This window comes from Sinohyriopsis cumingii, chromosome 10, assembly GCF_028554795.1.
Source record: "Sinohyriopsis cumingii isolate HCF-2022 chromosome 10, ASM2855479v2, whole genome shotgun sequence".
NCBI classification, from domain to species: Eukaryota; Metazoa; Mollusca; class Bivalvia; order Unionida; family Unionidae; genus Sinohyriopsis; species Sinohyriopsis cumingii.
The window spans coordinates 27,104,803-27,393,160 of NC_142970.1; the positions used below are offsets into that span (position 1 = coordinate 27,104,803).

Below are 288,358 nucleotides of genomic sequence, written 5' to 3' on the forward strand. Positions count from 1 at the left end.
AATGTTTCCTTGAAAAATAGTGGATCCATATTAAAGCTGTAAACATAGAGAGAGCATGCTTTATTGTACACTATCAGTTTTTGAGCTGGTAAAAAATTACACAAATATACTATTTTTGAAAGATGGCTTAGAAAATGATAATTGCTAATTAGTATAAAATATACGCATTTTCTGTTTCACCGCTTAGAGATGAATGGTAGAATAAGAGTCTAAATATTATAAGGTGTGCAAATGATTCATATTTTACATGAACAATGCTGGTAATTCTGTCTGAATTCTGGAAAGGGTGGTTTCATCTTCAAAGATTTAAACTATTTTTTCCATAGAACAACTCAAAAACTTCATTTGGGTGGCTAGATTTGTATATTAGGTTGTCGTCAGTGTGCATAAAGTGCGACACCGGATGATGATCTATGACACGTGAGAGCAAATGAGTGTATATAATGAAGAGAAGAGGTCCAATAACAGACCCGTGTGGAACACCACATCAAAGATTCACTGGGCTGGAATGTATTCCATTTGCGGACAAAATTTGCGTCCTGGTGACCAAATTGGACCTGAACCACAGTAAGGCCGTATTGTGAATGCCAAATAAATGCTGGAGATGGTGAAGTACTATAGCTTGGTCTATTGTGTCACATGCTGCAGACAAATCACAGAGGGTGAGGACTGTAGTCTTTCCGTTTTTGAAAAAGCAAAGAGAATGTCAGTAACTACTTTTAGAAGAGTAGTTTCAGTACTGTGGCAAGGGCAATATGCAGACTGTACATTGCTAGAAAGACCGTTTGAATTCCGATGAGATACAAGTTGGGATAGAACAATGTTTTCTAAGATTCCTTTTATATAATTGGAGATTAGAAACTGGGTGATAGGTCTGTAAATCGTTATGGCCGAGTTTTGGTTTCTTCAGCAGAGGCTTTGCAATGGCAATTTTAAAAAATGATTGGAATTCCCAGGATAAGAGTTAATGAAAACAGGATATTTCAAAAATATTTTTTGTGAATCATCTGCTTATAGAAATTTACATGGTATGAAAATGATCTGAGCACAAAGTGTTAGCGATATGCATAATTCTATGGATTTTCTAATAATTAAAGATTAAATTAAACACGACTCAGAACAGAAGATTTTAATATCAATGGTAATACCTTAAGATTACCTAAGCAGTTTACTAAAACAAATGATGACTTCATTAACAGAGATGTCGTTGCCGGAAACGAAATAAATATTAACAGCGGACAAAGCAACCTGTAAAGCGAATCTTTTAAATTATGACTCAGACGATACAATGAGCTTACTTTCCAGTTAAGAAATAGTAATGAAGTTTCCTAGGACTTCATAACACATAATGTATCTTTCCATATTTAGCACACACTGATCCAGGCCATCCTAATTAAACATTTTCTTACATTCCATGCATGTTTTGGAGAAGACTGAAAATTAAATAACAAAATTCTATGTTACATTTCAATAAATACAAGAGTCCGATGTCATTAAAGACACGTCAAAATTTTCATGTATTATATACGACGGTATTATAAATATAACAGGCTTAAAGAATTTATCAGCACTAATGATAATAAAATGAAAATGTTTACTCTTAATGATTTGAACCTATTTGTTTCCTTACGCCTGTATTCAACACATTTAATACTATATTCCAAACATGCTCTGAAAATTTGAACTGTTGTACATGACACAACTTTCGTTTTCTTGCTAAGAGTCATAAGACTTTAAGTTCTGTTCGAGCAGTTCTGAGAAACAGACTAATGACTTGGTTATATTTATTTGAAATAGGATTACGCTATCCTGAAAGCAGCTGGCTCAAGGATCAGAATTGCATATAGAATTGTGTTAATTTAAGCACTGTCAAAGCTGGAAAAAAAATATGGCTAATCAGGAGGATGAGGCAAAGCAAAGGGTGGGGGACAAATCAAAAAATGAAACAGAATAAAGGTAACTGCCTCTGTTTATTTTAATGATGTAGAAAAGGAAAATAATTTTTTTTCTCTCTAGGTCGTGTTTTAAAGTATTAGGGACCTTCTTCACACTAACCGTTAAAATAGCATAAGTAGTCTGATTTTGCTCACTTGCTACTCATATGTCCAGACCTAACTTTCGAAATAGCACTAAATGCTTGAGCTTAACAGTCACATGAAATTATTATTACTTTTCAATTTAGTATTTCCAGTGTGCTTACTTTCGGTACTTAATATCTGCTGGACACCAAATATGCTGGCCTCTATGTAGCTGCAGGTATCCTTCAGCCTTGCAGAGCAAACATCTCACAGCTTGTTTTAAGAAACAAAGATGACAAATTCACCATCATATGCGAATCTCTTTGGGAATGGTTTCTTATACTCAGCTTACATTAGAATAGAGGAATGGAAAGTCATTTTTTCTTTGATAAATATTTGGATTGATATGACAATGGATGTGTGCTCCCACTTGTCTAACACATTTCTTCTTGCAGGGCAGAACATTTTTGTGGGTGAATGCACTTGACGTTCAAGGTGGTTCCACATGCCAAGCACATAGTTGCTTTACACCATGTTCAATATAACTTAGAACAACCCATCATTCCTTCAATTTTTTCTAAAACAAATAAAATATACATATATATTTAATCGGTATGGTCATGAATGAAACTGGTGTTATGTCTCCCCCCCCCCCCCCGACACATTGCAGGAGATTTGAATCTTCACATGAATATGTTTTATATTATTGTATTGAAGTTGTGCCGGTAGAAAGAAATCATAATTGGTTAGAAGTACGTGATGACAAAGCTGACACATTATTAATAGCAGAACTATGACATTCCATCAAAATTATCAAAGTGAAAGAAGAATGGAAGCAGCACGAAAACTGTAAAATGAGATGACCTAGATCATTATGTTTATCGTAAAATGCGTGTGTGGCCATAGTTGCCATTTGTAGGCTTTCTGTGGCAACAACTGTAGTTCCTTATATGGCCGAAATTACGGTACCGACAACCATCATCGGTGCACCGATCGGAATTATTGCTGGTTGTATGTCGATAATAACGAGTATCTCTGTGCGTACAATTTATCTCAATAGGTTTATATTCACAAACATATTTTTATTTAGAACTAGTTGCAGCAGTACAAAATAGTTTCAATACGATTTATAAATTGTTATTGGTAACGGTTGAGGGTGAAACAATTATCATTGCTCAGTGTCATAATAGTGTCATCATGGCTGTTTTGTTGGCTGCTGATCTAGATTGTTCCCTTCCTTTCTCGTAACTTCATTACGATTAAATTGTTACACTAAACGTTTTCAGTCAATAAATGTGGGTGTCGAATAAGAAAGTGCCGGTACGGAAAAGGCCCGGGATAAATAGGCTCGGTCCATAAAGGCCGTCAACGTGTCAGAAAGAACCAGCATGGAAAAGTCCCGGGTTCAAAAAGGACCGTTTCAACGGTTTTTTCATTAATAATAAGAAGAAGAAGCAGACAAAGAAAAAGAATCACACACATTTGTCCTTTTGTGACAGCTTTTCTACAATACCCATAATCTATTCACTTCTTATTCAATAACATTTTGTATTATTTACAGAACATCAAGCCGAAAAAATAGAAACACTGGTAAATGAGGATTAACAACAGGACTTAAGTAAACCACTGATAGCATAGTATACAGATTGCAGTTCTGGTATAAAGACAATCGGTGAACGCATTGTAGCTTCTACACTTACTTTACCTATTTACGGCCTCAGAATTATTTTATAGGCTAGTAAGCTTTGATAATCACAAAAGAGACGCGAATACAGTTGCCTCTGTTGATAAATAAAGGGAAGATTTCCATTGGTCAGAACATAATCATGTGATCAGACCCAATTGGGATTATTTCTTCACAAATTATACGAAGAGCTACTTTATTCTGGCTTCTATAAATAAAGTCACTTGTAAAGTAACTAACGTAAACACTGACCTGGAAGGCGTACAGTCTGCACGCGTTTAGAACTGAATTCAGTAAACTGAATAAATTGATTTGAAAGAATCAAATGACACATCTTTGATGTCTTTCTGAATATAAAGAATTCTAATTTGACTAGATTTGAAAAAGAAAAGCTGGAAAACTCAGAATCTGCTAAGAACATTGAACTTACACCATTTTCAATGCAACTCAGTACAAATGAATTTAAAACTAAAAGCAAATGGATATACGGGATGGAATGAGGCGGGCTCGACGATTAACATTATAACAATTGGATTCACAGTCTACAATGTAAGACGCACACCTTGATAGTTACGATGTGGGGTGGGCAGGAGATCAGTTACACCCCCCAACAATCGTAACTGTTAGTGTCAATGTCTTGCACTGTTTGACTATTGGACTCTCGTCACTACAACAATTAACCGATAGTCTTAATTTCATCTGTAAATAGTTCCTGCAGGAAACCTCAACTGTTAATCAACACGAAAATAGATTCACAAGTCAAAATGAACTCATGATAGCGTCAAATACAAGAGTCATTCATATGTCAAACAAAATCACACACTCTTTGCTCATAAGACATATGTCGCTGTAGATAAAATATAAAACCATACTGTGGAATGTTCAAAACCTTCCACCGCCTACCATTGGTAAAATTGTTTGTTTGAAACTGACGTAGCTATTGCGTTGCAGATGGAAAATTCCCTGTTCTATAAATAGCTACGTAGCGGACGGCTCACAAATAATTCATACGCTTAAAAAGGAACTGAAACCGATAGAAAATATCTTTTAAGAAAAACTTATAAAGAAATTAATAACTACTCACATCTTATATATCTCTGTTAGGGCAGTATTTGTTGTGTGATTTGGCAACTAACAGTTTATACTACGATCAACTCAGAAAAAATTGTATTAAACTCTTCAGTAAGGTTTCTTATAACTATATATAAGTATCGACAATGAACTCTTCCAGAACTCAGGACGAACATTGCAGATTGCAGTTACAAAGACCAGGCATTTGAATAGCATTAAAAGTCGAATGAACTAAAAGAGTATGTACTAGTGACTAATGTGTTTGATCGACGTGGAAGGCTATAGACACACATACTACTAGATACTGGAGAAACTCCCTCGGGCGTAAAGTATGTTATGAAATGTTTAATGAGACTGAAGGCTTGGAAGAGCATAGCAAGATTCATAGTACATGTAATATAAGGTATTAACATTCTATTGCTACAAAAGACCTAATAGTTACAGATCACCTGAGGTAAGGTTAAATTTCTCACTCAGTTGTAACCCTATATGCCTTATAGCATTAGCGTGAAAAACTAGTGTGCCTGTGTTTTCTGTTTTAGTCAGTTTTAATCTAGACGTTAGTGTAGTTAGACCACACCACTTGTTTGTGTTATTCAGCTAATCATAGCATGATGTCAGATGTGGAATAACTTTGATTTATGCCACTAAGAAGTATATCCCCATAACAATACTGAAAAATTGATGCACAGGTTTATGTGCAAATTGTGGCATCATGGAAAAGCTAAATCAGCCATCTGAAATGGGCTTTAATTCCCAACATCTAGCAGAAACTTGGAGGATGTGGAAGCAAGCTATGCAGTTTTACTACGATGTTACTCTTGCAGATAATGAAGACAAAGAATAATTCAGTGTTTGTCTATATGTAATTGGTCGGGATGGTAGAGACATTTACAACATATCTACTTTGAAGACCAATAAAGCTGAAAAAAATAATCCGCTTATCAAGAAGTTAGATGATTATTGCAATCCAAAGCAAAACATTACAGATTCAAAACAATGATCCAACAAATGAATGAATCCATTGACCAATAAGTAACTGAGCTTAAATTGATTGCAAAGAACTGCAAATTTAAAAATCTACAGGATGAAATGATTGGAGATAGAATCGACTGTGTGACTAATTCTGAAAAACTAAAATAAATAATTTTACATGGAGATCAAAAGAAAGTGCAAAAAGTACTGTATATCTACAGAGCAGACGAAGAATCTAAAAAGCAGATTCAAAGTATGCAAAATATAGCAGCTTAATTAGATGTTCATGATGTGAAATTGAAGAGAAATGAAAAGAAAATGGCACAACCAAAGAAGGCGGAAAGGATATATATGAAGCCAGACTCAAGTTTATTCAACTGTGGTAAACGTGGCAAATTATTTGCAAAAGGTAGGCGTCCAGCCTATGGAAAATCTTGCTACAGTTGTCGAAAAAAGCATCATTTTCTGAAATATTGCAAGACGAAAAGGGTGCATAATATGCATAAATATTCAAGTGATGAGGAAGACTCATCAATTGTAGGACCAAAGGCAAACACTGACATCATGACACAAAATGCTACGTCACTTTCACCCTTCATGGTGCTTAAATTAAAAATAGAAACTGGCTCGCAAGCAAAGATAATTCCAAATAATATTTTTGGGACAATGGGCATTGACAACGTTGAAGTAAAACCAACCAAGAACTGTCTCACAAGCTACTCTGGTGACAAACAAAGTTTCCTCGGCAAGTGCAAATTAAACTGCTTGCTTCTTGAACTTGATTTTTATATCACATAAACAAACCAACCTCCTATTCTTGGGTTCAAAATGTCTCAAGAGTTATACTTACTACAAGTAAGGAATAAGGAGAATCATATCGTGAAAGAATTATCGAGTGTGTTCAAAGGTCTAGGTTGACTGAAAAAAATATTGCAAATGACAAAAATGTGAAACCTTTCATTAATCCACCAAGAACGGTTCCTGCAACTTTACAAGGACCACTGGAATCGACTTTGGAAGAGATTTAATGGAAAAATTATTACGGAAGGTAAATGAACAAACATAATCCGTCAGTTCATTAATAATCTTTTAAAAATCCAAATCAGGAAAACTACAAATTTGTCTAGATCCAAGAACTTTGAATCAAAATATCAAACGAGAGCATTATCAACGTACTACAGTCGAGGATATGACCACGAGGATGACTGAAACTAAGGTTTTCTCCAGACTAGATGCCAATCATGGTTAATGGCAAATACCACTGGATGACGAAAACAGTTACTGACAACATTTATCACCCCGTTTGGTAGATATTGCTACCTGAGAATGCATTTTGGTATTATCTGTTCAGTAAGTGTTCCAGAAACGCCTGACACAGTGTTTTGAGAAACTGCCTGGGGTGGAGACTGATATATGTGACATAACTCTTTGGGAAACTTCAAACGAAAATCATGACGGAAAACTGAAAAATGTTTAAAGAGATGACAGGAAATAAATTTGACACTAAATTTGGACCAATGCCAGTTTGGACTAATATAAATTGGCTACGTAGAACACATATTGACATCATCAGGTATCAAGCTTGCCCCAGAAAAAAGTAACAGCAATCACAAAAATGCCCTCTCCATCGGACAGGAAAGGAACGGAAAGATTACTGGGTACAGACAGCTACCTAGCGATGTTTGTTCCAATTATGTCTACAGTGACAGAGCCAATCAGAACACTTTTAAAATGTGACCCTGAAGTTGTTTGGGAAACCTCACAGAAACATGTATTTGAAGAGAGCAAACTGGTCTAAGCACAAAAAACTGTGTTGAAATAATTCGGTGTTAAGACGCATGTCATTCTGAGTTGTGATGCATCAAACATCAGGACTTGGAAAAATGTTAATGCATTTTGGCGAGCCCATAGCATTTGCATCAAGGTCTTTGACAGATGCAAAACAAGGTATCGAAATACACTAACTGATGATACAGAATCTCCGGCACAAACACTGATGAATCGAAGACTTCGATCGACTTTATCTACTACCAACATACATCTACATAAGCAAGTTATAAAAGAAAGAAACTTAAAGGTGAAACTGGGTGAAAAGAAAATTCAGCAAGAGAAACAGTATGACAGAACTGCTAAAGAACTTCCAAATCTGACTTCTGGAGACAAAATAAGATTCAGAAGTCAAGATCTTTGGAAACCAGCTATAGTCGTCAGAACAAGCATCACTCCAAGGGTCGTATGATGTGAAAATCAAGGATTATACTATAGACAGCAAAAAATAAATACATTTGTTACAAACAAAAGAGACGTTTCCCGGAGATATATGATACATACGAAGATATTATCAAAGAGGTCAGTGAACTGAATGGCAAGATGTCATTAGACATCGATGAGCCAAACCAGATTAGAGAGATTCAAACAAGGAGTGGACGTTTAATAAATAAACTCGCAAGATGCAAAATTTTTATGTGAACTAGATAATTGGTGTGAATTATATTGTGTCTTATGAACATTAGAAACTTGAAGTCGTCAAGGGCATAATAATACATCTGTTATATCACATCAGTTTATATGCAGTGATAACAACTGGACTGAAAACCAAAATATTAGGATTATAGATTTTAGTGGATATGCCAATATATCACATTGTACTTGTTTTCACGAGTATAAGAATGATTGTGGATTTCATAGTGCTAGAACGTAATTTTAACTACAATTAGTAGAACATTTCCAACTCACCAGAAACTATATATATATATATATATATATATATATATATATATATATATATATATATATATATATATATATATATATTCATGTGCACAATAGAACTTTGTCAACTTTGAATATATTTGCAAATTTATTAAAACGAAAAGGGGAAATGAATATTTGAATTAAAGAGAGAAGCACACAATTCAATTTAGGTGGAGCTGTGGTAATATACGGTATTAATACTATATTGCTACAAAAGTTTTGACAGCTACAGGTCACCTGAGGTCAGCTCTAGGCTCTCACTCAGTTGTAATCCTATATGACTTATGATAACATTAGTGTGAGAAACTAGTATGTGTCTGCTTCCCCTGCTTTAGTCAATTGTAATCTAGCCATTAAAGTAGTTAGACCAATCCATTGTTTTGTCATTTAGCAAAACATAAAACTATGGTAAAGCCTTATAAGTGTGAGATCTGTGATACAATGTTGAATGAGAGTGGAGATTTAAAATTGCACATGACAAGTAGTACCATATTATTTGATAAAATGGTCAATCGGATCGCAGATTTAAAAGTGCACATGAGGATTCATACTGAAGAGAAATCATTCAAATGTGGGATGTGTCATAAAATGTTTAATTAGAACGGAAATTTTTAACTTCACAGGAGTATGTATAATGGAGAAAAACCATATGTGTTGGAATGTGTCATAAAATATTTAGACAGAGTGGACATTTAAAACTTCACATAATGATGCATACTGGAGGGGAAAAAAACATTTAAATGTGAAGTGTGTCAAAGAAATTTACTGATAGGATAATTGAGTCTTACTCCAACCACAGGGATAATTCCGTCCACTTTCATGGTCATAAGATCAAATGCACGTGCACAGGAAGTAATTATCCTATGCATATTAACAAATACCCCCCCCCCCCAAAAAAAAAAGCATCTATGTAACCTGGAGTGATTACTCTAATGGCACCAAATCTCGCCATATCGTGCTTATCTAAAGTTGTGTCACGTGCTATTCCTGTAAAGTATTGCTAGCGGGAAAATTTAAGTTTCATCAAGGAAGATTTGAGTCTGCACGAATCGCATGCCAGGTTTTTAATATCATATTATAAATATATATATCAGTGATTTTTCTTCACACAGAGAGTTTTATATTTGCAATCAAAACTTAACTATATATCCAATTGATTAATTTTTTCCAATATTTCCAAAAAAGTGAGGTAGGAATTATCATTGATATTTTCCTGTGCCAGAGGTAATTCCGACCAGTCTGGTCTGTGATAAAACCGTTTAGGTTCTTGATTCGGTGTTATCTAGTTTTATGCATATGTCAATAAACTGACACTCAGAGCAGTGAATAAACTTTGATCAATGAATTGACAGCTTGATATTTAGATATGTAATATATTTATTGATACACACACGTATTAAGATGTGGCTGCTGTTTTTATCGAACTGTTCATATTTTTTAAACTTTCTCCCAAATAAGTAAAATCAGTCAAGTTTTTGTTCCAATGGTTATAATTCAATCCATCCATTTACCATTCAAACAGCTATCCTTCTAATTGTTATATATGCATGTGTGTGTGTATGTATGTATGTATGTATGTGTCTGTTTTGGGTGAATTGTTTGAAGAATTGTGGCCCGAAGCAACCGCAGATTTTGATCCTCGATTATTATAAGTCGCATGAAGTCATTAGATTACTAGAAGAAGAAGAAGAAAAAATATCCATATTGTAGCATTACCGCTACACCCCACCTACTACTTGCAGCCTTTAGATAAATACGTCTTCTGGCCTTTCAGTAAAGCCTACAACAGGGTATGAAAGATTATTCCGCCTGGCATGGCAAGACGCATTCACTTACAGCAACATAATAAGTGGCTTCAAAAGAACTGGTCACTTCTCAATCAATAGAACAGCTATAATATTTCTTGCCATCAGTACCATATGGTAGGCCTCAGTCTGCCATTTCAACAGCATCATCAGTCAGTAGTATCGGCCACATACCACCTAATTCAACAACATCAGGTCCTATAGCTTCTCCGTTTGATGCATGTAACATAATCTCTGTTTCAAAAGTCCCGTCAGCGTCAATGACATTTCAGGACTCCAATGATATCGGAACAAAACCTCTCGAAGGACATATTTTAGTAAAGGTATCCAGCCAGGCAGTTGTACACCTTTAACATTCTCCATACATTAATGGCTCAGACGTACTTTTCGACTAATACAACTTATGACGAGCTTGATGTCAGCACACTTCTCGTCGATTTTGCAAATGTAACGTCACTGCTTAAAGACGGAAATGAGAAAAAGATAGAAATGCCACATTCCTCATTGTCATCAATGAGTAATGACGACAAGAGTGCAAAGTTCGATGTCAGGGTTTCATGGAATCCGAATCAGATAATATGTTTGGTACTGCAATTGTAGACGGAACACGAAAGCCAAAGTCGAAACAAACCACCAAATCGCATTGACCTTTGACGAGAGATGACATAATTTATGAGAAGCAAGTGTCTCACAGTCTCAAGGGAAAAAGAAGCAGCGGAGAAAGAAGAAAAAGAAAAGCAAGCTAAAAATACTTTAAACTCAAACTAAGATTCTAAAGGAGTAGTGGAATGAAAAATATGTTCAGAATTAGCTTAATTGCGATGAAATGTATAGCTTGTTTTAATAAATTTTCTTTTGACATGTTCTTTTGTGCTGTCTATTAAACTGAATTACTACCAGTAGGTGTGTTGCATTTTCTTTCCCAAATGTAGGTGCTTAGAAATATCCTAAATAATACCTCATCAGAGCCATAAATAGCTAAACAGTATATGGATCATTGAAACAACTGTATCCTGCACGCAGCAATTATTCATTATACATTTTGGCTATATACTGACGGAGAAGGAAAACTTGGAAGGGGCAGGGTAGAAGCGAAATGAATGTATTTAAATGATTACTGTAATACTCCCATTAAGAAGATGTCCGTCTTTGCAAAGAAAACGCTGATTTTTGTTATCTTTTTAATTTTGGCCAGTTTGCTAACATTTCATACCGGAACAAATATTAACCAAAATGTAATGAAATTAAGATCTGTTTCGAAAGTTATAACAATAACAATAATATTTTGTATATTGCCTTTAAAACCATACAGGAAATATAGCAATAAAACATAAATACGCACAAAATGAAAAAGAAGTAGAGTTCAAACATAGGTTTGACAAATCGAAACCATAAGACAGGCATAAATACATATACATTTTATACTAAATCAACAAAAGCTGCCAGCGATGATGGGCGCCTATTTTTCTGTTGAAAATGCGATATTTTATTCTTTTTACTGGTTATTTCTTTAATTTAGAAAGAAACTGTTAACTTATATAATCTATTGAATATGCACAATTCTAGCATGGCTGTGGGGTAGCTGATATGCATTCTTTGCTACAATGGAGTGTGTATAAGCATAGAAACTGTATATTTGTAAACTATCTTGCATAATTGCAGAGTTTATTGTGATAATAATACATTACTCGGAATCAAATTAAATAATGAAATTAAAGGTATGTGGATTATGTTTTACATGGATGCTCGTGATTACCCACGTTTGTAACTGCCCGTATGCCGGTCGGAATTATCCTTCTGTGGTTAGAATTGGCCAGGTTTTGAGGACGGATTTATCTCCGACGTGGTCGGAATTACCCCCATTTCTCAGACTGAATAAAATCTTATTTTATGTGGCTGTTTCTTATCCGCGACTGATTTTGTGGCCCAGTCTCAATGCTTGTGTTATACAAAGTTGACCTTCGACCTATTGACGTTTCCTTAAATTCGGATATGTTTATACGACAGGGTTGGTTCTAAAGCGGTCAAAATAAGACCCATTGACCTAGTGGAAATTTAAAACTTCACATGGAGAATCATACAGGAGAAAAGTCATATAAGTGTGAAGTATGTGATAAAAGGTTAACTCAGTATGGAACTTTAAAAAATCACATGAGGATGCATACAAGAGAAAAACCATATAAGTGTGAAGTATGCGATAAAATGTTTGCTCAGAATGGAAGTTTAAAACTTCACATGAGGATGCATACTGGAGAAAAACCATACAAGTGTGAAGTATGCGAAAGAATGTTTACTCAAAATGGAAGTTTAAAACTTCACATGAGGAGGCATACTGGAGAAAAACCATATAAGTGTGAGGTATGTGATAAAATGTTTAATCGGCGTGAAAATTTTAAACGTCACACTAGGATGCATACTGGAGAAAAACCGTTTAAGTGTAAGGTTTGTGATAAAATGTTCAGTGGGTGTGAACATTTAAATTTGCATATGAGGATTCATACTGGAGATAAACCATTCAAGTGTGATGTGTGCGGTAAAATGTTTAATCAGACAGGAAGTTTAACACGGCACATGACTATTCATACTGGAGAAAAACCATTCAAGTGTGAAGTGTGTCTTAAAATGTTTAGTATGAGTGGATCTTTAAAAGTGCACATGAGAATACATACTGGAGAACAACCATATGAGTGTAAACTTTGTTTTAAAATGTTTAATAAGAGTGGAGATTTGAAACTTCACATGAGAATTCATACTGGAGAGAAACCATTCAAGTGTGAAGTTTGTAAAAAAATGTTTAACCAGAGAGGACATTTAAAACTGCACATGCGGGTACATACAGGAGAAAAACCTTATCAGTGTGAATTGTGTGATAAAATGTGTACTACGAGTGGAAATTTAAAAACGCACATGAGAATACATACTGGAGAAAAACCATTTAAGTGTTAAGCATGTGATGTAAGGTTAAGTGGAAATTTAAAACTGCACATGAGAGTACATGCTGCAGGAAAACCATCTGGATGTGAAGTGCATGATAACATGTTTAATCATAATGGAAATTTAAGTTTATGAAGATAAATACTGGAAGAAAAAAGAAAGCTGTGTAGTGTGTGATAAAATGTTCAGTCAGAGTGGACATTAAAAACTGCACATTGGGATTTATAATAGACAAAAACCATTGAAGTAAAATGGTTGTCAATGTGTTTGAGAAATACAAAGAGCTATATTATTTTCCTTCCATGTTTTATCAAATTAAAACATTCTACAATAATTATGAATATTTCAAATATGATTTTGTCTGCTTTTTATTATTCATCAATATCATTCTGCAATATAAATACTTTTTTAAAATATATATTTAATTAAACAGTATATTAGACTAAAAGTAAAAATTATGTATTAGACTAAAACTTTAAAAAAATTTATAAATAAACTAACATTATAATTTTTGTGTTAGACTAATTAAAAACTCCATATTAAAATCAATTACACAATCTATATTAGAATAAATTCTAAATATTTTTGTAGAATAATATTAAAATTCTGTATTAGACTAAAAGTAATCATTCTCTTTTAGACTAAATTATAAATTCTATATTAGACTAATATTAAAAATCCATATTAAACTAATATTAAAATTTCTCTTAGAATAAATTAAAAATAATATCTTAAACAACAATTATAAATTTATATTAGACTAAATTAATAATTCCATAGTAGAATAAATTAAAAATTATCTATTACACTAAAGCCGAAATTTAATTTTAGGCTAATGTAAAAAAAAAATTAGATTAAAATAAAAAAATTAGACTAATTTAAAAAAATTGTATTAGACTAAATGTTAAGGGTTATTTTAGTAGAGTAAAATTTAAAAATATGAACTGTATTGAACAACAAAGATATAAGATTGCAATAAAATTCATGTATAAGGTTGAAATTATGAATTCTGTATTAGTCTAGATTATAAATTCTATATCAGATATAATCAAAAACTATGTATAATAAAGAAAAACACAAAAATATATTGAACTAAAATTCAAAAATATATATTAGAATAATTTTGAAAAATTATGCATTAGACAAAATTAAAAATGATATATTTAATAGACTAAAATTAAAAATTGTATGCGACTAAAAAAAATCTCTATTAGCTAAAATTAAAAAGTATGTATTAGACTAAATTGTAACTTTTATATAGGACTAAAATTTTAAATACTATATTAGACTAAGATATTACTTTTACAAATTAAAATCTTATTTCAGAAAATACATCACTAATAACTGAAAGAAGGTAGACAATCTTATTTCATAATTAAACATATTGCTAAAAAGCAATTAAAACTAATTACATTAATGACATAATTGGATATTTACTGAGTATATTAATGACATAGTGGGATGTTTCCTGAATATATTAATGACATAGTGGGATCCAGTGTATCCCCCAGGGGTGTAAAATTGAGGGTACAAAAAACCCTTTGGTGTCAAAACAGGGGGTCAGATAAAAAATGTGGGGGTCAAAAATGTACTGACACATTTTCATACGGCTCATACTTTTTCAGCTTGAAATAGGATATTGCAACTTGCACTACTCTCTCTCTCTCTCTCTCTCTCAACATACAAATACACCAACATGCACAATTAACAAACAAATGCATTGTCCATTCCAAGAATAATTTTATTAGTTCGTTTTTCTTTTAAAGTCGTACTTTTAACAGTCTCCTCAACAATATTATAGCCCAACACATTACATATAAGCCAATACAAAAAGCCAAATAAATCTTTTTAACCAAATGGGAGTTAATTTACTGCCTTTAATCAAATGTGTACTATCATAGGTTTCATCATATTTCATCCTAGAACACATTTTTCCAAATATAAAGGAGGATACTGATTCATCTTCTTTCTAATAAGTTACACTTGAACTTTAAGATCTTTCTTTTATTGCAGTAAAAGTTAACCAACAAAATCTGCAATGACCCGCTGACTTTGTAATCCAAATAACACATTTGTCTCTGCAAGTTTACTGATTTCTATGTTGTGAAATAATGTCTTAGGTTATAATGTGTTCTCCACATATCCTATGGCGAACGAGGGCCTATTTTTAAAAATTCTAAAATCCTGTAATGAAAGGATTATTCACTTTTGCAGTCTTTGCAATCACGCGATCAGAAGTCACACTGGTAATCATAATGAATATTCCAGTCAAGGGAATAATTTTCTCCATTTTTCATTAAAGTTAGATCCACGGTTACTCATTTGTGTTCTGCTTCTTTCACTTTCTTCGCTAATGCTTTTTAGTGCATGATGTTTTAATCTTGTGATCACTTTCTAGTGCAACAAGCCTTGATGTTAAATATCTAGAACACCTTGCTGAGCTCGATGAAAATCGCGAGAAGCTCGCGAGATTAGGGGAAGCTACTCGGTCATAACATTGCCTATGCTAGTCTGGTTCATTGTTTTTTATATTCCCTGCGTTGCACTTTGCTATACAAATAGAGGAGAGCAAGGCAGGGAGCAAACAAAGCGGGGAACCAGTCATTGCCTATATGCGAAGTATATACGTTGCCATCCATCGTCCAATGCATTGGGTATTAAATAAATCATGATCATATTATGAAAATCCTTTGCGTCAAAAAATGCATGGTAACAAAATGTGTGCGTCAATTTTCTTCAGCGTGCATCCCTGACCACAAATGTGCATAAAGGGAAACACTGGTGGGATCTTTCCTGAGCATATTAATGATATAGTGGGATGTTTCTGAATATATTAATGACATAGTGGAATGTTTCCTGAGTATATTAGTAACATAGTGGGATGTTTCCTGAATATATTAATGACATAGTGGGATGTATATAATTGACATAGTGGGATCTTTACGAAGTATATTAATGACATAGTGGGATCTTTCCTGAGTATATTAATGACATAGTGGAATCTTTACGGAATATATTAATGACATATTGGGATCTTTACTGAGTATATCAGTGTCATAGTGGGATGTTTACTGAGTATATTAATGACATATAGAGATATTTACTCACAGATCATGGAAGCGTTTAATTACGCATATTTGGATGCCATTTTTTATCAGAGATGCAGAAAATCATTGAAGCGGGAGTCCTCCGTACACATGTAATATGTGTGTGGCAAAATTCAAAGGCTTGCCAGTCCAGTTTTGTGAGAAAATGTGTTAATCAATTAGCTGTGCTGATATTTACAATGACAGAATTCAGTGACTGGAAGACCCCTTGATGTACATACTTGTTGCCATTTTATAACAATACATAGAAAGGAACACGTTGCAATAGCTGGTCGGCAAGTCAAAGCCTTTGACTGGCGGCTGGGTGTGAAAATGTACTGATATTTACAGTGATTGAATTCAGAGGCAGAATGACTCAGAGATGTACATGTGGTCATTTATAAAAGTACATCAAATAAACAACTTTAGCTTTCGTTAATGTGTTCATTTGCAAATGTAGTGGAATAAGCAGTGCACATGACCTCAGAATCAAAACATGTTAAGACTTAGACAAAATGCCATTAAGTTGGTGACAAGTCGCCTAAAAATGTAAACTTTGCCTTCTTCTGTGATTATTTAAGATGTACATTGACTGACCATATCATACTTTTTTTAAATGCCCCTCGCCTTAGCCTGGTTAATTCTAGTGTTGTAGTGAAATGTATTCATCAAAGCATCAGTAGCTAGGCCTAGCTTTTATATAAATTAGGTTGACAAACTCCTGCCCATTCACAAGCATTATGTTTTGATAGCTGATTGACCATTAACCCTTTTCTGAGTAAGGTAGGCTAGCAACTATCATTTTCCTGCATGATATCCTTCAATGATAAAACACACAAACTTGTGTTTTAAGATCAGAATCAGTGATTTCGATATATATTAACTGCCTTTTATACACTATTTCATCGTAAAATTAGTTTGAAACTGTAAGTGAACCAATAAGCCTAATGGGAAATAATGGCGGACTTCACTTAGTCTGGATGTACCAGTTTAGTAGATTGTCTGTTTTCTTAAATCATCAGGCAAATATATTCAGAAAAAAATATACAGATCATTGAAACCAAAGCCTAGGTATTATTTTATTAAAGATTTAACTTTAAAATGCAAATTATATAGGTTAGAAACGTATGGGACAATGCTATGTTGTGGAATTCGCGAGATGCTCTTTAAGGTCCAAGATATTTTCTGACTTGGCATTTATTTGCAAAAATACGGGAAAAAACAGCAAATCAGGTACTATTTATTTGTCTAAGATTACTACAAGTACGTACGCAAATAAATAAACCATAAATTTGTGATCCTGTCAATGGACTGTTGTAATGAAGCTATATTATAATGATTGATTTCATTACGAAAACATCTCCATCTGAAAATAGATGCACTCACGTTTGAGTTGATTCTGTAGGAAGGAAGGGACTGCAGCTTTTGATGGTGGGACACCTATTTTTACCAAAATGGGAGTCCTGGACTCCTAGTTTTAAAATCCTAGTGAGACCTCTGTTTCCTGAGTATATTAATGACGTAGTAGGATCTGTCCCGAGTATATTAGTGACATAGTGGGATGTTTACTGAGTATATTAAGGACATAGCAGGATCTGTCCCAAGTATATTAGTGATATAGTGGGATGTTTACTGAGTATATTAAGGACATAGTAGGATCTGTCCCGAGTATATTAGTGACATAGTGGGATGTTTACTGAGTATATTAAGGACATAGTAGGATCTGTCCCGAGTATATTAGTGGGATGTTTACTGAGTATATTAAGGACATAGTAGGATCTGTCCCGAGTATATTAGTGACATAGTGGGATGTTTCCTTAGTATATTAAGGACATAGTGGGATGTTTACTGAGTATATTAAGGACATAGTGGGATGTTTACTGAGTATATTAAGGACATAGTAGGATCTGTCCCGAGTATATTAGTGGGATGTTTACTGAGTATATTAAGGACATAGTAGGATCTGTCCCGAGTATATTAGTGACATAGTGGGATGTTTCCTTAGTATATTAAGGACATAGTGGGATGTTTACTGAGTATATTAAGGACATAGTGGGATGTTTACTGAGTATATTAAGGACATAGTAGGATCTGTCCCTAGTATATTAGTGACATAGTGAGATGTTTACTGAGTATATTAAGGACATAGTAGGATCTGTCCCGAGTATATTAGTGGGATGTTTACTGAGTATATTAAGGACATAGTAGGATCTGTCCCGAGTATATTAGTGACATAGTGGGATGTTTCCTTAGTATATTAAGGACATAGTGGGATGTTTACTGAGTATATTAAGGACATAGTGGGATGTTTACTGAGTATATTAAGGACATAATATAAGGTGCAAATGGCAGATTTAACATTGAAGATTTTACAATAATTTCTGGGACTATTTACTGTCATTACCAATGGATAAAACATTTTTATTCATTGTTATGTGTTAACATAGAAAAGAGCAAACAGCAGTTTCTATATGTAGTTCTAGAGTAGTAGATAATGGTGAGCCACAGGGTCAATGTGGGTGGGGGGGAGAGGTGTAATAGATGTTACAGATTCTGGCTCCATAGTAATCTATCCATTGACTTAGAATCCAGATGGCATTAACATTGAGCCACTTTTGCTGCAAGCCAGTTGTTTAGTGACGGGATCATCATGGTCATCTCAAAATATTGCTGAATAATTGTTCATGTATTAGCCCTTCCCCCTGTTCTCTCTCCTGTAAAATAATAATAATAATAATAATAACAATAATAAAATCACTAGCTGGTAAAGATTTATACAGATGGAAGTGAAGTGTCAGTTATCGGTAACGGTGAGCAATTTAGACAACTGGAACACCTAGGGCTCTATAGCTGATTCAGTTTTGGACTTAATGCCACTTGTTTCAGTACATGATAGCTAATACATGCTGGCCTGTATAAGTAATATGATAGGCTATACATGCTGACCTGTATAAGTGTACAAGATAGGCTATACATGCTGGCCATTGTAAGTGTACATGATAGGCTATACATGCTGACCTTTATAAGTGTACATGAGAGGCTATACATGCTGGCCTATATAAATGTACATGATAGGCTATACATTCTGGCCAGTATAAGTGTACATGATAGGGGCTATACATGCTGGTCAGTATAAGTGTACATGACAGGGTATACGTGCTGGCCTGTATAAGTGTATATGATAGGCTATACATTCTGGCCTGTATACGAGTACATGATAGGCTATACATGCTGGCCAGTATAAGTGTACATGATAGGCTATACATGCTGGCCAGTATAAGTGTACATGATAGGCTATACATGCTGACCTGTATAAGTGTACATGATAGGCTATACATGCTGGCCAGTATAAGTGTACATGATAGGCCTTACATGATGGCCAGTATAAGTGTATGTGATAGACTATACATTCTGGCCAGTGTAAGAGTACATGATAGGGGCTATACATGCTGACCAGTATAAGTGTATATGATAGGGTATACATGCTGGCCTGTATAAGTGTACATGAGAGGATACACATGCTGGACAGTATAAGTGTACATGATAGGCTATACATGCTGGCCTGTATAAGTGTACATGATTGGCTATAGATTCTGGCCAGTATAAGTGTACATGATAGGGGCTATACATGCTGGCCAGTATAAGTGTACATGATTGGCTATACATGCTGGCCAGTATATAGGCTATACATGCTGGCCAGTATATGGGCTATACATGCTGGCCTCTATAAGTGTACAAGATAGGCTATACATGCTGGCCTGTATAAGTGTACATGATAGGCTATATATGCTGGCCAGTATATAGGCTATACATGCTGGCCTGTATAAGTGTACATCATAGGCTATACATTCATGCCACTATTCGTGGTGTAAGAAGAATCTGGGAAAATCCTGAGAAAAACCACTGACTCACTTGGAGCTACTGGCACTCTTTCTATATGTCGCTGCTATGGGGGTTATTCCAAGTTCTTGCACGATGCTAGCATGCTATTTTGGGGAATTTAGTCTTTGAAAGACATATTAACTGTAGTAAATGTCTTGGAGGGAGTCTTGCATGAGCACAAAGTATGCATAAAAGCATAAAAAGAGATTGAAAAAGATTTTTAAAAATTATATCTCCCTTACATGATTTTACAACAAGGCATGGAATTTTTGTTACAGGTGGTTACAGCCGAGAAATGTTTAAAAGAAATGCTGGATTAAATGTATTGTTATTTTTTATGTTGTACTAATTGTGTGATGATTTTATGAATGCTATTTGCATTCATATTTACAGTTTTATTAATATCAAACAGAACAAATACTCATATTAAGAACTAATTATGTGTTGACAATTGTCCTGGATGAAGACCTCAACCTCAAGATGGGAGATGCCTTCAACAACTGCTATCATGGGTATCAGTACTTTTAAGTTGCTGAAGAAAAACAAAAGCTGCTTTAAAATATTTTATCAAACTTGAGAAGGTGATCTAGGTGTCCAAGTACTGTATTCAATATATATCTATATTCATGCCAAGGTATACTGTTGGGACTCTTTGGCCTGAAGATCAGTAACAGAAAAGAATGAAACCAATGGTTTTATAAAATAAATTAAGCAAATTATTTCCCTAGAATACAATGTGAACATTTTGTGTGTGTATGTTATTTGGATTTTTAACATCGCTTTAACAATTAATTTTTCAGTCATATCACTACAATGTTTGCAGTGTGGCAGTTTATAGTGATGTCTAGTACTGAGGCATCATGCTGTAGACATTTAGCATATGTCCCACCCAGTCATATTATCCTGACACCAGTCCTACTAGTCCTAGCAGTAACCATAATGCTGAGCTCCAAGCAAGGTAGCCACTAGTACCAATCTTATAAGTCTATAGTATGACTCAGCTGGGGTTTGAACCTGTGAACTAACACATAACCTGTTAGGCCACCGGAGTGGTCAAAGCGAAAATTTAAAAAAAGATTTACAGTATTGTGAATTAATGGTCCAAACAGTTATATCAGAAAGTCCAAAAGTATTCCAAATGAATCAGTGGTGTTCTGAATGAATTCCAATCTTGGAAGTGCTGATATACCAACAACCTGGAATAGCCTTGAACAGTGTTGATGTGCTAACATCTTGATGAATCATGATGATGTAATCTAAAATGTCTGTTTTAGATTCATTTGTGTAGTTAAATTAATAAAGATTGTATGCATTTCTCGATGATTTTTAGTTTAATATTTCCCTCCTTGTTTCAGAATTATGATACAATTATTTATACATCTTCTGTCTTGTGGCTCTTTCTACTGCATTTGATTATGAATTTTTATAATTTAAATCGGGTTTCAGTTTTAGAGATAAGCCAGACTGAATGTCTAGTTATTGAATACATAAATGGATGTTTTCATTTATTTATTGTTATATTATTATAAGTTTTGTGTCTCATCATACACTTTGAATTTATTATTGGTTTCCTGTACATTGTATATACTACATCTGGTAAAAATAAAAAGAGCATAATGATTTACTTGCAATTAACACCGATTAAGGTGCTATATCATATTATGGCACCTCTAGTCTAGCTAACAAGGAATATTCGGCATTGTTATAATAACTCTTCAATCCAAGATGTGAAATACACGGGTAAGAATGTCAAACTAAGGACCAAAATGAGTCTCCATATACAAATATCTTCTTGGTTTGTTTAACATAGTTTGTAAACATGTTAGTCTATAAAATGCTGAAAGAGCTGATATGAGTTGCAGGATGGATATTTCTCATAACATGTTTTATGAGTGTTATTTAGTAGTAACTGTTGTTCACTATCTTCATTAACAGGTTGAAGCTGTCATCTGTTATATTGAATATTTCTTACACTAAAATTCATTATAATGGCTCAGTCTGTTGTAAATGAGCTATAAGTTTGTTATAATTTCTCTAAGAGAGCAGATGAACTATTAATAAAGGTATTAAAATGATTTGCAACAATATCGGGACAATCCAGTTGCTACAGATACTGTCAGAAGTCAATACTGTACAATATTAAAATTCAACTATTTACATAAATTTTCTTTCAGTCATTTTTTTTTCTATTCAACTGTGTTACGAACATAGGTCTTGCCAAACATTCCTGTGAATTTGATTTCTAATTTTGCTTTAAACAGCAGAGTAATTTATTCAGTATGTTCATATATCAAATAAAGTATTAGATAAATTCCTGAGTGGTATGTAAACAAGTTTATTATTTATCTGTGTAAATCAGAATAAATTTATTTTAAAAAATTGTTTCCAACATTTAACCAATGTAAAAGTTCCAGAACTTTGTAATCGTTGTAATAATTAGGAAATATAGGAAACTCATACTAACAGTTATTAATACAATTTATACAACATACTACATGTAACTAGAAAATATTTTATAATATTTAGCCACCTATATTAAAGTTAACTTGAAATTTACTGAAAATGATAAAATAAATAATTATCTTGTTCTTTAATTTTGTCGATAAATAGTTTCAGAAACAAATCTTCATATATCCCATCTAATATATAAACTTTTATTGTCAAAAACCTGCGTCACAAATTTATTTGATGTCTTATTATTCACATAACGTTCACCGCAAATGGAATTTAACAAATGTGTCTGTTAACATCTTTCACTATACAAAGGCACACATGGAACTGATACAAAATCATTTATCTTTAATTTCTGACATATTCAACAATTCGACGATGTATTCGAATAATTAAAACCAGATACTCATACTGTGTATATCGCTTGACACGGTCACGCAGTTTCTTGAGAAAGAGCGCAACAACTCGGGATTGACAGTCCAGCATCTCAAAAAAGAGCCGGTCAACCTTTGAAGAGAACTTCACCTTGAAGTCGTCTTTGAAGGTATTTTAGATTAATACATGATTTTTATTGATTGTCACACAGTGGAAAGGTCAGTACTGAGAAACAAATGTAGAGAACATACAGTAAAATTAATTGTGTTCTATGTCCTGTCTGGGCAGCATTGATTCAACTTTAAATAGCTATATAAAAAATTTATTATTAATGATAGACACATAAGATTTTCACACCATGTGTATTTTAATTGCATCAATTAGAAAATATAATTAAAATGTAAACTTTTTAATTGTTTTTAAATTATTTTAAAAATTTAAAAATAAATTCCCCCCCCCCCCATAAATTCACAGAAATGGTATCTTTGGAGACGACACTCATTATTATTAGCAGCAATGTATTCCTACACCATATAGAAGTTGCAATGGAGGATTTTTTTGAAAGCCTGTCAGCAAAATTCTCATTAAATTCTGTAATAGTACATAATAGTGTTTGTAAAATATGGACAGGAAATGTAACAGCCAATGGATTATATGGCCTATTGTCATATAAGGATCCTGTGACAAACACATGGAAGAAAAAGCATGTTCACAGACTGGCACTGATGGTGAAGTTGAGAAATCTGACTATAGCAAAGGAGCTAGATGCATCCCATTTATGCCATAATTGTGTGTGAATGTGGATCATCTGATTCTAGAGTGTCATTCCGTTAACAATAATAGGCAGTATTGCAAAGGTTATGGTCATTGCATTGGCCATGGTGACTATCCAGACTGCATGATAAAGTTGTAATTGCAATATGGAATAAATTCAGGTATCATGATATATCCTTTACACCCACCCACATCCGTATCAATTTATGTCTGGCATGGAAGAAGGATGGATGGATGTATGTGTTGAGTAACAAATAGAAAGGAAAGAGTGTGGTCTTGATTTTAGTAGACCATGCTGGTATGACAGTGCTTTCTTAAATACATTCCTCCCTCCCTTCCATCCATCCTTCTTTCCTTTCATTCATTCATTTATTTATTCGTTCATTCATTCATTCATTCATTCATTCATTCATTCATTCAGCTAGTCTAGTAAGTCAAGTCTTGTCATGTCATGTTATTTTAATTTTGAATTTTTTAATCTTTATTTATTTTGCTTTTTAATTTCTTTATTTGTGCCTTCATATTCAGAGAAAACTGTTTTGACCTCTCCATAGGTCTCATCAGGTGGTAGTAAGTAATACAACCGCACATAACATTGAGTTGTGTTACCTACGGATTTCCCCACTACAGTTTTCCCTTCTGTACAATGTGTTCTTCATGGTGTCTTTGAGCACTTTCATTTTGCACATGGAATTAAGATAACTTTCTGTCTACAGTGTCCATTGGCGCCTGCTAAACCTTTGCATAGGAGTGATCGCCCTTGGTGTCTAGCAGTCAGTATGCCATCGAAGAGGGTGATGACCACTTTGTTTCAACACCAGCTGCAGGGCACACACTAAGTGCTCGATTTGGAAGTCAATGACACGACCTAGGCAAATTTGGAAAAGACTTCGATATTTGCAGACACGATTGTATATAGCCAAATAAGAGACATCGGCAAAATTCGCTTGTCATTGATGATTGATGCCCTCCACTCAGCTGTGACTTCTGGAAACTTTTCGTCGGATGGGTTTGTGTAAATTGTACATGGCACGCTCTTGTAGCCATCGTTAAACTAAAAGCAAACCGACATTTTTCAGTCCCTTTTTGGCACTACGATACAATTTCTGAGTGCCTCTGTAACCTGCGGAATGAGACGGAACGTAGTAAATGCTGGCTAAAATATTTTCTATCAAAACTGTTTTAAAATAAGTCACCCAGTCTTCACGGATGCTACTCTTTTCTTCGTGTTGTATTATGTTGGATTGTAACGCTTTTGCGTGCCTGACGAGCAATAGGTGTTGACAAAGATGTCTGAACAAGGTTAAACGGTTCTTGTTTTACTTTGTATTCTGCTTCCTTTTCTATTCTGAGGAACAAGGGGTTGACATAATATTTTTAATTCAATTAATTATGATACGGTAAAGTGAAGTGGTTCGGAAGCCACACTCGCTTCTTGTACACGATTTGATACACCTTTTCAAAGGCAGACTAACGATTTGGTGTGTGGCTAAACGTACGATCTTGTGAGGTTGGTAGGTGGTCGCTTTAAAATGTCGATCCTCTCCAGACTGCAAGGCTTACTTCAATACCACAAAGTTCACCACTTGACTGGTGCGGTAATTGAGAGTCAATCGTTTCACTTTACGTACGGTGTCCGGTATTCGTAGCCGTAATTATTGTGACCGCCTCTAATAAAACGTATGATCATCTTTGTCGGGGTGCTCGTCCCTCCAAGCTCCTAAACGGTCTACTTAGATGTCAGGTTGCCGGTGACCCAGCCGACCGATGTTGATGTAACTGACTGTGTCAAAATACAACACATGAAGCAGCAGAGAGGGTGAACAGACCACTTAAGGGAGTGGTCACCCTTGTGTTTGACCCAAAAAAATAGTGACCCTTCATAGAGGTCAATACAACGTCTACGATTATTGTTTGTCCCAAACAGAATTGTAGACGCCCCCTCTCTGCTGCTATCCATGTTGTAAAAGAAATTTTAAGTTTGATGAATATTTTTCTTTTCATCTGAATTATGGGAATCTTCATCTGAATCATGGGAATCTTCATCTGTTTCATCTTTATTTGTTTCATCTTTATTTGTTCTATGTTTCAAGTAATATTCAAGTTCTGATGGTGGTTTTTCTATTTTGGGATTTATGTTCTTTCTGTGTTTATAATATATCATCAAACTTCTGTATCGATCTCCACCGCAATTTTTGCAAATCTGATATAATCCTCTAACACCGTTGTTACAACCAACACAACTTCGTGGACCAGCATGAAGGTTTTTCTTTATAAGATAATTATGTTTCTTGCAATATTCTCCACGGCATTTTTTATTACATTTGTTAGTGGTTCCTTGACGCAGCCACGCACAGTTGTTCATTATATTAATGATATCTGTTTAATTTAATTTAATTTTATCATCACCCCTGTTACCCAAATATTCTATCAAGACCCACACGATATCTTGTTCTTGGATCATGTAAATTTATTGTTATAAATCCATGTGGAGTAGCTTGCGCTCGTGAGAAGAAATTTTTTAATTTAATTATATCCATATCACCACCACACCAAGTTTGATGAATATTTCTAAGTGTGTGTGTGTCTACGCCATTAAACACAACTAAAATGTTGCAGTTGTCTCTGATCACCTTCGGAATTTGTGTATATCGTTGAGTAACATAGATCACGTCTGTATTTTTATGTCTACCTCGGGAAAATATTCTGGCTGGATTTGATTGTTTATCTAGCATCACATCGTCGTATACAACTAAATTATTAATAAATCCGTCTATGGGATCTACGGATGGTGCTTCATCAATATCGGTTATAAACTCTATAACATCATTATCTTCATCCAGTAATCTTGCGTTTTCATTGAAATCTTTAAGTACATCATAACATCGTTGATCATCAGCGGATGGTGCTACTAAATACAATTTATCCCATTTCAACCATCTCATTATCAGATTAAGTAATAATTGCGTCTTACCCGATCCAGATGGTCCTATGATAATCATTCTGATGGAATTCGGTAGCGCAGGATGGTGTTTAACTGGCTCTCGTTTTCTTGTCGCTGAGAAATCAATTATATCCATATATATATTATGTCATGAATTTATATTGTTTATGTTGTAGAGTTAAAACTCCAACTACTGATTTAGCCACGGTTACAACAAAGATAAAAAAATAGCGTATGGTGGAAAATGTTCTATATGCGGTAGAAAGAAATTTTCGTTTTTACCTAATAAGCGCGGTGGTGATATAGCTCATTTGATGTCAAAGTTTCCAGGTGCTCCATGGGCTAAATACAGTGGAGAAAAACATCTACCGGGATATAATTATTGCGGTCCTGGTACCAGACTTGATATCAGGCTCGATAATCAAGATCAACCAAAACCAGGCGAGGAACAAATAAATGCTATTGATCGAGCTTGTCATGCTCATGATGTAGCTTATAAAAGTCAAAATCTACAGGATAGACATATTGCAGATGTGAAATTAATTCATGCATTAAATTCTATAAAAAATAAAAATATTAGAGAATCATTAGCTAATTGGTTAGTAAGATCCTCGATGAAAGGTAAATTAGCGCTTGGGGCTGGTAATTAATAATGGAATCGATTTATTATTCACCAAGAGGATACTGGAGAGGCAAAGAAGCAATTGGCAAACTTGCTGATGCAGCAGCGGTTAAACATTCTACTGCTAAAACGTGGTTATCCAAACAAGCAATATGGCAAATTTATCTACCACGTCCTAAATGAATTCAGTACGCGTATTTCGATGTCAGTGTTCCTAATGAAGTTCATCAAGCTGATATTCTGTTTTTACCGCATGATACTGTGCGTAGAAAAACATACAAATACGCGTTAACCGTAGTTGATGTTGCAAGTAGATATAAGGAAGCAGAGCCGCTATCAGCGAAAACATCATCTGAAGTAGCCGATGCGTTTGAACGAATTTATCAACGAGGACTCGGACCACAAGGTGGTCTGCGATGGCCACAGCTACTACAGGTTGATCCTGGTAAGGAATTTCTTGGTCCAGTATCATCGCTGATGAAACGACATAATACCAAAATACGACGAGGTCATACTGCAATTCATCGTGATCAGGCAATTGTTGAGCGATTTAATCGAACACTTGCTGAGCGGTTATTTGGATATCAATACGCGAAGGAATTTATTCAAGATAAAAGATCTCGCGAATGGGTTGCAAGATTACCAAGCGTGATAGCTGCATTAAATAATGAGATCACACGAACAACCAACATGAAACCCATTAATGCAATTACAAAAAAAGATATACCAACACAACGAAAAGATGTTGAAAAACAAAAAATATTGGGTGATGTTACAGTTAGATATTTATTTGAGCCTGGTGAACTTGAAGGTGGTAAAGCGAGAGCGACTGATCCTATTTGGAGTGTTACCACACACAAAATATCTACCGTGACAAGATCCTCAGGTAGACCTGCAATCTACAGATTAGATTTGGCCGCTCCTCAACGTGGATTTACACGTGAACAACTACAAATAATTCCCGAGGATACACAACTACCGCCAAAATCACTTCAGTGATTTCGATCACTTAACTAGAACCCAAGGCGCTGGCGCCTCTACGTCGATTACACTCAAGACAGGTCAACATGGTATTTTCTCGTGTATGACCGCGACTATTATCTTTTCTATCTACGGTAAATTGTCTTGAATCATTACTCGAATACCGCCATAACATTATACAATTACAACTTGCGCAATGATTATTCTGCTGCTGTTTTAACTCAGTAATAAATTCAACATCAAGATCAAAGTCACGTTTATTTTTTTTATCAGATTGTTTGTATCCGATTAATTTTTTTCTTATTATATCATCATCGATGATGTTAAATTTATCAACGATTTCAGGAATTATAATTCTACGTAATTGAGATATTTTTCTGACCCTCGATACCGCTAAATAGACTAAATTTGACCACTCGATACGATCGTCTACAATCCAGACTCGTGTGTCAGAAATAGTTAATCCCTGAGACGAGTGGATCGTCATAGCGTATCCCAACACCCATGGAAATTTGTCAGCGTGTATTGCATCTTCGACCACACTGATATCAACAGCGACAATATCATTTAATACGAGATTCTGTTTCTCAGTCTGTCCTGGAATATCAACATTAATATTCTGTTTTAGTGTATCTGATGGTCTATAACACAACGGTACGGGTAATTCTGAGTATTTTTCTTTATGTAGTTGAAATAACTGTTGTTGTAAAGCGTCTCTGATTATTTTTCTACTTGCTACGATCAAATCGGTGGGTCTCCATAATTTAAAAAATCACTCATTGAGGTCTCTGAGATCACTCCACGTATTATTTCACACTGAATTTTGTTTGATTGTAATCTGATTAATTTTTTAAATTCCTTTAAAATTTCATCGAGAGCTCTATGATCATCATCTATTTCTTCGTAATAATCAACGAAATTTTTTAACCAATCATGTGGAGATGGTCCAACAAAAGGCGGCGGTTGACCATGATCGCCACACATTATTATAGCGGTATTTTTCGTCAACAACCAATCAAGAAACATTTTTAATGTATCCACTGACACCGTGCATATCTCGTCCCAAATAATTATTTTAGGTATATATTTTTCTCCCATCCGTTCAGGAGTCCATGTATCTCCGCGCCACCGAAAGAAACTATGATACGTACACGATTGTACTTGCCGCTGTTTCATCTCACGTGCAAGTCTATGTGTGGGTGTCAGCACGATTATATCTGAATTTCTAAAAACATTAATCGCTCGAGTCGTTTTGCCGCATCCACCAGGTCCATTGAGATATACTGTCTTATATCTAGTTATTGGATCACTCAACGATGGTGCTTTCGACATTTCTCATATTTTATTACCCTTACGATAAAAATCTCTCATTGGAACATCTGCTGATTCGGCATAATTGTGTAATAGTTCCTTTTTTATTCTCCACGAACCCCATCGTTCATCATTACTTGTAAATTTCATAACAGGTTCTAAATATTTACTTGAAATATAAAATGAGTCTGTTGCGACTCTGACTGCGGTCTCAGGAAATCTATTAATCATCGATAATAAATTTATAGAAACATAAGCCAACATGGAAGATCTTAGATGAGTATATTGTGGGGAGACGTCATCTATGTAACTAACGATCGTACCCAATTTTGTTCCGTCGGATAAATAAACACTTTCTCGATTTACAAATATATTTTTCGCTGTAGTATCAGCAATTATAAAATCGTACTCGGCATCATCTAAAATTAATCGTGCGTGATGTCTTTTATAATCATATGCACCACCTTGAGTAAATTTACCTATAATTTTTCTACCGAGATCTTTTGCGGTTTTGAGTTTATTAGAAATATCATCTTCGGAAACATCAGGATATTTTTCCTTAAACTCGCTAATAACTTCAGAATCTGACATGGGCAACCAAACTTTGGTCTGTGCATGATATAATATAATTGCCTCACTGACCACCAACGATGTCAGTATCATACAATCTAGCATATATCGTAATAAAACTATAGGTGCCCAAAGTTTTTCACAAAAATGTCTACCAAACCAAACATAACAAATCTTGTGAAGATTTTTCGTTAAACTCGAATGATTCAATACAGGCGAATCCGGTCAGATCAAAATCAGGTAATGGTCCATTAATTGCCACTCGCGTCATCTCGTTTGTTGGGTGACCAAATCTTTCAAAGTACACAGAACAATCTCCGTATCCCAGAAAACTTCCTGGATAACATGCAACCATATCAACCGAAATAACATCATTGTAATTGTATTTGGTATTCCATAATCCGCCATGTCCGTATTCGACGCAACTTGCGCGTACGTCCTCTAGTAAATCAAATCGTGTTGGTTTCCATGAATTTTTTTCTCTAGCGAAATGAGCCGCAACAGATGGAACGGTTAAACAATTAGTTAGTAATTTTTCAGTATTTTCCGCGTGTTTGCACTCTAAAAACATCTCCGCGAGATTTTTCATCTCGTCATGGAGGGATTCTGTTCGATATATTTCACCATTTGGTCTGACAAACTGATCAAATTCACCTTCCTCATTACTTTTAAATAACCATACCGATACAGGATCGGTTTTACTTATTTCTTTAATAAAATCGAACATGCTCATACCTCCGGGGTAAAATCTAACAGTTCGATCACGTGGAAATATTGTTACTGCGTTAGTCCATGCGTGTGCGTTATGATCGATAATATTTATTGGAGCTCCTTTCGATTTATATTTAGATTCGTACAGAATTTCTCCCGTTATTGTCGCTACGGTTATTGGAAATTTTAATAGTTTTCCTAGTTCAGCAACATCTTTTATTGTAGCACCGGTATCCTTAACTGAATCAGCCCACGAATTTATTTTTTCACGCCTTAAATCAGTTAATCCATTTCCACGCATCGCGCTTGTAAAGTGTTCTATTACTCGCTCGGCTACACAATTTAACCTTGAAAATTTCATCGGCGCTAGTTTATCAACATTGGGTTTTTTATTTATCTCATACATTCCATAAATAACCGCTGTTACAGGATACGCTCGCTCATAATACGGTTTGTCAATACCCGTCAGTAGACCCGGTCTGGAATTTTTACTTAATATGACAGTTTTATTATTACCAAGGACAGGATCATATTTGTCACGGATAATCCAACTACTTGTTTCTGTTAATACAATAAATTTTACTCTGAAGAAATATTTTTGATTGCCCTCGTATTCAGCCATGTAGTTAATGATAGTTGCCGCTCGCTTGTCGTTCATTGTGGCGTCCGTGACTTTGTCAGCTTCCTTGACTCCGTCAAGGCGTATAATCTTGAACGTTGACCATGTATGAGATGCACCATCCGTGTAAAATTCCTTCTTGGCGTCGTGAATTTTCGAGATCAAACTTTTATTTTTCGGATCAACCAAATCTCGCACTGGCAAGTCTGGAGATAATCTGTCGAGGTTGAATTTATATTTAACAGGCCTAGTTTGGGATAATCTCTCAAATTCGTTCATATAATTAAAAGAAATATTTAAAATAAAAAATATTATATATACAATGTCTCAATGCAGATGGTTGATGATCGGTTCGGTAAATCGATACAACAAATCCTGCAGAAAGCAATTTTGCTGGATGCACTCACAAAACATACGACGAGGAAGTCTAGGACCAATACCATGTCTGCGGTGTGGTATTGGAGTGCGAGGAAAAACAGAATTATGTGGAAAGTGCGGCGGAAAACGGTTCAGAGAACTTAAAAGATATTATGACAAAAAAATAATAGCGGTGAAAACGCTATAAAATCCGTGGAGGATTATATATCAAGATTTCAGACAAACAATGATTTAAACAAATAATATTATTATAATGGAGCAAAATAAATTTGTCCCACATCCAGTCATAACAAACTATGAATCAAATATTAATGGTATCATCAGAAATTGTAGGTTGAAGAGACCAGTTGGTAATGTTACTAATGCTGGTTATCTAATGTTTACTGTTAGGAAGAAACATTATTGTTGTCATCGTTTCATCTGCGAATGTTTCTTTGGAGTGATCAAAGATGGTTTTGTTATTGATAATATTGACGGGAATCCTCAAAATAACTCCCTATCCAATTTACAAGATATCACGCAAAGCGAGAACTCTGCACGTGGTAATACAGGAAGATGTAAGACAGTTTCTAGAAGGGCGGTAAATTCTACAAACACAGAAACTGGTGAAGAAATAATATTTCGTTCGATGCATTCAGCTGCTAAATATTTTGATATTGACTCGCGTGTGGTAAAATACGTCGCAGAAAATATAACCAGATCTACTTTCTCGAAAAATATAAACAGAAAATTGCCTTTCAGTATTGTTAACGAGATAAACTATCAAAACCATTTATTATTTGAGGGGACCCAGTACTGTCTGGTCGTATACTACTGAATTTTTGATTATATAAAAGGGAGATTACTTTGTAATATATAGCTTTCTTCGTAGATTTTTGATTTTTTATGATCGTAATTAGTCAGTTTAACTAATTACATCGTAATTAATTACTCGTAGAAGTATTATTTATGTTTTTTAAATATTTCCCATCATACAACATTACGAGAAATCATGATAATGTTATTGATCCGCAAGGAAGCTGTAATATAGGTACAGAACAGAAACCGTTGTTATGGTATAAATTGATTTGCAGGTGTGTTCGACCGCTGTCATTATTGATTCACAGTCTGCTTAGGAAAAACGCTGTTTTATATTCAGAAACTGTTGTTATATATTCAGAAACTGTTGTTATAAATACAGAGAAACGACATTTATATGCCAGCTTACTGAATGCAGAATCCAGCGTCTAGTATGTATCGATCGTGGCGGGTTAACAGTACAGGGATCCTGCATGTATTTACTCGATTACAGAAATACATGTATATAGTGTTTGGAATTAAAAATCAATTGCATTTTCCTTGTTCAAAGCAAAATATATGTGTGGTTACTTTTTTATCGGGTAATATTAACAACTAAATACTCCCTTGACCACGATACAGATTTCCCACTCGTAATATATATTTCTCCATAGAACAGACATAGAGAGGACTGAAAATCTCGTATAGTCATAGGAAGAATAAAAACATCTAACAGTTATATTATAGGAAGGATGAAAACATCTAACAGTTAGATGGCGTGGTATAGTAAATAATCCAGCTTTTATAAATCTAACTTGTTTGGTGAAAACGTATTTCTTGAATTCAGAATTGTATTGGTTCCTTAGCTATATATTAACTTCCGAAACATATGTTCGTAACAAGGTTCGATAGCTCAATCAGTATGGTATTGGACTGTGACGCTCGCGGTCCAGGATCGAATCCCCATGGCTGACAATTTGTCGGTGGTGCGCATAATTGCGATTTTTATAATAATGGGGGAACCGCAAAACCCCCCGCTCAGCAAAATTCAACCACAATATTGACTGGCGGTTGATACATTTTCGTATCACCCACTGGATTAATTATTGTGGGTGGGATTTTTGCTGAGCGTATATGTTTGTACTGTCCTTAGTTAAGTTATATGTTTGTGCCGTCCAATGCATAATCTGAGCTCGCTAATACACTCGATAGGGGCTCTTCATTCATTGTATATGTTGTGCTGTCCTTGAAACATCCCGACGAACTCGCTAAAGACTCGATAGGGGTTCTAGGGATATTTTTTTTTATTTTAAAGATTTATATATTATATAATGAACCATGAAAATATCAATGATGCAATTGTTGCTATTAAAAAATTGAAAAAAGATGGAATTAATATATCTGATGAACTAAATCCTGAAAAAATAATTTCTGATTTTGAGATTTTACAAGAACGTAAAAACCAGGGAACACACACACTATCATCTGAATACAAGCTCATGAAACGGATTCAGGCGGCAATGTTTCAGTCGCTAGCTACCGTAGAAGATGATCATGTGAAGGAGTTCGTTCCTCTCTCTGCCGCCGTAGAAAGAATTAAATCGCTATTATCCCACGAGTACGAGGCAAAGAAAACGATTAGTACTCGTATAAGACAATTAAGAAAAATTATGTCAGAGAGTAACTTCGTTACTGGTGAAACGATCCAAAGTATCCCCGTTACTGATGAAACGATCCAAAGTAACCCCGTTACTGGTGATAATGAAAATGAAAGTTTTGGTAACTGGGGTCCCTGTCAACGCTGACCACGTGTGGGCTAGAATTAAATTTTCAGAAAAAAAAAAATATTTTTTTTGCAAGGTTGATTAATTTGTACCAAACACACAATCTGATTAATTTGTACTAGTAATAAAAAAAATTTTTTCTGAAAATTTGAGTCTGAAATCCTCGTGTATAAAAACCCTCACGTGCTGGTATTAAGATTTCACATACAGATTTATCACAAGTTCTTCTCCACGTATGTCAATTAAGCGATTAAGGTGGTCTGTGAGCTTAAAATTTATTCGTGTTAACATATTATTGTGACACCGCAGATACACAGGATTAGTTGGTTCTTGCACGATTAAACTTCCGGGGTGAACTTGTGGTGTAAATGTGTATAGGATGTATCCTTGTTGAGCCTGATTTGATCTTCCGAGATCTATTTGATAGCTGCCATCGATTACGTCACAAACTAGATTAACCGCGACCGTCGGCGTTATATTAACGATTCCCGGAGATACGTGTCTCCCGCCGCCATGTGGATCATTATCATATCTGAGAACAAACTCCGGTGGAGTTATTTTTTTCCATGCATCGGTTACTTTAGGAAAGTTTTCATTGATAAGATCCTTGAGTGATTTTGTCAAGTCGTCGGTGGCAAATCCTGGTAGTATAAAATATAATAAATCCGCTTCAGTTATTTTATAATGATCAAGATAGGTTTGTCTGGTACTTTTACCCGTCTTAAGCGGAAGAACACTTTCATTTATGACATCAGTAAAATATCGATTAACGTATTTAAGATCTAATATAATTTGATTCAGATGTTGTATTGTTTCAATAATTTTTTCTTTCAGATTGTTATTAGGATACTCCAGGATATAATTTTTAAACAACTGTGTTAATGTCGTTAATGTATTTGTAAACTCGGCCTTAATTTCGTCGAATATAATCCTGACATATTCCTCACCAACAGTTGTGGTTGAAGCTGTCACATCAACAACAACAAAATGAGGAAATACTGGTGTGATAAGTTTTCCACCAGCAGCAGTAACAGAATCTCTCCATGCTGGATACTGGCGAGAAAATAGATATCCTGGAACTGTTATAAGTTTTGCTTCATCCGTGAGAAATTCACCTAACTTCGGTTCTGATGGTCCATGATATTCTGGCATGATATCAGGCCAACCTAGTACGGATCTTATCGTGGATTGATAAATATCAACGACGTAATCGGGAGAATGTATTTCAACCGTCGAGGACAGGGTCGGTTCATGAACATTAATTGATATCTTTGCTTCTTTTCCCGTTATTGATTTTATTCTACGTTGAAATTCCTCATTGATCTCTTCAATCTCGTAACTGCCAGTTGGTATTCCAACAACAACCCAGTCAGGTGTTCCATTGGGTTTATTTTTACTAGCAAATACAAGCGAATTATTTGCTGGTGTACCATTAAATGATTTTGATCTGATATTTGGCCAGCTGTAATATACTCGTAATTGCGCTAGTGCTATTTCTTTTACTGGAATTGCAGTAGGAAAATTAACACTAAATTCAGGATTAGACGAACTTACCGAGATCATCGTTATCTTTGGTGGAGTTGTGTTGGTCACGATCTGCTGGAGTAATTCTGTCATTATTAATACTTGTATCTTTAATACCGATACTTTCGTCGTATATTTTGGTCATCATTGAAAATTCGAAATCAGATATAATTCCATCACTGAGACTCGCTGATAACAACGAGGATAATTTCGAGTATGCTACCGTCGCTGTGTGTAATTTTATTTTGTAATCGGATAATTTTTCGTTCGTGCAGGTACATATTTTTTTTGTGATGATATTAAGCACACCTGCAATAGTTGTTGCTGCTGAAATACAAATAGTTACAGCTACTGGTGCCATCATTGTCATCGCTGATAATATAACACCGGTTCCAGCAACAACAGCGGATACTGAATAAACAATCACATCAACGATAACCAATCGTCGTCGATATTTTTTTACTTTTACTGTATATTGATCGACTTGATCTTTTAGCGCCGCCTGCCATTCACGTGCTTGATTGTACCTGTATTGTGCACCGTCCATATATTTTTATGCAGTAACCAATTGAGGTGTTTCAGCTACAAATTCCAAACACAACCAGTAAGATGTTGTGATTAATTTCTCATCAGCTGCTTCCAGAATAAATATTTCCTCGTTTCCGCTATTTAATATAACAGATACAACCCCGGAAAACCTGTCTGTGGAATGACGCCATGGAAACGTTGTAAATATTTCAAATTTTGCAACAATAAAAACAGACAGCCTGTACACGCCAGTGACTGTTGCGGTATATTTGATAGTATTATTTTGTTTGGACCATGTTGCAAATCCCGATGATACCGTGCATACGATGTTTGTGATATGCCCGGGAGTTATTCCAGCTGGAATTTTAATCAAATTGGTTTTATTGATAATCTCAGGAATTCCCGCTATGATGTCTAGCTGTGTTTTTGTTTGTTTTTTTTGATCGTGTCTAGGTTACTTTTTATATCAACGAGTTTTATATCAATGGCGTGTGGAGTGCCCAAGAATTTATCAACGGATTCGTCGTTTTCTTGAAAATTTCTTCGAAATCTTGCAAAAGAGCCCACGTGAACACCATACTCAGCCCGCAACGTGGATAATTTACCATCTACGGTGTCGACGTATTTTTTTGTTGCTGCGTCTTCGTCGGATGTTGGATCTCTTAAAACTACTATTTTATTTCCGTTCATGCTGAGTTCACCCGTCATTGTGTCACCGGTATTTCTCACACGATTAGCAACGCTTCTTGCAATTTCATTTCTAATTGTTGTTAATGATATACTTGAATCTCTGATTTTGCCGCTATCAGTAAACACGGGAATATTATCTGTAACTGCACCGAGTACTCGTCGAACTATATCATTCCATTTGATATTGCTGGTTTTTAGTTTGCCATATCGATCTTGAAAAATAACAACCTCATCTGGGTCAACTCTAGCCAGGTTCATAATATCAGCAAGGTCATCTTTAGTCGCATACTTCGACAGATCAACGTCGGATTTTATTTTCTTGCTAGTAGAAGATCTTCCGTAAATATCAACCATTATAATAAGACCTGTTGTTTAAAACGCTTTACGCGCAACGAATTGGTTACTTGTATAATCATGCACAACTTTATGTGGTGGTTTGGATGATTTTGATATAGCGTCGAGTACATTAATTACTTCACGGCCACATATTGGCGGATCTGTCATTGTTTGTGTGGGTAGCGTTGAATACCAAACTTTGGAACCAGAGGTTCCTGCGTGAAGTGGTGCAACATACTTAACAAATTCAACAGTTGGGGCTAACCCGTACGAATCAAAATAAACAATTCCACGTGGATCAACCGCGTATGATACCCAATGAGTACCGGGTCCGGAACGTTCGTCAAGATTAATAATACCTGTTTCGAGTTTGTTTGGTTGTTTCGGTAATTGATCTCGCATAAAAACACCTCTAAAGGCTTTTATTTTTAATTTTTTAGCAGCATCACGTAAATCAAAATTTGATGCTGGAACGTCTAACGAAGTGATCCTGGAAGCATTAGACCTCTCCCCCAACGAGATCCTGGCAATCTTAGACCGCGTCCCTTTTTTTTGCTATATCGTCCACCAGTAATTTTATCAAAAATTTTTTTACTCGCCGCTCCAGCAGCACCTAACGCGACTGCTTTTGCTACGGCTGGAGCAGCAGACGCGGCTATCGCAGGTAACGCAGCTGCTTTTGCTGCAAGTAGTGCTGGTATTGCAGCAGCTAATAGTGGGAAAAATCCACCTATTTTAATCATGTCTTTGATGGCGCTCGGAGAAAGATGAAATTGAACTCCAGTTTTTAATTCCAGAGCTTTATTGAAATGTTTAATCTGATTATTTGTCAACGATAATTTGTTTGGACCACCACTAATCTGATCTCGTTTTAGTGATATTTTAGTTCCGCATTTGCTGGCGGTTCTTGATTGAAGCTTTTTGATCTGACCGGGAGTCAAAGTAACATTAACATGACTATACGACATTTTTATATAAATAATATTTTTCTGAATAATTAAAGATTTTCCACTGGTGCATCAACGACTCTCATTCGACCACTACCACCTTCAAGTAACATGGCTTTATCGCTGAGTATGACCGCGATTGCTCTGTAGGTGCCTCGAATAAGAGGTGGACCAGCTATATCAGGAGGAGGGTTAGTAACACGAGCTCGAAAGTGTATATCAACGACAGATTGCTTGGATAAATCAAGATGCTCCAGCGAAAAATAATAAATCGGATATAGACCTGTAAAATCTAGTTGTGATATTTGCAAACCAGTATCCACATTTTGATCACGTCCCATAACATCAAACGATGATATGCACGCGCTACATGCTTTTGATTAAAATTTAACAATATATCCTCAGTCGGTTCTTGATGTCCATTTATCCTCAAGGAAACTTCATTAACTCCAAGGTTATCAAATATCATATGTGAACGTTGTTGATTATTTATCCGGTCATTATTTTGCAGCGCAATAAAAATATGTCGTGGTGCAGAAACACCCTGTTGTGATGCTATATGCCATGTAAATAAACCATTAACATTGCTTTGAATAGCATCTGTGGTTACTGTTAACCATGATAGCAATGATTTACCGCCTTGATCCATAAAAGAGAGTAATTTTTGTTCCTCAGTAATTGATGGTGTCATTACTGGCATCCACAATGAAAGTTTTGTTATATTTACTTTATCAGCATCAGCAACACCAGCACCTCGCCAGATTGCATCATTATCATCACCTTTTCTTACGAGCACAATTGTGTGTTTAGCTCCAAAGATTACCTTTCTAACAGTTCTGCAAAATCCAAAGATGTGAGATAATGGAATTGCACATGAAAAATTTCTATTATCTCCCGACAACGCTGCTCGGCGTGTTGCAAATCCTAAGTTGTAAGTTGCATTAACACTTTTTATGATTTCAAATTCAGCTGCTGGTCTACCTTCACGGTCTGGGTTGGCAGCTTCTAACTGATTAGCAACAGAAGTATCCCGTGGTGTGAGTAACTTGGTATATTGATAATGGTTGGCGTTGTCGGTGATATCTTTAGCGAACATCATTGTTGGACCAGCTGATCTTGTAAAGTCGTCAGAATATCTCGCCAGACCAATTATTGTTGTAGCAACATCAACATCCTTCTGAATTGATTCAATATTTTTTCCATCAATCATGTATGTGGCGCTATCAAACAACGCCATAATCCCGTTATTGACAAAACCAACACGAAGATTGTCACCATATGCCGTATCATCCTCCTTTACAAGTCTACCTTCTATTTCAATAAACGCCTCAGCGGGCAAGAAATATCTACTTGTATCCTGAACCTGTAATTCGATTCTCCCCCGCTGATCTGGTTGTCTTGCGTCATAGGAATAAAATTGATAATCACGTATGGATTCATACTTAAGGACAGGTGCCTCCATATCAAATACTGGGTCGGATATGCGTCTAAACATTTTATTATAATTATCATTTTTCCAAATGGTGATCATCGTCGACGAAGACCACTTCCTGCTATTAAATTTGCTGTTATATTTTTTTCCGTTTCTTCAGATAATTCCGCTAGTTTTTGATTTCCAGCTTGATTTATTATTTTACTGACATCTGCAGGCATCACCTCAGTACTTGGTAATTTTACTGGTGGTTGTTGTTTTCGTCGCAATAATCGTGCTAGTCTTTCTTTGATCGCCGAGAACGCCTTACCAGCAACATTGACAATTGCACCAGGAGCTTTATCACGAACAATATCAATAGCCTTCATCGATAATTGTTTTGCAACGGGTGCTACTTTTGGAGCTATCCTTGTAAATAATCCCTGAATAACATCACCAAGTCCATCTCCGTAAGTAGCTCTATAGATTGGTAATCGTGAGTTTACCGCTCTGACCTGTACAGGTTTGCGATGATTATTATGTATTATCTTATTTTTATTTACCATTTATCTAACAACTAGTCATCAACAAGTTCATCGATAAGTTCTCGGTAAACGCCAATATCCATGATGCCGCCACGAAATAATCGCTGGCAAATATCAGCTGCTTCATTAATTATTTCTGGTGAATTATTTCCGGCACGTTTTCCTCCTATGAGAACTTCTAACCGTGACACGTCATTGATGATATTATCAGGACATAAACCAGATCCTGTTTTAGGTTCATCTTGAGGTGTTTTAAATACTGGTGGTTGCATTACCGGAGTAAGTACTTCAGTGGTGACCGGGGGTGAGCCAGGTGAGTCACTTCCTCGAAATCCAGGTGGTGTATCTATCGGTGTAAATGTTATTTCCGGTGCAGAAATTTTACGTAAAGGTGAAGGAATTTTCTTCCAGGAGGGTGATTTTTTAAATAACTCTTTAGCCCTTTTAATTTCCGACTTCAACCTTTGCTGCGGCGAAGAAGATTGCTGTTGTTCTATTTGTTTCAGAGGTGGAGGAAGCTGATACTGGGAGAATTCTCCTTGTTCTGGTTGTTCCAGTCTCTCTCTGTAAAGTCTTTTTACTTCTTCATTAAGTCTTTTGAATTCTGAACCTCTAGCTTGTTTTTTGTTGTAATATACGCGATATATCCATTTAATGAAATTATCATCACTTGTTTTTTCATGAAGGGGTTTTAAAATATCAGATTTATCAGATATATTATTTAATATCATCATTTCTCTCTTTCAGTATTTCTAATAATATCAACAAATCCTTCGTTAAATCTTGCAATTAATTTTAAGTTTTCTCCTGCTGATTTGGATTTAGATGCAAGTTTTTCTCTCACATCGGCGACTTCAGTACGAAGTTCTCCAATTTCTTTCAAGTATTTCCTCACCAACAGGTGGAGGTTGAGCTGCAGCTATGTCAGTTGGAAGGTCTCGTAAAATCTTCCTTGCCTGTTTAGTTCTTCTTGCTATTTTTTTAGTCTGTGCTGCAGTTTGTTTTGATACCGGAAGAAGATCTTCTTTGATGACAGTTGTAACTTTCTCAGTAGCTGCAGTGACGGGCTTAAATAGTTTTTTAGTTTCTTCTTCATACTCAACTTGTGCTTCTTGCTGCGCTTGTAGATTTTTTCTGAATGAGTCTCTGACAGGAAGAAATTTTTTAATTGCTTCTAATCGTTCTCGAGCTGTTCTTGCAGTATGAGATTCCGAATGTACCATTATTTTTTTAATATAATATATCAATCTTTTAATTAATATCAGCAGAAGAGGTATAAATTTAATTAAAAAGATAGTGAACAACTGTGCGTGGCTGCGTCAAGGAACCACTAACAAATGTAATAAAAAATGCCGTGGAGAATATTGCAAGAAACATAATTATGTTATAAAGAAAAACCTTCATGCTGGTCCACGAAGTTGTGTTGGTTGTAACAACGGTGTTAGAGGATTATATCAGATTTGCAAAAATTGCGGTGGAGATCGATACAGAAGTTTGATGATATATTATAAACACAGAAAGAACATAAATCCAAAAATAGAAAAACCACCATCAGAACTTGAATATTACTTGAAACATAGAACAAATAAAGATGAAACAAATAAAGATGAAACAGATGAAGATTCCCATGATTCAGACGAAGATTCCCATGATTCAGATGAAAAGAAAAATATTCATCAAACTTAAAATTTCTTTTACAACATGGATAGCAGCAGAGAGGGGGCGTCTACAATTCTGTTTGGGACAAACAATAATCGTAGACGTTGTATTGACCTCTATGAAGGGTCACTATTTTTTTTGGTCAAACACAAGGGTGACCACTCCCTTAAGTGGTCTGTTCACCCTCTCTGCTGCTCATGATCTCCTAACAGTTCTAAATATTCGCACAATTTTAAGCTAGCATGGGCCGTCACGTAGGCAGCAATGATGGCATTTCTAAATTCGTCGGCTTCTACAAAGTCCAGTTCTTCTTCGTAACTGACCAGGATCAAGTCTTCATGAAGGACGTTCACGTGTTTCGTGTATTTGGTTTTGTCGTGAATCATCTGGAAGTACCAGGAAGGATATGACAAATATTCAATCTTGGGTAAACACAGTTGTTGTGCAATTTTGCCCCACAATCAATTTAACATCACTTTATCAAACGATCGTTGTCCTTTATTTTTCTCCACGTGGTCCAAAGTGATGCCTTCCTGCTCCAAGTATTTCTCTTTAAATTTACTTTGGTCTTCAGGTTGCTTCTCATTCAGTTTCAAAAAGGCATCAATGTAGTCAGCAAAAATGCCTTACTGAGTCTCTTCACCCTGTGGTACTGTTCTGTTTTTGGAAAGTGGTAAATTTCCTACCTTTATAACAGTTGGTATCCCAGGTAAAGAGGTTTAAACAATTCCACGCTGACCCACCTTCCTATCAATGTACGTTCTTCCTGGAAGACCGCTCCGGTGGCCTAGTGGTTAGAGCGTCCGGCTCGGATGCGGGAAGTCGTGGGTTTGATCCCCGGCCGAGTCATACCAAAGACTTACAAAAACGGTACTAACAGCTGCCTCGCTTGGCGCTCACCATTAAGAGGTTAATTTTAGGACTGGTCGGCCCGGTGTCAGGATAATGTGACTGGGTGGGACATCATGCTACATGTCTGTGGCATGATGCCCCGGTGCTGGACATCACTATAGACTGCCACATTGCAGACATCGTAGCGATATGACTGAAAAATTGTTAAAAGCTACGTTAAAAGTCTAAATCACAAATCACATCTTCCTGGAATTGCTGACAAGGTTGGTTTTGGTTGCATGTTCCGCAAATGTATGGCACAAGGAAACTTGTCGTTGGACTTCTGTACGTGTTGAATCTTGTTGATGAATTTGGAATGTGTCAATTCTGATGGTCTGCTAAACTCGATTCACTCAAGCACTCACACACGTCCATCAGAAGGAAAAAAGGGATTTTGAGTTTTAATTGATTTGGCAAATGAATGCTATCTGTTTTTGAGAGAGTTGTGTGCCCCCTGAAAAGGACAATTGGGTGTATGATTTTTTTTAGTTAATAAAAAAAAAACGCAGGAAGGGGAAGTAATGAGCTATAACTGCCTTATCCCTTTTCCACGGCCAAGGCCTACTTCTGTATCTGCTACTGACAATGATTTGGTAGAGATCACTAGGATTTGTATCGCAGGCGTAGTAGGTGTGTTGACTGGTTGGCTTGGGAAAGTCGTTTTCTCTTGGGTCGAATTAAAGACGTCTGATACGTTTGTTTCAGACTCCTTAACTCTGCCAAAATTTACTAGAGTATCGTCACCATTTGACTTGCACCATCCTCCTCTCCAAGATTTTTTCTTCTCTGTTTCTTCTTCTTCCTGTCGTTTTATTCTTACCTCTTCCGCTCGCTGTTGCTTTTGAATGACAAAAGCTTGTTGTGCTTCTTTCTGCTGTTGCAAAAAGTCCTCCTATGTTTCTTTCTCTTTTTAAACTCCTCGACGTGTGGCAAGGAAAGAGAAGGTGAAAAAGAGAGAAAATCCAATAAATCCCAATTAAAATCGTTCTCTTCTGGAAGTAGGACTATGTTTGCTTTGGTAGCCGCTGAAATGCCAATACTTCTCGTCTCCACGGCCGATGCACCGTAATCGATCTTCTTCTTAGTTTCCGTTATGTTCTCTGTAATAATGATTCACAGCGCACAAACGCGACTCCGCAATGTGACTGAATTTGTAACGCGTGTTAGTATTTGTGAAATAGTTCAATACACTCTTCCACAATAAATAATCGCGGTTCACATCATTCCGTTCACCCGTTATCGTCACAAGATGTGGGCTAACGTAAAATCGTCTACCCTCCTGTCATTGATGTTGTTCAGCCCGGACTATCCCATGCATGCTAAAACGTCATGTGCAATCATCCAGATGACTGATACAGCCCTATGGAAACGAAGGATCTATATGGAGAGGCAAGACTGTCTGAAGAGTCTTAATCTGTGGCCCAGAGGTCAGAAAAAGTTTGAGGGAGAGAAGATCTGTGCGACACCCTCTGTGTTAACTGAATGGTGTGAAGAAAAACAAAGGACCTTTTCAGAGCCACTCCATTAACTCAAAAAGATAAATTCACGCTTGGCATATTGATGTAATTGTTTGTCTATATCGATCTGTTGTATTTGTCCTTACCTAGAGTAGCGCGCATTTAGGTCAGCCCATTACCACATTGTTAACAGTGTTCTTCCCGATTGAGGTCAGCCACTTGAAACATTTTGCTAGTGTCCAGTGCTGTGACGTCAATTCCATTGACCCTATACATTCCCTATGGTAAATTCCCCGTGTTAAAGTCTCATTTGACCTAACAGAGCGAACGATCAAATTCAACACAGAAGTCTACGTGACCCTATAAATTTTGACCCTATGGTGCAAACGACAAAAATTAACATTAGACCCATGTGACACCATGAAGTCCCCTATCACCACTTCCCAATGCCCGGCGAGGGGTGGGCGTTACCAGGACATAAATGAAAGAACTGAAGAAAAAAAAAAAAGAACTCGATGAAATCCATCATCATCTGCATGGCTTGGAGCTTCATAGCAGTCTGAGGACAACTGCACTGCAGCACGATGTTTGTTACAGAGGTCATCCAGACGAACAAGTCATGCTGACGGATTAAGTGAGTTTCAGCCAAAAACATTCAGACAGCGAATGAACAGAGCTCAGGTACTTGGAATCATATGAACTAAACATAACCTCATTGTTGGTTTGACTCAAGAACCTAGGATGCTAAGTATTGGTGTAACTGTTGTTTCAAAGTTGTTAGCGGAATGACTTCACAAACCTGCTGGCACGCATTTTTCACGTCTCAGAGTCATTGCTGTTACAGTACACAATATATGCTCTGCTGATATCGCCGACATGAATGATTACAGTGCGTACTACACTCGTTTTAAATACATGTTGATGGTCACCATGTTCAGGAAATACGCCTGAGTTGTTTTTCTGAAAAACTAAAATGAAAAGTATATCGTTGAGTAGTTGAATAAAGTGGTGGGTGCATTGAAACCAAACATATTATGGGTAGATTATGGTAGTGAATATTATAACAAAAATGTTTTGGATTAGCTTCAAAACAATAATATTGCCAGTGTAGGGTGCAGAATTAGGTTAAGGCTGCCGTCGTGGATGAGTTCAAGAAAACTCTAAAAAGTGGCCTGAATAATAGAAATTCGTCAGCGATAGTACCATCCGATACATACAATTTTTATCAGCAATCTTGGACTAGTATAATTATGCATGGCATCACATCATTAAAATTACTCCATCAGAAACATCTGCAAATGACCGCAAACAGTAGGTGATATATGCCTTACGTTTAAGATTTAAATTTAACGGTAGAGACCAAGAGCAGCAGAGAGGGTGAACAGACCATAAAATTCCGACAAAACAAATAAAACAAACAAATAAAATCATCTCGTAGAAAGGTCAAGATTTTACAAATGAACTTTTCCTTGAGATGTTTTATTTCTGTAATGACCGATTGTACTAATAAAACCTCAGTTCGAAATAGTAGCTGAAAAAATAAAGTACTCTACGTGTTTATTTATTTCTTGTTTATTTTTTTGACGACCAACGTTGGTAGGTACCCTCTCTGCTGCTCCTTCTGCTGATATTAATTAAGTCATTATGTTATAATAAAATGATACATCCAGAATCTCATACTGCAAGAACAGCACGAGAACGATTAGAAGCAATTAAAAAATTTCTTCCTGTCAGAGACTCATTCAGAAAAAATCTCCAAGCGCAGCAAGAAGCACAAGTTGAGTATGAAGAAGAAACTAAAAAACTATTTAAACCCGTCACTGCAGCTACTGAGAAAGTTACAACTGTCATCAAAGAAGATCTTCTTCCGGTATCAGAAAAAATAGCAAGAAGAACTAAACAGGCAAAGAAGATTTTACGAGACCTTCCAACTGACATAGCTGCAGCTCAACCTCCACCTGTTGGTGAGGAAATACTTGAAGGTATTGGAGAACTTCGTACTGAAGTCGCCGATGTGAGAAAAAAACTTGCATCTAAATCCAAATCAGCAGGAGAAAGCTTAAAATTAATTGCAAGATTTAACGAAGGAGTTGTTGATATTATTAGAAATACTGAAAGAGAGGAATTACCTGAGATGATATTAGATAATATATCTGATAAATCTAATTTTTTAAAACCCTTTTATGGAAAAACAAGTGATGATAATTTCATTAAATGGATATATCGCGTATATTACAACAAAAAACAAGCTAGAGGTTCAGAGTTCAACAGACTTAATGAAGAAGTAAAAAGACTTTACAGAGGGGAACGGGAACAACCAGAACAGGGAGAGTTACCCCAGTATCAGCTTCCTCCACCTCTGCAACAAATAGAACAACAACAATCTTCTTCACCGCAGGAAGAGATGATGTTGAGATCACCTTTTGGTAAAATAAAACAGGTAACAAGAGAGGTAAAGCAAATGATGAAAAAAAAAATGAAGAAAAAAACTAAACAGGAAGAAAAATTACGTTCACTGGGTGAAGAAAGAGATCCTGACGATGATCCTCCTGGCGCTGTAGGAAGTGGTTTTCTGACTGCAGTGCCAGGAGAAAATAATTTTGTTTGTCCTGATAATATCATCAATGACGTGTCACGGTTAGAAGTTCTCATAGGAGGAAAACGTGCCGGAAATAATTCACCAGAAATAATTAATGAAGCAGCTGATATTTGTCGGCGACTATTTCAAGGTGGTATTATGGATATCGGCGTTTACCGAGAACTTATCGATGAACTTGTTGATGACTAGTTGTTAGATAAATGGTAAATAAAATAAGATGATTGTGCATGATAATCATCGTAAACCCGCACAGGTTAGAGCGGTAAACTCACGATTACCAATCTATAGTGTTATTTACGGAAATGGACTTGGTGATGTCATTCGGGGATTATTTACAAGGATAGCTCCAAAAGTAGCACCTGTAGCAAAACAATTATCGATGAAGGCTATTGATATTGTTCGTGATAAAGCTCCTGTGCAATTGTCAATGTTGCTGGTAAGGCGTTCTCGGCGATCAAAGAAAGACTAGCACGATTATTGCGACGAAAACAACAACCACCGGTGAAACTGGCAAGTACTGAGGTGATGCCTGCAGATGTTAGTAAAATAATAAATCAAGCTGCAAATCAAAAACTAGCGGCGATATCTGAAGAAGCAGAAAAAAATATAACAGCAAATTTAATAGCAGGAAGCGGTCTTCGTCGACGATGATCATCATTTGAAAAATGGTAACTATAATAAAAATGTTCAGGCGCGAATCAGACCCAGCATTTGATATGGAGGCACCTGTCCTTAATTATGAATCAGTGCGTGATTATCAATTTTATTCTTATGACGCAAGACTACCAAATCAGCGGGGGAGAATCGAATTACAGGTTCATGATACAAGTAGATATTTCTTGCCCGCTGAGGCGTTTATTGAAGTAGAAGGTAGACTTGTAACGAATGTTGTAGCTAATACGCCATATGCTGCTAATTTACGTGTTGGTTTTGTCAACAACGGGATCATGGCATTATTTAGTGGCGCCACATACATGATTGATGGAAAAAATATTGAATCAATTCAGAATGATGTCGATGTTGCTACAACAATAATTGGTCTAGCCAGATATTCTGACGACTTTACAAGATCAGCCGGTCCAACGATGATGTTTGCCAAGGATATTACTGACAGCGCTGATCATATCAGGTATGCTAAAATACGAACACCAGTAGGTACTGCAGTTGATCCACAGCCAGTTGCTGATGGTCCTGAATACGCAGCCAGACCAGCTGCTGCTTTTGATATTGTACGAGGCGATAGCGCGACTTTCAACCTAGGATTTGCAACACGCCGAGCAGCGCTGTCGGGAGATAATAGAAATTTTTCGTGTGCAATTCCATTATCTCACATCTTTGGATTTTGCAGAAATGTTAGAAAGGTCATCTTTGGAGCTAAACACACAGTTGTGCTCGTAAGAAAAGGAGATGATGATGCAATCTGGCGAGGTGCTGGTGTTGCTGATGGTAAAGTAAATATATCAAAACTTTCATTGTGGATGCCAGTAATAACTCCATCTATTACTGAGGAACAAAAATTACTATCTTTTATGGATCAAGGCGGTAAATCATTGCTATCATGGTTAACAGTAACCACAGATGCTGCTCAAAGCAATATTAATGGTTTATTTACATGGCATATAGCATCACAACAGGATGTTTCTGCACCACGACATATTTTTATTGCACTGCAAGATATTGACCGGATAAATGATCAAGAACGTTCACATATGATATTTGATAACCTTGGAGTTAATGAAGTTTCCTTACGGATAAATGGACATCAAGAACCAACAGAAAATATACAACTAAATTATGCACAAAATCATGTAGCGCGCATATCATCGTTTAATGTCATTCATGGGACGTGATCAAAATATAGATACCGGTTTGCAAATATCACAATTAGATTTTACAGGTCTATATCCGATTTATTATTTTTCACTAGAACATCTTGATTTATCCAAACAATTTGTTGTTGATATACACTTTCGAGCTCATGTTACTAACCCACCACCTGGTGGTACCTTCTACAGAGCAATTGCGGTCGTACTTAGCGATAAAGCCATGTTACTTGAAGGTGGTAGTGGTGGAATGAGGGTCGTTGATACACCGGTGGAAAATATTTAATCGTGTTATTTAGAAAAATATATTTTATATAAAAATGTCGTATAGTCATGTTAATGTTACTCTGACTCCCGGTCAGGTAAAAAAGCTTCAATCAAAAACCGAAAACAAATGCGGAACTAAAATATCACTAAAGCGAGATCATATTAGTGGTGGTCCAAACAAATTATCGCTGACAAATAATCAGATTAAACATTTCAATAAAGCCCTAGAATCAAAAACTGGAGTTCAATTCCATCTCTCCCCGAGCGCCATCAAAGACATGGTTAAAACGGATGGTATATTTCCACTTATCGCGGCCATTCCGGCATTAATAGCTGCAGCTGCTCCAGCCGTAGCAAAAGCAGCCGCGTTAGGTGCTGTTGGAACAGCTGCTGGAATGGCTCTAAAGAAAGCATCAGGGCAAGGATACAAAAAAAAGGGACGCGGCTTAAGATTGCCAGGATCTCGTTGGGGGAGAGGCCTAAGGCTTCCAGGATCACTTCGTTAGACGTTCCAGCATCAAATTTTGATTTACTTAATGCTGCTAAAAAATTAAAAATATCTGCCTTTAGAGGTGTTTTTATGCGAGATCAATTACCGAAACAACCAAACAAACTCGAAACAGGTATTATTAATCTCGATGAACGTTCCGGACCCGGTACTCATTGGGTATCATACGCGGTTGATCCACGTGGAATCATTTATTTTGATTCGTACGGGTTTGCTCCACCTGTTGAATTTATCAAGTATGTCGCACCACTTCACGCAACAACCTCTGGTTGTAAAGTTTGGTATTCAACGCTACCCACACAAACAATGACAGATCCGCCAATATGCGGCCGTGAAGTAATTAATGTACTCGACGCTATATCAAAATCATCCAGGCCGCCACATAAAGTCCTGCACGATTATACAAGCAACCGATTTGTTGCGCGTAAAGCGTTTTAAACAACGGGTCTTATTATAATGGTTGACAACTACGGAAGATCTTCTGCTAGTAAGAAAATAAAATCCGACGTTGATCTGTCGAAGTATGCGACCAAGGATGACCTTGCTGATATTATGAACCTGGCTGGAGTTGACCCAGATGAAGTTGTTATTTTTCAAGATCGATATGGTAAACTAAAAACCAGCAATATCAAATGGAATGATATAGTCCGGCGAGTACTTGGTGCAGTTACGGATAATATTCCTGTGTTTACTGACGGTGGTAGAATCAGAGATTCAAGTATGTCACTTAAAACCATCAGAGATGAAATTGCAAAAAGTGTTGCTAATCGCGTGAGAAACACCGGTGACACAATGACAGGTGAACTTAGCATGAACGGGAACAAAATAGTAGCTATAACAGCTCCAAAATCTGACAACGACGTCGCAAACAAACTATACGTCGACGACGTGGATGGAAAACTATCCACGCTGCGGGCCGAATATGATGTTCACGTAACCGGTTTTACAAGACTTCGAAGAAATTTTCAAAAAACCGATGATGCCATAAATAAGTTCTTTGGAACTCCTCCCGTCATCGATATAAAACTTTCTGATATCAAAAGTAACCTAGACACGATCAAACGAACACAGCTAGACATCGTAGCGGGAATTCCTGAGATTATCAATAAAACCAATTTGATTAAAATTCCAGCTGGAATAACTCCCGGGCATATCACAAACATCGTATGCACGGTATCATCGGGATTTGCAACATGGTCGCAGCAAAATAATACTATCAAATATACCGCAACAGTCACTGGCGTGTACAGGCTGTCTGTGTTTAGTGCTGCAAAATTTGAAATATTTACAACGTTTCCATGGCGTCATTCCACCGACAGGTTTTCCGGGGTTGTATCTGTTGTATTAAATAGGGAACCGAAGAAATATTTATTCTGGAAGCAGCTGATAAGAAATTAACCGCAACATCCTTCTGGTGGTGTTTGGAATTTGTAGCTGAAACACCTCAATTGGTTACTGCATAAAAATATATATGGACGGTGCACAATACAGATACAATCAAGCGCGTGAATGGCAGGCGGCGCTAAAAGATCAAGTCGATCAATATACAGTAAAAGTAAAAAAATATCGACGACGATTGGTTATCGTTGATGTGATTGTTTATTCAGTATCCGCTGTTGTTGCTGGAACCGGTGTCATATTATCAGCGTTGACAACGATGGCACCAGTAGCTGTAACTATTTGTATTTCAGCAGCAACAACTATTGCAGGTGTGCTTAATATCATCACAAAAAAAATATGTACCTGCACGAACGAAAAATTATCCGATTACAAAATAAAATTACACACAGCGACGGTAGCATACTCGAAATTATCCTCGTTGTTATCAGCGAGTCTCAGTGATGGAATTATATCTGATTTCGAATTTTCAATGATGACCAAAATATACGACGAAAGTATCGGTATTAAAGATACAAGTATCAATAATGACAGAATTACTCCAGCAGATCGTGACCAACACAACTCCGCCAAAGATAACGATGATCTCTGTAAGTTCAATTAATCCTGAATTTAGTGTTAATTTTCCTACTGCAATTCCAGTAAAAGAAATAGCACTAGCGCAATTACGAGTATATTACAGCTGGCCAAATATCAGATCAAAATCATTTAATGGTACACCAGCAAATAATTCGCTTGTATTTGCTAGTAAAAATAAACCCAATGGAACACCTGACTGGGTTGTTGTTGGAATACCAACTGGCAGTTACGAGATTGAAGAGATCAGTGAGGAATTTCAACGTAGAATAAAATCAATAACGGGAAAAGAAGCAAAAATATCAATTAATGTTCATGAACCCACCCTGTCCTCGACGATTGAAATAAACTTGCCTGATTATGCCGTTGATATTTATCAATCTTCAATCAGATCCGTACTAGGATAGCCTGAAATTCCCCCGGTGTATGAAGGACTACCAGAACCAACTCGGGATGATTTTACATCATCAAAAAGTTTTCATCATGATATTAAAATAAATTCAGAATGGTTAGATTACATAGAAGTAAAACCAGAATGGAGGGGGAGGGCACCTGTATATGATCCTAGAGCTCTTTTGTATAATCTTAATGAACGTGTTATTGCTTTGAATATTGATTCTATATTTGCTTCAATAACCTTAGACCATGAAATACAGGTAAATAATTTACGTGATAGTTTTCAAGAGTATTTATTTGATTCAACATCTGCGCGCGATAATATTATTAGGTACATAGAAGTTTTAAATTATATAGTTAATTCTTCTGAAGTTATCTATAATAGAATTAGAGATATGGTTCTTAAGTCATCAAGCGATTATAAAAAATCCTTCGCAGCCAAGTACAAAATACCCGAAGCTGATATTGTAACGTTTAAGTTTCCTGATTATAATCCGGATAAATTAAGAAAATCTGTCAATGATGTCATTGATGAGTTTTTTCCTAAAATACATGATGCATGGAGAAAACTAGCACCGTATCCAACTGTTCTTAGATATGATAATGATCCACATGGCGGCGGAAGACACGTATCTCCGGGAATCGTTAATATAACACCGACGGTCGCGGTCAATCTGGTTTGTGACGTAATCGATGGCAGCTATCAAATAGATCTCGGAAGATCAAATCAAGCTCAACAAGGATACATCCTGTACACGTTCACACCACAAGTTCCCCCTGGAAGTTTAATCGTGCAAGAACCAACTAATCCTGTGTATTTGCGGTGTCACAATAATATGTTAACACGAATCAATTTTAAGCTCACAGACCACCTTAATCGCTTAATTGACATACGTGAAGAAGAACTTGTAATAAATCTGTATGTAAAGTCGTAAGACTTTTATCGTAGATCTTTATGTAATGGAGGGTTTTTACACACGAGGATTTCTTAACAGTTAGAAGAACATTTGTAACAGAGATCAGACTCAAATTCGATCAACTTAAAAAGAATAAATAAAAAAATATTTTATTATTACTGGCACAAATTTGTGTTTGGTACAAATTAATCGGCCTAGGCAGCTAAAAAAGCTGGTCGATCAAAGTAAAAATTAAAATTTCTATCACAAAAAAGATAAGATTTATTAATTTTCCTGGTTTTTATTATTTTTTTTACTGAAATTGTACGAATTACTTGATTTTGACTACCAACTACCCCGTCAGAAACATAAAAATGTACGAATTACTTGATTTTGACTACCAACTACCCCGTCAGAAACATAAAAATGTACGAATTACTTGATTTTGACTACCAACTACCCCGTCAGAAATAAGAAATTCTAACTTTGTCAAAATGTTCCTAATAAATTTTATTTATTAATAATATTATTTTTACTGAGATTTTTATTTTCTTTTACTAAAATAAAACGAAATTGCACAATTTTCCTGATTTTGACTACCAACTACCCCGTCAGAAATCAAGTAATTCGTACATTTTTCTTTGATTTTGACTACCAACTACCCCGTCAGAATCAAGTAATTCGTGCATTTTTCTTGATTCTTCAGTAAAAATAATATTATTAATAAATAAAATTAATTTATAATAAATAAAATTTATTAGAAACAATTTTGACAAAGTTAGAATTTTCTTGATTTTGACTACCAACTACCCCGTCAGGATCAAGTAATTCGTGTATTTTTCTTGTACTTTGTAAAATAAATATCAATTTTTTCTTATTTCTGACGGGGTAGTTGGTAGTTAAAATCGCGTATTTGTGAAAAAATATTATTTTTCCCTGATTTTTTATTCATTTTTTTGCCGCACAAATTTGTGTTTGGTACAAATTAATCGGCCTTGCAAAAAAAAATATTTTTTTTTCTGAAAATTTGATCATTTTACACTACAAGTGGTCAGCGTTGACAGGGACCCCAGTTACCAAAACTTTCATTTTCATTATCACCAGTAACGAAGTTACTTTGGATCGTTTCACCAGTAACGAAGTTACTCTGGATCGTTTCACCAGTAACGAAGTTACTTTCTGACATAATTTTTCTTAATTGTCTTATACGAGTACTAATCGTTTTCTTTGCCTCATACTCGTGGGATAATAACGATTTAATTCTTTCTACGGCGGCAGAGAGAGGAACGAACTCCTTCACATGATCATCTTCTGCGGTAGCTAGCGACTGAAACATTGCCGCCTGAATCCGCTTCATGAGCTTGTATTCAGATGATAGTGTGTGTGTCCCCTGGGTTTTACGTTCTTGTAAAATCTCAAAGTCAGAAACTATTTTTTCAGGATTTAGTTCATCAGATATATTAATTCCATCTTTTTTCAATTTTTTAATAGCAACAATTACATCATTGATATTTTCATGGTTCATTATATAATATATAAATCTTTAAAATAAAAAAAAAATATCCCTAGAACCCCTATCGAGTGTTTAGCGAGTTCGTCGGGATGTTTCAAGGACAGCACAATCCTCATTAAACTCGTAGCTTGCCACCGCAATCTACCAAGTTTAGAGGATATGCACATAACATATAACTAAGGACAGCACAATCCTCATTAAACTCGTAGCTTGCCACCGCAATCTACCAAGTTTAGAGGATATACACATAACATATAACTAAGGACGGCACAATCCTCATTAAACTCGTAGCTTGCCACCGCAATCTACCAAGTTTAGAGGATATACACATAACATATAACTAACTAAGGACGGCACAATCCTCATTAAACTCGTAGCTTGCCACCGCAATCTACCAAGTTTAGAGGATATACACATAACATATAACTAAGGAAATGGATATATACAATGAAATGGTTATATACAATGAATGAAGAGCCCCTATCGAGTGTATTAGCGAGCTCAGATTATGAATGAAGAGCCCCTATCGAGTGTATTAGCGAGCTCAGATTATGCATGGACGGCACAAACATATAACTTAACTAAGGACAGTACAAACATATACGCTCAGCAAAAATCCCACCCACAATAATTAATCCAGTGGGTGATACGAAAATATGTATCAACCACAAGTCAATATTGTGGTTGAATTTTGCTGAGCGGGGGGTTTTGCGGTTTCCCCATTATTATAAAAATCGCAATTATGCGCACACCACCGACAAATTGTCAGCCATCCTGGACCGCGAGCGTCACAGTCCAATACCATACTGATTGAGCTATCAAACCTTGTTACGAACATATGTTTTGGAAGTTAATATATAGCTAAGGAACCAATATTTACACTAAAACAGCGGTTTCTGAATAATAACAGTTTCTGTATTTAACAACAGTTTCTGAATATTAAACAGCGGTTTCTGAATAACAACAGTTTCTGAATATAAAACAGCGTTTTTCCTAAGCAGACTGCGAATCAATAATAACAGTGGCATGAACACACCTGCAGATCGATTACCATGACAACGGTTTCTGTTCTGTACCTGTATTACAGCTTCCTTGCGGATCAATAACATTATCATGATTTCTCGTAATGTTGTATGATGGGAAATATTTAAAAACCATAAATAATACTTCTACGAGTAATTAATTACGATGTAATTAGTTAAACTGACTAATTACGATCATAAAAAATCAAAAATCTACGAAGAAAACTATATATTACAAAGTAATCTCCCTTTTATATAATCAAAAATTCAGTAGTGTATGGAGGACATACTGTGACATAAATTAAAAAAAATTAATTCAATGTGGTGATGATAATTATTGATACTGAAAGGTAATTTTCTGTTTATATTTTTCGAGAAAGCGGTTTTATATATATTTTCTGCCACTCTTTGTACTGTGAATATCAAAATATTTCGCAGCAGAAGATATTGAACGAAATATAACTTTTTCGCCAGTTTCTGTGTTTGTGGAAATTACCGCCCTCTTTCCGATTGTCTTACATCTTCCTGTATTACCACATGCAGAGTTCACGCTTTGTGTGACAACACGAAGGTTGGATAAATTATTGTTTTGAGGATTTCCATCAATATGATCAATAACAAGACCGTCATTGATCATCCCATTATGACATTCATACGTAAATCTATGACACAGATAATGTTTCTTCCCAACAGTAAATATGAGATAACCAAAATTATTAATATAACCAACTTGTCTCTTCAACTTGCAGTGTCTGATGATACCATTAATATTTGATTCATAGTTTGTTATGACAGGATGTGGGATAAATATATTTTGCTCCATATATGCAATAATATTATTTGTTTAAATCATTGTTTGTCTGAAATCTTGATATATAATCCTCCACGGATTTTATAGCGTTTTCACCGCTATTATTTTTTTTTGTCATAATATCTTTCAAGTTCTCTGAACCGTTTTCCGCCGCACTTTCCACATAATTCTGTTTTTCCTCGCACTCCAATACCACACCGCAGACATGGTATTGGTCCTAGACTTCCTCGTCGTATGTTTTGTGAGTGCATCCAACAAAATTCCTTTCTGCAGGATTTGTTGCATCGATTTACTGAGCCGATCATCAACCATCTGCATTGAGACATTGTATATATAATATTTTTTATTTTAAATATTTGTTTTAATTATATGAACGAGTTTGAGAGATTATCCCAAACTAGGCCTGTTAAATATAAATTCAACCTCGACAGATTATCTTCTGACTTGCCAGTGCGAGATTTGGTTGATCCGAAAAATAAAAGTTTGATCTCGAAAATTCACGACGCCAAGAAAGAATTTTACACGGATGGTGCATCTCATACATGGTCAACGTTCAAGATTATACGCCATGACGGAGTCAAGAAAGCTGACAAAGTCAGTGTCGACAAAGTCACGGACGCCACAATGAACAACAAGCGAGCGGCAACTATCATTAACTACATCGCTGAATACGACTGCGATCAAAAATATTTCTTCAGAGTAAAATTTATTGTGTTAACAGAAACAGATAGTTGGATTATCCGTGACAAATATGATCCTGTCCTTGGCAATAATAAAACTGTCATATTAAGTAAAAATTCCAGACCGGGTCTACTGACGGGTATTGACAAACAGTATTATGAGCGAGCATATCCTGTAACAGCGGTTATTTATGGAATGTATGAGATAAATAAAAAACCCAACGTTGATAAACTAGCGCCGATGAAATTTTCAAGGTTAAATTGTGTAGCCGAACGAGTAATAGAACACTTTACAAACGCGATGCGTGGAAATGGATTAACTGATTTAAGGCGTGAAAAAATAAACTCGTGGGCTGATTCAGTTAAGGATACCGGTGCTACAATAAAAGATGTTGCTGAGTTAGGAAAAATATTAAAATTTCCAATAACCGTAGCGACAATAACGGGAGAAGTACTGTACCAATCGAAATATAAATCGAAAGGAGCTCCAATAAATATTATTGATCATAACGCGCACGCATGGACTAACGCAGTAACAATATTTCCACGTGATCGAACTGTTAGATTTTACCCCACAGATAATTCTGATGGAGGCATGTTTGATTTCATCAACGAAATAAGTAAAACCGATCCTGTATCGGTATGGTTATTTAAAAGTAATGAAGAAGGTGAATTTGATTAGTTTGTCAAACCAAACGGTGAAATATATCGCACAGAATCCCTCCATGACGAGATGAAAAATCTCGCGGAAAAGTTTTTACAGTGCAAGCACGCGGAAAATACTGACAAATTACTAACTAATTGTTTTACCGTTCCATCTGTTGCGGCTCATTTCGCCAGAGAAAGAAATTCATGGAAACCAACACGATTTGATTTACTCGAGGACGTACGCGCAAGTTGCGTCGAATACGGACATGGCGGATTATGGAATACCAAATACAATTACAATGATGTTATTTCGGTTGATATGGTTGCATGTTATCCAGGAAGTTTTCTGGGATACGGAGATTGTTCTGTGTACTTTGAAAGATTTGGTCACCCAACAAACGAGATGACGCGAGTGGCAATTAATGGACCATTACCTGATTTTGATCTGACTGGATTCGCCTGTATTGAATCATTCGAGTTTAACGAAAATCTTCACAAGATTTGCTATGTTTGGTTTGGTAGACATTTTTGTGAAAAACGTTGGGCACCTATAGTTTTGTTGCGATATATGCTAGATTGTATGATACTGACATCGTTGGTGGTCAGTGAGGCAATTATATTATATCATGCACAGACCAAAGTTTGGTTGCCCATGTCAGATTCTGAAGTTATTAGCGAGTTTAAGGAAAAATATCCTGATATTTCCGAAGATGATATTCCTAATAAACTCAAAACCGCAAAAGATCTCGGTAGAAAAATTATAGGTAAATTTACTCAAGGTGGTGCATATGATTATAAAAGACATCACGCACGATTAATTCTAGATGATGCCGAGTACGATTTTATAATCGCTGATACAACAGCGAGAAATATATTTGTAAATCGAGAAAGTGTTTATTTATCCGACGGAACAAAATTGGGTACGATCGTTAGTTACATAGATGATGTCTCCCCACAATATACTCATCTAAGATCTTCCATGTTGGCTTATGTTTCTATAAATTTATTATCGATGATTAATAGATTTCCTGAGACCGCAGTCAGAGTCGCAACAGATTCGTTTTATATTTCAAGTAAATATTTAGAACCTGTTATGAAATTTACAAGTAATGATGAACGATGGGGTTCGTGGAGAATAAAAAAGGAACTATTACACAATTATGCCGAATCAGCAGATGTTCCAATGAGAGATTTTTATCGTAAGGGTAATACAATATCAGAAATGTCGAAAGCACCATCGTTGAGTGATCCAATAACTAGATATAAGACAGTATATCTCAATGGACCTGGTGGATGCGGCAAAGCAACTCGAACGATTAATGTTTTTAGAAATTCAGATATAATCGTGCTGACACCCACACATAGACTTGCACGTGAGATGAAACAGCGGCAAGTACAATCGTGTACGTATCATAGTTTCTTTCGGTGGCGCGGAGATACATGGACTCCTGAACGGATGGGAGAAAAATATATACCTAAAATAATTATTTGGGATGAGATATGCACGGTCTCATTGGATACATTAAAAAAGTTTCTTGATTGGTTGTTGACGAAAAATACCGCTATAATAATGTGTGGCGATCATGGTCAACCGCCGCCTTTTGTTGGACCATCTCCACATGATTGGTTAAAAAATTTCGTTGATTATTACGAAGAAATAGATGATGATCATAGAGCTCTCGATGAAATTTTAAAGGAATTTAAAAAATTAATCAGATTACAATCAAACAAAATTCAGTGTGAAATAATACGTGGAGTGATCTCAGAGACCTCAATGAGTGATTTTTTGAAATTATGGAGACCCACCGATTTGATCGTAGCAAGTAGAAAAATAATCAGAGACGCTTTACAACAGCAGTTATTTCAACTACATAAAGAAAAACACTCAGAATTACCCGTACCGTTGTGTTATAGACCATCAGATACACGAAAACAGAATATTAATGTTGATATTCCAGGACCCTTGACAGAGTCAAGGAAACAGAATCTCGTATTAAATGATATTGTCGCCGTTGATATCGGTGTGGTCGAAGATGCAATACACGCTGACAAATCTCCATGGGTGTTGGGATACGCTATGACAATCCACTCGTCTCAGGGATTAACTATTTCTGATACACGAGTCTGGATTGTAGACGATCGCATCGAGTGGTCAAATTTAGTTTATTTAGCGGTATCGAGGGTCAGAAATATATCTCAATTACGTAGAATTATAATTCCTGAAATCGTTGATAAATTTAACATCATCGATGATGATATAATAAGAAAAAAATTAATCGGATACAAACAATCTGATAAAAAAAATAAACGTGACTTTGATCTTGATGTTGAATTTATTATTGAGTTAAAACAGCAGCAGAATAATCATTGCGCCAGTTGTAATTGTATAATGTTATGGCGATATTCGAGTAATGATTCAAGACAATTTACCGTAGATAGAAAAGATAATAGTCGCGGTCATACACGAGAAAATACCATGTTGACCTGTCTTGAGTGTAATCGACGTAGAGGCGCCAGCGCCTTGGGTGCTAGTTAAGTGATCGAAATCACTGAAGTGATTTTGGTGGTAGTTGTGTATCCGCGGGAATTATTTGTAGTTGTTCACGTGTAAATCCACGTTGAGGAGCGGCCGAATCTAATCTGTAGATTGCAGGTCTACCTGAGGATCTTGTCACGGTAGATATTTTGTGTGTGGTAACACTCCAAATAGGATCAGTCGCTCTTCGTTTACCACCTTCAAGTTCACCAGGCTCATATAAATATCTAACTGTAACATCACCTAATATTTTTTGTTTTTCAACATCTTTTCGTTGTGTTGGTATATTTTGTTTTTGTAATTGCATTAATGGGTTTCATGTTGGTTGTTCGTGTGATCTCATTATTTAATGCAGCTATCACGCTTGGTAATCTTGCAACCCATTCGCGAGATCTTTTATCCTGAATAAATTCCCTCGCGTATTGATATCCAAATAACCGCTCAGCAGGTGTTCGATTAAATCGCTCAACAATTGCTTGAGCACGATGAATTGCAGTATGACCTCGTCGTATTTTGGTATTATGTCGTTTCATCAGCGATGATACTAGACCAAGAAATTCCTTACCAGGATCAACCTGTAGTAGCTGTGGCCATCGCAGACCACCTCGTGGTCCGAGTCCTCGTTGATAAATTCGTTCAAACGCATCGGCTACTTCAGATGATGTTTTCGCTGATAGCGGCTCTGCTTCTTTATATCTACTTGCAACATCAACTACGGTTAACGCGTACTTGTACGTTTTTCCACGCACAGTATCATGCGGTAAAAACAGAATATCAGCTTGATGAACTTCATTAGGAACACTGACATCGAAATACGCGTACTGAATTTGTTTAGGACGTGGTAGATAAATTTGCCATATTGCTTGTTTGGATAACCACGCTTTAGCAGTAGAATGTTTAACCGCTGCTGCATCAGCGAGTTTACCAATTGCTGCTTTGCCTCTCCAGTATCCAACTGGTGAATAATAAATCGATTCCATTATTAATTACCAGCCCCAAGCGCTAATTTACCTTTCATCGAGGATCTTACTAACCAATTAGCTAATGATTCTCTAATATTTTTATTTTTTACAGAATTTAATGCATGAATTAATTTCACATCTGCAATATGCCTATCTTGTAGATTTTTACTCTTGTAAGCTACATCATGAGTATGACAAGCTCGATCAATAGCATTTATTGGTTCCTCGCCTGGTTTTGGTTGATCCTGATTATCGAGCCTGATATCGAGTCGAGTACCAGGACCGCAATAATTATATCCCGGTAGATGTTTTTCTCCACTGTATTTAGCCCATGGAGCACCTGGAAACTTTGACATCAAATTAGCAATATCACCACCGCGCTTATTAGGTAAAAACGAAAATTTCCTTCTACCGCATATAGAACATTTTCCACCGTACGCTATTTTTTTATTTTTTGTTATAACCGTAGCTAAATCAGTGGTTGGAGTTTTAACTTTACAGCGTAAACAATATAAATTCATGTTATAATATATATGGATATAATTGATTTCTCAGCAACTCGGCAGCGAGAGCCAGTTAAACACCATCCTGCGCTACCGAACTCCATCAGAATGATCATCATAGGACCATCTGGATCGGGTAAGACGCAATTATTACTTAATCTGATAATGAGATGGTTGAAATGGGATAAATTATATTTAGTAGCACCATCCGTTGATGATCAACGATGTTATGATGTGCTTAAAGATTTCAATGAAAACGCACGATTACTGGTTGAAGATAATGATGTTATAGAGTTTATAACCGATATTAATGAAGCGCCATCCGTAGATTCCATAGACGGATTTATTAATAATTTAGTTGTATACGACGATGTGATGCTAGATAAACAATCAAATCCAGCCAGAATATTTTCCCGAGGGAGACATAAAAATACAGACGTGATCTATGTTACTCAACGATATACACAAATTCCGAAGGTGATCAGAGACAACTGCAACATTTTAGTTGTGTTTAATGGCGCAGACACACACACACTTAGAAATATTCATCAAACTTGGTGTAGCGGTGACATGGATATAATTAAATTCAAAACTTTCTTCTCACGAGCGCAAGCTACTCCACATGGATTTATAACAATAAATCTACATGATCCAAGAACAAGATATCGTGTGGGTCTTGATAAAATATTTGGGTAACAGGGCAGCAGCAGAGAGGGTACCTACCAACGTTGGTCGTCAAAAAAATAAACAAGAAATAAATAAACACGTAGAGTACTTTATTTTTTCAGCTACTATTTCGAACTGAGGTTTTATTAGTACAATCGGTCATTACAGAAATAAAACATCTCAAGGAAAAGTTCATTTGTAAAATCTTGACCTTTCTACGAGATGATTTTATTTGTTTGTTTTATTTGTTTTGTCGGAATTTTATGGTCTGTTCACCCTCTCTGCTGCTCCAAGTGAGAATAATAAGGAAAAAGTGCAATTCTGATAAGATATATACACCTAATTGGAAAGAGGTAACGTTTGTAGTGGATAAGAAAACTAAAACAATGTCACCTACACACTTAAGCATGCAACAGAAGGGCAGATTGAACGTTCTTACTACGAGTAGAGGTTACAATATAACTAGCCGGGATATGTTCATAATTAAAACAGCCAACTCGATTAATGGTAAAAAAAACAAAACATTATATCGTAAAATGGTTTGCTTATTCTGATAAACGTAACTCGTGTATCCTTACGGCAGTGCGGACATAGTTGCATGACTTAACCCTTCCTAGATAAATCAATCATACACCTATGATACGTTTTCGCCGGTGACTGGTGTACTCTTAGCTGCATGCTCTGGAATCCCATGACTTAACAAATACGCTTATTCACGTAATCAAACTGACAAAATTATGCTTCTATCTGGGCCTGAGTCTTAAAAAAAAATTCTTTAAGCAAAATTGTTGTGTGTTTGACTTAATTTATATTTGATTTTATTTAATTGTTTGCTGTTTGTTTTAATATTTTTTGTTGCTTTTTTATTCCATTACATGCAATTGTAATGTAATTTTATTTACCAGACATTTTCCAGAAATTCAGTTCAGTGTTTCAAACCTTATATCTAAAGCTTACCTAGTTCCTAACCTTAATTCATGATTTAAAGTAAACAACCTTTTCTATTTTTGTGTTGATTCAAGTAATGCTGGGATTGGAGCAGTATTGATTCAAGAAGACAAAAATAGTGCTGATCATTTAGTGTGCTATTTTTCAAAGAAATTAAATAAGCACATAACAAATTATTCAACAGCTGAAAAGGAATATCTGGCTTTGATATTGGCATTAAAAAATGTTGAAGTTCACATTCGTTCAACACATTCTTTTTTTATTGTGTTTAGTGATCACAACCCCCTTACTTTCATTGGTACAATGAAAAATAAAAATCAGAGACTATTAAAATAGAGTTTGTTGTTACAGGATTATAATATTGACATCAGGCACAGAAGGGAAAATATAATTTAATAGCAGATGCACTTTTCCATGTATGTGTGAGTGTGTGTGATTTGGATTTTTAACGTAGCTTTAACAATTGTTCAGTCGTATCACTACGATATCTGCAGTGTGGCAGTTTATAGTGATGTTAGCACTGGGGCATCATGACGCAGATATGTAACATGATGTCCTACAGAGTTACATTATCCTGACACCAGGCCAACCAGTTCTAATACTAACATCTTAATGTTGAGTGCCAAGTGAGGCAGCTGTTAGAACCATTTTTGTAAGTCTTTGGTATGACTCGGCCGGGGATCAAACCCACGACCTCCAGCATCCGAGGCAGATGCTCCTACCACTAGGCCACCTTTCCTGTGTATAGAAATGTATTATTTTATGCACACTGTGTATAATTCATAAAAAGTTCTTATGTTTTTTTTGGACCTCATGTATAATTAATCTATGGTAATGCTTTTCTTTATGATACAAATTATTATTTTCCTTTATGGGGGAAGTGTTATGTATATTTGATTTTATCTATACTTCATTTGATTTGTTTGTTTGTTTATTTTTTTTTAAATTCTATTCCATTATATACTAGAAATTCAGTTCAGTTTTTCGAAAACCTAATATTAGAATTTGCATCTATAGCTGACCTAGTTCCTAACCTTAATTCATGATCTTTTTTTTTTGTTAAATACTTTCCAACATGTAATTGTTTGAGCGAAATTGAGGCCATACTTAGAGAACATGACATTAGAACTGTAAATAGCTTCTATGTTGTTCTAGAAACATGTAGCAATTATTTTGAGACTGGATTTACGAGAGAGTTGACCCTTATCAAGGCATCTGTTTTGTGCAGCAGCTAGATTTAATAGTGATGTATCAAGAAATGGTTTTAGTCTTACATTCAATTTCAACCCTGGAGACGTTCAGGTGTTTTATGTTTTGACCAGATTTAGTTTAATTTTTAATTTTTCTTCACCTTATTTGAATTCTAAGAGATTATTTTTACCTGGAAATACTTGTGCTCAAAATTAATTCTTGGACAAGGACAATTATCAAAATTTATAGAATTCAAACACTGGAATATTATTTTCTGAAATTTAACTAAGAACTGTAGACACAATAGTACTACAGTGAGTACACGTAACAGCATATGTCACCACCTTCCATTTTGGATTTAATTGGGACTCGAACTCAGATTCATTAGAACATTTTATTACTAAGACTTCTATTTTTTAGTCACTCTTAAATGACTTTTCTCCGGTATTTATCCTATGTATGCCATCAGTTTTCCACTACATCACAACACTGCTAATGCTGACTAAGCCACAAAAAGCCAAATAAAGTCACACAAAGCCTTGTTGAATCATGTGAAGACAACATAGAAAGGCTCATTTGTATTGTACAAGATATTAATGAATAAAACTCAGACAAAATCATCTTTGAAATGTTTATTATTATATGAAAATGAGTTATTGTTTTTAAATATGGAACAAAATTAATATATCACTAAGTATTTCATAATTGGTTACTTAACGTATGTCGACAACATTAGACTTAAATGTTTTTCATCAAGTATGAATGCTCATGTACAGTTGAAAATATCCATTGTGATCAAACATTTTATCATACTTTTCACCTAAATGTTTTTTCTCCATCATGAATGCCCATTTGCCATTTTAAATTTCTACACCGACTCCAGTATGAATCCTTGTGTGCTGCAACTGAACATTTTGTCACACATTTCATTTTTATGGTTTCTCTCCATTATGTTTCCGCTGTTGCAGTTTTAATTGTCGATTGTGCTGAAACATTTTATGACACAGTTCAAATTTATATCGCTTTTCTCCAATATGTATTCTCATGTGCAGTTTTAAATATGTAAAGTGATTAAATCTTTCATCACATACTTGACAGCTGAATCGTTTCTCTTCAGTGTGAATCATCATGTGCAGTTTTAAATATCCATTCCGAGCAAACATTTCATCACACACTTCACATTTGTATGGTTTTTCTCCAGTATGAATTCTCACGTGCTCTTTTAGAGTTCCATTTCAGGTAAAACTATGTATCATCATGCAGTCTTAAAGCTCCACACTGATTAAACATTTTATCACATACCTCTCTCTTAAATGATTTCTCCACAGTATTTATCCTCATGTGCATCATGTATTTATGCTCATGTGCAGTTTTAAATGTTAACTGCAATTAAACATTGTGTCACACACTTTTCACCCATATGATTTTTCTCCATCATGAATGACCAAGTGCCATTTTAAATTTCCACCCTGAATAAACCTTTGATCACAAACTTTGCACTTAAATGGTTTTGTCCAGTATGTATCCTTGTGTGTTGCTTGAAACATCTACTGCAACTGAATATTTTATCACAAATTTAACTTGTATGGTTTTTCTCCATTATGTTTCCATAGGTGCAGTTTTAACTAGACTGTACTAAAACATTTTATGACAATGCTCACACTTATGTGGCTTTTTCTCTTTTCTCCAATATGTATTCTCATATTCATTTTTAATTTTTAAATATGTAAACTGATTAAACCCCTCATCACAAACTTTAGATCAATGGTTTCTCTCCAGTATGAAAGTTCTTGTGAAATTTTAACTGTTCATGGCGACTGAACAGTTTATCTCACACTTCACATGTATGGTTTCTCTCCAGTATGAATCCTCATGTGCAGTTTTAAATTTCCATTGCGAGTAAACAGTTTATCACACACTTCACACTCGTATGGTTTTTCTCCAGTATGAATCCTCATGTGCAGTTTTAAAGTTCTATTCTGAGAAAAGCTTTCGTTACATACTTCACACTTAAATGGTTTTTCTCCAGTATGAATCATCATGTGCTGTTTTAAATATCCATTCCTAGTAAAGCTTTCATCACATACCTCACACTTAAATGGTTTTTCTCCAGTATGAATCCTCAAGTGCTGTTTTAAACTCACATTCTGCGTAAAGCTTTCTTCACATACTTCACACTTAAATGGTTTTTCTCTAGTATGAATCCTCAAGTGCTGTTTTAAATTTCCGTTCTGAGTAAAACTTTCATTACATACTTCACATTTAAATGGTTTTTCTCTAGTATGAATGCGCATGTGCTCTTTTAGATTTTCATTACGAGTAAACATTTTATCACATACTTCACACTTAAATGGCTTTTCTCCTGTATGAATCCTCATGTGCCGTTTTAAAATTCCATTCTGAGTAAAGCTTTCATCACATACTTCACACTTAAATGGTTTTTCTCCAGCATGAATCCTCAAGTGCTGCTTTAAATTTGAATTCTGAGTAAAACTTTTATCACATACTTCACATTTAAAAGGTTTTTCTCCAGCATGAATCCTAGTGTGCTGTTTTAAACTTCCATTCTGAGTAAAACTTTCGTCACATACTTGACACTTAAATGGTTTTTCTCCAGTATGAATCCTCAAGTGCTGTTTTAAATTTCCATTCTGAGTAAAGCTTTCATCACATACTTCACACTGAAATGGCTTTTCTCCAGTATGAATACTCAAATGCTGTTTTAAAGTTCCATTCCGAGCGAAGCTTTCATCACATACTTCACATTTAAATGGTTTTTCTCCAGTATGAATCCTCATGTGATCTTTTATACTTCTACCACGAGTAAACTTTCTATCACAAACTTCACACTTAAATGGTTTTACTCCAGCATGAATACTCATGTGCTGTTTAAAAATTCGATCATGAGGAAACATTTTATCACACACTTCACACTCTAAGTTTTTTCTCCTGTATCTTGCTTCTTCCCACGTACAATAGAGTCCTACTAAATACTGCTAAACCTTACAAAACCCGACGTAGCCACACAAAGCCCAACAAAGCCTGACAAAGCCATACAAAGCCATGCAAAGTCAAATTTAAAAAGTGTATTTATATCGTTTATTATCTTTCCTACTAAACACCGCAGTCAATGTCAGAGAAAGGCAGGCAAAGTCTTTTTAATTTTTGTTTTATTTGTAAATAATTGTATACATTATACTATATTAACTTTGCTTTGATATATATATATATATATATATATATATATATATATATATATATATATATATATATATATATATAAACGTGATTTTATGTTATTTGAAAGAAAATTGGTACATACGTACATTTAATACATGTGATTTGGATTTTTAACGTAGCTTTAACAATTCTTCAGTCATATCGCTACGATGTCTGCAATGTGGCAGTTTATAGTGATGTCTAGCACTGGGGCATCATGCCGCAGACATGTAGCATGATGTCCCACCCAGTCACATTATCCTGACACCGGGCCGACCAGTCCTAACACTAACCTCTTAATGCTGAGCGCCAAGCGAGGCAGCTGTTCATTTAATGAAACAAAGGCAGATAGAGTATGACGAAGTCATATCACACAGATAGCGTATGACAAAGGCAATTTCAATGTGACAAAACCAGATTTAATAATTGTACACAATAATTATCTTATTGAGAGATCCGTAATAATAGTATGAAAGTGATGTTAAATATTATATTAACATTCATAATAATAAATTCATGATGCACTTTCATCGAAAAAGATCGATCATGACAAGATTGATAGTACAAATACATTACATCATTTAACATGTTAATATCATAATTTGTTTCAGCATAAACATTACAGCGTCTTAAGCGGTAGTACAAATCTTTTATGTTGCTATTAATGTTGGTGGTATACGATGAGAAGAAGTGATTATTCTACAAACAGTAACAAATTACTCTGCCGCTGTCGGCAAAATCAAACGCGGTTCCTGGCTATTTTACTATACAAATCTGTTCATACAGTATTGTTCAAACAGTAATTATTTAATCAATCTTTAATTATATACCGACGTCGGCAATCTCAATCGTAGATACTGTTACTGAAATGTCGCGCCTTCCGAGGATTTTGGCTATATCAAAGGTATGTATTGTTTGCATCAACTAGCAGGCTGATTAAACATCTGATATTTTAAGTTTGTGGATTGTTATAAAATGGCAAAAAATAAAAATCTTTTCAAAAGCATTTTGTCATGATTCAGTTATGGTATTAAGCTTCAGTTGATTAATGCTTAGTGAAGGATATAAAATACTGTTTAGAGGTATATTTAAAATATTGTGCTGTACTGTTTAAACATATGTGTTGCAGTGTAATAGTGTTTCAACTGTGTTAAAGTGTTAAACATTCTCTACATATATTATTTTTTATTGGATAATGTAGTGTATATTTGTCAGAATGCCTTCTGCCCATGCTCGTAAGCGTGTTAAACTCCATCAGTGCCCGTGCGCTGTTTGCAAACAGAATTGTGCCAATGATTCGGTCCATTGTGTTTATTGCAAAGGTTGGGTACATGCATTGTAGGAAGGCATGACAGTTAGTGAATTAAATGTTCTTTCCGGGAATTATACATTTATGTGCCGAGTTTGCATTAGGAAGAATATAGCTACATGAATGCTCTCTTCCGGCTGAACGAGCTAATTGATACTTGTATAGTTTGTAGTATATCTGCTTTACGTACATGTATATGAAGAAAAAGCATGTTTTCCAGATGAGATGAAATGAACAACTTTAGGTTGTAGAGTTGTACGTAACGTTGTTAGAGCATTTATTTCTCCGTATGGCAATACAAGTACTTTGTGAACCCAATAACAATTGTCATTATTCATATACAATAATATCTTGTTCATTGTAATGCTGTTCATCCAACGACTGCTTCATCTGAGCCAAATCATTTCCCGATAGTTTTTCTGTCTTAATTTTGTATGCTAAATGTCAAACAAACGTTCAATGTCATTTGAAAAAAATGACCATAGCTAAAACTTATAACTGATTTATTATTTCCGTATTTCCGTAAAATGTGTGTCCCTTTATAGTAATTCTGAAAAGCAAAAACAGATTTTCGCTCCAAAAATCGCAATAAAAATAAACAAGAATGACAATTACACAATAATATAGCAACCACGTTATTTTTTATTTTATATTTAAGTCTATACACTACCGCTTGTATAACGAATTTTTTTTCTTCTTCATAACAGTTATATATATTTATATATTTATTTATGTATGATTGTAGGCTGCTTCATTGAGTGTCGATCATCTCCGTTGTTACACGGGGGGAGTGAATGTCCCTCCGTATATGGTTTTCGTTATCTAGGGGTTGACCGCCCTCGATGTTATTGCCCGGTTCGAGTAAATAGAAACATAAGTGGTGAAACTTATAGGTGGAATAGATAAAAATCTGAGCAGGTATATTGAACAAACCAACACGAGCCCCCGTACATGTAAACAAACAATTTAATCAATTACATACAAACACTGTGAAAATTCATTACATCAGGAATGTACTCTGCTTTTAGAAATTTAACTTTCACCGAAATACAAAGAAAAATGCAAATAGATTTAAATAAAATAGCCGATCTGTTTACTGATAGATTTAGTTCATCATAGGATCGAGAGAACAATCGAAGTCAACGTCTTGTACGATTTCATAACCTGCTCGTCCTCAGTCTGTTTGCTTCCTCTGTCGCTGTTCAGACCCTTGGATCTCAGGATGAAACTTTCTACCATCCGTCTCAGGACACTCTCAGAATAAGTCTTCAGAAATTAATACGTCGCAGGATTGCGTCACAGGATTATACGTCTCACTGCACTTTTCTCTATGCTTCTCCGTATAGGTCTCAGAATAACACCATCTCATCCGTTCCATACGTCTCTGGAGCTGTTTTCTCCCTTTTAAATAAATATAAATAGAGACAACCTAAATTTCCCGTTATTTATGAAACGGTTAATTCTTCATTATTCTCTCTCGTTATCAGATTTCGCTGTCAGTGCTAAACAGACGCTAAGGCTATCAATCGACTCCACATGTCCTATAATGACCCTAGTTAGTCAAATGGCTAATTCGTTACACCTTGACCTTACACATTAACCCATACGCGAGGCCTGGGGGTTCTGAGCCAACCTCAATTTACACAGTGAATAAATAGAATACATCACATCAATCAATTACTAGATCATTTCCGTCAATACACACTTATTCTTAATCATACGTGAAATCTTCTAAATTCGGCGAATTCACACGGATTCTGGTAATCAAATTAACTAATGTAATGTATTAAATTCTTAGAACATAATTCTTATGCAAACAAGACGACAAATTCTACCAATTCGTCAAACTTATCTAAAGAAGATTTATGTACAACTTCCTATGCATAAACTCAACACAATTATACTTCATAAAGCAAATTATTACACGAATGTAGAAAAAAGATTCATGCAGATACAATTAAATAACTTCAGCAAAGCATTATATATGGCATCAACAAATTACATGGAATTGTCACACTACCTTTGCTTTCAACGTTCCTCCCTCTAATCGGTAAATTAGTTCGTCGGTTCCTTTCGACAATCGTCCCCTTTTGGACAACAGTTTTACAGAAATTTCTTGCAAATTCCCGGAGTCGTAACCTTTGGGTCCCCTCTTGTAGGGAAAGCTTAGACTGATTAAAATTCGATGCGGGCGATATTAAAACCTATGAAATTTTGTGTTGGAACACGCCCTCTCATTTAACGTACCAATCAGAATCAAATATCACTGCCGCCTTTTTCCAGAGGCGCCAAAGTCAGGGTCAACTTGACCTGGTAGTTTGAGTAATAGAGTTTCTGCGTTCTCTCAATTGTGACAACTTTACCATGAAAATGAAATTTTCCTTGTCCTAAATTGTCCGCCTGGCTGCTGTATAAACAAATGTTTAATTAGGAACAGAATTCTCCCTCTAAAGGACATTACCGTACACGGTAGTATGGCGATATGATACGCTCTGTCTTCATAAATCTAATTAATGGTTGTCTGGTCTCAGCTAATGTATTCTTGTTAGATCGACATAAAATTTGCCACTTCACATCCGTGTTATTGCCCGTCGAGAAAAAATGTCTTTTACCGCCTCTGAAAAGTAGCTTTGTTAAGGACACTTCATGTCTTCGTATATATTTCACTGCTGTAGGATTCTTGGAATGTAATTCACGCAAAGAAATCGATACTTTGCAACCGTTTATGACCACAGGTGATGGGAACTATTTGTTGAATGCATTATCTATTGGAATATGTGATAATGAAACGTTAAGTACGGAAATTAGAGCACGCACGTGCATTGAAATGTCCGTGAATTTTGATTATTATACCACGCAACCTTACGCCAAGGACGTTTCATTATGCTCGGCATTGTTTGCCGAAGCAACTGCGAACTGTGCAAAACTTGATGGGTACTCTAGTGCATGGAATATTCAATCCGCATCCGATGCGTGTAGCCGTTTGTGAATGGTGAAGCGGACTTCCAACCTAAATTGCTGACAAGCACACACGAGCCACGGCATAATGAACAATCGTCTGAAGCGCTTTGTGTAATGTGACCTAGACTAGGTTGCAGTGGCAGGATATGGCTTCCAAATCAATTTGTACCATTATCACGCAAACCAGAGAAGTCAGTACGCCAGCCAAATCGATAAATGACGCAAGCATGACGTGCAATGAATCTCGCATATATAATCATTCAATATTTCACGATGAAGAAAATGTTGTCTATGTTTCTACCACCACGGCCAGAAGCAACATCGGTGATTTAAATGATGATACTTACGCTGATTGTGACGACACATCATCTTCTAGAGACAAATATATCTCAGGAACATATTCGTTACCAGGCGGTCGACCGCTGAGTTCAGAGCAATTAATGGACATTATTGTAAGTGAAATTCGGGAACGATTTCGGTGCATGGGATTATAGAAAAGGCCGTTGTGTAAAAAACAAAATTTATGACGAAAGGCGACGGACCGAGAAAAAAAATCGTGCAGGTTACAGTAAAGGACGATGTAGTATACATTGAGACTCAAGAAAAAGGCTCAAAAGCTTTGAAACAGGTCGTTCCACAACAGAGAAGACCGATACAGTTATTTTTAGCAGGTACTACACAGCATTAAAACGCCAAACGTCTAATAGAAAGCAGGTTACACACGTTGACGGTTCATTCAACAGAGATGTTGCCATAGTCGAGTATCCTGGACAGTATGCTAGATCGGAATTGCCACATGGAAATGCAAACATCTGCACGAAAACATACGAACGAACCAATCCACAAACTCTTCAAAGGATTCAGAAAGAGGTTCAGCATCAAAACCCCAGTGAGGTGTATGGAAAACTGACGGACCCCGCAAAGAATGAATCATTAAATAATCCACGCGAGATCCGACGGAGTCAGAATGCTAAGGCTCACGTGAAGGCTGAAAAAAGAGGTGGAGTAGGTTCGAAGAACGTTGCTGACGAACGTTTGAATGTTATACGTGTGTTAAGCGATAAGCATCCGTATGTGGCTGAGATTATTCATTCTAGAGACAATCCCTTACCCTCAGTAATATGCTACACTAATGAACAAATACTGGACTTGAAGTCGTTTTTATCATCGAAAGAAGGTGTTGTGGGCATCAATAGAACATTGTCACTGGGAAAGTGTTTTGTCACAACCACGGCATACAAATCGAACAAGGTACTGCGCAAGGGAACTGGAGACGCGCCAATACCTCTGGGGCCACTCATGCTTCATTGGGATGGCAGCCAACATAATTACTTCAGGTTGTTTTCGCATTTGAGAGGGGTACTTGGCATGGAAATTAAAAACATTGAAATGATCCTGGGTACTGACGACGAACGGGCAATGATCATTGCCATAGACATGGCATTTCCGGGCTGCTCAAGAAAACTGTGTTCAAAACACCTAAAAGACACTATACTTCAACAAATGACTGACAAGATCCCAAAGAGTACCATTGATAGAAAGGAAATCGTTGACAGGATTTTCGGAGCAAACGGCGTTGCAACGGCAAACGACTATGCGACCTTTGAGGAGCGAAAGATCAAACTTAGAAACAATCTTGAAGAACAACGTCATAGTGACTTTTCCTGCAGTAGTACGTTCGGCATGTTGATGACAAATTGGCGAACTACGTTATTTCCAGTGACGAAGATGCAACTTTGGACAAACAACAACACACAACGCATGAACCACAGATTAAAAGCGAAACTTAACTGGGAGCCCAGAAGAACTGATGAACTGGTTGAAGAGATATTCAAATTAGTTAAAGTGAAGATGGTGGACCTAAGAAGGGCATTATACGAGACGGGTAACTTTTGTCTGAACAGGCGAATTTCGAAATTTAAGTTACCAAACTTTCATGGGCATCGAAGACAGAAGAAGACAAACAGCAACTCTTCAGCAAATTCCTAAGTATAAGTACTACAAGTGTTTCAGGACTGACATCTTCGGATGGGAAATATACTGTCCATAAGGACCCAAAGATAGCCAAGAAGCCAAATCAAAGGACACGATGCAGGTCTATAAAGACAAGAAGCAAGTGAACAGTGATACAATGTGAGGTGTGGTAATCGTAAATTTCGAAAATCGCGTGTTCAGACAAAAGTTACATCAATAATATATGATTATTAATGTTAATAAAATATTTAATTGTTACATAATATGAAAGAATACATATGCAAAAGTAAAAGAAATACCTATGTTTGAGATTGCCGACTTCGGTATATAGTTAAAGGTTGATTAAATGATTACTGTTTTCACAATACTGCATGAACAGATTTTTGTAACTGCTCGAGACAATGCAAAATAGCCACGAACTGCTACAGGTGCGGAATATCGCTAATTACCATCGTTTGATTTTGCCGAAAGCGGCAGAGTAATTTGTTACTGTTTGTAGCATAATCGATTCTTAATAAAAGTATTAGTACATCTTACTCTGTCACAACGAATCTGTCTTTGTCATACAATATCTTAAGTCTACTACATCACGTTGGCATACTATGTTCGATTAAATACTTATATTAAACTGATGTATTTTATATTACTTTCATAATATTATTACGTGTGTCTCAATAAGATAATTATTATATAAAATTATTAAATCTGGCTTTGTCACATTGAGATTGGTTTTGTGATACGCTGTGTCATATGACTTTGTCATACTCTCTACACAAATAAGGGTACGTATGTACCACTTTTTTATATAAATTTAAATATCAAAAGAAAGTTAATATAGTATAATGAATACGAATATTTGCAAATAAAACAAAAATAAACAGACTTTGCCTGCCTTTGTCTGACTTTGCGGTGTATAGCAGGACCCAAAAATATTGCCAATGCAATGACAGCACATCATGTTTGTAATTTTAAAAAAAACTACCGCAAATGATTAAAATATTTTCTTACAAAAGTTGCATCCTTCTTTTAGTTATTGGTTTTTAACAATAAAAATGAAAAAAAAACTATGAAACTATGATTGTTCCCCCTGATAATGTAAAGTTTACCACTACAACGTTGTAGAAAGTTATATATTATCATTGTAAAAACTATATTATTTCTTGTCCATACTATTATAATCAATGCGTCACATGCCGTTTATAATATACTATACATTTTAGATCATAGGACTATTTAAGAACATGTTCATGTGTAACGTTTAAGCAGCGTTAGCCGTTACCAAAACGTTATTTTCCCATCTAACCAAAATATCGGTCTCTATAAACACCACAAGACACCCCAGGACATCCAAAGACACCCCAAGATTTTCCAAGAACACCCCAACATTACATATATTCACACCAAAGCTCTCAAAAACGTACTAAGAAGCGGGAAAAAAAGCAAACACACAAACGGACATTGTTACTATCAATGATTAATAGGACGTCCCAAATTTCCAATAACCTATGGAAACTAACTCTTATTCATCAAATCTCTTTAATTTTATGATATGTTTTAACAATTACCTCATTAAATGGCAATGCATCATACTTCCCTCATTTATTTTGTAATATATTGTTTATATACAAATTTTAATTGTAAAACGTGCATCAACATTTTTGACAGAGACGTTTAGAATACATAACCATGACCAAAGTGTTACAAGCTCCACGCGAGTGATTTCCCTTGATCTTAAGTAGCCGTGAATGAAATTCGCTCTATAATTCCTTTGATTTTACATCAATGTCTTGCTTGATATATCGGATGTAATTTATCTAAACGGTCTGATTATATAGGTCATTTAATGGTTGGTAGAGTCACATAGGCAATTAATTATCAACAATAACTCACAAACCACTAAGTCGTTTAATTCAAATACACTTAAATCATCCCATATGTTCCGTTGAAAGTTTATCTAATGATGTCACATCAGTTAAAGACACTAATATATAATAAGTACATAATACGTAATCTTTTCATTAATCAAGCACTAATAATGGATAAATATTCATTTGTGTAATCTAATATTAACGTATTAAAGACACACAAAAATAAAAATGACCGTTTTGGTTACACTTTAATTTGTATTATAATTTTATAACAGATTTTATCTTGATGAGAACCCAGACTGTTCTAGAATGGAAAATTTCATGAGTCGTATTCTTTCCAGAGAATGCTAATTGTGTCCTAGGTGAAGTGGAGGTCTTTATAATCTTGTTTACATGAGAACTTAGTCGTTCGTGCTTTATTACTTTAGTTGGGTGGATGGGGTGATATGTAACCAGATTACGGATTACCTAATATATATATATATATAGAGAGAGAGAGAGAGAGAGAGAGAGAGAGAGAGAGACTCCACCAAGTTGTTGCTCGTCTTATCTTGCATATTGAAGAATAAAATGTATTCCTTATCCCAAACCGTATTTACTTAAATAAATACAATCAGCGGTGTTCTACATGTTACATTCTTTCTGTCAATGATAAATTACTCTGTCTCAATAGTGAATCGAGAGGACATGCCAGAAAGATGACCCAAATTACACACTGATTAAAAGAAGAAATGCAAACAATGAAACACACATAACTGGTTTATTATACAAGTAATTAATGTTTTCGCAAGCATAGTAATAATAGAACATTAAAGATAAATTTTCATCGTTTTAAATTTACGTAATATAGTAAGTTTCTAGCTGAAATGAGAAAGAAAGAAAAAGATATGAGCTATTGCATTTATGTTTTTTTCCCTAAAATAACTTTCCTATGTTTGCACACAAAAAATTAATAAAGTTAACTTTTCCTAAATCAGGCCATTATCAACACTATCAAACAGTAATTCATATTTATTGATTATTGAGTTCTCTAGCAAATCGTGTTTTCTTCGCGTTATATTTATAAAACAAAGTGCATAAAGAGTTATTGATGAGTAAAACGATAGGATAACGTATCAAAGAGTTGTCGGAAACAGTACAAACGAACATCCGATATGTACTGATCCTGTCCTTCAGTACACAGTCGTTTCCTACAGAACTCAAAAGAGCTTTCTGGAACATATTGCTACAGAGCTAGATAGAGATGTTGAGTCCGTGGAAGTAAGAGTGCCTGAACTGATGGAATTTGTAAGTGATGACGAGAAGAGTATAACCAAGCTAATAGAGCCTGCAACATTCTATAACTTTCTGATGACTGGAAACCCCAACACTCGCAAGACAGAATACATACACTTTTCAGCGTGGCACAGCTCCATTTCATGGATGATAGAAGCACTCTTCACGACAGTGGGAATTATCAGCTAACGAAAAAAGAACACATTTTCCGTGAAAGCGTCTGGATGAGCGAATCCGAAAAGCAAAAGATAAAGATTTTCGCAAACTTCCTCATGACATTAAACGAATATAAATATCAAAGTACATGAAATCACAAAATGGAAAATACACCGTAATTAATAAAGCTATTATTATTGTATACTACTAATTATAAAATATATATTGTGTTTTGGAAAGTTAAATGATATTAAGAATTGATATGTATCTGTAATCGTAGTATTGATTTATTGTATGGAAGATTTCGCTACCAACTTCATGCTCAGTAATAATTAATTTAGAAATAAAATAAATTTGAAACTGCAGAACATGATATATTGGTATTTAAAGTCAAACATTTAATACCCCGCAATTACTGCAAACAATGTTGGAGTCAGTCTGAAATATTGAAATGAGTAAGATTTTTTTGTTAATTAATTGATTCAATATTTAATTATTTACATTATGTTCTAAAAATAAAGAAATTCTTGAACTGGTAAGCTTGAAGGAATAAAATCATTATATATATATATATATATATATATATATATATATATATATATATATATATATATATATATATATATATATATATATATTGTACGAATATACAAGCAACATTTATGCTACTTTGTATGTTCAACTCAGAAATAAATAAATAAATAAATAGATAAATATATATTTAAGATGACTAATAGAATTTAAAAAGAGATAATGAATCATTACACTAACCTGTGTCGCAAATGCGATGCTGCCATTTCCGTCAGCTATTACAAGACAAAGCAAGCTGGCGAGGCCTGACATGCCTATGGCATTTTACACGAGGATAAAACACCATTGTCACTATTAACACAGTTCAATTCATATTATACCAAAATATATCCGATCGTCACGATATAAACAATATTTACTATAAATTAATCTAAAATTTACACACTAGTATGCAAAACACCTTTATTACACCTTATGATAAAAACTAACATGCAACGAAAATGTTCGGCCCTTTTGTACAAATTTAAGTTTCAAACCTTTTTCTTTTCATTCAATTTAGTGTGCATTGATTAACTTAATAAAAGTGACTTTAATTATAATTAACTGTTTATCTTTTTTTCTTCAAATTGCAGACATCAATGATATAACCGTGTGATTAGTGGAAATGACCATTAACAGCGTGCTAATTATTGTTTCTAAAAAAAATCGGATTTTTTTATGCAAATTTACAGTGTGCAGTAAATGTAATTTCTTTTCATTCAGATTAGCGTGCATTCGTTAACTTAATAAATGTGACTTTAATTTTAATTAACTGTTGACATTTCTTTAGGCGACTTAGAGATGTGTTGGTATCTTTTATTGCAGACGTCAATGAATGATGGCGTGATTAGTGTGAATTAATATTAGTGCTAAGTATTGTTTTAAATATGCATGAATTGGAGGTGAATTGTCACTTGACTGGAGTTGAAGTGTCTTGGGTTCAAAATGTCTTGCTCCCATGTGGTATTGCTACTTACGTATAAATGTTGATAAATATTCACGTTACTGCACCAGAACAGTCTTCGTCTTAATGAAATTATTTCCCTTGGCAACTCTTTGACCCTGCTACTTTTCCCGTTAGAGAAAACAATCGCTAAATATTCACACTTTTTGTTTCTTTATTTGTTTGTATTGTTGTTGAAATTTAAAGTAGGTTTTTTTTTTTATTATAAAGTATTGATGTGTTCTTGGAGAGTCTTGGGGTGTTTAGTAAGACCCTCCCCCAATGCAACCACATAGCAAAGTCGTGAAAACGTTGTGTTGGTTGGTGGTAATTTGTTTCCTTTTTTTCCCCCGTGAATGTCATTTTTGTATAGGTCGGATTACAAGAATGGTTCTTTGTGATGGAGGTCCACCGCAAGGTCGACGACATACATTTTTTGTGCGAGTCTGCGTCCCTCTCTTGCTGCTGTACTAGTAGCTACGATGTCGTAGCCTCAACTTGATTTGTTGTGGTTGAGGCTACGAACTGATCCCATATCATGTAATGGAGCAAAAAAAATCATCACTAAAGTCAGAAAAACAAACAGTGTAGAAATTAACTACATAAGTATAATCATGTTGTGAAAGAAGTTTGGCTTATTTTGAATTTATTAAGCCCTTACACGATAAAATAAATTGGCATGGTTACTCTAACCGTATCCTGTCCGCCATGACAGATAACGCGAGACTCTCGCCGTGACCCCTTTTCTACGTAAGGCTTGCTAGACCATATTTTGGATATTCTACGCTATATTATTATCAATTAAGTGCGAATAATCGCTTCTTGGTGGAATTTCAAAGTTGCCGATAAACCGTATTTACTTTTAATGCGCAGAATTTCTGACCCAAACGGCGCCAAATTTTTACTACGATTTGTTTACATTTCCAAATATGGCGTCAATGTCCTTATATGGCACACAAACAAGCGAGGCTGAGAACGGAAGTAATCATTATTTGAAATAATATGGCGGACGATCTAAACGAAAATATCGGCTAAAAAAGATAAACGAGATTTTACAACTATTTCTACAATGATTTTCGATACTTCCGGTATTAAATAAGAGGACTACTCAATTTATTGGATTATATGCAAGGACTATGTTTAAAATGTTATTATTAGGCTAAAAGAATGCCGGGTGTGAATCACATCCGGCTTGCTCCATTAACACGTATATGCTCATGTTAGTACCCTGTCCGCGAGGTACGAGTAAGGGTACTAATATTAGTACTACTGTACTAGATACTGGATAAACACCATTTAAGCGTGAACTGTGCGATAAAATATTAAGTCGGAGTGGACATTTAAAACTTTACATGATGCATACAGGGGAAAGATCATTTAAGTGCGAGGTGTGTGATAAAATGTTTATTAAGCAGTGGCATTTAAAACTGCACATGCGGATTCATACTGGAGAAAAACCATTTAAGTGTGAAGTGTGTGATACTATGTTTGCTGATAATGGAACTTTAAAACGTCACTCGAGGATGCATACTGGAGAAAAACCATACAAGTGTGAAGTGTGTGATAAAACGTTTAGTCAGAGTGGAAATTTAAAACTGCACATGAAGATTCATACTGGAGAAAAACCATTTAAGTGTGACAAGTGTGATAAAATGTTTGCTGATAATGGAACTTTAAAACGTCACATGAGGATGCATACTGGAGAAAAAATATTTAAATGCAAAGTGTGTAATAAATTATTTAGACAGAGTGGAAATTTAAAACTGCACATAATGAGGCATACTGGAGAAAAACCATTTAAGTGTGAAATGTGTTATAAAATGTTTAGTCAGAGTGGAAATTTAAAACGGCACATGAGGATGCACACTAGAGAAAAACCATTTAAGTGTGTTGTGTGTGGTAAAATCTTTATTGATAGTGGAACTTTAAAACGTCACACGAGGATTCATACTGGAGAAAAGCCATACAAGTGTGAAGTGTGTGATAAAATGTTTACTGTTAGTGGACATTTAAAACGTCACATGAGAATACATACTGGAGAAAAACCATTTAAGTGTGAGGTATGTGATAAAATGTTTAGTCGCAGTGGAACTCTGAAGGTGCATATGAGGATTCATACTGGAGAAAAACCATTTAAGTGTGAGGTATGTGATAAAATGTTTAGTCACATTGGAAATCTGAAGGTGCACAGGAGTATTCATGCTGGAGAAAAAACATAAGTGTGAGGTATGTGATAAAATGTTAAGTCTCAGTGGAAATCTGAAGGTGGACATGATTTTTCGACTCTTCCTAGTTTCCTCCCAGCACATATGGCTGGTTAGAACTTAGAAGTGACATCCTGTTTTTCAAAAAGAGTGTATTGGTGTGGGTTTCCCCTGTCCTCCCATGTATCTAAGTTTTTATGTGATAAAAACAATAATGTAGAATAATAATTTTTTTTAGGTTTGCTTTGTTTTTTTTTTCTGTCTAATCTTTGAGTTTTTTTAATCCCTTGGAGCTTGTTGATGTACTTGTTTCCCTTTGCCCGGGCTGACAGTGGGCACGATTTCCATCAGCATTGCTTAGGATTTAGAGTTGTACTATTATCCCATAGGCTAGTTATGGCCATGGAATAAATTCCTTTCCTTTCCACTATCAGATTTTATTTTAATACTCTGTGACTCTGCCAGAGTCAAATGGCCATGTGTGTGGTTAGTATGTTGCATTGTTGCTGACTATGTTTTTGTGTTAGGACAGCTTAACTAGTTCAGATTCTATGAGTTGTCATTCCTTATTTATTCCTATTGTTACATGTTAATGTTCCTCTTAATATATAAATCAAATAATGTCTGCATTCGTGTTCTGTATATGCATGTATGTTGTGCATTGATTCTATGAATATGCCATGGCATATTAGTGTAATTTTGTTGGATACTCATTATCATTCTGATAGGATTGAAATCTTTCATGATGCAGACATGATGGAAAACATTATTTGCTTTTAGTTTTAGTTGAATGTGCCTTAGCACATGGTATTTCCAATTAGTTTCATTTATAGGGTGTTTAGTTTCATTGATGGTGATGTGGCACCAATTTATTTTAATTCTGGAGTAGCCTGGATTATAATTGTTTGGGACGAGGGGTGTATATTTATGTAAAAATAGTGGTTGCAGCTCATTCTCAGTTTCGCTTTGGACAAGTCAAGATGCATTTGCTTTGTTGTGCGTCTTATTAGGCTTGCTTGGCTACCTTGGGTATGTCAGCAACCAAGTAATTTAATTGTGATGATAGAGAGGTGCTTGTGAGTGTTGGTTTTGAGTTTTATTTTACAACCCGTTCATATGGATCCAGTACCAGATATGGTTGTTTTAAAAGTTGGCAAGAATGACATTGGAATTTTGGAGCCTAATGTGATTGTGGGACAAATGTTACAGTTGTGTTGTCAGTATTTGGACCAGGGGGTGCACCTGATCTTCATTGGGTCTACGATGCCTCGTTATTTACTACGAGGAATGTTATGATCACAATATAGCCCACGAGCACATCAGGTGAATTTGGAACTGTTGATGGTTCTAGCAAGGAGTTCTCGGATTGTGTTTTGTTCATTAGAGGGCTGTATATGGATACATCAATGGGCATGGTTGATCGGTGGATGTACACCAAAATATTGTTATTCCTGCAGAGGCAAGATCTTTACCTGCGGTGAACTTCTGTATCTTTGGTGCTGAAAACTGTTTCTTTTGGTTTCGATATTTTAAAATAATTTTGAATTTAGATTTTGTAGATTTATAATGAAGAGTTATAAATACTTTATACATTTTCCTTTTATTAACTTCCAAATGATGTGTGAGATTACCAGATTTTTGTTGTAGCACTTTTTGAATTTTAAAAAAACATGTATTTTATAAAATTTTGATACTTTTTTAACCTAAATAATTTAAATTATATAATGGAGAGTCCTTAAATAGTGACCTTTTAAGGTGTCAGTGTTTGACATTTCTATGCGGGGTTCGCCATTATTTATATAATTATAAAATATTTCTGTTTAAGATAGTTGAATTTTGTGTTAGAGAGATTTAAATATATATACCATTCAAGTAAACACACTTATATGTATTTTCTATTTGATATTTGTACTGTGTGAGATTACTGCAATTTTTTAAATAAATGTTTTGAAGTTAAAAACCAGATTATTTGTTTTGTTTTCACCTAGTCGTAAATAATGGAGAGGTTCGTAGTGGAGTCCCTTTTGGGTGTCAGTGTGTGACATCTCCGCCATTGTACCCTGCCACTATGAGGTACTTATTGGCAGATCAAGTTATTTTGGCTATCTACACAGCTCTGGTGTTTTTAAACTAGCCATTTGGCTATCCAGACAGCTCTGGTCTATTTGAACTAGCCTTTTAAAGGCTTTCCAGAGATTAGAGTATGGTTATTATGGGGTATAGTTAATTATATAATTCCAAATTCCATCTTTTTATTCTTCTTTCTTCCATGGCTGTATAGGCAAGTTAATTGTGTCAGTGTATATTTGTGTGTCATTAATTTCATCTGTGTAAAGCAGATTATTTGGGTTAAAATTTCCATATTTCCTGATTATTTTATTTATTAGTATTTGTCTTTTGGGTAGTGAAAAAATTGCATTCTAATATTATATAGGATTTACTGTCAATTCCGGATTGACAAGACAGACATTTTGGTAGGTGTGGTATAATATTCAAAATGATAAACTACTTCTCCCGTCCCGTTTGGGTACAAAACAACTTGGATACAAAACAACTTGGGTACAGAATGACCAGATACAGAGAAAAGCATGCAAGTGTGAAGTATGTGATCAAATATTTAGCCACAGTGGAAATGTGAAGGTGCACATGTAGGTTCATAGTAGAGAGCACCTGTTTAAGTTTGATGTATGTGGTCAAATGTTGAGAGTTTAAGTCTAAACTGTGCACATGAGGATGGATACTGTAGAGAAACCATTCAAGTGTGAGATATGTAATGAAATGTTTAGTTACAGCGGAAATGTGAAGGTGCACATGAGGATGCATACTGGAGATAACCCATTTAATTGTGAGCTATATGAAATGTTGAGATGGAGTTTAGGTCTAAAACTGCACATCAGGATATATACTGGAGAGAAACCATTCAAGTGTGATGTTTGTAATGAAATGTTTGGTTACGGTGGAAATTTAAAACAGTACACGAGGATGAATGCTGGAGAAAAGCCTTTTAAGTGTGCATTATGTGATAAAATGTTTAGAGTGGAGTTTAAACTGCAGATGAATATTCCTACTGTTGAATGCAGGCTTGCGAGAAACCATTCAAGTGTGAAGTATGTGATGACATGTTTACTTGGTGGAAATCTGAAGGGGCACATAAAAACTCATACTGTTAAAAACTTGTACAAGTGTGATTGATCTGATAAAAGTTTGTGTGTAACAAAAATAGTATGTGATAAAAGTAGCAGCAGAGAGGGCGAACAGACCATAGAATTCCGACAAACAAATAAAACAAACAAAATAAAATCATCTCGTAGAAAGGTCCAGATTTTCACAAATAAACGTTTCCTTGAGATGTTTTTATTTCTGTTGAAACCAACCCCATCAATAAAACCTTAGTTCGAAAAGGCAGCTGAAAAATAAAGTACTCTACGTGTTTATTTATTTTTTGTTTATTTACTGGACAACCAACGTTGGTAGGCGCCCTCTCTGCTGCTCATCAAAAACGTTAAAAGATTTTATCAAGACCCACATGATATCTTGTTCTTGGATCATGTAAATTTAATGTTATAAATCCATGCGGAGTAGCTTGCGCTTGTGAGAAGAAATTTCTGAATTTAATTATATCCATATCACCACCACATCAAGTTTGATGAATATTTCTAAGTGTGTGTGTGTCTACGCCATTAAACACAACTAAAATATTGCAGTTGTCTCTAATCACCTTCGGAATTTGTGTATATCGTTGAGTAACATAGATCACATCTGTATTTTTATGTCTACCGCAAGAAAATATTCTAGCTTTGATTTGTTTGTTTATGTAGCATCACATCATCGTATACAACTAAATTATTAATAAATCCGTCTAAAACATCTACGGATGGTGCTTCATCAATATCGGTTATAAACTCTATAACATCATTACCTTCGTCCAGTAATCTTGCGTTTTCATTGAAATCTTTAAGTACATCATAACATCGTTGATCATCAGCGGATGGTGCTACTAAATATAATTTATCCCATTTTAACCATCTCATTATCAGATTAAGTAATAATTGCGTCTTACCTGATCCAGATGGTCCTATGATAATCATTCTGATGGAATTCGGTAGCGCAGGATGATGCCTAACAGGTTCTTGTTTTCTTGTTGCTGAGAAATCAATTATATCCATATATATTATAACATGAGTTTATATTGCTTACGCTGTAGATCTAAAACTCCAACTACTGATTTAGCTACGGTTACAACAAAATATAAAAAAATAGTGTATGGTGGAAAATGTTCTGTGTGCAGTAGGAAGAAATTTTCGTTTTTACCTAATAAGCGCGGTGGTGATATTGCTAATTTAATGTCAAAGTTTCCAGGTACTCCATGGGCTAAATACAGCGGAGAAAAACATTTACCAGGATATAATTATTGCGGTCCTGGTACCAGACTTGATATCAGGCTCAATAATCAAGATCAACCAAAACCAGGCGAGGAGCCAATAAATGCTATTGATCGAGCTTGTCACGCTCATGATGTAGCTTATAAAAGTAAAAATCTACAAGATAGACATATTGCGGATGTGAAATTAATTCACGCGCTAGATTCTATAAAAAATAAAAATATCAAAGAAAAATTAGCTAATTGGTTAGTAAGATCTGCGATGAAAAGTAAACTCGTATTAGGGTCTGGTAATATATAATGGAATTAATTTATTATTCACCAAGAGGATACTGGAGAGGCAAAGCAGCAATTGGCAAACTTGCTGATGCAGCAGCGGTTAAACATTCTACTGCTAAAACGTGGTTATCTAAGCAAGCAATATGGCAAATTTACCTACCACCACCGAAACGAATTCAGTACGCGTATTTCGATGTCAGTGTTCCTAATGAAGTTCATCAAGCTGATATTCTGTTTTTACCACATGATACTGTACGTAGATAAACGTACAAGTACGCGTTAACCGTAGTTGATGTTGCAAGTAGGTATAAAGAAGCAGAACCTAAATCAACGAAACCATCATCTGAAGTAGCTGATGCGTTTGAACGAATTTATCAACGAGGTGGTCTGCGATGGCCACAATTATTACAGGTTGATCCTGGTAAGGAATTTCTTGGTCCAATATCATCGCTGATGAAACGACATAATACCAAAATGCGACGAGGACATACTGCAATTCATCATGATCAGGCAATTGTTGAGCGATTTAATCGAACACTCGCTGAGCGGTTATTTGGATATCAATACGCGAGGGAATTTATTCAAGATAAAAGATCTCGCGAATGGGTTGCAAGATTATCAAGCGTGATAGCTGCATTAAATAATGAGATTACACGAACAACCAACATGAAACCCATTAATGCAATTACAAAAAAAATATACCAACACAACGAAAAGATGTTGAAAAACAAAAATATTGGGTGATGTTACAGTCAGATATTTATATGAACCGGGTGAACTTGAAGGTGGTAAAGCGAGAGCGACTGATCCTATTTGGAGTGTTACCACACACAAAATATCCACCGTGACAAGATCCTCAGGTAGACCTGCAATCTACAGATTAGATTCGGCTGCTCCTCAACGTGGATTTACACGTGAACAACTACAAATAATTCCCGAGGATACACAACTACCACCGCGATCACTTAACCAGCGCCAAGGGTGCCAGCACCCCGACGTCGATTACACTCAAGACAGGTCAACATCACATTTTCTCGTATATGACCGCGACTATTATCTTTTCTATCTACGGTAAATTGTCTTGAATCATTACTCGAATACCGCCATAACATTATACAATTACAACTTGCACAATGATTATTCTGCTGCTGTTTTAACTCAATAATAAATTCAACATCAAGATCGAAGTCGCGTTTAATTTTTTTATCAGATTGTTTGTATCCGATTAATTTGTTTCTTATTATATCATCATCGATGATGTTAAATTATCAACGATTTCAGGAATTATAATTCTACGTAATTGAGATATTTTTCTGACCCTCGATATCGCTAAATAGACTAAATTTGACCACTCGATACGATCGTCTACAATCCAGACTCGTGTATAAGAAATAGTTAATCCCTGAGACGAGTGGATCGCCATAGCGTATCCCAATACCCATGAAGATTTGTCAGCGCGTAATGCATCTTCGACCACACTGATATCAACGGCGACAATATCATTTAATACGAGATTTTTTTTCAGTCTGTCCTGGAATATCAACATTAGTATTCTGTTTTCGTGTATCTGATGGTCTATAACACAACGGTACAAGCAATTCTGAGTATTTTTCTTTATGTAGTTGAAATAACTGCTGTTGTAAAGCGTCTCTGATTATTTTTCTGCTTGCTACTATCAAATCGTTGGGTCTCCATAAATTTAAAAAATCACTCATTGAGGTCTCTGAGATCACTCCACGTATTATTTCACACTGAATTTTGTTTGATTGTAATGTGATTAATTTTTTAAATTCCTTTAAATTTGCATCGAGAGCTCTATGATCATCATCTATTTCTTCGTAATAATCGACGACATTTTTTAACCAATCATGTGGAGATGGTCCAACAAAAGGCGGCGGTTGACCATGATCGCCACACATTATTATAGCGGTATTTTTCGTCAGCAACCAATCAAGAAACGTTTTTAATGTATCCAATGACACCGTACATATCTCGTCCCAAATAATTATTTTAGGTATATATTTTTCTCCCATTCGTTCAGGAGTCCATGTATCCCCGCGCCACCGAAAGAAACTATGATACGTGCACGATTGTACTTGCCGTTGTTTCATCTCTCGTGCAAGTCTATGTGTGGGTGTCAGCACGATCATATTTGAATTTCTAAAAACATTAATTGCTCGAGTCGTTTTGCCGCATCCACCAGGTCCATTGAGATATACTGTCTTATATCTAGTTATTGGATCACTCAACGATGGTGCTTTCGACATTTCTGATATTTTATTACACCTGCAATAAAAATCTCTCATTGGAACATCTGCTGATTCTGTGTAATTGTGTAATAATTCTTTTTTTATTCTCCACGAACTCCATCGTTCATCATTACTTATAAATTTCATAACAGATTCTAAATATTTACTCGAAATATAAAACGAATCTGTTGCGACTCTGACTGCGGTCTCAGGAAATCTATTAATCATCGATAATAAATTTATAGAAACATAAGCCAACATGGAAGATCTTAGATGAGTATACTGTGGGGAGATATCATTTATGTAACTAACGATCGTGCCCAATTTTGTTCCGTCGGATAAATAAACACTTTCTCGATTTACAAATATATTTCTCGCTGTTGTATCAGCGATTATAAAATCGTACTCGGCATCATCTAGAATTAATCGTGCGTGATGTCTTTTATGATCATATGCACCACCTTGAGTAAATTTACCTATAATTTTTCTACCGAGATCTTTTGCGGTTTTGAGTTTAATCTCGAGAATTTTAGGAGCTTCTTTGATAATATCATCTTCGGAAACATCAGGACATTTTTCCTTAAACTCGCTAATAACTTCATCAATACTGATAGAATCTGGCATGGGCAACCAAACTTCGGTCTGCGTATGATATGATATAATCGCCTCACTGACAACCAACGATGTCAGTATCGCACAATCTAGCATATATCGTAATAAAACTATAGGCGCCCAACGTTTTTCACAAAAATGTCTGCCAAACCAAACATAACAAATCTTGTGAAGATTTTCATTAAACTCGAATGATTCAACACAAGCAAATCTAGTCAGATCAAAATCAGGTAATGGTCCATTAATTACCACTCGCGTCATCTCGTTTGTAGGGTGACCAAATCTTTTAAAGTACACAGAACAATCTCCGTATCCTAGAAAACATCCTGGATAACATGCAACCATATCAACCGAAATAACATCATTGTAATTATATTTGGTATTCCACAATCCGCCATGTCCGTATTCGACGCAACTTGCGCGTACGTCCTCGAGTAAATCAAATCGTGTTGGTTTCCATGAATTTTTTCCTCTGGCAAAATGAGCCGCAACAGATGGAACGGTAAAACAGTTAGTAATTTGTCAGTATTTTCCGCGTGTTTGCACTTTAAAAACTTTTCCGCGAGATTTTTCATCTCGTCATGGAGAGATTCTGTTCGATATATTTCACCATTTGGTCTGACAAACTGATTAATTCACCTTCCTCATCACTTTTGAATAACCATACCGATACAGGATCATTTTTACTTATTTCGTTAATAAAATCAAACATGTGTGCCCCAGAATTATCGGGGGGGGGGGGGTAAAATCTAACAGTTCGATCACGTGGAAATATTGTTACTGCGCTAGTCCATGCATGCGCGTTATGATCAATAATATTTATTGAAGCTCCTTTCGATTTATATTTCGATTCGTACAGTATTTCTCCCGTTATTGTTGATACTGCTATTGGAAATTTTAATATTTTTCCTAACTCAGCAACATCTTTTATTGTAGCACCGGTATCCTTAACTGAATCAGCCCATGAATTTATTTTTTCACGCCTTAAATCAGTTAATCCATTTCCACGCATCGCGTTCGTAAAGTGTTCTATTACTCGTTCGGCTACACAATTTAACCTTGAAAATTTCATGGGTGCCAGTTTATCAACGTTGGGTTTTTTTATTTATCTCATAGATTCCATAAATAACTGCTGTTACAGGACACGCTCGCTCATAATACGGTTTATCAATACCCGTCAATAGACCCGGTCTGGAATTTTTACTTAATATGGCAATTTTATTATTACCAAGGACAGGATCATATTTGTCACGGATAATCCAACTACCCGTTTCTGTTAATACAATAAATTTTACTCTGAAGAAATATTTTTGATTGCCCTCGTATTCAGTGATGTAGTTAATGATAGTTGCCGCTCGCTTGTCATTCATTGTGGCGTCCTTGACAGTATTGCGTATAATCTTGAACGTTGACCATGTATGAGATGCACCATCCGTGTAAAATTCTTTCTTGGCGTCGTGAATTTTCGAGATCAAACTTTTATTTTTCGGATCAACCAGATCTCGTACTGGTAAGTTAGTAGATAATCTATCGAGGTTGAATTTATATTTAACAGGCCTAGTTTGGGATAATTTCTCAAACTCGTTCATATAAATAAAACAAATATTTAAATAAAAAATAGTATATATACAATGTCTCAATGCAGATGGTTGAAGATCGGTTCAGTAAATCGATGCAATAAATCCTGTAGAGGTGAATTTTGATGGATGCACTTACAGGGCATACGGCGGGGGAGTCTAAGACCAATACCATGTCTGAGATGTGGTGTTGGGGTGCGAGGCAAAACAGAATTATGTGGAAAGTGCGGTGGAAAACGGTTCAGAGAACTTAAAAGATATTATGACAAAAAAAAAAATAATAATGGTGAAAACGCTATAAAATCCGTGCAGGATTATATATCAAGATTTCAGACAAACAATGATTTAAACAAATAATATTATTGTATAAATGGAGCAAAATATATTTGTCCCACATCCTGTCATTAAGAATTACGAATCAGATATTAATGGTGTCATCAGACACTGCAGGTTGAAGAGACCAGTTGGTAATGTTAGTAATGTTGGTTATCTAATGTTCACATGCGAGGGAGGAAAGAAACATCATCTGTGTCATCGTTTCATTTACGAGTGTCATAATGGGATGATCAAAGACGGTCTTGTGATCGATCACATTGACGAGAACACTCAAAATAATAATTTATCCAATTTACAAGCTATCTCACAGAGCGAGAATAATACACGTGGTAATACTGGAAGATGTAAAACAATCGGAAAGAGGGTGATCAAGGCTACAAACACAGAAACTGGCGAAGTAATTATAATTCGTTCGATGTGTGCTGCTGCGAAATATTTTGATATTCACTCACATTCAGTACAAAAAGTAGCAGAAAATATATATAAAACCGCTTTCTCAAAAAATATAAACAGAGAATCACCTTTCAGTATCAATAATTATCATCACCACATTGAACAATTTTTTTTTGGTCAGAAATTACTACTTACCTGAAGGGGGATAACTCCGTTGAGCATATTCATGTGACTGAGTTACTTCCCCTTGACCGTGTTCATTGTGTAATAGTAGATCTGCTGCAGGGGAAAACCCAAGAAAAATCCCCCAATCATGGGTTTTTCCAGGTTTCTCCACTAGATATACTGGCCTCATACGCTGTGTTTTGCCTCTAAACTTGCTAGTGTGTGGTGGCAGACTAGGAGTTATGGGGCCGCCTCTAAACTTGCTAGGCTGCGGTGGCAGACTAGGAGTTATGAGGTTTAATGTTGTGTTTTGCCTCTAAACTTGCTAGTGTGCGGTGGCAGACTAGGAGTTATGGGGTTGTATTGTCTTTATATGTATCCTTGAACTTGCTAGGCTGCGGTGGCAGGCTAGGAGTTATGGGATTTCTTGTGCCCATTGAACTTGGTAGAATGCTGTGGCAAGCTACGTGTTCTGGGTTGTAAATATATGTTCTGTGTGTCCTCTAAATTTAGTAGAATGCGGTGGCAATCTACGAGTTTAATGAGGATTATCTTTACCCTCTTGGGCCTCTAGACCATTGTTTGACGGGTTAGGGGCTCTCATAGCGGGTAGTGTTTCGTATGCCCGTTGAACTTGGTAGAATGCGGTGGCAAGCTACGAGTTCTGGGTTGTAAATATATGTTGTGTTCTGTATATCCTCTAAACTTAGTAGAATGCGATGGCAATCTGCGAGTTTAATGAGGTTGTAAATACGTGTTGTGCCGTCCCGACGAACTCGATAGGGGTTCTATTTTTTATTTTAAAGATTTATATATTAGATAATGAACCATGAAAATATCAAAGACATTATTTCTGCTATCAAAAAACTAGAAGAAAACAAAATTAATATATCTGATGAACTAAATCCTGAAAAAATAATATCTGATTTTGAAACGTTAGAAGAGCTTAAGATACTCAGATTTATGTAAAATGATCAAGTTTATAACTCTGATGGGTTAGTTGGTACTCATATTTATTATTTATTTTATTTTCTGAGTTGTCCATTAGATCTATGTGAAATGATCAATTTCGTAATTCTGATGGGGTAGTTCATACTCAGAATTATGTGAAATGATCAATTTTGTAATTTTGATGGGTTAGTTGATGCTCAGAATTATTATTTATTTTATTTTTTCTGAATTATTATATTTATTCTGAATTATTATTTATTTATTTTGAGATTGATGGGTTAGTTGGTACTCAGATTTATGTAAATGATCAAATTTATAACTCTGATGGGTTAGTTGGTACCCAGATTTGTTCTAAATTATTATATTTTTTCTGAATTATTATATTTTTTCTGAATTATTATTATTTATTCTGAATTATTTTATTTTTTCTGAATTATTATTTATTTATTCTGAATTATTTTATTTATTCTGAATTATTATTATTTTTTCTGAATTATTATTTATTTATTCTGAAATTGATGGGTTAGAATCATACAAACCGATCAAATTTATAACTCTGATGGGATAGTTGGTACTCAGATTTATGTAAAATGATCAAATTTATAACTCTGATGGGTTAGTTGGTACTCAGATTTATTATTTATTTTATTTTCTGAGTTGTCCATTAGATCGTCGGGTAAACTTGCCTGATTCTCTAATTGATTTTAATTGAATAAAATATCAAAACCAGTAAAAATTACAAAAAATCAGTAAAATTAGCTAAAATATCAGTAAAATTAGCTCAAATATCAGTAAAATTAGCTCAAATATCAGTAAAATTAGCTCAAAAATATGTAAAATTAGCTCAAAAAATATGTAATTTTTTACTGATTTACTGGTTTTTACTGGTTTTGATATTCTATTCAATTAAAATCAATTAGAGAATCAGGCAACTTTACCCGACGATCTAATAGACAAAATCACCCAAAATGGGTAAAATACCCCTCATAAACACGAAATTTGTTGATTTTTCACTGAAATTCAGAAAAAAATAAAATATTTCTGATAAAATAAAATAAAATAAAATAAAATATTTCTGATAAAATAAAATAAATTAAAATAAAATAAAATAATATTTCTGTTCCACTCCTTATTTTATTCATTCTGGAATATTATTTTTTTAAGTTGATCGACTTTAATACAGGAATGTGCATAATTTAGAATCTGATCTCTGCTACAAATGATCTCGATAATACGTTTTTGACGGAGCTCATCTAACTGTTCTTGTGTTAATAAGAAATCCTCACTTCCATGTTCATCAATAACTAAATTAACGTTAAATTGCTCCATGTTTTGTGAAAACGCTGTTCTGATGACATTTTCAAGTACTTCTTTGTCATGTATAAAAACCCTCACATGCTGGTACATTATATAATATTTACTTGATTAATTAAGATTTCACATATAGATTTATCACAAGCTTTTCTCCACGGATGTCAATTAAGCGATTAAGGTGATCTGTGAACTTAAAATTAATTCGTGTTAACATATTATTGTGACACCGCAGATACACAGGATTAGTTGGTTCTTGCACGATTAAACTTCCAGGGGAAACTTGTGGTGTAAATGTACATAAAATATATCCTTGTTGAGCCTGATTTGATCTTCCGAGATCTATTTGATAACTACCATCGACTACGTCACAAACCAGATTGACCACGATCGTGCTGGTTTATATTAACGATTCCCGGAGATACGTGTCTGCCGCCGCCATGTGGATCATTATTATATCTTAAAACAGTTGGAGGTGGTATTAGTTTTTTCCACGCATCGAGTATTTTAGGAAAATATTAATCAATGACATCATTGAGTGATTTTACTAGTTCTCCAGCATTAATCCCTGGTATTGCAAATGTTGGTAATTGTTCTTCAGTTATTTTGTAATGATTGAGAAACCATTCTCTAGCGTTATAATTATTAATAATTATATTACCGTATTTAACCATATTCACAATGATGGTTTTATTAACGTATACAAGATCTGATATGACCTGATTTAGATGTTTTATCGTCTCAATGATTTGCTGTTTCACATCATCGCTGTAGCTCTCAGAAAATAAATTTCGTAGTTTGTTGATTGACTGTTTAAATTCAAAATTAACAGGATCAGAATATGACTGAATAAATTCCTCATTGACGAGTGGAAGTGTTACAATTTTTCCACCAACAGTAAGTTGACCTTTATCTATTAATTTAGGAAGATTTTCACCATCATCTGCTGTCATAAAAAGGGAAAGAACGGTCTGTTTCCACGGATATTTACCTCGATATTCAGGAACTGTCATAAATTTCCTTTCATGTGTAATAAAATCAGCCCGAGTTGGTTCAGGTGGTATCAGTGTTATCTGTGGTGGTGATATATCAGACCAACCTAGTACGGATCTTATCGATGATTGATAAATATCAACGGCATAATCGGGAGAATGTATCTCAACCGTCGAAGATAGCGTCGGTTCATGAACGTTAATTGATATTTTTGCTTCTTTTCCGGTTATTGATTTTATTCTACGTTGAAATTCCTCATTGATATCTTCAATCTCATAACTACCAGTTGGTATTCCAACATCTATCCAGTCAGGAGTACCATCTGGTTTGTTCTTGTTAGCAAATACAAGCGAATTATTTGCTGGTGTACCATTAAATGATTTTGATCTGATATTTGGCCAGCTGTAATATACCCGTAATTGAGCTAATGCTATTTCTTTTACTGGAATTGCAGTAGGAAAGTTGATACTAAATTCAGGATTAGTTGAACTTACCGAGATCATCGTTATCTTTGGCAGAATTGTGTTAGTCACGATCTGCTGGAGTAATTCTGTCATTATTAATACTTGTATCTTTAATACCGATACCTTCATGATATATTTTAGTCATCATTGAAAACTCGAAATCAGATATAATTCCATCACTGAGACTCGCTGATAACAACGAGGATAATTTTGAGTATGCTACCGTCGCTGTGTGTAATTTTATTATGTAATCGGATAATTTTTCGTTCGTGCAAGTACATATTTTTTTTTTGCGATGATATTAAGCACACCTGCAATAGTTGTTGCTGCTGAATACAAATAGTTACGGCTACTGGTGCCATCATTGTCACTGCTGATAATATAACACCCGTTCCAGCAACAACAGCGGATACTGAATAAACAATCACATCAACGATAACTAATCGTCGTCGATATTTTTTTACTTTTACTGTATATTGTTCGACCTGATCTTTTAGCGCCGCCTGCCATTCACCCGCTTGATAGTATCTGTATTGTGCACCGTCGATATATATTTTTATGCAGTAACTAATTGAGGTGTTTCAGCTACAAATTCCAAACACCACCAGTAAGATGTTGCGGTTAATTTCTTATCAGCTGCTTCCAAAATAAATATTTCTTCTGTTCCGCTATTTAATATAACAGATACAACCCCGGAAAACCTATCGGTTGAATGACGCCATGGATACGTTGTAAATATTTCAAATTTTGCAGCACTGAACACAGATAGCCTGTACACGCCAGTGACTGTTGCGGTATATTTAATAGTTTTATTTTGCTGCGACCACGTTGCAAATCCAGATGATACAGTATATACGATGTTTGTGATATGTCCGGGAGTTATTCCGGCTGGAATTTTAATCAAATTGGTTTTATTGACGATATCAGGAATCCCCGCTACGATGTTTTGTTGTGTTTGTTCGATCGTGTCTAGGTTACTTTTGATATCAGAAAGTTTCATGCCGATGACGGGGGGAGTTCCAAAGAACTTATCCGTGGCATCATCGGTTTTTTGAAAGTTTCTTCGAAGTCTTGTAAAAGCGTTTACGTGAACATCATACTCAGCCCGCAGCGTGGATAGTTTACCATCTACGATGTCGACGTATTTTTTTGTTGCTGCGTCTTCGTCGGATGTTGGATCTCTTAAAACTATTATTTTATTTCCATTCATGCTGAGTTCACCCGTCATTGTGTCGCCGGTGTTTTTCACGCGATTAGCAACGCTTCTTGCAGTTTCATCTCTGATAGTTTTAAACGATATACTTGAATCCATGATTCTGCCGCCGTCAGTAAACACGGGAATATTATCCGTAACTGCACCAAGTACTCGTCGAACTATATCATTCCATCTGATATTGCTCGTTTTTAGTTTACCATATCGATCTTGGAAAATAACAACCTCATCTGGGTCAACTCCAGCCAGGCTCATGATATCAGCGAGTTCTTCTTTAGTTGCGTACTTTGACAGATCAACGTCGGATTTTATTTTCTTACTGGTAGAAGATCTTCCGTAAATATCAACCATTATATTTTAAGATCCAAGATCTGTTTAAAACGCTTTACGCGCAACGAATCGGTTACTTGTATAATCATGCACAACTTTATGTGGCGGTTTGGATGATTTTGATATAGCGTTAAGTACATTTATTACTTCACGGTCACATCTTGGCGGATCTGTCATTGTTTGTGTGGGTAGCGTTGAATACCAAACTTGCGCGTGAAGTGGTGCGACATACTTGATAAATTCAACGGGTGCAGCTAACCCGTACGAATCAAAATAAACGATTCCACGTGGATCAACCGCGTATGATACCCAATGAGTACCGGGTCCTGAATTCGAGTGGAGATTAATAATACCTGTTTCAAGTTTATTCGGTTGTTTTGGTAATTGATCTCGCATAAAAACACCTCTAAAGGCTTTTATTTTAAATCGTTTAGAAGCATCAAGTAAATCAAAATTTGATGCTGGAACGTCTAACGTGGAAGCCTCAGACCTCTTCCCCAGCGAGATCCCGGCAATCTTAGGCCACGTCCCTTTTTTGTATCCATTTCCAGTTGCTTTCTTTAGAGCCATTCCAGCAGCTGTTCCAACAGCACCTAACGCGGCTGCTTTTGCTACGGCTGGAGCATCAGCAGCTATTAACGCTGGAATAGTCGCAAGAAGTGGAAATATACCACCCGTTTTAATCATGTCTTTGATGGCGCTCGGAGAAAGATGAAATTGAACTCCAGCTTTTGATTCTAGGGCTTTATTGAAATGTTTAATCTGATTATTTGTCAACGATAATTTGTTTGGACCACCACTAATCTGATCTCGTTTTAGTGATATTGTAGTTCCGCATTTGTTGACGGTTTTTGATTGAAGCTTTTTTACCTGACCAGGAGTCAGAGTAACATTAACATGACCATACGACATTTTTATATAAATAATATTTTTCTAAATAACATGATTAAATATTTTCCACTGGTGCATCAACGACTCTCATTCGACCACTACCGCCTTCAAGTAACATGGCTTTATCGCTAAGTATGGCCGCGATTGCTCTGTAGGTGCCGCGAATAAGAGGTGGACCAACTATATCAGGAGGAGGGTTAGTAACACGAGCTCGAAAGTGTATATCAACGACAGATTGTTTGGATAAATCAAGATGTTCCAGCGAAAAATAATAAATAGGATATAGATTTGCAAAATCTAGTTGTGATATTTGCAAACCAGTATCTATATTTTGATCACGTCCCATGAATGACATTAAACGATGATATGCACGCGCTACGTGATTTTGATCAAAATTTAACAAGATATGTTCAGCTGGTTCTTGATGTCCATTTATCCGTAAGGAAACTTCATTAACTCCAAGGTTGTCAAATATCATATGTGAACGTTCTTGATCATTCGTCCGAGCATTATCTTGCAGCGCAATAAAAATATGTCGTGGTGCAGAAACACCTTGTTGTGATGCTATATGTCATGTAAATAAACCATTAACAGAACTTTGAATAGCATCTGTGGTTACTGTTAACCATGATAGCAATGATTTACCGCCTTGATCCATAAAAGAAATTAATTTTTGTTCTTCAGTAACAGATGGAGTCATTACTGGCATTCACAATGAAAGTTTTGATATATTTACTTTACCATCAGCAACACCAGCACCTCGCCAGATTGCATCATTATCATCACCTTTTCTTACGAGCACAATTGTGTGTTTAGCTCCAAAGATTACCTTTCTAACATTTCTGCAAAATCCAAAGATGTGAGATGATGGAATTGCACACGAAACATTTCTATTATCTCCCGACAACGCTGCTCGGCGTGTTGCAAACCCTAAGTGTAAGTCGCATTAACACTTTTTATAATATCAAAATCAGCACCTGGTCTGTCTGCGTGTTCAAAATCAACTGGTTGTGGATCAACTGCAGTATTTCGTGGTGCCAGTAACTTAGTATACTGAACATGATCAGCGTTGTTGGTAATATCCTTGGCAAACATCATTGTTGGACCAGCCGATCTTGTAAAATCGTCAGAATATCTCGCTAGACCAATTATTGTTGTAGCAACATCAACATCCTTCTGAACTGATTCAATATTTTTTCCATCGATCATGTGTGTGGCGCTATCAAACAACGCCATAATCCCGTTGTTGACAAAACCAACACGCAAATTAGCAGCATATGGCGTATTAGCTACAACATTCGTTACAAGTCTACCTTCTACTTCAATAAACGCCTCAGCGGGCAAGAAATATCTACTTGTATCATGAACCTGTAATTCGATTCTCCCCCGCTGATCTGGTTGTCTTGCGTCATAAGAATAAAACTGATAATCACGTACAGATTCATACTTAAGGACAGGTGCCTCCATATCAAATGCTGGGTCTGATTCGCGCTTGAACATTTTTATTATAATTACCATTTTTCCAAATGATGATTTAAATCATCGTCGACGAAGACCGCTTCCTGCTATTAAATTTGCTGTTATATTTTTTCTGCTTCTTCAGATATCGCCGCTAGTTTTTGATTTGCAGCCTGATTTATTATTTTACTTACGTCTGCGGGCATCACCTCAGTACTTGGTAATTTTACCGGTTGTTGTTTTCGTCGCAATAATCGTGCAAGTCTTTCTTTAATCGCCGAGATCGCCTTACCAACAACATTGACAATTGCACTAGGAGCTTTATCACGAACAATATCGATAGCTTTCATCGATAATTGTTTTGCAACAAGTACTGCTTTTGGAGCTATCCTTGTAAATAATCCCTGAATAACATCACCAAGTCCATCTCCGTAAGTAGCTCTATAGATTGGTAATCGTGAGTTTACCGCTCTGACCTGCACGGGTTTACGATGATTATCATGTATGATCATCTTATTTAATTTGCTATTTATCTAACAACTAGTCATCAACAAGTTCATCGATAAGTTCTCGGTAAACGCCGATATCCATGATACCACCTTGAAATAATCGCCGACAAATATCAGATGCTTCATTAATTATTTCTGGTGAATTATTTCCGTCACGTTTTCCTCCTATGAGAACTTTTAACCGTGACACATCATTAATAATATTATCAGGACAAATAAAATTATATCCCAGACCACTGCCAGTAGCTCCTTCGTCTGTTGTTTCTGTGTCTTTCTTAGATAAGGATCTTCTTGTTTTTTTAATATACTTTTTAATTTTCGACAAAGAAGACTGTTGTTGTCGCGAAGGTGGAGAATATTGTTGTTGTTCTATTTGTCGCAGAAGTGGAGAAGACTGTTGTTGTTCTATTTGCCGCAGAGGTGGAGGAAGTTGATACTGGGAAAGTTGTTCTTGTTCTAGTTGTTTCAGTCTCTCTTTATAAAGTCTTTTTACTTCTTCTTCAATAATTTTATATTCTCGACCTTTAGCCTGTTTTTCGTTGTGATATACGCGATATATATATCTAATAGTATTATCATCACTTACTTTTTCATGACGGGGTTTAAAAATATCAGATTTATTAAATATACTATTTAATATTTTTTCGGGTAAATGTTCTTTTTTAGTATTTCTAATTTCTTCAACAACCCCTTTCCAAAATTTTGCAATCAATTCTACGTTTTTTTCTACTAGTTCGGGTTCAGGTGCATGTTCTTTTTGCACGTCGGCGACTTCAGCACATAGTTTTCCAATTTCTTCAAGTGTTTCCTCACCAACAGGTGGAGGTTTAGCCGCAGCTATTTCCCTGGCTATGCCAGGTGGAAGATCTCGTAAAATCTTCTTTGTCTGTTTAGTTCTTCTTGCTATTTTTTCGGTTTGTTCTGCTGTTTGTTTTGATACCGGAAGAAGATCCTCTTTGATGACTGTTGTAACTTTCTCAGTAGCTGCAGTGACGGGCTTAAACAGTTTTTTAGTGTCATCTTCGTATTCAACTCGTGCTTCTTGCTGCGCTTGTAGATTTTTTCTAAATGAATCTCGCACGGGAAGAAATTTTTTAATTGCTTCTTGTCTCTCTCGTGCTATTCTTGCAGTATGAGATTCTGGATGTACCATTATTTTTAATAAAACAATTTTTTAATTAATAGCAGCAGAGAGGGCGCCTACCAACGTTGGTCGTCCAGTAAATAAACAAAAAATAAATAAACACGTAGAGTACTTTATTTTTCAGCTGCCTTTTCGAACTAAGGTTTTATTGATGGGGTTGGTTTCAACAGAAATAAAAACATCTCAAGGAAACGTTTATTTGTGAAAATCTGGACCTTTCTACGAGATGATTTTATTTTGTTTGTTTTATTTGTTTGTCGGAATTCTATGGTCTGTTCGCCCTCTCTGCTGCTAAAGTAGTATGTGATAAAATGTTGTTGTTGTGGGGTTTAACGCCATTTTTCAGCACACAATAGACTATACATGGCGGCCAGTATTAATGGTGGAGGAAGAGCCCAGGAAAGAACCACCCACCCACGACAAGCTACTGGCACCCACGAGAAGCTATGAGACTCGAACCCACGCAGACAGAGGTGAGATGGCAGTGAACCATAACGGAGAGCGCTTGAGACCACTTGGCCACTCAGGGCCCCTTGCGATAAAATGTTTTGTCTAAAGAAGCATATGAGGATGCATACTGGAGAACATCCATTTAAGTATGACAGTAAAGTGTAGTCAGAATGACTCTCAGAGGTTGGGTTCAAAACTATTTTAGTATGAAGTATATGATTAAGTGTTTACTCAGAGTGGACATCAAAATTTGCAGAAGAGGAAACATAATCTACACAAACAATTTAAATATGTAATCTGATCTTTAGGCTGTGGAATCTGAAGATACATACTGCATTGCCTGAAGAATACTGCATGAAGATACATACTGCATGAAGAATACTGCATTGCATGAAGAATACTGCATGAAGATACATACTGCATGAAGATACATACTGCATTGCCTGAAGAATACTGCATGAAGATACATACTGCATTGCCTGAAGAATACTGCATGAAGATACATACTGCATGAAGAATACAGCATTGCATGAAGAATACTGCATTGCATGAAGAATACTGCATGAAGATACATACTGCATTGCATGAAGAATACTGCATGAAGATACATACTGCATGAAGAATGCTGCATGAAGATACATACTGCATGAAGAATGCTGCATGAAGATACATACTGCATGAAGATACATACTGCATGAAGAATACTGCATGAAGATACATACTGCATGAAGAATACTGCATTGCATGAAGAATACTGCATGAAGATACATACTGCATTGCATGAAGAATACTGTATGAAGATCCATACTGCATGAAGAATACTGCATGAAGATACATACAGCATTGCATGAAGAATATTGCATGAAGATACATACTGCATGAAGATACATACTGCATGAAGATTACTGCATGAAGATAAATACTGCATTGCATGAAGAATACTGCATGAAGATACATACTGCATTGCCTGAAGAATACAGCATGAAGATACATACTGCATTGCATGAAGAATACTGCATGAAGATACATACTGCATTGCATGAAGAATACTGCATGAAGATACATACTGCATTGCATGAAGAATACTGCAGGAAGATACATACTGCATTGCCTGAAGAATACTGCATGAAGATACATACTGCATTGCCTGAAGAATATTGCATGAAGATACATACTGCATTGCATGAAGAATACTGCATGAAGATACATGCTGCATGAAGATACATACTGCATGAAGAATACTGCATTGCATGAAGAATACTGCATTGCATGAAGAATACTGCATGAAAATACATACTGCATTGCATGAAGAATACTGCATGAAGATACATACTGCATGAAGAATACTGCATGAAGATACATACTGCATGAAGAATACTGCATGAAGATACATTCTGCATGAAGAATACAGCATTGCATGAAGAATACTGCATGAAGATACATACTGCATTGCATGAAGAATACTGCATGAAGATACATACTGCATTGCCTGAAGAATACTGCATGAAGATACATACTTCATTGCCTGAAGAATATTGCATGAAGATACATACTGCATTGCATGAAGAAAACTGCATGAAGATACATACTGCATTGCATGAAGAATACTGCATTGCATGAAGAATACTGCATGAAGATACATACTGCATTGCATGAAGAATACTGCATGAAGATACATACTGCATGAAGAATACTGCATTGCATGAAGAATACTGCATTGCATGAAGAATACTGCATGAAGATACATACTGCATTGCATGAAGAATACTGCATGAAGATACATACCGCATGAAGAATACTGCATGAAGATACATACTCCATGAAGAATACTGCATGAAGATACACACTGCATGAAGAATACTGCATGAAGATACATACTGCATGAAGAATACTGCATTGCATGAAGAATACTGCATTGCATGAAGAATCCTGCATGAAGATACATACTTCATTGCATGAAGAATACTGCATGAAGATCCATACTGCATGAAGAATACTGCATGAAGATACAAAGAGCATTGCATAAAGAATACTGCATGAAGATGCATACTGCATGAAGATACATACTGCATGAAGAATACTGCATGAAGATACATACTGCATTGCATGAAGAATACTGAATGAAGATACATACTGCATTGCCTGAAGAATACTGCATGCAGATACATACTGCATTGCATGAAGAATACTACATGAAGATACATACTGCATTGCATGAAGAATACTGCATGAAGATACACACCGCATTGCATGAAGAATACTGCATGAAGATACATACTGCATTGCCTGAAGAATACTGGATTAAGATACATACTGCATTACCTGATGAAAACTGCATGTAGATACATACTGCTTTGCATGAAGAATACTGCATGAAGATACATACTGCATTGCATGAAGAATACTGCATTGCATGAAGAGTACTGCATGAAGATACATACTGCATGAAGATACATACTGCATTGCATGGAGAATACTGCATGAAGATACATACTGCATTGCCTGAAGAATACTGCATGAAGATACATACTGCATTGCCTGAAGAGTACTGCATGAAGATACATACTGCATGAAGAATACTGCATGAAGATACATACTGCATTGCATGAAGAATACTGCATGAAGATACATACTGCATGAAGATACATACTGCATGAAGCATACTGCATTGCATGAAGAATACTGCATTGCATGAAGAATACTGCATGAAAATACATACTGCATTGCATGAAGAATACTGCATGAAGATACATACTGCATGAAGTATACTGCATGAAGATACATACTGCATGAAGAATACTACATGAAGATACATACTGCATGAAGAATACTGCATGAAGATACATACTGCATGAAGAATACTGCATTGCATGAAGAATACTGCATGAAGATACATACTGCATTGCATGAAGAATACTGCATGAAGATACATACTGCATTGCCTGAAGAATACTGCATGAAGATACATACTGCATTGCCTGAAGAATACTGCATGAAGATACATACTGCATTGCATGAAGAATACTGCATGAAGATACATACTGCATTGCATGAAGAATTCTACATTGCTTGAAGAATACTGCATGAAGATACATACTGCATGAAGATACATACTGCATTGCATGAAGAATACTGCATGAAGATACATACTGCATTGCATGAAGAATGCTGCATGAAGATACATACTGCATGAAGAATACTGCATGAAGATACATACTGCATGAAGAATACTGCATGAAGATACATACCGCATGAAGAATACTGCATGAAGATACATACTGCATGAAGAATACTGCATTGCATGAAGAATACTGCATGAAGATACATACTGCATTGCATGAAGAATACTGCATGAAGATCCATACTGGATGAAGAATACTGCATGAAGATACATACAGCATTGCATGAAGAATACTGCATGAAGATACATACTGCATGAAGATGCATACTTCATGAAGAATACTGCATGAAGATACATGCTGCATTGGATGAAGAATACTGCATGAAGATACATGCTGCATTGCATGAAGAATACTGCATGAAGATACATACTGCATGAAGATGCATACTGCATGAAGATACATACTGCATTTCATGAAGAATACTGCATGAAGATCCATATTGCATTGCATGACGAATACTGAATGAATATACATACTGCATGAAAATACATACTACATGAAGAATACTGCATGGAGATACCTACTGCAGCAAGGAATTGCAGCATAAAGTTTATGATATAATGTCTGGTGAAGGTAAAAGTGTGCCAGATGTTTCATGCAATTGATCAGTTGTGAAGTTTTATGAGGAATGTCTGATCAGAGTGTACATGTTTAGTGATTTAAAATTGACTTGCCCAAATCATGGGACAAACTTAAATTTGTCTTAGGTAAACCCAAGTTACTTGCCCATGGGCAAGTGCAAAAAACAGAGTGAGATCCAATATATTTTATTTAACGCCAGCTGTCTGGGTAAAATATATAAAAATCTAATGTAGCTCTGTAAAAGTTCTTTTGTCAACATGGGTCATGTTTATTTTGTATTGCTTTATAGTTTGCAATTTTTTGCCCTGGAGCCTGTCGTTGTTGTTGTAGAGTTTAATGACATTTTTCAGCACACGATAGGCTATTTATGGCAGCCAGTATTTATGGTGGAGGATGAACCCAGGAAAACCCAGGAAAGATCCATGACCCACGAGAAGCTACTGGCAAGCTTTCTCACATACCCCCATTGGCTGAATCCGAGACTTGAACCCACACAGACAGAGGTGAGATGGCAGTGATCCGTAATGGAGAGTACGTTAGACCACTCAGACACCCTGAAACCTGACCAGAGTACGTAATCAGCTTTATTTACTATGTATTGTATGTAATTTCGATTTTGTAGTCAAGGTCATCACAGTTTCCCTTGCAGACATGATAATGCAAATATTTACTATTTAAAGCAAATGTTGACAAAGGAAGAAATATTTTTATTTTAACTTCTCAGTTACATTTTAATGTTAATGTCTGGAACTTGAGGACCTAGTGCCGTTAGATGTTAAAGTTAGTGTTGAGTAGTTTATCAGCTTACTGGTTTGAACCAGTCGGCTTTCTGAAGATTGTTTTCATGCATGTCACCAATGTTAATATGTTGTGGTACCAATTACTGATTATAGAAATCTTGAGATTTATTTCACTGTGTTGTGATACCAATTACTGATTATAGAAATCTTGAGATTTAGTTCACTGTGTTGTGGTACCAATTACTGATTATAGAAATCTTGAGATTTATTTCACTGTGTATTATGAAGTAAAAGGGACTGGTCAGTTGATAAATTCATTGAAAGTCTGATTGAGATTTCAAAGCTTTAGCATCCACAAGCAGTGTTTATTTTGTGTTGTTTGCATAAACTTTGCAGGAAACCACTGCATGCATACATACTACTTGCCAAACAATTAAATGGATAAAAGTAAGTTTTGTTAAATCTTTCTAAAAAATCTCCTTGTCTAATAGTTTGATGCATATCTCTAAGTTGACTATGACTAATTATTAATGTGGAAGTGGAAAAAGACAACACCCCCCCCCCAGAGAAATAGCAGAATAAATTTTTGATATTTATGAAATAAATAAATAATATGGCCCTTTTATAGAGCACTCTGTTATAACACAAATTTAGATATAACATGATTGCTGCATGGCTCACAAAATTTAATATAATGATTTTTTTCAACATGATAAATGTATTTTTCTTTTTTGTAAAATTGCTAATAATAATTTGTAAAAAGTTTACTATCATTTTAGGGAAGAGATTGCATATGAACGCAACAGAAAGAAGTTAAGTGGGGCGGGGCTCCCAAAGTTCTGTATACATGTAAAATTCTCGTAGAAGAAAAATGTTTTATTTTAATTTTTTCTTCTTACAAATAGTGTGAAAGGTTTATTTAGGTATCACATGTGACATTGCCGTGTTGCAACTTGTGAATTTTTATCCTTATTGGCAACAAAATATACCATCTAGCAATTGTTTTGAAACATCATTGTTGGCTGTTTAGGCTTGTATATACACTGGAATCTATTTACTGTTACGTAAATAAATCCTTTGTTCATATTGACAAGCTATAATAACAGTTATATCATAGTCTGCTTATGCTGAAGTCTAGCCTGGGTACTGTATGCCATGATACTGGCTGGGGTACTCCATGCGATGATACTGGCCTGGGTACTGTATGCCATCATACTGGCCTGGGTACTGTATGCCATGATACTGGCTTGGGTATTGTATGCCATGATACTGGCCTGGGTACTGTATGCCATGATACTGGCCTGGGTACTTTATGCTGTAATACTGCCCTGGGTACTGTATACCATAATACTGTGTTACTGGACTGCATACTGAATGCCATGATACTAACCTGGGTACTGTATGCCGTGATACTGCCCTTTGTACTGTATGCTATGGTACTAACCTGGGTACTGTATGCCATGATACTTGCCTGGGTACTGTATGTTATCATACTGGCCTGGGTACTGTATGGTCCAATTGACCAAACAAACAGTAATTCTTTTTGTTAAAAATGTATCCAGAACAAATTGTTTTGATGAAACATAAAAGAAAACAGATTAAAAGGTATAATGGCATAAGGTACCCATTCTAGTATCATGGCATAAAGTACCCAAGCCAGTATCATGGCATACAGTACCCAGGCCAGTACCATGGCATAAATTATCCAGGGAAGTATCACGGCATAAAGTACCCAGGCCAGTATCATGGCATAAAGTACACTGGCTAGTATCATGACATACAGTACCCAGGCCAGTATCATGTTATTTAGTCACCAGGCCAGTATGATTGCATACAGTACCCAGGCCAGTATCATGACATACAGTACCCAGGCCAGTATGATGGCATACAGTACCCAGGTTAGTATCATGGCATACAGTACTCAGGCCAGTATCATGGCATACAGTACCCAGGCCAGTATCATGGCATACAGTACCCAGGTTAGTATCATGGCATTCAATATGCAGACCAGTATCATGACATACAGTACCCAGGCCAGTATCATGGCATACAGTACCCAGGTTAGTATCATGGCATACAGTATGCAGACCAGTATCTTGACATACAGTACCCAGGCAAGTATCGTGGCATAAAGTACCCAGGCTAGTATCGTGGCATACAGTACCCAGGCCAGTATCATGGCATACAGTACCCAGGCCAGTATCATGTTATATAGTCACCAGGCCAGTATCATGGCATACAGTATGCAGACCAGTATCATGGCATACAGTACCCAGGCAAGTATCGTGGCATAAAGTACCCAGGCTAGTATCGTGGCATACAGTACCCAGGCCAGTATCATGGCATACAGTACCCAGGCCAGTATCATGTTATATAGTCACCAGGCCAGTATCATGGCATACAGTACCCATGCCAGTATGATAACATACAGTACCCAGGCAAATATCACGGCATACAGTACCCAGGTCAGTACCATGGCATACAGTACCCAGGACAGTATCACGGCATACAGAAGCATCGACTGTTCTCTATAAAATCCTAAGCAACTAAAAAAAAAAACTGTCAGTCTCAATGTTCTAAAATTGTTCGATTTTGCTGCCACAATAACAAATGATTACTTGTTTGATCCTCATACATTGTACTTTAACGTTGACTTCAATAACACATCCACCCATCCTCAAAGCAAGCAGACTAAAATCTTCAATTAAGACAAAAGCACCTTTCATCAAAGGAAGTGAGCACCCAACTTAAAGCACTGGAATGATGGAGTCTTGCAGTTTCCATAGTGACTGAAAGATGTTTATTATGCTGTGAAAGTTTCATCTTTACATGAGTAATGTGTATGCTTGTGATAGATACCGCTAGCTGCATAAGATGCAAATTAAATTATAATCTTTTGAAACTATATATATCTGGCCATCAGGTGAATCGAAGCTATTACACTTTTTAATTTACTCACATGTTTTGATATATGCATGTTGCATGTAAATAACTATAGTCACGTGCTTCTGGTGACAGTGTCATAGTGAATTGGCATGTGACACGTGATTGTTCGCCATGGGATATGGATCAAACGAGGACTACCCTTTTTAATATACATAGTATCTTTTATTTCTATTTGGATCTGATGGCTATGTGAAACTCGAATTATGATTTTTTCCGATACATGTGCTGTACTTAGTTCATTGAGGATTGTACTTAACAAATATAAGTTGTCAATTTGTCAATATGCAAGTCTGTTTCAAACTAGTTTTGTCTTCATTTGATTAAGAGCACATTATTGCATCTGCTTTTATAACCACACCCTCGGCCATTGTTTTGATACATACAGCAGGGTCACACTGTATATCTGGTTTCTAAATCTCCACGCTGCATTTTTATGTACATGTATTGACTTGTATAAACATAATTATCAGCATATCATATTAAGGTGAAAACACAGATTAAAGAAAACGAAGGTTATATAACATTATTCCTTCAAATATCACACATTTTATTTTATTTTTAATACATATATTGGTATAATATCTTGCCCAGTAGACTTGTATAAAATTTGTAAATCCCAATGTGTTAACTATGATTTATACATGACACTACACACTATATTAAATCCAATTAAGTGTGTACATTGTAGACTAATAAAGCATATGAGGACACATACTTGAAGCCTGAAGATTGTAAACTAATAAAGCATATGAGGACACATACTTGAAGCCTGAAGATTGTAAACTAATAAAACATATGAGGACACATACTTGAAGCCTGAAGATTGTAAACTAATCAAACATATGAGGACACATGCTTGAAGTTTGAAGATCGTAGACTAATAAAGCATTTGGGGACATATACTTGAAGCTTGAAGATTGTAAACTAATAAAGCATATGAGGACACATACTTGAATTATATATGTATGATTTGGATTTTTAACGTAGCTTTAACAATTTTTCAGTCATATCGCTACGATGTCTGCAATGTGGCAGTTTATAGTGATGTCTAGCACTGGGGCATCATGCCGCAGACATGTAGCATGATGTCCCACTCAGTCACATTATCCTGACACCGGGCCAACCAGTCCTAACACTAACCTCTTAATGCTGAGCGCCAAGCGAGGCAGCTGTTAGTACCATTTTTGTAAGTCTTTGGTATGACTCGGCCGGGGATCGAATCCACGACCTCCCGCATCCGAGGCGGACGCTCTAACCACTAGGCCACCGGAGCGGTGGACACATACTTGAAGCTTGAAGATTGTAAACTAATAAAGCATATGAGGACACATACTTGAAGCCTGAAGATTGTAAACTAATAAAGCATATGAGGACACATACTTGAAGCCTGAAGATTATAAACTAATAAAGCATATGAGGACATATACTTGAAGCCTGAAGATTGTAAACTAATAAAAACATATGAGGACACATACTTGAAGCCTGAAGATTGTAAACTAGTAAAGCATATGAGGACACATACTTGAAGCTTGAAGATTGTAAACTAATAACGCATTTGGGGACAAATCGTTTAAGCGTGAAGCATGTGATGAAATGTTTTGTCTGAAGAAATCGACAAGCATGCAATTGTTTTTGTAAGTCTCGACATTCATGCAGAGAAAGAACAAAACTTTTCATTGTTTGATTCTTATGTCACTAGGTAGATCGACCCATTGAGAGATTTTGCCGCCACAGTAACAAATGACCACTTGTACTTTAACGTTGACTTCAATAACACATCCACCCATCCTCAAAGCAAGCAGACTAAAATGTTCAATTAAGACATATTGTAAATAAATAAGATTCAGGAATGTTAGTCATTACCAAACATAGCGGGTCTGAAAATTTAACAACCAAAAATGCAAATAGGAACATGATAATATATTCAGCTTGTGACACATAAGAGAAATATCACTTCACATGTTATAAATATCACTTCACATTTCATGGCTCAATTTGCAGAACGTATATTATGAATATCACTTAACATATAAATATCACTTCACACTTCATGCCTCAATTTGCAGAATGTATATTTCCAGACAACCAATATTTTTTCATTTTATGGTGTACTATAATCTCAAAAGCCATTTAAAATCAGTCATTATCCCCACTTTTTGCAGGGGACTGAAGAATTGTTCGAAAGATATGAAAACATCGTTCATATGGCTGTGTGAACCAGATTTACACAGCATCATCTAATTCTGTATCATTTTTATAGTCAGTGCCAGTTTTCATTTGAACCCATCTTTGGGATCAATATCGTGCACGTAATCATAAAATTAAATCTCATCCATGAGCTATCCTCTGATTGTTGATTAATTTTTAATTCACTGCAAACTTTCTCTCATCATAAACCCTATCTATGATACAAAGATATTCATTCACCAAGTATGTTTGGTAAACAAAAATATCAGTCTGACACGCAACTTCAAATCTCAATCTTAAGTATAAAAAGTCTGAAAAGATTGATCAGAAATCCTTATCTCTTTCTGCATGTACCTCTTGCAAGAAGAAAGGGCAGGTCATTTATGATTGCTGCTTTTTGAACAAACAAGCAACGAATAAGGAGATGTCTTCTAAATGCACCTATTTCTTAGGGGTCACCATCATATATTAAAATCAAAACATTTGTTGAGTCAAAGTTCATTCTGATTTTATTATGGAGAATTATGAACATTTACAAGGAAAGGTTCCGTATCACTTGTTGATCATTTTGTCAGGAATGTTAAGGGACAAAGGAGGTTTTTAGTCTTTTTTTGTTATCAGGTACATAGGATTTTTCTGAGATGGCTTCTTTTAATGAAAGTGTTTTTAATCAGGAAGTAGAGTGCAACTTTGTTAATGTTTCTCTGCATTGCATACACCTGTCTTTAGACGTAGCCTCAGGACCTGTGACAACCAGAATAGTGTTGTCTTTACCCATCGAGGGTATTAATTTATAACTTGGCATTGACCTAACTGGAGATAAGATTGTGGTTAATCTACCTGTAACTAAGAAGCCTCTTTGGATCAGAAAATCGATCCTATTAAGACTCAACTCTCAGATATATATCCCACTTGTGCTAAAGCCAAAAGAGATCTAAAAATTTTGATCATATAATTATTCCCTTGGATAATGTATTGATTGATCAGTCTTTTGATTAGGTCACTTCTGATTTGGGTATTGATCAATGAAGATGAATTGACAACAGTTATGCTATCTCTACGCATTCTCATCATTTTAATCAGGGTACTTAATGTTTACTTTTATTCAGAATGGAGCTAACATAATACATCAATAAAATGGTTCTACTAAATGTATTTAATTATTTGTCGGTGTAATATGACCATTAAATATAGTTGTTTGTTTTAGACCGATCTGCCTTAGGAAATAGCACTAGATCAATTATTTTTGTTGGAATGAATTTGAATCAATTCTTTTGTAAAACTTATTTTGCTTTAGCAGTGTATACTAAATATACAATAAATATATGGGGGAAATGCAGCCTACGCTAAACATACAGGAGTGTATATGGGGAAATTCTGAGTATGCTAAACAACATACAATAATGTATAACCTCTTAATGTTGAGCACCAAGCGCGGCGACTGATAGTACCACTTTTTCAGTCTTTGGTATAACTCGGCCAGAGTTCGAACCCTCAACCTCCAACTTCCTAGGAGGACGCTCTAACCACGGATCGGTCGGAAATTCACTGTACTAAACAACATACAATACTTTATATGGATAAATCAGTGTATACTAAACAACATGCAGTAATGTAAATGCGAACATGTAGTGTCTAATAAACAACATGCAGTATTGCATATGGGGGAATTTAGTGTCTACCTATCAGAGCGTATTACTATATACTGTAAAAGCATGCAATAATTTATATGGAGAACTTCATTGTCTTCTGTGTACTGTAACAAAATGCAATACTTTATATTGGAACATTTAGTGTCTGTTGGAATTACATCCTTAATGGCGATGACAAAAGCGGTTGGTAGACGTATAGCGTCTCAAGAACGCACACGAAATAGGAAAATGTCTTCTATTATCCAGGTGTTGAAACCAAATGATCTCAAGTGAAACTGCTTGATTTATCAGCAATGATAATGTTAGCCAAATAATGCTGATGCTCATTATGCGGGATGTACTTGCATCGATGATTCCACTCATCTTGGAAAAGTGGCATCATTAACCTGGATTCATCAACAAGACCTGGAATACACTGGTTCACATACACGGTGAAACCTGATCATTTATTGTAATTTGACTCGTATGGAATTTTCACCAACAAATTTACTTTTTGATGATTTAACCATAGGCGCTAGAACCTATGGTGAAAAAGTTCGCCGCCGCTCTTTGATTCACTTGTACCTAAACAAACAGAGTTAGATGGACCAATATGTGTCCATCTTATTATTAAAGTGGTACGTGCGCCTCAGGGTTCACCAATACCTCTAACAATTATTGGCTTTACATCGAATGTCATTTAATAGTACACAAAATGCCAATTGACATCTACTGTGCGCATCTAATGTTGACATTCAATATGTTTTGAAGTTGTGATTCGCTATTCAACAGAACCAGGCTGAAATAACTGAGGACAGAGGAATCGGAGACTGGTATGTCGATTGAGTTTATACAAAAATACATTCATGTCGTCAAGGCTTGCTGTAAAACTATACATGGATATAAACTTTGTAGAGTTGCCCCAAGCACACGCTAGTAACTATATCTACCTTAGGACGTTTCTCCAATGTAGGAAAGGAGACAACTGACGTTTTAACAAGTTATTAGCTTATTTTCTTAAACATAGATGGTTTCTATAAACTTAAATTTCACATCTTAAAGTTGCGTGGATAGGATATTTTTACATTTCATTTATTTCTGGTGGACGTGGTTCAATTGCAACATTGAAACACGATGTCAAGTCTGGGGAATTACCCATACGTAACCTATCCGGACTATAAAATTTTACATTTATGGTGTAGGTATCATCGGCCATCGGAGATGGAATTCAATTAGAAGGAACCAACATTTTCCAGCTTGGCACTTAAACATTATTGGTGGTTGTATTTAATATCAGATTATATATAAGTGGAGGATTCTGATCGGGGCCATGAAGTAGGGGAATTTGCCGTCTGAGTGTTGCATCAGCTGATCACTCATGCCAACATTGATAAAGATTTTGTTCCACTTGTCAGGATCTACATAGCCATGGTGTTAACAAACCTTCATATACACTGATGTATAATTTTCTTAAGGGTCAAATAGAAATTAATCATTGGAATTACCCCATTGGGTCAATACTAACTCTAGGTCATTTCGAAGCAATCGCATTAGCATGTGAAAATGACAGACAAAAGACGAGCCACCATGCGTGTTAATGCTCAGTGACTCTTTCTACAACGCTTTAGTGGAATTCACTGCTGATCCATCATGGTTACGTTTCCCAATGAATATCTGCACTTACATTAATTCAACTAAGACTAAATAAGATCTCGACTTGTATTCAGCAAGGACGCACTTGACTGATAAACAATTCTGGGCAAGGACAAGACCCCTAGTTTCAAACATTATTCAGGGGTGTAATCAGTATAGTGTTACGAGTATATCCTCTTAAAATAAGTAAAAGAAAAGAGTGAAAAGCAAAAAGCTTGTAAACTTCAACAACTAATTTATTTCTCTAAAACACAAAGCGAAAATAAAAATGAACTTATGTTTTTGTGAATTAAATACGAAAAAATCAAATATTTATAGAAACTCGTATCAATTTAAAGTCATGAACACTACTTAGTACAAGTCCAACCTAAATCCAAATTGAAAGGTGTTGTGTCTGTTGTAACCTGTGTAATGCTGATGCGACAACAATATTTTGTTGAATCACAGTAATATAATTCCAGGTTTGATATAAATTCCAGTGAATGCCTCTGTCCAATCATGTTATCAGGGCACTTATGCATCTTCAGAGAAATTAATCACTTGAATTATATAATTTAAAGAAATAAATTCCAGCCCAAAACGAATTACTATCGCAAATATAAAACAAATCGATTGTGCTATATCTTAAAACAGGGATGAATTTTCCTTTCTATGACAAGATTATATAGCTTTCTAATTGACCTAATGTCACAATTAGCATTTTCTAAACAAACAAACCTATTACCTAACGAAAGATAACCTTCTAGAATGACTATGATGTTTACAGAATACAAATGTTAGTTATTATTAGAAGCCTGTTACTAAAATTAAAATACAGATCATAGACTATGTCGGGTACACCGGGTGAATTCCAATAACTTAGACATAGACCCAAACAAACATATTTACATCTATTAATATTGATCCTGATATTAAACCCATACACACAGAGAAATATTTAGCTATGGATTATTTGTTTACAAAATATAATAAAAGAAATCAATTCAGAAAATCAAGCCGAAAATAAATTTGACTTTGACAGGGTTAAGTCCAACATAAAAGGATACATCACAATAGCATATAATGCAATACAAAACGAAACTAACTTATTGTATGGTCACCTACTGGTCACTTTAACTGATTAAAAGCTGTAGGTTCGCATTGATACAAGTGTGATTAATTCTGATACAAGGACAAAGTCATGGGGATAGAGCATATGATCTAGATCAGTAAGAGCGCTCCAAAGTCACAATTAACGCACTACTATATCCATTATCTAACACAACAAAAAAGGTAAACACTATAGAAACAAGAGCTCTCAAAAGTCACAATTAACGCACTACTATATCAATTAACTAACACAACAAAAAAAAAAGGTAAACACTATAGAAACAAGAGCTATTAGTAATAGGTACAGCACAAAGGCTTCCACTAACTATACAGCAAGGCCTCAAACAGAAGAATTTGTTCTGGAAACCTAAAAGGAGCCAAAAGAGGCATTCTAGGCCTTAACACCTTTAAATGATCCCGTGAGAGTATGAAAAACCAATCTTAGGATGAATCTGGTAGAAATCCACCATTTCTTAGAAAACAATTGTGGCTTCGAAACCATAGTTAGTAGAATGGGCAATCAGAGGCAACAAATCTTATAAATAATAACGTGAAAATGAAATCAATTCATGTTCTCGCCAATATAAAGTTGTCGCTTACAGCTTATTGAAATCCTGCAAAGCTTAGCAACGTTGCCGTGAACACAAAAATCAGAATAACGAATAATCTTGTAAATGATGTCATGTAAAGCTGGAAGTAAATCGAATAAAGCACAATATAGTTATGCTGCGGAAACCAAGTCAGGAGACCTAACAACCATTGGCCATATCTCCTGTAAATTATATCATATAGCGCTGTATATTCAAACTCATTCAATGTCATAGAAAGGAAAAAGTGAAATACAAATTTAATTAAACACGAACAATGTTTATAAAGTTATGTTGTGGAATCAGTAAAGCTGATGAACAACAAGTGGTCATATCTCCTACTGCTCATGTAATAGAACAATGGAAAGCAAAGAGATTCAACACTCATCAATCTAGTGCTGCATGCCTTAGTTGTAATGTAAATATGTTTAGTCAAGTTGCAGACACGAAAGTCAGTTGAATGGAAAATCTGGGACATTAACTCGTTTAAAGAACCTGATCTGGGTATTTGCATGAAACTGTGCTGCATAGGAGAATGACATAGCATCCAATGACCCAATATTCTGAGTGTGATCCTCTAAGTATAAAAAAGACGTGGTACGAGCACCCAGATAAAGTTACTGTACTGATGATGGGCCTATTATATGCCATAAACAAATTATTTCATAACATAATATTGCATCGCATTGAGATAGTGTACAACTGATATCCAAACATTGTTAAAGTGACTTCATTCTTCACAGTGTGGAACCCAAGTCCACTGAAGGGCCACTCTGATTGAAGGTTTCATATCAGCTATGTATGGAAAATGTATATGTTTTTATATATTTGCATCTTGCTGACTGTTTTGCTCTGACGCACGGGGGTGGGGGTGAGGGTGATGATGAGTAGCCAAACTGGTACATTTTCCACATAGAATTATAAGTATTAACATTCTATAATTTTAAGTGAAAAACGGGATCATCCATCTAGATTTGCCATTGCAATACGATTTTCAAGTAGAACATCAGAACGGTGCTATTTTCATCAAGGTATATCTTGCCCATAAGATGGTTTAAAAGGCAAGTTTCATAACAATCCAATCAGGATTTCTGATGGAATAGTGGCAAAAGGGTGCATACTTGAAAACTGACTTACAGGCATACTTATCAGCATAATGACTTACACCAAAATGTAGATTTTTCATAACACCTATACTTACTAACACAGAATAAAGCACATATCTGACTGAAATTGAGCAGAATAAATGTAACTCATACTGATGTAATTCTCTCTATGTTTTATAGTCAAATCTAAAAAGGAGTCTGAGTCCTCTAATAGTTATTATGCTTGGATACAACGGGAAAAAGGCAGCGGCAAAAGCTTCCACAGGTCACTAGCAAACTTATTGGCCCACCAGTATATATATAAAATAAATAAGCTGTAGATTACAGATTTGTTGAAAGGTTAAATAGCACAAAATACTGGAAAGATGAGCTAAATGACACTTAAAATAGTATTTAATGAGTCTGCATACACGTCCTACTTTTTCCAATCAGTGCTGGACAGTTTTCATAGAGAAACAATATCTTTTCTGTTGGACATCTGGATGCCCGACTGTAGGTTTAGTTTTACTCAATACCCAGTCTATTTAGGTATTCACGCCACATTGACCAGTTGGATTCAATTACCATAGCACACAAATCACGTGGTTTCTGACAAAGCACACGTTCTACTGTCTTTTGTGCTTCGTCTTCTGTATCGATCGTATTGGTTATTTGGAGACCAACCCTTGCATCACGTAGTGCTCGTATGTAGTCGTCTTCGACAGAAGAACTGAATACATTATAAATGGGAGTTAGAAATGGTGAGAAAATTAGCAAAATGTAGCTGCATAACAATCGAGCAAGCCTACCGTTACCATCACCAAATGGATGCAATGTCAGGAACGCAAACAAAAACAGCGTAGCACACTTGAATAATAATATTAACCGTCTCTCTTCATTTTCTTCATTGTCTTTAATTTGACATATTTCTTCCCTCATACCGTTGTATTTGTCGACTAGCTTTAAGACAGCTGCAAACGCTATTTCTTCTGTGGCAAACTGTGGGTATTCATGTTTTTCTTTATCGAATGTGGTCTCTCTTGGCTTGGTGCTAAATTTTCCTGGCGGGGTTCGGTTAGCGGACATTACCCCACCCATAAGAATTTTGTGTGTTTGCACAACATAAGTTTCAACATCGATGAGTCCTACATATTTTCCTGCTTTGCCTTTCATTTTCTTTTCATGTAATTCTTGTGCTACATGTTTGTATCCTCTGTACAGACATTTTATCTCTTGCACATTCTTAGCTGGTACAATGGCCTTATTTAATGAATCATATGTAGAGGCGATTTCATCTTCAGTGCCTCCCTGACTAGGGAAAGCTGGTAGTTCAACACGCTGATTTTCTTTAGACTGGTCATCGCTGGATGATTTGCATCTTTTAGCAACATCATCATCCTCTGCGGAATCAACCAAAGCAGTTCTCTTAACCCCTCTCCCGTTTCCTACTCCATCTGATCCATCTATAAAGCTGTTTATTTCTTCCACTACCCCTGCAACTTCCACTCCAATTTGACCCTCCATTTTATCATTAAACAGATACTTTAGTAAAAAGTCTCTATCTGCTCTTGTCTTTTTTTCGCTGTTAATTTGGGCTCTAAGATACTTCTTTCTATATGTTAAAATCATTGATATCATTTTTGAAACGGTTGGCTTTGCTTGCTGATCTCTTGTTGATAGACTTGATTGCCATTTTGGAGTCTCTGTCGGCTCAAAATCTAAATACTTTTTGCATACACGTGTAGCCATATTTGCGTCTGAAAAAGAGTAAGAAATATCATTTAAAAAATTTATAATACAATCACCTTTTTCATTAGTGTCATAAAGTCATGAAATAGCTGAACATTTTTTTCCAATGACCATATAAGACAAAATGGTACAATGCTTTGCTATGGTTTATCAAAACAAAATAATGAATATATTGACCAAAGTATGAGGCGTGTAAGGGTTGGAAGCATAATTGTGATAGCTCCCTAAACTTTCACGAGCATTCTGAAACGAAAAGAAAGCCACCATTGTAAATCTCAGTCTTGTAGCTAATACAATTTGATATTTAGAGATACATCGTGCAATGTTACGATGTATGTTCCCTCACCAAATAGCTAACGGTAGATGGCCATAATATTTTCATGGAGAAGTTATCTTAAAGTCTAAGTTTAACATCTTTAAAGTAGTTCAATTATCAAGTGTACTCGAAAATAGCTGGATTGTGGAAGTTATATCCCAGCACTAGTTTTAGTAATTATACATTATTACATTGTATTGTTGTCATAATTACCTTTTACCTTATAACTAATAGCAGTTTGTTGTCTTTCATAAAGTTTGCATTTATTTTAAGGTAAATTTGTCCCTGACATCTTTACATCCTTGACAATAACTTACGGTGGCACATGTCTGTCACATCAAAATATGCAAATAACTGCACAAGCCACTAAATTTTCAATTATAATATATGCTGGTTATATGTGTATATAAAAACAATGTCATCGGAAATTTTTCATCACATTTGCTGAATTCATGATACCTGAACTAACATAATAAGCTAATAAGAAGACATAATTATCTGTCCCAACCATGTGAAAATCTGTCCGGAGACAAATATTTTTCAAAGATTTAATACACAGAAAGTTCATTTATCAGACTTATAGTTACCAGGTATATAGGGAAGTGGTGTGCATCCCTATGTACATGTCTTTATGTTGAGTTAAATTCATTTTTTGTAATGTAGCTTTTTAACATGTGGATGTGTAACAACAGAGTCATCCATTTTCCTGTGCATCATTTTCGTTCCAAGAGGATAAGGCAACTTGAATGTGGGCCACAAGTTCACTTCCAGAACTTTATAAGGTCAAAAGGCCGTGTCAACATGCTAACAAATATTATCTAAACGTACAACCTACAACCATGGACAAACCTTATATATCTAAACATTTGTTTACAAATAACCATTAGCTTAAATAACAACCTGTAATCGTGGATGAAGGTTAGCACACAATATAGATATGTTAGGGTCAAAAGGCCCACTAAGAGTCAAAGTATGATATACTAGGTTAAACATTGGTCAAATGAACATGACAAACAAAAATAAGCAACTTATGATTATAAAAAATAACTTACCCAAATATTTTAACCGAAGTTAGATGCAAATGCAAACGGAAATTCCTGGATGATAAGCTCCCTTTACTCCTCAGATATTCACACTATACAGAGAGAAAGAAAATAAAACTGAGATGATGTAAAACAAGCTAATATTCTGAATAAAAGTCAAAGATAGTGTATATTTGCATCGTCGCTGTGTACCAACATTGTGCAAAATCTATTATTCCGACGAGCAGTGAATACATTATGGATAAATCCCAAATTAGTCAAAATGATGTAAACTAAGCTAAACATAACATATAGATCGTTACCCATCAATAACATCAAAGAAATGGGCAGATTTATCCGTCTACATAAATGGAAGTTAATCAACCTTTTCTAAATATATTTTGCATATACAAGACTATTTAATGAACAAGACGATTAATTATTCCTCTTGCTTTTTCTAATGAATGTTTCTTCTGGAGGTGAAGAGTTGAAGAGAAACCAATATTCGCCTTCACCGTTTATTATTAGTTCCATCATCATCTCCAGTCCTTTTATTCATTTGGTTTTGGATTTTGTAACGTTATGTCTTTAAATGGACAGCATAAAAAACACAAAGTAGTTATCAGGTCAAATGGAATAAAATCATACATTCTAAAATGCTGAACATTCTCTCGAAACCTTCAAGTGATAAATCTTCCTGGTTGTTAATATTTCCAAACAACACCCCACATCCCCCTTCCCCGCCTCTCTCTAATGATTACTTCTCAGGGACATGTTTAGCAACTTAGGCCCTCGTTGAAATAAATGGTTGAAATATCAATAATGCTGATCAAAAGCATTGTGATGACCTTTCAAAACACTACTTTAAATGCATGTGCCCGTTTAAGTTTCTAATTATCCATTTCAAACCAAACAATCTGTTGGTTTCCTTTAACTTCGCGACAACAAGCGTCATATAACCGATTTGGAAAATAAATAAAACTGAGACATTTATGTGCCCTTATTCCTATATGAGTTGAGAATGTATTAATATTCACCGAGTTTTCATCGAGTTCCACTTGATGAACTTAGATCACGCTCGGAGAAAACGGTTGCATCAGTGAGGCTTACTATTAGATTGTCAATCTTTGGTGTGATGTGGCGCATAGTACAGCTTCATTAGCTTGCCATGGATCTTGTGATGTTGTGCTACCCCGATTGGAGATAACACATGTAGTCGGTCCACTTAACATCTCAGTAAGGTCTAATGTTTCACGTATTTCCAGCTCTATTTCAACTTTCTTTTAAAGTGACAATTGGAATATACATATAACACCCTATACGATTCAAAGTACTAATTATAATACACAATTAATAATCGCACATGTTGCCAATGCACTCACTTTTTCAAAGCCAAAATACAAATTTTCATACTTATCACCATTATTCGAATCAATGTGTGGAAAGGGAATGGTTTAGTTTTTCTTAAAAAAATAACTATTTGACATTAACCGTTCCTGGAAATAACCAAGATGTTAGGTTTTAACAACGCTCAAATATTCAGTTCAAAATTCAGATTTAGTGCACGTGATAGTTCATAAATCGCCCATGTTTCAAATCTCTTTACTAAAGTTATTACGTTACATTTCAGATATTGCTTAATAATTAAAGATAAAGATACCCGGTATATTTGTGAATTAAGTTGTTTCGGGCTTGTTTTGTTCTTGAAATTGACGTGAGACATATACAACTTCCATAGGTACTTCGCAACATGTAGACAGCGAAAAATAAATAGTATGCTAGGAAGATGAACTAGCCACCCAAAGCAGTAGACCAGTCAAGTACAATAACTTATCTTGATGCTCTGCGGAGCACTAAGGAAGGTCAGGGTACCAGGCTAAACAGGAGACAAGTGGTTTCAAGGGAAGCAGGTAAAAATGTACCGAAACCGTGCACAGACAGGCAAGCCTATGGTAATGGTCAATACACAGGCAATGAATGTATGTACTGTCTGTACTATATTAACAAAACGTTCTGCATTGATTTTTCCAACAGTAATACTACACAGTGTGATAGAGCATGTTATATCTTGTAACTCAAAGAAAATAAGAGGAAAATATTGTATTGAAAATTGCTTATGGCCGTTTATAATAAATAAATGTTGAATTATAAGCAAGACAAAACTCGAAAAGCTCATCGCGTACCCAGCCTTTGAATCCAGAAAAAAACATTTTGATGATGAATTTATTACTGTTCACAGTATTAAAAAAACAATAACGCAAAACTCAAACTGACAAAACCAACGTGTGGGATCGTCCGTGATGATTTTGTGAAGCTACTTATGTACGTGTTCTACTATAATAAGATCAAAACGTTTTATCAGGATCGGGTAAATATGCTGTACACCGATGCTGACTCGTGACTGATGCATATCAACATCGATGATGTTTACGCATACATGGCACAACCATGTTTGCCGACGAATCTGATACCAGCGGGTATCCAAAAGAACATCAGTTGTTTAGTAACGCCAATAAAAAGGTAGTTGGTATGTTCAAAACGAATGCTTGAGTAATCTAATCGAGGAGACTGTGGTAGGACACAAGAACAATACAAATGCCGGTGATTGTGCAAAAAGATCTCACACGCCAACTGTACCTGGAATGTCTTTGAGAATTTTGTTGAATAGCATTGACTTGGTGTAATCCAGTCGTTCATTGTTTCATGGCTGTTATGTTGAACAAAAGTTGGGTTACCCATTCCTGAGACCGCTCTGACGTACATCATCAACAATTCTTGTGCGTTCTGAAGACCGACTAACCGTTCTGTAAGAGTACTGTAACGGCCGAGCCAGGTCCTGATAATACTACATTAGAGTACGGCACAAGGGATGAGTATGCTTCTTATCAGCTGACTAAGGAGGGGAAAATGAAGTAAACTCGAACTATTGATTTCTTTTCAACCATGACACAAGATGGTTCATTAAGAAATATTGAATAAAGTCAGTTTATAACCATGACAGTCTTGTTATTTTTGTACTAAGTCAAGATACTATCATCGTTCTGGGGTACAGTATGGTATATTTGATAATTTTACACAAGGTTGGGGTACAAATTAGCACTATGCTATTAGTTCATTCTATTATTACTTCTTTTGATGATTGAAAATTAATATGATTTACCATATTTTGCTTTAATTGCAAGAAAGTTTACTACAGAAGAGAAAATACGGCTTGATTGTAATTCTCAATATAAAATTCTGCAAGGAAAACACTTGCTTGACTTTACACTTCAAATATAGCATAATACTTATTTGAAGTAAATTGACATAGATGGAAGTAAATTGGCTGTCAACTCGGTGAGGAAAACACTCACAATGACTTAGACAACTTGTAAATGATAAAATAGAAACATAAATAAATTTTGTTTAGATAGGTAGCTATATTAATCAAGTATTGTTGAACTGAATTTAGAATGTCAAGTTGGTGAGGAAAGCGCACACAGTGAGTTAGACATTCTATTTCCCTAAGAATTTTGTTGGACCTATAATTTAAGAAAAGGAATTTTATATTTGTAGTGTAGCGAAACTTCTCTGTATGTCTTTAGCTTCATAAAACTAATTTGAAGAAAAAAAAAATATAAAAAAATAATGAAAGTATTGGCCTGTGAGGACAGCACTCGCTTGACCATAAAACTGAGTTTCAGATAACAAACGATATAAACCATATCTTGTTTGCTTGTAAAAATAAATTAGAAATGACTAGAATGCATATAATTTAGAAGAGAAAAAGGAATTAAAAACATTCCTTAAATAAATATTTATTTGTACTTAAATAAACTTTAAACAAACATCTGCTGTCCAAAGTATTACCTAAAGTTATATGGCTCTATAATAAACTGAACAAATCTAAATAATACAAAAAATGAAACTCACTGTGATGTACCTGGTTTGATTGCTGCTAGCTGACTGAACCCCCACAAGCAGACCAGAAAAGCTTTATATACTCCTGACAATACCCAGCACCAACAGAGCCCACAAAACCCACAAATCCAATAAAATCCACAACGCCCACAGCTCTAACAAAACCCCACAAAACTCACAACCAAAAGAGACAATAAACCCAAATATCCAATAAAACCCACAAAACCCACAAAATCCACAGTTCTAAAAAAAACCCCATAAAACCCACAACCAGCATTGCCAACAAAACTAACAACGCTCACAAAACCCACAGTTCTAACAAAACCCACAACCAACAGAGCCCACAAACCCAACACTTCTAACAAAACCCACAATTTTGTTGGAATATTAAAAAAAAAACAAAACTGAGCTAGTATTGCATGTGGACATTTAGTTAATTTTTTCAATGATTACTTACAAAAATTGTCAGCTTGATATTTTACACATTACTACATTGCGATTGTATCGCCCAAAGAAAAGAAGAAAAAGAAAACAGTTGTGTATTTCGCGGCGAATACCGTGTTATGCTGTCATTCATAGCAATGGTTCTGAAACTGTTATGCACTCCTACAATATTACCGAGGTAGACCGCATGACAGGGCAGTCAACATGTGTATGCACCAAAGAAATAAAAAAGAGAAAGACAAAACGTAAATGCAGTGATATATATAAATGAAACATCAGGGGCTATAAACACACCGAGTATGTATCGTAGTCTTAAATTGTCAAATATATTAGTCATTATTCAATTTATCAAGGATGCCAGCCGCTGACATGATACTCTCTATTTTCGCTCACTCAAAACATGTGGACTACACCAACTAACTATTAATCGACGAAGTAAACAAAACAGAGGATCATAGAAAAAATATTATTGTCAGCTCGTTTAAGCAATCCACTGGTAATGCACTGATTTAAAGAAATTGAGACCGAAATAGGCGGCTTGTATGAATGTTAAGAGCAAAGATTTAAAATGCTCCGCGTGCAACGTCATCGATTTCTCTGCACATGCAAGATCTAAACCAGCCAACCAGGGCGATGAAACTCTCTGTTTCCAAACTCAGTTTGTGCGCTAATCACTGGCCTTGATGGACCAGGACAAACACAGCTGTTGCATAACTTGATCAAGCGTACGTCATTGGACCGCCGGCAAATGATCAACTTTGTTAGAATGTTTTCCGAGATGTTCAAAAATCGTTGAGGAGTGGTAGCAGCACCAAAACGACTTTTTCGTCCACAGGAAGCAGAGGTTCCAACAATTTCTTTCCCGCCCTTGAGGAAGCAAGACTATTGAGGATTTGGATGCAAATAAAACAATATTTTTGCGTACGATGGTGTGATGTTTGTAAATCAAGTCAATTTCTCACAAATATTTTCATGAGGCCAACATAAAAACACGGATACGATATGCCCATATACCAAAAGTGATTTATGACAACTGTAACATGGTTATATTTCATGCGATTGACGAGGATGGTCTTGGAAATATTTATTGAACTTGGTGTGGTGCCGACCACACGTGGGATTAATTTCGCGCCATGTTTGCGGCGACTACTTTGGACCCGTATATTTTTCTCACCATTGATTTAATCAGACTTGGATAGACAAATAGAGAAAAAAAGGAAAAAGAGAAGATGGTCTAGGCGGACTGTGTGACCCTAACGACCTTGCTGGTTGACTGGAAATACTCGTGGGATTAGTTCGTGTTGGCAACAATGCACCCGAAGTTATTAAGGAAACCTGTCGATTTATCATCGGTTTCTCACTAATGATCTTATGGACAGAGACACCTATCCTGCACTGATGCAAGAATTGTTGAAGATACTCACGAGGTACACAACACCGATGATGAGTTCTGACACAATTTAGACAGCGTGTGTGCTGCCATAACTATATGCTTCAGTGCAGCAGTTTGAAGTAAATACAAGCCAGAACGTGGCCTCGATGACCACGAGTTTAGACAAAATCAGAATTCAGTGGTATTTTCAGCATCTGTGACCGCTGGTGAATCAGTCACACTTGACATATTGCACTAGCATCGTTGCGAGTATATTATGGTTGTCCTAATGTCCAATCCCAGCCAATTTGGTGGTCTGCCTGCAAACAAGTTTTTTTGGTGTTTTCTGAACACAATGGTGCGAACTGGAATGCTATCAAACTTCCCTCTGGGACGTATGGCATGGAATCGACAATGAAGACATTCGACATAGAATTTCGGTATAGACTGGCAAAGAGTATAAAAATTTATATACGTGCCCATAGGCCCACACAGTTCTTTCATTACCATATCATCTGTACGTATGCGGATGATACTGCACGGTCATCAATAAGATCAATTAAAGGCTGACCTGGCCACATTCCAGACGATAAACGATTTTTGGTGCGGGATATCCTATCTATCCTGATATTGTGAGAATTACCTCAACAACGCAAGTCATATTTAATACTACTACCAACAATAACAGTCGCGCGTGGACGTGTGCAGCCCCTTCGCGTAGTTCACGCGAGAAAAACTGTCTACATGACATATTACGAAACTGGGCTATGTGCTGTTTTTAGTGGATTATTTGCGAGTACACCTAAAGCACTCACAGCCTTATCATCACACTTCAATCGGTTAACTAGTAGAAACGTGAATTGTGGATAGTGTTAAAAGTGCCCCTGTGGATCGATTAAAGCAACTGGGCTTGCATACCGCTCAGATGCTTCGAGATCAAATTCGACGATTAATAACACGAGCATAAAATTTGGTTACAGTTACATTACTTTTCACCAAATCACTGTCGTCTGCATTTAGTAAAGTCATTGATGAGTCCGGTCAGCAGCAATTGACATATTCAGCAATTGCAAATTTGACAATGTGGAGTGGATTTGTACGTGAATGTTAAAGCCAACAAAGCTGTGATGCAGTCGGACTAAAACAAATTGATAATAAATAAGCGGAAGCTAGAAGTTTATAAGAGGCTCAGTTCAAAGAGGCATTGGATCCAGCATTTGACATTCGAGCATATGTTCTGGTGGATCAATGCAAGACAGACTTTCAGTATTACTCATATCCAGCCAAGGGACCAAATCAGTTAAAAATAGAATTGCAAGTTCAAAACAACTCTAGTGTTTTATTCCATATGAGGCATTCTTAAAAATTTGAGGGACAACTGGTACAGAATGGTGGTACAGATTATCCCGCCATAACAGCAGTGGGATTTGTTAACAATTGCATCATTGCATTGTCTAACAGTGCATGTTACTCCAACGATAGAAAGAAAATCGAATCCATATCGGACGACAATGATGTGGTTACAACATTTATTGGACATGCCAGATATTGCGATGATTAAACGAGAACAACAGGTCAAACAATTATTTTTATCAATGATACGTCTGATAATACGGATTTATCATAATACTATGTTAGGAGGTCTAAAACACACACCAACCCTGCTAATGATGCAGATTTACAAGCTGTTGTTGTGGGCCTTAACGGCACTTTCAATTGTATTTTCGCTAAGCGCCAAAGGCAACTTTCTTTATCCTCATTACGATTTTCGAGTGCAATTCCTTCCAGTCCTGTCTTTGGGTTTTGCAGAGATGTTCGCAAATTTATTTTTGGAGCCAAACACACATTTACAGTAACCCGCAAAAATAATTCCAACGATGCAATTTGCCGTGGTACAGCGGTTGCTGATGGTAGATTTTTTTAAAAACATTATCATTGTGGATGCTTGTGTTATCCCATTCACGTTCTACAGAATCGAGTTTGTTGCCATTTATGCAGGCGGGAACCACTTCATTGTTGTCATTTCTCTCGCATACTACAGATTTCACCCACCAGCTGCTTTTGTGGGGCAATTTACTTGGCAAATAAGTACCCAGCATTGTCTTATTGCACCAAACACGTGCTTTTGGCGTTTCTACTTACAAATCGAGACAATGCCTAAACTCAGAGCAAAGTGATATTTGACGACTTAGTAACTGAGTAACTGAGGTTTCTTTACGGTTAAATTGTCATTAGGAACCTTCCGAAGAAATTCGCCTTAGTTTTACAACCGATCAAACTACAGGAGCATATCACAATATGTGGTCATATATAGATCAGCATCAAAACGTGGACACTTGTTCGCAGATTTCCCAACATGACTTCATGACACTTTACACAATTTAATACTTTTCACTAGAACATCTAGAGTTGGTCAGACAATCTGTTGTCGACATATATATTAATGCACGTGTAGCTGACGCTGGTGGTAGCTATCGATGCTGTGCTGTGATACTTTCTGACAAGACCGTTGTCGGAAGATGCTGGTGGCCAAATGAGTGACATTGATGCACCTGTGGAAAATTCATAACTGAACGTGCTACATATTTTACTAGCAATGACCTATCATGAAGTGAGGGTCAGTCTTACTAAAAATCAACGTCCGAACACAAAACAAGCAATCAAAACAATTGTGGGGTCACATTGAAACTTTCTCCGGAAAAAAATGACTGAAAATGTCTCATTGTGGTTGACCCAAACAAGGTCGCTCAGTTTACTGCAGCCAAACACAACAACACCTCAGTGATATTAAAATTATCCAAGTGAAAGGTGAGACAACTTCAAAGGACCAGCGAAATATTTAAATTCCTTACAGCCATTTTAGCATTATTGTCAGCAACGGCCTTAGCGGTCCAAAGCAACGGATGAATGGCCTTATAAACAAAGGAAGAGGCTTTCGATTACCACTCACGAGTCGTCGAATGCCCTTCCAATGACCTGTCCATTGACAAATCCTGATTGACTCACGAGGGCAAAATCGAACAAACATTTTCCTGGTGTTTGTATGCGATATAAACTTGCAGCGATGGTGCTACGCAAACGCGAAACTGGCATCGTCAATCTGGATTCATCAACAGGCCCTGACACTTAATGGGTTGCATAGATGGTAAAACCTCAACATAGTTTGTATTTTGACTCAGATGGACTTTCACCGCCAGTTGAACTTGCTAATTAAACAGCCGTTCTTTCATTTTGATTATATCAGTACTAGCACAGCTGGGTGGTTCCGTATGCGGTCGTCTTGTTATTGGAGCATTGTGTGCACTGAAGCGCTCACCAATAACGCAAAAATGTATTGATTTCACATTAAAGTATGTATAATATCAGACATTAATGTATTTTAACATTTATGGTCGCTATTCATCTCGACTATGCGGTGCTGATGTGGATCTGTGCCGATATGCCACCAATGCGGATTTGTCTGAGTTTACCAGTCGTGATGTTTTAGGTGTGGATCCAGGAGAGCTTGTGATGATTGAAAATCAAACTGGCAAATTAGAAATGTCAAACGTCGACATTCAAGATATTATTGCCAAATTGAAAGGCGACTTTGTAGTAACAAAATCTGTTTGAGCTCACTGACAACGGCGGAATTAGAAACAGTAGCATGTCGTTTGTATTTGTAAAAAATACAGGCAATATAGCAACAAAACATTATGTGCAAAAAGAAATTCCTCACGTGCCCGAAACACCACATGTAGTAACTTCATGGTACCATAGTATAGGAAAATTAGCCAAAGAAGGTGCAAAAGCAGTCCAAGATGCATCCCTGCTAATAAATGGTCGACTTGTTTTCCTTTCTGATGTAAATAATTTTGATACACCTAAGCCTCACATTTTATAGTTGCTAGAGTCCGGGTCATACTTGTTTATCATAACTATACGTAAAGGTATGTGGGGCACATGGGGATATGGATAAAGAATAAGCGGTATCTTGATCGTAATTATTTTCCAATGATATCACAAATTCATTTCAATTATAAATTCTTACATAGAAGATCATAAGTTTCCGGAGATGCAATTTAGTTCCAAGGCGCCAGCAGTTTTCCGGACGGGTGGTTAACCGTCTTTGGTATTTATGTTTAAGATTAGATTTTAACCTTATTAATAAGTAATGGATTCAGAACGTGGTGATGAAGTTGCGAAATGTACCGACGGAGTGCCGGACCAGCAAGTTGCGGATACTAACACCTACAACAATTTTGCTCCACTTCTCGAGAAATATCATTAAGAAACATTCGTACGAATTGCCATACAGTTTTATTAAGGGCCAAATAGAAATTGCCACTTGGAATCACCTTGATGTACTACAACAAACTCGAGGCCAGCTTGGAGTCATTGCCAAGGCAAACGCCGAAAATTTTACTACAGCAGCATATAAGAAACCTCTCTGGGATTGTTTCTTCAATGGGGAAGTGGGACTCACCGATGTATCCACCCCGGTTTTATTTACCAAAGAATAGTTTAAACCAACAATGACTTAACTGAGAAAGAAAGGTCTCGATTGTTATTTAACAAGGACACAGATGTTCGGGTAACAGTTATTGGCTACAAACGATCGTTAGGTGTAAAATGTGCTAGCTTATTCGGTGTGCTTTTGTATGAGATGTGTGCCAAACAACCAGAGCGCATACACGTAAAAGATTTAAGAATTCCCAAGGCAGCAAATTTTTCAAAACTGCACCACAATTATGCCAGTAGAAAAGAATGAATGGTTAGAAGTGCATAGGTGAACCAAAATCGGTATTATTGTCGTAGCTATATCCATAGTAACCAGTGTCTAAGGTTGTGCTAACAAATTAATTTCGATTCAACTACAATTTCGAGTACGCGCATATTCTGCAATACTTGCCTCTGAACAGAGCAGCTCCAAACGATCAGTAAATTGTACTCAGTATCAATCGAGGATAAAATAACTAGTGCGGCTTAGTTTGAGACTATATTGGCAGAAATTATATCATGTGGGTAGAGTCACGACAGGTGACATCAACACAAAGGGAAGGCAAAACCGTTCATTTTTATACTACTACCGTTTTAGTTTTATATGTTGGGTTATTTATAAGCGATTCATTTATTGTGATCAAAACATGCCGTAATGACAAAGAACAAAAAGCGATAAAAATTAATCTGACTTTAAGTGGCATTTTGCAGGTTGTATCAACATATATTTCCAGCTCACTTGTCTATTAGCAATACATGTATATATTGAAAAGCTGTATTTTAAAGGACTTCCGTGCAAACAGATGCATGAGCAAGACAATTGTCTGCCAGTGAGATCGTTTGATTTGTACCACAAAAATGACAGCAGTGAACATTGTACAGGTGTGTGTGTGTGTGTGTGTGTGTGTTGGATTTTAACGCAGCTTTAACAATTTTAGTTCGGGGCCCCGAGTGGCCGCGTGGTCTAAAGCGCTCTCCGTTACGGATCACTGCCATCTCACCTCTGTCTGAGTGGGGTTCGAGTCAAGGATTCGGCCAATGTGGCTACGTGAGAAAGCTTGCCAATAGCTTCTCGTTGGTCGGTGGTTCTTCCCGGAGTTTTCCCGGGTTCTTTCTCCACCAATAATACTGGCCGCCATGCTTAGCCTATCGTGTGCTAAAAAATGCCGTTAAACCCCATAACAACAACAACTTAAAATCACAAGTATTTAACAAAAAGAGACGCAGAAGAAAATTATCACTGATGATTTCAGAATTTGTTCCGGAACCTTCGTCTCCTTCTTCATTATCGCACGTGGAGAATTTTAGAGAGAGAAAGAAGAATTGGAGAAATTTATACAACAGCAAAAGGAAGCGGAACAAACTTTTCTCCTACAGCAACAACAGCAAGAAGAAGAGGTAAGAAAAAAAACAAGAAGAAGAAGAAGTAGCAGCAAAGAAACAAGGGTGTGAAAATCAAACGGTCACGGTACTGTTAGACATTTTAGCGGAGTTAAGAAGTCTGAAACAAATGTATCAGACTTCTTTATTACGACCGAAGAGAATACGACCTTCCCGAGCTAAACACGCCAACCCTGTGACTAAGCCTACCGTACCACCCTTAGTGATTTCAAACCAAATCATCATCATCATCATCATCAACAGTACGCAGTCCAGAAGTAGGCCTCGGCCGTGGCAAAGGCTTAAGGCAGTCAAAGTTGATTGCTTAAACTCACCCCTACACCAATAACCAAAGGCCCTTTTCAGGGCCACCCACATTCCTCGAAAAGAGATAAACTTTCAATTGCCAATAACTAAAAAAAGAAATAAATAACCATTTTACCCTATAGTACGTGTCTGTGTATGAGTGCGTGAGTGTACGTTCTTATTTTAAAATCAAAACCCAAAGACACTTAACTTTTTATACCTAATTTATTCTTTTATCAATAGTTACAATCCAATTCACAATTCACAACAGAGCACTTTAAAAAGTTCATTCACTTCTTCTGTCTCATTGTTTACTCTCTCTGTTTTTTAAATTTCTTCACTGTCACAGTCTTTTCCTCCCCCTCTTCCTCCTCGCTTTCTTCCATTCTTCTTTTCTTCTCCTGTTTCTTTTTCTTCACCTGTCTGCTATCTTCCTCCTCTTCTTCCTCTGAAGAATCCCTCTCTTCTGACTCCTCTTGTTTCTTTTTTGGGCAATCTGGAGACCAATGTCCTTTTTCTTGACAATAATAACAGGTATCTTGACTTTTGTCTTTTCTAGCCCCTGTTTTTCTTTTTTGACGGTCTGGACACCCTGAAGACCAATGCCCTTTCTTCTGACAGATATAGCAAGTATCTTCACTTTTTTCTCGAAAGGAAGGAGAGTAGTCTGTCGGTTGGTCTGAAGAGAATTTTCTAATGACCCCTCGCAAAGCTTTGATGAAACGTTCGATTTGGCTAGTCTCTTCCGTCGTTGTGCTCGGTTTGAGAGTGAAATGAATAGTGAAAGGACAAGACACACACCCTTTTATATACGCTGATCTGCCATACTATAAATTAGTCTATGGTGTTTAAACTTGAGTCATTTGACGTTTTTCACTCAAGATGAAACGATCCAATTTATTTGAGAAGAAAGAAGAAGAAAGTAAGAGGCAGAAACGTGATCTATCGCCTCGTACCAGAGCTGAAGTCTTGGCACAAATTCATGCCAGTGATTTTGAAGAGGACATGAGTGAACCAGAATCCAAACCCTCTAAACAAAGTTCACCACCCTTAGTCAACCCTGAAAAATACTATTCCATTCGAGAGACCGAAAAGCGCACCTCTAGAAAATTTAGAACCACGGCTTACAAATACACGGTGAAGTTTAAAGATTTTAAGTCCGACGTACCGTTGGAGAAAGCAGAAGGGTTCATCACCGGGGTGTGGGATTCTTTACTCACCACACTCAAGCGACAATGTCAACCCAAAGAAGACGATCGCTTGAGACTTTCCATACAACACGACGGCTTGAAATCCCCTGTTTGGATCGAGTTTAGCAGTCCTGCAGAATTGACCGCTTCCAAAGTCATGGACAAAATTCAACACGTACAACAATCCAATGACCAGTTTGACATCACCGATGGAAAGCCACACTGGACATGACCCACGTCTCTCCTCCTCAAGGGACTGGACGCAGAAAGATGTTATTGGTGGACGAGCTTCGCAGCACCAAAACAAGTCTCGTCCGAATTCACAACCCTCAAGACCAGATGTGTTTAGCCAGGGCTATCGTGGTTGGAGGAATCTATGCCAACAAAAACGACACGGTAGAATGGAAAAGAGCCTGGGAGAATATTCGAAAATCGGACCGAGCCAAACAACGAAGTGAAGCAGAACTCCTGTTGCAACAAGCTGACTTGCCCAAAGACACACCCTGCGGCATTCCTGAAATGCAAAAATTGCAAGATGTCCTAGCTCCACGCTACACCTTGAAAGTGCACCCTCAAGAAATGCGCGGGCCTCTGTTGTTTCGAGGGAAAGACTTTAAGGATGGAAAATATATTCACGTCTATCATCACGATGACCATTTTGATACCATTACCAGTATCACCGGATTCCTGGGATACGGTTATTATTGTGAGAAATGTGACTATGGCTATAAAAATCGAGAGCAACACAAATATTGCGGATCGAAATGCTCAGGATGTTTGGCCTCTTCACCCTGTCTGAGCGCAGGACAAAAACCAGTGCATTGTCCAGCTTGTCTGCGCACGTTTGTCAGCCCTGCCTGTTACCAATAACATCTGAAGACGCAAGGTTCACAGAAGAAATGTGCTTGTCAACTCCTGAGATTGTGCCCTACCTGTGGACAAGGCCTATGTACCAATACTGTCAAGGCACACGTGTGTTCAGGAAAGAAAAAATGTCACATTTGTCACCACATCGTGGACTTGGAACACCAATGCTACGTGCAAAAATACCAACCCCAACCAGAGAAAGAGGATGGACACAAGAAGAAAGGCAATTTCATCTTTTTCGATTTCGAATGCATGCAAGAGACCGGCATTCACATTCCTAATTTCTGCGTGGCTCATCAAGCGTGCGAAAAGTGCATTCAAGAACCTATCTTCAGTCATTGCCCTCACTGCAGCAAGATTCCTGGAGGGCGTGAAAAAATCTTTCGGGGGCCGAACACGCTAGCCGAATTCGCCCGATGGGTCTTAGACCCCATCGACAAGACGTGGAACCAAGAGGACATCGAACGTTACGGAGATTGTCATCGTCATGCCACAGTGATGGCTCACAATTTCTCCGGATACGATGGACAGTTTCTTTTGAGATACTATACGGAACAAGGCACCGAACGTCCTAAAGTCACTTTGAACGGAGCCAAAATCATTTTCATGCAAGTGGGACAAGTGCAGTTTAAAGATTCTATGAGTTACTTAGCCATGCCTTTGAGTCGAATGCCTAAAACGTTTGGAATGACAGAAATGGCTAAAGGGTACTTTCCTCACTTTTTCAATACGGAAGCCAATCAACACGCCGTTCTACCCCATTTACCTGAGGCTCACTATTACGACCCCGACAACATGCGTACCGAACAACGAGAAGCTTTCTACGCTTGGTACCAGGCTCACGCCTCCGACCCTTTCGACTTTCAGGAAGAAATGTTAAAGTATTGTCGTTCCGACGTGGACATTTTACGACGTTGCTGTGGAAAATTTCGAGAACTGTTCATGGAACACGGAGGGGTCGATCCTTTGAAAGAAGCTTGCACCATTGCCAAAGCGTGTTCCTTAGTGTACCGACAACGATTCATGCCTGAAAACATCGTGGCTGTCATCAGTCCTCAAACGACCAATTATGTCAAACGTCAATACTCGGTCAAAGCCCTACGCTGGTTACATTACTTGTGCGACAAGGAAGACAAATGGATTCAGCATGCCCGCAACGGAGGAGGCGAAAAGACCATCGGAACGCATTCGGTCGATGGCTGGGACTTAGAAAACCCCAAGATCGTGTACGAGTTTAACGGTTGCTTATTTCACGGATGTCCCGTCTGTTACCCTGACCGTGGCACTAAAAATCAGTTTTCACAACGAACCATGGAAGACTTGTACCAGGCCACTTGTCAGCGACGCCTAAAGTTAGAACAGGAAGGATAACAAGTGGTGGAAATGTGGGAACACGAGTACGATCACCGTTTGAAAACCGATCCCGAGTTTAAACACCTCGTGGAAAGTTACCAGTTCATGGACCCCTTGAACCCGAGGGATAGTTTGTACGGAGGAAGGACCAATGCCACCTGTTTGCTGTACCAAGCCGACGAAGAGAAAGGAGAAGAAATCAAATACTTGGATGTGTGTTCGCTGTATCCCTACGTGTGCAAATATTGTCGCTTTCCTGCAGGACACCCACAATTGCTAACGGAACACATCGACCTGAAAAACATTCGACAATACGAATACTTGATCAAGTGCAAAGTTATGCCTCCCACGGACTTGTACCATCCCGTCTTACCTCACCATTGCCAACGCAAACTGATGTTTCCTTTGTGCCGTACTTGTGCCGAAACGTGCAACCAAGACCAACCTTGTCAGCACAACCAGGAAGAACGGGCCTTGACGGGAACCTGGGTCAGCGTAGAATTGTTCAAAGCTCTGGACATGGGATATCAACTGTTAGAAGTGTACGAAATTTACCACTTTCCCAAGACACAACAATATCACAAGGGTGACCCCACTCAGAAAGGCATTTTCGCAGACTACGTGGATGCCTTTTTGAAACTGAAGCAAGAAGCCAGCGGCTATCCTTCCTGGTGTCACACTCCCGAAGACCAAATAAAATTCAAAGAGAAATACTGGGAACAAGAAGGCATTACTTTAGACCACATAGAGAAAAACGAAGGCAGGCGATCGTTTACCAAAGTGATGTTAAATTGCTTGTGGGGTAAAATGGCACAACGACCGTGTTTACCCAAGACGGAATATTTGACAGAACCTTCCCGCTACTTCCAGATGATTCACGACAAAACCAAATTCATGAAATACGTGGACGTCGTTCGCGAGAATTTGATCTTGGTCAATTACGAAGAAGATCTGGACTTTGTACAAGACGACCCTTTTGGAAATGTCATCATTGCGGCTTACGTGACAGCCCATGCTAGCTTAAAATTGTACGTAGCTTTAGAACTGTTAGGGGAACGCGTCCTGTACTTTGACACGGACAGTTGCATTTACATCGATCACCCGAGTCAACAGCACCCTGACATCGAAGGAGACCGTTTAGGAGCCTGGACAGACGAGCACCCCGACGACAAGATTCTAAGTTTCGTCAGTGGCGGTCCAAAAACGTACGGCTACGAATACCGGGACTCACAAGGAGAAGTGCATACGAAGTGTAAAGTGAAAGGATTGACTCTGAATTATCGTACCAGTCGTATGGTCAACTTTGGGGTATTGAAAGAAGCCTTGCAAAGTGACCACCTATCAACCCAACAAGATTGTACGTTTACCCACTCACCACATCGTCAGTCGACCGTTGGAAAAAGTCTACAAATCGTGTACCAGAAGCGAGTGCGACTTCCCAATTATTTCACCTTACCGTATGGACACGTCGGTATTAGTCTGTATATAAAAAGGAACCCTAGGCAAGATCGATAGTTCATTGTGACTATCAAGACCAAGCGAACAAGATGAATACTTTCAGAGAAACACAAAACAAGTTTAGAAAAGCACAATTCAAGTTTGGGGCTTCTGAAGTGGAATGCGATTGTGAGCCTTGCGATGGGAACGATGCTGTACGCTGTAACCTTAGCGGTGCCGTAAAGCATCATGGGAACTTTGTTCTCACTACCCCTATCATGGAAAGTGATGCTGTGCGTGTCAAACCTGAGGTATGCGAAAGCGATGCCGCTCGTCCTCTTGGACATTTTACTGGGTTTCGTTTTAAAGGTGGATGTTCACCTTCACGTCTACCTCCCTACGGATGTCATCCAGCCCTGAGCAAACTCCTGTCCAAGTCACCCAACCCTTATCGAAACGAACCTGCGAAAGACGAATATTCGTTTCTTGTGCGTTTGTCGGAATACTGCGACTTTGAAAATCGTCTTCAATCGTTCAAAGGAAAATGGCCTAAGTATCTGGGAGGACCGACCCCCGAAGAATTAGCCAGAGCCGGATTGTTCTACTTGGGCGAAGGAGATAAAGTCAAGTGCTTCAGTTGCGGTGTGTCACTTCACCACTGGGAACCGCAAGATTAGAACATGCTCGATGGTCACCGAATTGTCATTACTTACCTTTAGTGGGACCGAGACATTGAAGTAACTTACCGTAATCTGTTTATGGATACTTTACAAGAGAACATTCGCGCTTAGCCTGTGGAGTTGAGAGAACGCATTTACCGAGAGCTGGTCAAAATACAAGTGAAACGTAAAGAACAATTGCATCCGTTACGTCACCGGTGTTTGAACCACTGGTACCTGAATGCTATACAAGGACTGATTGAGTTGAAAGTGTTCCATTGGACAGACATTGATCAACGATCTCCTGGTTATAAAAAGAATTGGTTTGGTATGGATGATTCTATCTACTACATTGTAAACGTACTGGATCAATTCCAGAGCAAGAGTTAACGAATTACCAACGTCTTTTACGCAATGACAACTTAGTGAAAGAGGAAACTTCTGAACGAATTTTAATGTGTAGATTAGTGATGAAACGATTTAGATTCGACAATGAATTAAAACCATGTCTGTGAAAACGGTACATTTCTTGTGTCAGACAAAAGAGGATTTAGTATGACCTATTCATGGATACTTTACAAGAGAACATTCGTGCTTTGCCTGTGGAGTTGAGAGAACGCATTTACCGAGAGCTGGTCAAAATACAAGTCAAACGTAAAGAACAAGTGCATCCGTTACGTCACCAGATCTTTAACCACTGGTACCTGAATGGTATAAAAGAACTGATTCGTCAGAAATTGTTTCAGTGGTCAGACATTGTTCAAAATTTTGAGGTCGCCAATGATCGACATGTTCATAATTTTGGTTACTTCGAGATTCACCTAGTGCAACGCATTGAGGAAGACAAGTTAAAGGATTACCAGCATATTTTACGTGGAATCTACTTAGCGGAAGAGGAAACTTCTAAACAAACTCTGACGTTTCGGTTACAGTATGCAAGATTTAGCCTTTGGCTTTTATGTATTTTTGTCTTTCGAATTCATGTTTAAAACATTCAATAAACGTGTCCTGAAAAAAGCATATAAACTCTCTTCTTGCTTGTTTTCGTGTCACAAGTGACATTCCTAACACTATGGCTACCTCTGCTCCCTCTTCCTCCACTGTCAAAGTCATCGACGAACACTTAGATCGTGCCAGTTGGGAGGCTTTGTATCTTCGCCATCCCTTTAACATGCTCATTGCTGGACCTAGCGGTTCAGGCAAAACCGAATTCGTCAAACGTTTGATCGAACATAAACATCATTTGATCGATCGGCCACCTCAACGCATCGTGTGGTGTTACAAAGAGTGGCAATCGGCGTACAGCCTCTTGCGAGAAAGTCAAGGCGATTCCATCGTGTATGTGGAAGGCATTCCTAAAGAAGACGATGGCATCGTCTCTGACTCCCGTCAAACCCATTTGGTCATTTTCGACGACATGTTAGGAGAAGACGAAGAAGAAATTAAACTGTGGTTCACGCGCAGAGGGCATCATCGTAATGCCAGTGTCGTTTACATCACCCAAAATTTGTTTCAACAAAGTAAAGCCCATCGCATCATCAGTCTCAATGCACATTACGTGGTCTTGTTTAAAAGCCCTCGAGATAAATCGCAAGTGCAAGTCTTAGCCAAACAGTTAGGAACGCCTTGGCTGACTCAGGCGTACGACGATGCCACTCAAACTCCACACGCCTATTTACTCGTCGATTTGAAACCTACGACCCCCGATGATTTGCGATTTCGTACCCACTTGTTTCACCACTGGTGCCAGGACGGAGGGCCTGTCCTATACACGTCTCGGTCCTCGACTTAATTTCATTCCACAAAAAATCTATAAAAACCTCAGACCCTTTTCGTCTGTCTCACACAGTTTGAACATGACGTCCCTTCAGTCGCATCTTCTCGTCAAATTGATTCGTGCCTTGTATGGCATCATTCGAGAAAAAAATCCACAAATACGGGCTCGTGTCTTAGAAGCTAGTCTCAAAGAAGTCTTACGATGGTTCACGGTGACGGCACGTCAATTACTCCAAGGGATCATTCAGATTCCTCATCAAACTAAACGCTTTTTTGATCGAAACAAAGTCGCTTTGACTCAACTGGCCGATTCCCACATCGACACTCAAACCAAAAAACAAATCATTTTGAAACCTGGAGGGAGCGGTACTCTAGGAGGGGTCATCATTCGCTCTCTCTTAAGATGGGATCCTAAAGCCCCCAAAGTTCTCCCCAAGAAAAAAGTCAAACGAAGCTCCAAGAAGAAGAAAAAGACCAGGTCCCCAAGGAGAACTTCTCCAGTGGCGGGACCCTCCTCTTACCAGACACCACCCCGGAAAAAGAAAAGAAGCCCCCAGAAAAAGAAACAGAGGAAAAGTCCCCAGAAAACGAAAAGTCCACAGAAGAAAACTAGTAGCAAGAGAGGCACTTCGGTCAGGACGCAACCTTACACTCGCAAACCACGACCTGCCACGGCGGTGACCGCGTCTCCGTCAGCCTCACGTTCATCCACTTCCCCGTTGATGACACCAATAACTGACGAGTACTTGGAGACGTTGATCACACCAAGAACTTCTCCGTTGATGACCCCAAGAACTTCCCCAGTGGCTGGACCCTCCAATTTAGTAACAGTGGCCGCTGCTCACAAAGTACCTGCTCCCAAAATCAAAGTTCAAGAAAGATCGGGCATGTTACAAAGTTTACTGGATTTGGCCAAGCAAGAACTGGCTCGATTTAGTCCATTGCGTACCCCTGCACGACGTGTCATGCCTGTCCTCAAGTTGATACGCCGTAAAGACAATTAGTGGCGACGCGTTCCAGTATAAAAACGGCCTGTGACAAAGTAGGGGTATCAGTGTTTTTGGTGCTCCTGAAGACTCAAAGATGTCACCCTTCAGAAAACATCCCTCTTCTAAACAACCCCAAGGAAAGAAAAGGAAAGGACTGCCACCACGTTTAGTCAAACATGGGGACATGTTATCTGTCCTGTCCAAAGCTTCTCCACCCCTACGAAAAAAACTCATTCAATCAGCCTCCAAAGATGTCATCGATACCTTGTGCGAATGTTGTTTGAACGTCTTGAAAGATACGATCCCTTTGTCCAAACACCAGAAACAATGCTTAGGCAAACATCGTCACGTTCTTCGCCAAATGGTTCAAAAGAAAATTCCCATTCGTCAAAAGAAGAAGATGTTGGTCCAACGTGGAGGCATTTTACCCCTCTTGTTAGGCCCCTTACTGCAAGGAGTCTTGGGAACCATGTTGGGAGGACTGGTGGGAGCAAGATAAAAAGGCCCTCTGAAGTCCAAAGATCTCAGAATCGACCAATGACAACCCCATGGAAGGACGAAAACTAGCTTTAGTACCTTACAAACGATGGATGGAATACCATCGTTGGCAAGAACAACACACCCCACATTTACCTCCCAATCCCAATTTGAGCGAGATGTCCCATTTACAACACGAATTGCAGTCCTTGATGGATCGCCAAGATTTGTCCGAAACAGAAAAATCGCAAAAGTACGGTCAACTCTTGCAACGACTGCAACTCCTTCACGAGAAAGCTTTAGACGAAACAGCTGTACCCACTCTGAAAGATTGTAAGACCTTGATGAAACGTTCAGCACCATCATCACTACCACCACCGCTACTACCATCCCCAGGGGTCACCAGAGATGCTACCCCACGAAAACCTGAGGACGAAGAAATGCGAGAAGTGTTTCAAACACCGTCAGCAGCTCCCATTTCAAGTAAGACTGCAGCATCCTTGTTGACCCCGTCCCCCACACCCGAACGAGAAGAAATGAAAGCTTGGGTTAAAAAGATGACGTCCATTCCTCCTTCGACAGAAGTGAAAAAGAAAGAAGGGAAACATGAAGTGAAAAATGAAAATAAGACCAGAGCCATTCCATTGCCACCTCCACCACCACTACCTTCGACTTCTACTCCGGTAGCCCATCGGACACGTAAATCCGTTTCTAAACCACCCTTTCGTCCCACCCAAAGTAGCATCACCGAAGAGTGGGTGACTTATTAACACACAAACAAACAAAAATGGAAAAAGTCTTAGCCAGCATTTACTACGATCCCTCCCATCCTGCAGGTTACGCAGGAGTTCAAAAATTGTATCGTGCTGCCAAAACTCAACTGAAAAGTCTCCGTTTACCTCAAGTGCAACGATGGTTACAAGAACAAGCTACCTACACTTTACACAAACCCATTCGACGCAAGTTTTCCAGAAGTCGCACCCGAGTGGAAGGCATCGATCATCAATGTCAAGCCGATTTAGCCGATGTCTCTCATTTGGCCAGCTACAATCGTGGCTACAAATATTTGTTTTGTGTCATCGACGTCTTTTCCAAATTTGCCTGGGTCGTGCCCTTGACTTCCAAATCGAGCAGCGAGTTAGTGCGAGCCCTGCAAAGAGTGTCGAAACAAAGCGGTCGTCACCCTCTTCGATGGCAAACGGACAAAGGTACCGAATTTCTGAACCAAGCTTTCCAAAAAGAATTGTGACATTCACTTTTTACCACCGAGAATCCTGAAACCAAAGCTAGCATCGTGGAACGTTTTCAACGCACTTTGAAAGAACGCATGTGGAAATATTTTACGCATCACCACACTCTGAAGTACATCGACATCTTACCGCACCTGGTGCAAGCGTATAACCAATCTTACCATCGAAGCATTGGACGTGCCCCGCAAGAAGTGACTCCCGACAACGAAGTGCTGGTGTTTGAGCGCCTGTTTGGTACGTCCCCGACGAGGGCTGTCCCCAAGAAAAGTGGAGAGTTGACCGTAGGAGATTGGGTGCGCATTGGCAAAACCAAACGCACTTTCGACAAAGGTTACTTACCTAACTGGACGACCGAATTGTTTCGTGTCACTGGACGAGTGCATGGCCGTCATCCTGCCGTCTATAAATTGGAAGACATGAACGAAGAAGTGCTCAAAGGAACGTTTTATTTGCCCGAGTTACAACGTGTCACCAAAAAAGAAGACGACGTGTACGACATCGAAAGAATTCTCGAATGCAGAACCGGTAAAGTGGGCAAACGACGTATCAAAGAAGTCAAAGTACGTTGGAAAGGATATCCACCCAGTTTTGATTCTTGGATCGACGCTTCGCAAGTCATCGACTATAAAAAGAAGTGACCATCATGCCCTTTCACACAGATGCAGCTACGTCGACCACTCCTTCACCCAGTTCTTCCCTGCAAGATTTACAAAAACAACCCTTGTGGGTGTGGTGTGGAGAACGTGTGCCTAAAACGCAAATCGTCTTTTTCTGCCAAATCTTCGTGGTGTATTGTGTCATCGGGGCAGCCGTTGCCAATTTGAGTGTGCAACAAGGAGACAAACAATTGTGGACCATTTTATTGAGCAGTAGCATCGGTTACCTGCTTCCCAATCCCTCCCTGAAATTCTCCTCGAACGGGAACCACGGGAACCTTGTGTCCAGTGCCAGTCTCAGTCACCACTCCAATAACAACAACCCCTTTTTGGGCGGAGACACGCCTCTGACGTCCAGTAACCCCTCGGACAGCAACAGAACTCTGGAATTATGAGTCACCAAAACCAATTTTACTTTACCTTATCCAGTGACAGTTCCATGGAGGTGTTTCCCCACAACACGTTGTGCTGTTACACGGCCAAATTACCTCAGACCATCCCATTAGATCACGAAGCCCATTGGGAAGTGGCTTTGGTAGAAATGATTTACCCAACACAAATCAAAAACATCACTGAAACTCAAAACAATTTTGAGGTCGAAATTCTGGACCCAACAGTGCAGCAAACCATGATGACCACTCCTCAACATAAATCATTTCTTGCGAGGACCCCAATACCCCGTAGCAGCAGTGACACTTCTCCTCCTTTTTACGCTTATCACTTTAAAATTAACCCAGGCCATTATTTTAGTGATCAACATCTGGTAGAGGCCATCGCTGACAAATTCTATGCAACATTTGACAAAGTTCTGACCAAACTAAATAAACGTGTCACCACTGAGTACCACAAACTGTCTCATCGTCTACTCATCAAATTTGAAAGTGAGGAAGAAAGTATACGTATTAAATTTTGCCCTGAATTGTATGACATTTTGGGTGGAGACCTCAATATGGTCACGGATAAAAAGACCAAAAAGATTGAGAAAGCAGAGATTGACAACAACGGGCATGTTGCGAGGTATTTTCGTTTCCCGGTAGAACTGAACCAGGGACTGAATTTGATGTTTGTGTACTCCGATGTGGTGGAGTACAACGTGGTGGGACACACCTCCGTGCCGTTACTGCGTGTCATTCCTTTCAAAGTAAATTCTGCCACGAACACTGACGAGGAAGGTGGAAATACTTTTCACGTCCACCGCGAATTTGTACATCCTCATTATTTGCCTGTCAGCAAGTCGTATTTGGACACGGTCAACATTGCTATAAAAGGAGATCTGGGACAAAATATTCCATTCACCAAAGGAAAAGTCACGGTGAAACTCCATTTTCGAAAACGGTTCTCTAGCGACTCGTAAGTCATGTATCCAGTGTACCGAGGAGTTGCTCGACAGCGAGGACACGGTTTAGGAGATATGTTGAAATCGGCCTTTCGTTCAGTGGCTCCGGTGTTGAAACCGATGGTGACACGCGGATTGCACGCCTTGAAAGATGCGGCACTGACGCAAGGCAAAGAATTTCTCCAAAATGTCATCATCGACAAACAAAACCCTAAATAAGCCTTTATGAGGGCAGGCAAAAATGTCTTGCTGCAAACGGGTAAAGACCTTTTGGGCCGACCAGAAAGACCTATAAATGCCCCGCACGCTACCGAGTCAGGCATTCAGCAAGGTCAAGGCAGAAAGAGACGACGAAGAAAACACCCTTTCACCAGACTTCACACGTCTAAAGCTAGAAAGGCAAAGAAAAGAAGAACCGTTCGAGACTTAGACGTTTTTGATTATTGAGAAACAGCAACAAAAAAAATGATGCACCGAGAGTCTTGCGCCTGTTCCAAGTCGGAACTGGATCTGTTTGCCATGCCCCCCACCACGATGACCATGCAAGAATCCCAATGGGTGGAATTTCACCCCCTCTCCTCACTGAAAGATTCCGCTCCCATCGAGTTTGAAATCAAGGGACAGCCCGAAGATTACATCGATCTGAATAGCAGTTACTTGTACTTGAAAGTCAAAGTTCTAGATAAGGATGATGGTAGAGTAGAAGACACTGAGAATATAGCTCCCGTCAACAATTTCATGCATTCCTTGTTCAGTGGAGTGGACCTGTACTTGAATAACAAACTGGTCAGCAGCAGGATGGATACTTACCTTTACCGTGCCTACCTGGAAAATCTCTTGACGTACGGAATAGATGCCAAGAATACTCATCTCAATGCATGTGTGCTATGGGAACCTGACGAAGCGAAGGAGTTTGACACATTAAATAAAAGCAATGACGGCTTTGTGGAAAGACGAAGCAAAATCAAAGATGGACACAGTTTATAACTGATGGATCGTTTGCATTTGGACATGTGGTTGTAAGAGAAATATTTGCTGAACGGGGTAAATGTTCGCTTGAGACTGAATCGTAGCAGTGCCACTTTTCATTTGTTGGCTGATAGTACTGCCAAAAGCAAAATCGAGGAGGCCAAACTCTACGTACGACGCGTGGAAGTGTTACCTAAAGTGGGAAACGACATCAGTCAGACGTTGAGCAGAACGACCGCCAAGTATCCCATACGACGCGTGGAAGTGAAAACGTTCACCATTCCCGCTAGCCATCATTCCATGATTGAAGATCATCTGTTCCAAGGACAGTTACCCAAGCGTTTAATCCTTGGTATGGTCTTGAATTCAGCCTTCAACGGAAACTTCGCTAAAAATCCTTTCAACTTTCATCACTTCGACGTGAAGAAAATCGAAGTCAGTCGCGATGGCAAGACCTTGTGTACCCGACCTTTCGAACCGGACTTTGATCCCACAAAGATGAATTACTTGAGATCGTACTTGTCCCTATACGAAGCCACTGGACAGTTAGGGGACCAACACCAGTCTCGGCATTACGTACGAAGATTACGCAGGAGGCTATGCTTTGTGGGCATTTGATTTCACTCCAGACCAAGGCAGCGACGAGGGACATTTCCACCCTATAAAATCTGGCCAGGTTCGTGTGGAACTTCAGTTTGCAAAAGGGCTGCCAGAGACAGTGAACGTCATCTTGTATGCAGAATTCGATAATACCATAGAAATCAACAGTTTGAGAGAAGTCATTCTAGACTATTAGAAGCTATGGAAGACTGTTATCCCTCTTTACCTAGTGGAGAAACTTTGGACATGGAATTTGAGAATACCGTGGAAGGAGAATCCCAATACAAAGACGAAGAAGTTGTCATGATGAAGTCGAGATGGCCAGAACAAGAAGCGCATTTAGTCTCCTGTTTTGCCAAACATTTGGTCGAAAAAATGACGGAATTGATCAAAAAAGAGTGCTATGGATATCAAAACGATCATCCCAGTCAAATTCAACACGATAAATGCCTGATGCTAAGTCAAAAAGAAAAATTGGACGAGTATCTGGACGAAGCTTGGAGTCTCATCTCGGACGAAGTCGTGTTGCATCAGTGGTATAAAGACTTGCGTGAACATTCTTGTCCACTATTAACCACTCAAGAGATCCATCGTATCGAAGCTCTCCTGAATCAGAGTGAGGAGACGAAACGAAGAAACGGTTATTTGTCAGACATTTTCAAGCAAAAAGTCAGGATCGAATTGATCACTTATTATTACCTGTGAAGAAGAAAAAAACAAAACATGGATACCTGGGAACTTTATTACCTTTTGAACCACAGTTCGTATACGGCTTCTTGGAATCCTGTCGTCTGTGCTAAAGATGAACTCCCTCATCGCAAACCTCAAGACCATCTAGCTTATGTGATCAACACGGACGACAGTCATCTCACAGGAACCCACTGGGTAGCCGTTTACTTTCCTCAAGAAGGATGTGTGGAATATTTCGATTCGTACGGATTGCCCCTTTTGGAAGACGATATCATTGACTTTATGAGAAGAAATGCTCAGACCACCCGATTCAATAATGTGAAATTACAAGGCACAGATTCCTTGGTGTGTGGACAATATTGTGTGTATTTTCTGCATCATCGCAGCCTGGGCTATTCCTTAGAACATTTAGTGACTCATTTTGATCCTCGTTCTTCTAGAAACGATGTGAAAGTAGATCGATGGTTTTGTGACCATTATGCTTATCTTTTGTCTCAAGCTAGGAAACGTAGTGTCCATCAATGGCCTAATGATTTCCAACAGTGGAAATCACAATTTCATTCACAACGTTGTCAACCCTGTTTAAAGATGAGTGTTAATTGAAAAAAAATGTTTGATGTTATATTGTTGGATTATTGTTAAAAATGTTAGAGTTGTTTGTTAGTTTTAAGTGATTTTGAATAAAAAATGTTGTGTTTTGAAAAATAATGCCTTTGTCTTTTGTTTTTCAATAAGAATGTTGATTCATGCTCTTTGACTTCTTACTATCCCTCTCATGACACTCATTGAACGTTGCGGCTCGAAAACCGTAGAGGGATGTTTTCCTTCACGTCCGCGCTTTGACTTTAAGAACCGGGGCAGTTTCCAGTCTAACCATCCATTGTCGACTCATCCTCCTACGAAGATGTGCTCCAAACTAGCTAAGCTAAACGAAGCCTACGTGAATTTGCATAGGGTCAGATACAGTCTGATACCGAAGCCTGAAGAGATAGAGAATGTGAGAATGCTAAAAGTCACTGAAGACCTGATAGAAGAGCTCTTCAGAGAAGAAGTGAACAGGAAGAAAGAAGAATGGACAGAGAAGTACAGACTTCAGAGACAGCAGCAACAGCAACAACAACAGCAGCAGCAGCAACCTGAACCTGACAGAGGCTTTGTCGATGGTCGTATCAACATCAAAGAATTCTTCTTCTCTTTCCGAAGAAGTAGACCTACCGCCAGAAAGTCTATCCTCAGAGGACATCGCATTCTTAGAAACTAAATGATTGTCATAGCAAACAAATAAAAAACAGCCCTTTTCAGGGCTACCCAATACTCTAGAAAAGAAATAACAATCGATTTGCCAATGTGTGTAGGTAGAGTAGTGTGAATATAAACACTGAGTCTTTTGTGGTGTGAGTGTATGTGTTTGTGTGGATAGTAGATCATGATCATGTTTTTTTGCTGTTTGACGTGTGGGAAGAGTAGATTTGGGGTTTGTTTATTGCTGCTCAGCGCATGTGGATAGTATATTATTTTTAATGAAAATTTTTAAAATAGTAATGGGTAGTAAAAAAGTGAGTGTTTCTTTTAGGTCCGCGCGTTTGTTTGGTCATGATCTAGGTAAGATCAATTTTGTTTTAGGGGATGTTTTCCATCACGTCCGCGCTTTTAGTATAAATTGAAACTCGCTCGGCAGTCTAGCTACCCTTGTTGATTGATCAAGAGAATGAACACCAGACAAGCAAAACAGCTTGAACTTCATGTACACCTGGAATATGCCAGGCGTATAGTGAATGAGCTGGCTGCAGAGGCCCTAGTAGAAGAGGGAAGAATGAAAGAGGAGGAGAGAAGAAACAAAGAAGAGGAGGAGAGAAGAAACAAAGAAGAGGAAGAAAAGGAGAGAGGAAATTTCAGAATCCCAGAGACAGAAGATTGGGATTCTGAAGCCACTTATCCCACCTCTGCTCTCCCCCCAAAAAGAGTGAAAGGAGACTGGGGAAGAAGATGTGTGTGTGGTGCCAGGCCTGGAAGGTGCCATCATTAACCAGGTGTCATGGAGTTCAAAAACCAAACAGCCCTTTTCAGGGCTACCCAAACCTTTAGAAAAGAAATAACAATCGATTTGCCAATGTGTGTAGGTAGCCTAGTGTGAATATAAACACTGACTCTTTTGTGGTGTGAGTGTATGAGTTTATGTATATAATTGTGTGTTAATAAGCGCTGGCATAGGTTAGTTTGGATATTAGATTATTGGGATTTGATTTTAATGATTTGGGTGTGTGGATGGTAGATTTTGGGTTAGTTTATTGTTGGTTAGCGTATGTGAATAGTAGGTCATATGAAATGAGAAAGGTAGGGGATGTTTTCCTTCACGTCCGAGCGTTTTAAGTAGTGATCTAGGTAATATAAATTTTGTGTCTTAGGGGGATGTTTTCCTTCACGTCCGCACTTTAACTATAAGAACCCACAACGTTCGTCATTCACACCGTTCTGCAAAGAATAAAAAAGAAGATGACTTCGAACCAGCTTGATAAAATGAAAACATTGCAAGACGTCCTGGACAATTTGGGTATGATGGAGCAAATGTTAGTGAGTTTAAACGAGGATTACTATTCTTATAGTCCCAATCGAGTGAAGATGGAGATCAACAATTTAAGAAAAGTAAAGGAAATGATCAGTGCTCTGATGAAAGAAATAAAGGAGGAGAAGGAGGATGAAGAGGAAAGGATAAGGATGAGAGTATGGAACGAAAAAATTGAAAAGGAAGAAGAAAATGAGAAGAGGAAGAAAGAAGAGGAGGAGAAGAAGAAAGAAGAGAAAAAGAAGGAAGAAAAGAAAGAAAAGAAGAGAAAGAGTGTAGGACAGAAAATAAGAATCTGGTGGAGAAATAGAAGAAATTAAAAGAAGAAGAAACCCAAAGGCCCTTTTCAGGGCCACTCATAGGTCTCGAAAAGAGATTGACTTTCAATTGCCTACCCCATTTTTTCCCTTGTTCAATTCCCCTTGTCCCTAGAATTGCTTTTTTTCTTCCATGTTAAATTTCCCTTGTCCCTAGACTGACCCACACTCTATTCCCCATGTTAATTCCCCTTGTCCCTAGAATTGCTTTTTTTCTTCCATGTTAAATTTCCCTTGTCCCTAGACTGACCCACACTCTATTTCCCATGTTAATTCCCCTTGAGTGTCCCAGCAATTTTCCCCATGTTAAATTTACATAGTCCCCAGAGTGTCCCAAGGTGGTTTTTAATGGTAAGTCCCATTGTCCCTAGGGTGTCCCTATTTACTACTTCTCCAGTTGTCAGGTGATGATAACAAGGGTTGATAAGGACATATGGAATTTCACCTGCCATAAGTGACCAAGATTAGTTCGTATTACCACACTTATATATATTACCTCAAAGGTCTTCATGAAAGACATTAGCACCATTGCTCAGAAAGTAAAAGCCTTCCTGGAACTATATTTTCCTTTTACATTGTTCCCTTTTGTGGTTGAGAAATGGAATTCATTTTCACTAAAAAAACATGGTACTGATCCCATCAATTTTTTTAATTTAAGTGCGCTATTATTTATACTTCGTGGGTTCGATCCCCTGCCAAGTCATGCCAAAGACTTACAAAAATGGTATTAACAGCTGCCTCGCATGGCGCTCAGCATTAAGAGGTTAGTGTTAGGACTGGTCGGCCTGGTGTCAGGATAATGTGACTAGGTGGGACATCGTGCCACATGTCTGCGGCATGATGCCCCTGTGCTAGACGTCACTATAAACTACCACACTGCAGGCATCGTAGCGATATGAATGAAAAATTGTTAAAGCTACGTTTAAAGAACCCAAATGCAAATTCAATTATTTATCCTAACAACTGCCTTAATGTCTAACACAATAAATGTGGAACATAGCACCTGTCTTGGTTCCTTTAGTGCGTACACCCATGTGCATTTGAACAGATATATTGCGATTTGCTGCTAAATTCACGGTGAGCTATCAGACCCAACCAATCATTTGTTTTAAATAGTCCATCTTACTGTCGAAAATTTAATTTTCATAATTTAAATGTTTATTTAAATTTGCATTAAAATATACTATATCAATGTTTTTAAATTGTAAACATATTTTCAGATAGGCCTTCTCTTTTCTTATAATTAAGCTTTTACTGCATTGTAAAATTCCTGTAATGACGGAAGATATTGCAAATTTAGTTTTGGTTTCTAAAGAGCACACTGTGTAACACCAGCTCTACACACTTTCTGACAGTTGTCATGCGTCTTGTTTGCAAGACAATTCAAAAAGACTACATGAATATAGCTGCCATATGTGTGGCATGCAACTATAAAAGTTCTAGTAGAATTGGCCATAAATAATCTGGCTTGTTAGGAATGAGATCACAAGTATTAGTTCCTGTTCAGTACCCACGAATGTAGTCCCATTTAAAAAAAATAAAAAATTCCTGTCTCCTTTTGGTGGTGATTCAGCAGTTGGATTTGGGCATTCTTAGTATGGATTTAATGGTATATGCTTATTCTTTAGAATATGAGCTTATGGTGTGGTTGTCTATATGTGTTTCGGCGACAGTGTACAATGAGTAACAAGGTATTGATGATGATCCAGAAGTGAAATATGTTTCATTGCACGTTGTTTTGCTTACAGTACAGCCTCTCAAAGAAATGCCGGTGAACCTATAACAAAAACCTCACTGTGAAGTCATCTTTGAAGGCATTCTATATTAACATATGACTGTATTGTTTATCGCACAGTGGAGAATTCAGTACTGATAAACAAATGTAGAGAATATATAGTATCATTAAAAGTGTTTTGAGTCTATGGCATTTTTACTCTAATCCGAGTTTCCTCTAACCATTGCTACCAAATTTTTATATTTGGACATTTATGTTTTTGTGTACCCTCTTTGTGCAGATATAGAAGATGAGTTTCACGTTGCTGTCCCATGTATCATAATTTGAGAAAAGCTGTAAGTTTCATATCTATCCCCAGGATCAAAAACAATAACAACTTAATTTTTTATATCTTATTTCGTTGATGTTGTTGTTGTGGGGTTTAACGCCATTTTTCAGCACACGATAGGCTATACATGGCGGCCAATATTAATGGTGGAGGAAGAACCCGGGAAAACCCCGGAAAGAACCACCGACCCTCGAGAAGCTACTGGCAAGCTTTCTCACATACCCACATTGGCTGAATCTTCGACTCGAACCGCTGCAGACAGAGGTGAGATGGCAGTGATCCGTAACGAAGAGCGCTTTAGACCACTCGGCCACTCGGGGCCCCTATTTCGTTGAACTATTCCAAGAAAAAGAAAGAAAAAAATACGAGACGTATCTGTGAGATAGTTGCAGACGTCGGGTTACGTCACTTTGGACGATTTTATTAAATTATTTAGCCACACATCTGCTGGAAATTTCTAAGGACGTTCCTTAATTTCCACCACATTAGTTTCTGTAAATAGCGCCCATAAGCGTCTTTTCGTAACCGTAAGCCATTGCAAGAATGACGAGCATATCTTATGATGGCTGTATTTATATTCGTCATTTTATTCATGAAAATTGTACAACATACCAGCTAGTATACTAATGCAGTCTTCAAACTGTTCTGCCACTAACTGGCGGATATTGTCGTGTACACATGTGCGCGACAGATACAAATCACCGCGGTCCCATACCTTCTCAATCTACAATAATAATTAGATAGACACACATTTGTGGTTTTATATCCTGCATTTACAGACGACTTTGCAACAGTTCGTAATTAAAAAAAGAAATAATAAACAAAATAAATTTAAATAAAAAGGTATGCAATATTGAACATATATAACGCTTCAGTAATGCTACTAAGATATTGTTTTCACCTCGCAATATGGCGGAACGTAGGTCGCTAAGCAAGTGACGTCATCCCAACCGAACATATAAATGTCCAACTATAAAAAATCGGGTGGCATGGATCAGACGAAACTCGGCTTAGTTTTGTTCATGGGATATTTTTCTATTCTTTAAACCATTACTGACTTTCCTACGTTGCATTCAACTGGGGTTAGTTACCAGCTCTGAAACTTACGAGCTGCGTCCGTAGGGACAAAGGTACGCATTAATTGCGTTATTTATTGAGATATACAGTTTCTGACTTTACGATACATCAACTTATTAATCTGATAACCGTTGTTGATGCAAAAATAAGTTTCTTCTTACCTTTCATTTCACATCAACTCTTGGAATCCTGTTCCCTGAAAGAACTGCATCTGCGTTCGCAAACATCCACTCAATTTTAAAATCGAAAGTACAAAATTCGCTACCTCCTGAGTGAAGAGCGCTTTTGTGAACACATAACTAAGGAACATACAATTATTGGCTCAAAAATTAATGTCATGTTTTTTAAAAATGCAAGAAAAATAGTTAATATTGAATTTTTAGTTACTAAATACTGTCAATGATAACTTTTGCCCCAATCATTGTACGCCCCAGTGTATTGTGTGACCTACATGAGCTCATCTGTCTGGAGTTTTTGAAAGCAAATGTATATTAAATTAGAACCAAGTGGACTTTGCTGACAAATGTACAATTCCTAAAAGTTGAATTGAGTTAAAGATAATTGGAAACCTACCTTTCATTTGCCACCGTTTTCCGATTAATGAGGGAATATATCGTAGAGTCGCAAACACCGTATCTCTCAGTAAGTACCGCAAGACGGAGGCGAGACTAGTCTTACAGTGAAAGGCGCCTCACCTGATATTTAAGTCCTTGGGTGCAACTGCGTGCTGTCTAAATAATGACGTTGTGTAGCGTGTTTCCTGGTCGACTGACAGGAGAACGAGATGCCAGATTTTCAGGAATATCTCACACCCTTGACAGAAAATATCCAGGCTTTTCCACAAATTAAGGTCACGTTGCTTTAGTCAGACCTTACTTATATTAATGTATTTTTCTTCTAATAAATTCAATTTATCACGCAAGCAAATGTTTTCAGCTTATGTTGACCTAAATTACAGCTGGCTGTTATGCGACGGAAGCCGGGAAGGACGAAATCGGATTGAGTTGAAGTATGTTTCTTTAATGAAACGAGTAAAACTATACTTATATTTAAGAAAGTCTTTTGATAGCTTTGTTTCATTCAAGGTGCTTATCATCCTTTCAACCAGTTTCTGCATTCCAGGCTTCCATCACATTCCATGCCCCCACCCCACCACTCCCCGTGAGCTCTAGAAGAGGTCAAAGTTAAGAGCTATAAAAAAAATCTCAGTTGTAAAACAAATGAAAGTACACATTTATTTATTGTATACTTCTGATTACTCCCTAAAAGGATCACATTCCAAAGTAATTACTTTTGACAAGTAGGGTTCTTTTGTATAACAAATGCTTCTCATCACATAGTAGGTATATTTTTCCTATAGTATGTGCAGTTTTATATTTTTGATATTTGCTGGGATCGTGGAAAAACGTTTTTAACCCCGCCTTCTGGAATGTTTGGTTTTGAATGAACAGTTTTGGCGTTGATTTTTTTAACTCGACTTGCAAAAGGATAATGAGGAAAAATTATCTCGGCTGTCTGAATATGGATATGTTACCCCTGCAGGGGTTTGTTATGTCATGTATAACAATATCATAATGAGAAAAATGGCGTAAAACTACAAGATAAGAATAAAAATAAGAAGTTAAACTAAGGGTATTGCTTATTTGATGGCGGGGTGGGGTGACGGAGCGGTATATCCGTAACATAGATATAGAATCCACCGTATATACAAGCGTGGTTTAAATGTTAACTTTCAAAGTAAATAAACTCACCTCTGTTCACAGAAGAATTTGGACATGCATGGGACTCCTAACTGACAGAACTCTATCCAGCCACAGCATCTTTACGCAGTATATATGGGATGCAAATCCGACTAAAAAAATTGTTTACATCTTCTATACAGTGTATTGTTCCAGTCAAATACTGTAAATAACCGGTCACAAATGTATTGCAGTAAATGTTGGAATTTCTGCATCCAGTAATCATATTTCCACATAAAAATCGCAACAATGTAACGTTTAGTTCTGTTAGTGACATTTTAGGGTAAACGTGTACTCTCGACCTATTTTTTACCGTATCAATTTGGCATCACATAGCATTAATCATTCTGTTTTGAAAAAATGATTTTATCCTTATAAAATGTTGTTTATTCGGATGGAAGCTTTTTCTTTGATTTATAGTTTGTAAAAATGTACAATCTACTTTTACTAGTTCAACTTTGTTTGGGACTATATTTTATGCACAACAAATGAAAGGTGCACCGTCTGTCAGAAGGAACGATATGTTTCGTTCTTCTATCTAAATAATTTCGACTGAAATAAAAATTGTGATATAAAGAATCTCAAATGTGTTATGATTTAATATTAAATTTATGAAACTCGTTGAATAATGTCCATATTTTGCTCGCCAAGGCTCGCAACAGGTGGGCATTATTTAACTCGTTCAATAAATTCAATATTAAATCGTTACCCATTTGAGATCCTCTATATAACAAATGTAAATACAATTAATACAGCACTTTTCCTATCCAATAGATTATCTTGATGTGAAGATTTCATTGTAATCCTCATTATATTATCAATTTTGTTAGGTATTACATACATCATGGGATGCAGACTGGTAAACAACTAGGATAACCAGGACTCACGGGCCTATCATCAGGGCTGCATTTGTTAAAGATATTCTACACCTGAGGGGCCCCGAGTGGCCGAGTGGTCTAAAGCGCTCTTCGTTACGGATCACTGCCATCTCACCTCTGACTGCGGCGGTTCTAGTCTAAGATTCAGCCAATGTGGGCATGTGAGAAAGCCTGCCAGTAGCTTCTCGTGGGTCGGTGGTTCTTTCCGGGGTTTTCCGGATTCTTCCTCCACCATTAATACTGGCCGCCATGTATAGCCTATCGTGCTGAAAAATGGCGTTAAACCCCACAACAACAACAACAATTCTACACCTGAAGTTTAAGAGAAGTAGAGACTGCATGGCACATTTATTACCAATTTCCTTGGCAATTATGAATTATGTCAAACTATTTTATATTATTGTTGCAGAAGATGGGTTGAAGAAATTGCTTTTCAAGACAGCTTGTAATGATCCTTTTAAGTGGATAAGAGTTATTTTCATTTACCGTACATGTTGCGGCACCAGAGATTAACGTAGATAGTAATGTTTGTGCACTGTATGTTCTGTGACAGCTCTTTAGTTTTGAGTCGTAAGTTCTGGGGCATCTTTTCAACCGTAATATTGATGCTTAGCTTGTACAGTGATTAAAAATGGTATCATTGGTAGGATTTACAAAAAAAATGAAATCATTCAAAACTTGCGTTTCTAATAATTGGTGGAAAAGAAGGTTCTGGATAAAAGTACATCGGATTTGATTAGCAAGTCTGTAGCAGACTCTAACATAAAGTAAAGGAATTAAATGGAATTAAAGTTAAGAAAGCATGAGCTTAAGAAAGAATAAGTTGAGAAACAAATGCAAATGCAATTAGAGAAAGAGGAAAGCTATAGAAAAATATAATTGGATATAACTGGAGAGAGAGAGAGAGAGATGCAGTTGCAGAAAGAAGAAAAACAAATTTAATTGGGGAAAGAGGAAAAAGAGAGGAAAATAAACGCAGCTGGCGAAAGGGGAGAGAGGGAGGCAAATGCAGTTACAGAAAGGGGAGACACAAATGCAAACGTAACTGGAGAAAGAAGAAATACAGAAACAAGTGCAAAATGCCGATGCAGAGAGAAAGATAAAAGGAAGGAATGGAATATAGATTTAGATTAAAATAATTAGCGCTGGAAGCGACCTTCTGTTTTACACACAAATTGAAATTGTGATGGTATTAAGTTAGTACCCCCCAGAGAAAACGAAGTAGATAAACATTTTCCTAATTTGCAAAAAACAATCGAAATAGCAAAGAGAGCAGTGTACTCGATTATTACAATGTGCACTTTTAGCAAAGCTCGAGACATCTATGCCTTCCTATCAGTATAGCAAAGTGCTGACGATGATCTATTTAAGGAATGCATCTTGAAGGGTTATGAGTTAATCCCTTGCACTTAGCGACCAAAGTTTAGGAACTATAAAAAGAAGCAAAACAAAACGAGCAATTATTTGATTGGTGTCGCTTAATGTTGATCAAAATTACGAAAATCTCAGAAAACTTACATTAGTTTAAGAGTTCAAGAACTTAGTACATGGTGACGTTAAGACTTATCTTGATGAGCATAGGATTGACACTTTAGAAAATGCTGCTCGTAATGCTGACGGGTATTTCTTAACTCAGTTTCTTATCTCCATACATTTTCCGCTCATCAATCTTCTGGTAAAAACAAGTATTTCAGCCTAATGCGAGCCCTTCCAAATTTCAATCTGGCACAACGCGTAGAAATCAAGTTTATGATAAGATTGATCAGAAGTCCGTATCTCTTCCTACATGTACCTATTACAAGAAGAAATAAAACTTTATTTCTGATTGCTACAAATCGAAAACTAAGCATCAGAATCAAGATGGACTTATTCGAAATGCTTTTATATATAAGACGTCGCCAAGGTCTCAGTCATGTATTGAAAGCAATACAGTTGCTGGGTCTAATAAACCCATTCTGATTTTATTATGGAGAATTATGAACCATCCATGTCGAAGGGTTCTATATCTATAAAATTTTAAGGGACACAGGAGCTTCTCAGAGTCTTTCGTTATCAGGTTATTTGCCTGTTTCTGTGAATTCTTCCTCTAAAGAGAGTGTTTGTATTCAGGGAGTAGACTGCTGCTTTATTAATGTTCCTCCCCATTGTGTAAATTTGTCATCAAACGTAGTCTCATGACCCGTGACAGTAGAAATTGTGTAGTCTTTACCCATTGAGGGTAATCATTTATTACTAGGCAATGACCCAGCTAGAGATAAGGTTGTAGTTAATCCATTTGTAACTGGCATGTCGTTTGGATCAGAAAGTCGATCCTATTGAAACAAATTCCTGATTTTATATTATATCCAGCTGTTGCAGTTACTAAATTTATGGTAACGAAAGCTCTTGAGAATGATGTTGTTCAGGAAAGTATTCCTTTAGCTGACACGTGTATTGATCAGGCTTTTTTATGAGGTCACTGTGATCCTTGTTTGAGTCAATCAGAAGGTTTTGATCACAATGATCCTCTTTTGACTACTCATTCTCTTTATTCTAATCATGGTGACCAACAACAATCACTTATCGTCAAACAGGAAAACATACTGAGATCTGTTTATTTCAAAAGACCATTGGTGAAACTGAAGCCACACAAGTACCCATTTGTTATTTAGCTAAAAGAGACCAACTGAGGTACATGCTGTGATGACTGTTTTGTGTACTATAAACTTGTAGTTTTAACACTGTACAGACAGGAAAATCTTAGTCTGGCCCATGAAATTTCTGTGGCTGGTCATTTAGGAATCAATAAGAATTATCACAAGATCGTGAACCACTTTTATTGGCCAAAAATTAGAAGTCATGTTTGTAAATACTGCAGACATTGTCACCCTTGTCAAACGGTAGGTAAACCCAATCAGAAGTTACATAAGACTCATCTGCAACCTATTCCTGCATTTGATGGGCCATTTAGCTAAATAATGGTAGATTGCCTCAAGTAACCAATACTTGTTGATCATAATGTGTACATCAAAAAGATTCCCAGAGGCGATTCCCTTAAGGAATATTAAAACTAAAACAATAGTATAAGCTTTGATAAAAAAAAATTATACTCAATTTGGCGATCCCAAATCTGTCCAATGTGATCAAGCATAAAATTTTATGTCTGGAATGTTCCAGCAACTTATCTACGAATTAGGCATCAAACAATTAAAATCTTCTCCTATCACCCTAATTGCCAAGTGGCATTTGAAAAATTTCATCAGACTTTGAAAAGTATTATTTGATCATATTGTTTTGATAGACGAAGGCATTTATTTACTATTGTTTGCTGTTAGGATCTTTAGGATTCAGTCCTTTTGAACTGGTTATATGGACATACTGTGCATGGACCACTGAAGTTGTTAAAAGAGAAACTTCTTTCTTATGAAGATACTGAAATCAATCTTCTCGATTATGTTCCCAATTTTAAGTATAAGCTGCCAAAGGTTTGTGAGGTTGCAAGAATTAATCTGCAATCTATTCCGTCAAAAATGAAATAAGGTGTGAAAAAATATACAGAGAAAAGGAGTTTCAAGCCTGGTGATAGAGTTCTAGCTCTCTTGTCCCTACCACAAAATCCTCTTCAGGCTAAGTATTATAGTCATTCACACTTGAAAAGAAAGTATTTGAATTATAGCATCAATACTCCTGGGAGGTGAAAACAAAGATAACTTTGCCCTAAAATATGTTAAAGGAGTATGTTGATTGACACAGACATGTTAATCATGTAATTAATTTAGTTGTACCTGACCCGCACTGTGTGGATTTATGCAATGGAATGCAATCGGACTGTATTGACTTTGGAGTAACAAGTCTTCAGAATTCAGAAATTATGAATAATCTGGACCAGTAAGTTTCACATTTGCAGCAACAAGAAAGGAATGAACTATAACAGTCATTACTTGAATATGAGTACTTATTTCCAGATGTTCCTACAAGAACAAATAAAATATTCCACGACGCTAAAGTTTTAAATTCCACACCTGTGAAACAACATCCATGAAAGATGAACTCTCTCAAACAGGAATGTTTGAAAAAAGAAACTTAGTATTTGCAAGAGAAATATTTCATAGAACCAAGTAAAAGGGACTGGAGTTCACCATGTATACTTGTTCTGAAACCAGCTAATGCTTTCCACATATGCACAGACTATAAAAAGGTGAACAGTTTCACTAAAACAGATTCTCTACCATTACCAAGAAATATGGACTTTATCAATGATGGCCGTTTGGGATGAAAGCTTCGCCTAGTGTTTTTCTGTGTTTAATGAATATGACTACATCTGGTTTAAATAACTGTGATGCATCCACTGATGATATCTACGACACCTCAAAATATGATTTAGCAATAATTTAGAAATTCTTGACAGATTCACTGATGCAAATTTGACAATTTATCTAAAAGTGAGTTTTGCCATGCTTGTGTAACATTTCTAGGACATGTCGTGGGACATTGACAATGTGCTAATTTTCTAAGAAATTAAACAAGTACCAGAGAAATTATTTCCACAATCAAGAAGGAATATTTGGCTTTGATATTGGCATTACAACGATCTTAAGCCTACATTAGTTCAGCTCCTTCTCTGATTATTGTGTTTATTTATTACAATCCACTTACTCTCACTAGCAAAATGAAAAACAGAATAAGAGATTATTAAGGATCAGTTTGATGTTGCAGGAATACAATACTGAACTCAGGCACATCATGGGAAAAGATAATTTAATAGCAGATTGTTTCATGTATAACTTTTGTCGTTCATTAAGAGTTTATCGTATGTAAAAAAAATTACCACATATATATTTGATTAATAGTAAAATGAAAGCTTTATTGCGTAAATCATTTTCGCTATGAGGGGAAGTGTTATGTATATTTGTTTGTTAGATTTTTCTTTCATTACATGCTTTTATAATGTAACAATGTATGCTGGACTTGATCTTGTCCAAAACTGAGTTCATTTCTGTTTGACTCAAATTGATTTCTTTAATTTAATTCTGAGTAACTAACACATAGTGAACTTATTTTCTGTGTTTGTGTTTAAAATAAGTTAAAATGTTTATTTGGGTATAGGTCTAGGTTTTGGAATTTTCTAAGTAAATTTTACATAGTTCAGATTCTGGTTTGTATTTTGTAAACATCAGGATCATTCTTATTTTGGTAATGTACTGAATTTTATTCAGAACTTTAAATTATTATGACTTGTGTCTATAATTCTTGAATCATTTTGGGATTTAATTCTCAATACTGTAAGTTCCTTTTTCTTAATTTCACTTTGTATTCAAGGGAAATAAAGTATTTATTAAAGTTTACAAAGCTTGTTGTTTTTCAATCTTTTCTGTTCTTTATTTTAAGAGTACAAACTCTTAACACACCCTACATTGTATGTAAAAAATCTGTATACACTGTAGTTAAAAGAATCCACAGTTGGCTTCAGTTATTTTGCTTTGTAACTAAAATAACCTATATATCTGATAGACCAAGTTGAAACAACAGGTTTATTTCTCACTACCAACTGTGCTTATTCACTGCCAGTGTTTTTATTGCATGCCAGTCTGTTATCATAATTGATACAAACACACACTGGTGTCTGCATGATACAATAGCACACACTGCATTAATTGTCTTGAGAATACTTTTGTAACCTGAGGTTATGAAGCATATTGTCATCTGCACTTGAAGTGAATGTATTGGGTGGGGGATATTGCTATATTGTTGTTGTTGTTGTTGTTGTTGTGGGGTTTAATGCCATTTTTCAGCACAAGATAGGCTATACATGGCGGCCAGTATTAATGGTGGAGGAAGAACCCGGGAAAACCCCGGAAAGAACCACCGACCCTCGAGAAGCTACTGGCAAGCTTTCTCACATACCCACATTGGCTGAATCTTAGACTCGAACCGCCGCAGACAGAGGTGAGATGGCAGTGATCCGTAACGAAGAGCGCTTTAGACCACTCGGCCACTCGGGGCCCCTGCTATATTGTTAACATGGCTATAATAAACTCCTGCTTATTTTGCAGCATACACTGCAACGCACAAGACTGTCTTGAAACAATTGCTATCTCTCTTCTCTCTCTCATTTGTGATTCGGCTGGATCCAATTTTCAGTTTAATAACATGTTTGAAATCCATGAAGAGAACCAAATAAGATTCATTTATAAATATTCACATCAACGAACAGCATGTAATATTTGTACTCATCATAAGCAATACACACATCAAGGATGTGTACAAAATTTTGCATAGTGGATTTGTTTTGCACCTAAATTGCTTATGTAGAATAAAAAATAAAATTAAAAAAGAAGAGTACAAAATTAAATTCTGCTAGTGTGTTACCAAATAAGCTTGCCGTTTTCCTACTTTACTGAAACATGCAGGAAGCAGCAAATACAACACAATTTTCATGTCCATAAGTTCTCCGACTTTGAAATGATCAAGTAATTCAAAAGAAGATTTAACAAGTTTAATTGGACTCATGTATGTGTTACAGTATATACCTAGGATCAGTTTAATTAGACTCATGCATGTGTTACAGTATATACCTAGGATCAGTTTAATTGGACCGAGTGGTCTAAAGCGCTTTCAGTTAAGAATAACTGCCATCTCACCTCTGTCTGCGTAGGTTCAAGTCTCGGATTCAGCCAATGTGGGTACGTGAGAAAGCTTGCCAGTAGCTTCTCAAGGGTCGGTGGTTCTTTCTGGGGATTTGCCGGGTTCTTCCTCCACCATTAATACTGGCCGCCGTGTATAGCCTATCGTTTGCTGAAAGATGGCGTTAAACCCTACAACAACAACAGTTTAATTGGACTCGTGTATGTGTTACAGTATATACCTAGGATCAATTTAATTGGACTCGTGTATGTGTTACATTATATACATAGGATCAGTTTAATTGGACTCATGTATGTGTTACAGTATATACCTAGGATCAGTTTAACTGGACTCATGTATATGTTACAGTACATACCAAGGATCAGTTTAATTGGACTCGTGTATGTGTTACAGTATATACCAAGAATCAGTTCAATTTGACTCGTGTATGTGTTACAGCATATACCTAGGATCAGTTTAACTGGACTCGTGTATGTGTTACAGTATATACCTAGGATCAGTTTAATTGGACTCATGTGTTACAGTATATACCTAGGATCAGGTTAATTGGACTCGTGTATACCTAGGATCAGTTTAATTCAACTTGTGTATGTGTTACAGTATATACCTAGGATCAGTTTAATTGGACTCGTGTATGTGTTACAGTATATACCTAGGATCAGTTTAATTGGACTAGTGCATGTGTTACAGTATATACCTAGGATCAGTTTAATTGGACTCGTGTATGTGTTACAGTATATACCTAGGATCAGTTTAATTGGACTCGTGTATGTTATATACCTAGGATCAGCAGCATTTCACCACAAACCAGCAGTGCAGTGTAGCCTAGGTGTCCAATAAATTCCATCCTGTTCTGTGTGGAAACAGTTTCTGTATTTTCCATCAAAAAAATTTGTAATAGTAATTATTTCCCAAAAAATGCTCTTTCTTTTAAAAAATATGTGAAATGTAACTGATGCATTTTAGTTCTGACAAAATTACTGCTATTGCTGTTCATGTTTCCATGTGAAATCAGAATTTATTATTGTTTTGGTGACTACCAAACTTTAAGTTCTAAGGTATGTATAACTTAAAGGCAATATTTTGCATTGATAATAATTCATATTTTAACATTAAATAAAGACTTAAACTGTGTAATTATGAGTGCTAATTAACTTGAGTTCTGAATGTACATTTATTCATTAAGCCAGTGGGCTTTCATAATTGCTCCAAGTCTTTCTGTATTACATTAATTATAAGCTTTTGTTTTTCCAGTCACATTATCACAATATATGTAAAATATTTACAGCAAATAATTCCAATAGATTAATAGCTTTAAACCATCTTCTCACTTTCTCTATCCCTAAATTCTGTGGTGTCAATTTCACAAAACTATATACACACAAGCTATTTGCAAGCTTTGTCTCGTTCAACTCAAAAATCTTTGGCTTACGTTATTTTCTGTCGCAAAAATGTAATTTAAACTCTATTTACCCCTGTCAACCTGTAAGGTCTATATGACATTTAGCTGATATTGGTATTTCTGAAACATTGTCTAAAGAAAGATAAGATACACAAGTTTATATAAACTGAGCAGTTCTATGTTTCTGAAAACTGTTTATGTATGACAATGCAGAAAATAATCCATGATAAACTAAGTCATACAAATAAGAATAATTGTGTTACTGGCATGAGCTTCGATACTGGCTTACAAAATATCCTTACTAAGTTCAATTTTTTACCCCTTTTGCTTGTTTGCCTGCTTTAGCATAGGTGACACATATGTATTATTTATTGTGACACCCATATATTATTTATTGTGATACCCATGTTTTATTTATTTTGGATATCATCATCTTCAAGAAGAAGGGTGTTTCTTTTCGTACTAGTGTCACTTTCCAACTTGATTTATATTTGCATGTCTCTGATACCACAGTAGCTCAGTTTGTTGAGCAATAGAATTGTAAACCTAGAGTTGCAGGTTTCATATCAGTGTGGGGCAGCTGCCTTGGGATGTCTTTGGGAAAGGCATTTAGCTTCCATTTGATCAGCATCATATAGCCAGTAATGTGTTAAAAGTGCCATTAAAACGAACAAAAATGAAATAATAATAAACTATGGATTTGTATTCATGCACCTTCATCCAGAGTTTGTATTTATGCACCTTCATCCACCTCTGACCCTTTGTTCACTGTAAAATCCTACAAAAAGCTTTCACTTACGATTTTTCTGTATGCTCTAAGTTTTCAAACCTTACAATGGACATATGTACCTAAACTGTAGTCAGTAAGTACTGCCCTTCGAGTATTCAGATACCTGTACATTTTCCTCATTCTACGCTGTCTTTGTAAAGAATATCAATATCAGAAAAAGTTGCACGCAAAACAGAATTAACCACAATTTCTGGTTTAATCAGGTTAACAAGGTTTTAGCCAAGCATGTCCAAGAAAAGTGGAAACCTTTGAATGTTAAAACCAGAAATGGAACCCAAAATCTGTCTTTTTAATTTAAATGTTACATTCTGTTTTTATTTTGAAGATACAACAGGTCCAAAAAGAACAGGCGCTGATAGAACATATACCCAATGAAAGTAACATATCCACACATTCCGCAACTAATGAAGGCATTATTAGAGGAAAATTCCTTCCCCAACTTCAGTTACACTTGTAAAAGATCTAGTTGGTAAGTCTGGAGATTATATATCCAACATATTGCCTAAACCGATCAGGGTACTTGTTCAGGATGCACCACACACAGCAGCTGGGTAATACCATTCATACACCTTCTCCTAGACAACCATGATGTCACAACTGTCTGAATGCCTAATCCAGCACCAAGATGTGCATGTCCTGTTAAACAAAATTCAACTGATTGGTTATTTTAATACATTTACATTCCTATTTGGTTACTGATTCAGAAACTATCTTAGTAAAATATATTTTAATATTTCCTATTGTTAACAAATGAATAATATTGCATCCAAGACACTTGGTCTTCCAACGAAATGTGTACAAAAAATGTAGTATTATCACTTGGTATTTAAATTATTTGGGTGAATGAAGTGAGAGAGAGAAAACACAAGATGGGCATAGTGCAAAACGTAACATATTGCTAGACTCCAAAACATGCACTTGTTCTACATAGTTGTTGTTGTGGGGCTTAACACCATTTTTCAGCACACGATAGGCTATGCATGGCGGCCAGTATTAATGGTGGAGGAAGAACCCTGTGAAGAACCACCGACCTGTTCTACATAGTAAAATCATTGTTACAATTTTATTCTGATATAATATCAGTTATGTTATTTTCACACTACACTAGGAACAATTCCAAAACTTTCAATGATTTGAAACTACATTCAGATTATGCTTAAGCTAGGAAAGCTAAGTGAATTGCAAAAAATGAATGTTAGGAGCACTGTTGCATACAGAGCACATTTTTGTCCTGTCCCCCAAATTTGACTATGTGTGCCTCTATTGCACGATTTTTCCTCTATTGTAGTTCAGTGAAAACAAATCTCAAAACCCCTAGGTAAATGTCAATTTCAAAAGTATCTGTAAATTAATTGAGAGACTTTACAATGAATTATGTGTCTTATGTCACTTGTCAATATTCACATCAGCATGTGGCCCTTTTATGATGTTATCTGTTTAAGAAAATTTCATAAATCAGCTGATGCCTTCATGGTGTCTGTAGAGGGATTAGGATAAATTATCAAAACTGGTGTCCTCCATTATTTGAAGAATCAAATTTGCCTGTGTATCATCAAATTTGCCTGTGTATCATCAAATCTGCCTGTGTATCACAAAAAATAAACAAGCAATTTATTGGTAAATACTACCTTAGAAAGTTAGAGGAATATTAGTGATTCATGAATAGTTGCAAGTTACTTGAGCACTTGATATGATTTCTACTGTAATAAATTAAGCATCCACCAAGGAAGTTTGTCATGCCAACGACTATAACAATGATGGTGAAATTATCTAAGATGAGGCTCACTTAATTCTTTAATTTTACCAGAGAAATAAAGGATGATGTTGTTGATGAGTAAATCAAAGGAGAAATACAATTCTAGTTCAGAAGATATAGCTAGTCCTGAATCTGACATTAAAAAAGACCAATCTAATCTCCCGTTATCACAAGAGAGTGTGGGAGACAACATTTTTAATGTCAGACATGCAATACTAATTAAAAAAGGATGGGCAATACCAAGTCATTGGATAAGTGTCCGATGAGAGAGCAATACAAGCCCCGAGCTCAAGCATGGAAAAGGATGGAAACTGACTCATTGGATGGGACTGATAAGAGGGAAGTGGAACCTAAGCCTTGTTAAGGATAAAGAAACTTCGAACTGAACAAAGAGCAACCCTAATAAAATTCTTGAATTCAAATATGAACCTTATTTAATACACAAACACACTAACGGAAGGACAAGGGATAAAATAATATAACCATTTTCCTTTTAGAACGCACAGTGTCACCTCCAACTCCAAACCAGCTTGTGTTGGAGCAGAGCTAACCTGGTGCCAACATTAATGTTTATTGCACATGATATGCACCCTTTTAACTGCTGATTTGCTTGGCTTCAGAAATCTGATTCAAACCCTAGAAACTTGATACATCATTTCATCAAGAACACACTTCAAAGAAAAGGTCACCCCAGGTTTATATCCTCAAACAAAGTGAGAAGTGAAAAACACCATATTGGAGGCAGAAACTAGTCATTACTATATATTGTTGGACTTAAGGGCTATGGAGTTACATAACAATCATGGCTCATTTCGTTGACATGGTGCATGATATCCGTTTTTCAGACACTTCAGACCTGACCTCTAAACAGGTCTCACACTGGTATAAATATATGAGAAACTAACTATTGATGCCAGTAAGGAATTGCAACTGGAAAGCCAAAAGTTCCTCCCTACAGTAATTGACTTAATAATGATGCAAACATGGACACTGCTATTCAAGAGGCAAGTACATATCACATATCAAGTGGTTTGCAGACATGATAAAATCTAGCAAACCAGACAGGGATGCAAGTTATTCAGATATCATGCCTTCTTGGCAGAATCAGGCACAATCTCTTTTATTCCTTATGACACAACAGCTACTACCATGCTGAAATCCTGACAAGAGCCGTTGCAGCTTCCTAAACAAAGACTTATCCCAGATGTCTAGAGATACTGAAAAAGTTCTTATGTCCTGGGGAAAAAATATTTGTGTTTATGGTCAGTCAACCATCCTTATTTTTTCCTGCTGACCCAAGCAATTTTTCCCCACAGGATCAAAAAATCAAAAAAATCAAAAAACAAATTTCAGAAATTGATTTGTGCATCTAATTGAGCTTTGTACAATAGTCATTATAAGATGCTGAAATAAAAAATTTAAAATTCTTTTTTAAACTTTTAAAACTATTCCCAAAATTGATTTGTGCAATTAACTGAGATGGTTTAGTCCAATACTTGAATTACTAAGTACATTACATACACTAATAATTATAATACATATGATGTTAAAGAAAAATACCCTAATTTTAGAACCAGTAAAATAGGAAACTCATTTGTTTTTGGCCTAGGACTAAAATATTTTTTGAGCAGCAGCCTGCCATTCATATTAAATATGGAAAATCAGACATAAGAAGACAGATTTAAATATTTTATCACAGGATGATATCTCAAATGCAGTTGATATTGTCAAATTGCTCAAACCCATGAAAACGAATAGTGTGCAATGAAGCAACACCAACCATATCAGTAATTTTTCATCTTAAGAATCATATTATTAAATATTACAACAGAAGTGCAAGAACGTTACTCTGTACTTATGCATTCAATCAAGGTTTCAATCTCCGAAGATAAAAGAAAATATGACAATGACATATAGCAGTTCCTGCTACAAAGGTGTACATCTCTGACTGATGCAAAGGAGGATGCAAATACCGTATATCCTTGCATATAAGCCCATATATGCTTTCATTAACATGCAAACTGTGAAGGTCAAACATATAAATAAACAATTACTTCTATATATCAATGTGTTACCTACATGCAGTATATGATGTAATTGTCCCTTGCAAGATTGTAAGGATATATTAAATTTATTTTGGTAACTAAAATAAGACACTTGTCCCCAAAAATTACCCTAGATTCACAAGCAATGTTCGTGTATGTTCTAGGGTCACCTTCAAAGTTCTTATCAATCATCAGATTCTCTCAATTTCTATCTTAAACACATGAACTAAAAATATATAACTTCATTGTTTTAAGTTCATAACTTCATATACACAAATGTTTCTTGATATTCAATATTGATCTTATATTGATAAAATTATGGGTTTTTTTTAAATCTCAGTGTTAATTCCAGTAAAATGGTTTCTGCCATATTAATTTAAGGGGTGTGCATAGTATAATTTTGATTTTGATTCCAGTGTAAAGACTTAATATTATTAAATATCATTCACAGGAATATACTTGTGTATATGTAATATTTGGAATTAGTTCCTTTGCTAAATCCAATTTTTTCCCCTCGCTTTGCTGTATAATAGCCACTACGAATTACTGCCCATAAATATGTCAACATGATTTAGCCATTTAATTGCTTTAATTTTCATAATTTAGACAGAAGACATTGACAAAGTGTAAAGATGGGTATGCATTCTTGAGTCTTCATCATTGATACTGGCTGTCTACTTTGTGTTTATCTCTTTACAGATTTTAAATTTATATATAAATTTGTGCACATGGTCACTTCTGAAGTAACACAGTTATCTCATCTACAACTGTCTCTTATCTTGTTGAGCAGAATCTCTGCACAATTAGAGCCAGCATTTGTCCGATACATCCACCATAAAAAATTTCTTTAAGTAGCAACATGAAAGGTATTTACATCTGTACAATATATTTTCAGTGACTAGGGGACCCAAAGAAGACACGAAATGTTTTAATTTTTTGAAACCAACAATAAATTCCATGCATTCTTCATATGATACATGTTTTGTGAAGAACTGGAAGAAAATGTATTAAGTCCCTGTAGGGATTGATAATTTCTACATACTGGCTGCAAGGGGCTTGAAACCCGGTTCCAATAGATAAAAATATTGGTTTACTCAGGTCCTTCATCTTGCCTTCCAAATATCTAATTTGATTATCACAGAAGTTTTCAAAATGAATCTTGGAAACATTTGGGGAATATGTTTCAGCATATTACTGGTGAAAAATATTTAGTTTCAAACAAAAATACCAGGCTGAAAGAATTTTCATAGCTATCAAACACAAAGACATTGTTTTATTGATGGAATTTCAGTCCTTGAACAGTCTTGAGTTTGGAATACTCATTACTAAAATTAGCACCCGACTCTTTGGTGCGGAATTGGAAGCACTTGTTTCAGGTATAACGGTACCAATTGCGCAAGTCCAGGTGGCAGAGCTTAAGGTCTAGGGAACATTGTATTTCAAAATAAACAACTAGATGTGATTGGTGCATGTAAGAGTTGTACTTTCTGTTAGGCTTAGAAACAGTTGTGCCTCCTGGCAACATGTGGTATTAAGTTAATTCCTATCCTGATGATATTTTGTATATTTTTTTATGTTTTTTTTAAAATATGGTATACATGTCTGAAACTGTGTATGTTGTGACTAGATAACTTTTACCCATGTCTAGTTCCAGCAGAGTTATCTCTCTTAAATGCAATGGAATACCTGGTTTTGTCATTGTCAAACTGACAATCTAACACTGCTCTCTTGAATATTGTGTGACACGCACGCTAAAGTAGGATAGAAAATATATTTATTTTCCCAAACATTAGCTTTAAGGTCTTTGGAAAAACAATTGGTACCGTGATACCTTCAGACACATGCAGTTCCAAAAAATGACGCGGCTCATAACCTGTCCTCTACACTGAAGACGACATCCAGATTTCATCTATAACGATAAATATATATTTGATCATGAGCACTCAAATTTTTTTCAATTATTAAATTTTTAATATGCTGTTTGCATAGGTTTACTATGGGAACTGAATTAGTACCGCGAGTCCTTTCGGGGACCTCCGCGTAGGTGGAGGTGTCAGAAAACACGACAGATAATCTAAATCACTTAAAATGATATTGAAATCAATTAACTATGATGGCGGTTACAATCATCGCCAAAATTTTAAGTAAGTTATCCATGTTCGTTGATTTGTAACACAACTGTTTCTTTGTTTTTCCTCTTATAAACATTCACTGCCGCTTTGCAGCCCCTCAATGTCGTAATCAAGCAAGCGCTTGCATGATCGCGATCTACCTGTGTAAACATACTTAACTCCTTGGTAAATTTTACCCGTCAGAAAAAATAGCTTTTTTTTACAGAAGCTGTGTGTATAAAAGGTAGCTTGGTAAATCAAATGGCGTCCGGCTGATAAAAAAGTACAAAATAATGTAATTTTAGCAGGTGACCCTAATCTTACCATGAACCCATCTACAGAACACTTATAATTAGTTGAAAATTAATAATCAATAATCCAAAAGAAAATGGGAAAAATCCTTGATCTATGAATTTGGTTTGATTGATATTTGGAGATAATTAAACATGGATACTCACAGGCACTGCAGCATAAAGTAAAGCTTTTAACAATGCTTGAAAAGAAATGGTGCAAATAAATTATGAAAATAAAATTAAAGAAATAAAAAAAAACATTAAAACAGTGGTCAAAAAGAGCTCTCACCATTTTGTAGAATCAGTTATAACGTTTACCATTATTTAATATAAGCCAACAACTTCTATTCTTACCATTGCCATTTTAAAAAATAACTGAATTGAATAAAAATTACCAATTGATAAATTTATATGGAGTAATTCAGCTCAGAAAATTAAAAGAAAAGAACACTAAAGTAAATTTGAAGTCAGCATATGTATAGATAGAACCAGTAACACGACATCGTACAAGCTCTTACAACTGAATCAAACTTATTTAAAACATAAATATAAGAACATAAAATTCACACTGAATATAGCACACAATGAAAATAATACAAGCAAGAAAACATCGATAAATGAATGAAGTTAAACACTCTTGGTACACAAGCAGAGCAATACATCCATAACATTTAGTTCCCTCAGCCATCACATTCTGGAATTTACAAGCAATGCATGAAACTTTTTGTCCACTTTACTCGTTATTAATATTATTTACAGTTGGAAAGAATTCCTACCATACTTTGTTGTCCTTGGACTGGGAATATTAGTAGTGTTTGCATATCTGAAGTTGTATGTGGTTTTGTTTTTTTACAAAGAACATTTCTCATTTAAAATTTTGAATGTCTACATTTTATTTCTTATTCTGCTCATCCAAAAAAATGCCAAGTTAACATGCAGTAATGGAAGTCTGACATAATAAATGAGTAATAAATTGTTAGTTTTCCAAGACTGTTCAATTATTTCCCAGTCCATTTAATTGCCTTGCAGCCTCCTTACAGATATCCGATATATGAGTATTAAAATTAAGCTAACAATCAATAGTAACACCTAGAAGTTTAATCTCATGGTAAAATTGCAATGCCATCCACATTAAGTCACTTTTTTATCATGAGTTCTTGTAATAACTGTGAACAATAACAGCTTGGAATGTTTTGGGGGTTAACCTGCATTTTATTTACAGAAAACCATCTAATTTTAGGGATTTACTATCTTCTAGTAGAGATGTAATAACTTTTGCCAAGGATTTATCAGACTTAGATAATGTATTATCATCTGTGTAGTTATACAAAATGCAATCCTTGACAGAAAAGAACACATCATAAATAAAAAATATTAGAGAACTGGTCCCAAATTGGATCCTTGAAGAACACCTTTGAAAGTATATAACATGCTGCTAATATTCTGACCAATTTTGACACTGTGTTCTATTAGACAAATAGCTATTTAACATAACTAATGATAACTGAGACAGACCATAAGCTTTCAATTTACGTAATAATAATTCATGTGGAAGGCAATCAAAAACCTAAGATAAATATATCAAGACAGCTGCTAAATACTCATTATTGTCATGTGCATTTTTCCAATTTTCAAGCACATACAGAAGAGTCTACTGACAGCCAAAGAAGACCTAAAAGCACCCAAAAGGTTTGAAAATAATTTAAGAATATTTAACCAATTGAAATTCAAAAGCATTTTCAAAAATGTTTGATATAGTTGGGAGTATACTAACCAGTCTGCAATTTCTTTTCTTTAAAATGCTGTAAGGCTAGAACGACCTGTGCTCCTTTTAAATGGCCATGAAAAGTTGAGGATGCCAAGTGTGAATTTGTTTTAGAGAAATATCATCTATACCGGTACCTTTTTTGCATTAACACTAATCCATATGGAAATAAAAATGCCATAAATTAGAGAGAGCAAAAAACTCTCAAGAGGCAAGTGACACAGAATGCTGTTGTAAATAGTTATAATTTGGGTAGGCTGAGAATAACAGATATATTTGCATTTGTAGAAGCACTAAAGAACAACTGGGGTACACTTACAACTACATTAACAAAATGGAAACGTTCTTTTGCCAAAATATCACTAATTTCCACAGGTCTTTGGGTAGACTACCTAAAGAAAGAAAATACTTAATGCTTTATGGAGAGATGTTCTATTGTGCATGGTTTCTTTATGAGGATACTTTTTCAATTGATACATATTTTGATTGTTAGATATATGGCATAATCAGACTATCAGCGAAGCTGGAACATCATTTTTAAAAGTAAGAATCAGACTTAGAAGAATTATTGACTTTGTGGATGCTAATGGACAGTGATTTAGTACAAATCAGTTTCATTCTGGATCTCAATTCAGACAAATAACGGGGCCCCGAGTGGCCGAGTGGTCTAAAGCGCTCTTCGTTACGGATCACTGCCATCTCACCTCTGTCTGCGGCGGTTCGAGTCTAAGATTCAGCCAATGTGGGCATGTGAGAAAGCCTGCCAGTAGCTTCTCGTGGGTCGGTGGTTCTTTCCGGGGTTTTCCGGGTTCTTCCTCCACCATTAATACTGGCCGCCATGTATAGCCTATCGTGCTGAAAAATGGCGTTAAACCCCACAACAACAACAACAACAACAGACAAATAACCTAATAGATATCAAGGCTTAATAACTACAATAATGTAATATCAAAGTTGGAATTAGACAAACAGAAATACTTGCAGGTCTATGCATCAGTTCTAAACTATATTATACTATAGAGCAGACAAAAATGGATGCAAATATGTACAAGAAACTGAGGAGACAAAAAAACGGGGGAAATTCCTATCTCAAGAGTCACAGCGAATTTTGTCAAATAGAAGATAAATGGCAGCAAAGTTCCAGATTAAAAAGGTGTCCACAAACAAGGTGGTATCAGATAAAGACTCTACACAGATTTATTGCTATAAATACATTGTTTTTTAAAACTGGTATAACATAGTAATTTTTGTGTTTTTGAGGGTAGCTTCATGAATCTATATACCATTTGTTTTTGGGGATGCAATATAGCTCATATGTTTTTGGCAGACTGTGTGACTGATTATTACTCAATATAAAAATTAAACTTTATCCACCAAAAAAGTACTGTTTGGTATATACCAAGGACCAAGAGGCAGATGATGTTCTCATTTTATTCTGTTATATTCAAAGTATTACCTTCATTAGTGTGAGGGGCCCCGAGTGGCTGAGTGGTCTAAAGCGCTCTCCGTCATGGATCACTGACATCTCACCTCTGTCTGCATAGGTTCGAGTCTTGGGCTCGGCCAATGTGGATATTTGAGAAAGCTTGCCGGCAGCTTCTCATGGGTCGGTGGTTCTTTCCGGGGGTTTTCCCAGGTTCTTCCTTCACCATTACTGCTGCCATGTAGAGCCTATCTTGTGCTGAAAAAATGGCGTTAAACCCTATAACAACAACAAAATCATTAGTGTGACTGTTCCAGTGGCCTAAGTGATTAGAGTATTGCGTTAGCCTCATATGAATGAAGTCGCGTGTTCAAACCCTAGCCGAGTCATGCTAAAGACTTCTAAAAATGGTAATAGCAGCTACCCCACTTGGTACTCAACATTAAGAGGTTAGTGTTAGGACTGGTCGGCCTGGTGTTAGGATAATGTGACGTGCAGACACTGCAGTAATATGACTCAGACTGTTAAAAAAACAACTCACAAACATATTTATAAATGCATGTATTGTATTATCCATCTTTATATATCATATTTGAAACAAGCTTAAAAAGCTTTTATTTAGTACAAAAAATAAAATGCTTTTAAGCATTTTGTAGGGAAAACATTTCTTAAGTGACAAGTAAAATAAATGTGCCTCAATAAAGCAAGATACCCGAGTCTATGAGTCTATAGAAAGTTATGATCAATGATCACTTTCTCTCATTATATTGTGATACTTTGTAATGAGGTGAATCCAGACCCACAAACATGGTACCTCTAGCTACTGGTTCTGGAGCAGAAATGGTAACAAGACATGTAATACATTGATTAATGCAGGATTACTGATAAATTATAACAAACCATATCCCAAATGTATAAGTAGATAAATGCTGGGCTAATGTACATGCATCATATTTTACGGATTGCCCACTCAATCTGGTTGATATGGACAGAAGGGCCGGGGGTTAGATGCCCACTATACATTGTGGGAGACAACTCTGTCTGGTGGTTTTCCATCAATTCCAGTGGATATCCACTCAATCTGGTTAAAGGTGACAGAAGGGCAGGGGTTCAGTTGGCCACTATACATTGTGCAAGTCAACTCATGATTACATTATTATCACTGTGGTTTCTAACTGTGTCAATAAAATTTAATCCATCCACAACAAGTCATGATGACTACGATGTCCTGTCTGTGATGAACACAGGTGAAAAGGATTAAGGTCAACCATGGAAATGTAGATTTTCCGTAAAACACTGTGTGTACTGTCAACTTTGCTTTGCTTACTTATCATAATAATGACTGCTATAAAATTAAAAGTTAAACTTTAAAGTTTTACACATACAATTTAACTAACAGTTTAGTATAATTCAAAATATTTGGCTGAAATCATGCACAATATATCAGAATTCTAATGACTGAATTCCTACATCTTTATAGTAAAATGGTTTCTGAGTACTATGACAATTCTTGAGCTGAAAATATTATCTGGCAAAAAAAGGGGTAGGACAAAAGAATACACAAGTTCCTGGAAACCTGATTGGTCAGCAGTCCATGTGGAGAAAAGAACCTGCAGATGACTGACAGGTGTCATAAGGTCATTTAACTATAGCATGAATGCATCTTGTACGTATGAACAAAATTAGAGTTAAATATCAAGGCAGTGTCTAGTATTGTTTATACTTATACTTTACTGAGCTACATGTAGTATAAACTTACTACTCTTCCAAGCTGTACTTAATGTTAGTACTTTCGATTTGGTCTTTTCCTCTCAAGCTTTAGGAATAAGGCTTTTTGGTTTTTCCTGTTTAGTATCCAGTTTCCCATTTGTAGGGTTTTATGTTCTTAATACCCAGTTTGTGCAGGAAGTGCCGCCACATTGACCAGTTGGATTCAATGATCAATGCACAAAGGTCACTTGGTTTCTGATTTAGCACAATATCAGTTACCCGTTTTGCTTCATCCTCTGCATTAATATTCTGGGGTACTTGGATACCTTTTCCAGCAACAACAAGTGCTTGTACATAGTCTTTTTCTCCAGCAGAACTGAACACATTAAATATGGGAGTCAGAAATGGTGAGAAAGTTTGCAAACTATAGCTGCATAACAATCGAGCGAGCCTACCATTACCATCCCCAAAAGGATGCAATGTCAAAAACCCAGCTAAAAACACAGCAGCACACTTGAAAGATAATTTTAACGTTTCTTCTTTATATTCTCCACTGTCTGGGATTTTACCTATTTCATCTATCATTTCATTATATCTATCTACAAGCATCAGGACAGCTGCCAAGGCCGATTCTTCAGTGGCAAAGTGTGGGTAAACATGTCTAACACCATTGAAAAAAGCCTGCCTCTCGTTGGTGCTAAACTTACCTGGTCCTGTATGGTAATCATCCATTATTTCATACATAAGAATCTTGTGGGTCTGCAAAATAAATGTTTCAACATCCATCAATCCTAAATAAATCCTTGTATCTTCTTCCTCCATTTTAATTTGAAACACTTCTTTTGCTATATGTTTGTATCCTCTATACAGATTTCCTGTTTCTTGCTCCTCCATGGTTGGTTTACTGGTATGACTTGTAGATTTATAGGACAAGGTGATTTCATCTTTTGTATTTACAAGACTTGGGTAACAAGGCAGTTCAAAACTTGTACTTTTACCAGAATTACCAAGTGTGGAAAATTTGTTTCTTTTTGAATGAACTTCAACATCAGTGGAATCTTGACAGCTTCCAGAATCTACTGAAGAATTTTCATCTATCTCTGCATCTATCAACATAATTATTTCACTGGTTTTACCTGCAGCTTGTACTCCAATTTCTTCCTCTTCCTGTACAGTGAGCAGAAACTTAATCAAAAGCTCTCTATCAGCTTTGTCTTTTTTTTTCATGTCAATTTTATTTTTTGACAATGCCCTGACATATTTCTTCCTGTACATCTGAATCTTGGAGATCATTTGTGAAATAGTTGGTACTTTTCGGGAATCATATTCTTTGAGTCGTAACCGCCATTTTGGAATCTCTGTCGGCTCGAAGTCCAGATACTTTTCACAGGTAGCCATATTTTTATCTGAAAAGAAAACAAATGATATTACAACATTATCATGCAGCCGAACCGTTTCACTTACGTTCTGAAGTCACAAAATCTCTAAACAGTCAGTATAGAATAATAAGCAATTGCAACGACTCTGTGAAAATAGTAATTCCTGTAAACTGCCACAATGTATGATGTATATTAATCAAAGAAAAAAGCTGGGATTATAATAACTGCAATAAGCAAGTATCCACAAGACCCTTGGGAAAAAAGTAAAATATTCCCCGTCTCACAGCAGGGAGATCAAATCTAGAAATTTGGAGTCACATTCTTAAATTTCATGATACAGTTTCCCTCCAAAGCAGCTTGGATATACATAGTAGGTTTCTCTTTCAGGACAAAGTTGCATGTTAGTCTACTGTAGATAGGCAAGATAATTACCACAAAATATTGCCTTGAAGTAAATAATATTGGTAAAGTGTATTTTCAATTATCCAGTGTACAGTAAACAGGAAAAGACCTTTATCATGGAATTGCTTTGTTCTAGATCATTTTTAACCTAAGTTAATGGCCACTAGTACCCAGCATTTACTTTCATCCTTTTTTACATAAAAAGTATTAATCTTAATCCACTGTCAAGACATTTAGCCCCTATTTATACAGACTTGAAAATATGTCACAGTAGCAGACATTGGTAAAATCAAAGCAGAAATATGCAAACAGCATATTAAGACAGGAAAGATCAATAAAAAAAAATTTTGTTGTAAAAATGTATGATTTGGATTTTTAACACAGCTTTAACAATTTTTCAGCCATATCGCTATGATATCTGCAGTTTATGGTAGTATCTAGGACTGGGGCATCATGTCATAGACATGTATCATCATATTCCCACCCAGTCACATTATCCTGATACCAGGCCAACCAGTCCAAACACTAACCCGACCAGTCCTAACACTAACCTCTTAATGCTGAGTGCCAAGCAAGGCAGCTGTTAGCACCATTTTTGTGAGTCTTTGGCATGATTTGGCCTGGGATCGAATCCTGGACCTCCCACATCCGCAGCAGATGCTCTAACCACTGGACCACCGGAGCAGTTTTAAAAAAATGAATCACCATTTGAAAATATTCATCACCTTTGGTAATTTTTTTTATTGCTAGCATCAACATAACAAGTTAATAAGATGGTTATTTTATATACCTAGCCCTGTGAAACTGACTGTGATTGTTAACTTTTTTAAAGCTTAATGAAATTCATTTATACAAGGTATACAGAGAAGTGTGCGTCAAATTCATTATTGATAATTTTCACTACATCTCAGACAGCTAAAGGCACATCTGGACCATTAATCTGACATGCATCTCAAACAACAAAATGCACGTCTGGACCATTAATCTGACATGCATCTCAAACAGCAAAAGGCATGTCTGGACCATTAATCTGACATGCATCTCAAACAGCAAAAGGCAAATCTGGACCATTAATCTGACATGCATATCAAACAGCAAAAGGCACATCTGGACCATTAATCTGACATGCATATCAAACAGCAAAAGGCACGTCTGGACCATTAATCTGACATGCATATCAAACAGCAAAAGGCACATCTGGTCCATTAATCTGACATGCATATCAAACAGCAAAAGGCACATCTGGATCATTAATCTGACATGCATATCAAACAGCAAAAGGCACGTCTGGACCATTAATCTTACATGCATATCAAACAGCAAAAGGCACATCTGGTCCATTAATCTGACATGCATATCAAACAGCAAAAGGCACGTCTGGACCATTAATCTGACATGCATATCAAACAGCTAAAGGCACATCTGGACCATTAATCTGACATTCATATCAAACAGCAAAAGGCACGTCTGGACCATTAATCTGACATGCATCTCAAATAGCAAAAGGCACATCTGGACCATTAATCTGACATGCATTTAAAGTTTCATTCGGATGCCTTCAAAGAAATTTGGATGTTTACTGTAGCAACTATAACTGATAAATGTACAGATGGACAGACTCAATTTGATCTGGTGCTTTATGGCACAGCTGCACAATTTGGTTAGTTTGTGCCAAGACAATTAATACAAGTGCCCTTGCTCCAAGAAACAGCATGATAAGATTCAAACTTGCCCCTTTAAAATTGTGAGTCCTACACAATAACCAAATAAGGAACTTACATATTAGTTATATATATATATATATATATATATATATATATATATATATATATATATATATATATATATATATATGTTATTAGTCAGATAAAATATAGTCAAGCTTGTCATAATAGTCACCCTTACAAGGTGTTTGACTGACTATACACCAAATTTTTCAGGAATGTACTTTATGGTTTTGGAGATTGTCTGCACAGGAATACCAACAAACAGAAGCAAAATTCTTAACACAAGCCAAGTATTGTCTAATAGTCCAATATGCATATAAGGTTTCAGAGAGATGTATTGAACAATCTGAAGTTTGTTCCAGAAATTAAATATGAATAATGGATATATTTGAACAAACTGAGAAGAATTTTGTTTTGAAATCCTGCTTGAAAACCAAAGAATGGATACTGGATGGAAGATGGCCCATGAGGCTGAATACATTAAAAATATAGGAAGTGAAGACGAGTGAACAGCAAACACTACAAGACATACATCTGGTCACCTCTAATCTAATATGCGATGAAATGTTGAAACTTCTAAACAATACCACTCGAGGTTTTTTACCAAATATATGTATAAAATTTCATTGAGAGATACATAGATAGATAAATGGATGGATAAATACTAGGCAATCTTGAATAATATAGAAAAAGACGTCGATTAAATCTAGGTCTTATCAATGCATTTATTTTCCAAGTAACCTAGCTGATTCATTCTAGGCTGCACCATTATGCCACTGACTGATAATTTTCATCTTTGGTGCACAGAAGTTCCCTCCATGGCATCCATAGGGTTAAAAAAAAATCGCAAGGAAATAAACATACCAGTAAATGATCATTACAGATGGTTTAGGCTGAATGGAGTGCATACCAAGCTTACTGAATTGAGTTCTGTTATTACAAATTAAGTACAAGGTGAGTTAAACTTGCTGACATAAATCAACTACTCATTTGACATCATTGGAAAACATGGATCAAAGCAAAGATACTAATGCATTCATTTACAAAGTAGTGCAGAGGAAAGAACTATTGTAAATTTATTGAGGGGAGTGGTTACAAGTGGAGAAAATTCAAATCCCAATATGGAAGGCTCGTGACAGGAAAGGCATAATAAAGATCACTGGCCTCAACTGAGTGATATTTTAATTTTTCTGTATATTTCTGTATATGGTTTAGATGACTTCAAATCAGACTCGACTATGATATGCTACTTTCCTACATACTTTACCTTATAAACTAAATTAGCCATGACCTGAACAATGGATATGGTTATCTGAACTGCAGACAAGTAACTATATAAAACATTGCTGAAGTCAGACTCTGAAATTGATTCCAAGCATAAAATGCTGGGAAAGAGAATATTTATTACAGACATTAAGAAATCCATAATGTGAGTACCTAAATACCTGTGATATGAATTTGAATTTTATTTATCTTTTATTCTCCTGTTGTATTGTCTTTTGTCGGGTATTGCATTGCTTCTTAATCTGCTGTTAAAATTGGCACTCTACTGTCTATGTGTGTGTGAGTGTGATTTGGATTTTGAATGTAGCTTTAGCAATTGTTCAGTCATATCGCTACAATATCTGCATTGTGGCAGTTTATAGTGATGTCTAGCAGTGGGGCATCATGCCGCAGACATGTAGCATGATGTCCCACCCAGTCGCATTATCGTGACACCAGGCCCACAAGTCCTAACACTAACTTCTTAATGCTGAGTGCCAAGTGAGGCAGCTGTTGATACCATTTTTGTAAGTATTTGGTATGACTCTACCAGGTATCGAACCCACGACCTCTCGCATCCGAGGCCAATGCTCTAACCACTAGGCCGCCGGAGCGGTACGTCTATACGTGTACTGTTACACTGTAAAAATATGTAATGAGTTCCTGTAGAAGCACTATTATTATGTAGATAAAATATATTGTACTGAGCCAGTGCTTACTTGGACTACCAATGTTAAATAATTATTCTTTTATCTTGTCTTGGTTAATTTTTTAGTCACACCCCCAGAATTTGTAGCACTGGTTTTAAAATCAGGATAGGTAAGTAGCCAGCCACCGGAGAGGTCCACTTGAAATGAAATAAAACATGATGGAAATGTCAAATTTAGTTAATACCATATGTGCCTCATGTTTGTGGCCTTGGATTTAGTGTTAGCTGTCACAGCCACTGTTCATAAGTTGGTTTTCTTTACCTTTTTGTCAGCTGGAAACCTAAGACTAAACTTTTTGTTACAGTAAAGGCAATGCAAAAACTTGATTACTATAACACGCACTTTTTATATCATGTTACAAACAATGGAAAATGGAAAAATAAAAAGAATGAAACTTTTAACTGACATATTGTAAAACGAGGAGGGAAAAAAAACCTTTGTTATGAAATAGCATGAAAAAAATATTTTAAAACTTAAAACATTTTTAAGTACAAGTTATTAATGTAAAGCCTGAATGGGAAACAATACAGCAAATATAATGTATTCGTCTCTTCTTTATCATTATTTATAATTGTTCTAGTGCAGTTAATATGTATCTGAAAAAATGAAACATGTTGCACATATTATTAATACAGGGACTTCATAAATAATTGATTTATGAACCTTGGCCTATTTGTCTCATTCCAAATGAAAGACACATAGCATTTACTTCAGGAGAATGCACCATGGACATATTTCCAGAAATAGAATTATTTTTACACACTTGGATTAATGGTAGAGCTAATATAGCAAAGAATTTGGAGAATTTATAAACATTCTTCAATGATGAATAAATTAAGCAGATGTAGATAAACACATCATATTGTGACTGCAATAGTTTCATGCAATATTATAACAGAAGAGTTACTATCATGTTATGGACACGTCCCATGGCAGGTCGAGGAGACGGGATCAGTGTAATAAAAACAAATCAGTGGATCTCAAACTCTTTCCAATAGTATTACAATGTAAAATGACTACCAAGATATTTTTCATGTTCTTTTAGGTTGATAAAAAAACAAATATTAGGGTATATATCTTACGTTGTATGACTAACCTTCCTCCCAAACCCCATTCCCTGTGAGTGGCACAATTTAACCAAATACACTCAACTACACCCAAATACTGCCTAGGATCAAGCACATGACAAATTTACAACTAAAGATTTTACATTAGTTCACCTTATTTAATTAGGGTCTCAGCCAATGGAATGACTAGGGATTCAGGATTCTGCCAAAGGGATGACTAGGGACTCAGGATTCAGCCAATGGAATGACTAGGGACTCATGATTCTGCCAAAGGGATGACTAGGGACTCAGGATTCTGCCAAAGGGATGACTAGGGACTCAGGATTCATCCAATGGAATGACTAGGGACCCATGATTCAGCCAATGGAATGACTAGGGACTCAGGATTCTGCCAAAGGGATGACTAGGGTAATGAAAGTTTTCTTAAAGGCACAATACTTCAGATAAAGGTAAATGCTTATGACTGAATTTTTTGCATGTATATTTTGGTAAAAATCATTGTAAAATTAGGTTCTAGGTTAAAGCAAGATATGTTAAATTACCTTATTGAAATGAAAAGCAAACAGAAATTCTTAGTAAAAAACGTAACGATCATTCCAACTCCTGACTGGCAACACATATTTTTGGGTGCCTTTGATCAAACTGTGAATAGGTTAAATTCTTCATGTTTTCTTCAACTGGCATATGAAGGTGTAGGAAGTACCATACACCCAGCTGCATGAAGTATCATCATATCAGACATAACATGGCCACGTGTCAGGGCTGGCAATCCAGAAATATATACTGTACTATTCAAAAAAAGAAATGTATATTTTTCAATTGCCTACCAAAGATTAAAAAAATAATAATAATGTGCCTTTAAAAAACACTTAAAATAACCCACTGTCGCCTAGTTTGACTTTTCCAGCCAAGAACCAAAGACTCTGAAATTTCATGTGCAATATATGCTGCGAATGGTTGAAATATTTATCCTAACAGCTGTAGACTCCAGGGGTCAAACTAGACTGGAATTTTAGGGAGAAGTGGATGCAAAACAAGATACATACATATATATATATATATATATATATATATATATATATATATATATATATATATATATATATATCATGTGTATTCTCTTATTTGAATTATACCCTCTTTTCCTTGATTTCAAATCTGAATTTAACTTTGGATTTAAGCAACGATTTATTTTCAAGTAATTAATTGTCTGAGTTATTTTGGCCATATGACTGTAAATGAAAATAAGAGAAACTACATTGTAACAAATATTAACCGAGATGTTACCAGATTACATTATTTTAACTGACCATGTAAAAATGCTTAATCAATTACCGTTATTAATTTTTTTAAAATACTTTCTAAAAGTTCACAAAAATTGCACTTTGAAGATTTTTAGATTCGTTTGAAACAACCCATATACCATATACATGATGGCAAATGTGTCTTCAGATCATCCTGTTTGTCCTAATATCTTAGTTGCGCATAAAACGTGACTGTAACTATTCCTACAAAACATTAAAATGCATAAAATTACAGACATGGCTCACTTTATCGTGGGTTTATGAATTAAACCCTTCTTTCCAATCAAATCAACATGGACATTTGAGCACATCTATTTATAGAAGGAGGGGTTTTCGTAATGGAACCATTCTACATAGCTTCAATACAACAGTCAAATGATAGGATAGCAATTTATGGTTTATAGCTTTGTCTGCATATTTGTAGTAATTTTAAGTATTGGTTATTGTATATTTTTCTGAATATATTTGCTCGATGATTTACGAAAACAGACAATCTAAGTAACTGATACTTCCCAGGCACTGTGATGTCTGCCTTATTTCCCAAGTACCGGTTCATTTACAGTTTCAAACTAATTTTATGATGAAATAGTGTACGTGAGGCAGTTAAAATATTCTAATCACTGACTCTGTTCTTAAAATACAAATTGCTATTTACATACAATTGTTCAAGTTTCGAAACTCAAGTTTGTATGTTTCTGATCCTCAATAATTAACAAGCAAAAATCAGGAATGATTAATGGTCAATCAGCTACCAAAACACATGCTGTGAATGTGCAAGAACTTGTCAACGCAACTGATATCAAAACTAGGCCTAGCTACTGATGGCTTCACTACAACATAACACCGAAACTACTCTGGCTATAGCAAAGGGGCAGCTCAAAAGGTATGGTCAGTCAATGTACAGTGACCCTGCTTATAGCACGCTCTATTATAACATGAATTCGGAGATAACATGACCATGACATGGATCCCGAAATTTCTTTTACCATATTACAGGAATTTTTCTTGTAAAGAAAAAAATTCTTATAAGTATGAAAAATAAAATATGTAAAAAAAATTATTATCGTCTGTAAAAGTGATTGCAAATAAATTTGAATATAAGAATATTGTGGCATGGCTCTTTAAATATCATATACGTGTCTTATTCTTGTACATGGAACAAATTTCTTCTTAAAAGTGTGAAAAATAACGTGTAGAAAGTTTATTGTCATTTTCGGGAGGAAATTGCACATGAATGTGAATATAAAACGATCGTGGCTTGGCTCCTAGAATTTTACAATTTAACCAATTTCTTACAGTTCTGTGCCAAAATAAACATCGGAAATACAAGTATCTGAATCAATAGCTCGGCCTTTTGAAAACTTGTTTGTTGTTGAAACATGAGAGCTCATAAGTATTAATCATATTATTACTGATCCAAGAGCAATGAAGCCATCAAATGTACTCTGTGTTTGTCTTCAGTGCATCCATATATAATCATCGCTCAAACAATATCCAACATATGTTCTCTAAACTGCACACACAACTAAGGAAAAAACAATGCGGCAGTTGATAAAAGATTCTTGTCTCAATTTATAAATCAATTAATTTACCAGTAAGTACATTGCTCATCATCAAAGTCAATTGCTGAGCTAAACTTGTTCAAATTATGAGGGGCCCCGAGTGGCCGAGTGGTCTAAAGCGCTCTTCGTTACGGATCACTGCCATCTCACCTCTGTCTGCGGCGGTTCAAGTCTAAGATTCAGCCAATGTGGGTATGTGAGAAAGCTTGCCAGTAGCTTCTCGAGGGTCGGTGGTTCTTTCCGGGGTTTTCCCAGGTTCTTCCTCCACCATTAATACTGGCCGCCATGTATAGCCTATCGTGTGCTGAAAAATGGCGTTAAACCCCACAACAACAACAACAACTGTTCAAATTATGTGGCAATGATTTTATAAAACAGAAAAAAATGAAAGCTGCAAACATGTGCGCGTAGCTTGGCAGTGTTGTTTTATGCAATCAGTTGGCCAGTGAATAATGTCAACCATTCCCAACAAATGCACCCCCATTGTTTACTGACAATTATTCTTGCAGTACAAATTAATAGGTGTAAAAGTGTTAATTAGTAGACATTTTGAATGGAAAATGGGAAACAGAAATATAAGGCTTCTACTGTTAAAGAAAAGATTGAAGCTTTGGACAGGATTAAGTCAGTCTGGTGTTAGATAATCACAAGTAGCTAAAGATTTAGGTGTGAATGAATCAACAATCCGAGGAAAGAGGCAAAACTATTAAGAGTTTAACATTGTTTTTTTCCAAGTTTATCGTGGTATAAACTGTCAGTTGCCGACTCACACAGCAAATAACGCCCGATGGGCATTATGTAAGCTGTGTGAGTCAACAACTGACAGTTTATACCAAGATAAACTCAGAAAAAACAATGTTAAACTCTTATAACTGAAATTTCAATTATGCGTTATGTTATTTTGTTTGCATCATTAAAAAACAGAAATCTTAATATAGTGTAGTAATACATGTTTGGGGTTTCTGTTATGTAGCTATTTATAGCACTTGGGATCTCCAGCTTTATCGTAATAAGGTCATCATAATACCAGTTCTTCAACCAATGAAAACCAAATTTATTCCTATATTTTTTTTTAATTGTTAGAATGTTCTTTTCCTTTAATGCTTACTTCGTGTCTGCCTTCACTGGCAGTGTTTATCTTACGATGTACTTGTGACTCAATTTATAGAAGTGGGTATTCTTAAAAAAGTAGTTCTCCTTACAGTTCATATGGATATAAACGCAATTCGTTTTGATCACGTGGTAACATTCTGACCAATGGAAATGTTACTTTCCTTTACCAGCTATTGGCATTGCACTTATAGAGAGAAGGCTGTGGATATGCATGATAGTGAGGGATTCATGAGGAAATAAAGCAAGACTAGCAGGAGACACCCAACTTGATGCAGCCCTGTATCAGTGGTTTGTCCAGACTAGAGCTGAAGGAGTGCCTATATCAGGAACAATTGTAAAGGCACAAGCTGAAACATTTCAGACTGACTTACATGGGCAAGATTCCAGCTTCAAAGCAAGCAGTGGATTGCTAAACCATTTTAAGAAGCGACGTGGGATTAGTCACACGACAGTTTCCGGAGAAATCCGCTCTTCAGATTCTGAAGCTGCTATGAACTATTCAGAGGAATTGAGGGAAATAATAGAGTAAGGTGAATATTCCCCAGAGCAGATTTACAATTGTGATGAAACTGGATTGTGCAACAAAATGATGCATGACACCATCCTAGCTGTAAAAAAAAGATGAACATGAAGGGTTTAAGAAAATAAAGGAGAGATTAACTTTGCTGTTTTGTGTCAATAAAATGGGAAGACACAAATTTAGCCACTATGTATCTGAAAATTAAAGTCGCCTAGGTGCTTCCATCATTTGAATGTGAAGACACTACCATTTTCACATGATGCCACAAAAAATGCACGGATGACAGCTGCTTTGTTTGAAAAATGGTTTCCAAATGAACTCGTACCAGCAGTTCAATCCCACCTCAGAAATCTGAAGATGGAATCGAAGGTATTGTTATTATTGGACAACTGCTCCACACACCCACTTGCAGACAGACAACATGGTTAGTAAGGATGGGAAAATAAAAGCCAGCTTTCTCCTAAAGAATACAACTTGCAGGATTCAGCCTCTGGACCAGGGCATAATATCAGTTTTTGTGATGCTGATGATGGTGATGATTCTGATGATGACAGCAAGGAGACACCACACCTGAGGATAATACACCATAAGCAACAGAAGCCATCAAAAGTTTAGAGTGTACTTTGAGATGGATGGTGACGCAAGATATCAACTACATTCAAATTCTTCAGTTGAGAAATATGATTGACTTTGCCAAGAGCAAACATGACAGTAGAAGAAAGTAGCTGAAAATCACTGAGTTTTTCAAACAATAATAAAGTAATACAATTCACGGATGAGAAAATTTAGCAGTATGAAAATTTATACAGACACCGTTAATTAACCTTCAGACGTACTGTTTCATCATTCGTTATGTAATTTTTGCTAATTTCTTTTTCCACTGAATTCAGTCACATAATGATCTGCAAAATTATTGAATATTTTAAATTTGTGTGGAGATATTTTCTATGGAAATAATTGTATTGTGGATTCAATGTATATGAGATTCATGGATGAGTACACGGTGTTGATACTCTATTCATGCTATAGATTAGACATGTATATATAAACAATACACGTGTATGTACCAATGCATGGTTCTCTGAATAAAGTAATATATTATATATGCAATCTCTGTTATCACTGCAGGTGTTTATCTCATTTAACATGCATTGATTTAAAATAGTAACTGCCAATGAAGCATGCATTTTTGCACCTTCATTTATTACCCTCCTATGCCAAAAAATTTGTTAGTACTGTACATGATACGGTTCGGTTCATAACACCGTCGGGTTCTATGGCTCTCAACTATCACGTTCTAGCGAAGTCACACAGTACTTCTAAAAAAATCACAAGGCCAAGTCATTTTTGCTTTCATAAGAGAAGGAATAAGTTTACTTTTTCAGTGACTTAGACGCCCACTTTGCCTGGAAGCATTACCCCTTTAGACCATTTCATAGTAACATCAGTATTCCTGTAAATAAGTCAGAATTTTAGTCACATGACAACTGGTCAAATGAACAATGTAAGCAAGTAGCAAACACAGAAAAATATCAAATTTGTCAAGCACAACATTCAACCATAAGACATCACTGACTTCATTATCTTCAATTTTTTAATTACAATTTATCTTGCAACTAACTTTTATAAAGGCATGTAGAAACAAGCATACATTAGAGTTAACATCCACCAGATCAACAAAAATGTTCCATAATAATTAGTTTTGGGGAAAATCAACTCACAGTATGTTTCACATATTTATGTAACAAATACAGTTTCATGTAAAGTTTCGAGTGTTTGTGGGGGTTTTTTAATTTTAAATATTAACATAGCTTTAACAAATTTTGTGTGTGTGTGTGTGTGATTTGGAATTTTAATGTAGCTTTAACAGTTTTTCAGTCATATTGCTATGATGTCTGCAGTGTGACAGTTTTTAGTGATGTCTAGCACTGGGGCATGATGCCGCAGACATGTAGCATCATGTCCCACCCATTCACATCATCCTGACACCAGGCCGTCCAGTCCTAACACTAACCTCTTAATGTTGAGCGCCAAGCGAAGCCGCTGTTAGTACAATTTTTTTAAAAAGTCTTTGGTATGACTCAGTCGGGGTTTAGTCATATTGCAACAATGTCTGTAGTGTGGTAGTTTATAGTGATGTGATGTGATGTGATTTTGATTTTTAACGTAGCTTTAACAATTTTTCAGTCATATCGCTACGATGTCTGCAATGTGGCAGTTTATAGTGATGTCTAGCACTGGGTCATCATGCCGCAGACATGTAGCATGATATCCCACCCAGTCACATTATCCTGACACCAGGCTGACCAAACCTTAATGCTAAGCACCAAGCAAGGCATCTGCTATAATAAGTTTTATATTTCTTACATATGACTCAGCCAGGATTTGAACCCATGACCTCACTCATCTGAGACATATGCTCTAACCACTTAGACCACAGGCATGGTCCATAAAATTTGAAAAGGATTTTTTTTATACCTGCCAATACTCTAATTATAACTTTATAATTTTTTTTTAATTATTTGTAATAAAAATTGCCTGTACTACTTAACCTACTTCAAAACCGATGTCAATTACAAACAAAATGACTGAGCCTGCGTATATTTAATGTAATATGTAACATTTTTAATCAGTCTCTTACATATGATTGTTATGTATACAATTATTTAATTTGTAATTTACTTGTTGACTTTTCTCATTGATTATATGAGATGTGTATCAGTATTATGCAACTGACCTTAGTCAAAAATCAAGTTATTGGTCTTCCTGACCCGTGTTATTTATTTTGTAAACAACATAATGCATAGCTAATATTTCTCTATTTTAGATTAAAATATTCAGATCATAATTAATGGAGGTAAACATGTTTATTTCTTTCTGAACCTAAGACCATAGTTTTTTACTTGGAAATTCCCAAACCTGTTGAGTATATTCTCAAGTATATGGGCATTACTAACAGCAAATTCTATCAACAATGTTCCCTTTTCTGGAAATAAGAAAATAATTGATCAATAGAAAATGTTATCAAATATCTACTTTCACTTTGACCTCTATCCAAATATAAGTCTCATACATCTGATAAGGAAAGCCAAATCACGTCCCATTTAGTCAAACAATTTCTTCAACTTCATGATATTTACAATCGTACAGGCATAGTCACATGATTGATATTGCCTACATATCAGTCGTTGGCAAAAAACAAAGTAGAGAAACCCTGATTTCCTCCTAGAATGTCACAATAGTGTATGACTCTATATATAGATTTATTTGATGATATCTCAAAATATGCAAATAAAATTATACCAGTAATCCATTATGAAAAAACTTGTAATAAATATGCAAGAAATAATTAAATACTTGTATTTAATAAAGTGGGAACTAAAGGAGAAACAACAGAACTGTCATGTTCCAGAAAATGTCCCAGCTGCTTCTAGAAAGTACATGATCAATTCTTTGAATACACTCATAACAATCGTAAATATGTAGTATTTTCAATTTTAAGTATTTTGCTATGCACTGTCATGATGTGGTATGTTACTGGTGGCATCAAATTTATTTCATACCTTGCTTGGGCCACCATACTGCAATTATATCATTTGCAAATGAATCTCATTGTATATTGCAGTATATTCAGCATATTGTACCTGTTTATTGAAAAATAGGCATCATTTTTAACATTTCATGAATATTGGACTGGAAATGATCAATAAACATGTATGGCATCATTCATTTCCAGGTAAATTAGCTTCTTTCATTTGTAATTTTTTTCTTGATTAGTACCGGGAGAATATGGTACATTGGTATATACATGAGTTTATTTTGGTAGTGATCACCAACAAGGAGAGACTACTATTGGTAGAAAATATATCCCCGTGCCATTTTTGTGGTCTTTGTGGATATAATTTATGTTGAAATACCACCTCTCTTCTACCTTCTTTTGTACCAAAATTTGTGATTTTACATAAAAAATAAAAACCAATGGCAAAACTAGAAACATAACTCTAAAAATGCCTTTGATGGATTCTTGAATCACAAAAGCAAAAATATTCTGAAAATCGCAAAATTAATTACATGCAAGGTATACTGACAAGTCCTTAATACTTTAATAAGAAAAGTATATCAATTAAGATCTGATTAAATTGGTATTTACTTTAGGGAGTAGAAGTAATTAATATTAGTAATTCATAGAATCTTGCATGTGGGGTTATGCTGTGAGAAAACCAGAAATGGATAGTTTCAATCTGGCTGCCCCCATGTGTTTCATTTTTCCTTCATTCTCTGAGTCTTCTATCAGCTTGTATTTAGTTATCTTATTATTTCCCATATAAATTCATTTTGACATTTGATTATTAAAAGTCATAACCAGTTGTAATGAAGTCGACCATATATCTGGACAGGGCACATCATTTAGAAAAATTACTCATGAAAATACCGATTTGTATTCATTGTATGCACTGTAAGAAAGAAATGCTCAATTTTCGGACAATTTGTTTTTACTATGAGAAAAAGCCATGAAAAGGATTATATTGTATTTGCTAATTTGTAATTTCTGATGCTTTGACCTTCAAAAACCATATTTTTGAATCTGATATGAATTTTAAATTTGACCCGTTATCGCTACATGCTACGTTGTTGACATTTACAATTATATATCAGAACGCGAACATTTTTTTTAATAGTTCAATTTTATCCATATTTTCGACATATGTTTGAGTATATTTAAATATAATTTCGGTAGTATATTTGGGAAGTACCTTATTGGTGATACTAAACTTATTTTGGAAAGTATCGGGGTGTTTTTGACAGTATTTGAGTATGTACAATTTAGTTGGGTAAATCGTGTCGTCAATTCAACTGGTTTTTATAACTAGTTTATCTATTACAGAATACTGAACCAGAAGGATGTGCCCAATAAATCCCACAACTAGGCCATAAATTATTACAATTGTACCTTATATAAATTGTGCAGAGCAAACAGCCTCTTGACGTGAAGTTTTAAATTATTGTCCAGACTGTAATGTACATGACCGATGCACTCACTACTCATGGTCGCTAGGTGGCTCTGTTGGGCGACAAGTTAGAATAAGCATTTTCTTGAGAAATTAACCGAAACAACTTGAAATTCCAAATTTTTGAGATCTTTCTGTCGAAATCGCGTGGAGAGGTTTTCGGCGTATTTTAAAGTCAAACTTGATCAGAACAAATCTTTATAGATTTTCATTGGTGTATAGGAATTATTTATGCCACGCATAATATTATTTATAACATTAGTCGCTTGAACATGTTGAATTTTTTTTTTGCGATATTTTGGGGCCTCAGTAGTGAATATGGCCACCCTAGCGACAATGGGAATTAGCATTACAGACCCCCCCTGGGCCACTCTAGCGACAATGGAAATTTAACATGGAGAAAAATCGTGGGCCACTCTAGCGACAAGGGGAATTTAACATGGAACTATAGTGTGGGTCTGTCTAGCGACAAGGGAAATTAACATGGGGAATAGAGTTTGAGCTTGTCTAGGGACAAGGGGAATTGAACATGTTTTTTTTTTTTTTTTTTAATTTAAAAAAAGGGGTAGGCAATTGAAAAGTCATTCTCTTTTCGAGAAATATGGGTGGCCCTGAAAAGGGCCTTTGGGTTTATGTTAATGTATCCATTAACATAAAGGGCACCGCATTGGTCTTCTTCTTGTCCTTAGGCTGCGTCTCACTGTTGGCCCGTAAATCAGCACTCTTTTGAGGCATCCTTGTCTTTCTACGTAGATCCTACGTATCCACAGACTGGTGTTTGTCCTGTGGACAACGGTCCACTTGGATCGGACATACATGAGCATGTCCGTTCTGAACATCATGGAAGACACAAGGGTGGATGATTCGACTGTGGTCCACATCATGAAGCGACGAGAACAGGTGAATAAATGCAGTGAATTGCGCTTATTTATAGGTAGAGGAAGGATTGAAACGGATTGAGTTCATTCATCAATCCAAACACGCGTTACAAAATTCAGTCAGCCCGCATCCAATCCGAAGAGAGTAGTCTGTGACGTCACGTGGTCTATATAGATTCGCTAGCGCTTGTGTGCAGTCAATCTATACGACAGTGATTCAACATGACGGAAATTCAGAAAACGATCCATTGGGGTGCACCAACAGGGGAGACTGTCCAAGGGAACCCGGACTTACTTTCAGAAGAGGTGAATTGGGATTTTGTGGATTTTCTCTCCTCGCAAGAATTTGTTCCGGAACCTTCGTTACCTTCTTCATTACCGCAAGTGGAGAATTTTAGACAGAGACAGAAAGAAGAATTGGAGAAATTTATACAACGACAAAAGGAAGCGGAACAAGCTTTTCTCCTACAGCAACAGCAGCAAGAAGAAGAGGTAAGAAAAAAAACAACAGCAAGAAGAAGTTGCAGCAAAGAAACAAGAGGGTGAAAATCAAACGGTCACGGTACTGTTGGACATTTTAGCGGAGTTAAGAAGTCTGAAACAAATGTATCAGACTTCTTTATTACGACCGAAGAGAATACGACCTTCCCGAGCTAAACACGTTAACCCTGTGACTAAGCCTACCGTACCACCCTTAGTGATTTCAACCCAATCATCATCATCATCAACATTACGCAGTCCAGAAGTAGGCCTTCGCCGTGGCAAAGGCTTAAGGCAGTTAAAGTTGATTGCTTAAACTCACCCCTACACCAAAATAAAAAGGCCCTTTTCAGGGCCACCCACATTTCTCGAAAAGAGATAGCCTTTCAATTTGCCAATAACTCAAAAGAAAAAACTAACCCATTTTACCCCTATAGTACGTGTCTTTGTATGAGTGCGTGAGTGTAGCTTCTTATTTTAAAATCAAAACTCAAAGACACTTACCTTATATCATTAATTTATTCTTTTATCCATTGTTACAATCCAATTCACAATTCACAATATAAAACTTTAAAAAAAGTTCATTGACTTCTTCTGTTTCATTGTTTAGTCTCTCTGTTTTTTAAATTTCTTCACCGTCACACTCTTTTCCTCTTCTTCTTCCTCCTCGCTTTCTTCCCTTCTTCTTTTCTTCTCCTGTTTCTTTTTCTTCACCTGTCTGCTTTCTTCCTCTGAAGAATCCCTCTCTTCTTCCGAAGAATCCCTCTCTTTTTCTGAAGAATTTCTCTTTTCTTTTGACTCCTCTTGTTTCTTTTTTGGGCAATCTGGAGACCAATGTCCTTTTTCTTTACAATAATAACAGGTATCTTGACTTTTGTCTTTTTTAGCCCCTGTTTTTGTTCTTTTTTGACGGTCTGGACACTCTGAAGACCAATGCCATTTCTTCTGACAGATATAGCAAGTATCTTGACTTTTATCTCGAAAGGAAGGAGAGTAGTCCGTGGGCTGGTCTGAAGAGAATTTTCTAATGACCCCTCGCAAAGCTCTGACGAAACGTTCGATTTGGTTAGTCTCTTCCATCGTTGTGCTCGGCTTGAGAGTGAAATGAATAGTGAAAGGACAAGACACACACCCTTTTATATACGCTGGTCTGCCATGGCTATAAGATGAAATTGCCTTTCTTCTTGTGACCGTCCTTTTTCTCTGGTGGGGGTTGGTATTTTTGACGGAACACATCGACCTGAAAACATTCGACAATACGAAGGCTTGATCAAGTGTAAAGTTTTGCCTCCCACGAACCTATACCATCCCGTCTTACCTCACCATTGTCAAGGCAAACTGATGTTTCCCTTGTGCCGTACTTGTGCCGAAACGTGTAACCAATATCATCCTTGCCATCACACCCAGGAAGAACGGGCCTTGACGGGGAAGTGGGTCAGCGTAGAATTGTTCAAAGCTCTGGATATGGGATACCAACTGTTTGAAGTGTACGAAATTTGCCACTTTCCCAAGACACAACAATACCACAAGGGTGACCCCAGTCAGAAAGGCATTTTCGCAGACTACGTGGATGCCTTTTTGAAACTGAAACAAGAAGCCAGCGGCTATCCTTCCTGGTGTCACACTCCCGAAGACCAAATAGAATTCGAAGAGAAATACTATGAACAAGAAGGCATCACTTTAGACCACATCGAGAAAAACGAAGGCAGGCGATCGTTTGCCAAAGTGATGTTAAATTGCTTGTGGGGTAAAATGGCACAACGACCGTGTTTACCCAAGACGGAATATTTGACAGAACCTTCCCGCTACTTCCAAATGATTCACGACAAAACCAAATACATGAAACACGTGGACGTCTTTCGCGAGGATTTGATCTTGGTCAATTACGAAGAAGATCTGGACTTTGTACAAGACGACCCTTTTGGAAATGTCATCATTGCGGCTTACGTGACAGCTCATGCTCGCTTAAAATTGTACGAAGCTTTAGAACTGTTAGGAGAACGCGTCCTGTACTTTGACACGGACAGTTGCATTTACATCGATCACCCGAGTCAACAGCACCCTGACATCGAAGGAGACCGTTTAGGAGCCTGGACAGACGAGCATCCCGACGACAAGATTCTAAGTTTCGTCAGTGGCGGTCCCAAAAATTACGGCTACGAATACCGGGACAAACAAGGAGAAGTGCACACGACGTGCAAAGTGAAAGGACTGACTCTGAATTATCGTACCAGTCGAGTGGTCAACTTTGTGGTATTGAAAGAAGCCTTACAATCGGGAGAGGATGGAAACTTTAAAGTGACCACCTATCAACCGAACAAGATTGTACGTTTACCCACTCACCACATCGTCAGTCAACCCCTGGAAAAAATCTATCAAATCGTGTACCAGAAGCGAGTGAGACTTCCCAATCATTTCACCTTACCGTATGGACACGTCGGTATTGGTCTGTATATAAAAAGGAACCCTAGGCAAGACCGATAGTTCAATGTGACTACCAAGACCAAGCGAACAAGATGAATACTTTCAGAGAAACACAAAACAAGTTGTTTAGAAAGGCACAATTCAAGTGTGAGGCTTCAGAAGTGGAATGCGATTGTGAGCCTTGCGATGGGTACGATGCTGTACGTTGTGACCTTAGCGATGCCGTAAAGCATCATGGGAACTTTGTTCTTACGACCCCTATCATGGAAAGTGATGCTGTGCGTGTCAAACCTGAGGGATGCGAAAGTGATGCCGCTCGTCCTCTTGTACATTTTACTGGGTTTCGTTTTAAAGGGGAATGTTCACCTTCACGTCTACCCCCCTACGGATGTCATCCAGCCCTGAGCAAACTCCTGCCCATGTCACTCAACCCTCATCGAAACGAACCTGTGAAAGACGAATATTCGTTTCCTGTGCGTTTGTCGGAATACTGCGACTTTGAAAATCGTCTTCAATCGTTCAAAGGAAAATGGCCTAAGTATCTGGGAGGACCGACCCCCGAAGAATTAGCCAGAGCCGGATTTTTCTACTTGGGCGAAGGAGACAAAGTCAAGTGCTTCAGTTGCGGTGTGTCACTTCACCACTGGGAACCGCAAGATTCGGCCTACGTAGAACATGCTCGATGGTCACCGAATTGTCATTACTTACCCTTAGTGGGACCGAGACATTGAAGTAACTTACCATAATCTGTTCATGGATATTTTACAAGAGAACATTCGTGCTTTGCCTGTGGAGTTGAGAGAACGCATTTACCGAGAGCTGGTCAAAATACAAGTGAAACGTAAAGAACAATTGCATCCGTTACGTCACCGGTGTTTGAACCACTGGTACCTTCAGGCTATACAAGGACTGATTGAGTTGAAAGTGTTCCATTGGACAGACATTGATCAACGAGCCCCTGGTTTTAAAAAGGAATGGTTTGGTATTGACGATTCTATCTACTACATTGTAAATGTACTGCATCGAATTCCAGAGGAAGAGTTAACGAATTACCAACATCTTGTACGCAATGTCAACTTGGTGAAAGAGGAAACTTCTGAACAAATTGTAACGTGTAAATTAGTAACTAAACGATTTAGATTCGACAATGAATTGAAACCATGTCTGTGCAAACAGTACATTTCTTGTGTCAGACCAAAGAGGATTTAATATGACCTATTCATGGATACTTTACAAGAGAACATTCGTGCTTTGCCTGTGGAGTTGAGAGAACGCATTTACCGAGAACTGATCAAAATACAAGTGAAACGCAAACGCAAAGTTATTCAACCGTTTTTAAATTATGCTCTGTTCCAAAGTACAAGAAGACTGATTATGAGTGGATATTACATTAGGCACAAAGTTAAACGAGGCTATTGGCCACTACCCAACGATTCCAAAAACAGTGTATATACTTATGGATACTTTACAAGAGAACATTTTGGGCTTGCCTGAGGAGTTGAGAGAAAGGATTTACCGAGAGCTGGTGAAAATACAAGTCAAACTAAAAGAACAATTGCATCCGTTACGTCACCAGATCTTTAACCACTGGTACCTGAATGGTATAAGAAAACTGATTCGTCAGAAATTGTTTCAGTGGTCAGACATTGTTCAAAACTTTGAGGTCGCCAATGATGTACATGTTCATAATTTTGGTTACTTCGACATTCACTTACTGCAACGTATTGAGGAAGACGAGTTAAAGGATTACCAACATTTGTTACGTGGAATCTGCTTAGTGGAAGACGAAACTTCTAAACGAACTCTGACGTTTCGGTTACAGTATGTAACATTTAATTTCCCTACTGGAGATCGAAGATCTCTGGCTAGAAAGTACGTGTATTGCATCCGAAAAAAAGAGAATATAAAAACAGGCTGCCATGCCACGACTTATGTCACATGTCATTGAACAGACTCCGTCGAAGGAACTCAATGACCATATTCAAACCGTGGATCATTACCATCGATTATTACAAGAACTGTATCCATTCAATTTGGGACGACAAGTGGTGTGTGTCTTAGTGACTTGTTTTCTGGGATTTCGTTTACCAGCCGATTCTTTGTGGACTCTTTACGATCAGTACTTACCACCTCAATGGCCTTAAATAGTCACGAACAACTCCTTTTGCTCAAAGCCTTGCGTTTTCATCTGGATACTTCTCGACCTCTACGGGAAAAAAAGATTCGTCAACTTTTAGCTACCCAAGACGTGTATGACGATGTGTGTGTAGCTTGTGACTTACATCCCCATTGGACAGATGTCCGTGCCTGGAAAGAATGGGATTTTGAGGCTTGGACCCAAGAAGTGGCCCAGTATGCACGAGAGTTGTTCAAGGAAAAAAGTTACTTTTCAACCCGTGTTAGTGACGGTGCCAGAAGAACCCGTCACCCAGGACAGTACTGTCGTGGACAGGCCTGAAAGACCCTTTCGGGAGGACACTTGTGTGACCTTACCCCCTACTATAGAACTGGTTAGAACATTAACCAAAACATGTTGTTGTACAGACACTTGTTTTTATTCCACGTTAATGGTTATCATGTGCCTTTTATTCTTGTACTTAAGCCTTTGGCTTTTATGTATTTTTGTCTTTCGTATTCATGTTTGAAAAAACATTCAATAAACGTGTTCTGAAAAAGTATATAAACTCTTGTCTTGTTTGTTTTCGTGTCACAAGTGACATTTCTCACACTATGGCTACCTCTGCTATCTCTGCTCCCTCTTCCTCCACTGTCAAAGTCATCGACGAACACTTAGATCGTGCCAGTTGGGAGGCTTTGTATCTTCGCCATCCCTTTAACATGCTCATTGCTGGACCTAGCGGTTCAGGCAAAACCGAATTCGTCAAACGTTTGATCGAACATAAACATCATTTGATCGATCGACTCCCTCAACGGATCGTGTGGTGTTACAAAGAGTGGCAATCGGCGTACAGCCTCTTGCGAGAAAGTCAAGGTGCTTCCATCGTGTTTGTGGAAGGCATTCCTAAAGAAGACGACGGCATCGTCTCTGACTCCCGTCAAACCCATTTGGTCATTTTCGACGACAATTTAGGAGAAGACGAAGAAGAAATTAAACTGTGGTTCACGCGCAAAGGGCATCACCGTAATGCCAGTGTCGTTTACATCACCCAAAATTTGTTTCAACAAAGTAAAGCCCATCGCACCATCAGTTTCAATGCGCATTACGTGGTCTTGTTTAAAAGCCCTCGAGATAAATCGCAAGTGCAAGTCTTAGCCAAACAGTTAGGAACGCCTTGGCTGACTAAGGCGTACGACGATGCCACTCAAACTCCACACGCCTATTTACTCGTCGATTTGAAACCTACGACCCCCGAGGATTTGCGATTTCGTACCCACTTGTTTCACCACTGGTGTCAAGACGGAGGGCCTGTCCTGTACACGTCTCCGTCCTCGACTTAATTTCACTCCCCATAAAAAAATCTATAAAAACCTCAGACCTTTTTCGTCTGTCTCACACAGTGTGAACATGACGTCCCTTCAGTCGCATCTTCCCGTCAAATTGATTCGTGCCTTGTATGGCATCAGTCGAGAAAAAAAATCCACAAACACGAGCTCCTGTCTTAGAAGCTAGTCTCAAAGAAGTCTTACGATGGTTCACGGTGATGGCACGTCAAATATTCCAAGGAATCATTCAGATTCCTCATCAAACCAAACGCTTTTTCGATCGAAACAAAGTCGCTTTGGTCCAACTGGCCGATCCCCGCATCGACACTCAAACCAAAAAACAAATCATTTTGAAACCTGGAGGGAGCGGTACTCTAGGAGGGGTCATCATTCGCTCTCTCTTAAGATGTGATCCTAATGCCCCCACAGTTATACCCAAGAAAAAAGTCCAACGAAGCCCCAAGAAGAAAAAGACCAGGTCCCCAAGGAGAACTTCTCCAGTGGCGGGACCCTCCTCTGATCAGACACCACCACCCCGGAAAAAGAAAAGAAGCCCCCAGAAAAAGAAACAGAGAAAAAGTCCCCAGAAAAAGAAAAGCCCACAGAAGAAAACTAATCGCAAGAGAGGCACTTCGGCCAGGACGCAACCTTACACTCGCAAACCACGATCTGCCACGGCAGTGACTGCGTCTCCGGCATCCTCACGTTCATCCATTTCTCCGTTGATGACACCAAGAACTGAAGAGTACTTGGAGACGTTGATTACACCAAGAACTTCTCCGTTGATGACCCCAAAAAGAACTTCCCCAGTGGCAGGACCCTCCAATTTAGTGGCAGTGGCTGCTGCTCACAAAGTACCTTCTCCCAAAATCAAAGTCCAAGAAAGTTCGGGCATGTTACAAAGTTTACTGGATTTGTCCAAGCAAGAACTGGCTCGATTTAGTCCGTTGCGTACCCCTGCACGACGTGTCATGCCTGTCCTCAAACTGATACGACGTAAAGACAATCAGTGTCGACGCGTTCCAGTATAAAAAAGGCCTGTGACCAAGTCGGGGGTATCAGTGTTTTTTGGCACTCCTGAAGACTCAAAGATGTCACCCTCCAGAAAACCCCAAGGAAAGAAAAGGAAAGGACTACCACCACGTTTAGTCAAACATGGGGACATGTTATCTATCCTGTCCAAAGCTTCTCCACCTCTACGAAAAAAACTCATTCAATCGGCCACCAAAGAGGTCATCAATACCGTGTGCGAATGTTGTTTGAACGTCTTGAAAGGCACGATCCCTTTGTCCAAACACCAGAAACAATGCTTAAGCAAACATCGTCACGTTCTTCGCCAAATGGTTCAAAAGAAAATTCCCATTCGTCAAAAGAAGAAGATGTTGGTCCAACGTGGAGGCATTTTGCCTCTCTTGTTAGGCCCCATACTGAAAGGAGTCTTGGGAACCATGTTGGGAGGACTGGTGGGAGCAAGATAAAAAGGCCCTCGGAAGTCCCAAGATCTCAGAATTGATCCCTGACAACCCCATGGAAGGACGAAAACTAGCTTTAGTGCCTTACAAACGATGGATGGAATACCATCGGTGGCAAGAACAACGCACCCCGCATTTACCTCCCAATCCCAATTTGAGCGAGATGTCCCAGTTACAACACGAATTGCAGTCCTTAATGGATCGCCAAGATTTGTTCGAAACAGAAAAATCGCAAAAGTACGGTCAACTCTTGCAACGACTGCAACTCTTTCACCAGAAAGCCTTAGACGAAACAGCTCTACCCACTCTGAAAGATTTTAAGACCTTGATGAAAAGTCCAGCTCCATCATCACTACCACCACTACTACCATCCCTAGGGGTCACCAGAGATGCTACCCACGAAGACCTGAGGAAGAAGAGATGCGAGAAGTGTTTCAAACACCGTCAGCAGCTCCCATTTCGAGTAAGATTGCAGCATCCTTATTGACCCCGTCCCCCACACCCCAACGAGAAGAAATGAAAGCTTGGGTTAAAAAGATGATGTCCACTCCTCCTTCGACAGAAGTGAAAAAGAAAGAAGGGAAACCAGAAGTGAAAAAAGAAAAGAAAACCAAAGCCATTCCATTGCCACCTCCACCACCACCACTACCTTCGACTTCTACTCCCGTAGCCCATCGGACACGTAAATCCGTTTCTAAACCACCCTTTCGACCCACCCAAAGTAGCATCACCGAAGAGTGGGTGACTTATTAACACACAAAAAATGGAAAAATTCTTAGCCAGCATTTACTACGATCCCTCGTATCCTGCAGGTTACGCAGGAGTTCAAAAATTGTATCGTGCTGCCAAAACTCGAATGAAAAGTCTCCGTTTACCTCAAGTGCAACGATGGTTACAAGAACAAGCTACCTACACTTTACACAAACCCATTCGACGCAAGTTTGCCAGAAGTCGTACCCGAGTGGAAGGCATCGATCATCAATGGCAAGCCGATTTAGCCGATGTCTCTCATTTGGCCAGCTACAATCGTGGCTACAAATATTTGTTTTGTGTCATCGACGTCTTTTCCAAATTTGCCTGGGTCGTACCCTTGACTTCCAAATCCAGCAGCGAGTTAGTGCGAGCCCTGCAACGGGTGTCGAAACAAAGCGGTCGTCACCCTCTTCGATGGCAAACGGACAAAGGCACCGAATTTCTGAACCAAGCTTTCCAAAAAGAATTAAAGAAACGTGACATTCATTTTTTTACCACCGAGAATCCTGAAACCAAAGCCAGCATCGTGGAACGTTTTCAACGCACTTTGAAAGAACGCATGTGAAAATATTTTACGCATCACCACACTCTGAAGTACATCGACATCTTACCGCACCTGGTGCAAGCGTACAACCAATCTTACCATCGAAGCATCGGACGTGCCCCGCAAGACGTGACTCCCGAGAACGAAGTGTTGGTGTTTGAGCGTCTGTTTGGTACGTCCCCGACGAGGGCTGTCCCCAAGAAAAGTGGAGAGTTGGCCGTAGGAGATTGGGTGCGCATTGGCAAAACCAAACGCACTTCCGACAAAGGTTACTTACCTAACTGGAAGACCGAATTGTTTCGCGTCACTGGACGAGTGCATGGCCGTCATCCTACCGTCTATAAATTGGAAGACATGAACTGAGAAGTGCTCAAAGGAACGTTTTATTTACCCGAGTTACAACGTGTGACCAAAAATGAAGACGACGTGTACGACATCGAAAGCATTCTCGAACGCATAACCAGTAAAGTGGGCAAACGACGTGTCAAAGAAGTCAAAGTACGTTGGAAAGGATATCCACCCAGTTTTGATTCTTGGATCGACGCTTCGCAAGTCATCGACTATAAAAAGAAGTGACGATCATGCCCTTTCACACAGCAGACGCAGCTACGTCGACCACTCCTCCTTCACCTAGTTCTTCTGTGCAAGATTTACAAAAACAACCCTTGTGGGTGTGGTGTGGAGAACGTGTGCCTGAAACGCAAATCGTCTTTTTCTGCCAAATCTTCGTGGTGTATTGTGTCATGGGGGCAGCCATTGCCAATTTGAGTTTGCAACAAGGAGACAAACAATTGTGGACCATTTTATTGAGCAGTTGCATCGGTTACCTGCTTCCCAATCCCTCCCTGAAATTCTCTTCCAACGGGAACCTTGTGTCCAGTGCCAGTGTCAGTCACCACTCCAATAACAACCACAATCAGAACCCCATTTTGGGCGGAGACACGCCTCTGACGTCCACTAACCCCTCGGACAGCCACAGAACTCTGGAATTATGAGTCACCAAAACCAATTTTACTTAACCTTACCCAGTGACAGTTCCATGGAGGTGTTTCCCCACAACACGCTGTGTTGTTACACGGCCAAATTACCTCAGGCCATCCCCTTAGATCACGAAGCCCATTGGGAAGTGGCTTTAGTGGAAATGATTCACCCGACCCAAGTCCTCAATGTCCTTTCCAATCAAAATTTTTTTCATGTGGAAGTTCATGACGAGCAATTGCAAGAGTACTTGGATAAGAATGTCAAATATGACAATAAAACCCGTACACAAAATTACACCACCTATCACTTGTTGATTCCCCCAGGCTATTATTTTAGTGGTCAACATTTGGTCAACACCATAGCTGCCAGGTTTAATGGCGTGTTTGGGAAAGCTTTGGAGCATGTCGACAAAAGTGTCACCATGGAGTACCACAAAGTAGCTCGTCGCTTCTCGATGAAATTTGAGCGGAGTAAAATCATGTCCATTTTATTTTGTCCTGAATTGTTTGACATGTTGGGCGGAGACATGAACATGAGAACGACCATACTCAATAACAACGAATTACCCATCGTTTACGACAAAAGGTCTTTTAGCAAGTTATTTCGTACCCCAGTAGAACTGAATCAAGGACTGAATTTGATGTTCGTGTATTCCGATGTGGTGGAGTAAAACGTGGTGGGACACACCTCCGTACCGTTACTGCATGTCATTCCTTTCAAAGTGGATTCTGCCGCGAACGCTGACGAGGAAGGTGGAAACACTTACCACGTCCACCGCGAATTTGTCCATCCTCACTATTTGCCGGTCAGCAAGTCGTATTTGGACACGGTCAACATTACTATAAAAGGAGATTTGGGACAAAATATTCCATTCACCAAAGGAAAAGTCACGGTGAAACTCCATTTTCGAAAATGGTTCTCTCACGACTCGTAAGTCATGTATCCAGTGTACCGAGGGGTTGCACGCCAGCGAGGACACGGTTTAGGAGATATGTTAAAATCGGCCTTTCGTTCGGTGGCCCCGGTATTGAAACCGATGGTGACACGCGGATTGCACGCCTTGAAAGATGCGGAACTGCCGCAAGGCAAAGAATTTCTCCAAAATGTCATCATCGACAAACAAAACCCTAAAGAAGCCTTCATGAGGGCAGGCAAAAATGTCTTGCTGCAAACGGGCAAAGACATTTTGGGCCGACGAGACACACCTATAAATGCCCTGCACGCTACCGAGTCAGGCATTCAGCAAGGACAAGGCAGAAAGAGACGACGAAGAAAACACCCTTTCACCAGACTTCAAGCGAGAAAGGCCAAGAAAAGAAGAACCGTTCGAGACTTAGACGTTTTCGATTATTAAAGTATTGAGACGCAGAAAAAAAAATGATGCACCGAGAGTCTTGCGCTTGTTCCAAGACGGAACTGGATATGTTTGCCATGCCCCCCACCATGATGACCATGCAAGAATCCCAGTGGGTGGAATTTCATCCCGTCTCCTCATTGACCGATTCCGCTCCCATCGAGTTTGAAATCAAAGGACATCCCGAAGATTACATCGATCTGAATAGCAGTTACCTATACTTAAAAGTGAAAGTGATCGAACTACCCAACGCTGACCTAGGCGATGATGATGTAGTAGCTCCCGTCAATAATTTCATGCATTCCTTGTTTAGCGAAATGGACTTGTACTTGAATAACAAACTGGTCAGCAGCAGCATGGATACTTACCCTTATCGATCCTACCTGGAAAATCTCTTGACGTACGGAAAAGAAGCCAAGAATACTCATCTGGATGCTTTCGCGGTATGGAAACCTGACCAAGCGACTAGGTTCAACAGCATTACAGTTGCTGGGGATGCTCAAAATACAACGGGATTTGTAGAACGACGAACGAAAATTGCTAAAAGTCGTCTTTTAGAACTGATGGATCGCTTGCATTTGGACATGTGGTTGCAAGAAAAGTATTTGCTGAACGGGGTGGATATCCGCTTGAGACTGAATCTCAGCAGTGCCGCTTTTCATTTGATGGCTGCAGAAAAATCCCCTTACAAAACTATCATTCAAGAAGCCAGACTCTACGTGCGTCGCGTAGAAGTGTTACCTAAAGTGGGAAACGACATCAGTCAGACGTTGAGCAGAACGACCGCCAAGTATCCGATCCGACGCGTGGAAGTGAAAACCTTCAGCATTCCTGCTGGACAGCGATCCATGATCGAAGATCATCTGTTCCAAGGACAGTTACACAAGCGTTTGATTGTTGGTATCGTCAAGAATTCAGCCTTCAACGGAGCCTACCACGAAAATCCTTTTGAGTTTAAACATTACAATGTGTCCAAGATCGGAGTCAGTCGCGATGGCAAGACCTTGTGTACCCGACCTTTCGAGCCTAACTTTGGTGTCGCGAAGAATTATTTGAGATCGTACTTGTCCCTGTACGAAGCTACCGGACAGTTAGGAACCAACACCAGTCACGGCATTACGTACGACGATTATACAGGAGGCTATGCTTTGTGGGCTTTCGATTTCACTCCTGACCAAGGCAGCGACGAGGGACATTTCCACCCTATAAAATCTGGCCAGATTCTTGTGGAAATTCAGTTTGCGAGTCCACTACCCCCAGAGAACACAGTGAATGTCATCCTGTATGCAGAATTTGATAATACGATAGAAATCAACAGTTTGAGAGAAGTCATTCTAGATTACTAGAAATCATGGAAAACTGTTATCCCTCTTTACCTAGAGAGAAACTTTGGACATGAAATGTGAGGAGACTGTGGAAGAAGAAGTGATCATGATGAAGTCAAGATGGCCAGAACAAGAAGCCCATTTAGTCTCCTGTTTTGCCAAACACTTGGTCGAAAAAATGCCGGAATTGATCAAGAAAAATTGATATGGATGTCAAAACGATCATCCCAGTCAAATTCAACACGATAAATGCCTGATGTCGAGTCAAGAAGAAAAATTGGACGAGTATCTGGACGAAGCTTGGAGTCTCATCTCGGACAAAGACGTGTTGCATCAGTGGTATAAAGACTTGCGTGAACATTCTTGTCCACCATTAACCACTCAAGAGATCCATCGTATCGAAGCTCTCCTGAATCAGAGTGAGGAGACGAAACGAAGAAACGGTTATTTGTCAGACATTTTCAAGCAAAAAGTCAGGATCGAATTAATGACTTATTATTACCTGTGAAGAAGAAAAAAACATGGATACCTGGGAACTTTATTACCTTTTGAACCACAGTTCGTATACGGCTTCTTGGAATCCTGTCGTCTGTGCTAAAGATGAACTCCCTCATCGCAAACCTCAAGACCATCTAGCTTATGTGATCAACACGGACGACAGTCATCTCCGAGGAATCCACTGGGTAGCCGTTTACTTTCCTCAAGAAGGATGTGTGGAATATTTCGATTCGTACGGATTGCCCCTTTTGGAAGACGATATCATTGACTTTATGAGAAGAAATGCTCAGACCACCCGATTCAATAATGTGAAATTACAAGGCACAGATTCCTTGGTGTGTGGACAGTACTGTGTGTATTTTCTGCATCATCGCAGCCTGGGCTATTCCTTAGAACATTTAGTGACTCATTTTGATCCTCGTTCTTCTTCAAGAAATGATGTGAAAGTAGATCGATGGTTCTGTGACCATTATGCTTATCTTTTGTCTCAAGCTAGGAAACGTAGTGTCCATCAATGGCCTAATGATTTCCAACAGTGGAAATCACAACGTTGTCAGCCGTGTTTAAAGTAGAGTGTGAATTGAGAAAAAAATGTTTGTCATTTGTTATGAAGAAAAAATGTTTGATGTTATAATGTTGGATTATTGTTAAAAAATGTTAGAAATGTTGTTGTTTAGTGTTAAGTGATTTTTGAATAAAAAATGTTGTGTTTTGAAAAAAATGCCTTTGTCTTTTGTTTGGCTATAAGAATGTTTGATTGATGCTCTTTAATTTCTTACTATCCCTCTCATGACACTCATTGAACGTTGCGACTCGAAAACCGTGTGGGGGATGTTTTCCTTCACGTCCGCGCTTTGACTTTAAGAACCGGAGTTGTTTCCAGTCTAACCATCCATTGTCGACTCATCCTCCTACGAGGATGTGCTCCAAACTAGCTAAGCTAAACGAAGCCTACGTGAATTTGCATAGGGTCAGACACAGTCTGATACCGAAGCCAGAAGAAATAGAGAATGTGAGAATGTTAAAAGTCACTGAAGACCTGATAGAAGAGCTCTTCAGAGAAGAAGTGAACAGGGAGAAAGAAGAATGGACAGAGAAGTACAGACTTCAGAGACAGCAGCAACAGCAGTAACAGCAGCAACAACAACAGCAGCAGCAGCAACCTGAAGCTGACAGAGGCTTTGTCGTTTGTCGTATCGACACCAAAGAGTTCTTCTTCTCTTTCCGAAGAAGCAGACCTATCGCCAAAAAGTCTATCCTCAGAGGACATCGCATTCTTAGAAACTAAAAAAAGATTGCCATAGCAAACAAAAAAAACAAAAAACAGCCCTTTTCAGGGCTACCCAATACTCTAGAAAAGAAATAACCATCAATTTGCCAATGTGTGTAGGTAGAGTAGTGTGAATATAAACACTAACTCTTTTTTTAAAAATGTGAGGGTATGTGTTTGTGTATAAGATTGTGTGTTTGTAAGTGCTAACGTAAGTTGGTATGGATAGTAGATTAAAATGATGTCTTTTTTTGGTGATTGAGGTGTATATTTGGGGTTAGATTGGATTGCTTTGCGTATGTGGATAGTCTATTGAAGTGATTCATGAAAAAAAATTTTAGAATAGGAATGGGTAGCATAAAAAAGTGAGTGAGTGTTTCTTTTAGGTCCGCGCGTTGTTTCTTTGGTCATGATCTAGGTAAGATCAATTTTATGTTTTTAGGGGAATGTTTTCCATCACTTCCCTCTTTCAGTATAAACTGAAACTCGCTCGGCAGTCTAGCTACCCTTGTTGATTGATCAACACCACCAAAAGAATGAACACCAGAATTGTGAAACTGCTAGAACTCCAGATGCACCTGGAATATGCAAGGCCCATAATAAATGAACTATCCGCGGAAGCCATAGTAGAAGAAGCAAGAATAAAGAAGGAAGAGGAGGAGAGAAGAGAGAGGGAAGAGGAGGAAAAGAAAATAGGAGAGAGGATGTCGTACAATATTCCCGAGACAGAGGATTGTGGTGCTGAAGCGAATCATCCTCCCTCTGCGCTCCCCAAAAGAAAGGTGAAAGGAGACTGGGGAAGAAGATGCGTGTGTGGCGCCAGGCCAGGAAGGTGCCATTATTAGATAGGTGCATCTGGAGTTCAAAAAAACAGCCCTTTTAAGGGCTACCCAATACTCAAGAAAAGAAATAACCATCAATTTGCCAATGTGTGTAGGTAGAGTAGTGTGAATATAAACACTAACTCTTTATTAATAGTGCGAGTGTTTGTGTTTGTGTTTGTAACTGCTGAAGTAAAGTTTGTGTGAATAGTAGTTTCTTTATTGTTTCTTAGCGTATGTGGAGAGTATAGTTCGGGTTTTATTATATGAAATGAGAAAAGTGGGGGATGTTTTCCTTCACGTCCGCGCGTTGTTTGGTCATGATCTAGGTAAGATCAATTTTGTTTTAGGGGGATGTTTTCCTTCACGTCCGCACTTTAAGTATAAGAACCCACAACGTTCGTCGTTAGCACCATTCTAAGGAATAAAGGAAAGAAAATAGTAGCTGTAACAGAATTGTTTAACCAGTTAAAGGACATTTGGTATTGGATGGTGGATGGAGCTTATGCAGTGGAAAGGATTGAACGTGAATGGAAGTATGAAGCAACCAGGGATTTTGTAAGAAGGCAAGTGACAAACCTAAAATCAGCCATGGATCTGGTGGCAGAGATGATAGAAGAAGAAGTAAAAAGACTAAGAGGCTTTATAGATCCAGAGTATGTAAAGATTGGCCACTTGAAAGAAGCGATGGATAATGTGCTAGAAGTAAGGTATTTTTTGGAAGAAGTAATGGAATGGACAGAGTGGTCCTTTGTCAAAAAAGACCTGGACCAGATTAAGAAATCGGAACAACTTATGAGAAAAGTGATGGAGGAAGAGGTCATGAAGATCAAAGACAAGTGGAGTAAAGAAAGAAAGGAGAAAGAAAACTTAAAGAAAAAAGACGCATTTGAAAAACTCAACAACAATTGGATAAAGATACAAGAGAAGTTCAGGGCTATGGGGCACCCAGACTGGTTACCAGAAAAAGAAAAGAGGAAGAACAAAGGAATTATGGGAAAGATTAGGGGGTGGATGAGGAAATGGAGGAAATAAAAGAAGAAGCAGAAGAAACCCAAAGACCCTTTTCAGGGTCACCCATATTTCTCGAAAAGAGAATGACTTTTCAATTGCCTACCCCTTTTTTTAAATTTAAAAAAAAAAAAAACCCATGTTCAATTCCCCTTGTCCCTAGACAAGCCCAAACTCTATTCCCCATGTTAATTTCCCTTGTCGCTAGACAGACCCACACTATAGTTCCATGTTAAATTCCCCTTGTCGCTAGAGTGGCCCACGATTTTTCTCCATGTTAAATTTCCATTGTCGCTAGAGTGGCCCAGGAGGGGTCTGTAATGCTAATTCCCATTGTCGCTAGGGTGGCCCTATTCACTACTGGCCTCGATTGGTTCGTTTCGAAAGCAAACGTTTAGTCCACAGGCTGCTTCTGGGGAAACTAATGTGTACGCTATAACATGTGTTATATGGTGAGTGTATACATTAGTTTCCCCATACTCAATTGCCTGTCATTTAGCCTGTAACGCAGTGTCAGATCATACTAAACCGCAAAGACAGGAGCGCGGGGGGGTGGGGGGGGGGGGAGGGGGCGAATCCTACAAAATTTAGAAGGTTCCAAATGTCGAAATAAGCCCTCCCAAAAAAAAGGGTTTCAACCGGAAATAAACCGTCGACTACGTTTCAAGAGGAACCTTTGGAGGGAGAAACCTCCCAGGAGGTCCTCCTGAGTTAGTCTAAATATGGTTTCTGGTTGAAAAACCTATTAATGGCGCTTCGTTTAAAAAGAAAATGAACCAATTCGTTGTCGCCGCCCTCCCTGCTGCTATGAATTAAAAATTGCTATACCAAATAATGGTACACTCGGAATCCTACACAGCCAGACTAGCTAGAGAGCGAGAAGAAGCACTTAAAAAATATATTCCTGTAAAAGAAGATTTCCAAAAAAATGTGCAATCGCGACAGGAAGCACAAGGTGAGAACGCAGCGGAAACGGAACAGTTGTTTGAACCTATTACCGCGGTTACTGGAGATGTTTTAACTGCTATCAGGGGACCTAAAAAGGAACCAGGTGAAAAATAAGAAAGTCTTATTCAGGTATTCAAAGAAACTGCTGAAAAATGGCTGCGGTCCAGCCTCAACCTGAAGGTGCTGTTGGAGAACCCAAAAAGAAAAAAAGGGGGGTTGATTTTAGGAAGCAATTTACTGAGGAGGGTCTAAAAGAAATTCAAACTTATAAGACAAAACCTCCCCGGGAAATTACCAAATTTGGTGAGTTTGCTGCCGAACGATTTAATAACAGAGGTGATATTTTAAAACCCGAACATATTAAAGTAGGTAAAAAAACGTGGACTGATTGGTTGTATAAAATAAATCGAGGTGATAAACAAATAGACAGTGAGAGTACTGATTATAAAATTTATTCGCAGGGGATAACGGATTATAATAGGAATCAAGAAGAATGACAAGAAGAAGAAAGAAAACAAAGGCTTAAAGAAGTAGAAAAGAAACGAGAACTTCGACGAATATCGCTGGCAGAAAAGAGGGAACAGCAACGAGAAATACGAGAACAAAAGAAAAAAGAAAAGGAAGAGAGAAAAAAAGCCTGATATTGCTGTTCCGCACCATGATCCTTCTTCTACACCTGAAGAAGAGGATGATACTTCTTTATATCTTCCTTCGTCTCAGCAGCAAACAGAACGACAACAAATCTGGTTTGGATTACCATCATATCCTGAAAATATGCTTGAAAAACGTTCTGTAAAAAAATTTCGAAGTTTTTCAGACCATAATTTAGTCGATATTGCTCTGAGATATGATGATCGTTATTCTCATTTAAAATCTGAATATTCAGAAAAAGTTACGCGTGAGCAGTGGCCTAGTGTAGATATTTTACCGCTAAAAACTCACTTTTCGACCCAGATAATTCCGGATACTGGGAATTTGCGAAAAAGGTAGAAGAAATACTACGACAAAAAACCACCCGGTGCTACTCGCACTGGTTTGGGAAATATTCCCTGCCCTGATAATATTTTCAATAATGTTTCGCGGTTAGAAGTTCTTATGGGAGGAAAACGAGCCGGAAACAACTCACCAGAAATAATTAATGAAGCAGCTGATATCTGTCGGCGATTGTTTCAAGGTGGTGTCATGGATGCTGGTATTTACCGAGAACTCGTTGATGAACTCGTTGATGATTACAGCGATTAAACAATAGTAAATAGCATAACATGGTCATATATAACAGACATACACCTGTGCAGATCAGAGCAGTAAACTCACGATTACCAATCTATAGAGCAGCTTACGGAGACGGACTTGGTGATGTAACTCAACGATTATTGGTTAGCACCAAAATTGGGTCCTCTTGCAAAACAATTATCGATGAAAGCCATTAACGTGGTTAGTGAAAAAGCTCCTGGTGCAATTGTTAGCGCTGCTGGTAAGGCGCTCTCGGCAATCAAAGAAAGACTAGCACGGTTAATAAGATGAAAATCAGCACCGGTGAAATTACCGAGTACCGAAATTATGTCCGCGGATGTTAATAAGGTGATAAATCAAGCTGCAAATCAGAGACTAGTAGCGTTAGAATCTGACGCACAAAAAAATTTAACAGCGAATTTGATAACAGGAAGTGGACTTCGTGTTCGACGAAGATAATCACCATTTGGAAATACATGCAATAGTATAAAATGCTCAAACGCATATCCGACACATCATTAACATAGATGAGCCGGTCGAGCAAGATTACTCAGTGCGTGATTATCAATTTTATTCCTATGATGCAAAAACTGCAAATCAACGATGGCGTATCGAACTTCAAGTTCATGATACAAGTAGATATTTTCTACCTCATGAGGCTTTTATTGAAGTAGAAGGTAGACTTGTGAAGACGGATGGTACTAACTACGGTGCCAATGACCGAATTGGTTTTGTCAATAACGGGATCATGGCATTGTTTAGTAGCGCCACTTACATGATTGATGTAAAAATATCGAATCGATTCAAAGTGATGTTGATATTGCTACAACAATAATTGGTTTAGCAAGATACTCTGACGATTACACAAGATCGGCTGGCCCATCGATGATGTTTGCTAAGGATACTACCGATAACGTTGACCATATCCAGTATACTATGAGACGACCAAAAAAAGTCTCTGCCGCTGCTGATGAAGCAGATGTGGAGGCGGTAGTTATGGGCTCTAATCCCCAACAAAATCTAGGATTTGCAACACGCCGAGCAATGTTGTCAGGAGGCAGTATAAATTTTTCGTGTGCGATTCCACTAACTCATATCTTTGGATTTTGCAGGGATATTAGAAGGGTTATCTTTGGAGTTAAACACACAATTGTGCTTTACAGAAAAGAAAGTGATAATGATGCGATCTGGCGAGGAGCTGGTGTTATTGCTGATGGTGGTGCTGATGCTGCTCTTGCTGGCAAAGTAGAGATATCAAAACTTTCACTGTGGATGCCGGTATTAACTCCATCGATCACGGAAGAAACCCGATTACTTTCTTTCAAAATCAGGGTGGTAAATCATTGTTATCGTGGTTAACAGTGACCACAGATTCCATTCAAAGTCCTTCTGTTGGTTTGTTTACTTGGCATATAGCATCACAACAGGGTATTTCTGCACCACGACATATTTTTAGTGCTCTGCAGGGTAAAAATCGGGGAAATAACCAAAAACGATCTCATATATTTGAAAACCTCGATGTTACTGATGTTTCGTTGAGAATAAATGGGCAACAAGAACCATCTGAAGATATATCACTAAATTTTGCACAAAATCATGTAGTGCGTGCGTATCATCGTTGGCTGACATTCTTGGCGCGTAATGCAAATATAGATACAGGGACGCAGATATCAGTTTGATTTTACAAATTTGTATCCGATTTATTACTTTCCGTTGGAGCATCTCGATTTATCCAAGCAGTCTGTCGTCGATATATATTTTCGAGCTCAGATTGGTCACCTACCAATTATCAATCCTGATCCGATAGCTTATGACACTGATTACAGAGCAATCGCGGTCATACTTAGAAATAAGGCAATGTTACTTAAAGGTATCAGTGGTCGAATGAGAATCATTGATGCACTAGTGGAAAACATGTAGACAATTAGACCAATCGCGTTTATTATAAAATGTCATATAGTCACGTTAATGTCACTTTGACTTCTGGTCAGATAAAGAAATTACAATCAAAAAACGCAAAAGTATGTGGGGCGGCGATAACGCTAAAAAACGATCAAATTGTTAATGGTGGTCCAAACAAGTTATCGCTGACTAAAACCCAACAAAAACGTTTCAAAAAAGCGAAGCAAGCAAAAACCGGAGTTCAACTTGATTTCGCTCCAAAAGCTATCAAGGATATGGTTAAAACCGGTGGTATATTTCCACTTCTGTCGCTAAAGCAGCCGCTTTTGGAGCTGTTGGAACAGCTGCCGGAATGGCATTAAAGAAAGCAACTGGAAAAGGATACAAAAAAAAAAAAAGGAAGGGGTCTAAGACTTCCAGGAACTACGCATTCATGGTACCCAAAACGGTTCTGAAAACCGCTGGTTTTCTACCAATGTCAAATTTTGATTTGCTCGATGCTGCTAAACAATTAAATATAAAAAAATTTCAAAGGTGTTTTCATGCGAGATCAGTTACCACAACAACCAAATAATTCAGAAACTGGAATTATTAATCTCGATAACAGTGATGGTCCAGGAACTCACTGGGTTGCTTACGCGATCGATCCACGTGGAATTATCTATTTCGATTTGTATGGGTTAGCACCACCAGTTGAATTTCTAAAATATACAAAAGACATCCCATCGAAAGTCTGATATTCAACACTACCACCACAAACACTGACCGATCCTCAAATATGTGGTCGTGAAGTTTTAAATGTCCTCGATGCGATATCAAAATCAACCAAACCGCCTCATAAAGTCGTGCACGAGTATACGGCGGGTCGATTTAAACAATCCTTAAGAGAATAATGGTAGATATTTACGGAAGATCTCTCATCGAAGCAAAGATAAAAAACGCGGTGATGTAGATTTATCAAAAAATATGCGACCAAAGATGAAATCTATAATCTTTTATCGTTATCCGGGATAGACCCAGATGAAGTTGTTATTTTTCAGGACCTATACGGAAAACTAAAAACCAGTAATATCAAACTAAATGACATAATTATCAGGGTTCTTGGAGCTGTCCCGGATAACATTCCTGTGTTTAATGACAGCGGAAAAATCAGGGATTCAAGTGTATCGCTCACAACCATCAGAGACGAGATAAAAAAGTTGTAGCGAATCGCCTAAAAAATACCGGTGACACAATGACAGGCGAACTCAACATGAACGGGAACAAAATAGTTGTTTTAAGAGATCCAACATCCGAAGAAGATGCTGCAACGAAAAAATACATAGATATCAACTACGGCGCCGTTGACCATAAAATATCCACGTTGCAGAGCGAGCATAACGATCACGTAAATGTGTTTTCAAGATTTCGTAGAAACTCTCAAAATAGCCTGGACACAGACATAAAAACACTTGAAGATGTTATAAGTGGAATTCCTGAGATCGTTAATAAAAATAATCTGATTAAAATTCCATCTGGGGTTGTCCCTGCGCAGATTAAAAACATTGTATACATGATATCATCTTGAAAAGCAACATGGAGTCCGGAAAATAATAATATCAAATATACCGCAACAGTCACTGGTGTGCACAGACTGTCTGTGTTTTCCAAGGAGGAGTTTGAGATTTTTACAAATTATCCCTGGCTACATTCCACCGACAGGTTTTCCGGGGTTGTTACTATCATATTAAATAAAGGAGCCGAAGAAGCATTTATACTGGAAGCCGTCGATAATACATTAAACTTAGCACTTTACTGGTGGTGTTTGGAATTCGTAGCTGAAACACCTGAATTGGTTACTGCGTAAGATAATAAATGACATCCTTAACAGCATCAACAACAACACTGGATGCGTAACAATTTAGATACGATCAAGTGCGCGAATGGCAATCAGAGTTAAAAACCCTCATCGACAAATACAGCCTAAAAGTAAAAAAATATAAACGACGAGCGGTCATCCTGGATACGTTAGTGTACTCGGTATCCGCGTTAGCTGCATCCACCGGAGTAGTATTATCAGCACTAACGCCAGTAACAATCGTAGTAACAATCGTCTCTTCATCAACTGCCATCGCAGGGTTTTTTAATATAATCGTGAAAAAAATATCCTCTTGCAAGAGCGCAAAATTGCACGATTATATCATACAACTAAACACAACCACGTCCGCATGCTCAAAATTATCGTCGTTGATATCAAGCATCGATGATACAATAATATCAGATTCCGAATTCGCGTTAATGGTTAAGATATACGAAGACTGCACCCGCGATTGAAAAACAACCAAGATAGATAATGACCGAATTACTTCATCGAGCTCTGCTCGACATAGTCGAAAATACAAGCCTCAAGAGAATTTCAATGATAACGGTAAGTTCGACTAACCCTGAATTTAGTATTAATTTTCCAACTGCGATTCCCGTAAAAGAACTCGCACTGGCACAATTACGAGTATACCACAGCTGGCCCAATATCAGATCAAAATCGTTTGGTGGATTACCAGCGAATAATTCCTTCGTGTTTGCACATAAAAATAAACCCGATGGTACTTCCGACTGGAACGTCATTGGGATACCAACTGGGTCTTATCAAATCGAAGAAATCAATGAAGAATTACAGCATCGAATAAAAAATATCACAAGAAAAGAATCCAAGATAGCAATAACTGTTCATGAACCAACCCTGTCTTCTACATCGAAATAAGCACCCCAGACTACGCTGTGGATATATATATATCAGAGTTCGATCAGAACAGTGTAAGGATGGCCTGAAATACCACCCGAAGCACCAACGCATCCATTTGAACCGAAAAAGTCTAATTATGTCACGGACGTGCAGTCATATCATGAAGTTGCCCCATCATACAAACAACTTTTACTTAATATAAAAAGTACAACATTGGGTACTGATTTTGGTTTTTCTAGTAAGGACCATAGTTCGTGGTATTTTGTTTATGAACTAATTCCTAGAGGAGGAACTAAATTCAGGACTATTCACATATCTCAAATTATTGAATATTTTAGAATCATTAATCAAGAACATAAAACACAACTAGAGCGACTACGACACAATTTCCAGGAGCATCTTTTTGATATAACAAGTTCATGCAGCGAAATCATTAAACATATTGAAATACTAAATCAGCTCGTATCCGATATGGAATATATTAACCAACGAGTAATCCAGGCAACAATTGATTACACTGACAACATAAATAGATATAAACAACGATTTTTGGAAGCATACTCACTGACAGAAGCTACGCTGCCGAATTTTAAATTTCCCGGGTATAATGCAGCCGAGTTAAGAAAATCCGTTACTGATCTCATTGATGAGTTCTTTCCTGACATACTCGCTGCGTGGAGAAAAACACTACCACCGGCATCTATTCTCCGGCACAACAATGACCCCGAAGGGACAGGCCGACATGTATCCCCGGGCATCGTAAATATAACCAACGTGGTCGCGGTCAATTTTGTGTGTGATGTCATCGATGGCAGTTGCAGCACGGACACTACAGTATCAAATCAAGCCCAGCAAGGATTTGTTCTTTATTCATTCACCCCGAAAGACCCACCTGGATATTTGATTGTGCAAGAGCCGATCAATCAGATTTATCTGCAGTGTTATAATCCACTGTTATCAAGAATAAATTTCAAACTAACAGACCAATCTAACCACCTTCTGGATTTAAGAAACGAAACTCTACATATTAATCTAATTGTAACATCGTAAAGATTTCATCCTAAAGATTTTGTCTTAAGGCTTTTATCCTAAAAATTTCCATCGTAAAGATTTTCAATCATCAGAACCTTATTCAAAAAAAATCCTGACAGTTAAGGTGTTTTTTTGCTATCGCTCAGAATTATAAGAAATTTATTTTTTACTGAAAAACTGTCAAATTTCTCCATTCCGCAGGGTAATATACCTGACAGAATCATGAAAATCGTCCGATTTCGCTACGCTGAAGGGTAATGTGCCTAACAGAATCAATGAAAATTGTCCGATTTGCTAATTCGGAAGGGTAATATGCCTGACAGAATCATAAAAATCGTCCGATTTGCTAATTCTGCAAAAATTCAGTTAAAAAATATACCTGTGAAGAATTTTATTCCTGACAGAACCTGATTTCTAATTAATCAAACGAGTATCATATATGTACCAGCACGTGAAAGTTTTTGTACACGACAAGCAAGCACTTGAAAAATACATCAGGGAGGTGTTTATGCAGCCTCCGGTCAGCACAGTTGATTTAGTTACTGATATATTCGGTAATGAAGACTTTTTATTAACGCAGGGACAGTTAGATGAACTGCGGCAAAAACTTATCTGTGTGATCACATGTGACAGAGATCAAATTTTAGATTACGCGCACTCTTGCATTGCATTTAGTCAGCTCAAGGAAATATTATTTAACCCTGCAGATCCAGATTCAGATGCAGATGATACAAGCGAAAATAACTTATCGGATTGATGCAGGTCAGATTAATGTGGGTAATAAAAAATGTGGGTAAAAAATATATTTTTTTTCTGTCAGTACGAGACTTCTACTTTCGATTTCATTTCCACGTACCTGACTTCATTTCCCAGTAATCAAGGGATCTAACTCACGATCTGATATAATTTTTCTCAACTGTCTTGCACGCTTATTAATTACCTTCCTGGCTTCGTATTCTTCGGATAACGCTGATCTAATTTTTTCGATTGCAAGGGAGAGGGGGACAAATTCATCTAGTTGCTGTTCTTGTATTGTAGCTAGTGATTTATACAGCTCTGCCTGCATTCTCTTTATAAATTTATACTGAGCGGGTAAAATATACGGACCTTCCAATTTATCCTCATATAGTGCTTCAAAATCAGACATGATTTTTTCAGGATTTAATTCATCAGATATATTAATTTTGTTTTCTTCTAATTTTTTAATAGCAACAATTACTTGATTGATATTTTCGTTATTCATATTTATATAATCATATATTTAAAAGAAAAAATAAACAGTTGTCTTGATGAGCGGTTATCAATCATGGGTCTTGCACTGGCCTGTGTGTCTCCACGAAGGTCCTTTCAGACTTTTTGTCTCTCGGAGACTTTTGTCTTACAGATCGTTTCTTGTCGATTCTCGGCATCCTACGTGACCGTTTCTTTTTGGCCGCATTCTTTCTGAATGTTTTGTTTTTGTGGGATCCATGTAACGTAGAGCTTTCTGCATCCAAGGCAACTGTTTATTTTTGGGGGGCGTATTCACAAACATACCTCCAGCGAATTCTCTAAGCGAAAGTTAGGCGAAATGTTAGAGTATTCAGAAGGCTGTCTGCGTTTTCATGTACATACCATCCCCCCGATTAATTCCCAGGGGTGATAAAACGTCACCCGCACGATTTAACGTGGAGGAGGATATGTACATGAAGGGCCTTTGCTGGGCCCCCCACTTATAAAAAGCCATAATTATCGGCACCGTCGACATATGTCCATTACGAGATTCGATCTGAAGGCAGCGATAAGTCAGGGACGAGAGTCGGCTGAGCTAACCACTACACCACGGTCGCATCTGAGAATATAAGATATAAAAAACATCATATAGGTAACTATTGACAGAGCTGCAGCTGAATTCTGTTCTGAACTAGATTTTAAGTTCTGAACTAGATTTTGTGAAAATAACATTTACCTGTACTGACAATGATTTTATCAAACGCGGAAGTGTTAATGCGAAAACAGACTGCGGCTAGTGTGTATATACAATAAGACGGATAAAATTGGCTGTGAAAAACTGTATACAGTTCTGCCCGCAGCTGGATAATGCACCTTTACAGGTAATGATATGTGTTGTGCAATCTCCTTGATGAAACATCATTTACCTGGACTGACAATCAAACGCAAGGTGAAAATAGACTGCTGCTAGTGTTTATACAATTGGCTGTGAGAAAAAGAAATGTATATAGTTCTGCTCGCTGGATAATGTATTTACAGGTAATGACTTTGACTCGTCAAGAGGATAACTGCATCATTGACTTTTACACAGCCGCTGCAGAGTTATCTCCGTTATCTATATCTACATAACGAAATGAAATCCAGCTATTAGACTTGTATGAAAACGTTAATTTGATTATATTTTCTGAAACACGTTTGACCGAACCCGACTGAATATCAAAATACTTGCCAGCCGCGTGCATTGACTTAAATATTTTTTCTTCACCTGTGCTTATGTTGAGAGATCTTACAATTCTGGGAATTTTTACAAATTTACCAGTACCTCCTCGTGCAGAATTTTCGCTCTGTGAGATGGCTTAAAGGTTAGATAAATTATTGTTAAATTTATTTTTATCTATTTGATCGATCACAAAACCATCTTCGATCACTCCATTAAATACCGCAAATACGAAACGATGACAGTGATAACATTTCTTCCCAGCGGTAAACATTAGATAACCAGCATTAGTAACAAAACCAACTGGTTTTTCAACCTGCAATTTCTAATTTCACCATTACGTGACGCTTCGTAATTCTTGATGATAGGGTGTCGGACAAATTCCTGGGTCATTTTATATAATAATGTCATTTGGTCTAATTTATAATTTGTCTGAAACCTAGTTATATAATCGCGCTCACATTTCAACGTATCATTTTTATGTTTTCTTGTTATGATATCGCTTAAGTTCACGGTATCTTTTTTCCCCGCAACCCGCACATAACTGTGTTTTACCCCTGATTCCAATACCACATTGCAGACACGGTACAGGTCCTGAACCCCAACCCCTTCGGATGTTTTCGGAATGTTCCCCGCAGAATTCCCTTCTGCAGAATTTGTTACAAACAGTTACAAATCCTACTTTGAGCCACTTGCATTGATTCAATATATATATATTTCTTATTTAAGTATTTGTCTTAAATATAATATGGAGGAGTTTGAGAGACTATCTGCAATCAAGCCCCGGAAAGCTTCTAGAGTTGATATCGACAGACTAACCCCTGATTCGCGAAGGCGAGCCCTGACTGATCTGTTTGATATTATCAGAGGTGCCAAAAACGAATTTCGTAATGATGGAGCATCTCACGTGTGGTCCACATTCAAAATTATACCCAACATTGACGAAGTCAATGTCGACGAAGTCATTGATGCTACAATGAGCGACACACGAGCGAAAACAATCATCGATTACCTCAATTAGAAATACCATTTCAGAATAAAGTTTATTGTGCGCTCGGATGATGATACTTGGATTATCCGTGACAAACGTGACCCTGTCCTTGCTGGTGGAAAAACCGCTCTGTTAAATAAAGATTCCAAGCCAGGAATGCTGACTGGGATTGACAAACCATATTATGCTCGAGCGTATCCTGTAACAGCGGTCATTTATGGAATTTATCTGATAAAAAAACCAACATTGATGATCTTACCCTGATGAGATTTTCAAAGCTGAATTGTGTAGCCGAACGAGTAATGGAACATTTTACAAATACGAAGCGCGGAAACGGTTTAACTGATCTGCGACGTGAAAAAATAAACAAATGGGCTGAATCGGTTAAGGATACCGGAGCGTCAATAAACGATGTTGCCGAGTTAGAAAAGGCATTAAGATTCCCCATAACCGTAACAACGATAACAGGGGAAATATTTTACAATTCAAAATATAATCGGAACGGAGCTCCAATAAATATCATTGATCACAACTCTCATGCTTGGACCAATGAAGTCACAATATTTCCATGAAATCGTGTTGTGAGATATTACTCGTCAGAGAGTTTTTGGGGTGGAATATTTGATGCCATCAGCCAAATAAGAAAAAACGACCCTGAGTCAGTATGGTTGTTTAAAAGTTCCGAAGAAGGCGAGTATGATCAATTTGTAAGACCTAACGGCGAATTATATCGTAAAGAATCTCTCCACGAAGAAATGAGAAAACTCGCACAGAGATACTCAGAAAACACTGAGCAATTATTAACTAATTGTTTTACAGTCCAGTCGGTTTCTGCCCATGCCGCGCGAGAGAGAAATTCATGGAGACCAACATACGCTGAGTTCCTTGAAGATGTCCAGAATAGTTGTATCGAATACGGACACGGCGGTTTGTGGAACACCAAGTATAATATCGGCGAGATGATTTTCGTGGACATTTTCTTGGGATGGGTGAATGTGCTGGATATTTTGCGAGGTTTGGTCATCCTTGTCATGAGATGGTAAGAGCATCAATTAATGGTCCATTACCTGATTTTTCCCTGACAGGATTTGCTCGTGTAACGTCGTTTGAATTTACTATGAATCTTCATCCGATTTGTTATGTTTGGTTTGGCAGACATTTTTCGGAGAAACGTTGGGCGCCAGTAGTGTTATTACGATATATGCTTGATAGTAAAATATTGATATCGTTGGTTATCAGTGAAGCGATCATATCGTACCGAAAACAGACTTCGGTTTGGTTACCAACACCGGAGCGTATCAATCTCGAAGAATGCAAACAGGAATATCCGGACCTACCCGTGGATGTCATTGTTAATATTCTTAAGATTAAACTTAGCAACAGCGAAAAAACAGCAAAAGATCTCGGTAGAAGAATAATCGGTAAATTTACTCAAAGTGGTGCATATGATCATAAATGGCATCACTCACGATTGATTATGGATGATGTTGAATTAGATTTTATAATTAATGATGCCACTGCGAGAGATATACTTTGTAATCGGGAAGACGCTTGCTTGTCTGACGGAACAAAGTTGGGCACAATTGTTAGTTACATCGAAGGAGAATCACCTCAGTACACCATTTAAGATCTTCAATGCTAGCTTATGTTTCTATAAATTTGCTATCGATGATAAACAGATTTCCTGACACTGCAGTTAGAGTTGCTACGGATTCATTTTATATCGATACAAAATATTCAAAATTACTGGCTCGTTTCACAAGCAATGACGAATCATGGAGTTCATGGAGAATAAAAAAGGAAATGTTACATTGTTTTTTTGAATCCGCTGATGTTGCGGTTAAAGATAGTTATTGTAAATCAGAATTATCAGAAATGTCGAGTGCACCAGCTGTGTATGATCCACTATCCAGATACAAAACCGTTTATTTGAATGGGGCGGGAAATTCTGGTAAGGCAACTCGAGTAATCGAATTATTTCTTGGAAAATCGGATATAATCGTGTTAACACCAACACAAAGACTCGCCAGGGAGATGAAACAACGAGGATTTAATTCTAGTACTTATCACAGTTTTTTCAAATACAGTGGTGGTGTGTGGACTTCAAATCGAATGGGGGAGAAATATATTCCAAAAGTTATTATTTGGGATGAAGTGTGCACAGTGCCGTTAGAAACATTAAAAACATTTCTCGATTGGTTATTAACAAAAAATACAGCTGTGGTTATGTGCGGCGATCACGGTCAGCCACCTCCGTTTGTTGGACCATCTCCACACGATTGGTTGAAGAATTTTGTTGATTATTACGAAGTAGTGACTGATGATTATAGATCTCTCGATGCAGAATTAAATGAATTTAAGAAATTAATCAGACTACAACCGAATAAAATTCAGTGTGAAATTATGTGCGAGGTGATTTCAGAAACTTCTTTGAACGACTTTTGGAAAATGTGGAGACCAAACGATTTGATAGTGGCAAGTAGAAAGATAGTCAGAGATACACTTCAACGCAGTTATTTCAATTACACAAGAAAAAGTTTCCAACGTTACCAGCGCCATTGTGTTATAGACCAGCTGATACGCGGTTACAGAATATCGACGTTGATATACCAGGACAGACCGAGAAACATAATTTAGTATTAAATGATATTGTTACAGTTGATGTCAATGTTGTTGAAGATTCACTGCACGCGGATAAATCCCCGTGGACGCTAGGATACGCAATGACGATACATTCATCTCAAGGACTAACTATCTCTGATACAGTTGTTTGGATCGTTGATGATCGAATCGAGTGGTCAAACTTAATTTACTTGGCTGTGTCCAGAGTCAGAAGAATATCTGAACTGCGAAGGATTGTCTTGGAAGAGTCAATGGCTGATGAAATTAATAATGAAAACAACAGTGATATAATCAGAAAAGAATTAGCTGGTTACAAACAGAGTGACAAAAAAAATAACCGAGAATTTGACCTTGATGTTGAATTTATCATGACACTGAAACAACAGCAGAATAATCACTGTGCGAGCTGTCATTGTGTAATGTTATGGCAGTATTCGAGTAAACATTCAAGACAATTCACCGTAGATAGAAAAGATAATCGTCTTGGTCATACACGCGAAAATGTGATGCTGACCTGTCTTGAGTGTAATCGAAGTCGTGGTGCTAGTTAAGTGATTTGGGCGGTAATTGTGTGTCCTCGGGAATTACTTGTAATTGTTCATGTGTAAACCCACGTTGAGGAGCAGTTGAATCTACCCTGTAGATTGCTGGTCTACCAGTAGATCTAGTTATGTTAGAAATCTTGTGTGTGGTAATACTCCAGATGAGATCAGTCGCTCTTTTTTACCACCTTTAAGTTCACCTGGTTCATATAAATATCTCACAGTGACATCACCCAGTATTGGTTGTGTTGAAAAATCACGTCGTTGTGGTAAATTTTTTTGGTAATTGCATTAATAGATTTCATATTGGTTGTTCGAGTTATTTCATTATTTAATGCAGCTATCACGCTTGGTAATCTTGCGACCCATTCGCGTGATCTTTTATCTTGAATGAATTCCTTCGCGTATTGATATCCAAGTAACCGCTCAGCAAGTGTTCGATTAAATCGTTCAACAATTGACTGATCACGATGAATTGCAGTATGCCCTGGTCTGATGGTAACGTTATGTTGCTTCATCAGTGATGATACTGCACCTTGAAATTCTCTTCCAGGATCAACTTGTAACAACTGTGGCCATCGTAGACCACCTCGTTGATAAATTCTTTCAAAAGTATTGGCTACTTCAGATGCTGTTTTAGTCGTTAACGGTTCCACATCTTTGTATCTACTTGCAACATCAACTACGGTTAACGCGTATTTGTATGTGTTTTGACGTCTTCGGATTTTAATGGTATCATGTGGCAGAAATAATATGTCAGCCTGATGAACTTCATTTGGCACACTAACATTGAAATGTGCAAAGTGAATTTGTTTAGGCGGTGGTTGGTAAATTTGCCATATTGCCTGTTTGGATAACCAATTTTTAGCAGTAACACGTGTAACTTTTGCTGCTTCAGCTAGTTTACTAATTGCTGCGCTACGCCTCCGATATCCTTTTGGGGAATAATAAATCTACTCCATTATAATTAATTACCAGCACCTAGCGCTAATTTACCTTTGATCGCGGATTTTATTAACCAGCTAGCTAATTTTTCCTTGAGAGATTTATCAGTGATGGAATTTAACGCGTGAATTAATTTCACATCTGCGAGATGCCTATCTTGTGGATGTTTACTTTTATAAGCTACATCATGAGCATGACACGCTTTATCAATAGCGTTTATCGGATACTCACCTAAGTTTGGTTGATCCTGGTCATTATGTCTGATATCAAGTCGGGTTCCAGGGCCACAGTAACTATATCCTGGGAGATGTTTTTCTCCTGGGTATTTAGCCCACGGAGTCCCGGGTAGTTTTCCTAATTTTGCTGCAATATCACCCCCGTGTTGCTCTTGTTTACTCGATTTTGGCTTTGGTTTTCACTTTGGTTTTGACTTGGCTTTGACTTTGGCTTTGACTTTGGATTTTCACCTGACTTACCAGTGGAAATAAATTTAAATTTCTTTGTACCGCATCGCTCACACTTGCCCATAACCGCAGGTCTATTATTTTTTGTTGTAATGGTTGTTAGATCACTTGTCGGTGTGCGCCTCCTACATTTCACACAATATAAATCCATATTCTTTTTATATATTTTCTAATGGAAATCACTGACTTTTCTGCTACAAGGAAACGAGAACCAGTTAAGCATCACGCAGCGCTACCAAATTATGTTCGTATGATTATTATAGGACCATCTGGAACTGGCAAGACGCAGTTGTTACTTAATTTAATAAGTGGATGAAATGGGATAAGTTGTATTTGGTAGCTCCATCTGTGGACGATCAGCGCTGTTATGATGTAATAAAAGATTATAATGAAAGCGCAAAATCATTAAGCGGAGATGATGTTGTTGAATTTATAACTGACATTAATGAAGCACCAAGTATCGATGATATTGATGGGTCAATTAACAATTTAGTTGTTCACGATGATATTATGCTGGATAAACAATCAAATCCTGCCAGAATATTTTCCAGATGTAGACACAAAAACACAGATATAATTTATGTAACCCAGCGGTATACACAGATTCCTAAAGTGATCAGAGATAACTGTAATATTCTTACTGTCTTTAACGGAGTTGATACTCACACGTTAAGAAATATTCATCAGACCTGGTGCAGCGGTGATATGGACATAAATAAATTAAAAAATTTAGTCTTGCTAAAATAACCCACACGGATTTATAACAATAAATTTACATGATCCTCGAACACGGTATCGAGTTGGTCTTGATAAAAAATTTTAATTAAGCAGCAGGGGAGGGCGGCGACAACGAATTGGTGCATTTTTTTTAATCGAAGCGCCATTGATAGGTTTTTCAACCAGAAACCATATTTAGACTAACTCAGGAGGACCTCCTGGGAGGTTTCTCCCTCCAAAGGTTCCTCTTGAAACGTAGTCGACGGTTTATTTCCGGTTGAAACCCGTTTTTTGGAAGGTTTATTTCGACATTTGGAACCTTCTAAATTTTGCAGGATTCGCCCCCCCCCCCCGCTGCTAAGACACACATAGACACGAAAAGACACACAAAGACACGCAAAGGCGTAATTTTGTTTAGTTTGTCAGGCATTTACTACATAATTGTCTGAATAGAGCATCAGTTATTAATTCGAGTTTCCTCTGACCCTCTCCACCTCATTTTTGATATTTGGACATTTATCATAAATTGTACGTTGGGGTGTAAGGTGGAGTCATATGCCTATCGCGAAGTTGTAATTCGCCAACACCAGCACCATTTGGTGTCGGCATAAGGTATCTACTTATTAAGCAAACATGAACGACCTTTCATCGAGATATACCTCCATAAAATCGATAGGTATATGTGACATTTTCTCAGAAATTGCTTGAATACTATTCGGTATGTCTATAATCAGATGGCAGATGAGACTAAGCAACAGCGTTGGTGAAATTTGGTCTGGAACTTGCAATAAACTTATTTACGGAGAATCGTTTACACGGCAGACTAATTAAACTTATACTAGAGACTTGTTTAATTTGTAGTATTTATACCCAGTATTAGAGTAATTATACTAGAGACTTGTTTAGTGTATAGTATTTTACACAGTACTAGATTAATTATACAAGAGACTTTTTTAATTTGTAATATTTGTACCCTATATCAGATTTATTATACGAGAGACTTGTTTAATGTGTAGTTTTGTTCCCAGTAATAGATTAATTATACTAGCGACTTGTTTAATTTGTAGTATTTGTACCCAGTATTAGATTAATTATAATAGAGACTTCCTCAATTTGTAGTATTTATACCCAATATTAGATTAATTATGCTAGAGATTTGTATAATTTGTAGTATTTATACCCAGTATTAGATTAATCATTCTAGAGACTTGTTTAATTTGTAGTATTAGTACCCATTAATAGAATAATTATACTAGAGACTTGTTTAATGTTGATTGATTGATTGATTGATTTTTAACGGCGCATCAGCACTTTTAGGCTATTTAGCGCCAAACAAAGTGTTACTTGTATAATCTTTTAAAACTTATAAAAGGTTCTATATCGACCAGCGATATAAAAGAACAAATGGTTGAAATTAAAAACGGTAAGATGGTAACGGTGCAAAATAAAGCTTCCCGATCAACGGGAGATGTAAAAAAGATTAATAGGTAATAAAATGGGACGGTATGTATATTGCATAAAACTGCACAAGGTGATAGCATAAAAGTCAGAGTTTTGAGTAAATATTTACGGCTTTCAAGAACTCGATAATACGAGTGATGTTTATATTATCAAAAAGTTCTTTCATGTCATGCACAACGTAATAACGATCGCGCGTAGGTTGTAGGTCAAAGCACTCTATCATAAAGTGCTTGACAGTGAATGGTTCATTGCAAGAAACGCACTCTGGTGGGTCTTCACCTTTTAGTATGTGGGTGTGGGTGATATAAGTATGACCAATTCGGATTCTTGCAATGACTACCTCCTCCCTACGAATGGTTCTGTAGGAAGGAGTCCATTCTCCTAGAGTTGGTTTGATTGCATGAAGTTTGTTATTTACAGCATCATTCCATGATGCCTGCCACTTCTGACGTAAGAACTTTCTGATACAAGGTTTAAAATCAGTATATGGTATTTTAAAATCAGATGGTTCTTGAGAAAGGGCCATTTTAGCAGCGCGATCTGCTTTTTCGTTACCTTTAATACCAATGTGGCTAGGTAACCAATAGTATATTATATTGTGGGAGACACTCAGCTCGGTATTTTTTACGAGTATGTTTTTCAATAATGGGTTCTCCAGTTTTCTATTGTGTAGTGACTGGAGTACTGATAGCGAGTCGGAGAAGATGATACTGTTTAAAATACGGTTCTTTTCTATATGTTGCAGAGCAAGGTCTATTGCTCTGATTTCGGCTGTAAAAATTGATGCTCCATTTGGTAGCGAACTTGCGTTGTGTGATTTCCACAAACAAAGGCTGCAGCAGCCTTTTCCTCATCCTTTGATCCATCAGTGTAAATTCTGGTGTAGTTTTTAAATTCGGTGAGGAGTTCATGGTAAGAGTTGTGGAAGACAGAAGGGTTTGTTTCGGATTTTTTTCCATCGTGTAGCGTAAAACGTACTTTTGGTTGTTTAATTAGCCAGGGTGGTGTTTCGGAGATGGATGTTTTCTGAATTTTTGAAAGATCTATATTTGTAGTGTCAAGGCTGGATGATATTCTAATGCCAAAGGAAGGTATGGCGTTTGGTTTATTTTCGTATAAAGTTTTGTATTTGGGTTGAAAAACAGCCGAAAAAGCAGGATTCAGAGGGTTTGATTTTAATTTGAGAGCATACTGTGCTGAAAGCATTTCTCTACGATGCGATAACGGTGGTTCATTCGCCTCAGCTAGAAAGCTTTCACACGGGGATGTTTTAAATGCTCCCAGAGCCAGTCTTATTCCCTGATGATGAATTGGATCAAGCATTTTAAGATACGATTTTCTGGCAGAACCATACACAACGCAACCATAGTCTAGTTTGGAGCGAATAAACGTTCTATATAAATTCAGGATGACTTTTCTATCAGCACCCCAGTCAGTGTGTGCTACTACTTTAAGTAGGTCAAGTGCTTTTAAGCATTTGGCTTTCAAGTTTTTTAGGTGTGGAATAAAGGTCAGTTTTCTGTCAAAGATAATACCCAAAAATTTTGTTTCCTCAACAACTGGAATAGGTGTTCCGTCCAGCGTGAGTTTAGGTTCATCGTGGTGTCATCGTAATTGACAGAAATGCATACATACCGTTTTTGATTTCGAGAATTTGAAACCGTTCGTACTAGCCCAATTTTGAATCTTGTTGATATTTTGCTGTAGTTGTCTTTCAATTGTATGCATGTGCTTTGACCGATAACATATGAGAAAATCATCAACATATAGTGAGCAATCCACACCAGGAGTCAAACACTTGGTGATGTTATTAATTTTGATATTGAAAAGTGTCACAGATAAAATACTGCCCTGGGGCACACCCATCTCTTGCTCGTGCAAATCTGAGAGAGTACAGCCCACTCGTACCTTGAATTCTCTGTCGGAGAGGAAGTTGGATATGAAAGAGGGCAGACGGCCTTTAAGACCTAGATCGTGCAGGTCTTTTAGTATCCCGTACTTCCATGTTGTGTCATAGGCCTTTTCTAAATCAAAGAAAACCGCTACTAAATGTTCTTTCTTGATAAATGCATCGCGAATGAATGTTTCTAGTCTAACCAGATGATCGTTGGTGCTCCGTCCATAACGAAAGCCACATTGGAAAGGAGATATTAAATTGTTAGTTTCCAGGTACCATACAAGCCGAGAATTGATCATTCGTTCCATTGTTTTGCACATGCAGCTTGTGAGTGCAATAGGTCGATAGTTGGTAGGATCTTCACTATCTTTACCGGGTTTGGGAACTGGTATTACTGTTGCTTCTTTCCATATTTTAGGTAGGTTTCCAGTAATCCATAAATCATTGAAGAGTTTTAAAAGAGATGTTAAAGATGATTCTGGAAGATGTTTTAAAAACTGGTAATGTATTTTGTCAGGCCCAGCGGAAGTATCATGGGCCTTGTCTAAAGCCTCCATAAGTTCTGATAGTGAAAACAGCTGGTTGTAGCTTTCCGAGTTGTTGGATGTGAATTTTAAACGTTACTTTTCTTTTTGAGTTTTCAATTTTTGGAAGGCTTCGGAATAATTAGATGATGACGAATTTTTAGAGAATGTATCAGCAAGAACATTTGCTATGTCACGTTTTGAGCTAAGATTGTTATTGTTCACTTTTAGATGTCGGAAAGAATTGTGTTTTCTCTTTCCGTTTATTTTTCGGATCGTGTCCCAAACTTTCTTAATTGAGGAACGAGAGTTTAAAGAGGAAACATATTTCATCCATGATGCTCGTTTACTTTCTTTGATTGTGCGGCGAGCTTTGGCCCGGAGAATACGATATTTGCTTAAATTCTCGGGCGTGGGATGATTGTTAAATTTTTCCAAGGCTTCTCGGCGTTGCCGTATGGCTTCCTTATATTCCTTAGTGAGCCAAGGTTTTAGGGTTCTTTTACAGTTTGCTGAGGACTTGGGGATAGATTCTTCTGCAATGTCGGTTAAAATAGATGTAAAATGCTGAATGGGGTCGTTAACATTGAAAACTGTATCCTCATTCAGCCTGGTTTTACAGAGTGTTTCGAATTTGGCCCAGTCGGCCTTCTTTAAATTCCATTGTGGAATTACTTCATCAATTGTAGAGTTATGATTTACAAGAAATATTGGGAAGTGATCGCTGCTGTGAAGGTCATCAGCGACCTTCCATTCATAGTCCAAAAGCAGCGAAGGAGAACAAATTGTCAAATCGATGCATGTGTATGTACCCGTGCCTGGGTGTAAATATGTAGGTGTTTTGGTATTATATAGACACAGATCGTGTCTAGAAATAAAGTCTTCAACTTTGTGACCTCTGTCACTTACATGATTCGATCCCCATAAAATGTTATGGGAATTAAAATCCCCGAGTAAAACAAAGGGTGCGGGAAGCTGTTGAACAAGATTATCGAGTTCGTTTGGTACTAGGTTAGTGTTTGGTGGTAAATAAATAGAGCAAAATGTAATCACTCGATGTAGAGTGACGCTTACAGCAATGGCTTGTAAATTGGTGTTTAAAGGAATGAAACTATGAGGAGCTCTGTTGTTCACAATAACAGAAACTCCTCCTGATGCCCTGTCAACATTTGGAGAGCAGGTGTTAAACAGGGAGTAGTTTTTAAATGTGATATTGTCTGTATCTTTCAAGAAGGTTTCTTGAAGGCATAGTACCGCAGGATCATGTTCGTTTAAAAGCAGGAGAATATCATTGTAATTTGCTTTAAGTCATCGACAATTCCATTGTATGATAGTGTTTTTCATTATAAATTTAAATTAAAGATTGTGGAGCTAGGTTAGACCTTTCGCAGAGGGAATTTGTTTTGTTATTTCTCTGGAGGAAGTACGGGGGTGAATTTTTTGTTTGTAGGTCTGGAGTTCCCTTGTGCGCATGGAGCAGATTCTTCTGCATCCATGCTCTCGATGTCTCCAAACCTGTTATAAAGTTTGATGGGGTCATCTGACCCCTTTTGTTGCCTGTTTCCGTGAGATTTTTTATTCTTTGGTGATTTAGGTTGTTGGGTATTATTAAATGTAGTCTGAGTAGATGCCGTGTTTTTCTGTGCTTGGTAATGGGGGGTGTTTGAATTTGGTGTTGAATCGGGTGCTTCTGTTTGTGTTTGAGCGTCCTTCGTTGTTTTAGGATTGCTCTTCACTACAGTGGAGAAGGATGGGCCAGGATGGGCTGTTTTTGCCTGTACAATTTTTCTGGCTTCTGGATAGGGAATATTATTTGTGTATTTTACCCTCTGAATTTCCTTCTCCTGTTTCCAGGTATCGCAATCCTTGGAATTTGCGTGGTGCTCTTTTCCGCAGTTGACACAATGCGGAGTTGCTCTACAATCAGATTCCTGATGAGCATTGTCTCCGCATCGGCCACATATTTGGCTCTTGGAGCAGCGGTCTTCGTGATGGCCGTATTTTTGACACTTATAACACCGAAGGGGGTTGGGAATGTAAATCTCTACCTTTACTTGCAAAAAGCCAACTTTCACCACTTTGGGTACAGTTGGCCTGTTGAAGGTGAGTACAATGGTGTTGGTGTCCTGCAGATTGTTAGACTTGTTTAATGTATAATATTTGTACCCAGTATTAGATTAATTATACTATAGACTTGTTTAATTTGTAGTATTTGTACCCTGTATTAGATTAATTGTACTGGAGACTTCCTTAATTTATAGTATTTATACCCAATATTAGAATAATTATGCTAGAGATTTGTTTAATTTGTATTATTTATACCCATTAATAGAATAATTATATTACAGACTTGTTTAATTTGTAATATTTGTACCCAGAATTGGAATAATGATGCTAGAGACCTGTTTAATTTGTAATATTTGTACCCAGTAATAGATTAATGATCCTATATACATGTTTAATTTGTAGTACATGTAAACAGTATTAGATTAGTGGTGCTAGAGACTTGTTTAATGTGTAGTATTTGTACCCAGTATTAGAATAATTATACTAGAAACTTGTTAATTTGTAGTATTTGTAGCCAGTATTAGATTAATTGTACTAGAGACCTGTTTAATTTGTAGTATTTGTACCAAGTATTAGATTAATTATACTAGAGACTTGTTTAATTTGTTGTATTTGTACCAAGTATTAGATTAATTATACTAGAGACTTGTTTAATTTGTTGTATTTGTAACTAGTATTAGATTAATTATACTAGAGACTTGATTGATTTGTACTATTTGTACATATAATTAGACTAATTATACTGGAGACTTGTTTAATTTGCAGTATTTATACCAAGTATTAGATTAATTATACTAGAGACTTGTCTAATTTGAGGTATTTATACCCAGTATTAGATTAATTATAGTAGACACTTGTTTAATGTGTAGTGTTTGTACCCAGTATTAGATTAATTATTCTAGAGGCTTGATTAATTTGCAATATTTATACTTAGTATTAGATTAATTGTACTTGAGACTTGTTTAATTTGTAGTATTTGTACCCAGTATTAGATTGATTGTAGTAGAGACTTGTTTAATTTGTTGTATTTGTACCCAGTAATAGATTATTTATACTAGAGACTTGTTTGATTTGTACTATTTGTACATAGTATTAGATTAATTATACAGGAGACTTGTTTAGTTTGTAGTATTTATGCCAAGTATTACATTCATTAAACTAGAGACTCGTTTAATTTATAGTATTTATACCGAGTATTGGATTAATTATACTACAGACTTATTTAATGTGTAGCATTTGTAAACAGTATTAGATTAATTATGCTACAGTCTTGTTTAATTTGTAATATTTATACCCAGTATTAGATTAATTGTACTAGGGACTTGTTTAATTTGTAGCTTTTGTACCCAGTATTAGATTAATTGTACTAAGAAATTGTTTAATTTGTAGTATTTGTACCCAGTATTAGATTAATTATACTAGCGACTTGTGAAATGTATAGTATTTGTACCCAGTATTAGATTAATTATACTAGAGACTTGTTTAATTTGTAGTATTTGTACCCTGTATTAGATCAATTATGCTAGATACATCCTTAATTTGTAGTATTTATACCCAATATTAGATTAATTATGCTATAGATTTGTTTAATATGTAGTATTTATACATATTAATAGAATAATTATATTAGAGACTTGTTTAATTTGTAGTATTTATACCAAGTATTACATTAATTATACTAGAGACTTGTTTAATTTGTAGTATTTATACCCAGTATTAGATAAATTATAGTAGAGACTTGTCTAATGTGTAGTATTTGTACCCAGTATTAGATTAATTATACTAGAGACTTGTTTGATGTGTAGTATTTGTATCCACTATTAGACTAGTTATATTAGCGACTTGATTAATGTATAGTATTTGTACCCAGTATTAGATTAATTTTACTAGAGACTTGTTTAATTTATAGTATTTGTACCCAGTATTAGATTAATTATACTAGAGACTTGATTAATTTGTAGCATTTATACCCAATGTTAGATTAATTATGCTAGAGATTTGTTTAATTTGTAGTATTTATACCGAATATTAGATTAATTATACAAGAGTTTTGTATAATTTGTAGTATTTATACCCATTAATGTAATAATTATCCTATAGAATTGTTTAATTTGTAATATTTGCACCCAGTACTAGAATAAGTATGCCAGAGACTTGTTTGATTTGTAATATTTGTACCCAGTATTAGTATAATTATGCTAGAGACTTGCTTAATTTGTAATCCTTGTACCCAGTATTAGAATAATTATACTAGAGACTTTTTTAATTTGTAGTACTTGTACCCAGTATTAGATTCATGATCCCATATTCTTTTTTAATTTGTAGTATTTATACCCAGTATTAGAATAATTATACTAGATACTTTTTTAATTTGTAGCATTTGTACCCAGTATTAGATTAATTATACTAGAGACTTGCTTAATTTGTAGTATATGTACCCAGTATTAGATTAATTGTACTATAGACTTGTTTAAATTGTAGTATTTGTACCCAGTATTAGGTTAATTGTAATAGAGACTTGTTAAATTTGCAGTATTTGTACCAAGTATTAGATTAATTATACTGGAGACTTCTTTAATTTGTAGTATTTATACCCATTATTAGAACAATTATACTAGAGACTTGTTAATTTGTAGTATTTGTAACCATTATTATAAGAATGATACTAGAGACTTGTTTAATTTGTAGTAGTTGTACAAAGTACTAGATTAATTATATTAGAGACTTGTTTAATTTGTAGTTTTTGTACCCATTATTAGAATAATTATACCAGAGACTTGTTTAATTTGTAAAAATTGTACCCATTATTAGATTAATTATACTACAGACTTGTTTGATGTGTAGTTTTGTACCCAGTATGAGATTAATAAAACTAGAGTCTTGTTTAATGTTTTGTATTTGTAACAGTATTAGATTAATTGTACTGGAGACTTGTTTGATGTGAAGTATTATTGTACCCAGTATTACATTAATTGTACTAGAGACTTGTGTAATTTGTAGTATGTGTATCCATTATTAGATTAATTGTACTAGAGACTTGTTTAATCTGTACTATTTTTACCCAGTATTAGATTTATTGTACTAGAGACTTGTTTAATTTGCAGTATTTGTACCAAGTATTAGATTAATTATACTGGACACTTGTTTAATTTGTAGTATTTATAACTATTATTAGAACAATTTTATTAGAGAATAGTTCAATGTGTGGTATTTGTACCCATTATTGGAATAATTATGCTAGAGATTTTTTTAAATTTGTAATATATGTATCCATTATTAGAATAATTATACTGGAGACTTATTTAATGTATTGTATTTGTACCCATAATTAGATTAATTATAATTACGACTTGTGTAATGTACAATATTTGTACCCAGTATTAGATTAAGTAGACCAGAGACTTCTTTAATTTGCAGAATTTGTACCCAGCAGTAGATTAATTATGCTAGTGACTTCCTTTATTTGTAGTATTTATGCCCAATATTAGATTAATTATGCTAGAGATTTGTTTAATTTGTAGCATTTATACCCAGTATTAGATTAAGTATACTAAAGACTTGTTTAATTTGTAGTATTTATGCAGATTATTAGAATAATTATACCAGAGACTTGTTTAATTTGTAGTAGTTGTACCAAATATGAGATTAATTATACTAGAGTCTTGTTTAGTGTGTAGTATTTATACCGATTATTAGAATAATTATACTGGAGATTTGTTTGATTTTTAGTATTTATACACAATATTGGAATAATGATACTAGAGACGTGTTTAATTTGTAACATTTGTACCAAGTATTAAATTAATTATCCTAGAGACTTGTTTAATTTGTAGTATTTATACCCATTATTAGAATAATTATACTAGAGACTTGTTTAACTTTTAGTATTTGCACCCATTATTTGAATAATTATACTAGAGCCGTGTTTAATTTGTAGTAGTTGTACCAAGTATTTGATTAATTATACTCGAGACTTGTTTAATTACTAGTATTTGTACCCAGTACTAGATTAATTGACTAGAGACTTGTTTAATTTGCAGCATTTGTACCCAGTATTAGAATAATTATACTAGAGACTTGTTAAATTTGTAGTATTTGTACCCAGTGTTAGTGTTATTATACTAGAGACTTGCTTAATTTGTAATATTTGTGCCCAGTATTAGACTAATTATACTAGAGACATTTTTAATGTGTAGTATTTGCACTCAGTATTAGATTAATTATACTAGCGACTTGTGTAATGTATAGTATTTGTACCCAGTATTAGATCAATTATACTGGAGCCTTATTTAATTTGTTGTATTTGTACCCAGTATTAGATTAATTATATTAGAGATTCAATTAATTTGTTGTATTTATACCAAATATTAGATAAATTATGCTAGAGATTTGTTTAATTTCTCGTATTTATACCCAATATTAGATTAATTATACTAGAAACCTTTTAAATTTGTAGTATTTATACCCATTAATAAAATAACTATATTAGAGACTTGTTTAATTTGTAATATATGTACCCATTATTAGAATAATTATACTAGATACTTGTTTAACTTGTAGTATTTGTAGCCATTATAACATTAATTGTACTAGATACTTGTATAATTTGCAGTATTTGTACCAAGTATTAGATTAATTATAGTAGACACTTGTTTAATTTGTAGTATTTATACCCATTATTACTATAATTATACTAAAGACTTGTTTAATTTGTAATATTTGTACCCATTATTAGAATAATTATACTAGAGACTTCTTTCATTTGTAGTATTTATACGCATTATTAGAATAATTATACTAGAGACTTGTTTAATTTGTAGTTGTTGTACCAAAAATAAGATTAATTACAATAGAGTCTTGTTTAATTGGTAGCATTTATATCAATTATTAAAATAATTATACGAGAGACTTGTTTGATTTGTACTATTTAAACGCATTATTAGAATAATTATACTAGAGACGTTATTAATTTGTAATATTTCTACCAAGTATTAGATTAATTATACTAGAGACTTGTTTAATTTGTAATTTTTGTACCCATTATTAGAATAATTATACAAGAGACTTGCTTAATTTGTAGTATTTGTACCCATTAATAGAATAAATATACTAGGGAAGTGTTTAATTTTTAGTAGTTGTACCCAGTATTAGATTAATTATACTAGCGACTTGTTTAATTTGTAGTATTTTTACCCAGTATTAGATTAATTGACTAGAGACTAGTTTAATTTGTACAATTTGTACCCAGTATTAGATCGATTATGCTAGAGGCTTGATTAAATGTGTAGTATTTGTACCTAGTATTAGAATACTTATACTAGAGACTTGTTTAATTTGTAGTATTTGTACCCAGTATACGATTAATTATACTTACGACTTGATTAAATGTGTAATATTTGTACCCAGTATTAGAATAATTACACTAGAGACTTGTTAATTTGTAGTATTTAAACCCAGTACCAGATTAAATATTCCAGAGGGTTGTTTCATGTATGGTATTTTACCCAGTACTAGATTAATTATACCAGAGACTTGTATGATTTGTAGTATTTGTATACATTATTAGAATAATTATACTAGACACTTGTTTAATTTGTAATATTTCTTCCCAATATTAGATTAATTGTACTTGAGACTTGTTTAATGTGTAATATTTGTACCCTGTATTAGATTAATTATACTAGAGACATGTTTAATTTGAGGTATTTATACCCAGAATTCTATTAATTATAGAAGAGACTTGTTTAATGTGTAGTGTTTGTAAGCAGTATTAGATTAATTATTCTGGAGTCTTGTTTTATTTGTAATATTTATACCCAGTATTAGATTAACTGTACTTGAGACTTGTCTAATTTGTTGTATTTGTACCCAGTATTAGATTAATTGTAGTAGAGACTTGTTTAATTTGTACTATTTGTACCCAGTATTAGATTATTTACACTAGAGACTTGTTTGAATTGTACTATTTGTAAATAGTATTAGATTAATTATACTGGAGACTTGTTTACTTTGTAGTATTTATACCCAGTATAAGATTAATTATACTAGAGACTTATTTAATGTGTCGCATTTGTACGCAGTATTAGATTAATTATGCTAGAGTCTTGTTTAATTTGTAAGATTCATACCTAGTATTAGATTAATTGGACTAGAGACATGTTTGATTTGTAGTATTTGTACCCAGTATTAGATTAATTGTACTAGGGACTAGTTTAATTTGTAGTATTTGTACCCAGTATTAGATTAATTGTACTGGGGACTTGTTTAATTTCTAGTATCTGTACCCAGTAGTAGATTAATTATACTAGAGACTTGTTTAATGTGCAGTATTTGTACCCAGTATTAGATTGATTATACTAGAGACTTCCTTAATTTGTAGTATTTATACCCAATAGTAGATCACTTATGTTAGAGATTTGCTTAATATGTAATACTTATACCCATTAATAGAATAATTATATTAGAGAGTTGTTTAATTTGTAGTATTTATACCAAGTATTAGATTAATTATACTAGAGACTTGCTTAATTTGTAGCATTTGTACCCATTATTAGAATAATTATACTAGAGACTTGTTAATTTGTAGTATTTGTAACCATTATTAGAATAATTATACCAGAGACGTGTTAAATTTGTAGTAGTTGTACCAAGTATTTGATTAATTATACTAGAGACGTGTTTAATTTGTAGTAGTTGTACCAAGTATCAGATTAATTATATTTCCGACCTGTTTAATTAGTAGTATTTTTACCCAGTATTAGATTAATTGACTAGATATTAGTTTAATTTGTGGTACATGTACGCAGTATTATATCAATTATACTAGAGACTTGTTTAAATAAGTGGTATTTGTACCTAGTACTAGAATAATTATACTAGATACTTGTTTAATATGTAGTATCTGTACCCAGTATTAGTTTAATTATACTAGAGACTTGTTTGATTTGTACTATTTGTACATAGAATTAGATTAATTATACTGGAGACTTGTTTAAATTGTAGTATTTATACCAAGTATTAGATTAATTATACTAGAGACTTGTTTAATTTGAAGTATTTATACCCAGTGTTAGGTTAATTACTGTAGAGACTTATTTAATGTGTAGTGTTTGTACCCAGTATTAGATTAATTATTCTCGAGTCTTGTTCAATTTGTAATATTTATACCCAGTATTAGATTAATTGTACTTGAGTCTTGTTTAATTTGTAGTATTTGCTCCCAGTATTAGATTAATTGTACTAGAGACTTCTTTAATTTGTTGTATTTGTACCCAGTATTACATTAATTGTACTAGAGACTTGTTTAATTTGTAGTATTTGTACCCAGTATTAGATTAATTGTAGTAGAGACTTGTTTAATTTGTATTATTTGTACCCAGTAATAGATTAATTATGCTAGCGACTTATTTGATGTGTAGTATTTGTACCCAATATTAGATTAGTTTTACTAGAGACTTGTTTAATTTATAGTATTTGTACCCAGTATTAGAATGATTATACTAGAGACTTCCTTAATTTGTTGTTTTTATACCCAATATTAGATTAATTATGCCAGAGATTTGTTTAATTTGTAGTTTTTATACCCAATATTAGATTAATTATACTAGAGTTTTGTATAATTTGTAGTATTGACACAATTAATATAATAATCATCCTATAGACTTGTTTAATTTGAAATATTTGCATGCAGTATTTGAATAATTATGCTAGAGACTTGTTTAATTTGTAATATTTGTACCCAGTATTAGAATAATTATGCTAGAGACTTGCTTAATTTGTAATCTTTGTACCCAGTATTAGAACAATTATGCCGGAGAATTGTTCAATTTGTAATATTTGTACCCAGTATTAGAATTATTATACTAGAGACTTGTTTAATTTGTTGTTCTTGTACCCAGTATTAGATTCATGAACCCATATACTTTTTAATTTGTAGTATTTATACCCCGTATTAGAATAGTTATGCTAGATACTTGTTTAATTTGTAGTATTTGTACCCAGTATTAGATTAATTGTACTATAGGCTTGTTTGAATTGTAGTATTTATATCAGTATTAGGTTAATTGTACTAGAGACTTGTTAAATTTGCAGTGTTTGTACCAAGTATTAGATTAATTATACTGGAGACTTGTTTAATTTGTAGCATTTATACCCAGTATTAGAATAATTATACTAGAGACTTGTTAATTTGTAGTATTTGTAACCATTATTAAAATAATTATACCAGAGACTTGCTTAATGTATAGTAGTTGTAGAAAGTACTAGATTAATCATGCTAGAGTCTTGTTTAATTTGTAGTTTTTGTACATATTATTATTATAATTATACTAGAGACTTGTTTAATTTGTAATAATTGTACCCATTATTAGATTAATTATACTAGAGACTTGTTTAATGTGTAGTCTGTGTAACTGTATTAGATTATATATACTAGAGACTTGTTTAATTTGTAGTATTTATACCCAGTATTAGATTAATTCTAGTAGAGACTTGGTTAGTTTGTATTATTTGTACCCAGTATTAGATTAATTATTCTAGAGTCTTCTTTAATTTGTAGTTTGTGTATCCAGTATTAGATTAATTGTACTTGAGACTTGTTTAATTTGTAATATTTGTACCCATTATTAGATTAATTGTACTAGAGACTTGTTTTATTTGCAGTATCTGTACCAAGTATTAGATTAACTATGCTGGACACTTGGGTAATGTATAGGATTTGTACCCAGTATTAGATTTATTATACTAATGACTTTTTTTGATTTGTAGTATTTGTACCAAGTATTAGATCAATTATGCTAGAGATTTGTTTAATATGAAGTATTTATACCCATTAATAGAATAATTATATTAGAGACTTGTTTAATTTGTAATATTTCTACCCAGAATTGGAATAAATATAGTAGAGACTTGTTTAATTTGTAATATTTGAACGCAGTATTAGATTAATGATCCTATATACTTGTTTAATTTGTAGTAGTTGTACCCAGTATTAGATTAGTTGTACTAGAGACTTGTTTAATGTGTAGTATTTGTACCCAGTATTATATTAATTGTACCAGGAACCTGTTTAATTTGTAGTTTTTGTTCCCAGTATTAGATTAATTGTACTAGAGACTTGTTTAATTTGTAGTATTTGTACCCATCATTAGATTAATTGTACTAAAGACTTGTGAATTTGTAATATTTGTACACAGTGTTAGATTAATTGTACTAGAGACTTTTTTAATTTGCTGTGTTTGTACACAGTATTAGATTAATTATACTAGATATTTGATTGATTTGTACTATTTGTACATAGTACTAGATTAATAATATTGGAGGCTTGTTTAATTTGTAGTATTTATACCAAGTATTAGGTAATTATACTAGAGACTTGTTTAATTTGTAATATTTTTATCCGGGTTTAGATTAATTGTGCTAGAATCTTGTTTAATTTGTAGTATTTGTACCCAGTATTAGATTAATTGTACTAGAGACTAGTTTAATTTGTAGTATTTGTACCCAGTATTAGATTAATTGTAGTAGAGACTTATTTAATTTGTAGTATTTGTACCCAATATTAGATTATTTATACTAGAGACTTGTTTGCTTTGTACTATTTGTACATAGTATTAGATCAATTATACTGGAGACTTGTTTAATTTATAGTATTTATTCCAAGTATTAGATTAATTATACTAGAGACTTGTTTAATTTGTAGTATCTGTACGTAGTATTAGATTAATTATACTAGAGTCTTGTTTAAGTTGTAATATTTATAGCCAGTCTTAGATTGATTGAACTAGAGACTTATTTAATTTGTAGTATTTTTACCCAGTATTAAATTGATTGTACTAGGGACTTCTTTAATTTGTAGTATTTGTACCCAGCATTAGATTAATTGTACTAGAGACTTGTTTAATTTGTAGTATTTGTACCCAGTATTAGATTACATATACTAGAGACTTGTTTAATTTGTATTATTCATACCCACTATTAGATTAATTCTTGTAGAGACTTGGTTAATTTGTGTCATTTGTACCCAGTATTAGATTAATTATTCTAGAGTCTTCTTTAATAAGTAGTATGTGTATCCAGTATTAAATTAATTGTACTTGATACTTTTATAATTTGTAGTATTTGTACCCATTACACTGGTCAACAGTGAAATCATTACTGACTTGAAAAGGCCCTAATCTGTAGTATTTTGGTGTGCCGAACACGAATATAACCGTGAAAAATTTGTATTGGCTCTCGTTTTGAAGATATTCATATACCTCATTTTCTATGTTTCACTGTGTAAATTTCTCCAGTAGGACTGCAGCAACATCCGGAATAATGATGTAACATTGCATAATACCATCATGCTCACATCATCCACAGTTGATTGCATCATTTTCTGATGCAATGCAATACTAATGCCATGCGGCTGCTGAAGTAAGTTGACGTCAGCAGTGTACTATACATGTGTAGGCCTATTATACTAATGCCAGGCGGCTGCTGAAGCTGACGTAAGCAGTGTACTATATAAAGCCCAATCAGATAGGTTCAGCATTTAAAATATTTTAGACGTTGTGCGAGACAGTTCAAGCTACTGTTACATAAAACTTATTATTTTATCCATTTACGTACAATAAAGAACAGTAATGCCTCGAAAGTGTGTTAATACCGCGGACAATTTTTGCTATATTTGTGGGGAAGTGACATTTGCCAACCAGAAGAAAAGTATCAATTCTCAAGTGAAGAAGGCATATCATCTTTACTTCGGATGCAAGGTTGGTGACCTAGACAAGCCTTGGGCTCCGCATATATGCTGTGCTACATGTACAACACAGCTTTCACAGTGGTTGAATTGCAAAAGGTCATCAATGCCGTTTGCAGTCCCAATGGTGTGGAGAGAGCCAAGCAACCACCTAAATGACTGTTACTTCTGCTTGGTTCCTCCTCTTTCCGGCGGAATAACGAAGCGAAAGAAGTCGAGAATAGTCTACCCAAACATTCCGTCTGCATTGAGACCAGTTCCACATGGTGAGGGACTTCCTATTCCAGAACCTCCAGCAGAATATTCTCTTGATTCATCTGACGAAGACAAAGGTGAGTCGACCTGTTCTTCTCCTGGTCCATCAGCATGCAGTGATCCAGATTTTCACTGTGGTGCATCATCAACCCCACACAGAATAACACAGGAAGAACTAAATGACCTGATTCGTGATTTGGACTTATCAAAGAACAAGGCAGAATTGCTAGGATCAAGACTCCAACAATGGAATCTTCTAGAAGAAGATGTCACAATTACTGCATATCGAAAGCGCCACCAGCAATTGGAGCCTTTCTTCAGAAAGGAAAGTAATCTGATATTCTGTTCCGATATTGAGGGCCTCATGAATGCTTTAAAAATCACTCATGACCCACAAGAATGGAGACTATTTGTGGACTCTTCGAAACTGAGTCTCAAGGCTGTGCTTTTGCACAATGGAAACATTCTTCCATCTATTCCAGTAGCGTATGCTGTCCACATGAAAGAGACATACGATAACTTAAGGCAGCTACTGAATTCCATTGAGTATAACAAGTACAGCTGGCACCTCTGTGGTGATTTGAAGGTAGTTGCCCTTTTAATGGGACTGCAGCAAGGATATACAAAATACATGTGTTTCTTATGCGAGTGGGATAGCCGAGCAAGGGAAATGCACTACATGAGGAAGGAATGGACTCACAGGCAGAATGTAGCCATTGGAGAGAAGAATATCCAACACCCAGCTCTGGTTGAGGCTCAGAAAATCTTGCTACCACCCCTTCACATCAAACTAGGTTTGATGAAGAACTTCGTGAAAGCCATTGACCGGACTTTGCCAGCATTCCGATACCTGCATGAAAAATTCCCTCGACTCAGCGAAGCAAAGATTAAAGAGGGAGTTTTTGTGGGTCCTCAGATTCGAGAGCTTTTCAAAGATGACCGGTTCAACAACTTGCTGGAAGGTGACGCGAAACAAGCATGGAATGCTTTTCGCCTAGTTTCTACAAACTTCCTCGGAAATGTTAGGGCAGAAAACTATAAGGAACTAGTAGAAGACATGTTGATGAAGTATAAGAAACTTGGCTGCAATATGTCTCTAAAGATTCACTTCCTTCATTCCCATTTGGATTTCTTTCCTAGCAACTGTGGTATTGTTAGTGATGAACACGGCGAACGTTTTCATCAAGATATCGCAACAATGGAACAAAGATACCAGGGAAAATGGTCCACTACAATGCTGGCTGACTACTGCTGGACACTCCTCAGAGATGCTCCCGAACAGTTGTACAAGAGACAGGCGAAGAAATCTAAGATGTAGTCAATGACTTGATTTTTTATAGGTAGGCTATTACAGTTGACCTTTTACTATTGGAATGCATTTCGTTATGTAAACATTAATTTCTTGCAGATTACAAAAAAACTAGAGCCAATTTTGCAATTTGACTGTCATATTCGTGTTCAGCACATAAAAATTGATAAGAATTGACTAATTTTATTTCAGTAACATGACTTTTGTAAAAATTTGTTGTCCAGTGTTATTAGATTAATTGTACTAGAGACTTGTTTTATTTGCAGTATTGGTATGAAGCATTAGATTAATTATACTGGACACTTGGGTAATGTATAGTATTTGTACCCAGTATTAGATTTATTATACTAGAGACTTCCTTAATTTGTAGAATTTGTACTTAGTATTAGATTAATTATACAAGAGGCTTGATTAAATGTGTAGTATTTGTACCCAGTATTAGACTAATTATACTAGCGATTTGTGTAATGTATAGTATTTGTACCCAGTATTAGATTAATTATACTAGAGACTTGTTTAATTTGTAGTATGTGTACCCTGTATTAGATTAATTATACAAGAGACTTAATTAATTTGTAGTATTTATACCCAATATTAGATCAATTATGCTAGAGATTTGTTTAATGTGTAGTATTTATACCCATAAAGAGAATAATTATTATTAGAGACTTATTTAATTTGTAGTATTTATACCAAGTATTAGATTGATTATACTAGAGACTTGTTTAAATTATAATATTTATGCTCAGTATTAGATTAATTATACTAACGACTTGTTTTGATGTGTAGTATTTGTACCCAGTTTTAGATTAACTTTACTAGAGACTTGTTTAATTTATAGTATTTGTACCCAGTATTAGATTGATTATACTAGAGACTTCCTTAATTTGTAGTTTTTATACCCAATATTAGATTAATTATGCCAGAGATTTGTTTAATTTGTAGTATTTATACCCAATATTAGATTAATTATACTAGAGTTTCGTATAATTTGTAGTATTTATACAATTAATATAATAATTATCCTAGAGACTTGTTTAATTTGAAATATTTGCACGCAGTATTAGAATAATTATGCCAGAGACTTGTTTAATTTGTAATATTTGTATCCAGTATTGGAATAATTATGCTAGAGACTTGCTTGATTTGCAATCTTTGTACCCAGTATTAGAACAATTATGCCGGAGACTTGTTTAATTTGTAATATTTGTACCAGTATTAGAATAATTATCCTAGAGACTTGTTTAATTTATAGTACTTGTACCCAGTATTAGATTCATGATCCCATATACTTTTTAATTTGTAGTATTTATACCCCGTATTAGAATAATTATGCTAGATACTTGTTTAATTTGTAGTATTTGTATCCAGTATTAGATTAATTATACTAGAGACTTGTTTAATTTGTAGTATATGTACCCAGTATTAGATTAATTGTACTATAGGCTTGTTCGAATTGTAGTATTTGTATCCAGTATTAGGTTAATTGTACTAGAGACTTGTTATGTTTGCAGTATTTGTACCAAGTATTAGATTAATTATACCGTAGACTTGTTCAATTTGTAGCGGTTATACCAATTATTAGAATAATTATACTAGAGACTTGTTAATTTGTAGTGTTTGTAACCATTATTAGAATAATTATACCAGAGACTTGCTTAATGTATAGTAGTTGTAGAAAGTACTAGATTAATTATACTAGAGGCTTGTTTAATTTGTAGTTTTTGTACATATTATTATAATAATTATACTAGAGACTTGTTTAATTTGTAATAATTGTACCTATTTTTAGATTAATTATACTAGAGACTTGTTTAATGTGTATTATTTGTAACAGTATTAGATTATATATACTAGAGACTTGTTTAATTTGTAGTATTTATACCCAGTATTAGATAAATTCTAGCAGAGACTTGGTTAATTTGTATTATTTGTACCAAGTATTAGATTAATTATTCTAGAGTCTTCTTTAATTTGTAGTATGTGTATCCAGTGTTAGATTAATTGTACTTGAGACTTGTTTAATTTGTAGTATTTGTACCTATTATTAGATTAATTGTACTAGAGACTTGTTTTATTTGCAGTATTTGTACCAAGTATTAGATTAACTATACTGGACACTTGGGTAATGTATAGGATTTGTACCCAGTATTAGATTTATTATTCTAGAGACTTTTTTAATTTGTAGTATTTGTACCAAGTATTAGATTAATGATGCTAGAGATTTGTTTAATATGAAGTATTTATACCCATTAATAGAATAATTATATTAGAAACTTGTTTAATTTGTAATATTTCTACCCAGAATTGGAATAATTATACTAGAGACTTGTTTAATTCGTAATAGTTGAACGCAGTATTAGATTAATGATCCTATATACTTGTTTAATTTGTAGTAGTTTTACCCAGTATGAGATTAGTTGTACTAGAGACTTGTTTAATGTGTAATATTTGTACCCAGTATTAGATTAATTGTACCAGGAACTTGTTTTATTTGTAGTTTTTGTACCCAATATTAGATTAGTTATACTAGAGACTTATTTGATTTGTACTATTTATACATAGTATTAGATTAATTATACTGGAAACCTGTTTAATTTGTAGTATCTATACCAAGTATTAGATTAATTATACCAGAGATTTGTTTAATTTGTAGTATTTATGCCCAGTATCAGATTAATTATGCTAGAGACTTGTTTAATGTATAGTATTTGTACCCAGTATTAGATTATTTATACTAGAGACTTGTCTAATCTGTAGTATTTGTACCCATCATTAGATTAATTGTACTAGAGACTTGTTAATTTGTAGTATTTGTACACAGTATTAGATTAATTGTACTAGAGACTTTTTTAATTTGCTGTGTTTGTACCCAGTATTAGATTAATTATACTAGAGATTTGATTGATTTGTACTATTTGTACATAGTATTAGATTAATTATTTTGGAGACTTGTTTAATTTGTTGTATTTATACCAAGTATTAGGTTAATTATACTTGAGACTTCTTTAATTTGTAGTATTTTTATCCGGATTTAGATTAATTGTGCTAGAATCTTGTTTAATTTGTAGTATTTGTACCCAGTATTAGATTAATTGTAGTAGAGACTGGTTTAATTTGTAGTTTTTGTACCCAGTATTAGATTAATTGTAGTAGGGACTTGTTTGAATTGTAGTATTTGTACCCAATATTAGGTTATTTATACTAGAGACTTGTTTGATTTGTACTATTTGTACATAGTATTAGATCAATTATACTGGAGACTTGTTTAATTTGTAGTATTTATTCCAGGTATTAGATTAATTATAGTAGAAACTTGTTTAATTTCTAGTATTTATACCCAGTATTAGATTAATTATACTAGAGTCTTGTTAAGTTGGAATATTTATGCCCAGTATTAGATTAATTGAACTAGAGACTTGTTTAATTTGTACTATTTTTACCCAGTATTAGATTAATTGTACTAGGGACTTTTTTAATTTGTAGTATTTGTACCCAGTATTAGATTAATTGTAGTATAGACTTGTTTAATTTGTAGTATTTGTAGCCAGTATTAGATTAATTGTAGTAGAGACTTTTTTAATTTGTAGTATTTGTACCCAATATTAGATTAGTTATACTAGAGACTTGTTTGATTTGTAAAATTTATACATAGTATTAGATCAATAATACTGGAAACTTGTTTAATTTGTAGTATCTATACCAAGTATTAGATTAATTATACCAGAGAGTTGTTCAATTTGTAGTATTTATGCCCAGTATTAGATTAATTATGCTAGAGACTTGTTTAATGTATAGTATTTGTACCCAGTATTAGATTATTTATGCTAGAGACTTGTTTAATTTGTAGTATTTTTACCCAATATTAGATTAATTGTACTAGGGACTTGTTTAATTTGTAGTGTTTGTACCCAGTATTAGATTAATTGTACTGGAGACTTGCTTAATTTGTAGTATTTGTTCCCAGTATTAGATTAATTGTACTAGAGACTTGTTTAATTTGCGGTGTTTGTACCCAGTATTAGATGAATTATACTAGAGACTTGTTTGATTTGTACTATTTGTACATAGTATTAGATTAATTATACTGGAGACTTCTTTAATATGTAGTATTTATACCAAATTCTAGAGTAATTGTACTAGAGACATGTTTAATTTGTAGTATTTATACCCAGTCATAGATTAACTATAGTAGAGACTTGTTTAATGTGTGGTATTTCTACCCAGTGTTAGATTAATTATTCTAGAGTCTTGTTTAATTTGTAATATTTATACCCAGTATTAGATTAATTGTACTTTAGACTTGTTTTATTTGTAGTATTTGTACCCAGTATTAGATTAATTGTAGTAGAGACTTGTTTTATTTGTAGTATTTGTACCCAGTATTAGATTATTTGTAGCAGAGACTTGCTTTATTTGTAGTATTTGTACCCAGTATTAGATTAATTGTAGTAGAGACTTGTTTTATTTGTAGTATTTGTACCCAGTATCAGATTATTTATACTAGTGACCTCTTTGATTTGTGCTATTTGTACATAGTATTTGATTAATTATACTGGAGACCTGTTTAATTTGTAGTATTTATACCAAGTATTAGATTAATTAAACTAGATACTTCTTTAATTTGTTGTATTTGTACCCAATATTAGATTAATTGTACTAAAGACTTGTTTAATTTGTAGTATTTGTGCCCAGTATTACATTAATTGTAGTAGAGACTTGTTTTATTTGTGGTATTTGTACCCAGTATTAGATTATTTATACTAGTGAATTGTTTAATTTGTGCTATTTGTGCATAGTATTTGATTAATTATACTGGAGACTTGTTTAATTTGTAGTATTTATACCAAGTATTAGATTAATTAAACTAGAGACTTGTTTAATTTGTAGCATTTATACCCAGTATTAGATTAATTATACTAGAGACTTGTTTAATGTGTAGTATTTGTACCCAGTATTAGATTAATTATACTAGAGTCTTGTTTACTTTGTAATATTTATAGCCAGCATTAGATTAATTGTACTAGAGACTTGTTTTATTTGTAGTATTTTTACCCAGTATTATATTAATTGTACTAGAGACTTGTTTGATTTGTACTATTTGTACATAGTATTAGATTGATTATACTCGAGACTTGTTCAATTTGTATTATTTATGCCAAGTATTAGATCAATTATACTAGAGACGTTTTTGATTTGTAGTATTTGTACCCAGTATTAGAATAATTATACTAGAGACTTGTTTAATTTATAATATTCATACCATGTATTTAGACCAGGAGCCTAATTAGATCAAGATTTAAGACTCCTGTGAGTTGCACTGTATGATCTATATATTTACCACTTGATTAGGGTACTCTAGTTATATACTCATAGCAATGGCAACGACAAGTTATATTTCAGACCCACCAATATTACCAACTCGTGTAGTTGGTTGCACGTGTTGCTATTTTTACCCCATACTATATTTCTTTTTGATTGATATTGTGTTTAACTAAGTTTATATAAGCGATATATTTGTGGTAGTTCGGTAAAAAGTGAATCATACTTCTCAATTTATAATGTCTGGGGCAACTTTTCAGGAAACGGGTTCTTATATGACCACGGACTGGATACCATCACGTGATATAAAATTGTCCGCACTTGTTTCCCAGTCCTGAACTTCCCTACAACACTATTTTCAAAGTGCGTTCAGCACACGTTTGTGCTTTATACAACTGTATAATGCATCTCTATCAGTAGTGTAGTGGGTCACTACAGCGACAATGGCACTTCTATGTTAAAATTGGTGGTGAACCAGTATAGCGGCAAGGGTATGGGTCTGTTTATCGACTATGGGTATTGACGTCATGGTAATGGCCACTGGAAACAATGTGGCAAGGGCTGACCTCAATCGGACCAAACATCGGGGCAAAACCAAGCTAGAACGCTAGGCAGGACGGAATATAGAACTGAAGAGACATATACATAGACATAAGGACATAAAACGGTTTAGGCAAGAGAGCAAATCTTTTCGAGGCAATGATGTGGCCCTGTCTAGGACAATTTGTTTTTTGCTAACGTCGTTACGTTAACATAAAGGGCATCATATAGGTTTCCTTCTCTTCCTCAAACTTCTTCTGACTTCTGGATCGTAGATGAGGACATTCTTCCGACAGCCTTGTATCTCCACATAGATTATTCTTTTCGAAACGCGTGTATTGGTGATCTGAATGATTGTCCATCATGAGTTGACATACATGATTAAGTCAGTGCGGAACAACATCAGCTATATGAGGGTAGACAATTCAACGTTTGGCCCAATCTTGTGACGATAACAGGTGAAGGGAAAGGAGTGAACCGCAGTTATTTATAGTGGAAGAGCGGATCGAAACGGATTGAGTTATTTTTCACCAATCATATTGGTGAAAAACTTATTTCTATGTCTATGTCTATCCAGTTCTATATTCCGTCCTGCCTAGCGTTCTATCTTGTTTTTTGTCCCGATATTTGGTCCAACTGAGGTCAGCCCTTGCTACATTGTTTCCAGTGGCCAGTACAATGATGCCAATACCCATAGTCGATAAACAGACCCATAGCCATGTCGCTACTAGCCCAGTATTTATTGTCGCTCTATAGGCTCACCCATGTTAAATTTCTCCATGTCAAATTCCCCTTGTCGCCAGGGTGCAACCCCCTATTTTAACATAGAAGTACCATTGTCGTAATAGTGCCCCGCTACATTACTTCTATCGTTCAATCTAGAGCGAGATTTGTGCCATCGATGCAATAAGTGTGGGTTTGGATTTCTAACGTAGTTTTAAATTGTTCAGTCATATCGCTACGATGTCTGTAGTGTGGCAGTTTATAGTGATATCTAGCACTGGGCATCATGATGCAGACATGTAGCATGATGTCCCATCCAGGCACATTATTCTGCCACTAGACCAACCAGTCCTAACAATAACCTCTTAATGCTGAGGGCCTTGTTAATACCATTTCTATGTTTTTGGTATGACTCGGCCGGGGTTCGAACCCGCGACGTTCCGGAGCTGTGCCACTGATGCAATAAACGTTACTGGCTCATTAATAAAGTCCCGCATCACCAAGTTAGCACACTAAAGATGTAAGAGGCACACTCCCAGTAACATGAATTCATAACCACTTTATATTATTATCTTACCAGTTCTTAATCCTACAGTGATGGACGTCAGTGTTGATAAACGCAAATGGTTGGTTGGGGGATAGGAGTCGACGACTTAGACTGCGTAAACATTTGGTATGACTGGCCATATTCCTGTCAGACACAAATGATGCATTCGAGAGACCCTTTTCTGACCAAGAAGATCACGTTCCTGTGCCAATCGAGCAATGAGACCGTTACGCTCCGCGATCAACGCTCTCGAATTAGTATAACGCACTATAATATGGCGGCTCTGAACGACGCCTATGTCTTTTGCTGCCAATCCATGAAGAGCGTTTCGTTCTAGAAGGAAAGAAACTGACTTAGTGTATAACTTTGACGGTAATATTTTGCTCGGTATATTAGCTTGGCGAGATGATGTGGCCAATGTGAAAGTGCTTTTCTGAGGAAATTGTATCTAATATTGACGACCATGTATTCCGTTTATAAAATTGTTTATAACTTGTTAGTGGCAGAGTTTGAGGATGCTTTCTTCAGGAAAGACGGGTGACGAGACGCAATTTCTCCCGTTAAACAACTACTAATGTTTATGGCATATCTGTAACTTGTGTTGGAGAGACTGCGAATCTCTTTGATATTTCCCCTCATACTGTTCATTCCGTCACCTAGCTTATAGCAGACAGTGCTAAACATTTATCAAATAACCTGATAATGACCGCCTTCCGGAAATTGTGTCTTCTTTTCAGGTTGTTGGTATTTCCAATATTGCATGAGTGATTGCTGGAATACTTATCAGATTAGTCAATCTTTTTGCTGAAAAAGTGAATATATTAACACAAAAGGTTTTGTTTCTTCATCAGTATAGATAAAAATTGTTGCAGACGACAGGCTGCATACAATATATGCATTTGTTGGATGGCTGGGGCAACACATGATGCGAAAATTCTCAGAAATCCCCTTTACAGGACGACGCAGAAAACAATCAAATCTTGAGGCACGAGTCTCTACTCGGAGATAGTGCGTATCCTCTAAAGATATGGATACGAACACCTTTCCGGGAGACTGAGGTTAAACAATCGTCAGCTCCCCCACCCGATTCTGATGTGTATGCTAGACGTAAGAAAGTTGCAAAACGTGTTTATAAATTAAATATGTCCATCAATATTACTGAATATAAACAAATTCAAAATGAAATGTTGCCATAGAATTTCATAAATATAGTTACTAAATGCAATGATCTCGATGGATCCTTCTGGGAAAAGTAATCTATCTGTTGAAAATTCAGAGTATGCATGTTATTACAAGTCGTCTAATCGTTGTGGTTATCTGAGACTAGTACGCATACATGAGAATATGGGGTCTTAAATACTTTGTTTTGTTTTGTTTTTAAATATTCATTTTCTAAATGCTTTTAACGAATTGGATAAATAATAATAGGCTTCGTATTATTAAACTTTCAACAGCTCCTCTTTTTTGTTAAACTGATAATGGTACAGTAGTTGCAATTCCTTTTTTTAATGCTATTGTTGTTGTTGTTGTTGTTGTTCATGAATGTGACGCAGGTGCAACAAAGAAATTGCTTGCAAAAAGAAATGTCAGTCCTTCAGATGAGTGACCTAAATGCACGCATGATAAAATTCCCATTAAGCGTGACTAGAAACAGTTTCCTCTTGTGGTTCGAACCAAGCAGCCAAAACTAGAACAGGTCAGCTCAGAGCTGTTGTCGCTACCTGCAAGAGAAGGTTCTTCTACTGGTAGATTTCAGTTCCAAGTTACATTTTTTAAAGGGGGCCCCGAGTGGCCCAGTGGTCTAAAGCGCTCTCTGTTACAGATCACTGCCATCTCACCTCTGTCTGTGTGGGTTCGAGTCTTGGATTCGGCTAATGTGGGTATTTGAGAAAGCTTGCCAGTATCTTCTCGTGGGTCGGTGGTTCTTTCTGGGGTTTTCCCGGGTTCTTACTCCACCATTATTACTGGCCGCCATATATAGCCTATCGTGGGCTGAAAAATGGCGATAAACCCTATAACAACAACAACGTTTTAAAAATATTTTTGAGGATGGGGCAAGCCTTTCAAATGACACCTGCTCGGAGATAGAGTATTGTTAATAACAGGCTGTCAAGGTAGTTGATTTAAATCATTATCTATGAAGCTTAAAAGTGAATTGAAGATTTATACGATTTATTTTACAACATTAATATTTTAATACCTGATATGATATAAATTCCATATTTTTTATTAACTTTATTTAAAATTATTTCATCATCAATCTTCTCAGTATTAAATATGAGATTATAAAGTCAGGGTTCCTTTAAATTTTATTTCCTTTGTTATCTCTGCAACCATTTAACATTTTCTGATTTTTGATGGAGATGTCTTTTCCAAGTGAAAATATCTTTGATCTTGTGCAAAAATAGCTTTCCATCCGTCGGATTCCAAAGACGAATTGCATTTGAATTGTTCTGGCAATGTCAGTGTAATGAATGGGAGAAGAAGGGAGTTGTACCCTTTGTGGAGAAGTAACAGCCTGAAGTCTTATTGTCTGCCCGCACCCTTCGCCTAGTGCATCTTGCAGCCAATGGAGGTGCAGAGTACCTGCCACCAGTCGATGAGGTACTGGTTGGCATATTTTACTTTTTTTAAAAAGGTAGAGTCCGACAGTCATACCTGAATTATATTCAGGGGCATATGATATGGAACAAAACAAGATGTAGGAACCAGATGGATGAGCCTTGGAAAGTATGACACTGATCGATTACTGTTCGCAGTTTTTATTAGCAAATTGCCATTGATATTTTGAATCTAATAAAAAGTTACAATTTCTTGACTTCCTAATCATGTTCTTTGTAATTTCATCAGTTGTAAGCCATCTATTAATTTGCACTGTAATAATAATGTCCACGATGCAGCAGAATAACAGACTATTATTCCTCAGTGATGGCCTTACTTTGATTTCAACTGCACCTATCGTTTGGAGACTGTTACTACAATATCCATTACTGCTGATAATATCATAGAGCAGTTTTACTGGTACCAATCAATGGACATCTCAATGTGTTTGAAAACAGAATAGATGAATTTTGGATGACTGTTTCTAGAAAGGAAAGTGATCTCCAGTCTTTGTGTAATGACCTTCTGGGCTGGTTCACTGTGCCTCATTGCAGTGCTGCTTGTGGATATAGTTTCAGCTGTGTTAGAAAATATTTTACTAAATCAGAGATTTTCACTGACCAATCAAGTCATTGATGCAGACATTTAGCGTGATATCCCACCCATTCACAGTATCCTGACAACAGGCCGACCAGTCTTAATAATGACATGTCAATGCTTAGACAGCAGTTAGTACCATTTTATTCAGTCATTGGTATGACTAGGCTGGGGTTCGAACCTGCTACCTCCCGCATTCGAGGCGGATGCTCTAACCACTATGACACCGGAGCGGTCGGCTCGCGAGTTATAAGAGCGTGGTGTTTTGGAGAATAACATTTGAGGTGATGAACAGACAATTCTGTACCATAACCGCTAAGTCAGCACCAGTGCTGTCAGGTGACTGAATCTGCACATTTCTGAATCATCTTTCACGGGTATGACTGGTGGGCTCTTCATGTTTTTAAACAGTGGAATACACATTGTGTAACTTTTGGTCTATATGTGCAATTGATGTTTAACGAAATTTATGTATCTAATAATCTGGATAGAATCAGCTCATTTATATATGGAAAGGTACGATTGAATCTAGTTTTAAAAGAACACTACTACATAATATGAAGAAATATTATACATTTCCAGCAGACTGCTCCGTTGGCCTAGCGGTTAGATCGTCGTCTGCTTCGGATACGAGAGGTCGTGGGTTCGACCCCCAGCCGAGTCATGCCAAAGACGTATGAAAATGGTACTAAAACCTGCCTTACTAGCTGCTCATCATTAAGAGGTTAGTGCTAGGATTGGTCAGCCTGGCGTCACGATAATGTGACCGGGTGGGACATGATGCTACATATCTGCGGCATGATGCCCCAGTGCTAGACGTCAACATAAACAGCCACACTGCAGATATCGTAGCGATCAAATGCTAACAGTGTTCACTGAGACCGAGAAAGTTTATGAAATTTCAGATGGCCATCTCATGTTCATGAAAATTCATGAAAAATGACTTCTTGTTCAAAAGTTTTTTAATTTTTTGGAGACAGGCTTTTTTTAATTTATTTGTCATGTTTCATTTTCATTTCATTTTTAAATTTTTTAAAATTAAAATATTGTAGCTTGTCGCACGGTATGACAACAACTATCATTTTTTTTGTGGTTATGTGAACAAAGAAAAGTAACTGATGCACCAGATGTTTCTAGGATTGTACATGCTTGTTGTCACTGTCTACAGGATGGTTGGATCATTATTAACAGTGCAGAATTTATTCATATGTATATAATTTAACACTTTGTTAACTCTTCTGGACTTCTGTTTCTCCAACTAAACTTGTTGCTAAGAAAACGATCCTAGTGGAAATTAACGCAAAGCATTTGACACTATTTGTAAAAAAAAAGTTTAAACGTAGCTGCATTAGGAGGGTAAGCAAATTCCAGTCAAAGAAAAGGCCAAATAAAACCCCACACGGATTTACTAAAATATTCTCAGTCAACAGTTCCACTTCCGAATTTTTTTAGTAAAATTATGCCATATTCGGACTTATTACAGTTTCAATTTATGCAACCAAAGCCAAACAAAAATATTGTTCGCTTGTTGTTCTTCGACAGTCAAATAGCTTAAAAGTATTCAAAGTATTCCTATATGGAAAGACTTTGCTGTCTCCGACATTGCACTGCACTTAAAATTATGAACAAAATCCGGCTGAACAATGTATATGAAATCATTGTATCTGATGACCTTCACCACTTAGGGATTTTTGATCCATCAGAGTAGCAGATAGACTGCGTTTTGTGGACACACATGGCCACAAGAAAGATCTGGAAGAGCTATGTGATGTTGTGAAGCAGATTACCTATCCTGATAGTTAAGCAGTCGTTGATAAAGGCGTTTTTGTCCATAGAGAAAGTTCTACTGAAATTCTTGCTAAGCACACACTTAAATTCCAATGCACTGTAATTTGTTAACCATGCCCGCAACCCTGGAGGAATATCCAAGGCCTCAGTCACAAAGGAACTCAAGCTGTCTGTCTATTATGGGGTGGGGCGGGTAGGGAAACTTCCTCTATATTTACCACTTTCATAAGAAGATTATGTTCCTATAAATAAATTAACCTGGTTTGGCTACAGCCTACGCTGAACAAAATATGTTTAGATTGAGATTATTTTTTTTCGTGTGTTTTATTCGTGTAGTTTCTATTCATTCTTTTACATTTTGTGTTAGAGGAAGTGAGATCAAGATGAAGTTATTTCTGTGTATGTGCAATGATTTTATGTATTTTTGTGTTTATACAAAAGATTGTTTTACTTCAAAACATATTTTTAGTGATGGTACTGTGCTGGGTAAGCACAAATATATTTACTCTACTTTGTCCGGGGATTAGAATGTTATTAATTGCACAATGGGAAAAGCAAACATTTAAAATATTTTCTGCAAACGGTTGGGGATTATTAGAGCAGGAAAGGTGAAAGGATCCGTTTTAGTACCCAAGGAGAAAATAGTAGCAAATGTATGACATACCGAAAACACATTTCATTAAAGATAAAATATCATATACCTGATTTAAATGGGAATTTAAGTTGTATTTACCTGTTGTAGCTCCATTTCAAGAGGAGTGTGAATCTTATTACTAATAATTTTGAGTGCGATATTAAAGATTGGAAAACAAATCTTAATGGTATTTTGATTACACTTGACATTAAAAAATACAAGCTATTTCAATCTAACTATTTTCTAAAAGTCAAACAATTATTGTCCTGTGTCTTACATTATAATAACTAATAACAGAAGTGGATATGAAAAAGGAGTCAATTATAGTTTGTGATTATTTCAAGTTGGTCCAAAATTCCGAATCAAACTTCAAATAAACAAACAGTCTTAATGCTTGAAACATATTTTAGTATATGAAAGATACATTTGGTATTGTAGACCCGGTTATAATATATATATATAGCTATGGAGGAGAAAAATTTCTTTTGAAACATGTAGGATTAGGTATATTTTTATGACAGTATTAGCCAAGATAACTTCGGTCTATTACTACTTTTTGTTCTTCTGGCATGAGAGATCATGCCAGAAGAACAAAGAGTGGTAATAGACCGAAGGTATCTTGGCTAATACTGCACCTATGCTCGAACGACCTTATTAGAAGTAGGAGTTTGCGGAAACGAAACACCTTTCTTGAAGGGACTAAAGATTTCAATGAAATTTAAAATTGCATTCAAAGAATAGCATTACATTATGCTACATTTGAACGTGATAAGAAAACCGCTATAACGTGAACAAAAACGCCTGCATGAAATACTGAAATGACAGAATTGCACTTATGCTGAAAACTCTGTCTTTGACTTCTTAGAATTTAAACAGAATCAATTGCAAACAGTAAACATCAAAAAGGTCTGATCCGTTTAAAAGCAAAATGGGGAGAAACCAGGAATATAATTATTTGTCTATGAAATTATGTTAATTGGAATCATGTGACCTAAATTATTACAAAAATTATGATAAAACAATTTGATATTATTCGAGAAGTTTGCATTCTGATAGAAGAAACCCAATATAAAGAGGAAAATGAAATGAATTTGTTTAATTAATGGAATATATATTGGTCAAAATATAATAATTTGTACGATATAATGCATATGACTGAATCAGACTGGCATATTATGATCAACTGATTTTGAAAAAACCCTTCTGATTCCGTCTCACGGAAATTCATTCATAAAGTACTAGTTTTATAAGTTTGGACCGATGCAGTGTGTTATAACTTGTTTTGTAATATCTCTTCAGGCGTTCACCAGATTGACTTTATATTAAACTTTTCCAATAGCTTCAGAGGCTGTAGTCAGGGTAATCCACTATTTCTATATCTTTATTAATAGGCGCAGAAATGCTATCCTGCTCTAATAGTTTGCAGGTGATTTTATCTTAATTCTTTCTAATCTTTTAACTTTTCTTTTGATTTATTTGCATGGCCCTCAAGCCCGAAAAACAATATTACCAAAGCAAAAGCAGTACGGAAATGAAAGAAAAAGAAAAGACAATGCAAACACATTTAATCATAGGTTAAAACTGTAATGGGTTAATGAATCTATTCTGTTGGGTATAAAGGTTTCAGTCTACTGAAAGTAAATGATATAGATCAATTTTGAAATTAAAACACACATGATAAAGACGTATCGTCCAAATGGTCGAAACGAATCCTAACACCAATTAATCAAGTAACACTTTTAAAAACCCTAATGATTCAAAATATGAACCATTTGCTCAACTCTTTACAAAGCCCTCCGCAAATTGTATTAGCGACCGGAATGGAATGAAATATGTTTCACATGTATTCAGAAATCAAAAGTAGATTTAAAAAGGGGATATTATGTTTTAGAGCATCTACAAAACAGGGTTAGCAATGATAGTTGTTAAAACATTTATGCTCAAACATGAATTTTACTTATATATATCTTCCCACTAACATGAATTTTGTTTGAATGTGCAATATGCGAGATCAAACCATTGTCATATTAGGAGATAAATTATCAAATGAGACGACAAATATATTTTGGCGTGATGTTTTATTGGCTTTGAAACTTTTAACAAAAAGAAACATACCTCAAACATGAGAATATCTTATAACCACGAATTTGTGGATGTAGACCAGTGATAAAAGTAAACACAATATCCATCGTGTACATAAAATGGTTATCCCTTATGCACATCAAAATGGATTCCCCATCATGTACATGAAATCAGATTCAACATAACAATTACATATTAGCTAATGCTGACTGGAAAGGAAGTTTTCTTGAATTTGAAATCTTCAAAGGGGCGTACAATATTAATGAATCTTATATTGCTTTCCAAGGTGTCCACTCAGCCTCTATGATCAGTATGCATAAAATTAAACCTAATAGTGAATACACACAAGAAGGCCAGACTTTTTATATTTTACTTATTTAAGAATTATTATTCATGGAGATAAAGTTTTTACAAATTTATTTGAACTCTTTCATCGACTAGTAAAATTGATATTAACTTCGCTAATGATTATCAACCAGATATATCCTTTACTGTATTCCAAGTCATATGAAATTCAAAATTACAATGGTTTCAATATCGTGTTATAACACATAATTATATTGATGAATACTTTTGTTTCGTAGGACATGCTAGTGATACTGATAAACATTTCTTTTGCAATGGCCAGAAACAGCAGATCATTCGTTTTGAGTTTGTAGTGTGATTAATAGATTACGGATCGATGTGTCTAAGTAGATTTGAGATGTATTAAAAATTGTCTTACTCCAAACGACATTGTGACTTGGTTCGGAGAATTTGATTAGAGGAATGAAATGAAACACCTTTATATTTAATTCTCTTTATTCTTCTTGTTGTCTAGTCACACACACACACACACACACACACACACACACATATATATATATATATATATATATATATATATATATATATATATATATATATATATATATATATATGATGAAAAGAGAAGTAGCTACATTTAATGATCTTAAAAGCTTCTTTAAATAATATTACATATCAGAGAAATATATCGCTGTCAAAGTGGATAGAAACGAAAGTTTCATATATATTTGGGAACAGTGGTAACCAATACTTTTTTCAAAGGATAGGTAACTTTTTATATTAAACTCTATGGAAACAAACTTACACATAAACTGGAGTACAAACATTGACTCAATAGTCTCATACTCTATCACTCTCCTTCACCCATCTTCATTTCTATATTTTCACAACACTGAATTAGAGGTAAATATATATAATGTTTACAATATATGCTGACAATATTCATGTGTGATAACATGTAATAATTGTAAGGGAGAAGACTTTAATGTTGTGATAACATATGGTATGATCCCATTACAAATTTATATAGGAATACTAAAAATGGTTTAGAAACGAAATAAGCATAAAACAGGTAGCGAAACGTAATTACAAATGTATGAAATACTGACAAGTATCACTGTCACCCAGCAGTTCAGATAATTGTAATATGAATGGACGTTCGGAGATATCATGCCCTACGTGTTTGCGCAGAAGGATTCCTGGCAATGTAAAAAATGTAAAATTTGCAAGAGCGAAGTAATTGCCATTTCTTTTAATCATTTTGTTACTGTATGTGTTATATCAGTCGGTATTACATTATTCTAGTTGCAGTTCATAATGTTCGTGTTTTATTCATAGACTGGAGTACAAATATAAGAATTAAACAGATATTAAACCTTGACACTTCCAATAATTCTTCATTAAGCCTGTATGAATTGGTAAAAAGGCAAACACGGGACCAAGGTCAGACAGTGTAAAAAATATATAATGAAATTTCTAACCAAAACAAGGCATCAGACAAGAAAAACGAACCAGAATTGATCACGTCATTGGCGACACCCAAATCAGGCTGGGCAGGTAACAGCACAACAAACATGTCACAAATGCAATAGAAGGCACAGTAAAGAACATGGTGCAGAAGTTGTAATACACTGGAGAACTGCAATTCTATGACGCTCAAGAAATGTAAATGAGGTTACTTTCAATCAAACAGCTGCTAAAGATTATGCAGAACACCAATGAGCATTCTTCCTGGGCTAGGTAGCTATCTGCGACGACAACAATAGGCACAGCGTGTGATTTTGAGTATTTGTGGAGCGGCAGTTCACTCTAAGATAGACACTGGAGTGTCTGACAGTAATATCAGGAGCAACCTAAAACTATTTTCCAGAAAAATCAAAGCTGTGACAGTCTGAATGCACGTTGCGTTGCCCAGTAAAGATTCTGGATTTAAGAGGCGAGTTTATTGCACATGTTCAGTATAAGGAAGTATCTTACAAGTTTAGGCTACTTGTCATCAAAGGATCACATGCAAACAATATTCCTAGACGTGCAGTTGCTAACGCAATGGGTCTTACAAAAAAAAAGTATAGTAGTGATCAACAAAATAGCCTTTGGCTACTTTGGCCTGCTGTTGTTTGAGTTAGTAACGATCGTGATCAAGGATAATGTGCTATAATACAATATAGCTGCATCCACGCGCGTACCATTCCCTTGGTTGTCTTTGTGAAAGAAGAATTGCTCCATTTCAGCAGTAGGGCATTATCGAGGGCATAACTGAGCAAACAGAATGGCGTGCACCTATGACACCAGTCCCAATTAATAATGGCAAAGTCAAAATTTGTGTTGAATTAAAGAAGCTTAATGAGGCTGTCAATAATGAAAGATATATACTCCAAACTCTAGATGATATATCATCAAAATTGGAAGGCACCACCGTCTTCCCCAAACTTGATGCAGAAAGCGGATGTTATCAAATATCCTTAGATCCGGAAAGTGCAATGCTGCCTGCTTTTATAACTCTGCTGGGTCATTTCTGATTCAAACGAGTCCCCTTTGATATTACATCATCAACAGAGATTTTCCAAAGAAAAACGACAGAGCTTCTGAATGGCGAAAAGCCGTTATGGATGATATACTGATATATGGCAAAGCCATGGAGAAGCATGACTAACACCTAAATTTGGTATTGGAAAAGTTCAATAGGACTAGTCTAAAGCACAACAAGGAAAAATGTGAATTTAGGAAGAGCACACTAGAATTCTTTGGTTACGTGATAAGCTCCGATGGTATAATCCCCATTCCGGCAAATGTTGCAGCAGTCAAAGAGCTACATGCTCCATTAAAGATCAGTTAGCTTCGTCGCACCATGGGCATGATCATCTACATTGGTAGATTTCTACCAGATTTGTCTACAAAAACGTGACTAATTTTGTACATGCTGAAACCAGACACTGCATAATATTGGGGCCAGACCAAGATTCTGCCTTCACGAAAATCAAGGAAATCCTGACATCTAGGCCGGTTTTAACACTTTGCGACCCTTAAATGTTAACAGTTGTTATCACTGATGTCGTCAGTTATGGAATTGATGATGCATTATTACAGCAGCATGGAGAGAAGCTCAAACCGATTGACATTGGTATTAGAACACTGTTACGAGTATATGCCCTTCAAATAGGTAGCAGACACGAGTGAAACACAACACTCCTTGCAAAATTCTACAAATAATTTGTTTCCTAGAATACAAAACGAAAATGAGAAACAAGAACTTACCGTATTAAACCCCAAATAGTCAAAGAATTACAGACACAAGTCCTAGTAATTTATGATCCTGAATAAAACTCAGACCAATTCATAGAAAATAAAAATAACTGAAGGCGATGACGTGTCTGTTATAGCTTATAAAGTGTTGATGTGTCAACAGTCTATTTTTGAATCACAGAAATATAATTCAGCATCTGAATTCATAATAAATTCCAGTTAATGTTTTCATCCAAGAATTTCATTCGAGCACTTTTGTGTTTCCAGAGAAAATAATCGCTTGAATTCAATAATTTGAAGTAAAAATTTCAGTCCAAACTTCCAGGTGACAACATATAATTTACAACACGAAAGTGCTAGATGTAAACGCATGAATGATCAAGTCCTCACAATCACAAGATTATATGGTTCTCCACTTGATCTCAGTTCACATTACCAGTTTCTAAAATAAAAAACATTACCTAATGGAAAATAACCTTCTAGTATGATCTTAATATTTAACAAAACAATAACCTGAATTATGTATAATTCACACAAGAAACTCAAAGACTTTGATCCAAATAAACATATTTACCTCTTCTATTTATAATGACCCTGACATTTAGCCCATACACAGAAAGAACAATTTAGCTTTGTATTATTTGTTTACAGTGAATAAAGTAAAATAAGTCAATGAGGTCAAGCAGAAATGAACTCAATTTTGGACAATGTCAAGTCCAACATACAATGTTACACTACAATAGAGTGAATGAAAGAAAAAACAACTAAACAAACAAGCAAACATTTAAATATACATAACACTAACTATCATAAAGAAAACAATATATTTCTGTACACGCTAAAATACTTCTTCTATTAAGTTGTCTTTTTCTTTGACGTGCCTGGTGTCCATATTATATTCCTGCAACAACAAACTCTACCTTAATAAATTTTAAACTAACAAGCAAACAATGAAATTGAATATACGTAACAACACTCACATCTGCAGAGATTAAATATGCACAGATCGAGAAAGACTGCCTTGCATGTGTGTCGGCCAAAAACCTTTTAGTGCCATTGATCAAGACAGATGATTTAGTTAATGCATCTTTGACGTGTCAACGACTGTTGATGCGCTTGGGACGCCTCAGTGCAACGGCAGAGTACGTAGCTGGGAGGATTTTGGTGGTTCAATACACACTTTCACGGAGCCCTTCAAAATGTAATGAATCCACGGAAGTGGGCGTCTTGATAGAGTCGACGGAGGCGTTCAGGCCTACTTCCGACAAGAAATTAGAATAAATAGAAAAAGGTTACATGAGTGACTAAGGTCTGCAGACTGCAATGGCTTTCACCATATCTTGTATGGCCAGATAAGATAAATAGCTGTCCCCTAGATGTACGTCCATAATTTGCTGTACGCAGTGATCTCTGTATTCAGAAGAACCTATTTCTCTTCATAGGCTGTTATAAAGTCATATGGTCAAAATTCTTGATAACAACAAAGAGGATCATCAGGGAGTATCCAAGTGCAGTGAAAGATCCCAAAGTTGTGTCTGCTCGGAAAGACAGATCCAAGATAAAATAGAGACCTGTGAGGTTTGTTAGACGAGGAAGCCAGCACAGAGGCAAGAACAAATGAAGACAAACTCTCTACTGGACTGAAAATTTCAATCGATATGTGTGAAGTCAAACAAGAAAGATATCTGGTAGCTATCGAATACTTCTCATGATATCTGGAAATTATGCATCTGGCATAAGCAACTTCCACGCAAGTAATTGGTAAATTTAAAAGCACATTTCCACGTTGGGGAATCCCATACATTTTAGTATCTGACAATGGAACGCAATTCACGTTGTTAGATTTCAGGGAGTTTGCTGAGACATACAACTTAAATCAAGTATTTACCAGCCTTCATTACCCACAAGCGAAAGGTGAAGCCGAAAGTGGCATAAAAATAGTAAAGTCTCTTCTTGGACAAAATTATATATTTCTTGCCTTGATAGCCTATAGGGACACACCAGCAGCTGCGACAGGGACCGGCTCGGCTCAATTGATGATAGAAAGACATATGACGACCACCTGGACCACTGTTTCAAAGAAACTAAATCCCAACTGGCCAAACCACAAAATTGTAAGGCAAAGAGACTTCATGACAAAACGGATATATGAATTCCGTTACAACAGACGCCATTATCCACATAGGTTACCAGATATTGATGAGGGAGACGGTGTCAGAATAAAAGGATATGATAAGAAGTGGTCAACACCGGACATAGTGATTCAAGCCGACAAAGACCGTATAAGCTACTTGGTAAAACCTCCTTAAGTGATCTACCGGCGTAATCGCATCATCCCTGTACAGTAGATGAAGAGCCATAAGAATCCCCTTCCACACGCAATCCATGCCACTACATGAAGATAAAACCACCCAGAATGGTCTTATGCAGACCACCTCCATCAAATCATCCAATGTATCCAACACTCCAGCGAGGACGTGGAGTTGGATATTGATCCAAAAACCAGGCAGATGTAGTAATTATGTCTGAGACAGTGACTTTATAAATGGGTTAACGCTTAGATATTTTAGAACAGTTTTGGAATTAGTTCATTAGAATGGGACTTTAAAGCTTTTCCGTAACGAATTCAGTTCCGACCAAGTTCTTTACTGGCTAAATAAGAATCAGTGACACTAAATGTATCCTTAATCATTTCATATTTTTATTTTGGAGGAATTGATAAGTTCTTTTTAGTATTATCTAGCCATAAGCAGAATGGGATGTTGGCATAATAGTTTTACATGCTACTTCTTGCTAATAACTGCTCCCGATAGTAACTGCATTATTAGAGAGGAACTCCTGCCCAGACGGGTGGGGTGGGGGGCTATGCGATCCAACATGGAAGCTGTTGATGTGTACTCTGAACGTGTGTGAATAAATATGGGATGTTCGCTTATTCTCAAAAGATGGGAAATGTGTGGTATACTAGTTTTACATGTTATTTTTTGCTAATAACTGCTCCCGATAGTAACTGCATTATTAGAGAGAAACTCCTCCCCAGACAAGGGGGCTCCGCGATCCAACATGGAAGCCGTTGATGTATACTCTGAACGTGTGTGAATAAATATTTAGTGTAACAGTTGGAGACTCCCTAGTTTTCATGACACTTTGTTGTTGTTGTTGTTAGTAGTATTATTAGTCTTATAATGATAACAACATAACCAGTGGTGTTTCCGTCAGGCCGAGTGGCACCATCTTGCTATTTTGGTATAGAGAGGGTACCTCTCTTTACGGGTCTCTATTTTTAAAAACTTTGATTAAGCAATTTTTATGGATAGCGGTAAAAATCTTACGTCATAACCTGGGTCAAGGAAACCCCTTTGGTTTTTCTTTGTAACTATACATTATTGATAGGAATTTGATACGGCTCGAAGAAACATTTCCTGAACAATCCACAGAATTGTGTGGATCGAAGTGGATTTTACGCAGGAGAGGTTTTATTTATATATCTAAATATGGAACGTGTCGAGAACATTGAAGTAATTATCTTCATTTCGTAGGGATAGAATTGTTTATAACACTACGCTACCCCCAATCTTTAAGGGAAGTGCGTGTCAGTTCTCTCCCTTGAACAGCTGGTGGCGTAGCAACCGCAGGGGTCTGTCATTTTACCACTAATATACAAGGATATATGTGACAACACGATGCCACTTTATCTGCACTATAACTATACATATATTTATAGTACAGGTAAGGTGATTTATTGTAAGGTACTTAACTGATGACGGGTCAGACTCATGTACCCTTCGTAGCAATTGTTTACTCAGTGCCTGTCAAGATTTTTTGCTACAGCTACCAGCTCAGTTTATTTGTATTGCTACAATACTGCGTCAAACCTGCTTGATTCATTTTGGTATGAAATTAATGTGGTTGTAAAAAGATTAGCACAAATATTTACTGTATTTTCTTCGGATAATATGTATTTGTTTTTGTTAGAAGAATAAGACCCCCCCCCCCCATCCCGCCATATGTATTTGGTAAATCTTTTTAAATTATTTTTAACTACTCATATCTTAGGCTGTTGTAGCATCTATCCTTTGCACAATCATCCTCATTTGTCTATGATTTTACCATCCATATACCTATCCTCTCTACCTATCCTCTCCAGTGGCCTAGTGGTTAGAGGGTCTGCCTCGGATGCGGAAAATCGCGGGTTTGAACCCCGGCTGAGTCAGGCGAAACACTTATTTAAAAATGTTGCTAACAGCTGCCTCCCTAGGCGCACATCATTAAGAGGTTAGTGTTAGGACTGGCTGGCTGGTGCCAAGATAATGTGATTGGGTGGGGCATCATGCTACATGTGTGCATCATGATGTCCTAGTGCTAGCCATCACTTTAAATTAGTAGCAATATGGCTGAACGATTGTTAAATCCGCGTTAAAAATCCATATGTCAAACACACACGCATGTGCACAAACATCAAAATTTTACCCTGTTTAGAAAATAAGTTAATATTGTTATAATAATAATAATAATAATAATAATAAGGACTTTGCATAGCGCCTAATCTTTAGAAACTCTAAGCGCTTTACAACATTAGACAACACCTATAAGATAAAAACATATAATGATATGATTGCAAAAACAAACACCATGAAATTAGAAAACATAAAATAACATGCTGAGAATATTTAAGGAAGGAAACATTATTAGGTCTTTAGGTTTGTTCTTGCAGTCGAAATAAGTGAGTTTTGAAAGCAAGCTTGAATGTGATCACTGTCTCTTCGTGTCTAAGTTCAATGGTCAATTCATTCCACGTTGCTGAGCCCTGGTGTGCAAAAGAATGCTGTCCACATGACTTTGTTTTCATAGTGGGAATAATGAGTATACGATTGTCAGAAGTGGAGCGTAAGTATCTTGCCGGTGTGTACACATGGGTGAGGTCGGATAGGTATGTAGGACTAGAGTCCGACAGTGAAACGTAGCACAGAGAACACATTTTGAGTTTGATGGCACAAAAATATCAGTATAGTACAAATGTGCAATAGAACAATTAAAACAAAATGTAAATATTGTACTGTATGGAGCTTTTCTTAGCAGACATTAAAGATATTTTATGTAAATCTGCAACCTTTAAAACAATATCTTTAGATGAATTAGTCTATAAATGTAACGTACAGATAGGCATTTATGAGGAGCAAATACACGGTTTGTCTTGTTACACTGTATTGTTAGATTTATTTCAAAAGTAAAAAGTTTTACGTTCCAAATCCCTTTTGATTTTCACTTTCAAATCACCGAAACATGAATAAAGACAAGCTTTAAACATACTTTTTTCTGTTTGATCGGACATACACTCATACGCTGAGCAATTAAATTTAAAATTCTTGATTCACTCTATATTAATATAATTGAAGAAATATAAGAATATGGTGGCGGAGTACAATAATGGGAAAGTCATTACTTGACACCTTAAAAGGACCCATAGGGACTCATCCACTAACAACTCAAAAACGAATAACAAACATAATCTGATTTTCAAAATTACATATATTTTAACTTCATAACCTTTGGAAAAATGTATCTTTAGCTATTAAGAAAAATAAAACAAGAAACATTAATTTTAGAAGAAAAAAATATGATGGAGATTTCAAGCAGAGAGTTCTAATAAATCATAATGTAAATATTCAAAATTTAATTCAAAATTCAAATTAAAGTCACTGGACATGTCTTTGAATTGAAGACAAAATTCTAGTGTAAAACCACCTGCATGCTTGTGTATTTAAATGCACACCATCTGTGTCCATGTATAAACTACGGAATCCATCCATCCTGCAGTATATAATTCGGCTACTCTCCGCCAACACTCTATATAGCTCCATATTTACTTGGCGGACTCTCCGCCCATATTGAGAACGGGTCATTTTCCGTGGTCGAAACCGATGTAACAGCGCTCCAATAAACACAAACTGAACATCATGCTCCAGGAATTGTCTGCTCAACAATAATAACTGATCATCAATTAAACTGGGCCCTAGAGCCCCTGTATCATTTTCTCCCAATTTGTCAAATACAACATCCGGTATAGGTTCCAAATTTGTTGGCCGTGTAATAAAATTTGTCACTTTTGCCCACGGGCGTCCGTCCATAGTGACCATAATATTACTTGGCTGACGACACAGTATGGCAGATTCGGGCACCGATTCAATCGGACAATGAAACTATGTCCAACTATGTGCACGTACATCTTGCTCACAAAGAAATACAACTCAAATGTAACAATAATATAGGATTCAAATCCACCAAACAAAAACAAAGATACATCCCATTATCGGTATACCACCAAGGGGCAAAATAATAGAACATTTAGTAACAACCTAGAAACCAAATTGATATGTCAATGTGCTACGGCACAACCAAGTAAAACTTAAAGAAATATTACTTGACATTTTCCATCATAGATTTTGATGGAGGATTTCAAAGCCCCAATTGACAAATTAATTTGCTAAGGCATACTCAAGTAAAACTTAAATAAGATGAGACATTTCCCTTCTTACTGAGTGAAATGGAGTTGTGCCTATCCACGTTATAAAAGAAAGAATCCTAATAATAATAATAATAATGAGGACTTTCTATAGCGCCTAATCTATAGAAGCACTAAGCGCTTTACAACTTTAGACAACACCTATACCATAAGAAACATAATAATATTATTACAAAAACAAACAACATGAAATTAGAAAAACTTTTTAAAAAAATAAAATAAAAAACATGCTGAGAATATTTCAGGTAGGAAACATTATTAGGTCTTTAAGTTTGTTCTTGCTGTCGAAATAAGTGAGTTTTTAGAGCCCTCTGGAATGTGATCACTGTGTCTTTCTGTCTAAATTCAGTGGACAATTCATTCCACGTTGCTGGGCCTTGGTATGCAAAAGAACGCTGTCCATATGACTTTGTTTTCATACTTGGAATAATGAGTATACGATTGCCAGAAGAGGAGCGTAAGTATCTTGCTGGTGTCTACACATGGGTGAGGTCAGAGAGGTATGTTGGACTAGCGTCCGACAGTGAAACGTAGCACAGAGAACAAATTTTGTGCTTGATTCTGGATCGAATGGATAGCCAGTGTAGGGTATAGAGCAGCGGGGAGGTGTGCTCTGATCGTGGTACTCTAAGTATGATCCTATCAGCTGTGTTTTGAACTTTTTGAAGTTTCTGGTGTAGATATTGAGATGAACCAGACAGAATTGAGTTACAATAGTCCAGTCTTGACAGTACTAATGAACACACAAGTGTTCTAGTGGCATCAACTGAAAGATATTTGCGAATTGAGCTGATGCGTCTCAGCTCAAGATATGCAGCCTTGTATATGTTCATGACATGTTGGTGCAATGTGAGAGTACTGTCCAGAGTAACAGCTAGGTTTCGTACTGATTGTGTGAATTTAATGTTGGCGTTGCTGATATTTATTGTTTTAGGTAAAGGATGTGAATGAGAAAGTCTTTGTGTTGTGGAATGGCCTCAGTTTTATCATCATTCATCTGCAGCTTGTTACAAGTCATCCATGATTTCACATGAGAAATGCACCTCTCTACACCTTGGATGGTAGCATCAACTTCAGTTGGGTGGCTGGGTTTGTATATTTGCGTGTCATCAGCGTACAATTGATGAGACACTGGATGATGATCTATGACACTTGACAGCGACTGAGTGTACAGAATAAAGAGAACAGGTCCAAGAACAGACCGCTGTGGAACACCACAACATAGATCAACTGGATTGGAGTGTATTCCATTTGCAGATACAATTTGTGTCCTGTTGACCAAGTAGGACTTGAACTACATTAAGGCTGTATCATGAATGCCAAATACATGCTGGAGACGGTGAAGTAATATATCATGGTCTATTGTGTCAAATGCTGCAGACAAATCAAGGAGGGTGAGGACTGTAATCTTTCCGCTATCCAATGCAGAGAGAATGTCATTAACTACTTTTAGAAGAGTAGTATCAGTAATGTGGCAAGGGCGATATGCAGATTGTACATTGCTAAAAAGACTGTTTGAATTTAGATGAGATACAAGTTGGGATAGAACAACCTTTTCTAAGATTTTTGAAATGAATGGGAGCTTAGAAACTGGGCGGTAGTTCTTTAAATCGTTATGGTCTAGTGTTGGTTTCTTCAGCAGAGGCTTTACAATGGCAGTTTTGAAAAATGATGGGAATTCCCCAGATGAGAGAGAGGTACTAATAACATTAGTTAGTGAAGGCAATACTGGATCTAAGCACTCAAGCAGCAGTGATGTTGGAATTGGATCAAGTTCACATGACTTTGGTGCACTCTTCATCACGATTGTACGTACGAAATCTATATAGACATGTTCAAATGCTGCTAATGGTTGCCGCTCAAATTCTGTATCCCAACTGAATGGTGACGACGAGTCAATTGAAATTGTGGTGTCAAGCTAATCTCTAATGGTTTGTACTTTGTCACGGAAAATATTTGCAAATATGTCCGGAAGGGCGACTGGAGAGAAGGGAGTTGGAGGTGGTGTTGATTTGTTCCTTGACATTAGCTGGTTAGTAATCTCGAAGGGCTCTTTGCAGCTAGAACTTTCCATGATCTTAGTAGTGTAGTCGGGTGTTTTCGCTGCATGGACTATATTTGTGACATTCTTCTTAGCGACCTCATAGATTTGCTTATGAGTAGTGAGTCTGGTGGGAAGCCAGAGCCTGTCAGCTTTACGGCGATCTCTTTTAGCAGTGCGAAGTTGGTCCCTAACACTGCTATACCATGGAGAACACTTTAATTGATACTCTGCACTTGGTAGCTGGGGCATGTTTGTCAAGTAATGAACGCAGACAGTTATCGAGTTGTTCTCGGGGAGGTAAGCAAGTCTTTAGGTTAGCTTGGATGTCACGCATTAGTTTGGTTCTATTTATCATACGGAGGTTTCTCTCAGTAGCAGATAAAGGTGGAGGGTTAGGGACTGATACGTCAAGATGGCAGATAATGCAGAGGTGATCTGATGCAAGGTCATGGGATAGCAGGAGGACCGTAGAATGTTATCATCAGGTCTATGAAGAATCCAGTCTAAAATATTACCATGTTTTAGGGTGGGTTGGTTAACTGACTGTTTGAGGTTGAAAACATTAATGGAATCTATGAGTTTTGATGTATTTGAGTTTCCGGGACAGTCAAAGTGAAAGTTGAAATCTCCAAGAATAATCAGGTTGCCACCTATCGAATTTCCACAGTCCAGGAGATTCGGAAACTGTTCCAAAAGGAGAGAGTCAGCCAGCTTGTATTTTTTTCTACTAGGAGGAGGGCGATATAGGCAGAAAAAATGTACTGACCTTTGCTCTAGTGTGAGTGTTTTTTGGACTAGTTCAAACGATGTGTGGTCGAAATTGAATGATGTTGTGTATTTCAGACGTTTTATCATGGAGTTCTTAGTGATGACAGCAATTCCACCTCCACGAGAATTACGGGGAACGACTTGATGCATCTAAGACAAGTGGGTGTTAGATCCGCACACTTGGGCTCATCGCCTGATGTTTTTAGCCATGTTTCTGTCAAGAATAATATGTCAACATTTTCGTCGTTGATAAAAGTAAATATTTCTGTGCGCTTTTCCTGTGGTCCAACTGACAGGGCATTGAATAATGCAATACGCAGAGGTATTTCTTGGATAGTTGACATAAAGTATGACGAATTAATTGGGATTTGAATTAGGTTATCTAAATTAATGGTCGAAATTTTTTTTAATGGGTGTGCCAAAATAAGGGAGATAACTGGAATTCTTCTTCCTGTTCTACGCCGGCCAGTTTTGAAACAACGTTTCTTTCTTCGCTTCTGTTTACATTTAGGTAATGATGAATGTAGTCCCGGTTCGTTTAGTCTAGAGCACAATGTAGTGTGGAGAGCCAAGGAGTGAACATTTAAATCATTAATGAGGGTCCATCGTAGCATAAACGTGTTGACAGGCGAGTATCACGTGATGGCGCTTTGTTCAAAAACAGTGGAGCAAGACAGCTGAGAAAAAGTCTAATTATTCTCGTTTCCAAAACAAGGAGATGAAGAAACACATACGAATTTAACAGCCAATACATAATGAACACACTAACGAAGATGAAAACAGGCAAGAAGCACAAATATCGTGAAAACGGCACTAAAGAAACGGAACAGCTGCTTCAAGCCGGTTAAGCGATAGCGGCCTACCCCTAATATGCCAAGGCATATTTTGTTACATAGACACACAACATACACACACAAAACAGAAAAACTGCTTTTAGACACTTATTTTTCTTGGGAAAATTTTAGATAGAACAAGGACACGATTAACTCGTAGATTTGATCTATATCGGAAGCAAACGACTTATGTATGTACATGTGCAATGGTGATACACCCCTTTGCTGAAAATGGACTTGTCAAGAAAATGGAAATGGATTTGAGTTGTCCGTCTATTACACTGCAAACGTCCGTTAAGCATGAAACGCGCATAAGATGAAGGTGTTAGGGCCACTCTATTCAGAGTCATGTTAGAAACTATAAATCAATGAATGAATTGACTAAGTTCCTTGCACTTTTTATCACATTAAAGTTGTTCATTATTTAAACAATAAAAAGGGGGAGGGGTTACACACAAACGGGTTTTATTATCAGACCATAGTTATGCTGTCCGAAAAATTATCACACACATACATCACAAAACAAAACAAAAACAAAACAAAAGAAAGAAAGAAAAAAAAAAAACAGAGAAAAGGAGAGAAGAGAAAGAAAGAAAAAATAAATAACACACTCGGACTAAATGACTATAGCAAAGTCACTTTTAAACTATTATCATAATAGGGAGAGGGAAGGAAATTATTCCAGGGCCGTAACTAGCCTTTGGAGTAATATACGACCCTAAATCCGAAGCTAATTTGGCAGAAATCAGGCCTACTGTTAGCACGGACAAAGGGAAGAAAGTATACCAATGGTGCTTCTTTTGGGGATAAATTTAAAAAAAAAAAAAAAAAACTCAAATAATTTGATGGATAAAAAAGAAATCAACCCTGCAAATTATTTTATACCGCATTATTGTTTTGTGAACAATAACACTTACAGACCTCCAAGGGAGACAGGGGAAACCCACACCAAAACACACTTTTAGAGAATAACAGGGTGTCACTTCAAAGTTCTAACCAGCTATATATGCTGGGATGGGACTTAGGAGTGGGTACCTGGTCGTTCCGTACCCAAGTAGTTTCGTACCTAGTGGAAATTGGTCGTTTCGTACCCAAGGTGCTGGTCGTTTCGTACCCAAGCTGCTGGTCGTTTCGTACCCAAGGTACTTGTCGTTTGGCACCAATTAATTTACGAGTGTACAAGTATTTTCATACTTACAGCTCCATTTTCCTAACTTAAACAAAGCATATCCGGGCAAAAATTTACCAAACACAGATAATTACAGTAATTGTATTGTTTTCACTGTATAATAGCATCTATGTACAAAACGGAATTAAAACAATATTCACATTGCCAGTAAGAAGAAAAATAAAAACGTTGGCCAGGTTTAAATAACTGAATAAGTCCATTGTTTTTGTATAGTTCCAATTAACAATTGTCATATTTCTTGGTATTCTTTAGTAATGACTAACGTGTCCGATAAATTACAAATGGTTATCCCCTCAAAACAACTATACATTTTGCGATCTTTTAATAATGGGGCTGAATGCTGATACAATAATATCGTTTGTGAAAGTTTCTCTTCTCCAATACCCAGTACTAGTGTTAATTTCAATTTTTGTCGCCTGCTTTTAAAGGTGTTGAACGTGGTATATTATACGGGCAACCAAGCCATTTTGGGGGGAGGGGGAGACAGCCAATCGCATTGGCATACTGTGCACATTTTTGCTCACATGGGTACGAAACGACCATCGTTTTGGGTACGAAACGACTTATCTGGGTAGAATCGACTTGGGTACGAAACAACTTGGGTACGGAACGACCATGAGCCTAGGAGTGCCAACAAAGCTTCTGTATCGAAAATGGACTCTTCCAGAACTCTGGACGAACTTGGCGGAATCTGCGTACAGTGTGAAGTCTTTTTAGTGGCAATAACAGCGCAACAAGCACAGAGTAAAAATTGTGTTTGATCATTGGAACATAATGTAATGAACAATGAGTTTAATCAACGCAGAGGACTACAGAAGCACCGATTGACATAGACAGGAGAAAAAATGATTTGAGTGTGTGTGTTAAAATGTTTAATCAAAGTGAAAATTCAAAAGTCAACATGGGGATTCGTGCCAGAGAAAAACCATTCAAGTGTGAACAGTGCGATGAAAGATTTAGTCAGAGTGGAAATTTAAAACTGCACACGAGGATTCATACTGGAGAAAAACCATATAAATGTGAAGTCTGTGATAAAATGTTTACTCAAAGTGGAAATTTAAAATTGCACATGAGCATTCATACTGGAGAAAAACCATTTAGCTGTAAAATGTGTGATAAAATGTTCAGTCGCACTGGACATTTAAAACGTCACATGAGGATTCATACCGGTGAGAAACCATTCAAGTGTGAAGTGTGTGATAAAATGTTTAATCAGAGTGGAGATTTAAAACTGCACATTAGGATACATACCGGAGAAAATCCATTTAAATGTGAAATGTGTGATCAAATGTTCAGTCGCAGTGGACATTTAAAACGGCACACGAGAATACATACTGGAGATAAACCATTTAAGTGTGAAGTATGTCGTGAAAGGTTTACAATGGGTGGAAACTTAAAGCGGCATATGAGAATCCATACTGGAGAAAAACCATATAAATGTGAACTATGTGATAAAATGTTTAATCAGAGTGGACATTTAAAAATGCATATGAGCATGCATAGACCTACTGGAGAAAAACCATTTAAGTGTGAAGTATGTGATAAAATGTTTAGTACGAGTGGAAAGGTAAAAATGCATATGAGGATTCATACTGGAGAAAAACCATATAAGTGTGATGTATGTAATGAAAGGTTTAGTCAGGGTGGAAATTTAAAACTGCACTTGAGGATACATACTGGAGAAAAACCATATAAATGTGAACTATGTAATAAAATGTTTAATCACAGTGGACATTTAAAACTGCACCTAAGGATACATACTGGAGAAAAACCATACAAGTGTGAAATGTGTGATAAAATGTTTAATCAGAGTGGACATTTAAAACTGCACATGAGCAATCATACTGGAGAAAAAGCATTTTAAATGAACTGCATGTCAACACATGTTTGGAAATCCTTAGCGATCTATCATTTTCTTTCCACTTTTTATAAAATTGACCCATTTTAAAATAATAATGAACATTTCAAAGATGATTTTGTCTGATCAGTCTCTTTTACAATACAGATAAACTGTTCAATTTTGACTTCACATGATTCTGTCAGGCTTGCATTGTGTGGCTTTGTCAGGACTTAAGCAGTGTTTAGTAGAACCAAAAGAAACCATTAAAGTGGGAAGTGATGAAATGTTTCTGTGCTTAAAGATTTGCATGTGGATGATGTTTAATCGGTGATTTAAGACTGTACATGAAGATTCATAATGGATGAAAAACCATGTAAGCGTGAAGTGAATGATAAAATGGTTCATGAGAATGGAAGCAAAAACACGTGGATTCATCCTAGAGAAAATACATTTCATTTGAGTGTGAAGTAAAAGATTTACTATTGGTGGAAATTTTAACAAATACACAATGATGCATACAGGAGAAAAACCATTTGAGTGTTAGGTATGTCATGCAAGATTTTCTGGGGCCCCGAGTGGCAGAGTGGTCTAAAGTGCTCTCCATTACGGATCACTGCCATCTCACCTCTGTCTGCATGGGTTCAAGTTTCGGATTTGGCTAATGTGGGTACGTGAGAAAGCTTGCCAATAGCTTCTAGTGGGTCGGTGGTTTTTTCCAGGCTTTTCCGGGGTTCTTCCTCTACCATTAATACTGGCTGCCATGTGTAGTCTATCGTGTGCTGAAAAATGTTGTTAAACCCTACAAGAAAAACAACAACAACAACAAGATTTTCTTGCACAGGTATCTCAAAGTACTCGATCATGCATAATGGTGAAAAATAATTTAAGTAAGACATGATAGAAGGATCCTCGTGAGAAAATGTCTGAGGAAGCACATAAGGATACATGCAGGCAAAAATCATTGAAATGTGAAGTATGTGATCAAATCATGCCGAGTTATAATGGATCACTCAAGTTGTACACAAGTCTGCCAATGGAATTTTTTGTTGTTGTATAAATGTGATTGAAAATGTAGTTGGAGTGAAAGGCTCAAGAGGAGCCATACTAGAGAAAAATGTTCAAGCACGTAGCAAGGTCCCCTACCGGAGAAAAACATTCAAACATTATATAATCAATAACAAGGTGAAATGTTTTCCGAAGATTTTCCCAGATTGATTTTCAAAAATTCTATGATATCTAAGTTAGACTCTTGTATGGCAAGAAAAAGGATAAGAAACTGGTAAACCAAATATTCTCACCTACCAGATACATGTGTCAAGATTGTTGTAGATCATATGTTTAGAGAGAGAGAGAGAGATCTAGATCTAGATGTCTGATACTTATATGGATTATACGTCTGACACAGTACATAGAACTATAACTGATATATAGGAATTGTATTATAAATGATTTATAGGAATTAAATATGAAATGTCTGATTTCAGAATTTATTCACTCTCATCATCATATATCAAACTAAGGCATCAAACCACATGATCCAGTTTATCATGGATGAACATCACAATTTGTGAAATACTCTAAAATCACCTGTCAACTTCCTCCAGTTTTTACACTTTGCAAAATGACAGGTCCTTTTTGTATTAAAGAGACGTTACTCATCACAACTTGTTAACAGCCATCTATTCATCAAAGGGATTTTACACTTTACAAACTTAACAACTCTGCATCAAAAGGGAACTTACTCTTTACAAACTTAACAAAAACTCTCTCTGCATCAAAAGGGAACTTACTCTTTACAAACTTAACAACTCTCTCTGCATCAAAAGGGAACTTACTCTTTACAAACTTAACAAAAGCCCTCCATGCATGATAGGAACCACATAACAGATATTATCAAATTCTGAGAGAGTGAGATCTGTTAGGTGAAATTGTTTAACCCTGTAGACTATTCTATGCTTTTACCTTTGCCCTTGCCTCATCTTCACATGACTATGCTTTTACCTTTGCCCTTGCCTCATCTTCACATGACTATGCTTTTACCTTTGCCCTCCATCTATGCATTTCTACACATATATACTAAGAATAGGTAATATCTTCAAGTTAAATGTTGATAAATGTATATATTTGCTGGCAAATGCTTTTTCCTTTCTTCTTGTTGTTGTTGCATTACTTGCAATCTTTTTACCCATATTACTCTATTAAATTAGTACTGTATATTGTTTGCATGTCCTTTATTTGCTACCAAGGTGTCTATGACAGCTTTTTCTCTGGTTGCAGATGTATTTAAGTATTCTTGAAGTGCGATTTTAATAATCTATTACTTGCTTTCTTTGAAAATATTTAATGTAAGTGTGGAACTATTTGTTGAAAATGTAAATATAGTAGAAATATTAAAATTGTCTAATTTATCAATAGGCTTTCTTATGCAGAGAGTAAGGTAAAACCATTTTATGCTTCTTCTTTCTCCTGTCTCTTCTCTGTCTTGTGTTCTCTCTCATGCAGTGATATCCTTTCCAGTGTGAAAGGCAAAGGAACCAATAAATTGTATTTGCATCTTAGGTCTTTATTTACAATTATATTAATATTTGATGTACTGAATTGTCAGACATCTATGTACAATTATATTAATATTTGAATTGTCAGACATCCATGTACAATTATATTAATATTTGATGTGCTGAATTGTCAGACATCTATGTACAATTATATTAATATTTGAATTGTCAGACATCCATGTACAATTATATTAATATTTGATGTACTGAATTGTCAGACATCCATGTACAATTATATTAATATTTGATGTACTGAATTGTCAGACATCTATGTACAATTATATTAATATTTGAATTGTCAGACATCCATGTACAATTATATTAATATTTGATGTACTGAATTGTCAGACATCCATGTACAATTATATTAATGTTTGAATTGTCAGACATCCATGTACAATTATATCAATATTTGATGTACTGAATTGTCAGACATCCATGTACAATTATATTAATATTTGATGTACTGAATTGTCAGACATCTATGTACAATTATATTAATATCTGATGTACTGAATTGTCAGACATCCAAGTACAATTATATTAATATTTGAATTGTCAGACATCCATGGCCAGAGTATGTATTCCTAATTGATGAAACTTTGTCACCTGATGACTGATAAAATTACTATTGCATCCATGAAATGCAAGGTGGAAGCTGACAAATCCAAGAGGAGAGATGTCTTACATCTTTTCAAACCAAACAGTTTTAAATTTATATTCTACAAGACAAGCCTTTCCTAAAAAGAGTACATTGTTATATGCACAATCATCGGGGATATGAATGCTGAAGAGTACACCATGTTATATAGTCATTGGGGATATGAATGCTGAAGAGTACAATGTGTTATATACACAGTCATTGGGATTGAATGTTGAAGAGTAGTCTGTGTTATATACAGTCATTGGGATTGAATGTTGAAGAGTAGTCTGTGTTATATACACAGTCGTTGGGATTGAATGTTGAAGAGTAGTCTGTGTTATATACACAGTCATTGGGATTGAATGTTGAAGAGTAGTCTGTGTTATATACACAGTCATTGGGATTGAATGTTGAAGAGTAGTCTGTGTTATATACACAGTCATTGGGATATGAATGTTGAAGACTACACCATGTTATATACAAAGTCACAGGCGATATTAATGCTCTTTTTAAAGCAATTTGTTCAATTCAGTCTGGAGGATTAGCAAGTTTTTAACATCAAATTTGAATTTAAAATAAGGCAAATATAAAAAGACACGGAGGATTATGATAGATATGCAAATAGAAAAGAAGAACATAATATTATTAAATATTTATGGCCCAAATAAAGACTATCCTAATTTGTATCAGTTGTTAAAACCTGACTTAAATGCCTATCATGAGAACTTGATAATGATAGCAGGAGATTTTAATTTAGTTATGAATCATCAAGAGATATACATACATACATACATACATACATACATACATACATACATTGTGCCAGGATACAGAACAGATCATTCTCTCAATTTACTGGATAAAATTGGGAACTTCAAAAAGGGGAAATAATTTTTGGAAGTTTAATAACTCATTATTTATTGGCGAGACATATGTTGAAAATATGGAAGAAGTAATAAAAAACATTAAATATGGTATTTGTCAGATATTTATGTCCACAATGATGCCAATGATATTCCTAATGATGAAATACAATTTAAGATAAATGAACAGTAACTTTTTTGAAGTTTTTTTAAAATCGAGATTAGAGCTAAAAGAATATCATACTCTTCTCGGAAGAAACAGCAAAGAGAGACTAGAGAGAAAGATCTACTTAAAGAGATTAATAAATTGTCAGATGATAAATTAATTAATAAATGCAAATATGATATGCGAAAAACAAAATGAACTTCAAGAATTGCATCGGGGAAAAAGTGCCTCTCCCTTCATGTGCTAGGTACATTAATTAATTTTATGTCTGAATGTGGCAAGGAAGAAGGTTCGGTCAGACAGGAGACCGCGCATCAGGAAGGCACCTTGGTGTGTCCATGATATTTATTTGTGACCCCTTGCCAAAAGGTTACTGGACAGAATTTTGAGATATATTGCTGTTTTAATTAAGGATAGTACCGCACCAGTGACCGCTTAGTGATAGTCTTTAAGGTTATTATAACTGTATCCAGTTTGTCTGATTTGGATGAGGTGACTTTGGTCCAGTTTTACCCTTTTATTTATGGTTATCTTAAGCTTTCCTAGGCTGTTTGGTGTGCTGCTTGGGGTTTGGATCACCTCATATATTCTTATGTCTTGGGGTCATAACTAGTTTCACTAGGCTTATTGGTCTCCGCATTATGCAGCCGGGCCGATGGTCCTTGGGGTTGGACCACCTTATATGTATTAATTTTGGGGTTATAGTAAGTTCTCTTATCTTGTTAGACTTTGCCGCCTTGTGCAGCTGGGCCTGATGGTCCTGCTTTTCTTTAGGCCATCTTATATATTTTAGTTGTTTTGGGGTCTTATCTAGGTGTTCTAATTGGTTAATTTTTTGTGCCTGAAGGTGAGACTGTGCGTTAGTGCCATAGCGTTTATTGTACTACAGATAATCTGCGGTCACCGAGCGGCATGAAAAGATGTTAGTGTCCTTAATTTTATGTTTTTTGTGCCCTAAGAAAAATAATTAATAATAAAGAAAGAAATTATTTTTCTCCCCCATATGTGTGGGTTTTTGAGTTGTTTGATTCATTTTCCTAGTTTTATTGATGAAGCTATTATTATTTTGTTATTTTATTTCAGGCTAAATCTATTTTACTAAGACATATATCTTTGCCGAATATTTGAGTCGCTATGCAGGGATCGTCCTGGGCTTCGCCAATGTCGCAAATTGCGATTTTTTTTCCTTATTGGCGACAAAAATATCCCATCTGGCGATTTTTTTGGCGACATACTTTTTGGTTATTTAATTTGTACATACAATCATGGATTTGGACTGAATAAATTTAAAGCCAGAACGAAAGGAAGCCACAAACTTGACTAAACAATGCATTGGAATCAATCTGTTACACAAACGATCCTTTGTTCTTATTGACAACCCTATCTTTACAGTGCATTGTTACATCATAATCTGCTTATGCTGACATCTGGGCTGAGTACTGTATGCTGCGATACAGTCAATCATGCTACCGCACTATACCTACAACTGACCGACTTCTGAAGACGCGAATAGAACAGATACAATTAATTGTATGGCTAATCCTTCTGTTTTTTTTAATACATATACCAATACAGTAGTTTTGCTGAACCTTCATAGAAAACTGATAACCTTTGAAGTACCGACTACTGTGTATAAATACAAAGCAAATGGAAAAAATCTCAATCACAATTACATCTGTCGCCAGTGCAGCATTATACTCATTGATCTTTTCCTTTTGCCATCAGTCCCGTGTTACGGCTGCAGAGACTTAAACTCCGCAACAAGAAATAGCAAAAAAAAAACAAAAAAACACAGTTTTGCATAATTAATAATAATTATTTATCTCTCAAAATACAGAAGTGAAAGAATCCCTAAATTGGGTGTGAATTTACGCTTATATATACGGTCCAATATTGCCAGGTGTTGACTCGTGTAAGTTTCATTCGTGGGAATGGAGATCCTATTTTTCTTGTCGAGAAAATTGATACAGCATTCAGTGATCATTCTTGGGATTTAGGAAGCAATTTGCTACAAGCTTTGTGAAGCTAGCTATGAAAAGGGGGGGGGGGGGCTGCTGAGAGGCTACTGGTGTCACATGTCAGCACTGAGGACTGTGAACGTGGATTCAGTAAGATGAACCTCATAAAAACTGACATCAGAAATAAGCTCTGCATCTCATCTCTCGAGAATTTAATGAGAATTAACATGTACAGATGTGAAAAATTAGACTTTGAAACTGCATTGAACAAGTGGGCAGCCCTAAAATCGTGACGGATCTTCATGTAACACTTTGTAAAATTTTGTTAATGCTTGTTGTAATTAAAGTATTAACTAATCCATCTTTTGTAATTTTCATTGCCTGTTACATTAATAGACTAAATTAACACTTGGAAAAATGTACACTACTTTTTTTGGCGACACTTTTTGAAAATTGGCGACAAAATATTGAGGTTGGCGATTTTTTTGGCGACAGCTTTTTAAAAGCCAGGACCATCCCTGCTATGACATTTCAAAGACAGCTTATCTTATATTAAGTTTATTATCCTGTCAGTTTTGATAATTGTTTCTATTTTGTTTTATTTATGTGCTGTTAATTTATTTCAGGCTAGATCTATTTTAATAAGACATATATCTTTGCCAAGTGCTTGTTATGTAAATAGTTAGATCGGTGGGGTGGAAGTTTTGCCTATGTCTTGAGTTAAATTCTGGTTGTTGTGGGTTTAGTTTTGTTTTTGTTGTGACTTTTTGTTTTACCCCTTGTTCAGTTAAATGATGTTTAGTTATTTGGCATGTTTGATCTGAGTTGGGGTTTATCCTGTTTTGGTTGTTGCATTGGGATTTATTTAGGTATTCTTTAGGTGTTTATTTTTGTGGGGTTTTCATGGGTTGTTTCCCTTTGCCTATGTACTTATTTTGGGTTGCCTGCTTTATTTTTGGGTTTTGAGTGTAGAAGGGTTTGTCCATAGTGTCCTATGGCTTAATTCATCGATGTCTGGGTTTGTAGTTTTCTTAAATGGGTCTGGTATTTGGCTACTGTGGATTGTTTCTTTTCTGGTTGATCTGGTTTTTGTGTCAATATGTTTTGTTCTATCATGTTCAATAGTTTTGGTTTTTGTGCAGAGTTGTGTGGTTTTATCCCTGGGTTTTGTACTAAGTCTGAGGTTGGATTCTTGATGGGGGTGGTTTCTGAGTGTCTAATTGTATCTTCTCTACATATATGGATATACGTCGCTGTTATTTTAAGGCAGTTATTCCAATTATTTCCAGGGCATTGCTATGGTTGTTTGGGCCTTGCGTAATGCTAGTATTTTGATTTGTGAGTGGTTTATCTTTTGAGGTTTTTATTGGAATTGTGTAATTTAGGTCAATATTTTTGCCCCCGGTCCTAGTTGTAATTTGGGGAAGGTGACCGAAGTGGCGGTGAGGCGGTTGGCAACGCGGGAGAATTTTGATAGATTGCTTTGGGCTGTAGGTTTGTTGGGGTCCCTGTCCAAGTTCCTGTGCTATTTTGAGGGTGGGGGCGGGGCGGATATAACTGGGGATTGGTTGGAGTGAATTTTAAGGGGTTGGTGTGTCAACATGGCTGAGGATGGAAATACTGATGTCACCTCGAGTTACCTCTTAATGATGGTCGTACTGGTAGGGATGCTATTAAACCCAAAACTGATCACATCGGGTTTCGTGGATGGTGCGTTGCTTGGTTTGTTTTCCTTATGTGTTTGATTGGTTTTGAGGGGTTTAGACATTTTCTTTTGTAGAGAATTATGTTTTCAATTGCTGTAACGAAAGATCTTGATATTGTAATTATTTGTTTGAATTATCTGAGACATTTACAGGGCTTTGAGCTGTTGAGATTGTTTAAATGTTTTGAAAATTGATAATTGAGTATATTACAGTTGGATTTATGGCTCTATATCACTCGGCGGAACGTCTATCAGTGGTCAGTAAGGCTTATTAACATGAAATGATTCTACCCAGGCAGTTGCTAGTATGATTCCTAGCACCTGTTGTGTTTGTTAGAATCAATTAGTCCAACAGTTTGGCTCAGTTGTGTCTTTCTTTGTTTGATAGCCTAAGGTCAATATCAAGTACCAATCAAACACGTCCTAACAGAACTAGCCTGGTTTAGATTTAATTTTTTTAACGTACAGACAAACACAAATACACAAATGTATGGCAATCGGACTAGTATCTCTTTTCTAGAGTATTGGGGTAGTCCTGAAAGGTCTGTTTTTGTGGACGGTGAGTTATGGCAGTCTTTTATGGACCACTATGGATTTCCCTTGTCTTTAGCTATTAACCGTGGTATACATCAATGGTCAAAAAATCTCTTTCTGTGGAAGTCTAATTTGACTTCACAACGTTGTCAAGCTTGTAATAAATGTGTTCTTTGATATTGTATGAATTGATGTTATGTGTTTGTTGTTTGATGGTTTAATTAAAAGGTTATCTTTTAAAGAAAAGGTCGGTGGTTTGTTTTAAAATTGTTTTACCATTATACATAGTCTCTGACTATTCTCTATCCCTCACCATGAGATGACATATAGTGTTATGACGCAAAAAAATCGCTAGGATGTTTTCAATCGCGTCCGCGCTTGATTACATTCTGCGGGGCGGTCTCCTGTATGACCATCATCAATGATCATCAACAGTCGTCGACTAACAAAGTAGTTAGAAGTACAAGCAGTATTAAGAAAGTCAGAGATGGACGGATTTTTCCCACAACTATCGTTAAATGTGACAAGGTGGTTAAACCTCCAAATCGCCACAGGATGGAGCCTTCGTGCAAAGCATACCTCATTGTTGCTAATATTGTATGAAGTTAGCAGAAATAACCAGAGAGGAGCAATTAGAAGTAATTGGAGAAATGTGTCCCAAAGATGAACGACACAAAGAATACACAATGAGGAACTGCAGAGGAAGCAAATGTTATACATGCAAACCACAACTACTCTACAACAATTGACGCTTATGGTGTTAACAACTGTTAAATCACCGCCAACTGTCCAACTAGATATAGGAAGAGCAGTTGAGATCTCAGCTAGAAATGGAAAAGAGGTTCAAGAGAGGGGCATAGAGGCGAACACATGTCATCGACTAGGTGTAACAGATACACTGGCAATAGAGGACACCCAAAATCTGAAATAATTCCTGTAACAATAAAAGTACCAATACCGCAAGAAACTAATATTTCAACCAACGTAAGAAGATCGGTTGCAGCAGAATTGCCATTCATTTTCTTTTCTGTAGTAATGTTGACACAATCTAAATACGACTTACTGACGGGCAAATAGGATGTGCAAATTTACTCTGAAGTTGATAGGTGTTTCCACCTTCCTCGTCAGTGACTGTTGCAGAGTCCAATTTTAGGTAAACAGTCACTGTTCAGTCGGGTTGGATCATAGTAAATGTTGGCTAACATATTCTCCATCACCCATTCTTCACTTGTGTTATTCTTTTCTTCGTTTGGTATTTTCGTGGAGTGTAATGTTTTGTGTGTCCGACAAATAATGTGTCAAGGAGGATGTCTGAATAAGGGAAATCGGTTCTTGTCTCATTTATGACTTCTCCTTCCTTTTCTCTTCTGAAAAAGGAGGAGATGCCACCATCTTTTTGATCCAACCAATTATGTATGTTGGTGGCGTTAACATGTGCACTTTTTCTAGTGGAGTTTGAAACTCTTCTTTTTTTCCTGTCTTGCACCCTGAGGTGGTGGTTTTGTTGATAATGGACTTTTCGTCATGGTCTTAAAACCTTTCAGAGTCGGTGGAGCTGCTCCGTATAAAGCTTTCTAGTGAAAGAATTGAAGTCGTTACAACACTTGACCATGCCGTTGCGAGTTTTCCATTTGTGACAAATCTCTGCCATCCATCAACGGTTGCAATTTGTTTTGAAACTGAGACATCTCGGTCGCATGAGGGTTGGGAGGTAAATGCGGATGAGTTGTTCTTACCAACGATGGAATTCCATCCATCGTTTGAAAGGTACTAAAGCCAGTTTTCGTCCTTCCATCAGATATCAAATGTCACGTCTGACACATGTTCACTCTAGAGACTCATTTCATCTTCTTGGTTCTTTTATCTTTGAATCATTTTTGAAGCAGTTGCTCCCACGAGTCCTGTTATTAGTGGTGCCAATGTAGCTTTTAGAATGGGTGCTAATAACAGGTGAACAAATCCTCTGCGTTGTACCTTCTTTTTCTTTTGACGGATAATTTGGCTAATAACGTGTCGATGCTTGGCTAAGCACTCTTTCTGATGTTGATACAAATATATCTTTCCTTTTAAGACATTCATACAACATTTGCTCATGGTATAGATGACGTCTTTGGCGGCTGTTTGAATGAGTTGTTTTCGGATGGGTGGAGGGGCTCTGGACTGGATACGCCCCAATGCTTGGCTAAACGAGGAGGAAGTCCTTTCCTTTTCTTTCCCTTAGGGGTGTAAGATCTATGGTTTCTGAAGGTTGACATCTTTGCTTGTTCCGCGGCACACACACACAAAATACACTGACGTCGAATACTTTGCACACACCCTTTTATCTTAATTTTTGGAGCAGTTCGAAGTGTGTGGAACCAGTCGTTTTGACGAACTCTTTGACTATCGCTTCGTCAAAGATGATTTGACGCTTTTTCATATATCGCCAAACAATCCTTTCATTTGGCCGCTCCTCTTTTTCTTTGGACGATGGGGCTTTTTCAAGGGTAGATATCGATGCTTTTCTAAGCGTTTGTTCGGATGTCGGGTCAAACGACGAGATTGTCCTTTTCTTGTTTCTTTTCCTTTTTGTACATGAGAACGATGATGGCGGTGAAGGTGTGCACTTCTTTTAGGAGACATCCTTTTGCGTTCAGGAGTTCACAGACGATGATGCCCATCGTTTACCCCGTGTCTGTTATATAGTCTAATTCGTCGTCAGTAATTCTCTTTACGTTGTATCAAATTGATGACAGAAATCACGCGTCATGGAGGGGTTATCAACGGACTAAATCGGGAAATGTCTTGCTTGGATACACCCAGTAAACTCTGTAACATGCCTGATCTCTTTTGTACCTTGATTTTGGAGGTAGGTACTTTGTTATCAGCTGCCGCAGCAGCTAAAGAGGAGGAGGGTGTCTACGCGGAATGAGAAGTTCCTGTAGACACAGGTTTTCATTTTTTCATCAAATGAGAAAGAACGGATTTTAAATTGGGTTTAGCTGACATTACCATCAAAGGAGAAATTGAGAAACCTGAGACTGCTTGAAGCGCGGTCACCACCTCTGAAGGTCATGGTTTGGGGATGAAAGGTTGCGCATTGGCCGATGTGCCTCTTTTGCGGGTAGAACTTATTTTCTGGGCTCTTTTTTAAGACACTTTTATCTTTTTCTGGGAACGCTTCATTTTCTGTAATGTGACAGGTATTGACACCACTGCTCTGTTTCGTCTGCGTACGTATGGGTCTGGGAGTGGATTTTTTCTGGAGATGACTTTGGTGGCGTTGGGATTCCATTTTAAGAGTGAGCGAATTTTGACACCTCCTAGAGAATTGCTATCTCCAGGTTTCGAAATTATTTACTTTTCGGTTTGAGAGTCGATGAAGTGATCTGCCAGTTGAGTGTAGGCTACTTTGTTTCTGTCCTAAATGCGTTTGTTGTCATATAGAATGTGAATTATGCCTTGCAGTAATTGACGTGCCGTCACATAAAACCATCGCATGACATCTCTGAGACTGGCGTCTAAGAAAGTATTTGCGACTGATGCCGTACAAGGCACGAATCAATTTGATGGAAAGATGAGACTGAAGGACGTCATGCTGACGATGTGTGATGTTTTCATAGATTTTTAAATCCACGGGTACGTGTACACGACAGACCCTCCGTCTTGACACCAGTAATACAACAGATGGATATGACATCGCAAAGACAGACAAGACAAGAGTTTCTATACTTTTTCAGGACACGTTTATTTCATTTTTTTTTATATAAAATGTAACACGAAAGACAAAAATATACAAAATCCAAATGGTTAAGTGCATCGTTAAAATGCACATTAAAACGATCAAAGGGGAGAATAAACAAGTCGCTGTACAACATTTTCGGTATCCTAGGGACAGTTGGTATCTTTAATCCATACTAAGAATGCCTGAATCGAACTCTTGTATTCCCACCAAACTGAGACAGGAAACACCGCTCTAAAAATAGACTGAAACCAGCTAACAGGCACACAAAAAATCTGGCAAATTTTTATCAAACTTTTATATTTTCATTCCACACATATTTCAACGTTTTGAATTTCCTTGCATAGAAGACGTGTGACAGCTGTCAGGAAGAGTGTAGTGCTGGTGTACTACATGGTGAAAGATTTTGTCCAAGTGCTCTTGAGAAACCAAAAATAAATTTGCTACATCTTTCTTAAATATAGGAATATTTGACTGCAGTAAAATCGTCATTGTAATGCAAGATAAGACCTGTCTGAAAATATGTTTGAAATTTAAAAGTATTGAAAAATTAAATTTTAGTGGATATTTAAATAAATATTTAAATTTTGAAGACTCAATTTTATTACAAAATTAAAGTTTCATACAAGTTTTAAAATTCAATTTGACATATTTCAGACAGCAAAGTTGACTACTGAATAGAATTTAAAACAATTGGTAGTTCGGGTCTGTACAACTGATAACATATTTCCCATGGGTAGTGAAGCGAGATAGCTCACAGTGATTCTGGAAGCAAATTGCAATATGCCTGTCCAGATGCATATAGGTGGACACACTAAAGAAACAATGACAAGTGCTATGTTCCATATTTATTATTAGGTACTTAGATATTTTGTTGGGACAACTACGATGTTTTCTATGAAAAAAATGCAATCCATTTCAATACAGTGGTACAGGGACACTACTACTGGTTTTGCAACGAGTACTACATTTGGTGCTGCTGATACTGATGTCTGTTTTGGAGCCTGTAGGTACGTACAATGTGATGTCTGCTTCACGCACTCTCTCACCCATTCTAGACATGACATTTTCATGATGATTCCTCTTAGTAGTATTTTTGGCATATGATGTGATGTACGCAAAGTGTTTAGAGGTCAAGAATAATCTCGTGCTAGTGAAAGTCTCAGGCACAGCAAGTTTACAAGACAGGTGAACCGTTCCGGTGGCCTAGTGGTTAGAGCGTCCGCCTCGGATGCGGGAGGTCGTGGGTTCGATCCCCAGCCGAGTCATACCAAAGACTTACAAAAATGGTACTAACAGCTGTATCGCTCGGCGCTCAGCATTTAGAGGTTAGTGTTAGGGCTGGTAGGCCTGGTGTCAGGATAATGTGACTGGGTGAGACATCATGCTACATGTCTGCGGCATGATGCCCCAGTGCTAGACATCACTATAAACTGCCACACTGCAGACATCGTAGCGATATGACTGAAAAATTGTTAAAGCTACGTTAAAAATTGAAATCACACACACACAAGACAGGTGAAGCTGGAGCTGTAGCGGATGGTCGGTTTACCAATGTGTGTCTAGCAATATTGATGCCCAAAGTTAACCTTCATCTACTCACATGCTCGAGTTAGCATCCACGACCAATAAACTCAACATTGAGAATTACTGATATTAACATAGAGCCTTTCGCGCATGCTCAGCAAACGACGTAGTGGAAAGTTGCTACCAACCTAGACAGAGAGCATCAAAGGTACTTGCCGTGGCATTTCAATGAAAATCGATCAGGAAACAAGCACATTTTCGATATTTTGAGCTTACCTCATGTTCTTGTTGTCTCAGTTATAATCATTGATGATGTAGAACAGATCCTTATTTTACAATCACCAGTATCTCATCAAAACGTTTCAGAATATCATCATGGTCCCGAATCACCTCAGGAAACTCAGGTGACATATCAGTTCACTGACATGAAGGACAAGCTGGCGTATTTTCACTAATGAATATATAACATGTTTGGTCATACAATCCACATTATTTTCTGCGCATGTTCCAGAACACCCATTCGTTCCACCTTCAACAAACACGCATTTCTGTATATCTGGTCAAGAAACCCACATTTTTCTGCACTATGGTCAAGAATCATAAGTTTTTGTAACACTGGTCCAGAACGCATGCAATCTGCATCTAGTCCTGAAACCACATTGTTCTCCCATTGAAGAAATACCTATTTATATATCCCTGGTCGATAGACAAATATTCATGATGCGTCTGGTCGAGAACCCTCTTTTGTGCTATATTTGGTCCATAACCCCTATGGTCCAGAACACATCATTTATACATATCTTTTCCAGAAGCCCCATGTTTCTGACTCCAGGACGAAGTGGACCAGAAGCCCCATTTTCGATTACTACGATTAAAGATAAATTGTTCCTCCTATTCAAAATTGTCAATAGCCCTGTT

General features: G+C 36.5%; 4 protein-coding genes across 6 annotated transcripts; 1 reads left to right on the forward strand and 3 right to left on the reverse strand.

Annotated features, from left to right (window-relative positions):
* Positions 1-12,307: 12,307 nt before the first annotated feature.
* LOC149789803 (uncharacterized) lies at positions 12,308-82,876 on the forward strand. The gene is made up of 4 exons (XM_089973128.1): positions 12,308-13,246; positions 72,670-73,811; positions 77,000-77,055; positions 80,014-82,876. Exons 1-4 carry the CDS (start codon positions 12,375-12,377, stop codon positions 80,929-80,931), a joined length of 2,988 nt encoding a protein of 995 aa, XP_089829254.1. The 5' UTR covers positions 12,308-12,374; the 3' UTR covers positions 80,932-82,876.
* Positions 64,551-67,482, reverse strand: LOC149789804 (uncharacterized). Its single transcript, XM_089971793.1, has one exon. The coding sequence runs from the start codon at positions 67,350-67,352 to the stop codon at positions 66,276-66,278; it is 1,077 nt and encodes a 358-aa protein (XP_089827919.1). The 5' UTR covers positions 67,353-67,482; the 3' UTR covers positions 64,551-66,275.
* A 33,136-nt stretch (positions 82,877-116,012) lies between the features above and the next one.
* Positions 116,013-118,053, reverse strand: LOC149789805 (uncharacterized). Its single transcript, XM_089973129.1, has one exon. The coding sequence runs from the start codon at positions 118,051-118,053 to the stop codon at positions 116,830-116,832; it is 1,224 nt and encodes a 407-aa protein (XP_089829255.1). The 3' UTR covers positions 116,013-116,829.
* A 45,257-nt stretch (positions 118,054-163,310) lies between these two features.
* On the reverse strand, positions 163,311-190,166 carry LOC149789806 (uncharacterized). Of its 3 annotated transcripts, XM_089971796.1 has the most exons (3): positions 190,076-190,166; positions 174,785-175,483; positions 163,311-163,610 (listed from the first exon to the last, which is right to left on the reverse strand). In XM_089971796.1, the coding sequence occupies exons 2-3, from the start codon at positions 175,473-175,475 to the stop codon at positions 163,486-163,488; spliced, it is 816 nt and encodes a 271-aa protein (XP_089827922.1). In that variant the 5' UTR covers positions 175,476-175,483; positions 190,076-190,166; the 3' UTR covers positions 163,311-163,485. The 3 variants fall into 3 exon arrangements, with proteins under 3 accessions (XP_089827922.1, XP_089827920.1, XP_089827921.1); XM_089971794.1 differs by lacking the exon at positions 163,311-163,610 and having other exon boundaries at positions 172,916-175,483; XM_089971795.1 differs by lacking the exons at positions 163,311-163,610; positions 190,076-190,166 and adding an exon at positions 186,502-186,574 and having other exon boundaries at positions 172,916-175,483.
* Positions 190,167-288,358: the final 98,192 nt, after the last annotated feature.

Coding starts and splice junctions, on each gene's coding strand:
- LOC149789803 (XM_089973128.1), top strand. CDS start 12,375: ATGGAGAATCATACAGGAGAAAAGTCATATAAGTGTGAAGTATGTGAT. Junction 73,812..76,999: donor AAGGGCATTATACGAGACGG/GTAACTTTTGTC, acceptor ATATTGCTACAG/AGCTAGATAGAGATGTTGAG. Junction 77,056..80,013: donor TGCCTGAACTGATGGAATTT/GTAAGTGATGAC, acceptor ACACCATTTAAG/CGTGAACTGTGCGATAAAAT.
- LOC149789804 (XM_089971793.1), bottom strand. CDS start 67,352: ATGTTTCCTCATGATCGAATTTTTAAACAGCACATGAGTATTCATGCT.
- LOC149789805 (XM_089973129.1), bottom strand. CDS start 118,053: ATGGCTACACGTGTATGCAAAAAGTATTTAGATTTTGAGCCGACAGAG.
- LOC149789806 (XM_089971794.1), bottom strand. CDS start 175,475: ATGGCTACCTGTGAAAAGTATCTGGACTTCGAGCCGACAGAGATTCCA.